The 239,631-nt window shown below is 38.9% G+C and overlaps 3 protein-coding genes across 4 annotated transcripts; all 3 read left to right on the top strand.

Moving 5' to 3' along the window:
• Positions 1 to 34,919: 34,919 nt before the first annotated feature.
• On the top strand, positions 34,920 to 42,535 carry LOC117303864 (sperm-tail PG-rich repeat-containing protein 2-like). The gene is made up of 11 exons (XM_033788257.1): positions 34,920 to 35,087; positions 35,728 to 35,880; positions 36,132 to 36,403; positions 36,996 to 37,160; positions 37,617 to 37,853; positions 38,265 to 38,378; positions 39,351 to 39,510; positions 40,006 to 40,262; positions 40,829 to 41,012; positions 41,633 to 41,748; positions 42,258 to 42,535. Exons 2-11 carry the CDS (start codon positions 35,769 to 35,771, stop codon positions 42,390 to 42,392), a joined length of 1,752 nt encoding a protein of 583 aa, XP_033644148.1. The 5' UTR covers positions 34,920 to 35,087; positions 35,728 to 35,768; the 3' UTR covers positions 42,393 to 42,535.
• Positions 42,536 to 86,022: 43,487 nt separating this feature from the next.
• Positions 86,023 to 226,866, top strand: LOC117303944 (netrin receptor UNC5C-like). Its single transcript, XM_033788412.1, has 15 exons — positions 86,023 to 86,098; positions 202,540 to 202,764; positions 203,101 to 203,217; positions 212,269 to 212,547; positions 214,930 to 215,097; positions 217,921 to 218,094; positions 218,593 to 218,700; positions 219,111 to 219,257; positions 219,775 to 220,422; positions 221,005 to 221,270; positions 222,229 to 222,465; positions 223,744 to 223,890; positions 224,503 to 224,673; positions 225,232 to 225,428; positions 225,642 to 226,866. The coding sequence occupies exons 1-15, from the start codon at positions 86,023 to 86,025 to the stop codon at positions 225,811 to 225,813; spliced, it is 3,132 nt and encodes a 1,043-aa protein (XP_033644303.1). The 3' UTR covers positions 225,814 to 226,866.
• Positions 226,867 to 231,552: 4,686 nt separating this feature from the next.
• On the top strand, positions 231,553 to 239,149 carry LOC117303879. 2 transcript variants are annotated; one of them, XM_033788282.1, is made up of 2 exons: positions 231,553 to 231,738; positions 237,491 to 239,149. In XM_033788282.1, exon 2 carries the CDS (start codon positions 237,628 to 237,630, stop codon positions 239,077 to 239,079), a length of 1,452 nt encoding a protein of 483 aa, XP_033644173.1. In that variant the 5' UTR covers positions 231,553 to 231,738; positions 237,491 to 237,627; the 3' UTR covers positions 239,080 to 239,149. The 2 variants fall into 2 exon arrangements, with proteins under 2 accessions (XP_033644173.1, XP_033644174.1); XM_033788283.1 differs by lacking the exon at positions 231,553 to 231,738 and adding an exon at positions 232,931 to 233,370.
• The last annotated feature ends 482 nt before the right edge of the window (positions 239,150 to 239,631 follow it).

The raw sequence follows: 239,631 nt of genomic DNA, 5'->3' as shown, positions 1-239,631 counted from the left end.
AACATACATGTGATGTGGTTAATCCATTGAAAAACAAAAGACCGTCGGACTTGTAAAGTCATGAGTTTACCGTGAAGTCATGAGTTTTATTGTCTATTGTTTTCAATCAGACATGAATACCAAATTGTCCGCTTGCGGGCTGTATGTTAGGTTTATTGAAAACAAAAGTAGAGGATGATGACAAATTAACACCCCTCCCCCCACTAAAAAAATTACGTAGTTTCCTTTAAAAGCTATCCCCTCGGATGATCACCCTTTCTTCATGAAATAGTATGAAGAAATTCATTCGTCAACTGCCAAGCACCCTGTTTACTCCCAACTCTATAAGTCACAGGAAGAAGACGAAAGAAGAAAGAAGAGGAAAAAACCTACAATGCCCAAAATATGAAACGGGAAAGAAGAAGTGAGTGAATGAGAATGAGGCAAAAAGATTGAAAAGGAAATGAAAACTGACACCTTGGCTTTGTGGTCCTATCCCCTATGGTAAGATGTTATAAATATACACTCCTATGATCCAGATTCTTGGCATGTGGGAACAGATTTCTTAGGAAGCTGTTCCGTATGACGTCATTATATTGTGGCAGCGTCTTAAGACATCACAGACCGTCCTTTGAGTGAGTTGATTGATTGTATTTTAAGGTGTGCAGTATTAACCCTCTTTCGTGTATTGTGGTTTTGATTAATAGATGCGCAATCTGTCTGTTTTACCTGGTCAGCCTGTCCCTTTTACCTGGCCAGCCTGTCCCTTTTACCAGGTCAGCCTTCCCCCTTTTACCAGGTCAGCTTGTCCCTTTTACCAGGTCAGCTTGTCCATTTTACCAGGTCAGCCTGTCCATTTTACCAGGTCAGCCTGTCCATTTTACCAGGTCAGTCCATTTAACCAGGTCAGTCCATTTAACCAAGTCGGCCTGTCCATTTTACCAGGTCAGTCCATAGTACTAGGTCAGCCTTTCCATTTAACCAGGTCAGTCCATTTTACCAGGTTAGCCAGGTCAGCCTGTCCCCAGGTCAGCCTGTTAAATTCTCCAGGTCAGCAAGGCCAGGAATTAATGTCACTCACACATTTGCCACTCAAAAACTGGGTCATTTAAACTAAAGTGAGTGAAATGGAACAGTCCAAATTTTACCGAGCGATAATATTCCTTCCATTCCACGAATTAAAGCCACTCAATATTTGTTTTTTATAACTGACATATAGATCCTTGTCATTTGATGTATTTTAAAAGTATAAAATTATGAAAAATCACACAAATTACTGATTCGGAACAAATCATATAGCGCCGTGTAGCGGCAACAATGCACAAATTAATTTAATGACAATCGGATCACACCCTTTTGCACAGGTGGTCCTTTGTTTTAGCAGCGGCGCGGCGGCGCTGTACTGCTCAAAAACATTGGGAACAAGGATCCTAACTGTTGAATGCTAAATGCTATTCCCCCTGGGCGAATAGGTCTTTTTGATCGCCGGTGCGGATGGGAGTAATAGTGAATGTCATGTGAAGTAAATTCCACCAATCAAATGACAAGGATCTGTATGTCAGTTATATAATTTGTTCTATATACTTCACTATTTACCCACATACTCGTCCATTTTTAAACGTTTATTTATGTACACTTTTCTTTCTCAGCTCATCCTGCTCATCATGTTTCAACACAAAGTGGGTTGACTAAATAATTAATACAATTCCCAATGATGCGTACTGAACTGACTGAATAGAGTAACTGATGCCCAAACCTCTGCCGCCTGACACTTTCCCATCTTCTAACACCTGCTAGAAAGAACAATATCTACTGATTTGATAATGACAGCTTCTCATGGCCAACATTAACAATGAATAAGGCCAAATAAAAAAAATACCGGTTGGTCGTCCCCTTCCTCATCTTTTTTTGAGGCCGCATCCTTTTTTTTCTTCTTTTTTTTTCCAATTTTTTTTTCTTAAAAAGGACAATTTTGCAGTGTTTGTCATTAAACTTACAAATCTTTGAAAAACAGATAATTATATTAGTTGTGACTTTAAACTTAAAGAATTGGTGGCCAGTTTGAGTAAAAATGCTTGTTAGCCACCTTTGAAATAATTTTTTTTTTAAATAATAAAAACCCTTGATCATCCTCTTTTTTGGAAAAACCCGGACAATCAACTGGTATTTTATTTTACTTGGCCTATTAACCGTTACCTTGATTGGTCTGTGCTCATAAATAGATTGTGTATCTTACATGGTATAACACAATCATTATACTGTCGACTCAGAACTATAGGGTCGTTAGTGGCGTCTGAATGGAATTCATAAAATTGCTTTTGCATATTTTTAAGCTCCTGCTTAAGTGGAGGTTTTTTATTGATCAAGAGTGATCGTCAAGGCAAATTGTTTGTTAAAAAGTAGCATACACATTGTTGCAGAAATACACTCATTTGTAGATTTTTATACATATTTTCTTAATTTGAAAGGAAGGTATATATGTTTAGTGGCAATACAAAATTACTTGGCATTTGAAAGAATCATTTTAATTTGAATTAAAGTGGTTATGGAAACATATTTATATAATTTTTTATCCTGCAAAATTTGAATCTGAGAAATGTTTTTCAGTTTCACAGTTATGACTCCCAGATTGTGACTTCCAATCAAAGATTATTCTTCCTCCATTGACATATTCAGCAATATCTAACCCCCCAGTGTCTTTCCCTCCTTGCCATCATATTTATTCGCCATCATGTTTAGTAATGGGTAACGACAGAGAACTCCGTCAGGACAGTAGATGAGTAGATATTACTGGTCCCTCCTCCCTTATGGACGTTGTACATCTTTTAGTATATTCAGCAATCAGGTGACTCATGCAAGGCTGGAAACAGTCGTCGGGCCCGAGTCCAAGTTATATTAATATTGGTCCAATAACCTCAAAACCAAACGAGTCCAAAACCAACAAGCAAGTAGGCCTACATTTCTGTGGAGACAATTTGCATCTTCCAAGTACCATATACCAGGCATGTGTACTAGATTTTTCTACGATCACTTAGAAGATTTTTGTACAAATTTAATGAACATTTCACGCGCAGGTTTAATCCGTGTCAAAATCGTACGCCCAGAATTTCATCTTTGGGAGGGCAAAGTAATTTTTGTTTTTTTCAAAGGGCATTATTGGAATATCATAAAGTCTCAGGGATACTTCTGAAGGGGCACGGAGGCCAAGGCCAGGGGCAACGTGGCTTCTGCATAGCTGTTTAGTTGCGCCGCCATCATTAGCACATGATGCTTGTGATGTGAACAAAATAAATGCAGGGCGCGCATTCTATGGCACTTTGCCCCTAAACCAAATAGAAAAGACACACGATTGTGCCTTTAGATTCATCTGAAAGAAAAAGATTTGTAGGCTATGCATATACAACGACGTTTGAACAATCTGACGGTCGCTTGATCTACATTATGTACATGATGAACAAGAACCCTTCCCTTACATCGCGGACTTCCGATCAACCTCTCCTTAATGTAAAAATAGAGGCCATTTGATCTGCTCAAATGAAATCTAACGTTCATGTATTACGTGTCTCTTCATTTTGTTTGTCCCTATAGAAACCGGGAGTTGAAGAGTCCACAACTCTCTTAGGTTCATCCGCTGAATATGATGAGCTAGATTAAAGGAAATGTCAACCAGATAAACGCCACAACATGCAGTCCTGAGTAAGGGTCATGAATATTCATCGCGGAATCAACATTAAAGAAAGAGTGTCTTCTCCAAATCATATTTCCTTGAACTTGACAAGTTTTGGGGTGAAAATATTTCTCTGGAGGATTTTGGCTTGGCAACAGACAACGCAGGATAGAGTGAAATGGAGAATTGGTGAAGAGGCTTTCATCCTGCAGTGGACAGGCTAGACAGCTCATTTTTTATTTTTTTATTTTTTTGCTCTGTTCGTTGATTCCATCAGCAATAGTTACATTATAATGGTCCGTACAAGAATTATATTGACAAGTTTGATAATCTAATTATAGGTTTTACACACATCTCAACTCTCCTCCCAAACTGCGGTAATAATAAATAATGCATGGCACACGCCATACATCTGCTTCAAATGCAATCTTTTGTCATGCAGAAAGACGATGAAGCCTCACCATTGGCTGACAGAGGGAAAGATCAGAGGATTTGCAGACTTAAAGGGGCACTCTCCCATTGGAAATATGAACACCTTAAAGGTGTCATGTATAGACGATGTGACCTCTGACGTCACACGAAAACCATAACATGATTCGCCCGCATACCGCCGGGCAAAACCTTTGTGTTTTGGCAGCCAGCTAAAAAGTGTACGCAATCTTACTATGACTGCGCAACTCAGTGCCCGGCGAAACATGACGTATATAGTGTTTTGTCAACAGAGGGCGGTTTGAATGTAAACATAGGTCACATCGTCTATACAGGATTGAGCTACATTTGTATTTATGTTCCATTTTTTTTTGTTTTTTTTTTAACTAGTGCTTCACCAAAAGGTAGTCAAACATGATTTGTAGAGCTGACAACGTAGTTGGGGATAGATATTGTTCATGTTGGATGTGGTCAGCTTTACACATGAAATAACAAACCAATGATAATGTGGGCGACATCCGTTGTGCGAAAGGCAAAAGTAATGGAAAACCCTGCACAAGTTTCAGTGTGTAAACACTTTGTCTCTCTTTTTGTTGTAACGAGTAAAATCAGATGCTGCAACTCAAGGTTGTGTTGTTTTTTTGTTTTTGTTTTTTTCCGAACAGTTTCCTTGAGTACGGTTTTATTCCCGAGGGAAATATTCCACAGGAAAACAATGGTTTACTCACTGCGATTCAAGCTTTCGGACTAAAATTGGACAATGGGAGGTGGGGATGTATCTCAAATAAAGGCACTCAACAGAACATCCAAAAATGTAAGTTCCTCAAAAACAAATTTCCACATCCAAATGTAAACAAAAACAAGGGATTCATATAACAGAAACAGATTGGTCTGCCAACAAGTAAACAAAACAAATAGATACAAATAAAACTTCCACAATTACTTTAATATTTGTCGTGAATACAAAACAAGCTTCTTAGAGTCATTTTGTATTCCCACATTGAATCTGCACACAGCAATCTGCTTCGAATACAGCAATCGAATACATGAATCTTAATTTAGTCAAAACTCACATCACCAGAAAGCTTTGTATGCAGATCCTTTTACGTCGGGCCTTTAAGGAGATAAACTTTTGTATCATCGGGGAGAATCGCTTGGAGGATGAGACTTAAGACACGCCAGTGGGTTGACCCCAGTAGAGGGGGAATACGGGCCTGAATGTTTAGGAAAGGGCAAGGGCACCAAAGTTGGGCAACTTTCTCCTTGGTAAAGGGCCGCCCTACAAGGAAATTGTCAATTTCTACTAAGGAAATGACCAATGACCAAGGTAAAGACCAGGGGCATGGAGGCAATTTGTTGCAAGTGTCAGGCACGGGAAAATTGTTATTTCTTCGCCACATTCAATGGAACTGTACAACTCTATAATTTTAGTACAATAATCACAACAAATTACAGGCCTGTATGCTTTGCTTTTGAAAGGGCAAGGGCACCAAGGCATGTTCTCATTGGTAAATGGCACCCTATGAAGAAATTACAAATTTCTACTTAAAAAAATTCAAGGGAACCAATGACCAAGGGTGCATGGAGGCAATTCGTTGCAAGTGTCAGTCCATGGAAAAAAAACATTTCTTCGCTACATTCAATGGAACTGTTCAGCTTTAAATTTGGACTAGAATAGTTACAATAAATCACTCAGTACGTGTACAACTTAATGGGAAACTTTCGACTGAAAACAGTGTCTACTTGTAAAAATCTTTTCCAGTCGTTTTATATCAAGCTACCATTAGACCTAAGGGGTCCTGTGGTTTTACTGAAATTTAATACCTGCTGAGCACGACAATGTATAATGTAGACGTGTATTGTGCCATTTTAACAGCACGCACCTGAGAATCACACCTCGCAATTGAACCCAAATATAAAATCCAAACCGAGCGAACCCCCCAAAAAAAAACATTTGGAGTTTTGTAAGCCCTGAAAACTAGGGCAGCATTTCTTCTCTATAGAAGATGTTGTGAACTCCCTCTTTATACAGCGCTACGCTTTCATTCTCAGTGTGTATGATTTAGTCCGAACAACGCCATTTCAAAAACTGGGTCAAGACTCCTTGGATTTTAAAACAAGGAGGTAAAATGAATCTCACTACTTATTGTAGAAGAGAAACTCATAATGTACGTAACTTGGGGCTGAGATGGTTTTGACTGATTCGATTACACACCTTTATGGAGCATGTTTCAGTCCATGTTTGAAAAAAAAAAAAAAACATGCTTCAGTAATCTTCTAGCACCTGCATGACAAGGTATGGTATGTACGTGCACAAATGTAAAGGTTAAAATTGTATAGTATTTGAGGCATTGCTTGGTGGGGTATCAATATACATGTATTTGGTTTGCAGTAACACCATGTGTATATCTACTTGCCAGGAAGAGAACTATCTTTCATTATTCTACTACCAGAGAGTAGATTTATCCCATGTTCGAGAGACTTCTCAGTTGCTGAGTAGATTTATCGGATGTTCGGGAGACTTCTAAGTTGCCGAGTAGATTTATCGGATGTTCCAGAGACTTCAACTGAGAAGTCTCCCAAACTTTCGCTAATTCTGAGAAGTCTCCCGAACATCCGATAAATCTACTCCACGGTAGTAGAATGAAGAAAGACAGTTCTCTAAGAACCAACTCTACCTGGCAAGTAGATACACACATGGTGTTACCGCAAACCAAATAATTAATGTTGTACTTGAAATCTTAAAAACAAGCCCAGACTTCAGAAAAATAAGTTGTCTTGCATTGTGTCATTTGTTTTGTGTTAACTATATAGAGAAAGGCGTTGTGAAAAAGGTTGACAATGAATCTGATGTCTTTCAGTTGCTTTTGCTGTGCTGTGGTGCCCTTTGCAAAGTTCCTCATAGAACCCCCCCTTACCAGATGAAAACTGCCACGCCCCTCCAAGAGCAAAATTCAACATGTTCAAGGCTTGTGTACTTGTTCAACTCATTTTGAATCTGGTATTGTAAATTAAATTCTGGTCCAGTAAAAATGATGGGCTACAAGGGGAGCCCTAGCGTCTTGTTACCCCATCTTCGGAAATGATTAATTTCTTTAAAACGGTAGCAATAGGATTTCAAAGGAGCTAGATGTGTGCTTACTAGTTTTGAACTGCTACTATTTAGCTACTGATGATATAACTAAGGGAATCAATGTGTGATGAAGAGGTTTTCAACAAGTGGTTTAAACCCAACGAGGCCTGCCGTCGATTTCACAAAGAGTTAGGACTCGTCTTATCTCAAGTTAGGACGAGTAACTCGTCCTAACTTAGGATTAATCTTAAGGTCTGCATGCTACAGTGCAGGGTTGGGACTTAAGTTAGGAAGAGTTTTGTGAAATCGACGGCTGGTCTTATAAACACAGGTGCAAGCTCGCATGTCACGCCCATGTTTCAACACTTTTTACTGGTCATAAACAAAGGTTTTTACACACCCACATGACGCGCTCTCCACCAATAGGAATAGCGAAACTATCTGAGGTATTTATTAATATACTTTAAAGTACACTACAAGGCTAAACCTAATGTACATGTTATGTAGATTGTAGGTTTAGAAAATACATGGTGAAATATTCAAACATGGATTCAGCTGGTAGCGATGTGGAACTTGAGGACGGGTGAGAAGTCACACATTTGCAAGGACCATGGCCAGGACAAAGCCTCAAAAGTTATTCATGAGTTTGAGAGAAGTTTACATTGGGTTGCCTTCTTGGAAGATGCCCAGACTATGTGGATACTGTGAGAGGCAAGACGGAGGCAAAAAAGGGAAAAGAGGCATTTGAAGAGTCAAGAGGTTTGTACATTGTAGGTCTGGTATTTTTTTCCCCGCAAAACACGGCACCTCAACTCAAGGAACATTAAGTCAAGTTTAACAAAATTGGAAATTTTTGTACAATTTTGACTTTATTGACAAAGTATGGTTTTCTGAGGAGAACCATAGCACCTCGTCTCGTCTGTGTTTCTACTTAATTTGACACTTATTTGACGATTGTGTGTTAGTTTTAATACAGTGATTGTTGCATGTTTTAAGATTTCTTTATTTTGGGGTACTTTTCACTACAATTTCAGATTTCTTTTAAAACAGAAAAACATTTCTAAATCTGAGCATGGTATGGAAAGCACATCTTTTTGATAAAAGTTTGTTGACTTCTGCCTTTCCCTGGACGACCTCTGCTTACTATAATTATAGCATTGTCCAAAGAATTAAAATAAAAACAAAAATAAAAACAGAAGCAAGGACAGACTTTATTCGGATGTGACAAGTAAGGCCTGTACCATCACCATCAATAATTGGTTTCCATCACCATCACCCAACAAAGCCATCAAGAAGCAATTTAACATCCTCACTGCATAAATTACCCTCGATTGATCACCAGTTAAGATTCCGGCCAGTATCCTGCAACCTCCTAGTTCCCACCCATAGAGCACAGTAGAGTACCCAATTGCTGTACAAATCAAGTGGAAGGAATAGTGGACAGGATGACCCCTGTACCCATCCACGCATAACTAATGAGAATCCAGGGAATGCATCACAGACCCAGGTCAGTCATAATGACATGCGGTCCGTCCGTTCTCTGATCAGGACTAGACTGTCTTTCGTTACAAAATTTACATTTCTGCCGTAGGCAACAATATTGCTCAAACCTTCAAGAGTCAAAGTACTAGTCTTAAAAAAAAAGTTTTTTTTAAATCAGTTGAAGTCGTTCATTATACTGTCTCTTAAATGCAGTGAACACTATTGGTAATTACTCACAATAATTGTTAGCATGGAAACTGACTTGGTAACGAGCAATGGAGAGCTGTTGATAGTATAAAACATTGTGAGAAACAGCTCCCTCTGAAGTAACACAGTTTTTAAGAAAGAAGTAATTTTCTTTAAATTTGATTTCAAGACCTCAGAATTAGATTTTGAGGTCTTGAAATCAAGCATCTGAAAGCACACAACTTTGTGTGACAAGGGTGTTTTTTCTTCCATTATAATCTCGCAACTTCGACGACCGATTGAGTTCCAATTTCCACAGTTTTTGTGCATATGGTGAGATACACCAACTGAGAAGACTAGTCTTTGACAATTATCAATAACGTCCAGTTTTTTTAAAGCCCAACAAAACCCCAATACTAAGTGAACAATATATTTCTTGTAAACATATAAACATGCTGATTTTTGACATGCCCAATGCCTGGGCTTAGCTACCTACATGCAAGATACTCAATGATGATTTTCACACTATTTTATACTACTGCACTACTGAACTCTTTTATACTAGTGCACTAGTGTTTGTACACCGGGCTAGTGACTAAATCAAGCCTTATTTAAAAAAAAAAACGAAACTAAATTATCATGAGTTCTGAATTGAAGGATTTAAATCTTTGCCAGTTTGCATATGAATCAGGAATAGAGGTTTGAAACAAAGTGTAAGGTTGGAATCATTTTGTTTCTATCTATAGTTCTACCTAAACTGCCCCGATTGCTTGCCCAAACTTGCCCAGCAAATAAAGACAATTGAGGCAATATACATTTTGAAGATGTTGTATCAGCAAATTGAGTTTCAACATTGCCAAATCTCGACTGACGTTTTATTTTTGCTTATTTTTATAGAATAAATAACTATTAGTGTGTCAAGAGTAATTGTCCGATCGGGCAGACCTTAAGATGTCCTGGTTGCCCCCCAAAAAAAATTCACGATGTCCAGGGCAATCAGACAGGCGATTTGCCAAGGCCTCTTATCCACCATTTCTAATCTTGAATTCCCCAGTAGGGAAATAAAAGAACATGTGTCCCAGTCAAAAACAATCAATCTCAACATTTCAATTAACAAAAGCCATGCAAAAAGGTTATGTGGCCTGGACACAGAGCGCACACCAACTAACGACAATCTCTTTAACGACCTCAGAAACTGCATCCATACATTTCGTTCCCCCACGGAGATTAAATTGAAAATGCTGATCAGCCAGAGAGTGGAGTGAAGAGATACCCCACATCACGTCAACAAGATAAATCAAGTCAAGCCCTCCGAAAACAGATTAACACAAATATTATGCGGAATTATTAATAACTTCAGTTCAGTTTTGCATCTATGTGGCTTTCTCCCCGCCGTCGTTGCACATCATCGTGCTGGCGGCAATTTCACCCCGTCATCGCCCCGTTCTCCCTACTGGACGTGTATACCCCTCATCCAGTAAATAAAACATGTCAGTCTGAAATGGGTCACTTTCATACAGTGGAGATCAGCGCTAGCGATGTGCGTAAGTCTCTTGTAGTAGTATCCGCGACTGGTCTGGAAATACGCATAATGTAGTACAGCTAGAGATTTATCCTCATGCATGTGTGACGCTCACATCAAAAGGTTTTTTTCTTTCATTTTTCTTGCACATCTACCAGGATGGAATTGTTTTACTACACAAACTCAGAATCCGAACCGTACGCTTTCATGGATGATGGAATAAACCAGTGATAAAACATTTTGGGGAAATCATTTGGATTGATATTGAAACAACTTTAAAGGGAATGTATAAATTTGGTCATTTGGTGACATCATGCTAATAACATCATGCTTTGCTTAGCAATTTTAACCAATCTTAGAAGATTGATTTGCACTTAAAATCGCTTTAAACTCTTCAGGAAATCGCGGCCCTGACATTTTGATTTTCACTCCCAGCCTCACTATGGAGCTGCTTGGAAAGGTACATTGATACGAACAGAATACAAAATGGCTGCCGAAAACAACCAACACTGTATTATCTCTACCATCTAAACCAGCTACAGTAGTCCTACATGATAACCATTTTTATTCAGGCATGATCTCATTTTTTGCCTCACCTATTGATGGATGCAATTTTGTACCTTGTACTACACACCATAAATAGTTAGGAGGACGGGGTTTATCTTGTGTATCTCCTTATTATACATGAGCGCTTGTCCGACACCACACTATTTAAACAACCTATCCGGGAACCCAGTGGCACGCTCCACATTAATGTTAAACAGTTACCCGATCCCTGTAAACTGTAACACAAAGCTGGCCATAAATACATGTGTGTGCATCCTAATGGTGTCACCAAGTGAACTGTTCCATTCCAACGCCGGATACCATCCCATACTGTACATGAGTTAAGTATGCAAAACATTATTTCTAAATCCATCCGTACTTTATCCGTACTTTATCAGTCTCTGGTTGTAAATTATCACTACCTTTATAAAATAAAATATAAAAAAATATAAAAATGAAACATTGTAAGAAGGCAAAACTCTGGGGTATTGGTTAGTGTTTCTCTTTTATTTCATAAACAAAATATTTGCATCCTGCAATCATGGAAATTTTACAATCAAGGAGATGTTTAGAATGGAATTTAGTATTATAGGAAAAGAGTTTCCATAATCAAGGAGGTTTTCAAATGTGTTCATCACAACATGGTAAGATTGGTTAATTGTCGGAAAACTTTCTGCAGAACCAGGAACAGTTAGCAGCTCTGCACAGTGCTTGTCACTATAGACGAGCCATCAAGGAACCCTTTAAAGACACTGTTGTCGATTTCACAAAGAGTTAGGACTCGTCTTATCTCGAGTTAGGACGAGTAACTCTTCCTCACTTAGGATTAATCTTAAGGTCTACATGCTACAGTGCAGGGATTAGTCTCAAGTTAGGAAGAGTTTTGAGAAAATCGACGGCTGGACACCTTTGGTAATTGTCAAAGACCAGTCTTCTCACTTGGTGTATCCCAACATATATTGCACAAAATAACAAGCCTGTGAAAATTTGGGCTCAATTGGTCACCGAAGTTGCGAGAAAATGATGAAAGAAAAAACACCCTGTTTGGAAGTATTGGTGTGCTTTCAGATAGGAATAAAAGACTTCTGGGTAGTGAGAAATTACCTCTTTCTCAAAATCTGCGCTACTTCAGAGGGAGCCGTTTCTCACAATGTTTTATACTATCAACAGCTCTCCATTACTCGTTACCAGGTCAGTTTTTAAGATAATATTTGTTTTGAATACGAGGCATTGATCACCGAGCAGCCATTATAGTTTTCTTACATTTAAATCAATGCAACCAAACTGAGGTTAGAAGGTTGCTAATAAGTCTGGTCCCCTTGGGGGTCGCAATTTTGTTTCTTCTGCACAACGAAATTGTCAAAGTCGTAGTGCTTTTTCGATGGTGAAATTTGTTTTTCTAATTCGATCAAAAAAATGAATCCTTAAAAAAAAACATCAGTAAAATTTTTAAGGCTGGTAATTCTTAAATGTGCGGAAAAAAATTGCTGGGGGTATGCAGCAAACAAAGTACATCGTTGCTGGCGCACATAGGGAACATGGCATCATAGATCCCTTTAATTCAGCACAGCTCGGTAGCATGCGACGCCTACAGAGACTTATAATAGTGCCATCATTTCAAGAATTTAGTGTAAAGCATATCGTTGGCAATAGAATGTGAAAGGTCAACCTATCTTGGACACTTCTCTAGGAATTCTTCAACTGCTGCTATTATAACAAGTCTCTGCCTAGCGCTGGTTGCAGACTGCAGTCTACAGCTAAATATCATTCAAACGACACCAGGGTGCTCCCCATGTGGGTGTAAAATTTCAGCCAACCCAATATTTATGCAAACTCAATTGATACATTAAATATCTACAAAATGTACCAGAGTGGAAGTGTTTTCCTACACAAACAGACTCCGAATTGAAAACTCTCTGCAGGATGGTAGATAATACATGTACCAGGGATAAAACATTTTGAGGAAACCATTTTGATTGATATTAAAACAACTTTAAAGGGTGTATGTATTTTTTGTAGGACAAAAAACACAATGTCCACAGATTTACACTAAACTTACACAGTTTGAAGATAATGATAGTAGAAAGCTTCCCTGAAAATATTACGTGCTGAGGTGCTGTAGTTTTGGGGAAATGAGTAAAACACAGTGCTCACCATGAACATTTCAGCCAGTAATGCAAGACCTCGATACACTAAAAGATAAATAACTTTGAGCTATAAGGTGAAAATAATTTTCGTCTCATGAGACGAAAATTATTTTAAGCATTTACAAATGTATTTTCATGACATTGTTTTACTCATTTCTCAAAAACTACAGCACCTCAGTAAGTAATATTTGAAGGGAAGCTTTCCACTATCATTATCTTCAAACCCTGTAAGTTTAATGTAAATTTATTGACATTTTGAAAAGGTACCCAAATCCTTTAAGGGAGCATTTAGTGTTCATTGTACCTACATGTATAAATTGCACTGTAGCAACTTTATTACACCAATATTATAATCATTGTGGATTTCAAAAATGTAGCAATTTGGTGAACTACTTTCTTGAGAGAATGTATCCAAAAGCTACTGTCATACACTTTTAGAAAAAGATACCACAGTGCTCACCATGAACATTTCAGTCAGTAATGCAAGACCTCGATACACTAAAAGATAAATAACTTTGAGCTACAGTATAAGGAAAAAAGAAAAAGTTTGGCTGGTAACCGTATTCTGGTAAGCCAAAAATTACAAATCTGCTTACGCATGGTATCACCATGGAGCTAAAAAGATAGCTCCATGGTATCACTGACTCCATGAATTGAAAAACAAAACCATAACTATTAGCAAATGTTGGAGACCCTTAACTAAACTATTTGTTAAGCTTGTGCGATATCGATATATTTTATTCACGATATATCGCCGACAATATATCGCGATATTCGATATAATCGCGATTAATTAAATTTGACATCATCAGTCTTCAAACTCCAAGTGAAAGTTGTAGAAGAGACAGTCATAGCATAAGAGAGGTGTTCTAATGACCTATTCTTCTGGTTTTACTCCAAATGATGTCTCAGCTAGCAAATACATCGCGACATTTAATGGATATCGCGATATATCGCGATTATCGCGATATATCGTGATATATCGATATTTTGATTCAAACCAAATCCATCCGATATCGAAATCGTTTCCAAATTAATATCGCGATATTCGATAATATCGTGATATCGCCCAAGCTTACTACTTGTGTCTGATTACATCTCCTACATTATGGCCCATGGGTTAAATTTATAAGGAAAAAAAACAACGCAACTCCAATGGGTGAAATAAACTCATGGTTCCAAAAAGGGATTCTAAAACAAAACCATTTTGTCAAATGTAATATCATCAGCAGTTTTCCCTATATAACCCACACAGTAGCAAAATATTACCAGCAGTTTTCCCCGATAATGCCCGCACAGTAGCAAATGGAATTAACGTCAAAATATCTCTCCATTATTTACATATAATAATTTGCATAATGATCTCGGACAGTGCACGACGGATCACCAATCAATCAACCCTCACTCAGCCTCATTTGCATTTAATGAAGAGGCATCACTCTATTATTTTGTTTTCCAAGCCATTAGCCGAGGCTAATTGCTGCGAGGCATACAAGTCTGCTTTACGGCATCCGCTCATCGATGCGTCACTATTGCAAATTGTTGTAAATCGTTTTCTTGACAAAATAAAGTGCATGTTCAAACAGAAGTAGAATTTGTGAGTTGAATGGGGGGAATGGTGTACATTGTGACTAATGTACACTGTACATGTTTGCTGATCGAAGTCTTGATCCTTTGGTTTTTATAATGTTCAATTGTTTTATTCCTATTGTAAGGTTACTATACATATTATAAAAAGATAAACAAACACATGCAGCCAGAGCCTGATTGTATTTAAAGACACTGGACATTATTGTCAATTTTTAAAGTCTAGTCTTCACAGAAGTATCTCAAGCTAGCATAAAATTATAAACCTGTGAAAATTTCAGTTCAATCAGTTGTCGAAGTTGCGAGATAATAATGAAAGAAAAAAACACCCTTGTCACACAAAGTAGTGTGCTTCAGATGCTTGATTTTGAGACCTCAAATTCTAAATCTGAGGTCACGAAATCAAATTCGTTGAAAATAACTTCTTTCTCAAAAACTATGTCACTATGTTTCTCACAATGTTTTATACTATCAACCTCTCCCCATTACTCGTTACCAAGTACGGTTTTACGCTAATAATTATTTTGAGTAATTACCAATAGTGTCCACTGCCTTTAAACCAAGCTACATGTACATGTACGTTGTACATTTGCTAACCCGGTACAACAATGGAGGTATAGACATTATTTCCTACACACTGACATTGTACGTTTCCTTCCTGCATGGTCTATTAACCACAAGGCCTGGAGTGACTCTGCAGCATGACAGGGTCAACATAGCATGTATTTCAACAAAATGTTTTATAGTTGCAATTCGGAAATCAAGTAGGAGTAATGGTGGTTTGCACTTCCTTTTCTACCTTAGTGGACACCGATATTCAAAGTCTCTTCTGACTTCTCATTACAGACCCAATTTGGAGAGCTGCCTAAGCAGAAATCATTGCTTATCAGTTTTCTGCTAAGCAGAAACAAGCAAGATACCAGTCAAAAATTGTATCATGTGACATGCCAATTTCTTGGTTGGTTACCCCATTCTGGTAAACATAATCTGTCTGTGCTTAGCTACGTTTGTGCTTCAGCAGCTCTATGAAGTTGGCCCCAGGGCCTGATTTCATAGAGCTAATTTTTTAAGCAGAAAATGTTGCTTAACAAATTTCTGATAAAGCAAGTACCAAGTCACAGATGCTATGTGAAATTGCATATTACATATAGCTGACCAGTATCCTTTTTTTGGTAAGCATATTTGTGTTGTGCTTTTATCAGTAAGTTTTTGTGCTAAGCAGCTCCATGTATTGCCCAGAACCACTGCCTGTGGATTTGATTATCAGTTCCAACCTAAGATTCTGCGAGAACAAATTCTTAAAAAAAAAAAGACAAATCACGACAGCCCATAGATTTTATAGCAAAAACCTACAGAAAAGCAGTGAGATGGCCACAAGAGATGGCAGTGAGATGGAACACTGATGGTATTTTGTCTAGTTAGGTTTTTCTTGTAAGCATTTTGTATTGTGCTTAGCTAACTCTAAGCACCTCATTGAATTAGGATTCACTTCTTCGACCAAAAGAAAAATCTTCAGTTTAAGGGCAACTTTTTAGACTCCTACTACTACGTCATTAGCAACGCTGCTCACAAATTTCACTTTGGAATCACATGAAGTACGTGCATGGTTCAAGCTTTGCGGAGTAATTTTAGCGTCACTGATGAGTGGCTCGGACAGAGTGAACCTGTTTGTCTGAATGATCTGTAATAACATGAAGTAATAAATGTGACAGGCTGATCAGGACATTGGCATTAATCATTAGATATCAGACCGTTATGATAATACGGAGCTTTAAACATTCAAGGGAAATTCACATCGAGTTTAAGGCTATAAAAACAACTTTTGATAGTAGTGTTGTGAAATTAGACAAAGTTCAAACGGAATTAATAATAGTGAATTCTGAAATAGAGTGTAAAATTGTTTGGTGAGGCAGTGGTCTCTCCTTTTCTGCAAAATGTTTAAGTTGCATTTGGCATTTAGCTTGTTAAATTGACGCACTTTGGGCGTCTTTTTTTAAGGAGTATATAGGAGTATAGGCACTATATACAAAATTTTAATTAAACTGCTGTCGAAACAAAAGCAAGGTTTTTCTCAAAAAAATGCTGTAAAAATATGCATCAGAGTGTCCGCAAACTGCCCAATGCTAAAGAGGCTGTCCAAATTACACTCTGTGACTACTAATAGTATGAGCCATTCATTATTCCATTCATAGATCAACGCTAGATCCCCTGCACATTCTATCCTCAAGACCTTAGTCAACACAACAATACTTTCTCAAAGCAAGGTTTTCTAAAAAAAAAAATACTGTGAAAATATGCATCACAGAGTGTCCGCACATGTAATGCTAAACAGGCTGTACCATTAATATGAGCCAATTATTCCATTTGTATCAACTAGACATCCTGGCCAGGCTACCCGTCAAAACCTTGACTCCAGAGTCAAATCAACAATACGTTCTCAAAGCAAGGTTTTCTCCAAAAAAAATACTGTGAAAGTATGCATCACAGAGTGTCCGCACACTGAATGCAAAACAGGCTGTACAAATTACACTCTGCAGCTAATATTAGTATGAGCCATTCATTATATTCCATTTGTATATATCAACTAGACATTCTGGCCAGTCTACCCGTCAAAACCTTGACTCCAGAGTCACAACAACAATACCATCTCATTTCCTTGCCGTCCGTCTTTAACATCCTTGAATCCAGATACATATTGGTTTTCTAATCTTCCACTTCATAAAGCAAAAAGGAAGTGTCACTTTGACTGGAAGGTTCCAGTCAGAAACCTTAATTATTCTTTTACGAGAAATGGGGGGGGGGGGGTTTGTGTATACAGCGCCGGACTGAGGTATGATGTTAGAGCGGACCATCAACCTTTAATTACAAGTGCATCTACGTGTACGTCGTTTCTTAATTATCTTGATAATGCGGCAAGGTTTTATTCAAATAAAAATGACAGCCGTTTATTTCTTGAACAATATCAGAAACTGCTACTTGCAGGGATGTTTTTTATTATTTATTGTCGAATATCCAAGACAACGACACAATTAAATTAAAGGGATGCTGCAGTGAATTAAAATAAAACAGTTAATTTTGCTGTCATTTATTTCTGATATATGTATTGAACATCAATAAAAATGTGTTTTGTTTTTCCCCCGACATATCTCACTAGCGTAATTAGCGAATAAGTCATGCCCCCCCTTTTGTGGATTGTTACCGCCCCCCTACCATCGACGCCACGTCGGGAATTCAAACATTTCGTCGGCAAAAAGAGTCTGGTTCCTAATTACAAGCGCCTAGGTACCAGGCCACACAATGCACACGTCTCTATATGCACAGAGCCAGGGGACCCGACGGCTCGGGTTCCCGACATGACGTCACATGAAGGCTCCCTTTTAGGGGCGGGGTGGGTTCCCCTAATCTCTTGAAAACCACTTTTAAAATACTTGCGCATTAAATACAAAAATATTTCCGGTTTTAAAAGTCATGTCTAATCGTTTAAATTAAAAAAAAAAAACACTGCAGCCACCCTTTAAACAATTTCTTCTAGGGATTAAAGGCCTTAAAAAAAACTCATGAAACCCACAGAAATTGCTGGGGTGTGCCCTGTGATTTTGCTTAGTGCCCCGCGATTTTGCTGCGGTGCCCTTTGCTTTCGCTGTGGTGGCCTTTGCTTTTGCTGTGGTGGCCTGCGCAAGGTTTTTTTTTTTTTTTATTAAAATCTTCGGACATAATTCTTTGTTGGCAGGGGCCGTCCAGAGTAAGGCAAAAGTTTTAAAAACTTTCATCAAAGCGATGTGCCCTGATCCTGTACACATTAGGCCGAGTAAAAAAAAAACATGTTTCACGTCCGGGTTTTTCAAAAAAAGGAGGAAGAGGGGATTGTTATTTTTTTTTTTTCTATTTCAAGATGACCGCCATTCTTTGTTAAAATGTCAAATATCCATTGTTTTTTCTACTGCTGAAATACATGAAACATAAATGAAACAATTTAGTCGAGGCATTCAGACAAGACATTCAGATTGTTTTTGCTGTGATCATTTAAAATAACCCTAATTTAAAAAATAAATAAAAAAATAACGTGCATAAAAAAATTAAATAAAAAAGGAGGTGGCCTGTAAAAAGGAAGCGGGCGGGGACGCGAAACATGTTTTTTTTTTTTACTTGGCCTTACATTTCCTCATGAAGACAAGGTGCCCCTTACCAGAGGAAAAATTGTTGTGCCCCTTCAAGAACAAATTTTAAGGCCTGGGATTGTGAAAGTAGGAAGTTGTGGGAAAGTGGGAATAGGTAAATAAACAAATGTGTATCTGAACTTCACCAGTGAAGCGAATTCATAAATCCATGTACAGCCAAAGGCCTGCTTAGATCCTGACGACAGAACCCCTTTACAATGTAAGTTGTCTGTTGTATTGTTCTTTGTGGCCTTTTACTAGATACACAACCCCTTTAAGTTGTATGTTGTATTGTTCTTTGTGGCCTTTTACTAGATACACAATCCCTTTAAGTTGTCTGTTGTATTGTTCTTTGTGGCCTACTAGATACACAACCCCTTTAAGTTGTCTGTTGTATTGTTCTTTGTGGCCTTTTACTAGATACACAACCCCTTTAAGTTGTCTGTTGTATTGTTCTTTGTGGCCTTTTACTAGATACACAACCCCTTTAAGTTGTCTGTTGTATTGTTCTTTGTGGCCTACTAGATACACAACGCCTTATAGTTGTCTGTTGTATTGTTCTTTGTGGCCTTTTACTAGATACACAACCCCTTTAAGTTGTCTGTTGTATTGTTCTTTGTGGCCTACTAGATACACAACCCCTTATAGTTGTCTGTTGTATTGTTCTTTGTGGCCTTTTACTAGATACACAACCCCTTTAAGTTGTCTGTTGTATTGTTCTTTGTGGCCTCATACTACATGATAGATAATACCAAATCCTTGAACCTTTGAAGCTCATGGTACTGCACTGAAAAGACACATTCTTACAAACAACGTTAAATGTTCGCTAGCTACGGAGGATTTTAGAGTTATGTAGCAGTTATACGTATGGATAGTGTAGGCTTGATACATGCTGTTCATTCTTCACATTGCAATGCACATAAGCCTAGCATATGCCATGCATTATACCTAGTTGAAATTGTCGTGTATATAATACGGACACATTTTTAAAGGGAAGGTACGTGTACACGTTTGGTAATTGTCAAAGACCAGTGTCCTCACTTGGTGTATCCCATCATAAGCATAAAATCATAAGCATAAAATAACAAGCATAAAATAACAAGCCTGTGAACATTTGAGCTCAATTGGTCATCGGAGTTGCGAGAAAATGATTGGGGGAAAAAAACCTTGTTGAACGAATTAGTATGCTTTCAGATAAGAATAAAAGACTTCTAACTAGAAGTCTTTTATTATTTTAGTGAGAAATTACCTCTTTCTCAAAAACTACGTTACTTCAGAGGGAGTCGTTTCCCACAATGTTTTACACTGTCAAAAGCTCTCCAATGCTTGTTACCAAGTCAGTTTTTAAGATAATATTTGTTTTGAATAACTACCAAACGTGTACTTTCCCTTTACGGGAGGAATAAGCGACTAGCGAACACAAGATAGAACAGGATACCAGATAAAATGCTGAATTATACATTCTCCAGTGCAAAAGAAAATATGAATTGCTTTCTGCTTCACGACGGCCGCATAATGTAAGAAATTCTGCACTCATTTTAAAACTGTAGTAGACCTATACATGTAGATTACATACGAACTAGAGCATGCATACAAATTGTACATGTAAGGGTCAAGTGAAATACATTGTATAATGTACGTTGTGCACCAAGTATATCAATTTCACAAAAAATATCAGCACTTTTGTTTGGCAATATGCAATGTTGCTCAATGAAATCATGCACATTCTCTCATATTTTACAGTGAAATATTGTTAACACACACTTTTACTTGACCCCCATGTATATACAAGTTTTTAACATGTAGATTACATGGGTACGAGTGCCTGCAGTGATGTAAATTTAGGGTCAATTGTTTACAATGTATTTCCTGCTGTAGTAAAATTACATACGTACAAATTAATCCGCACATTTCTTTGCAATATGTAATATTACTCAAAGCAATGTTGCACACACTCACATTTATACAGTGAAATATTTTGAACACAAACTATTATTTGACGCCCATGGATGATGATGTGGTTACCGGCATTTAACTAAACATGCTAAGTGTAGATTACATGTAGGTGTCCCAGTGCCTGCATGTACAGGATCAAGTGTATAAAATGTACTTCCTGCTAAAAATTACATCTGTCTTTCCATTTCTTTGCAACTAATGCACTATTACTAAAAAATTCCAATTACCTACATTCTCACACAAATACAGTGGGATTTTTTTTTCAACACAAACTACTATTTGACGCCCATGCGGTATTATAACCAGCATTAAATGCATATCAACCGATTATAAAACTTGCCTGCTTATGTACACACATAAATTGACGGGCGAAGTGTGGAATAATTAATGGGCAGGCATGCTTGTGTGTGACAGGCCAACCGACGGAGGCATGGGTGTGATCATTGTGTCGTAAGTGAGTCACAGACGCTCAACGAGCGACTGCTCACTCGAGTTCCTTCTATATCATGGGAGTTTAATATCATTAATTTTTAACAAAGTCGGCTAGTTGTGTCTCTACACCATTAATAAGATGTCACATGTACATCATTTTAATTTTATATAATAATTAAGACGTATTACATATTTTGTGGACTGTAATACATGCATGAATGTAGTAAACACTGCAGGTAAAATTCTCCACTTCAACTAGCATTAAGGCACCACTTTTTAAGACAATAATATCAAAAAAAGATAATTTAATTCAAACACTCCATCATAAACAATAACATCAAATGAAGTAAGTTTCATAAGTACCCTGTATATTTGTTCTAATTGTTCTATTGTTATTAAGCCTTTACATGTATAACAAACAGGGAAGACAAATTTCATTATTTTTATCATTTAAATTTTTTTTATATTTTGAATCTTTGAATCTGTGAATACTTTGGACCAAAATGTTAGGGAACTGTTTTGCTGGAGGTATCAAGATGGTGATAAACCACAAGGGAAACTGACTGTGTGAATTTTTAAATATATGTGGGTGAACAACTAACTTGTATTTAAAAAATATGAGGATTTTTTGGGCTACAGTAATCAAGTAACAAACCACAAGGGAATATGACTGAGTAAACTTGTAAATAATTTAGGGGTTGAACAAAGACAAATTTACTAGATGATCTCTGTTGATCTCTGTTTTAATCTGCCAGCGCTCTACAAACTGAACTATCTAGTTCCATTGTTGGGGGTCTCCCTAAATTAATAACCAACATAAATTAGATAGTTACTTCCATATATATATCAAACTTTGTCCTCAAATGTGGATACATTATTTTGTATATTTCATTTCATACAAACACAACCCAACTCCAGCTATCACAATTCTCTCTCGCATAGAAAGAAAATGCTTCATATGTGTGATTCCACCGAGGCTAGGAAGACAAAATAGACGGGTTCCCCTACAGAAACAACCCACATCACCTTCTTTGTATACCGGAGACCAGACGACAATAATCAGGGCATGATAAACGAAGAGAACAAAGTCCCCTACTGAAAATGTATTGGATTCCACTCACACGGAGCACTTGATGGATGAATGCTAATACATCTATACACCAATGATAACCCTCAGTAGAATTGAATTACCCCTGTGGGGTGTCCAACCGATGTACCCCCGGCCACTTCATCTCCAGAAAAACCCCTCGATAAAACCAAAAAAAGCAGACACTGCTGCTTTAAAATGAAAGCAACGAAACATGTGGATAGAGGAGAGCCACTCCATACAGTATTCAGTTGCCGTGGCAACAAGAAGCTTCTATCGAGAGCAGGGGGAGGAATAATAGAAAACGTCAGGCTTGCTTTGACGAGCTCTGATCCATCGCATAGAAGGTGATATGAAAGATTGGCCCAATGCAAGCAGCACACAAAGGACACCTTGACATCCAGGGTCCTCCTTGTGTTGCATGGGTTCTAACAAAGGGAGGGGCCCTGTTAAAAAAAATGTCTTAAATTTAACAGAGAATTGGTAAAGTGGGGAGGGGCTTAAAATCCTTCATGGATGGTTCATGGATGAATGTCACTGTGTCTAATTAGGATTGCCATACATGTAAAGGAACAGTTGCTATGGATACTGTTGCTTTTTTTCTGAAAAACAAAGAAAAAATTTCTTCAGAAATCTTGGATTTTATGGAGAATTGATAAAAACGGAGGGGGGGGCTTAAGATCATCGATGGTTGAGCGCCAATGTGCCTAATAAGGATTCCTATAATGTAAATTAGTCGTTGCTATGGATACTGTTCCTTTTTTTTTTTGAAAAAAAAATGAAAAAATTCCCTCAGAAATCTTGGATTTTCTTCAGAATCAATAAAGGAGGAGGGCCTCAAAATCATTGATGGGTGAAAATCAACGTGCCTAATTAGGATTCCTATAATTTAAATGAGCATTGCTATTGATACTGTTCCTTGTTCATGTTCATGCATACCATGCAAAGACATGCCGAGGATTCTATGCGCGTTGACCATCAAGTGTCAATCACATTAAAGCGTTAGGTACGATAACAATCGTTATGTTGTGCCCTTAGGACAAGACGGTTGGAGTGTTCAAAAGACACGTCTTCAATTTAAATGTCTTCAATTTATAACTATTCGCAATGCATTCTAAACAGTTTTTCAAAAGAGAAATTTTGAAAAACTAGCAAAAAAGGTCGTATTTCTGGAATAAAGGGGATGCATTTATGAACATGTAAAGGGGTATAAAAGATTGTACAATTTCTAAAAAGATTCAAAGACAAAATGCTCAGATGACACTACTTCATTCTAAATAGTTTTTTCAAAATCAAGATTTCTAAAACTATTCAGTAAATACATGTATAATTTTCTGAAATAAAGTGCAGAACTGTCTTTAGGCTGTAAAAAGATTGAAAACATCTAAGAAGCTTTCAAAAACAAAAAGTCCAATCACTCAAGCCAATTTGGATTTATGGTGATAATCTGCAGCAATACACACACACACACAATCTCAAATTACATGCACCCGCATCACTAGTACGTGGGCAACAGCATTTTCACTTCGTACTTTTTAAAAAGTCTCTTTTTTATCCGACACAAAAGATAAAATAGTCCAACAATATCTTTTTGATGTTAGGAATACCTCATCTGCCCTCAATCGCCCCCGAAAAAAGAAACAAAAATTTGAATAAAAGAAGAAGAAGCGTTGCCCGAGGCCTCCTATTTTGATCTCTAAGAATAGAACTGATGTTCAACCTCACCTTTCATTATCTCCCTGTCTCAACGTGGAGGTTCAATTTCTATTCATTTTCCTTTTCCACAAGATGCTTTCCTACGACTCTGTGGTATTGGATTATGACGACTGAGATTTGGGGATAAAGTTACCGCTTTTCATAATTTTTCGACAAGAGGAATGTGTAAATAGCGTAGGCTTAGCGAGTGGGCAGAGGATCTGTTCAGATTTGACCAAGTAGGACTTCAGGTCTTGTAGCATGGCTGCTTACGCACACACAGAGAAAGGAGACCCTAGATATTGAAAGGAAAACAAAATCATCCCACTCACTTATTTGGTGTTACTTAGGGGGTGCCATTTTAGCAAGTGTGCTTCAAAGATCAATTTGCCATGACTAAAGACCACTCAAGTTGATGCAGTTTTATAATAACTGCTCACCTTTGTTTCCATCGCACAGTTTGCACCAAACAAAATTATACATCAAAGCAGAGTTTTAACACAATAAATAATTTAAGCATTCTTATGAGTGACTTTGTTTTATTCAAAGAAAAATACAAAATCTAACCGTAATCATTTTTTAGCTAATTTTCAAAATGTTACGGTTGAAAATATTTCTGTAAGTGTAAGCGTGTTTTGTCACTATAGAGCCTAAAAATTGCTAAGTATGTGTAAAGTAATCTCATTGGAATTTCAACATGGGATTAACATGGGTTTTTTCCAAATGCCATAAGGTGCCTGTTATGATAAGAGACACACTCATCTCAATCTTAGTGTTGTGTTACTACAGATGACTGACTCCGCTGCATTTGCCGAGTTTGAACTGTGACATTTTCCTCTCTCAGCCTTCTTAAAGATACTAGACACTATTGGTAACTACTCAAAATAATTGTAAGCATAACAACTTACTTGGTAACGAGCAATGGAGAGCTGTGGAAAGGATTTGAAACTGTGGTGGAAAAACTATATGGAAAGGTTTGCTGTAACACCATGTAATGACTATCTCTAAATGAGTTGGGTGGTTCAATCAGTATGTTTTGATCGTCTTCTAGAGAAAGTTATTTCTAACTAAAGTATTTGAATTGATTTTCGAGACCTAAGCTGAGGTCTCAAATTCAAGGCATCTGAAGGCACACAACTTGTGCGACAAGGGTGTTTTTCTTCATTTATTCTCTTGCAACTCCGACGACCAATGGAGTTCAAATTTTCACAGGTTTGTTATTTTATGCATCACGTTGAGGTACACCAAGTGAGAAGACTGGTCCACAAATACCGAAGGTGTCCAGTGCCTTTAAAAATACATACACCTCAAGAACTATATCAGAGGGCCATCCGTGGGTCGTGATCTGTAAATAGTGAGGAAATTGCATGGCCAGACAAAATAAATAATTGTTTATCACATTAACCCGATTAAATATTGGACAGACGTCATAAAATTGGATAGAAGGTGAGGTGATTTTAATAAAGGTGAGGTGATTTTAATAAAGCTGTGGGTTATTGGCTGTGCATGTCTCCCGTGTTTATGCGAACTTCCAGTACCAACCTACATGTACATATAGGAACCATTGAACTATAATAATTTGTAGCTGTACAAATTATATTAGCCTACAATGTTCGGAGAGTAAAATTTAGCATTAAATAATTTAGTTAATTTATTTATTTCAATTCTTTGGACAATGAGGAGAGACTACAGAATACAGGGAAGAGCAAAGGTTCCATTTTTTTTAATCCACATAGCAACCATCCCTCCCCCCACCAACAAATTTCATTATAAGAAAACCTGGACAGACCCTTGAATTTTTATTGTAACGCGACCTGTGTTTAATTTCACTGAGTGACATGTCCAACCACGTAATTGCAGCTAGGCTCTTTCCCAAAATCAATTTATTGACGACCGACCAAACTCTTCGCTCCTTACTCAAATGGAATTTTGATCTTTTGCCATTCAAGAATAAAATGACAACTTATTAATTGGCTACTGGTTTGTGAAACGATTCAAATTCCAATATCCACAACCTAGGTCTACCTTAAACAAAACAACGACTGAAGAAAGTATTTGCAACGATGAGTACAATGCAGCGTTCTTCCTAAACAGTGGTCCGCTGGCCAAATGCCAGTTAAAACACCCGAGGACCAGGGCCCAATTTCATAGAGCTGCTTAACCAAAATATTTTGCTTTTAAAGCAAAAAATTCCTTGCTTAGTAAAGTCAGACTATCCGCCAAGACCCCACTCAATTGTCATGCTAAGTAAACAACAGCTAAATACCAGTCTCAAGCAATGTACATGGCATGAAATTTTGGCCAGTTACATGTGTAAAATAAGCCAGCTATTTTCGTGCTTAAGCAGATTTTTTGCTTAAGCAGCTCTATGAAACTGGCCCCAGTCAGAATTCACTCCAAGTGGTCTGGCTGGGTAGTTCAGTGCTCAAAAGCATCCATACTTTGAAATAAGGACTACTGAAAAGCTGACAGACTGTATGAAATGACAAGCTAACGGGTCATGCTGGCCAGTCACTAACAACTTTAGGGAAAAACCCTTTATCACTGGAAGACTTTCAAGATTGTGTACAGTAGATTGTATTTGTGGGTTGTTAGTGTTTTTTTAACACTGTACTGGGCCCAATTTCATGGAGTGCTTCAGCAGAAAATTGCTTTAAAAAAAAAAATTTCTGCTGAGCAGAAATGAGCAGGATACCAGTCACAAGTTGAACATGTGACATGGTAGTTTGGCAGGTAGCCTTATTCTGGTAAGCACAATGTTGTTGGGCTACGCTACCCTAGTCTTTATGCAGATATGAAGTGGGTCCTGGTGACTAAACTGGTGGCATCCTATTATAAAGAGTTTTTTATTACCATCTGTCCTACTCATTTTCATATGTCAAGAAACTAAACCACAAACTCAACTAAACCACAAACCACTCCATAAAGTGTGACCACACAAGTTGTAGCATCTGATCTGTGGTTTTGTTTTGAAATGGGTACCCTGGATCTAGGTAGCTTGGGGCAAAAACGGTGTTTTGGGGTGTTGTCAACCATTCCAAAAATCAGATCTCCACTGCAGTCCGAATATACTCCCTGGCCAGTGTCTAAAATAATCTACAGGGGGTTCACACTTTTTACAGCTTATTAAAATGTCAATCTCATACTGTATAATACATCAAACAGCAGCAGGGTCCAAGCACAGTAGCACCGTAGATGCATCTCTGCATGCCCTTCTTATTCCAGTGAGAAAGTAAGAGATGATCAACAATAGATAGCTCAGTTGGTAGAGCGCAAGCATGTTTAACTCTGAAAGGTGCAAGTTGAAATCCCACAATTTTTCTTTGTTTAACCCCATATTTAAATAAAAACCGTCAACTTTTCTCAGTGGGGTCAAAGAGGAAATCAAATCAGGGAGTTAATTTGAAAACTTGACAACCTAAACACAAACATCCTTGTAAGTTGTACAGTACAAATCAGGCCTGGAATTTCGAGGAGGCCACGGAGGTCATGGCCTCCGTTGCCCTGGTCTTTGACTTGGTGCCCCTTCAAAAGTTTTCCCATCGAATGTAAGGTTTTCCAATATGGAAACAGCCTTGCCCTCTCTAAGGTGAGATTCCAGTCCTTACAATTGTTCTCCAGGCCTGATACTTCACGGAGGCAACGAAGGCGATTGCCTCCGTGTCCCCTGGTCATTGCCTTGGTGCCCTTGAATTGCTCCAGTACAAATTTGCAATTTCATTATAGGGTGCTCTTTACCAAGAAGTAAATGCCTTGGTGCCCTTGCCCTTTCAAAAACGAAGCATACAGCCCTAGTACTCTTCACCTTCGCAAAAGACTATTTCTTTTCTAACAAAAACTGACATCATGTCATTTTAATAGAAGACAACGGCTCCATTAAATTGCTGGAAGTCGAGTGAAACAGATATGGGCATGACAGACATCATGGAGTCAATGCTACAGTCTACTATAAACAACCATATGGATGTTTGTTTTGAGTCAACGATCTCTTGGGAAAATATAAAAAATTAAAGGAGTTGCGCGCCAATGGTCCCGTTAAAGGTAGAGTCATCGTTGGGTTATATCGTGCTGATTTACAGGAAAAATTATACAGAAATATACAATAAAATTCACTTGTGCAAGATTAAATTGAATAGAGTGTCTACTCGTTTTAAAGAAAACAGCAAGAAGTTCTTTTCACTAGAATGTTGAAATTCATCATCGTGACAGCGGCTTCGGCGGCCGAGTACCAAATAACTGCATCTCTGGCCACAGCAGATGCATACGGACACCAACCCTCAGAACTCTAAGAATCGATTCATGCATGAATCGTTTCGCAGATTTAAAAACTTTTTGTTTATTTACTATCAACGGGGGGCATTAATTTGAGAAGAAGTAATTTCACAGGATGCTTACTAAATGTACCATTACCATACAAATGAGTTTTCAGATAGAAATTAAAGTTTTGTTTAAATTTATCACCAAAGTATGACCCTTGCTATAAACACAAACCCTGAAAATCATGAACCCTTGACCATTTTATGAATCTATAAACACCTACAATAAATACAGCCTTAATTTGAATTTGATGCTGTGCAGTAACGCATAGCTGAAGAACGGATAAGGTTCAGTGAACCTTAGTCGTTCTTTGCCCGATTTCCTGCAGTGCCGTCTTATTTGAAAGAAAGAACGCACTCATAACTTCCTTTTAGGCAGAGATTGTCAACATGTACAACTATTAACGCATGTACCAACTCTAGTCTCTTTTCGTAGTACTAGCATTGTCTGTGTATTGATCGAATGGCTGATGCGCCGGACACAAAGCACTTGAGTACCACCAGTACAAATTAAGTCCACAAGATACCGATTTGTTCATAAAGGAAGGTTCTTTTAATTAATAAAAAATTGTATAAACCTCAGAAATTAAATCGTTTCTTGGACTTCTGATGGTTGGTGTCCATTTTTGCAAGTGCTGCAGCCATTCAGTTTGTTACTGTACCTCCAACCCACAACTCGCTAAACAGGGATTGATTCGACGATGACAACCACATTAAAATACCATTATTACTTGTTTTTGCGGTTTTCTCAGCGACTAGCAGCTGAATATCTCCTAATTGCCTTTAACTAATCCTTTCTTTATTATAGTTTTGCCAACAATCAGCATTACACTGACGACAACAAAACAAAGACCCCACCTTTAGAGCTAACTTGTGGACATGCAAAGAAACCACTACCTGCATAGATCACTCATGGTTCATAATTAAGGCCACTTTAAATATTACACACAAAAAACACCATTGAAAGATCATCAACTAGTATGACCTACAGTACATGGTCAAACAATATGCTGGCGGACTAGTGTAAACTGCACGCTTACTGCATTGGCTGGCGGGGCCTAATATCATAAAGCTGTCTAGCAGAAAAATACTTTGTTGCAAATTTTGTGCTAAGCCAAAAATGAATGGGGCGCCAGTCACAACAAAGGACAGGTTCTGGCTGGCAACCAGTTTCTGCTGAGCAATATTTCTATGTTCTTAGCAAGTTATTGAGCTTACAGGCTTTATGAAATTGGGTACTGATCTTAGTAAAAAACTTCAAACCCTTCTCAGGAGCACTTTATTTTATAGCCGTTCAAAATGCTGAAATCTCACATGCCTGAATGGTAAAAGAATTTCACAATTGTTCGAACTAAGCCACTCGTAGGGAGCTGTACAAATTCTACATTCCTTCATCAATGTTCATGGGTGTTCACACTGGCAGGTTCATTTCTCTTCACAGGCTGGTGATACTGTTCAATTAAAGTGTGTCAAATCAAGCGTCACAATTCTCAAAAACCACTGCATAATGAGTTTGCATTGAATGCATCATTGCATCATTTGCAAATTCAGGTCACAAATAACTGTCATTACCAATCCGTTTTATAAGGTTTTCTTTATAGTGGCAATATTATTCAAAGGCAGTGGACACTGTTGGTAGTTATTCAAAATAATTACTAGCATTAAACCTTACTTGGTAACGAGTAATGAGGAGAGGTTGATAGTACAAAACATTGTGAGAAACAGCTCCCTCTGAAGTGGAGTACTTTTTGAGAAAGAAATAATTATTTTCCACGAATTTGATTTCGAGACCTCAGATTTAGAACTTGAGGTCTCAAAATCAAGCATCTGAAAGCACACAACTTGTGAGACAAGGGTGTTTTTCTTTCATTATTATCTCACAACTTCGATGACCGATTGAGCTCAAGTTTCCACAGGTTTGTTATTTTATGCATATAGGCCTATGTTGAGGTACAGCAAGTGAGAAGACTGGTCTTTGACAATAACTACCAATAGTGTCGAGTGTCTTTAAATAGTTTTTCAGAAGATCGTCACGAAGAATTATGTATAGTAGGTATACCATGAGGTAGTGACCATACAGAGAAATTGTTCAAAAAGTCATCAACAAATATGGATGGACTCAGGGCTTTGAAATTAACACTGGACCGCAGGCCTGACGCCAGTACATTTAGCGCTGGGCCAGTAAAATCTTGACCGGACAAGCGGGTGGTTGTCTTGTGTTTTTTAGTTGACTAATGACAGTAATGTTATCATGAAAAATAATGAGTTTATCTGATATATCAGATAAATTGTCATGATGTCTTTAAGTTCTATTGAGAAGCAGAGTAGCATGATGACAAAATGAGATTAAAGACACTGGACATTGGTAATTATTGTCAAATTATTTAGAGTAATTACCAATAGTGTCCACTGTCTTTAATCTGACATGTCTTTCAGTACTGTTGAGAATCAGAGTAGCATGATGACAAAATGAGATTAAATGTGTTCTCTAAATGCTTGCTCAATTTGAATCTGGTCTTGTATAGTAAATTCTGGTCCAGGATAAATGTTGATTTAAGAGCCCTGCAGTCTTGCGCGTTTTGCCCCAAAAATCAAGCCCTACAATACAATTGTAATAAGCTTCAATGCATGGTAGAATTTGTGCCTGAGTGTACATGAATGTTTCATAGAGTTTGTCAATTTAATTTCCCCAGGTTGGGAAAGGGCAAATTTCATAACACACAGTCCTTTTTAATGTCACAGAAGGTCTCCATTAACATTGTAAACTTTGACGTCCATGGTTGAGAAAGGGCAGGGCAATACATCTTTCAGTTCACTCAATATTTAATAATACTGGGGGTTTTTTTTATTGAACTTTTTCCTTCACTCATGATTTGCCAAGTTCATCAAGGTTCACATTCAACCTATCTTACAATGCTTTGGGTGGGGGGGGGCCATGCCACTGCCTCTGTTGCCCCCGTGGTCTTGGTCTATCTAGGTGCCCCTTCAAAAGATTCCCAAACACTTTAAAGTTGTTGCTATGGTAGTGCCATTTTCAATTTGCAAAATTAAAATAATCTCAAGATCAAGGCCTCGGGATTTTTACAACTTTTTGAGGGAGGCTGCAGAATAACTGTTCCAAAATTATGTTCACGAAATGAAGCCTATAAATTATAAATCAACCAGCTCACTTAATTTAAAAAAAAATCAAAATTAATTATGCACACAATATGCAATTATGCATAAATATGCGAAGTGAGTTCACATTTCCAATTAAGCTTTCCCGTGCACAGAAACTGTGCACTGAAATTTGCCTAAGTGTTTTTTTTGCATGTCAAGTTATTATAGTGAATTAACAACCACAATTCAAGGTAAACTGTGTTCAGTTAAATGGTTTCACTTCCTGACATGTGCCAAGTTATTTTGCTTTTGTTTTTGCACCATTGTTGATTATCAAATATTTCTATCAACAGTGTAGCCTATATTTTGCCGACACTGAAATGCAGTGACTATTTACTCTAAACAACATTTGGGGAGAACTAGGAATTTACCATGACAAATGTTACTGTGACAACATTGTGACTGAAGTATTCACAAGATGGAAATAAGAAAATTACGAATTTTGTACTTTTGTAAAAAATGTATAACAAAAAAACATTGGAACCACAGTTTAAAGAAATTGTTAAAATTGTTCATAACTAATTTAGTGTCTGCATTTTTATAATAAAAGCAGGATGTTTTGGGGGATTAAAATAATTTTAGCATCAGAAGGAATTCGAACGGAGCTACACTGCAAATTATCTGTAATTTATAATACCCTAGGTTAGGTAGGTCGGCTAGCATCAATCAGCGGATGCCTTTTTGTATTTTCATAAAACATGATATTAATTAAACAAAATGTTTTAATTTAGCATGTTTTCACATGTTCATTAACAAAATAAGGACATTAGTGGTTGTTCAAAACCTAAAGAATACAAATACACAACAAGAACAGTCAATAAACAGACAAAAATCATAAAACTCCTTACCTCTTTGTGATAATTTCTTAGTGTTGATTATTTTTGCGGCAAATTCTTGACTTGTCTTCTTGCGTAGGCACCGTTTAACAACACTGAACGCGCCCCTATTTATAACACAAAATAAAAAATCACCGACAAAAATTTGTGAGCAATATTTTGTACGTTTTACGCCTCAAAATGCAACGAAATTCACCCCATATTAAGTTGAAGTACACAAGATACAATATATTATCTAGAAACGTGGAAAATACTTACTTTCCAAGCTCGTCTTTGAGGTCATATTCATCCGAAAATCGTGTACACACTTCATGCTGATGTGTCGCCATGTTGAAAATGAATGCAGTTAATGTGTGTACGTTCTATGCATGTACAGAGCAAGGCGTACAAAATGTAGTGTGTGTGTGTGTTTTCCGGACCTGAGTGTGATTGACGTTTTGCATATAAATGGGCGTGGTCCGAGCCCAGCATAAGATAAACACGGAAATGGGCAGGAAAACACGATTTCACGATTGCAAAACGGGCAAGCTAAGTTTTTATCATGTCAATAAATACGACTGAATTAATTGTACTCAATCTGTTAGTGTTATTAGTGACTACAACAGACATCCTTTGTCAGTGACCGTAATGGCTATTTATATGCTCCTTTCAATTTCATTTTTTTTGGTGAATGAGAAAAATTATCATAATGAAAAATATAAGGATGTCAGGACCTGTGGTGCGTGAAAGTGATGTACATTGTCACGTATTATGTCTATTTTTCAATAGTTGGGCCGTAACATGTTAAATTCTATTGATTGCATATTAATTGTTAACACCATTGTCTTCTTCTCTTCTTTTATTCGCCGTTTTCCTTCCATAAAATGATTGCTGTTTTTATTATAATAAAATGAAATAACATTTTTGTGGGGGGGGGGGGCCTTCAGACATTCAGTTGCTGTTATTCGACATAATAACCGCGGCGGTACACTAGACAAATATCAAATGAAAGACAAAAAGTTAAATGGGACCCCCCCCCCCCTGGTCCACTCTTTAAAACTGCCCCTCCCATCCATGCCGCAAACATCCATGTTTATGATTCCATTGTCAACCCTCGTGATTATGTGGATTTCTTTTGCACGACCCCACTTTTTCGTCCTCTTCATGTTCCTACCTATGTGACACTGACTTTCAACATAATTAGTTTATAACTGTAATGTTTCACATGTTTACCATTGGATGGAGGAGCAGCTGCCAACAATGGCCTGATCAGAAGAGGGCGCTAGACACATCCATGCCGTAAGCTTGCAGTGACATTGACTGGCAACTAACTACTTTGAAACTTATAAACAAATAAAAATAAAACATAACTATAATATGAACACGAAGAACACCCACGGTGATGGTGATATTGTTGTACGCAGAAAATAATACACGTTTATGTCAAAATTAAAATAAACAATAAGTTCATGTGCCAATCGACAGTAATGGGGGGGTATACATGGATAAAGAAATTTCCTTCCTCCATTTCTACCTCCATGCTCCATGGTCCTAATCTTCATAAGAATCAATTTAAAACGTTGCATTGAGTATACGAGAGGTTTGCGGTGACACATTTTTAGTGTGATCTCTTTTTGAGTAGTTCTGCAAACAATCATAGCAGACTGATCGAAACGTCATTAGTCACTGAGCCGTTTCCACTGGTATGGTGCGGCGGGAGATAATGTCGTGTCCCCCACCCCCGGTGACTCTGTTCCATCCCACATCATGCCAACACTGTTTACGTCTTCTTCTGATATCGCCCTCTTTTGAAACAATTCCATTCAATTCAATTCAATTTAATTCAATTCAATTCAATTATTTTATTTATTTCATCACAGATTACAAGTAAAAAGTAAAACATCCTTCTTCTCTAGCAGCAGCCCATTTCCCCTAAAGGGGGACATAATCTCCGGCCGACAGAATTCCCAGGGTCATGTTCTTTTCAGAGCCAACACATACTCAAAAGAGATAATTCACATGGGGAAGGTTCACATGGGGAGGGGATGGGGTTGGGGGGAGGGGTAAGAATGCGCTTTCCCGCACATACGAAGAGCAGTGTGGGCCCGCCCAAAAAGATAATACAACCAATTTATCACAGAGTTGCATTTGTGGCAGTTGAAAATGTTGAAATAACTAATAATCAATAAATAATAATGTTGTGACATTGGTCTTGAAAGTATCAACAACTAAAGGATTTAAATAGATGTTAAATTTTGCATGTTTTGAATAATCGTTCGCACATGTGGGACATGACATCATCAGTGATAGCGCCACCATACGGCAGCAACATACTTCGAGGTTGGTATAAACAGAAAATAGTCGTCGGTTGAAATTTTAGATATTGTTTTTACCGTACAGTTGGGTACAATTCAGTTGACCATAATATATGATTTATTCTAAATTTAATTTCTGGTTAAACTAAATCATCATACAAACCTGTTCATAAATCATGTTGTTTAGAATTGATTTGTTTCCTTTGATAATAAAAGGGAAACAAATCCAACACTATCTACACGTTGATAAAGTTTCTGTTTACTGCCTTAGCAACAACCGGAACACAGCCCATCAACACGCTGTACATTAACAATGTAACGAGAAACTGTGTACAAAACGTGCATTGTGTATGTGGCCGCCATTGCACACACACAATTTGCACACAACGACGGTCAAAATTCACGAAAGACCCACCGAAACGAACACGTTCTAACGATCTTTAGATAGCAACCACATAATAGCTGCTTGGAGTAACAGGTGTGATATATCACCGAAGTTTTTGCGAAGGAAAGGTGCTTTATTTGTGTTTTTTAAACGTAAGTAAAAACTAAAGTTTACTTTTATTTTTATCATGTTTATCGTGTTATGTTTATGATGGAAGTTCGACGGTCCGTCACTCTTCAGTTCAGCCGCACACAGCAGACTGGCACTGGCAGAAGCAATGGAGCCCCAGCCCCACTTACTACTGTGTCATGTGTGGCCAAGGATGGATATTTATAAATTTGTAGGTCATGCGTGCATTGAATTGAACTTCCTGAAATGTGGATGTTCTATAATAAAAATAAAAATTGACTGCTCATCTTTTTGTCATGATTGTTTGAATTTGATAAACTTTTCAATTTTGTTCTTGACAAAATAAGACTTACAAAATAATTGCTATTATATGTTTAATTACTACTAATTATTATGAATAATTGTGAGTAAACGTCGAGTGACGAGTCATTTGTTAAATGAAGTATAAACTTCGGCAGTGTTTATAAACATGGAGGAAGAAATTCGACAGTGTTTTTTATGTTGAATAGCTGGTATCCCCCTTTTTTTTTTCTTTTTTTAAGTCATGATGATGTTCATGGAGGTGATAAAGTTTTTGGATTTTCATATCCATACTTACATTTAAAAAAAGTAATGGAATTGGAAAATTAACCAAATAGTTTGGCTTGATTTTTTTCCCCACAGACTCCTTTCATTCAACTTTTTGTGGATTGACACAATTCAAGATGTATGATCGAGCTCCAAGAGCCCTGACAAAGGGCCAGGAGTCGACAGCTCCATCAGTGGGTCCAGGAAGCTACGAACCTCCCCCAACATCAATGCTAAAAGCCAAAGCTGGTAAGAAAGATGCTGTGTAAATGAGAAATGTGTGATCACAGTCCCGAATTCTAAGATTTCTTCCAAACTTAATGTCTCTTTATTTTGGTTTTGGATATTATATTCTTAATGATAATGATGTGGGAGGAAAACCCCAGAGAATTATTCCAGGGAAAACCCATGCAGTCAGGTAGGGCTTAAAAACCCAATCCACAAAACCCAATCCTGGTTGGACTCAACCTGACCGACTTTTTCTTTGTTTCTGTCAACAGATGGATATGCACCGTTTTCATCCATGACTTCACGGGAGACGTTCCTGGTTGTCCAGGACAGTGTTATTGCTGCACCAGGACCTGGTCAGTACGACCACATGAGCGACATGCGTATTACGGGTGGTCATTCACTGGCAAATAAATCTCGTCGCTTCGAGCCGCCACAATCCAAGACACCTGGACCGGGAACATATAATTTATCCAAGAGAGGAGACTGGATTAAGAAGACTGGGACGCCTCAGGAAAGAGATTCTTCCCCAAAATCAGGCATGGTAAGAGATTCACGGAGGCAAATGTAGGCGATTGCTTCTGTGCCCCTTGGTCATTGCCTTGGTGCTCTTGAAATGCTCCAGAAGAATTGAACAATTTCCACGAAGGGTGCCCTTTACCAAGGAGAAAATGCCTTGGTGCCCCTGCCCTTTCAAAACAAAGCATTCTGGATTTACCATGAGAAACATCAGCAAAAGTAGGACTCAAATTTGGGGTGAAAATCCACAAGACCACAGGACTTGTTGCTCAAGATGTTTACTGGACCAGTAATGTTTTTTGCAACACCAGAATAAAAATGATACAACTTTTCTGCACACAGTTTGTCACGCAATTCACTGTTTTTATTTGAACCAGCACTTAATATGTAACATTGTGAAAGATTTTTCAATTTTGTTGGAAAAATCAGCACAAACAAGGCTGAAATGTAAAGTTCCTTGAGGATCCAATAATTTGATCAATAATTCAGACTATTGTAATAATTATTTAAAGTTTAGAGAAACAAGAAACAAAATCTAGTAAAGTTCACTTACTTTAACTTAACGCTAAACAGATAGATTTCCTTCCTCACTTATGTTTTTATTTTCAATCCCGCAGTTGATGACTAGTAAGATTCGATATTCACGTAAACCTCAGGCCCCATCGATACCTACGCCAGGCCAAGCTTATGGATACGAAGAACATGAAGATGGAACGTTAAAAAAGCAAGAAGCACCCAACAAAGATGAAACGAGGGGACCTGCATACTATGCACCTGCACATGTAAGAACTTACAATTATTCCTTATTTTTAGGACATAATCAAAGCAATTTATGGCATCAATTTTGTATAAGTTTTTGATCATAAAGCGTACACCTTAAACTGTTTACAATCAATACTACCAATTGATCGAATTTTTCAATTGACTAAATTTGTGTAATAATCAAGAAAATGTTGACGCACCTTTGGCGTCCGCAACTGACTTACATTTAGTGCTATATAAAAAGCCAGATTCTTATTATAAGGCCCTAATGACTTTGAGAAAGACACGAGAAAAGTTTAACTGTGTGCGGCCATTTCTTCTTGCCTTATATTTTATACCACATGTCAGGTTTGGTTGGTAATTTAATTTTTGATAGTTACTTACTTATTGTGTTCTAGAAAATGACTAATAAAAATTAAGAATTTTGTATTGAAGTAGTCGTTCAAAAACTTATTTGACTTTTATTTCCTTAACAGCAAGACACGAAAACCACCACCAAGTACAAAGGAGTTCACTTTGGCTCCCTGTCTTCCAAGAGGATGGACTTTGATGGGAAAGCCGGCCCAGGTCCAGGGGAGTACGACCCTTACAGTCAAACAGATAAGGGTGTGGAGCTCCTCAACATGGCTGGGGCATCCAGAGACACATCCAGGGCCTTTGAGTCCAAGCTGCCGAGGTACCATGAGATTGTCGTCTACCAAGAGGAAAAGAAGGTATGATTAGAAAGTTCCTGAAATCAGCCGCACTGTATCCACCTTATCTTAAAGAACTTCACCGGCTGCCAGGTTGGGAGAGAGTAACCTTTAAGATCTCGATTCATGTGTTTATCAAGGCACTGGACACCATTGGTACTAAGTCAAAGATCAGTATTCTAACTTGGTGTATCCCAACATTTCCAAAACAAAACAAATCTCTGAAAGTTTTTTTCTCAATTGGGCTTGAAAGTTGCAAGAGAATATTGAAAGAGAAAACTTCAGGTCTGAAGTCTTTTAATATTTTAGTGAGAAATTACCTCTTTTTTCAAAAAACTATAATACCTCAGAGGGAGTTCATTCAGCGATCTGAGAATTGTTTATTATTATCACAACAATAACAATGATTTTGTTTTGGAATTTTTTTATCAGGCTGTACCAGGACCAGGCAAATATGAAATCAACAGCCAGTTTGATAAGAGGCCCCAAGCTGTTAACACTGAGGGTATGGAAGTCGACCATCCCCCCTTCATGTCACAATCAAAGGTAAATATGAACAGACATTCAAATTTGTTGTTTTTTTAAAAGTAATCATTGAAATTCTCGTTTTTATACAAAAACTATGAGATGAGGTTGAGAGGACAAGCATTGTCTCTGGTTTAGTTGAATATAATTCCTACTGTACAGTTTTAAGGCAGGTGTACGTACAGTTGTAAGACAGTGCCAAGTTTGAATGTATTGTCAATTAGAATTACACATATCACGTTCATGGAAACATTGTGTTAGAAGTACACACTTTTGGGGATTAGGTTGGTTCAGTGGTCTCTTTCCCTGCCTTTCAACCTCTGTGGACCCCAGTTCGAAACCCACCTCAGACCGACGCCTTACATGTGGATTGGGTGTTCAGTCCCTACCTGATTGCATGGGTTTCCTCCGACGTCTAAAACTGGTTTTCCACCGACATCTAAAACTAAGCATTTCTTCTTGTTTCCTATGCATCCTTGAGGATCTTGCAGAGTACAATGGTATTGCTAGAACGTGTATCCAGTTCTGGTTGAAACAAAATATCTAGTTTGTGTGGACACGATAAGAAGAATTCATCCTGTTAACTTATTGTAATAATAATAATAACCTGTTTTGATATAGCGCTTTTCACACCCGGAGAGCATCCCAAAGCGCTTCACATTATTACCCCTGGTCACTGGGCCTTAAACCACTCCTTAAACCATCTCGCTACTCGGCTAAATCAATCACAAGAACCACCTCTGCCCTCACAGGTACCCATTTACCCCCTGGGTGGAGAGAAGCAAATATAATTAAGTGTCTTGCTCAGAGACACAAGTGTCACGACCGGGATTCGAACCTACACTCTGATGAACAGAAGCATCAGAGCTTGAGTTCGTTGCTCTTATCCGCTCGGCCACGACACCCCACACTGTTTGTACTGTTTGAGGTGTAACACAACCAAAAGTTCTATAAAGATTTTAATGGTTAATTTACAAAACTTTTTTATTGCAGCGATTTGTGGAGGGGAAGAACTGTGCACCAGCACCTGGTACATACAACGACCCAAGACACGCCCTAGAAGCCTTGAAGAAGATCAGAGGGTTGAAGAGGAGTCCATTTGGTCAGACAGCTGTACGGTTCATCCCACAACCTCACATCCAGAAAACACCAGGTATAAACAAAAAAATAGAAATAATAACCTGTCTTTTTGTTATCCTTGCACTGATGTGTTGTATTAGACAGAGCCCCATCGCGGTTTGCCCCTGTGTTCCTGGTTTGATCGTGTAAACCATGACTGATTGCTGCATTACAATAAACAGTTTTTTTTACTGCTTTGAAAAGAAACAATGCCCCCAACACGTTAGAAGGAGTACACAATTTTCCTTCATGTGATATATATCTTGCCGGCTCGTATCGCTAGTATTGATGGTATATAGAAAGACATCAACTTCTTGTTACAAACTTTCCCATTGTTTAGCACTTGTGTGTTTTACCACAAATCTGGTAGTTATAGGTTAATCACTGGTGTAAAGGAACTGCCTATTTCTGTTGCATTAACATTTCCCTAAAAATGTGTGTCTGAAAGTAATTTTGTGTGCCGTCTCTGTGTATTAGTCTGAATGAGAAACATGACTGAAGTAATAAATGTAAATCAATCTTTTTCTAGGACCTGGATCCTACAGTTTTACCGGTCTTGCCAACGACAGTTTGAGGAAAGCCTACATTGAGAGTACAAGGCGTGGCGCTTTCGGTTCAACCTCCGTCCGTATCAAACCCATCACTAAGAAAGAGGAAACAGCCCAGCCCGGCCCCGCCCATTACCAGGTCAAGAGTCGACCAACGTACAGTAGATACTCCCAGAACGTCACCGCCAACTTTGCCTCACAGACTGAGAGACTTCATTCACCACCTCCAATCATTAAGGTAAAATAAGAATTCAGTTACTCACTCAAGATTTACATGTTTATAACAGGTGCACTTTCAGAGTTAAAACTATCACAAATTGCTCAAACAAGTCTAGTATCACATAGAGACCACAGAGGACAATCCCTCTGTTGCCCTGGTCTTGGCCTTGGTGTCCCTCTAAAAGTTTCCCGTACTTGTTTTCAAAAAAAGTTTCCCTTGCAAAGTGAAAATTACTGTGCCCTCTTGATAATTGTCACTTCAAAAGTTTCCCATGTTTCCCATCAACTTTCAGTTTTTCCAATGGAAGTGCACTTTGCAAAATGAAAATGGCCTTACCCTCTTTATACATTGTCCCTTCAAAAGTTTCTTATAAAATGCCAGAAAATGGCCTTGCACTCTCAAAGATTGTCCCTTCAAAAGTTTCCTATAAATTTTGAGACTTTCCAATGGAAGTTCCCAATCCTAAATGATCGTCCTTTCAAAAGTCTTTTCCCATAGACTTTCAGATTTTCCAATTGACACTCCTTTTTAAAATGAAAATGTCCCGCACTCTTGATTTAATAAAGTATTTTTGCGGCCAACAGGAGAATCCACCACCAGGTAGCTATGAGGTGAGCATGTCGCACGATACCAGTCAAGGGAAGAAGCTCCCGGCAGCTCCTAGGACCGAGGTCGGCAAGAGGAAGAAGGGCTCCTTCCTCTCCTCCTCGACACGCTTTGCTCCGCCAAGAGATATTTTCTTGGAGAAACCTGAAATTAACAATCCAGGTAAGGAGAATGCTTGAGTTATTTTATTCAGATAGCTCAATGGGAGACTTGTGAGACGCTGGCGGCAGACGACATAATGGTATTTTTTTGCGGCTTTGAGCGTGCGCGCACATGCTCAAAGGTCTGAGCATGCGCACTTCTGGAGAGAACTGTTAAAATAGACCTTTCAAAAGTCTCCCATTGGAGAAGCGCCGGCACGTTATCTCAGATGTTGCAAGTTCACATCCCGCTTTAGGAAAGATAACCTTGTCCAAGCCCATATTAATTAATTTATATCCAGTCAGTTTCCCTTTTGACACACACTATTGATTTCCACAGCTAACATGGAGTGCGTGCGCAGCATACACAGACGACAACTTGGCACAGGCCAAGTTTGAGCAGCGATCATTCGTCAACCACTGGTCAATGTTTCATGGTTACCTATGCATGCAATACATCCTAGGTTCCAGGAAAAACACCCAGTGGTCGACAATAGTCAACTATTTATATCATAGTCCCACGCTCGACCTTGCTCTCATCATTTACTGTGTTCTATTGTGATCTTGATTCAAATTACCGCCGTAAAACACTATTGTTGGAAGTTAAATCTTAAATGTTATCTCTCTATTTTTGTCCGATAGGTCCAGGTACTTATAACCCAGATGGCAAGGAAGATCCCAAGACTGGATTGATGGTGACAAGAGACAGGCGCTTCAAGGACAAGAAGAATGAAAACCCAGGACCGGGGGCGTATGAGGTACGTGTCACTTCTTGGAATTTTGAATATTCATTCTGGAGGACTCCTTAAACTTCAAGTTATATTTGAAGTTTAGTTGATTTATAAATCTTCTTTGCTGAATAGAATTTTCTGTGGGTCGATGCAAAACAAAAACTAAGAAAAATTTGAACTTGATGCAACTCAAACAGCCAACTTAGAGGCAACCAACTGCGGTGTATGGCTCAATGACCACACGGTAGCACAAGATTATGTGAACATTTGAAATGTGAATGTCTTTTCTTCATGGATTTCCTGGAACAAGCTGTAAAAATTGCCTACCATGACAACCCTACGACATCATTATTGAACCAGTTTTGCCAAGTTCCCTGTGTGCACTCACAATCGTAAATCCCAATTCTCATTGAAGTAAGAGGGGCCAGTCTATGAAACCCTACAACCTCATTCCAGTGCAGTCTAGTCTATTATTTTATTATTTCCCAAAGTTTACTTTTTCTAAACAAGTATTTTATTTTGTCTTTTTTCAATAGTTGAGTCCGTTACTCCAAGACACTGTGTTGAAAGGAACCTTCAATGCTACCCTCAACAATCCAGTCGCACCCCACGCAGAGATCACAAGAACCAACAGCGTCATGCAGAAACAAGCTTTTGTTCTTGGTGTTTAACTCAATGAAGCACCTCCAATCTAAACCTACTTTTATCATGTCCGGTACAATCGTGTTTCAGATTCTTATCCCTTAAAGGCACTGGACACTATTGGTAATTGTCAAAGACCAGTACTCTCACTTGGTGTATCTCAACATATACATAAAGCAACAAGCCTGTGAAATTTTTGACTCAAGTTGCAAGCAAATTATGAAAGAAAAAACACCCTTGTTGTACAAAATAGTGTGCTTTCAGATAGGAATAAAAGGCTTCTGGCAAGAAGTCTATGATTATTTAGTGAGAAATTACCAAAAAATATGTTACTTCAGAGGGAGTCGTTTTTCACAATGTTTTATACTACCAACAGCTCTCAGTTGCTCGTTATCAAGTAAGGTTTTATGCTCATACATTATATATTTCGAGTAATTAAGAAAACGTGTACAGTGCCTTTAAGCAGAGGAATCTAATTATTAATTTATTTTATTTATTTTATTTTTCGGGGGGGGGGTGGTTCAAAGAAATAATTTTGGAAGCTTAATATTTTACTAGGAAAAAGGGTTTACACACTGCTATTCAAGTATGCATAGTTTAATTGTTGGTGATCTCTCTTTTTGTTTTTGGGGGGGGGGAGGGTAGGGGTTTGGCAAAGGAATTCTGACCATGGCCCAATTTCATAGAGCTGCTAAAGCAGAATGTATTGCTTACACACTTTCTGCTAAGCAGAGATGAGCAGGATACCAGGCTGTAATTGGCCTAGGGGGGCTGTTTTTAAGCATCAACAATTATGGCTGCTAGACCCACAACAAAATGTTACTAAATTAATAGTCATGAAGTCCTAAATAATTTTTAGGTTGTAAATAATAAATTGTGTATTATTGATATATTTTATTGCCTTGTTTCTTTAGAAACAATTTTATGCAAAGCTGTACATTGTGTATACATGTAATAGTAAATCCGTCCATTCTGAAGCCGTTTATGCATTATTTGTTATCATTCTTAACTACAATTATGTAAATAGTGGCAGGAAATTAAGTGTAAATAAGGCAAAACAATGTGAAAAAATAAATACCTTTTTGGTATATAAAAGAAAAGACAATTGTTGGTCTGTTTATAATTATGTGTTTCATATTGAGCGAAGTTGCTTAAATTAATTAAAACATTTGTTTACTTTTAAATTTTTTAAGGATTGGATAACATACTCGGGTATAGCAATAAGTTTGAATATTTTGTTTCATTTTGTGTGAAAAAAAACCCCATTAAGATGGGCATATCAAAGGATCGTTGAAAGTGTGGGCGGGGCTCTCCCTTCCATTTTTTGTTTATAAATGTTGTCTTGAAGTTCGCCACCGTAGCTCCAATGCTTCTGTTTTTTAAAAGCGGTGGTGCTGTTTCAAACGCTGACACATCTGAAGCCTGTTGGAGAGTAACTTCTTTTAATAGGTCCCTCCCCCTTTTTCTAACCAACATCTTGCCCACGTAAAAGGGTAGGAGATGATTCACTTGCTCCTTTCTAGTTTAAAACTCCAGCACCTAAACAAATAACCAATTTTAATCCTCTAATTGCATGTATGAACTCGTCAACTAAAAAGTGCTTTATCGATTTTTTTTTTAAATCATAAAAAATGAAAAATAAAAGACGGGTGAATCAAAGACATTTTTAATCTTTAAAGTGCCTGCATGTTTCAATCTAAGGAATAGTTCTCCCGCAATGTGTATTAAATAAGATTTTGTAAGAAAGGAGTCTAACGATTTGGAATGTACTTCAGCGCAGGTGGTGTAGGGTACCGAAATCCCAGAGGACTTTTATTTTCTTCCTCAAAAACATTAGAAGACGAAATCTACAACGCGCGAGTAAAAAAAAGTACAGTGGCCTAACCTTTGTTATCCTTTATTTGTGATTGTATGTACTGTTATTTGGGGATTTTGAGTGGAACCATGCTAGCTGCCAGGCTAGCTCACCGGCAGCTAGCAGACGACACTGTGTAGCATTTTGCACGCGCTTTGTTTGCAATCCATTGCAATTATTGCAGACACGTCCCGCTGTTTAATTTCCAGCTGGTCAAATAACTGCACTCGAGGAATCTTTAAATGATGTTCGATTTTCATATTTACCTGAACTTTGTCCAATAATACAAAGTGATCTCCACACACGGGAGAACACGACCGATGGCTGTTTTATATCAAGTGTACCGCTTGCATAAAATAGCCGTCAACTTCTACGTCAGCGCGAATGACTGACACGGAGAACTTCCCACAATACATAGGTAAAAACAGGTGGGAAATATAAACAGTAACTATTCAATGAACAGAACATTTTCACGGACGACATTTGAAATGTGGACAACTCGTCTTCAATTGTGGTCGAACTTTTACCTCCTCGTTTTACTTTCAAGAATGATGAGTGAAACGGTACAACAGCCTGGCATTGAATGCATTGCTGTGAGTGGACAATAAAGCAGACATTTTGTGGGTCCTTTTGAGCTGTGAAATCGCTGGAATTTTGGTGAAAGGGTAAGCAATGTGTTGTACATTATTTCTGAGTTTCGAAACTTTCATTTACGCTGCATAAACCAATGTATGGGCACACAGCTATACAGTCCAGACACATGCCATTATCACGGACAATGCAAGTTAAATCTTAGAACCTGCCTACGTGTGATTATTACAATAGTTTGGCATCATTGGAAGTTATGGCAATTTTGATATGTTTTAGAATGTAAATGTGTCCTATAATTAAAAAACATGACCACAAAACATTTTGTTCATGCAAACAGACGTTGGCAAAACGCTGGTGCTGTCGGTGTCAATACTTCCCGGCATCCCGTTTAATCAAAATTTTATGTATATAAATCTCGTTCACAGACCCAAAAATAATATCACTGACATTCTGACAGCTATACATTTTTGTTGTAAAGAGGGTAACAATGACATAAATTTCATCAGATGAATATTCTTCGTAGAAGGAATTTGGTACAATACCAAGAATGTTCAGTGAAGTTCATGAGCGAATTGGATGACACTTTATAGTTTACACGAAAACACTGTTGTTATGTTATACTCATGCTGTCTTTTTTGCGAAGACTTCGTGTTTGACCCCTTTATCATCCGAATGAACTGTATGCTTTTATCAATCCATTTAATTAATTAAGTCACCGTATGTCACAACAAAGAGCTTCATTACAGCTGAGACAGTGAGAAAGAAAAGTTTGTTGTAAATCGTATACAATCAGCTGTGCACAAAATTAAAAACCACACCACTAGAAAAACAGTATAGCGCCCTCAGTTGATATTATTTTGAACACACGCTTTATCAATTTAGGCGCATGAGCCAAATTGAGTTTTCGTCAATGATGTAAAACATTATGATGTAAACATTTGGTGAAATCATGAGTATAATTTTGCAATTGGAGTAATGGAGACGAGGGAACCGAAATAGCTTCCAATATAAACGTTGGGGAGTTTCATCCAAATATTAGTCCATTATGATGCCTCCATTTACTAATTGTGATATTAAGATAGATGTTGGAGCCAGTCTGTCCATCTTTAAGGCTATCAAGTTCCCCCAGGGCTTCTTGTAAGGAGCTTATTAGTTCTCCTCGTTGATAAATTCAGATGCAGGAGAGAGAAAAAAGGCACTTGGAATCAGGGCTGGACAAGAGCCGGTTAACGTTTCATATTTCAGTCCATGATTTCCGTTCTGTCGGACCGTTCCGGCAGGTCGACCGCGGTCATAATCATCAAAAGGACGGCCGGAGTAATGGCGTGACCGGGGCGTGGATGAATTTTCGAATACAAAATAAACAACAACAAGCTTAGCCACACATGTACTTTGGCTTGATATCTTTATTTTTAGCTATTTATTCCACCGCAATGGATAGACATACATGATAATAATGACAGCTTAACATGCAAAACATATCCACCCAAATGGGGCCCTAAAAGCACTTACAAGAATAAAGGTAATTTCAAGTTCCGTGTCATAATTGATTTTCAGTTTGGTCTTTAAATTATCAACAACCCGCCAGTCTTCACTGAGTTTTTTTTTTCTTTTTCCACAAGCTCGATCAAATGATCGTCCTTTTGAAGTGAATGATATAAACAAAATTAATATCTGGTGACAAAAACAACACTTCGATCGCTGTTTCTTTGAAATGTTTTCCCTTGCCTCACACCGATCTCCGTTCACAGTCCCTACCACAATTCTCATGCCCTCTCCTCACTCCAGCCGTCGACCCGAATCCCGAGCGATTCGCAGCCCTGACCCGGGACGGGACCCACCTCACCAAGAGACCCGTCACATACACAGTTACTATTAATATCATTGTCCAGTCAAATACTTGTTCCGATCAATCCTTTTTAGAAACAGCTGTCTCTTATGTCCCCTGCTACGAAACATTGTTGAAAAATGTTCTCCCCCGTGTTCCTATTCATTTATTTGTAATGATGGGCTTTAAAGGATTTGTATCGACTCATAGGAAAAATACCATTCTTTAGTTGCATCAATGGAATTCCAGCAGACAAAATACTACAAAAATCCGTTTCTGTAAATCAAAGGTATGTTAGGGATTAGTGACTCTCAATAAATTATCATGCTCTTGTCTGGCTACTGTTTGGTGCTCAACAAATAATGTGTCAAGTGCATACAAGCAAACCTTTGAAAATGTGTGTTCACAGCAGGGAATTTTTGTGTAAATGAGTAAATGAGAAGACCGTCAACGCTCCGCAACAATTATGGGGCGCTTTTCTTCTCCCCCCTTTCTCTCTCTCTTGTTTTTTGGTCTAGATTAATGCAACCAATGCATCGAAAAACGAATGATCTGAAGTTTTCTAGCGAGTCGTACTTTAAAACACTTCTACAATGCAAAATATTAATAAATAATTATTAATAAATAAATTCAACTCGCCGATGTAATCAACAATCGATTGTATCATTACGCATTTTTGTTCTCCCCCCATCTGCACATGGAAAAACAAACTATTAAAAAATTGAAATAATTCAAACAAAAACCAGACAAACCGTCAGTTTTTTTACCACTTGGACAGAGTTCAAATCAAACTAAAAATACTTGGTGATCACACCTTACACCCCAGTGAAATTCCCCACAGACTTGGCTCTGTATGTTCGGTCTTCAATAGTAGAGAAATTTAGGCTAAAATGTCACCCACACGACAGCTAAGCTTTACAAAATATCCCCAACAAGCTTTAACATACTGCTGCGGTTTATAAGAATGACATGCCTGGGATTCAAGTTGCCATTGACATAATTTCTTTCGGAATCCGCCGGCCACGGTGTTGAGTTTCCTGCTTGATCATGGCACTCCTGAGGGGGAATGTGCGTTGTCCTTTAAAGTTATGTTACTATTAAAGGGATTTAAGTTTGTGTAACAGTCGCTTTGAGAAAAGCAGTTGCACTTCAGAAAACAACACTCAAATACTAACTTGATTGCGCTCTTGTTTGGCATGAAGAAAAATATATATATTTTTATGTAAAAAGCTAGTTGTAAACCACAAAGGAAACAACTGCGCAAAGTTTTAAACAATTTGGGTTCAACAAAGAAAAACTGACGGGACTTGATCCTGCGACCACCGGATTAACTAGCCAGCCGTCGATTTCGCCAAACTCTTCCTAACTTATGATTAATCTTAGGACTTGGGACGAGTAAAGTTCCGTATCCAAATACGGAGGACGCATTGAACCCATCCGAAGTTCGGACGGGTTACTCGTCCTTACTCGAGATAGGATTAATCCTAGCGTTTCGTGTAATCGGCTGCAGGGATCACACCCAAAGTTGACGACACAACATCGGGAAGCGACAGCAGAGGATCAGCCTAACCCTCAGGAGGGATCCTCCTATGAGTGTTCCGGGGAAGGAGGGGGGTGAAGGAGGGTTGCGACAGTGAGTCACTGTGTACCCCAGCAGCAGTTATTTTCCAAGTTGAATCTTTGATGTGAAACGCAACGGAATGGGTTTATTTATGGGAGGTCAATTTCTGACAGAGTTTTTCACTAATTATTGGTTTGCTGAGACAACTACAGTCACGTGCTTCCCTTTAGGATCTTTAAGGGGTAGGAACTTTTTATTGCAAATATCAGGTTGTATCGTAAACTTATGTTCCGAACAAAATAAACAATGGACCTGAACCAGGGACCACAGAGGTAGGGAAATATAAGGGCTGGACAGTCAAGTTCATATAGCGTCTGGTTCAAGTCCCGCTCAAGTCAATTTCTTGTGGTTCAACCCTAAATTAAAGGCAGTGAACACTCATGGTAATTGTCAAAGACCAGTCTCCTTACTTGGTGTATATCAACATATGCATCAAATAACAAATCTGTGAAAGTTTGAGCTCGATTGGTCGTCGGAGTTGCGAGATAACTATGAAAGAAAAAACACCCCTGTCACACGAAGTTGTGTGCTTTTAGATGCTTGATTCCGAGACCTCAAATTCTAGACATGAGGTCTCGAAATCAAATTCGTGGAAAATTACTTCTTTCTCGAAAACTACGCCACTTACTAGGGAGCCGTTTCCCACATTGTTTTATACTATCAACCTCTCCCCATTACTCGTTACCAAGCAAGGTTTTATGCTGATAATTATTTTGAGTAATTACCAATAGTGTCCACTGCCTTTAAAAACACAAATCAGTGTAAACCACGTTACCATTTTGGGTCAGTCTCGTCGTTGACTTCACACTTAATCGTCTTCCTTTGAAGCAATTAACATTCACTTCATGTCACTTCATGACGGGACTCTCAATCTTATTTCTGTTTTGTTTAGTAATCACAACATGTGTTTCATTTTGTATACTAAAACCTTTTTTTTTTTATGAAATATGATCTGCACTTATTCAAACGAATCGTACTACTGAAGTAGGTGGCGCCAAGGAACTTGAATTACGAGTTGAACTCAGGGAGTAAATTGGCGCAACGTATGAAGTGACAAACGCTGTTACACTCCAGTCACTATTCCATACACAGAAAACGGCTTTCCGTAATGACAGATTTGTTGTTGGCGTTTCTGTTCTTTAATTAAAAGGAATGATGTGACTATTGTCTCTGTGGGGTGGATCTGAAGCGGGGGGGGGGGGGGGGTGTAGTAGATATTTGGGGTCTGTGTGGGGGAGTGTCTGTGTGGGGGATGGCGGGGAGGGGTAGGGTAGAAAGAATGCACCCATCGCAGTTCGAACATTTTAGTTTCTTTCGTAAATCAATCAAACGAGGCTGGAGAGGGGTTGAGTTCAAAGTCATGTATACACCCCCCCGTTTTGTATATTACAATATTTCGTTTATTTATTGCATGCCATATGGTGCTTACAAGGCTATAAGTACGGACAATGGTAACTTTGTTGGCCAAACAACAAACAAACACACCGACAAATATCCCACAACCTCTCTTAACCTCTGTCCACAAGCACACTTTCTCACCCCCGGACTGTGGGGGTCTCTGCATTATTTTGTATTTATAATAAAACGCTTGCCCAATCAGGTAGACTTGTGGAAGAGAACCTTCTATAACGCAGTTCGGTTTTATCAAGCTATTAATTACTTCTAAAATTGCAATGGTGTGTGCTATTTTTTTTCAGGCCATCTACCCACTCAGTAGACGTGAATTACAAATTATTCAATCAGTGAGTCCTCACGGTGTATCCTCAGTGAATTTAGTTAGTAAAGTGTGAGACGGTAACGTGTTATCAGCATCATGGCAGCGTGAACGTACGGCGGCGCTCTGTGTTGGACAGCACGCAGAGGTTTGCTACAGAGACATTTTCAGCATCTTCAGTGTGGGGTAAGTCCTTCAACTTTTTACATTCAATCATTCTGAAATAATGGGCTGGATTTTCATCTTTTCTATTTTCTCAGTCCTCCATGATTAGGGCAAGCCCATTTTCATTTTGTAACATAGTTCCAGGCCTGCACCAATTTGACTTTATAACAGCGTCTGATGACCATTGTTTTATATGAGTGAAATTTGATCACTTTTGCAAAGCAGAGGCAAGATTAGAGGGGAAGCTCAAACGCTGACTCAGTCTTGTTGTACCTTCGCCCCCGGATAAAATAAAACATGTTTGCTTTTAATCTTTCGTCGCATGATCTGTCTGACGGTGGGATTTCCAATGTTGGACTCCTGTTATATCAACGTTGTCTAAATGTACGCGCACGTTTGACGATTTGTATATGGCGCGCGAGTGAATCACCCATGCAACAGAAGGAGGTCCGCCATGGATCGCCGTCTGCAAACACAACATAGACCAATGTCACTCGCAGATGTACCACCAGCTGCGACAGAAACGTCATCAATATATCCTTATACTACATGGGATTTGCCTATTAAATATTGACTTAACGGGGAAAGAGCTTTTGGCGCTGCTGCGTACGGTAGCCGTGGAGCTTGTGTTCACCTCGGAGTTTGAAGCCTTTGCTTACCTTTAATAAGCAATTTCAAGACGCAAGTGTAAAATTTGCTACTGTTTAAATCGTGCAAACAAAATGAAAAAAATCAAACTAGACTGAAGGGATCTTGTCATCACTGGATAAAATATTGATGTAAATCTGCTCTTAATTACTGGTCAGTGTGGTTCAGGTCTACACGCCGAGTAGACTGTGTGTGGTTAGGCCTATATTGGTTTCGAGCCCCTATGACTCATAATCACATGTAACAAGAAGTACTGGTCCACACCAAGTGAAGTGTACTGAGTTCAAACCTTTGCTGGTGGATTCGAACCCCAAAACCAACGTCACATTTATACCAAAGAGGTATATGTCGTCGGCTAGGTGATCACATTATGGTGGACTCGAACCCATATCGCTCCAATCACCCGTGATGACAAGTTCTAATTCATCCACACAATCACCGAGTGTCCTGGGTTCAAATCCCTCTGATGGTGGTGGTGGAATCACCCCCAACCTTTCCAAACCAAAGTCACATACCAAAGAGATATATGTCGTCGGATTTATGGTGGATTTGAACCCCTGATTGCTTCCAATCACCCGTCATGAGAAGTTCTAGTCTACACTCAGTGGATTGTACCGGGTTAACGCCCATCTGGTGGTGGAGGTGGACCACCCCCCCATTCCTCCAATCCCAACCAACAGTGGTTTCGTAACAAAGAGGATGTCGTCGGAATGCATGTGATCACAATATGTCGGACTGCTCACAATCACCCGTTACGAGAGAGGAGAAGTTCTAGTCCACACTCATTTGAGTGTACTGGGTTCACATCTCTCTGATGGTGGTCTCAAACCTCCAACCCAAGGTCACATACCAAAGAGATATCTCATATCGTAGGTCTAAGCACTTTACGAATTTCCCCAAGGCTAGTTTAAATTCATCGCCATAAAAAGATACTCGTTATCCACCATATAAACTCACCAGCGTAAAAGACGCAATGTTCAGTCGAGCAAGTCAAATCTGGCTTCTTTTCAGTGCAGTACAATGGCACGACCTTGAGTTCAGCTGTAGCACGCATAATAACGCAGTATTTAATGAGTAGAAATAGTAGAAATCAGTAATATCAGCGATACATAGATATATTATATATATATAGAGTCGGTCCGAGACCAAAGCTTGTCAATTAAATGATTCCACATGCAGGTGTAATAACGGCTTTCGTCGGCACACAATCAAACACGAAACAAAATTACCCTCTAATTGATTCTAATAAGTAGAAATTGAAACCGAAAAAGCTCCGCATCGCCAGCGAAGCAGTGAAGATGTTTTGATAATTAAATAATTAGATTGCCTGTGAGTTCATTTGCTTTGTAATTAGCTCTCACCTACGCGTAAGGGTCACACTTGGACGGAGAGGCATTAGCAGGGTCATTAGTGACTGGTGATTCGAAGAAGATGAGAGATTCAACCCTTTATGTTGTCACTGTCCAGTTAGTCTTGTTTCGGGCCGTTACTGTCCGTGATTTGTACTTGTTTAATAATTGTTTGAGTATATGACATCACCCCTAAATTACTATCAGTGTGCGAGGCGAACCACAGAGCAAACCTTTTTGCCGCGTGTAATGTTTTATTCATTTAATTTTGTTGGTTTTCTTTATACTCTCGTTAATACATACAACAACAAAAACACATGACAAATCTGGGAATGACTTCAACTGAATAGGCTGGTCAGCTAGTTGTATAAACCTTATAATTATTGGTGACTGCTTTGGGTCATATGATATTTGAAAGGGAAAGTAACTCCAATGCACCCGAACAACGTTTAATACACCAATACATAATTTTTTATATTTTCTCTAGTAGCCTGAGGTAGGCTGTCTTCCAATTCGAATACGTGCCCACTGACTTGTGAGACATAATAAACGGTTCAATCTCGATACCAAATACGAACAAATAAATCAAATATTTCCCGTATAATATTAAACCAAACCTGGCTACACATCGAATTCCTATTGATAATAGGAGACTATAATGATATGTAAGATTTACATTTTGTTACCAGGTTGCTACTGATTGCATTGTTGGTTAAACAACCAAAGACAATGTCATTATTGCATGTGTTTGCACGCGCTCCAGCATAATGGACTTAAAGGGTTCCAAATAGCGCTCTTACAGCACTCTAAATTGATGATATGACTATTGGGGCAAAATAATGCACACTCGATAATTTGATTTTCGAAAAAACAAAATGCACTCAAACAAGGAGCTGAGTGATTTACAAAGTGATTTGTGCATGCAGGTCAGCTGGAAATGAAAAGGCTTTGTATATTTTACCCGTTTTTTAATACTTGCTATATTTTACTTCTAGAAGCATTCTGTAAAAATTTAATTACACTGAGAATGCACACTCTGCAAGGACAGTTCAAGCTTAAATTTGTCCCTGTTCTTTCACTTTCTGTATAGGCTTAATGTACTTTAAATCTTGCTTTGAGATCTTTTTTCGGCAATAGTCAGACGTGGTTTTGTATTGTGCTTAACATTTGCTTCGGGCATTTTTCGCATTGGAGGAGGAATTATGTTCTTTGGCATCGTCTGATGGTTTTAAAGGAAGAACAAAATTGTAAAGATTATCATTTAATTTTTCCTGGATTCAAACGGAATTCTTGGCACTTCAATTGAATTGAACAAATGCAAACCATTACCCCTTTTCACTTGTGTTTGTAAGTACTTTCAAACGTTATGCGTTCTGTCTTGTATATGTGTTTTACGTTTCTAATTCGTTATTTTGTACTGATGTCGAGGAAGCAAAAGTGCATCACCTACAGGCTACATGGGTTGAAGTTAATCTTTCTCAGACAGGACATACAATTATTGCCCTACGTTCCACTAAACAATTGGTTCTCTCATCCTAATTGTCCATTTCGCATCCATCAATTCTGACATCAATAAACATTTCCCGCCAAATGATGCATCGCGCTGTCCACTTTCCCGCGTGTCCTAGTGGCGAGGCTACACCATTATCGCATAGCTCCACGAGGCTTTAACCTTAGTATTTCACCACGTGATCACGTATTCGCATAAGGTATAGATCATCCAGTCGCTAATTTGACAACTTGTTTAAAGTTTTCTCCTTTAATTTCTCTCATTCCGCATGCATCACCTCATGGACATGTCAGTTAAGTTAACAAGAAGAGACATCACTGTATGAAAAACGTCCACAACAAATTTGTTTTCCTTGAATCCTCGAAGCCTGCCTTCATAATAATTGATCTTCGTGAAGATAGTTTTATTGGATCCATGTTGACTTTCAAGACCATCTATTTCTTGCACCCCATTTACGTCTAAATATGTTAACTAGAACCTGAGAAAAGAGTTAACCAAACTGAACGTGTCTGAAATGCTTACCTATAAGCGATGTGTTAACTAAGAATTATCCAATCCGAAACAGTATGTCTATTATACTCTCTTAACATGAAAGATGGAACAGGGTGACCGAGCTCCACACAATAAATCATAATAGAGACAACAGACACACACATCTTGGACGACCGTTTGTAAAGCTGGTATTTAAGCTTGTGAGAATTATTGTAAGACGGTGTTCCTTTAAATGGTTAACACGAGAGTGAAGTGGTGCTAAGATTTGAACTTTGCATTTTGCATTTTGTTTCGTCAACGTCAATATAGTTCTGTTATTTGTCAGGTTTTGTACCGATTTGAGGATTTTACCATTGACCTACCTTGGCCTTCAGGTTTCGTTGAAAGAGTGGAACTCGCCGTACTACTACTGAAAGAAAGACTTGTCTCTTGTTTTGATCAATTGTATAGATTTGACTGCAGCGTAGTGGTGATGTAAAGCCTTTGAAACCTCTGAATATCCGATAAGCTTCATCTATCTCCTGCGCAATTTCTGTGTAATTTTATGGAACTTGCATTCTCGTCGCAAGTCTGCAATTTCATTTTGGGTTGAGCACAAGCTTTGTTTTGCTTTACGTTAATTGAGCATTTAGCCAGAGTAACCATAACGACGATCGTATAACGTTATTATAACCACACACTGACTAAGTCATAATAATTCCATTTTTGAATGTTTTATTGTGATATACTTCAATAATTTGAAAATATTTTTTGATTCAACTATCCGTGCATAACATTGGAAAGAAGAGTGCACAGACACTGAGATATTACTCTGAGATATAAAAACCTAATCACTCTTTCTGTTTCGACTGAAAAGAAAATGCAGGAGATGAAATGTCTGCAATCTTAGATTTGTTCCTAGTACAGACCCTGTGGATCAGTCTTGAGACCTGCCACTTGCGTCTTGTGGAATTTCTTATGATTGAGCTTTTGGATACCCGACACCCGGCGGTCTTGACTTGCTAGGGTTATTTCTACCGGGTAGTTCATCAGCTGTCTACGTTATAAGAAGAAGAACCCATCTCGTTGTTTCAATATTAATTCGGAAAGCCATTACAGTTGTACCCTTTATAAAGGTTGATTCTTTTTGACTAGTGCACACTGATGTGAAATCCATTAAGTTTAAAAATAAAGACAATAATTCAGTGAAGTCTTTACAAAGATGAGATTAAACTCTAAATGATTTCGGGTCAGAATAGACCTGGAACAGGGTCCCGAGTGGCCTGACTTATTGGCGACCCCTAACTGGGTTAAATTAACAATAATCCGAGCTAAACCTTAACCACTCCCGAGGTCAACCTGACCCGTAAATGGATCAGGTCCAATCGGAACCGAAGAGGCGTCCGTAGTCCGTGTCAAAATGTGACCGTGTGAGCACCTCGTCTGCTATTCTTCAACACTGACAGACGCGCTGATCTAGCCGTAGCTGTAGCCGAAGTCGCCAATTCGGACACGGGCTTAGTTCCTTTTGAGGTTGCTACAAATGCATGGAAATCTTGGAATGTAACGAAACACGAGAGTTAAGATAAACTCGTATAGGATGAGAGCGTCTAATGAAACTGAACTTGAGAACAATTTAAGGTTGTTACCCAACTTGGATAGTATCTGGGGTCGATTTCACAAAGAGTTGGGACTAGTCCTAAGTTGGGACGAGTAACTGGTCCTAACTCGAGATAAGACTAGTCTCAAGTCTTTGTGGAAACCCACCCCAGACCAACTATGTTGAACACCTCGGTAACTCGGTATCTCCATTTATATGAAATGCTATTATTTTGGGCATGGACACAGATCTGACTTGGTATCTGAAAAGAGACACTGCTCTGCAGTGTGCAACTGGAGGATAGCATTAATTTGAGCATCATGGACACAAGAAGAAGAAGAAGATCTGAAAACAAACTATTTCGTTTTGATTGGGGGATTGGTTTATATTTGATCAGCAATTCTGATTGGATGATTGAGACATCAATTACTGGATGAGCCTCTGCTCTCTGGCGTCTGCTCGCTAGCGGGCAAATTGAAGTTCAGCAATCAAATATTGAAATACCATTTTCCATCTGACTTCACAGTATGCTTTTCCTCATACGCCATTACTTTAAAGTTGTTCAATAACAGAAGCTTATGTTTCCCAGAGGCTCTTTAAATGAAAGTATGACAACGGAGTTTTTTTGTTGGTGTGTGCATTACCTGACCTTGAAATTCAGCGTCCCTTTGTCAACCGACGAGCCTTTTGTTATGACACATATAACCAACAATCACCTTCCTACTACTGAAAGTGTCACAGAATCTTAAGCCAACACCGTGAGTACACCGTTACTCAGCGTTGAGCAAATACCTGCTCACTTTCACTTGTTCATTTTCCAGTGGACGATTGTGCGGGGTCCAGACTAACAACGCCAACGTTAGAAGGACTCGGCCGACATTAAACCCCATGAACCAACAAGTTTTTACATGGGACGGGGGTAGGGTTTCAGTCGGATCGTGTCGTCCACGGCGAGTACTGATTGATCGCCGTGTATCACGGGCGAGATGCTTGACAAATTGGAAACGAGATCTCGGTTGTTGTGTAATGAATTCAGTCTGTGTTTTTAATGCGTGTGGAACTCTTTGTCCAGATACCGTGTTTAAAACGGGGGACCTTCCCAACCATTCGGACGCCTGTTCTTTCCCGCTGGACGGGAAACAGAACATGGAGCTAAGATTTGAAAATGGGGTTGAGCAAACATTGGCCCCTTTAAAACACACTCCCCCTTAATGTAGTTTTAACACTTATCGTCAAAAGTCTTGAGATTTAAGATACGACCATCAAAATCGTGTTTACTGTACGGTTAATTTGGTTTATTGCCTGAGAAATCGAGTCTCTATCAAGTTAAAGGGAATGTCTGTAAAAAGATTGATAAGCAAAGTCCATTATTTCATCTCATCGAAGTGTCCTCAAAATAGTTGAAATACTTATAGTAGTTATTTTATCTGGAAGTTTTAACAAGTTAGTGTTTACCTCTATTCGTAAGTTATTGAGTGGATGTGATCTTATAGATCATGTTTATTTTACCGTATAGAGTACAAACAGAGTGGTAAGTTTGTGGCATTAAAGATTGTATGTCAGATTTTTGGCCCCAAACATTAAAAAAATAGATTTTTTTGAGTGAATGGTATTTCAAAGAGTATCACCCGCTCTAACGAAAAAAAAGGTTTAACTTTTACTTTTAATGGTCAGGAACCATGACCAAAATTTAAAACGTCTCTTATAAAACACATCAGAGTTGGTCACGTAATATATTGTCGGGATCCCAACAAAAACTAACTTTGAGCACTTATTTCGCTGCTCTAATAATTGGCGGACTTTGACTTGTAACTAACTTTCTCGACCCCCATCAAAATACCTATTGAATTTAAAATCAAATTTTTGGGGTCAAATCGGCCTAAAATAGCATTTTTTTTTATCTACTGTGCAAGTTTAAATCCAAAAGGTCAATTGATTGACCGATGTCCAGTATGCCCCTTTAAATTTTACTTTATCTGCGTCTGAATAAGGCGAGTTCGGCTACGGCTCATGGCCGTTGGCTTCAACGTTGTCCGGCCGAGCCATCCGTATGCCGTGTCTATAAATACAATGTATTTGCTGGGCTGCAGTTAATAACTATGTGTGGCAGTCAGTCAATTAAATTGGGTAGATATTCCATTCTGATAAAACGTAATTAAGGTTGGAAGTAGCCCAAGGAATGTGGCACACTTCGGGGAAATATTAGGGACCACATTATTTTTTTCCGTCCGCTCACATCTTTTCCAGACAAACAAATTTGAGTTACCAATGCAATTATTGTATGCTAGTTGTGAAGAGCGCCCTCTGCTGTTAATTCCAGTTTTACATTCTGCCATCCAACTTCTTTGTCTGGTGTCGTTGCGACGCTCGTTTGTGTCGGTTAGTCGTTCTTGTGTGGGATTTATTCAATGTCTCTGGTATATACAACTAACAAGTAAAGAATGCTTACAATATTCTATACGGTTGTCCATGTTTATGATGTTATTTATGGCACTGGTGTTTATGGTTGAAAACTATGTTAAAATGCCGCTTCAATTTGTGAATTACTGATTATTCTTTTGTCCAGTGGGACTTACGCCATATGAATTACGCCATATGAATTACGCGAGAAAATGAAGAGGGGGCTTCATCCCATAATACCAGTATATTTTATCTCCTCTGACTCGGTTGATTGCCGGCTACTCTAATAGTTATTGTACTTTTCCACGTATACCAATAAGCCGATTTTCTGAAACAGGCTACTCAAATAGGTCCCCACAATCAGAAAAAGTGACTATTTTTTTATTTCTTCTTGCCTGACGGATTGCAAATGTTCAAGGGGTTGTCGGCAGAGTAGATAATCACATTATTTCGCAGGTCATTTCGGTAATGGACGAACACGTAAAACCTTTGTCTGTAGATAAGATGTGGATGAGTCGAGTTGTTGTAATACCATCAGATGCAATCCACAATGAAGCTCTTACTTTCTACTTCGAAATATTTCACTCTTTGTGATTACAGGTTTTCCCGATTAAAATGGGGTTGAGGTTTTTATTTGGCTTATTTTTGATGCATCTTACATCTTTGCGCATTTTACATAACGTGGATGACTGCACATGCAGCAGTGTTCTAAATTACTTGCAAACCAGGGCATTTTGGGGCAAACGAACTGGCGTGCAGTTCATGTAATAAAGGAGTTTGTTTATACTTTGTAATGTAATGTCAGAATCAACGCAATGTGAATTGCGAAGCAAAAACAAAACCTAAAACCCACTAAGTAGGTTTAAGATGAGCACCCATATACATTGTACAATTAATTTAGATCACAGGCTTTTTGAGCAGATCAGAGTAGTTTTGTTACTTAGTACTCTTAAGCCATTTATACACCATAACAAGCAGGGGTCTCTTTCAATATGTTAGCATTTGCTATTCTTTATGGACAGATTAAAGTCATTATACACTTTCGGAACAGAAAAAAATAAAAGTTCACAGATTTACAAACAATTTACAGGGTTTACAGAAGGTAATGGTGAAAAGACTTCTCTTGAAATATTATTCCATGAAATGCTTTACTTTTTGAGAAAACATTAAAACGATATAAATTCTCGACATCGAGAATTACGGATTTATTTATAACACATGTCATGACACGGCGAAACGTGCGGAAACCAAGGGTGGGTTTTCCCGTTATTTTCTCCCTACTCCGATGAAAATTTGAGTCTAAATTTTCACATGTTTGTTATTTTATATATAAGTTGTGATACACGAAGTGTGGTCCTTGGACAATACTGTTTATTAAACATGGCTGCCCGTTCACACGAGGTGCATTTTTTGTTTAAACTCGCAACCATGCTCAAATTAAGCAATTGACCCTTGCTATTGCTGTCGTGTGAAAGGGTCTTATATTTGTGTTTGCCACCCAGTTTTGCATGACGTCATGACCCCAATGCGTCTTCATGTGAACTGGTTCTAATGCGACGGCTGCGATCACAAAGGACGGGTAGATTGGGAGATTGATTGGTCAATTTGAAGTGAAAACAGACCCTGGTATTTGGAGAGAGAGGCACCAACTTCATACTTCACTTTGGCAACCAAATTAGTCATCTGATGCCCCAGTAAATTATCTCTTTCGAAAATTGGGTTGATTTCTATTTTTCGTGTAATGCGATACGTCTAATGGGAAGGTGAGAGATTCGGGATGGGGTTTTGGGAGCTGCCCTCTAATATCATAAAGGAACCTTTGAATTCCAATGCCAAAATGTCTCTCAGCAATTTAATCAGAAGATGTTGTGTGTCACATTGGGTTGGAGTCTGTCTTCATTGAATGTAGCAACCAGCTCAGGCTAGCCATTCTAATTATCACATTTTCGGGATGAGTTTAATTTGTACTCTTCGCGTAAGCTGATACGTCTACAGTGGTCATAACTGAATCATCTGACCCAATTATGATTTTCCCGCTTTTTATTTTTAATGACTCGTCCGCAGCCGAATTAATTGGGACATACATTATTTTGAATCTCTCTTGGAACGGGAAATCTTCGCCATCGCCAATCTGGATAATGTTCTTTGACGTATTGCATGGTTGCAGCGCGCCTGTATTGGAAGACAAACTCCCCGCTCACCCCCTTCCCAAATTATAGCATTTGCGAAATTAGTTTGGCTTGGTTCTTCGTGTAAGCTGAGACTTGGATGACGGTCACCACTAGCGTGAATAAGACACGTACAACTTCTGTAAGGAAGTACAAACCTTGCATTTTCTCCCCCAAATGTTTCCTTTGGAAGGTTTGGCAACCAATATTGTCAGTTCGTGTCCCAGTGTTTCAATAATCCAATACAAAAGTGCATAATCGATCCGCTGCGATGTCTTGAAGATTTCTATTTACATTATATGTTTAATTTGAAGAACGTCTTGACAATGTTTGAGTGCAAACGGTTTCCAGTTTGACAAAAGTGTAGACTGGTTCTTGAAAGAAGACAAACTCGTCGCCTATGCGTGAGGTGCCCAGAAGGCTTAGATTCTCACAGGATCTCGTTATAAATCGACATTCTGTATACTGGAGAATATTTGAATTTAAGAATGCAAAATCAATCAATTTAGAAATAAGAAGTCTAAGCTTAAGGTGAAGGAAGCAAGATTTGTTTTCCTGGAAGATAAATACCGTTTAGGGGTTTGTCTAAACTGTATTTGTTGACATATTATTTGTATCGTTTTGTTTGTTAGCAAATGAGGATCTGACACTCTGCATCGAACGAAGTTGCCATAGTAATCGATGACTTCTTTGTACAATTGTGTTATATATATATTATGCATTTTCAGTTCAAAATTGTTTCACATAAGGAAACATCAACGAGAATGGGTATTTTGTAATCGTACGAACTGTTCTGAAATTATTTGGGGTCGAAGAAAGAAAAATTTACTAGAGCAGGATTTGAACCGTCTAAATAGCTCAGTTGGCACATCAATCCAAAAGCCATTGGTTGAACTAAGTTGTTCTCTGTTCAGCCACAAATCATTTAAAACTTACCCACAGTCAGTGTCCCTTGCTGTTTAGTATTTCTTTTGAAATTACAATAGGTTTTATATAACCGAATAATAATGCTCAAGTTTGTACATTAATGTGCCATATTTCCATCACAAGCTCTCTGCCATTATAATGCACTTAATACCCGACTTTATGCAACCAATGACCTCGCACGTTATTGTTTAGCCACAATTATATGAAAAAAAGTGCACTCAAACTATCTTAAGTGCGTACATGCACTATGAGCATCCTTATGGAATCCCATAATATAAAGTCTGTGCTGATCGTATGTTTACTCGCGACAACAAATTTTAGTTGCAGCGGTGGGATTTGATACTCTTCTGTCCTTTCTCAAGGCCATCCTTTGTTGTCGGTCATTAGCATTGAAATGTTATTTAATAAATGAACATTGCGTTATTAGTGTGTAGCTTGCCCTTGGCACGGAGATTACACATATTTTATGGATAGAATTTTATGTATTATATTGGGTATACACCACCACACACGCTTGAATGGCTCGTCCATCCGTTGGTTAATTCTAACGGCATGCATCGATTTCATTCTACCGCCGTGAATGGCGTGGAGTTGACGGGAGTACATTGCCCCCATCAGCCCTTTGTCTTCCTCCAGACGTATGGCAACCCTCCCCACCAATACCAAAAAATGGTCCTCAATATGCAAAATGTAATTATTTGCGGGCCATAATGGATGTAGGAATTAGACATTCTGTGAAGTGTACCGCTCGCAGAGCACTCTAAATGTACAGTGTCAAGTGGGTTTACTATTGGGGCGAAAATAGCCGAAATGTTAAGCCGTGGAATTTGGCCCCGGGTTGGGCATTGACCCGCTGGTGGTAGTCGGAAATAATTTGACTGAAGTGGCAAAAAAATAAAAAATTCAATAAATAAATACAGAGGCCTAAGTTGTAAACATGGAGTTTCTAAATGATTTCTTTTTTGCGCAAGCGTTGGAAATTATTTAATAGTGCCAAGTGCTTTTATTGACGCGTAAATAACCGGGAATAATAGGATGTCGTTGACCCAGCGTTTGAATTTTGACGAAGTGTTCAGCTTGACTACCAAGAAACATAGTAATTAATATTTTTTTATATTTTTTTATAATAATGCTTCTTATTTTTTATATAACAGTTATAAACTACTAAAAATCATGATTTACGCAGTACAAAAATAGACAAAGCAATATGAAAACAAACAATGGTGCTGCGTGGGTGCCTCGCTGTAATTCTATAATTTCCATCTGCCGTTTTCCAAATGGCCAGTGCCCCGTGTTTTACCAAACTTCTTTCAGTTAAGTTACAAGTTTCCCCCTTCCATTGAAGATTATAATTAATTGTATTACACAGTCGACAACGGTCATTCAAAATTTCAAAGTTCAAGTTCAAACCGTTGTAAGATGAAAAGCTCATCTGACTTTCTGACTAATACAACGTGTAATTCTGCTTCCAAGCTACCGTCATTGACCGTCAACTGGATATGACAAGTCACTGACCTCCCTGGTTGAACGGTCGTCCCAGCACTTTATCAATAATAATATTACAGTAAAAACGAGGTAAAAATTGACAATGGTGGGTAGATGAAAGGCCTGTATGCAATCACAGAGGCGGGAAGGTTAATTGAAGGGACCTTCAATCCCCGGGGAGTCTTCCTATTGTTTGTCAGATGTCAGTGTCTCTTTAATCTTTGATTACAACAATCGTCTTCCCAGCATCCGTATCCAGATCCTGTCGAGCAAAAGCTCACGTGAAATTACGCGTTCCCTTGAAAGTTCACTCTTTCTAAAACTCCACTTACAACGAGAAACTGTTTTTTGACAAATCTGCCGAAAGTCTTTAATTTTAAATCGCCGCTGATAAATGTAACGTTATCAATCTTGACTGTTCGATTCATCACACTGCAGCGATAACGAAAACGATAACGATCACGACGCAAAGAGAACTCATTCTATTGCTTGATTTGCTCCGCACAGAAAACGCGCACGCTTATTCAACCAATCGAGGGCGTACCTCGTTAACGTGAGCGTTACGGTTTTTCGTTAAAGAGTGCAGTGTGACTGGCCCTTTAATGCCCGCATGCGTATCACTGGAACTCATTTTCATATCGTCGGTTTATGAGTGCGCGTTTTTCTCCTGCAAAATATCTCACCCGTAAAACAGTTATCACACAGTGTATCAATATGGACCATCTGCTGTCAATTTATATAGCACTGCTTGACCAAACAGCTAAGTCAAAATAATGTGATTGTAATGAGTACATGTATATGCAGGCTATATAAGTGGTTTTCCCATAGGTAATGTGAACCACTCACTGGCAAGTGTCATTTGTATTCATGTTGAGGTTCGACAATGTGTACAGAAAATATTTATTTTTCAATGTGTTAGTTTAGTTTACTGTATGGATGCAAAAATATACCACTGCGTCACTTTAAAACACCAGCAATGTGCGTGATCGTGATAATTTTGAAAGTAGTGCATGTCAAATTTAGCAAAATATTCTGTGTATCTTAGTCACTGCTGGTTGTTTAGAATTGGCAGCAATGACCTCCTGTGTTATCCACCTCATCCTCCGTCGGGACTGTTTCAAATCCTAGAGGAGTTGGAGACTGTAAACTTTCCCATCTCGAGACTGTAATTACTTCAGTACCCGATCCAAAGAGAGCAATCTGCCCGCACTCGCAAAAGGTAAATTTACTCAAACTCACCGGGCCGCTCGAAGCTCGACCCAGGCGTCCCGCTGCGGTGATTCAGTGATTTGGACTCTACACACGGGAGTGCGTTTTCCATTTAAACGCCGTTGTTTGCCATAAGACGTTAACTCGTCTCTCTGCTTCTTCAAGACGCAACTTGAGACGGGATTCAAGGTTTACTGGGGTATCGATGCTTCGTGGAGTTTTACCGCGCCGGATTCTTGACGATGAAGGAATTGTTTTCTTAAACACGTCACAAATACTCTAGGCTTCTTTTTTCTAGAGTATGCCAGTGTAAATTATTGACTCTTTCTTTGTGCCCATTATATGCAAACCTTATACTACACTAGGTGTGTGTTGGGCGAGAAATGCAAAGCAAGATACAGTGGTGGTTCTGCCCATTTAGTTTGTTTTATTCGCCTTTTCCTTTGCAAGACGAAAACGGTCATCTACTTTGTTGATGTTCTTTTAATGGTGCGTGCAGGTAACGCCTCACACTTTGGACAATTTTGTCAGAACGTGCGAGCTGTCTTGCAGTGGAACGGTAGATTTCCAACAAACTTTGGAACTGTTTTTATTTTGTTTCCATTTGAGTTATAGTCCTACGACTACGGTCATCATGCTACGCATGAAGAAGGAACTTTTAAGCATTAAAGACAGTGGACACTATTGGTAATTGTCAGACCAGGCTTCTCATTTGGTGTATATCAACATGCATAAAATCACAAACCAGTGAAAATTTGAGCCCGATTGGTTGTCAGAGTTGCGAGATAACTATGAAAGAAAAAACACCCGTCACACGAAGTTGTGTGCTTTTAGATGCTCGATTTCGAGACCTCAAATTCTAAACTTGAGGTCTCAAAATCAAATTCGTGGAAAATTACTTCTTTCTCAAAAAGTACTCCACTTGAGAGGGAGCCGTTTCTCACAACGTTTTATGCTGATAATTATTTTGAGTAATTACCAATAGTGTCCACTGCCTTTAAACCCTCGCTATACTCGTAGAGACACTTTGCTTGAGATAGGGGGGGGGGGGGGGGTCAGAACTACGGGGTCAGAATGAACCCGGATTTCGGGAAGGGCCTGACCCTTTTGGGGTCAGTATAAACTGGAATCTGTGTCAAACTCAACCGAGGAACTGTGTCGAACTGACTGTGTCAACCTAGTCAAAGTCACATTTTGTGTTGCCAGCTCCCGGGTCAGCATGACCCAGTAATGTGTTTGGCTCACTGTGAGACCCGGAAATTCGGGTCACTTCTTACCTAGGAAGAGTTTTGGTAAAGCACCAACCAGTTTTGTCTAAATGTTGTGTTCTTAAAGGTACATTTCTCAACATTTCTCAAAATGTCTTCCACCTTTTGCCTACTCATAAACGATTCGGCTACCCATAGGACTCCAGTGCCATATCAGTCATCAGCTGGTATTGGGGGCCCATATTTCTAGCTTCAACGAATGATGTCTTAATTTGACTTAAAGGCAGTGGACACTATTGGTAATTACTCAAAATAATTATTGGCATAAAACCTTTCTTGGTGACGAGTAATGTGGAGAGGTTGATGGTACAGAACATTGTGAGAAACGGCTCCCTCTGAAGTGCATAGTTTTCGAGAAAGAAGTAATTTTCCACGAATCTGATTTCAAGACCTCAGATTTAGAACTTGAGGTCTCGAAATCAACCATCTAAACGCACACAACTTCGTGTGACAAGGGTTATTTTTCTTTCATTATTATCTCGCAACTCCGACGACCAATCGAGCTTAAATTTTCACAGGTTTGTTATTTTATTTGTATGTTGAGATACACCAACTGTGAAGGCTAGTCTTTGACAATTATCAATAGTGTCCACTGCCTTTAAGTTGTTTTAATAAAAAAGATCGCTGGTGTAGTTTTCCCAAATCAATATCAGTCAGAGTGAGAAAAAGAAGGACGCAGGAAATGTTAAAGTGTTCCTCCTTGGTTTTTATAGAAACAGAACAACATGTCTTTTGTGTTTTCTTGACTGAGTAAACCCATTACTTTTCCCCCAGGTAACCGTTTCAATGGCTGCCAAGAGAAAGTCACGTATTGCGGCGGTATTTGATCTCTTTGTTCATTCCTCCTCAGTATTTGTTCAAATCACACTCAATGTTCGATGTCTCGTGTACTCGTAGCCTTCCACCCAATTAGCTCTAATCTTGAAATCTACGCCCTGTCCGACCTTCACGAGTTCCCACAACACCTCCATAACTCCTCGTACCTCCCCATCGGGGCTCTGTCCCATCAAACTACCCCCTAGTTATCTTCACTCGTGTTCCCTAAGAATCACCCCCTGTTTTCCCTAAGGGTTTACCTCTTAGCCGCATAAGATAAGCCTTATTTACGCCATCTAGCCGATCGATTTTGTTTTGCATTATCCCGCGCACCGAATCTCTCTCATTTACTCCCCGAGTCCCACCCTTATTAATAAGTTTACGGTGTCTCCGTTAACGCCGCATAATACGCTCCCGTGCTTTCTTATCATTTGGAGAATAAATAAAAACTAGAATAATATCTGTGAATTGATGACTCGTGCCTGATGACGCGACCTCATGTCATTCATAAAGACGAGCAGTGAGACAAACATGATTTAATCACAAGCAGATATGGTCGCGAGCTGATGCGGATTTTCCACCCTTTTGCCTTCATGTAAAGAACCTCTTACTTCCCCCGTCTCAGTCCCGTCTCAGTCCCGTCTCACTGCGGTAGATGGACCATAAAAGTGTCATCTCGCGAAACCTAATCAGTTAGATTGTGATGAAAGCGTGTCCGAGAGGCTGCCGTGAAAATATTATGAGATGTTCGCTGCCCCGTGTGATATTTAGGCCCACCCTTTTACGAGCCACGCTCGGACCATTTCCACGACGTTCATCGTAATAAGATTGTTCATTTTCTTCCTCGTAAGAGGTTTAATTTATGGCTGGAAGATTTCATCAAGATCTTGTTATAGTGTCAGTGGAAGATCTTCAATTGTATGCTGTCTTGCTCTCCCATCTGGACAGTTTTTTTTTAAAAAGATCTAAAGCATGGGGGATATATCATTATAAGTCCTTATTTCTTTGAAGAAACACAACACTTAGTCTTGTTTTTGATGTTTCTGCTGGGTCCTTAATCTGCTGCATCAAGCTGAGGATGGAGATACGATGTAATTACTGTGATTTACTGCTGTTTTATTAATACCTGTAATTATAACGGAGCGTTGCGTGTTGATGAAGTTCCTTCTGCATTGTCATACGGAGCTCCTTTGCCCCCATATCACCCAATTGACGGCACTGTGCTTTTCTAAGCACATTCTCCTTTTGAAGATGTCCCCCTGCCGCTTTAACCATTTATAAACAAGTGTTCCCATTTCCCTCCTGTTATCTATTTCCCAACTATTACAAACCTATCTTATCTTGCCTGTGCTAAGTCATCCCTTTCTTAATAACCATGTCTTGAGACGCATAGTGTTGCATAACTCTACATCCGAGATCGACTGATGTCCTTTTTGTCATTGAACTACTAAGTCTGATAACTCTGTACTCGTCTATGGTCAACATAGGCACGCAAACCTAGTTTTCTTGGAAAGCTCACCCCGGCATATCTTTATCCGTTTTGATATTTCAATAATGTTTGAAATACACACCTGTGCTATATTCTGACATGGCTTAATGACATAGTTCAGGAATGCAAGCTTTCCTGTCTGAGGAAACAGTTGACAGGGAAAAAGTTTTTCGCTTAAAGCTGAACCTTCGTAATTGCCCCTTTCTGGCTATCGTTCAGTCGTCTTCTGACCCCGGTCAAAGCCTGCCCCTGTCCAATCAATCCACCACCGCCCGGAGCCCCTTGCCTCTTCGTATCCTACAACTTACTGCTCCTTATCTTTCTATCAGCACCATCCGTTTCTTGAAGATGCCCCAATCACTCCCTATTGATCTATCGGGTCTGTCCGGCGCTTCTAAGATAACCGTGTCTGAGCTAGACATGAGCATCGATTCACAAGAGGACTTAGCTGCTTGACCTGGAGCACGTCGAGTTGTTAAAGGCAGGATTTAGTTTAGGGAAAGATCAGAGTGACTAAAAACACAAGTTTTCTGAAACTTTCAATCTTAAAACGTATGTTGACATGCAAGTCATGGAGTTCCTTTTGCTTTAAAATAATTAAAGTCTTGTCGTGATCTTCAACAAAATGCGAACGCTACTTTGTTTCTGTGTGATGACGTAATAAGTTAGAGGCAGAGTTACGCAACTTACAAACTCACAAGTTTTTAGAAACGTTCAAGTCTAAAAACTATCATGTTGATACTTATTACATATTTTTTTTTTTTTTTTTTTGGGGGGGGGGTTTCAAAACAATTCCAACACCATTTTGTTAGTGTGCGATGACGTAATGGTCTTATCTACAAGATACCTACGTGTCACTATACATACATTATTACCAGTGCCTTTTGCTGATTGGTACTTAGACTAAAGATTTGCATCTTCTGCAATACCTACATTTTTATTAATTGCCACCAATGGTGTCGGGCCTTGTTTCAATTTTTGTATTATTTTTAAAAATTTTGTATGTGAATTTTTGTTTTGTTTATAGCCTAATTATAACACAATTTGAAAATTACTTTTTGTCGTTTAAATATGGAAACAGGTATGCATCCTTTTAAGCGATGAGACGTTTTAATGAAAAATAGTAACCGATTGCTCCAGCCCTTTCGGCTCTCAGCCATAACGTGACAAGAGCACTGCAGCCTTTTAGACTGTCTCGCCAGTCTTGAATCTTTCTCATTTTTAGTTGATAAAGCTGCATGTTTTCTCAAGCCCACGCTGAAAGAACACGCTTGCAAAATTGCTGACAGAGGCCAAGCTGGAGCCAAGATTTGGGAAAAACAACAACTTACTTTAGCATATTCCGGAAGAGTTGACCTATAGCGCCCTCTACTGGTTATTGCTGACATCATCCGAATTTCAATATTTTCCTCACGTTTCCTGTGCCCCAATTTTTCTAAGATTCTCAAAAGCCAATCTTAACTAGCAGAGTCAGTCAGTTACAGTGGTTTCTGCAGAAGTGTGTGTATGTATAAGCGTGTATATGTAAGCATCTCAATCGAGATTGCCTTCTGTAGATATTTAGGTTTGAGCTCCAGGTTTAAAGGCAGTGGACACTATTGGTAATTACTCAAAATAATTATCAGCATAAAACCTTTCTTGATTACGAGTAATGGGGAGAGGTTGATGGTACAAAACGTTGTGAAAAACGGCTCCCTCTGAAGTGCCATAGTTTTCGAGAAAGTTTTCCACAAATTTGATTTCGAGACCTCAGATTTGTGGAAAACTTGAGGTCTCGAAATCAACCATCTAAACGCACACAACTTTGTGTGACAAGGGTGTTTTTTTCTTTCATTATTATCTCGCAACTTCGATGACCGATTGAGCTCAAATTTTCACAGGTTAGTTATGTTATGCATATGTTGAGATACACCAACTGTGAAGACTAGTCTTTGACAATTACCAATAGTGTCCACTGGCTTTAATAGCAGTTGTACAGACCGTATTTTACAACCCGTATTACAACATCATATTAGTCCAGCATTCTTGATTTGCTCCCGTTGAGGCCGCGTCTGATCGTGTGGGTAAGGATGTGGCTTGATCGTCACGTAGCAACAGTCGTAGCCACAGCCGCAGCCCCCAATTCAGACACGGTCTTACCTGGCTGAGAAGGATATTTAGTCTTTACCTTGTTTTGTCTGATAAGAAAACATGTCCATAATTACTGTTGGGGTGGGGGCCCCTGCCAACAACGAGGATAAATAGTACACAGGCCGCATCCGAATTGCCGGCTAGAGCTACGGCCGGCTACGACTGTTGCCAAGTGTGTTTCTAATTACGGAGTATCCGTCAACGTGGGATGACACGGAACCGAAGCCGCATAGTAGCTACGACTGCTACAAAAAGGGGTATACTGTAAGGGATGTCCTATACTTTAACGCTAGAATGACGCAGCGAAGTAGCCGTAGCCGCCGAATCCAGGCATCCGATGTCAATTATATTGTCACATTGCCATGTGTTAACTACTTGAGAATCTTAAAACGTATTAGGCCACACAACATGTTTCATAAAAATCAGGAGGGCAAAGTCATGCGTTAATTGTTAATCTTTTTTTTTTTTTTTTTTTTGACACTCTTGTTTTAGAACAGTCATTCTTTAAGATAGCCTAATTCTTTAAGGTAAGCTACGAGGCAAAAAACTTGCACAGATGACAACGTGAAAGATGACAAAGTATGACGACGAGGTTATATAGGGGATGTGGCTATTATAAATTCATTTTATTCAACTGACCGCCTTAACACTTGAGGTGCTAAAACAATCGAGAATAAAAAATGGAGTTCCAGTGGCGCCGCTGAGGGCTCACTTGACGTATTATGCAGTGGGCTTAAGGGATAGAGCGGCTACCCAGGGACGATGTCAAACTCTCGATTATATATTAATTTCTTCGTAGTTGAATTAATTGTAAATTTACTTCGAAAATACCCTCAAATGAAGTCCAGTGTTAGAAACATGTATACGCAACGCGGAGTGTTATTCCCAAAAAATATCAATCATAGTGGATAAAACTTAAATTTTCAGAGATCGCCACAGCAATTAGCACAAACCGGCTGTGCATTTACTTAACTTGTAGCGATATGTTTTAAATATCAACTATAAATTGATAACGTCGTGACTATTTCACTCAGCTCGTAGTTGACCGTGGCTTGCTCCAACAGCCATAGGTTATATGGAAATAACGCACAACTTATGTACGCAGAGTGCCAGGAGCGAGATTTGTTATTTACTGAAGTTCATTTTATGAATGTTAACCTTAATTAGACATGATTTTAACATTGCTCTTTCTTAGCAATCAATTATGTAAATGCCACAGGGCTCGACAAGAGAAACCTGAGAAATTTTAGGGAAGGGGGAAACAGTGGCACTGCGGTTTTGTAATTTTGGCTACGCGGGGATGATTCGAATAGGAACACCGAGGGGAACGGCACGGGGCGGGGTAATTTAAAAAAGATGAGTAAAGATTTTGGTTCAAGATGATTAGAGCGAGATAAGATTTTGTAAGCTCAGCAGGAAAAACATGTATGAGCTTTTCACTTTTTGAGCTCGTACGTTATACTTTAATGTTTTTTTTTTTTTTTTTTTTTAAATGTTTCAAATTTCAGAGATATTATAAAGTGTGATTTTCAGTGCATATGATTTTATCTTCCCAACCTTATGAGGACTAAACAAGATAGGGAAAATCTTAACATGATTCCGACCTCGGTCGACCAGAGAAAGGGAGAGATGAATGTAATAGGCATAGACCCGGAGTTCGTGAAAAAAATTCCCCGAAATTGGTCAAACTGACGCAGAATCCGGGTTACAATTTTTTAAAACTATTTTTAGAGGTGGCCTGACCCGGAATCCTGGTCAAATCAGCTCCCCTTGTTTTATGTACAATAGCTATTTTTTAATTTACAGTTCGTCTTTGTAAACACAATCAAACTGGCCTCGATTTATTGCCACAACTGATTACTTTAACAAAGCAGTTTGCACATTTTCATATAAGGCCCTTACACGCTTTTAATGTTCAATTTTTCACCGAGGCCTAATTCAGTTAAAGAACCTTTTTTTTTTTTTTTTTTTGCGGAAAAGCGATCGAGACTCCTAACAAAACGTAAGGAAACCATCAAGCCTCCTTCCAAAAGGCGCCGGTGAAGTTATTGTGATTGGTCCCATTGTCAATTGTACAATTAGACCAAACACTTGATTCAAATTAATTAAAAGCTTTATCAAGTGGTATGTAAACCGTCTTTCGGGCATTCTAAGTTGCAATTTCCTGATAGTTTAATAACTTTGTGATTATTGTTCTTAATTGTGACTCATATATACCGCAAGAGAAAAGATTGCTGTAACCTGAAAAAAAAAACTTCTTCTATTTGAATGTTCACTTGGAGCTCGGACCCGATGATATTTCATCCCTGTTCGCTCTATGAATGACAAGATACAATCACTAATGGGGTAGGTAAACATAATTCAATCTTGCTGTACCGATTTGCACTTGTAGGGTTCGATTATGACTCAGTTATGCCGCTCTGCAATCGGATATAACTCGTTACCTCTCCTTTTTGTATGTTTGATAACATTTGATTCAAGTTTCAAGTTGTGTTTGCCGGAGAAAGGGGAGAAAGGACTTTCTCCTCCAATGATCCTTGTGAACAAACAAGTGCAAAATAAACATTAATCACCAATCAATTGTCATCTAATAATTATATTCTTTTAGCCGATCAATGGATGTTCCTAATGAGGGTTTACTTGCTCTGTCTTTTAGTCACTAAATACACCCCTTTGGGTAATGAAATACTGCCTGGCCATTTTTCATACTGTCGTGATGGAGAAACATAATTTACGTCCATGGTTTTTAACTCGTAACCTTTGCTCATGGCTCAGCATCCGTCGGTACTTTTTTGGTTATTAGTCTATGGACAACTAATATCGGCTTTCGCGACCGGCGTGTGATAAGCTTCTATATCTATAGCAATGACCAACTTGGACATCCATTTTGACATACAAACTAATCTTGCGTTGAGACTTCTGCGTCTTATCTTTCATTTGTTAATATGACTTGCAGATACCATCCAATCTGTGATGAATGTCAAATTATTCTCATATACTCAAAGAGTATCTGAACCACAGTAAAGATAGTGAAGCAGATTTTTGAGTAACATTTTCTTCAAAATAAGATATGTGTTAAAGTAAGGTATTCGGTAACGCAATTTAATGATAATCACTAATTGAGCTGGGGTGGTTCTGAAAAGAACAGTATAGGTTTCCACCTCGACGTTTCGATCAGTATGCTCTGGTTGTCTTTTGGAGAAAATATGTGTGTTGTTTGTGTTCAGACTTGTATGAACTAAGCAGTATACAGGCTCCCGTTAGCTAATTATAATAACCAAATTATTCCTCCATTTCAAAGAGTATTGTAAACAAATTTAAGAAACAGTGACGCAGATTTTGAAGAAATATTATTTTTCAAAATGAGATGTGCATTGTTTGTGTTTAGACCTGAATGAACTAAGCAGTAGATACTTCCGTTAGCTAATTATAATAAGTAATTATCAAGATAATTAACAACACACGTCGACATGGTTGATGTTTTAGGACTATGTTTTATAATGTGGTTAATCACAAAGTCTTGGCGCCAGTCATATTGAGCACGATGCTAAGCCCCAAGCAACGTAAGACTTCACGTTCAGGGTCCTTGACATCAATCTTAAACAATTCTTTAACCATCTCAGACGGAGAATGTATTTTGCAAAATTTTCAAAGTCCATTTTGTGTAAAGATTGATTAGAACTTGGAGCAGACAGTGGTTTTAGATTGCAAGGGAGATTACCATTATCTATTAAAAATGATATTAAATGGCACTGCTTATTTTGGTGATAAATCAATCAAATAAATCTTGGAGGACAAAAAGTTTCACTAAAGATCTTCACTAAAGATTAAGAACATTTTGATGTCGGAAAACTCTTTTCAGATTGATATAAGGAAATGCAATAATGTGGATGCTGGGAGGGGACCGATCAGGCAATTTTCTTAGCTCATGGCCCTATTTCACAGCCAAGCACAACAAAATTATGCTTACCAGAATATGGTTACCAGCCAAATTACCGTGTCAACTTGTGACTGGTGTCCTTACTTTTGCTTAGCATACACATTTTAAGCCCATTTCTTTACTTAAGCAGCTCTGAGAAATTGGGCCCAGCAAAATTATTACAATTATTACATGCGGGTGAGAGATATTTATAACTTGAATAATAAGCGTGACAAAGGATAAAATCATGTTAGCACAACAACTTGCTTAGCACAGAGCAGAAAAGTATTGCCTAACATAAAAAGATTACCAGCCAAAATTACTTAAGTTTACATTGCTGTGATTGGTGGCCCACTAAATTTCTGCTTAGCAAAGAAATTGTTGAGCAGTTTTTTGTTTCGCATTTATAACATCTTACCCAGTGCTACTGTTAGGAATTATAAATATTTACCCGAAGTCCCTCTCGGACAAAACGGAATGAGTTTCAATCCATTTAAAGGGAAGGTACACGTTAGGTAATTAATCAAAACAAATATTAACTTAAAAACTGACTTGGTAACGAGCATTGGAGAGCTGTTGATAGTATAACACATTGTAGGAAACGGCTCCCTCTGAAGTAGCATAGATTTTGAGAAAGAGGTAACTTCTCACTAAAATAATAAACACTTCTAGCTAGAAGTCTTTTATTCCTATCTGAAAGCACACAAATTCGTCCAACAAGGGTGTTTTTTCTCTCATCAATTTCTCAACTTCGATGACCAATTTAGCTCAAATTTTCACAGGCATGTTATTTTATGCTCATGTTGGGATAGACAAGTGAGAAGACTGGTCTTTGACAATTACCAAACGTGTACCTTCCCTTTAAAGACAGTGGACACTATTGGTAATTGTCAGAATCCAGTCTGCTCACTTGATGTATCTCAACAAATGCACAAAATAACAAACCTGTGAACATTTGAGCTTGATTGGTCGTCGGAGTTGCGAGATAACTATGAAAGAAAAAAACACACCCTTGTCACACAAAGTTGTGTGCTTTCAGATGCTTGATTTCGAGACCTCAAATTCTAAAGGTCTCAAAATCAAATTCGCGGAACATTACTTCTTTCTCAAAAACTATGTCACTTCAGAGGGAGCTGTTTCTCACAATGTTTTATACTACCAACCTCTCCCCATTACTCGTTACCAAGTGAGGTTTTATGCTGATAATTATTTTGAGTAATTACCAATAGTGTCCACTGCCTTTAATGACACTTCTCACCACACACCTTTTCGCGCATCATCCAGGTATGGGTTCACCAACCTTAAAAACACGCATGTTGGTTTGCACGATAAGAATAATACAAAGCCATGCACACACCGTAATTTAAAAAAATCTGAATTTAATAAACCTATTGAATTAATCAACCCTGTCAACACATTCCTTCAATCCGCCACGGTCATTCCACTGTCCATTCTTTCCCCCGATCCAGAACACCTAATCAGAACCCCACAAACATATCTTACAAAAAAATAAATGAGCGATATCTCAGAGAAAAGTCTGTCATCGTTCGTACCTAATAGCTCGGGCGAATTTCTACATTGCGAACGTCAGGGCCCGTAGACTGATATGTGGATTACTGGTACCTCTTTCGTGGGAGTAGTTTTACGTCCGGATACTGCTTTAGCGTGGCTTCATTCCCCGGGCGATACTTGCTTGTGCACACACTGAACAAAATGAAAAAAGCACGCGTCTCGAGAACCAATTACTTATTATACGCGACATTTCTCGAATCCAGACTATTTGTGGCCTTTGTATACTTGGTGCATGTGGTTCATTCTTTCGCTGTGTTTTCTGAAAGATACAATAGCAAAATAAGGTTTACGTAAACAATATTGCTGATGCAAATTATTCAACTCACGTAAAACGTTACTTTAAGTGAGAACAGGTTTAATAGTCTTAAGAAATTACCCTAAAAAAATCCGATTTCCATCTTATCGATTATGCACGACATTATACCTTGTGAAGAGTAATATAAATTACTATCGATCCGCTAGTTGTGAAGAGTTAACGATCACTCTCGATCCACATGAAACATTGTAAAGAGAAACAGCGATTTATATATATCCGCATGAAACCTCGCGAAGCCATTAATATCGAATCGATTCACAAGAAAAATTGTGAAAAGTGATAGTGATATACTATCGATCCGTATAGATATTCCAATCCACATGAAACCTTGCAATATTATGAAGAGTTATAACAATTACTTTCAATCCATGCATGAAACCTTATAAATAGTATTAGCAATTAAATATCGATTCACATGAAATCTTGTGAAAAGAAATATCGATTGCTATCGATCGATACCTTATAGTTACTTGTGTTACTAAAAAGAATTGTACGCAGTTTTAAGAAATATTTTCTTTAGTCTTGCTTCCCAACCGTGAATGCATGACTCCTAAGACGTTCAAATGGCTTAAATGGCTCGTCTTAAAATAATAATAGTCCACAACGTGCGTTCATCACTAAGATCGAAAGATGTGAGACTCAACTTTCTCCTGCAACTTCAAAACCATTATAGATATAGTGTTAAACGCACTCAGTACCGTGTGTCGCCAACACAGATTGTCATATTTCAACCGGTCTGACTTAAAATGTTTCATTTTAAAGTGTATGAAGTGAGTTGTTGTTGTCTGGGTCTTCAGACATTTCATACTGTCAATACATTTTCCACAATTTAATATCGTTTATAATATTTTATCCATTATCGAATTTTGAATACTTTGGTTTCGGTTTAAAAATAGTTTGCTTAATTGTTTCTACGGCAACCTCTCGCAAGCGATGGTCAGATTATGACGTACTTACTTAATGGGTTAATTTCCAGTCAAAATTTCAGTTCATATTAACTCCTTTAATATCATGCTTGACGTCACTACGTAGATTTAGGAACATTTCTGGGGTTGCAGCCGATCATTAGCCTCGCATTGTTGACTGGTCATTAAAATCTACGCGGGGTATCACATTGCACTGTGGCGCCATTAGTTAAAAAACGAACGGAAGCCGTTAAAGAAAATGCAAATGCGTCTTCGTCTGACTGCATATTATTGACCTGATCTGGTAAAATCCAAAATAATATTCTCAAATTTTTGTGGCATAGTTCATTAAGACATATTAACCTGAAAATTATGCAGGTGAAATATTGTAATTGCATCATATTAAAACTCATCAAACGCTCATTGCACCTGTGGGAGGTTTTGAATTTACATCATTTTTCGTCGTCAGTGCATTCTGACGCGTCTAAATTAAGACAATCCAAAAAGGGGACCTGCCTTATAGTTCTAATCTGTCCTCATGAGAAATCAAAATTATGCTGTTAAAAATTTCATTTTTTTTAGTTTACCAAATTAGCATCCAACCATTATAAATTCAACACATGCCCTTGAAATTTACTTATTGTTTGGCGCATTTAAGATACTAACTTGAATCCCGTCTAATTGGAAGCTTTGTACACTTGAACCTTTTTTCTTCCAATATTCTGTCATTTTTGTGAACAGATATAAGTGCAAGCCCATTTTTGTTCTAAGATTTTTTGTTTAACCTCAAACTTTCAGAGGTGACTTTAGTTTGTACCTTTCAATGGAAAGACAGTAACAGAATAATAAGCTTTATTTGTGTATCTATATCTTGCACAATTCGCCTGAACATCAGGTCGGGGTAGCAGGTTCACTTCCCTAGATTCTGGTTATATCTTTTCCATGAGTGATTCGTGAGTTAAGCTTTTCCCTTGAGGTATATCATTCAAAAAGATGATTGAAAACAAAATAATAAACCTTTTTCAGTAAGAACAAAAACCGACCAAGATTTTGCCAAATGCGTCTGAACATCGGTTCTAGGTCACAGGTTCGCTTACCTAGATTCTGCTTTGAATTCTTTTCCATGAATGATTCGTGATTTAAGCTTTTCCCTTGAGGTATATCATTAAAAAAGATGGTTTGAAAAAATAATAAACCTTTTTCAGTAATCACAAAAACCGACCAAGAGAGAACAGCATTATGATATCCTTCATGTTCTGAATATCAGCTGCATTTAGTCTATTTATATAATTACATTACGTGTACACCCCGATATCTCTATATACCATGCCTTTGGACTTGTGTCGTGTCTTTTATATTAGTGTTATCATAAAAGCTACATTTGTACAGTCACTGGATGAAGTCGAGTCAGTCTGATTCAAGCATCACGTGTTTGACCTTTCACTACGGCCCCTTCAAATTGCAATCGGGATTGATAAAATCGCCTTAATCTCTAGAATTATGTCCTGGAAAGGTTGTTGAGGGAAGGTCAGTGCCCATAGACATGCAGATATTAATTGTTATTTTAGTATGGGTTATCTTCGTGCAGACCTACTCTGCGATATTCAATGTGCTTGCCTCTGCTTCTATGTATTTCCACTTTGTTCCATAGCCTTTCCCATGTCTTCTATAGTCTTTATATGTGTGTCCATACGTACATTTTTGTAAGACGGGCGATCGTGGCAATTTCAAAAGGCCTTTTTAAATTAAAGTAGATATTATGATGTAAGTGTTTTTCTTTATACTTTTCATCTGGGCCCAAAAATGTGCTAAGCATGAAATTTCTTCCTTGATAAAAACAGGATTACCAACCAAATTTCTAATAATGTTGCATATTGCTTGTTACTGGTATTCAGCTGTTGTTTGCTTTTCCTCAAAATCACGTAGACATTTGGTTGGTAATCCTGTTTTTATCAAGGAAGACATTTCATATTTTATGTTAGCAATTTTGTTGTGCCTAGCAGCTCTATGAAATTGGGCTCTGTTGTTTTCTCTGCTCAATTTGTTCTTGATCTGTAGGATGGGCTGGGGATTGGCTTGTGAAATTCCTCTCTGTGTGTGTTCCATTTTATTTTCTTGCAATGTAGTTCCTGAATGTGAAAGCGAAATCGCAATTTCTTGTATCAGCATACTGTAGCATTGCATTTTCTTATGCGGTTATTACGCATCGGAATGCCTCTGTTTTAAAGCCTTTGCATACTTAAGTTTGCATTCAAAAATAATGAATGTCTTTGAGAAGGTTGAACCCAGAAGTGTATTATCTGTTATGAAAATTGTTTACTCAATAATAACTCAATTTCCCAACTATCAACACTCAATTATCAGACTTATGCAAAGAGTCAGGATTAACTCGTTGTAAGTCATAGGCTAGGTCAGAGGTCATGCATTATGAAAACCAATACAACTCAATTATCAATAAGCAATTATCAAGTAACTTGTGCAACGGGTCAGGATCAATACATTGGGAGTCAGTGGTCACATGTCATGCATTTGGGGAAAAAAACATTAAATTGTGGATCGTTGGAACCTTGGAAACTATTCAAACCTATGTCTAAAAATAAACAAGGTAGACACTAACGGTCAAGGTTAGGGATACACTTCAATGTCCGCCCATCAGATTGGCCATTTATAATGAGATTTACTTTATTGGCTTATCCGCCTCAAAATCAGATTTAAAATTTAGTCATGATTTATCTTTTTAGGGTCAATGATCAATGATTGAATCTGTTAATACGGTTCAACATCATTCGCGAGATGTCACTAATTCTCGTGAGACTTGTCTTGAGCGAGATGTTAGTCATTTAAACAGTGTTTCGCACAGAGGAAAATAACAATTAATATCAATGTGCATTTAAAACAAAACTTACTCTGAAGTGACTTGAGAATGTGAAGACTAGCTAAAGGATTGGTGTTTAGTATCTGTGACATCTTAGTGTATTAGGTTTTTGCTGAGCAGCCTTAGCATTGATTAACAAGGAGATTAACGTGGAAACGACTGTATCAATATCTTCGACACCTAAACGCCTGAAAGACGAGTCTAGTGTTTAGTGTTGTTGTTGTTGTTGTTGTTGTTGCTGCATACGTCAAGGCGTGATTGTGAGAATATTAGCAACACTTTCATTAGTATTTTTGAAACAGGGAGAACGGTTAGTACTCAATTAAACTGCAATACAATACGCTTAACCTGACCCCTCGGTGGCCGGTTTGTGGTCTAATTTGTGTCAGAGCTTCTTCCTAACTCATCGGCAAAGGGTTTGAATACCTGGGGACGCATTCCAACCTCCCATTAGAGACAGAGGAAATCACAGTACAAACTATATAAGCTTTTGCGAATCAAGCGACTTGTAAATGTGCCTGGGTACATTAAAGGTACGTTTAGTGTTCACTCTTATGGCAATAACAACTGACTTGTTTAGAAGTAGAGTACTGCAGCTTTCGATTGTATAAAGTATATTGAGAGTTATTTCACTTTCTCAGATTCATATTTTGTGTGAGTTTTATGATTGCCCCTTTCTCTAAAACTACATTACCTCAAGGGGTATTTATATAATGGTTTTTCAACACACTTCGGTGCTTGTTACCAAGTCAGTTCTTTTATTGGCAAAAATGTTTTGAATAGTCATCAAAGGTTTTTATGCCCTCCCTTTAAAGCCATTGGACAATTTCGGTAAACAGTGTTGTCCAAAGGCCCCACTTCGTGTATCACAACTTATATATAAAATACTCATCGGAGTCGGGAGAAAATAACGGGAAAACCCACCCTTGTTTCCGCACGTTTCGCCGTGTAATGACATGTGTTTTAAACACATCCGTTATTCTCGATATCGAGAATTGAAACTTGTTTAATGTTTTCTCAAAAAGTAAAGCATTTCACGGAATAATATATCAAAAGAAGTCTTTCACCATTACCTTCTGTAAACCCTGTAAGTTATTTGTAAATCTGTGAACTTTTTTTTTCTGCTCCGAAAGTGTCCAATGGCTTTAAAGGTGCTTAATGCCTCTTAACGCCTTGGGTGTGAAAGGCACGAAATGCACACAGTTTTAATCAAAAGAAACCATCTCGCGAAAGGTTTATTTCAGAGCACTATTTTTTGCACTCAGGATAAAACAAGTTAATATTTTGGAGCGATTTAATAGTTATCAAATTGAAATAACGTTGTTGTTAATCTTACAACTATTGAACCATATCATAACATTATAGTGCGTGAAGTCTTCATTTTGATTTCTATTTGTTAAATTGGCTTAAATAAATATCAAACATGCATGTTGACCAGGCAAATTAAAAAGTTTCACTTATGGCGGTTAGCTCCAAATTGTACAATTGTAACCGACCCAAAAACAGATCGGTGTAGTATTAATCTTTAACCAAAATAACATATGGCTTCCTGTGATGTCACTTGATCATTAAGAACTCACTTTAATGAGGTTCATTGTTGGTCATTAGGAGATTACTTTCAAGTTTGATAAATGGAACTGAAAATGGGATACTCATTAATGAACCACCATTAATGTAATGAGACATCCTGTTATTGCATTTTAAATTCCAGATGTCTACTCTTGTGTATCTGTGCATTTTTAATCCTACAAACACGATGTATTGGGTGCTACATGCCTCTTGCATAAAGACATACTATTTATGTTTAAATAACTGGACACTAATTGGTAATTGTCAAAGACCAGTCTTCTCACTTAAAGTGTATCTCAACATATTCAAAAAATAACAAACCTGTGATCATTTTAGCTCAATTGGTCGTCGAAGTTGCAAGATAATAATGAACGAAAAAACACCCCTGTCACACAAAGTTGTGTGCTTCCAGATGCTTGATTTTGAAAACTCAAATTCTAAATTTGAGGTCTCGAAATCAAATTCGTGGAAATTACTTTTTTCTCGAAAACTACGTTGTTTCAGAGGGAGCCGTTTATCACAATGCTTTATCGTATCAACAGCTCTCCATTACTCGTACCAAGTAAGGTTTATGGTTGTAATTATTTTGAGTTATTACCAATAGTGTCCAGTGCCTTTAATGGCTGTAATGAGTGAACGAGAACTTGTGACTTCTAATGGCCTTATTCCAAATTCCAAGCCAGTGTTACCCATTAAATCTACCGGGAAGGAGGTAAACAAATTCATTTCACTTGTGCCCAATATTTCGCCCCTGAGCCATAACCCCCCTAAATGCCATTTTGGGAATAATAGTATATCAACCCGATAGAAAGGATTGGGGCGAAGATTGCTTGGAAATACGAAAACTGCCCTGCCTTAAAGTCTCTCGCGATTACCGCGTAACAAGGTTAGGAGAATGTCTGCGACTGGCGAGATTTCAATTAGAGTATAAGGCTGGCCACTTGCTCACTCTGGGCTAGTCTAGGCACCGCCTCCTCCATGGAATACAGGTCAAACACATTGCAATATGCGTCGTGGAACACTAGGCACAGGCTGTGACGTCAGGATGCTGGTAATATTTCCAATGGGAATGGTTCATCTTTACCGTGAATTCTTTACGTACACAGCATTGCAACATTTTGGATGAAGTATATCATAGTGTCACATCCTAGACATTCAGAAATTTTTCAAACTCCTTTTTTTCTCCTCCATCTTTGCACGTTAGGGACATACATTCTATTAAATAATACAACTCCTTATGAATATATGAATCAGACCCGTTAAAGTAATGCAATGTTGCTTTCACTCTTATGAAGAATGATGTGCGGATCGTATGACATCCGCTTTCATGCTGCTACATGCACTTTCATCTTGCAAAACGTCGGTGAAATTATGGCATATTTTATGAATGATGAGATGCAGATGGGATGCACTACATTTTTCATCAAACAACACTAATGAAGGAAACTATTGAATCTTTAAGATGTGCCCCTTTTTCATATTGTGCAATGTCATCTGCACAACATTCAAATTATTATTCTTTCATCAGGTGGAACATTTTACCGGCCGATACAATGTATACGGACTCGGGACTCTTTCGTAGACATAACAATTTCACATCTTCTTATGTGTTGTGCTTTTGCTATGTTGAAAACCGATTTCACAAATAGCCAAGGTTTGTCTAAAAGATGAATAAGGAATGTATCAAAATTAGCAAAATGTGATGTCTATACGCCAAAAAAACATTTTATGTGTGGTGGACGTTTCCCCCATCCTGCAATCTGGACTGTTTTAAGAGGAATATGCATTCTTCTTGTGGCCCCCTTACCTATAGAGTAGCTTTGTTTGGGGCGAACTTACATAAACAAAACCAATTAAAAGTGAAACTGTACTCTTAACGGCAGAAGCAAAAAGCGGTATTTCGTGATATCAGTTATGGGAGATGTATTCTTTCAGTAAAACACAATCTGCAGTCATTTTCTGTAGATTCTGCAAATAGATAATTGCCCTTTAATGTCACTCAAACGAGCATGCGAAGAATCGAAAATGACAGGTATCGGCGCCAAACCATCTTGATTTTCCGTCATTTAATAAGTCACCAGAAATTGGTAACGCAATTAAAAACGGAAAACACACCCTATGCACACGCAGTAGTTTGTGATCTCTGATGAATGCTTTCGTCTGGAGGTATATTTTTTTCTTCTCCTGATCTGGAATTTTTGCTGCTTGACTTCGTGCTATGTATACATTCCCATTTGATTAATGTGGCTGTGAATTGAAGTGGAAACAATGAATCTCTCGGGAGAACCATTAATCCTAAAATATGAATTGAAGACTGTGCCATTGTACTGTCTCATATTCAAATGTTAAATAGTTTCACCTGCTAATTTCCGTAGGCGTCAGTGGGCTTTGGGAATCCTGGGATCAGTTGAAAAGGTTCCCATTAAATTGGAGAAAGACTTGCGAATTAAATGAAACGATAGTTTTATGGTGTGTTTCAGTTTAATGGATTTTAATAATAAAATGTAACATTATTAAACCATATTCAGCTTTGGGAGCTCAGCTTTGGATTATGGACTGTACAAACAAATTTGGCAACGAAACAATTACTTGTGTTTGAGGGCGTACTCAGTTAGGAATTAAGTATACTGTTGAAGTGATTGGTTTAAAATGTTTGGTTTGGTGATTTCAGTGCTGTCCTGATACAAGAAAGCATTGGTTATGCATGGTTCTGGAATATGACCACCGGATGGTTGATGAGCAGAATGTAAGATACATTATTCATGCATGTCATTTCCCTTGCATAACTATACTTCTGAAAGCCACGTCTGCTCGTGTGTCATTTTTTCGGTGCCACGAGGCGTTTACAAGGGTGTATCAGACCACACCCAAACCACACCCAACAATCTCTTTTCACAAAACAATGCATTACTTAGTTGCGGTGCATTGACTTAGCATAGGTCAGTAAACTTTGAATTGTAGATACTCTTTCCACGAATCCAAACAGATTAACTAAATTTCTTTACCTCTGACTGGATCATGTGCGTAAGTTAATTATGTAAAATGCCACTGTACCATAGCCATGTCAAACTTGAAAAGGCACGACTTGCGTGCTAAAAGATAGACCGCCATTTCGTATACACAAAGTCCTGTGTTAAACCCAGCACGATTTTCTCTCCAGTTTGTCTATATCCTGGTGGAGGTGTAGGTCCGTCCAGTTGCTGTCACAATGTATAGTTCCCGCAGTTCCACTCAATGACCTGGTTAGCAAGTGAGGACAAATCGTTGTTCCCTTTTTTTCTAATTAATGACCGACGAGTTTATGTGGGGGCGCTCTAGATAATCATTCACGGATGAAATCGGAGCGGGTTCCTCGGCAGTCATGTCGCACTGTGTATAGCTGGGATCTCACATGGGGTCTAGCGACTGCTGATGAACTACGTGCGCTTTGTCTATGGAGAACTGTAGTAGATGTGAGACGCGTTTAAGCGGGGGTACCCGATAACCACATTGCATGCGTGCATGCCCAATTGGCCACACCGTGGCCGTGACTGCGATGTTAATACTCACGTTTTATTGCTCTTCTACTGAATGTGAAATCTTTGTGGATTGTCAGAACAGAGAAGATATCACGAATATACTCCCAGGCTAAGGTGCTCTTAAAATCATAATAATTTCCTTACATCTACATAACTTTTATGGATTGTGGACTAGCATATGGATTGAAAGGTAAGCAGTTACTTTTTTTGAGTGTATTTTATGTGTCTGCTTATAAAGCAGGGGGAAATGGAAGTCGTTTTGTTGTGGAAGGAATGTTCGTTTCCAGCGAAGCAAAAAGGAACATCAAAGATTACAACTCATGACCTCTGTGTTTATAAAATTGTGAAAGTTGTCTGCTTATGCTGTTTCCCCCTTATAGCCTCTTGTTTTCCATAAATAATCAAAGGTTTGTCAGACCGAACCCATTTCTAACTGATGTATCGTCTGGCCTAAGTAATAATTTTTATTTCTCGTGACGCAACTGACGGGATCTTTAGCCACACTCGCCTCAGAATGTAAAAAAAGTATGGATTATTTTTCTCCTACTTGAATAATCATTTCTAGAAATCACCTGTGTTAAATTGGCAGGTATAACACCAGCTGAGGGTGTGATGTTGAGGAAATGTAAAAGCGGTTCGTTGAATATGACCGAAGTAGATTGAATCCCAATCAAACCTCAACACTTGTAAGGCATTTACGGCGCACTTAAAGGGTATCATATGCCTGGTGATATTGCATCTCAGACGCTCTCTCTAGCTTCTGACACTTAATGCTCGAGATTTATTGGCAATGTTTTCTATCGCGAGGCATGTTTTAGTTACAAGGAGACGAAATCATGTCAATATTTTCTCACCTTTGATGATTAGTACGCTGCTGGACTGACACGGTACCCGTGGATGGTGAGTGTAGGGGTCGCCTCCCTATCCGGTGTCGATTGGTCGTGGGATTGAGAATCTTCGTGATCAAGGAGAGGAATGAGAATCAAATAAGATTTGATGAGGGGAGGCTGGGTGAGAGGTGGAGAGGCAGGGAAGCAGCTTTGCAAACATACGAGCCTTTATCATGATTACCCCCGGCAGCTAAGACATCTTACGTATACTCCGTCTTCAAATCATGATGGGAAATCCATTTACTAGCTAGGCAGTCACACTACCATGTCAAAACGATAATTTAGAATTGAAAAAGTACAATTCTAGGGAAGTTTATGACGTTGTCATGGAAATAAATTTAGATATTTCTCAAGATGTATACTGTGATGAGTAATGTATTCCCGTATCTTTTATTGACACTATAACAAAAAAAATCAGTCTTCCGTTTGTCTCTGAATTCGCATGAGAGAAATGGAGACATTGAAATTATTTCTGCTTGTGTCATTTTGTTAATTCTTTTTATTTGGTGGTGAAGTTCAGGCCATTTCAAACCTCTTCTAAATCAACTGACCGGAAGTCACAATGAGACAGACAGCCGACCCGGTGTATGAGCAATTATGCAGCGCGTTTTTCGTCTTTAGTAATGGCCTAAAAACAGATCAAGTATAAACAAATCAGATCAATTGGATTGAATGTATAATTCAAAGCCGTTTAAGTGGTCTGACACGGAAAGCTTCAGATTTGTCGGAGTAAATGATAGTGTTCAATACACGCAGCCTGACAATATTTGGCACGGTATAGAGCTGAGATTGCCCGACTTATTCCCAGATGACCGCGTCACCTACGGTGTACCCTTGATCGTTATGAAATGATGGCAATTTCTAACAAGAAAGAATCAGACGTCCCAGAGGAGCTTGTGCATTATGCTGTGAAGACCCCGCCCGGGGGTAAAATGAAACATGAGTGAGAAACGACGAGCGGTGGGGATCGGTTGTTTTGGGACGGGAAATAGCCCGGGTGTGGTTTGGGGATGCGGGATAAAGAGGCACCAGCGAGTCTATCTACGGTTCTACTCAACGGAGCTGCAGAGGTAATAATGAGGCAACATTGATAAGAACCTAGGGAGGTATGGTCTCCTACGGCTCTCTAAGCAGCCCAAGGATGATATGAGAAGCCGGGGTTCCATTCTGTTACCTTTTCACCACAAATTGATTGACTCTAGGTATATAGCGACTGTTGAGTAACGCCTCGTGCCGTCACGGCAAATTTTCGGTTATCAAATCAAAGATGATTCGATTGAGTTAGACCGCGGAAGTCGGGACTCATTATCTAGTGTCGATCCGGATTCCCGAGCAAGGGATTAAAAGCATACCTTCGCAGGGAGAAACATGCAAGGAATTAACGGGCCGCTACGGGGGGCTCGGGTTGGACACGCGCGTCTCTGAGTAATTACACTTGTCGTAATGTTGTTCACTCATTTAGAGAATTGTCACTCTGCATCTATTATAAACCCCATGCGTCTGTCTATCAACCGAAGGATGGGAATTAAATACTCATTTGTTTTAATTGTTTTTCTCAAGTGAAACCACGCGATTCCTGGTTGGTGGTTGACAATCTAGTTGCTCTAACGAAGTTAGTATGCTTGTTTAATTGTTGTAATGACGTGTGTGAACACAGCTCTCTTCATCTCATACCTTATGACATGTTCAATTTTAAATCGGTAACCGTTTGCAACATGGCATGCAATTTAAAAGGACAGAGCTCTCCTTGATATGTCAATAAATACCTGTCTGGGTTTCGAGTTTGAATGGCTCTCCCAATGTGCTTCAAAATTGAATTAATAGCTCCATATAAAATAGATTACTGGGAACGTTTATTTGATTTCAACCTTTCCGTGAGTGGTATTCTGAAATACCCTAGATAAATTAAAGCAATACAGAAACATTGATTGCTTAGGCATCATTTGTTTTTTGGTAATATTGTGTGGATAAAACAAAAACAAACAATAGTTGATCATTAATTATTCTACATTGCAACAGTACCATTGTTATGTAAAGTTTCAAAAATATCATTATGTACCGTTTTCAAGATACCATTTTAAAGGTACTAATTTAAAGGTACCTTTTCTCAATGGTACTAATGCACCAGTGCATACGTTGACCCTTCAAATGTGAGATGTAACCTGCATCGAGTTACTGATAACCCTCATAATTAATCCTACATCGCAACAGTGCTCTTGTTATGTACACTTTCAAAGATACCATTTTGGTACCATTTTAAAGGTACCATTTCTCATACACTTCCAATGGTGATTCACTAGTGCATTACTTTGCCGTTACAATGTGAGATGTGACCTGCATAGATCTACTTATAACCCTCTTGGGCCTTTGTTCAGTGCAATTGTTATGTGCAATTTCAAAGATACCATTAGGTATCATGTTTAAAGACAGTGTGACACTATTGGTTATTGTCAAAGACCAGTCTTCTCACTTGGTGTATCTCAACATGTGCATAAAATAACAAACCTGTGCAAATTTTAGCTCAATTGGTCGTCGAAGTTACAAGAAAAAACACTCTTGTCGCTCCATGGTCACACGAAGTTGTGTGCTTCCAGATGCTTGATTTCAAGACCTCAAATACTAAACTTGAGGTTTTCGAAATCAAATTTATGGAAAATTACTTCTTTCTCGAAAACTATGCCACTTCAGAGGGAGCTGTTTCGCACAATGTTTTATACTATCAACCTCTCCCTATTACTCGTAGTCAATAAAGGTTTTATAATAACTATTATTTTGAGTAATTACCAATAGTGTCCACTACCTTTAAGGTACGATTTTAAAGGTACAATTTTATCAAACCATTGCAACTGATAGAGAAAACGTTTACCGTTGAAATGTGAGGTGTGACCTGCATCGATCTACTGATAATCCTTAACAATTCCGGGGTTAGATTGAGTTCGGATAACAGAGGACTCTTGTGAACTAATAATAAATAACCGGAACAGTATAACTATTTCTGGTTAGATTGAGTCCGGATAACATCGGAGTCTTGTGGACTTAATAACAACCGGAACCGTATAACTCACCCGATAAAAATTCTGAATTATACATCGAGCTATAGGTTGAGTGGGTATTGAGTAATAGTGACTCAAAACGATCAGTCATGACCTTGTTCATTCAATTCAATTCAATAAAACATTTTCCCTTCATGGTCATCAATTGCAAACACAACACAAACCCCCTGGGGTCAAAATAATATGAATTGCCTTTTAAGAATTAATTTGGTTAATATTTAATCCACTTTCCAGGTCCTCACTATATTTTATTGTCGAATACCTTCGCTATACACATCGGTCCACATCCCTCATGAATTAAAGACCTTATGAATAACCGTGGGTAAAGTGTTTCAACTTGAAAGGTATCGTGGTTATGTAACAACTCTTGCTGTTGATTATTTACCAATCATTCATACAGAGGAAGCAGTCACTTAAAGGTTTGGTGGGGGTAATTGTCAATAACGTACTCCCGCTAACGTTATCCATTCACGCCTTGTTGTATTAGCAATGTGGAGTCCCAATTCAGCTTGGCAAATGTTGTTGTCATTATTGGAGGAATAATTAAACACTTTAATTGTCTAAAGCTTCCTTGTTGGTTGGAAGCGTTAAATCTGAAGTACTGTCGAGCTCTGTCGAGAAGAATTGAAAGTAAATTAGTGCATATTCAGTTCAATGCCTCGGAACCCATGTATTAAGTGTGAATGACTTCAAACGATAAGATCTTGAGGCAATCGTGCTGCAAGGTCTATGGCTGATAGGTCTTTGAAATCGAGTTTTAACACATTTCTTTGTATGATGTCGACATGTAACAATAACCTTGTACAATATTAACAATAACCTTGTACAATATTTTACATGAGAAATATGAACATAAGAAATAAGAAACATGTCTTAACCGTTGATGTCTTTGAAGAGAGTGTGCTCGTTCATACATACAATCTCAAAATTCCAGAGTAAGAATTTACCTGGATTCCAGATTTCAGGGGCCTGACTCATGTCTGGGTCAGGCTGACCCGATAAGTGGTCAACAATTTGGGCTTAAACTCGGATTAGACGTCAGTTAGAACCATTGTGTGTCCTTTGACACATATTCCAGACCCGAAATAGGTTCAGGCCTAACGGGACTTTGATCCGGGTCATTTTCTGACCCAGAAGGTTTTAGAGTGACTTCTTTAAACGGCGTTCATAGTATTTCTCCTGTGATATTAAGATGGTGAGGCGTGAGCTTCTTGGATCTTGAAGATATTGGCGTACTGTCTGTGTATACTAATTAGTCAAACTAACTCTAAGTACAAAAAAAACCAATACATTGTATCTGAAGTGGCTTCAATTAAGCTAAATTTGTTGTAACGCTTACAATATGTACAACTTTCTTTGCCCCACCCGATAATTTAACATAGTCTTTTGATATGGTAATTATTGTAGGGAAAACAATATCAATTAGCTCTTCATCGGTTAAGCTGTACACAGCTCGGTCTAATTGTTACTTTTCAAATATGCACACTAATCACACTAAGATGTACCTACCGTGTTAAAGGCAGTGGACACTATTGGTAATTACTCAACATAATTTTTAGCATAAAACCTTACTTGGTAAACGAGTTATGGGGAGAGATTGGTGGTATAAAACATTGTAAGAAACGGCACCCTCTGAAGTGCCATAGTTTTTGAGAAAGAAGTAATTTTCCACGAATTTGAATTCGAGACCTCAGATTTAGAACTTGATGTCTCGAAATCAACCATCTAAACGCACACACCTGTGTGACAAGGGTGTTTTTTCTTTCATTATTATCTCGCAACTTCGACGACCAATTGAGCTCAAATTTTCATAGGTTGGTTATTTTGTGCATATGTTGAGATACACAAAGTGAGAAGACTGGCCTTTGACAATTACCAATAAGTGTTCATTGTCTTTAATTAGCTTATCTTGCGATGATTTGTATCAACAGAACCACTTATGTGGAGACACTTTCATACGCTTTCCCCCATCCTATACGCAAACACTACATAATCATAATTAATTATTGTGTCACCTCCACCCTCATAGTTTTAAAGACTCCATCGATTTAAAGGTGATTGTTTACATTGAAGTCAAACCTCGCAGTGTGTGAGAGCGCAAAATGTTAAGAGACGTCTTCATTCACACGACTGTAGCCTTGCCTCGCGTGTATATACCTATCCAAGGCCACCCTTAGTATTTCACACGACCAAAAAAAAAGACTCATGTAATATTGGCAAACGATTTGAGGATCAATTCTGGAACTAGAATCAAGGACTCCACAGACATGTAAAAAAATTACCCCATATCTGTTTCCCGAAAGACTATTTAAAATAACCATCTATTTATAGCAACGTCATACAATAATTATTATGGCCACAGCGTACATTGGACCAGGGCAGAATGCAATCATTTTACTACTTCACTTTTCGAGCGAGAGTTTTTTTCTTTCATCATCATCATCGAGTTTAATAAAGAAGCTTTCTGAAACAGTTGTACGCCCAGAAGGAGGCCCCGGGTGGGGAGTGGCGGGTAATGATACCCACGCACATGGTTTCTATTTTTAGTAATTTATTACTCTGAAAATCCTACTTGCTTTGAGCATAGGAGGGGAGAGGTGTTAATAGTTTTAGCTCATCTCAGTTAACATTGTGAACGAAAAAAGTTTACGGTTGATTCATTTTGGGAAGGGAGTCCTCACTTTGAAAGAGTTGACCCCGGGTTCCATGTGTCCTAATTTTGGGTCATTGTGATCTGGACTCTTTTTCAAAAAAGATTTGTGTGAAAATTACCAGAATTACCAAAGTAACCCACAACTATTTCGGATGATATACCCCCACACACTCAGTAAACATCTCAGTTAACATTCTGACCCGGCGATAAAAGTTATTGGTTCATTCATATTTTTTTTAGGAGGAGTGTCGTTAATCTGAAAACTGCAGGGTCAGGTTGACCCGTATTTTTTTGTCAGAATGATCTGAAACTGTCAACACGACGAAACTTTGTCAAACTGATCCGAATCAGTGTCATAATTAACCGAATCTGTAAATCAAAATGACCCGAATCTGTTAATCAAAATGACCCGAATCTGTGTCAACATACTACACAAATTTAGCACCATCTCTCTATAGACTCACACACTGCCCTAGTTTGAGCCCTGCAAAGTTAAAGAGGCTACACATTCTATTGAACATCGCATAATGATGGATGGTTAACTTTAATTCATTTTAGGCGCATGACTACTTTTCACATTAGGCGGTTTTCTGGTTGGTGGCTTCCCGTGGAAACAGGTGCAGCCTTTGGAGACATGCAATCCATTCGAGACTAACTTGAATGGTCTTTGTAATCTACATAGTTTCTCAGCCAGGAATAATAATATGAGATGTTGAGTGATATCTTATCTTACCTTGTATACATTCAGGAACAATAACATGAAAACAGGAAACATCAATCCATTTATAAAATCTACCATTTCCATCTATCAAAGCACTAACATTATTTTGGGGGATTCGAACTTCATGTAGTTACCGGGCAATCTCGGTGGTCTAGTTGGTAAGACAGTGCTCTAGAACTGCAAAGGTCGTGGGTTCAAATCCCACCCTAGTAATATGCGTGCGAGCTCCAGGAAGTACTGAGTAACAGTACCCGTCCTATATTCTTTATTCCCGATCCAAATGTCAATCTATTAAAGAACTCTGTACTCACCGATTGCGCGGATATCCGTGCATAGCTGGTGAACCTCAGCAATGCTTAATATTATGCGATGTATCATTCATATAAAAAACAACATTATGTGAACAGAAAACATCAAATTCATTAATAAAAAGAACTTTGACTATACATCCTCATAGATCGCGCGAATGTACAGGATAGAGGTTAGGGTGAATGTTAAGGTTAGAATATCAGCAATGCACAATAACTTGCTTTGTTAATTAATGGCTTTTGCATTTAAAAGAACTGAAACAGAAACCAGACAATCCATATGTTAGAACTCAAGCCATCCTCATAGATTGAAATAATTAAATGTAACATTTTAAGTCACATTATTTTCAAAACTGAAGTACATTTATTTTTTAACATCTTTTCTCCAACACCCACATATAGTTCTTGTAATCTCTGATAAACAAGAGAAAGGTCTATAAGTAAGGGGAAGCGGTTGGCACCAGACGAAGGAACGTGTTGGATGCCCAAACTCTCCGGGGCCATACTATAAGTGGGGACGTTTACGCGCACACTAAGAAAAACACAAGGCAATTCGGAGATCCGGGACTATTGCTCTGGAAAATATTACGCCCCACGGCTGTTAACTCTGCACTTGATCTTAGCTGGGGCCTATTTTTTTCATTAATAACCTTCCCTTTCTATATAGTACTAGGTTCAGGAGGCTTTAATGCTCAATTTATTCATCGGAGGGGGTTGGCGTTGTAAACCATGCCAAGCGTTGACTAAGGGTGGGTTGAAAGAGCTTTTAAGCTTGTTGGATATTCCCCGTGCGTTAATCGGTCTTGAATTAGCAATAGAGAAGATCAAAGTATTAACCATTTATATTTAATTGGGATATTAATTCACGCTTCGGAATGGGTTGTGTGTACATTATCTCATATGGCCATTAAAGTAAAGGGGTGTGAAGTTTTGTTCATTACTGACATTAACATTGAGTGCAAATACAGTTCCGTTTGAATTCTATGAATGATTCATTCAATGGTTTATTAAAATTCTATTCAATTCGCTGCCAGCAGCAGAATTACATGAACAGTTACATAGTTAAAAATTTGGAGTAAAACATTACATTACTATTTAAAATTACCTAAATCTTACACAGAAAAACTGAGAGGGAGAAGTACTGTACACTCTTATAGGGAGGAGAACTGGCAAATGGATCCATTTAAGTAGGTAGTTAAAGCAAAACAAAACGAACACACAAAATTACACCAAAGCAGCAAGCGAATAATCTAACAAACGGTATAGCCATCACACCAGCAAGACCACATCAAGCAAATTGTTGAGCTTTAACAAACAAACAAACAAACAAACAAACAAACAAACAAACAAACAAACAAACAAACAAACAAACAAACAAACAAACAAACAAACAAACAAACAAACAAACAAACAAACAAACAAACAAACAAACAAGCAAACCTACAAGTAACACACACCTAGAATATACAAAATATTCCAGTAAACGATTAAGGCGTTCACCATAGTGTTCACCCCAGCGAATCAATTCACAAACAACGCACTAAGATTCATCTAAAGATGAGTGGCAATATCACTACAACGAGAAATTCAGCAAGCAATCAATGGCAAACAAACAAACAAACAAACAAACAAACAAACAAGCAATCAATGGCAAACAATCAAACAAACAGACAGACAGACAGACAGACAGACAGACAGACAGACAGACAGACAGACAGACAGACAGACAACAACGAACAATTCAGCAAGCAAGCAACCAAACAAACAAGCAACAAAACAAACAAACAAACAAACAAACACACCAACACAAACTATCAATTCAACAAGCAACCACGACGGCAAGCAATCAAACAGGCAAGCAACAAACAAACAAACAAACAAACTAACCAAATAACAACCAAACAAACAAACAAGCAACCAAGCAACCAACAACCAAACAAGCAAGCAACCAACAAACAAACAAACGATCAAAGCAAGCAGTACAAGCAAGCAATCAACCAACAAACAAACGAACGAACGAGCAAAGCAAGCAGTACAACAGCAAGCAAGCAAGCAACCCAACAAACACTCGAGTAAATAAGCAAGCAACCACGTCGGCATCCCAGGAAACAAGCAAACAGGCAAGCAAGCAAACACCCACACAGTAATGGTTATCCGTTCCAGGGTATAGTCTGGCTAACACACCCCATCCACAGTTCTTCGAAAATGTTCACCTCGCCAGAATTTCATTAACTTGTAATCCAATGATGCCTAAAAGCACACTTACCTTTAAACATACTCTATTAGTTTTAAAGCGGTTCTGAAGCTAAGTATTTTGAAGTAGTTTTTTCGAACAGCTTAATAATTCGAGTTATGGAAATAGTACAAGAGATCCCTATATGCATGGCATTATGTCGCCATTTCTGTGTGCTATCTGCATTCACAAGCAGTTCTCAACGCTGGTTTTTAATCAGCGTAAAGGGACCAGACTATTTCGTCTTCTGATGTCGGTTACACTGATTTGAATGAGAGGAAAATAAGTTGTTCCCATCAGTTGGTGGATTCCCATTTAGTAACCGGGACTATTCACAGTTGGTCCATTTCCAGTTGCTGTTCCCAGTTGGTTGATTCCAAGTTGGTCAATTCCAAGTTTGTCTTTTCCCGGTTTCCCTTTTTGTACATATTGAGGAGTATTAACGCTTGTTTCCTGCTGACATTTTGTAATGTTGTTTTTAATGCAGTGATTGATTCAAGATAGAACGCATTCCCGAAACATCAATTTGGTAGTATTTGAATGATCGGACTTTTGTAATCAGCCATGTTGGTTTCCCTACAAAATCAACAAAGCAAACCGAGGCTCTAGGGACAATATAGTCTGGTATCTGTTTTGGTATAATGTAATTAGATGGCTGATTTTCTATACAGTGAAAGTAACACAAATGCTGAAAGATGCATACTTTGCTTTATAGATTAACGCAGAAGTCTTCAACTTTGAGGTGCCATACACAGTCATTGATATGTCATTGTTTATGCGTGAGTGTACAGTGACACAGTAATAGAGAACATTCACCGGTGCTCATTTTTGTCCGTCTGGACAACGATTTTTATCTGTAATTACAAAATAAATTTTCACATTTATCTCATTATTTTCTTTTGTATATCTCTAATTTTCCTTGATCGTGTATAATTTTCCATAGATATTTTCGTCGTGGACGGGCCCAAATTCCCGCTCTATTTATACAAAATCAAATCAAACTCTACGCTACTTCCCATCACGCTCCTGCCCTCCCTTGCTGCTAGTGAGTTCTTGCAAGTAATCAATAACTACACCACAGTACACACGGGGAGAGGAGTCTAAAATCAATCGCAAGAACATGCTTCCAACCTAGGTCATATTATTCTTGCAAGGGGGGCTTGTATACAACAAGGACGTGTACTAGACAGTACCATCAAGACCTTGCAAGACGCTGATGCGTTAGCACGGATGAAATCAGTGTCAATGGAGCGGGGGTTTCACCGTAGTTGCAGCTGATAGCACCCTTCAATATCCCAAACCAAGTAATATATTTCTGGGTTAAAATCGGTGAGCATTTTTTTCTATGGCCGGGATGTTTTTTTTGTTATGTCGTGTTTCTTAGCCCCGGTTAGAGCTCCTACAATGAGGACAGGTGTTTAGAAATATGTTTAGCCGTGTATATGTGCAAGGCATCGGTCGTGTAAGCAGACTCTGTCAGGGGGATAGAACGGCTGCAAGCGCTCGATCTGAGTTTTGATGTTTACCAAGCCAATGGCTGTCACTGATGCCTTGCCGCTCCTCAGGGAACCGTGGGGCTAAAAAGAAGGGTAAAAAGGCAAGGCAGAGGCAGCATAAACGGGTATGACGATAGATGCGATACTAGACTTGCTTCATCATATAGGCAGAGAGATGGGTGATTGTTTCTTTGAAGACACTAGATGGAATGTGACAGAAGAACAGTGGGGGTATGTGAGCAAGGACGTGTGTTCAAGAATGCCAAGAACGGAGTAGTTACTTGTGGGCAGATAAGGAAATGTAGAGAAAAAGGATCAGAAAATCAGTCGAGCAAAAGAGGGCTTTGAAGGTGACATATCTTGAAGGAGAAGTCGTGTCTTGATTTCGGGGGAAATAAATCATGATAATGCACTTGCGTCGAAAGTTGTGGTCGAGTGAATCTGAAACTGCAAGCAGCAGAATTAGAGCTTTGAATGTTTATCGATGGTTACTTGATGAAATGTATAAGAGCTTAACTTTGCCGGAGAGTCGGCTAAAATAAACACAATCTCCAAGATTCAGGGGGTGAGAATTACGACATATGATAGAACTTGAGCCCAGGAAGCCGAGGTCCCTGGTACAGTTTAAGAAGAAGAAAGGGGGACCTGAAGGAACGTAATTGACCCAGATGAATCTTAAATTGACCTTTCGACACAAATTTAAGCTTGCTTCACCTACTTTTTAGCGGTTACCAGGGTAACCACATACATCACTGTACTTTTGAAATGTTGACACTTCCCATGCAAGGCGGATTCTCGCCAGTCTTTTATGGGTTGTTTCCTAATGCTATTTCCCCCCGTCATTTTCCTGATGTTTCTGTCTTAAATCGTTTCGATTTCCCTCAACTTTGATTCTAGACTTGTACGCATCATTTATTCCCGCTCCGTTGAGAGCTGTTTGTTTTCATTCATCGTTTGTGTTGCCCTACTTCTCCTATTTTGTACTTTTCTCCGTGCTTATAATAAAGGCACTGGACACTGTTTGGTAATTACTCAAAATAATTGTGAACTTAAAAACGTACTTGGTACCAAGAAATGGGGAGCTGTTGATGGTATAAAACATTGTAAGAAAGAAGTCACGTAATTTTTGAAAAAGAGGTAACTTTTCATTCAAATATTAAAAGACTTTAGTTTGGGGAATCGTTTACAGATCTGTTCACGACAATATCTCGCACTAAAATAAATCACTGCTGCCGAAACTTATGCGTATTTTTGCCTCGTTAGGGAGTTTGTCAGCAAACATTTTGTCCGTCTAGAATTGTTTAACTTTACCTGCGACAACCACATTTATAACAGGTATTAAAACTAATTATAATTAGTGAAGCTGAAACCTAGTTTGCATTTAACACTGCTCATGTTTTGGCTACCCATATGGAATTTGCCGCAAAAAAAACACGCCCTTCAAAATTGTTTCCACAGAAAAATAAATCTGTTTATTCAATAAACATGAGGTTATAGGATTCACTTTATGCTTGCGCTATACCTGGTATCTACAGGGGAAACACTAATTTGATTTTCACCATGTTACAAAAAGACTTTGGTTGTTAAAAGGGTAGTATTAGAAATTGTTTGAATCGCTTGAAGGACGTTGGGTTGGACTCTTAATGACTTCCCGTAGGGCCACCAGCGTCCGGGCACCAGCTACAAAATCAGCATTACATATACACAGGCTATCAAGTCACCAGTACCAGTGAGGAACGGGGCCGCGCCCCGGGTGGAATATTGTCCATATTTTAAGTCTTAATGAAGTGTCGTCAGATATTTACCAGCTTCTTATTTTGACCTCAGGAGTCTTACAATCAAATCTATTCACTACCCTCCCGTGAATGTCAGAAATGAGAAAATATGAACGCCCATGCTTTCTACATCCCCCTAAAGGATCCCATAAGTGCTCAGGACTCAGCCCCCTGTGCTTTCTTTGTATTATAGGAATTATATTATAACCCATCCGCTAGGGGCAGCCACGTCGATACAGCACGCCTGGAGACCTTTTTATCATTAGAAGTCCAATTATCCTAGCGGATAGGAAGGACTCCGAATATTTTCCCGCCAGGATTTTTTTTAACCCGTCCAAAACGCCATGGAGAGAAAAGAGACGAATAAGCACACTCCTGTTTCTAGCCGATGGCAACGCGTAAGGTGCTGCATATCTAAATCCCACGAGAGACCAGATTGCATCCTGGCTGCTGGTTTTTCGCCCGAATAACATCGACTTGGATTAGCCTCTCATATTTCCTTTGAAATCAATCATTATCGATGTTTTTTTCTTTTCAACCCCCCCCCCCTCCCCCACCTTAAAAAAAGACTCATCATTTTTTTTCACTCCTGAACAAAAAATCAGTTCCCCATCGGGATCTGCTCTGGCAGAAAATTAGCCAAATTAACAGATTCTTTGATAATTTGCGGCAGAAATTTGTCACGGCGATTGACAACATTTGCATTGGAAGTGAGTCACAAAGTGTCGTATGCGACAGCCTCCGGTGTGCCGTGTACGGGGCGACCCGTTGCTCGTTGGCGCCAACATGAAAATGGTAATTCACCTTGTATTTTGGTGTTATTTGAGGAGGACGGATGGATGGTGTCATCATTGAATGATAACGTCTCCGGAGACTTGAGGTGATCCATCATATTTTCCTTGTCAAATCCTGGATCATTTACCGGCTGGTAAATCCTGGAATACGAGACGACGTAAGGCCGGGCCTGGGGAGACGCTGCAACCTCAAGCTTATTAATTTGCCCGGGCTATTCCCGTAGAACCCTGGGGTAGATCTAACTCCTAACAGTGGTTTCTCTATATCTGTCGGTATGTCGTCCAATCCAATGCTTTAATGTGTGTAATACAAACTTTATTAACCTTAGGGCCCCGCCTCTAAAGCGGTTGATAAAAGGGAGGGGCGTCTGTACTAATTAACTGGTAGTACAATGATAACGAGGAGCGAGCACGGTCGTCGGGTGCCTACAAGGGGAGGGAACCAGCGATACAGTAGCCATGTTGGTATAGTTACTTGTATGCGTGTTCCGTAATGATATAGCCATGCTGCCTGAAAAAGAAGATACCAGACTAGTGTCTTTGCCATAGCCCCACTGTTGTTAGGCCCTGTGTACGGCCGTGTCCGAATTGGCGACTTTGGTTACAGCTACGGCTAGATCAGCGCGTCTGTCAGTGTTAAAGAATAGCAGACGCGCGCGCCCTAGCCGTAGCTGTAGCCGAAGTCGCCAATTCGGACACGGCCTAAGGCTAAAAAATTAGTCTACTTTGTGTTGGGAGGCCTCGTTTTTTACATTTGGTAACTTTCATTTTACTAGTGCCGCGAAATTTGATCGAATAATCGCACCTAGCTTGAGACTCCCATTAATTCAATCTCTTAATTTCGTACACGCACATTTTATGGTTGTATAGTGCTTAAGTGGTAATATTCCTCCACGAAAATTGTAACCCGATACGTTGTGGTCTACTTTTGACTTCTTTTTACCCCCTAAGATGCAGGAGCGTGAAAGGTTTTTTATCCGTATTTTAATCAACAGCATCTGTAATAGATGATTTAGTTTAACATATAATGCATTAGAAATGTTATGAAGAACTTCTAAGTATATACATAAAGAACCGTAACATACCCAAAAATTAAGATGCGCCTCCTGTTGTCCGCCATTTTGGATTTCAAATATAGTGCACAAAGGTATGTAGTGACCCCAAATTTGATAGCGGTACGCATGAGGTGCGCTCTTCGTTGTGCAAGGTTATGTTCAGCTGCTTCAAAAAAGTTGAATACGTCGGTATGTAATTCTACCAAATATCACTTATTTCTTGAGGCAAACTTGACAATTCTTAAAAGAAACTAGCACAACAGAAAGACAAGTCCCCCAAAAACTGTGTTTCTATTATTTTCGTAAATCCCGAAATTAAAACAGATACATTTTTTTTTTTTTGGGGGGGGCAAGAGGTGGACTGTTATTTATCGTGCAATAAACGTAAGATTATATGCCTTAGGTGTCCTACGCTTTCTTGTACCAAAATCATTGCCAATATTGGCATCTCCAATAATGATCCACCGTTAAGCAACGTGAGATACTAAGACCATCTTAAAGACTACCTGTTACTGCTAATTTGTTTGAGTAAAAAGCCTTGGTGTAAACAATTGGAAAGGATACTTCATCAAATCTTCATTAATGGGATATTGACAGCATTAAGGATATAGGACAACGGAAGTCCCCTTAACATGAACGTGATGTCTGAAAGGCTCCTCCCAAGTCACGTAAAACTCAAATTATTTCCAGTCCTATTCTCGCTCTTCGTGACTAAACCATAAATATCTGTCTTCTTCCTTTTTTTAAATAAAAACGCAATCGTACCAACTGGTTCAAGCCATGCTTTAGACGGACTTCCTTGAAAACATTTCTGACCTAGTTTATAGTTTATTCGTCGCTTTGGAATTCTCTCAAGTTGTTGTGACACAGGCCATGGTCTGGTCCAGTTTTCAAGATCTTGGTGTTTACCAAGCATGCTCGGACAGTTACGGCGTCTTGAAACCCTAGTATCATTTGTATTCATGCATCCACGTAATTCACCCCGACTTTAGATCAACGTATTCAAGTGAACTACCTCCAAGTGGTCAATATAAACTCCTCCTCGACCTCCTAGCCCTTTCATTTTTTTTTGTCGACAACACGGACGAGTATTCAGCTTGATCTTGTTAAACACATCCCTAATAATTCTTTCCTCATCCCCCGGAAGACATTGTTGAAGTCATGGCCTCAAGAGATTGCCCTACCCACCCCTGTGGTAAGTACCTGCTCACGGGGGTCTCTCCTGCCAGCAAGCATCTACCCTCATAACCAGCCGGAGCTGGGTACTTAAGTAGCATCTTCACTTAGCCGTGCAAGAACTCATTCACATCTTGTTGGCTAATTCGAAAGGTTGTAGCGTCAAATGCACAAGGAGCAAGGATCGCTAGTTGGCCCTGGATCGACCATTACTTACAGAAGTTTTGATGCCCATAGCTTGGCTATCATATAGTGCGGGAGTATTATCTAAATGCATTGCCACCAACCAACATGCGCGATGCTTCTTCTGTGGCGTGTAATTCACTTTTTCCGCATAAACGAAGCAGTAGCCTCCATTGCAGTCGTTTTAACCCGTTTACCTGAATAGTCTGGTTTCCGATATGCCTTTCATAATCAATCCGGATCTAGAAACGTATATAATTACGAGCCTGTGAACCATACTTTTCTTTCATTCAATATTGCAGATGACTGTCAGTAAACGCTAACTGAATCGAAAGTGCATGCGGATACTTCACGTCCATATACACAAATGTCAGATAAATGCGTTTATATTGTTTTGAAGAAAGACATTGTTCTCTTTGTTAGGTGTGAAGCCGAATGATATATTCTAAATTTTTATACTCTGAAATCTCAATGAAGGTCAGAATTGATCTGGATCCGAACATGTGTCAAAATAACCCAGAAATGAGTCCAACTTACGCATAATCCAAATTAAAATCCCATTTTAACCACCTTCTGGGTCAGCTTGACCCGGTTCTGTTTCAGCCTCACTGGGATCCGGAATCCTGGTCAAATCTGACCCCAGAGTTACTATTCCGCTGAGTTTTTAAACGGCTTCGTGATCTCTATAAATGTGAACTTATCAACCTATCCAAAGTGTTCCAGACATGAAACAAACTTGCTATACATGGTCAAGTATAGGTCACCCATCATTCCCATTGTATAACACTATTCTGAAAGGGATAGAGTCATCCAATCACGAGACATTTCGATTAACAAGTCAACGAAACGGGAAGCTGACAAACTTGTAAAATCCAGCGGTCGAAGTGCAATTTTAGCTCCGTACACCGCTGAATTGTCGACATCGTTAACCAGTGATTGGTGTCTGAGCGAACTGCGCAGATAGACCTATCATAAAGGGACGTACAGCTCTCAAAAGTCACGAGCGAGAAGCTTAGCCGGTTTTTGAAACAAATTTTTAATCCGAAACGACCACGAGGTTGTACCTGTGGTGTCCGGTGGCGACCGGATTGCCAGGTGAAATGCAACGCCGTGTGAGGAGGTTAACTGTCTTTATCATTTTGTTTACCAAACTCGTTATTTGGGGGCTTTACACGAAGACTTATTAATTTTGTGCGAATGATGATCCAAAGTTCCTTGGGAAACGATCAGTGGGTTGTTTAGTTATTGCAATGTTCACAAAATGTTAAAAAGTACGCCAAACCTTTCACTATGATCGATACTCGTTTTTCATTTAAACGATATCCTTCTTTCATTCGAGTCGGTATCAATACGAAGTCATGGCTAGATTGTGGTGCTTGGCTCTTAATGCAAGGGGTCGATTTTACAAAGAGTTAGGACTAGTCCTAACTCAAGACTAGTCCTAAGAGATATCAAAAACGTACAGCTAGTCATAAGTTAGGACTAGTAACTCGTCCTAACTTGAGATAAGACTAGTCCTAACTCTTTGTGAAATCCACCCCTGGCCCTTTATGCAGGATTAGTTATCCAACAATATTATTAAGTATTCATACCTTTAAATTGTCTATCACGGCAAGCAAACTTGACGATAAAAGGTGCAGCGTTTAATCATTACAAAAAGTACGTATTGAGACCTAAGCAGTACAAAATCAAATCTGCACTTAATATTAAAAATATGTATACTGTTTTAAAAATGTTTTATAGTGATGGAGATTATTTGCACTGTACCGATTGATTATACTGTATTGTTTCGTAGAATGGTTTCTTCAGTCCTCCCGGAAGATCTGAATAAAGATGCTATATCTGCAGGTGGTTTCCTGTCCAACGCAATCGCTTTAAATGTCGGTCACACATTGTGATCGTTGCTCTCTGTCAATAAATAACTCATTTCACATTATAGCTGTAATTACGACACACCTCAGATTGGCCAGTTTTTCATCAACTGTAGGTGGGTTTGGTCAGCGATTATTGCTTTAAACTGGGCCAAGAGGGTGTCGTTCCTATAGGACGGGGAGGGGAAAGCCCGTTGCGACTTCGCCGCGGTAAAACTCGGGTAATTGCCTAATTACAGTCAATTGTAGTGTGGGGTTGCGTCCCCGGTGGTACGGCGGTGGTTTGATCGTGAGTGTTGCGTCGATCCCAAGGGGTGTAAACGTAGATCCCACCATAGGGTTGTAAATGAGTTCAATCATATTATAACGGACGACCTTTCAGGAAAGCACGACGCGTTATTTATCCACAATGCAATGTGTCGGATACCCGTTCAATTAGGTTCCGTTCTGGGAACGAGGTCGATTCGATATCTCCATTTTGGATCTGCAGTGCTTTTAATTTCACTCTTTACACGGTAATCAATACGTCACAGATTCTCTGCAATCTGCATGATGAGTGAAATAAAACATGGCGGCTCTCCATGGTTCCGTCCTGGGAACGAGGTCGGTTTGATATCTCCATTTTGTATCTAGTGCTTTTTAACTTCACTCTTTTCAATTCAATTCAATTCAATAATACGTTTATTCCATACTCTGATAGAACCCCCCAAAAAAGAACAATTGTGAGAATTTTACAGTCCATTAAAATGCAACAAAATCTAAAGTGCATAAAATTATACAGAAACAATTCTAAAGCAAATAATAATAAATAACTAGAAATTAAATATGTACAAGAGACACAGAAACACGTCACAATGTCTCGATCTGTAGCAGTGTCTTTAATTTTCAAGTCGGTCTTTATTACACAGTAACAAAACACGTCACAAATTATTGACAATATGCATATTGAGTGATATAAAACATGGCTGCTCTCCCTGGGGGCTTGTGTTTACTCAGTTTCATAATAGCCATAAAATAAAAATAATGGATGTGATCTTCACCATAAGATTTGACCTAGGTGCATTAGTCAACCGTTTACATTAACTGTGTTTCCTCTCTGTCAGCACGCTATCATGATCGCAACCAGCACCAACTCATACCGAACCTGAAAAAATCACTACCAACTCAAACGTCTAGAATTCTTGAAACATTCTGGCTACATACATAATCATCCTAACGTAGGTGCACTCGGGTCGGAATTGACTTGGCGGTCCCTTGGGGCCGGACCAATTCTGGCTCATTTTTACCCGGAATCTGGTTTAACATGAACCAGAAATTGGTCCAACTGAGGCAGATTCCGAGTTGAAATCTCATGTTTTAACCAGATTCCGGGGTCAGCCTAACCAAAAATGGGTCAGGGGCCCTGTGACCCGGAATCCTGGTCACTGTGACCCGGAATCTTTGCCAATTGTGGGTCAATTTTCAGAGGTGTCAGATGAGGAATCGATCGAACCCATACCGTTTACTTGCGAGTTAATAACCACTTATTGTATTTATCGTATTGACACAAGCTCATTATTGTGTATCGATTATCAAATCCGAAATAGTTAGACAACTTGTTCGCCTCTCATGTGATGTTGTAGCAATTTGCAGATGATGCAAGTTCAGTTCTAAACATTGGATGGGAAGCTGGCCAAAGTCATCTCTGATTTTTACACTCGACTCCACTTCACTCAGCCGGGTCTGAGTCGTGACAAGAATGTCTTTTCACCTGGCTCGCACAGTACGAAAGTCAATTTAGTTCATGTCTAGTGGTGAAGACGTCTCATCTCGATGAAGATGGTCGTAGGTTCGATTTACCCACGAGCTGTCCGTGAATGTTTTTTTGTCTACAGAAATCAGCGTAGACTTAAAACTAGACCTTGACAAATCAATTTCAATGTTTTATGTCACGCACGATTGAGAGTTCAAAAGGGAATTGCTTGACATTATTCAGAAATGGGAATAGCATTATGACAACATTCAGTGATGGTTTTTTGTTTGAGAGTGAGGTTAAAATAGTCTGTGCCCTAATGAGTTCAGAAACGTCAAGTAGGATACACACAACTTGGTTAAATCATTGACAGACATTACTTTGTTTTACCTAATGGCTGAATCGTGAATGAAGTTAATTAACTTTGTGTATTATGCTTTGGGTAATTGATTCGTGCCCTATATAACCTATATATTTTCGAATTCAATGTCTTCGGTGATGAAGGTTGCGTCAATGTTGGTGTTTGATTGATGATGCTTGAGTAAAGTGACCATATTATTAGAACAAAAATTAAATGCCTTATCATAGGATTAGAGTTTTAAGAAATGCTTTTACAATTGGATTTTTTGCAAAAATCCACTCAAAGTTGGACCTGTTGTTCACCTGTTGTTTGTTGGTCGTTAATTGATGCGTGGCGCCATTTGACTCCTAATATTCAGCAGTTCTCAGGGAAGAGTTGCGGACAAGCATTCAACCACAGCAGCCAACTCTCCTTGATTCTGCAGAATGCTTTTGAAAATACACAAATCTTAACATGTTCTTATGAACAATTTGAAAATCTCCCGGGTTATGGCACTTGTGGTTCTAATGACTATAATGTAATTCTAATAGTCACTGTTGGCATGTGTCCAACACGCTGGTTACTACTCCCGTCAAATCCCGTCATTTCCGTCAGTAAGATTTCTTCCTTCAAGAACGCGTCAGAGTTAAAGGCAGTGGACACTATTGGCAGATACTCAAACTAATTATCAGCATAAAACCTCACTTGGTAACGGGTAATGGGGAGAGGTTGATAGTAAAAAACATTGTGAAAAACGGCTCCCTCTGGAGTAACGTAGTTTTCGAGGTAGGAAGAAGTAATTTTCCACGATTTCGATTTCGAGACCCCAAGTTTAGAATTTGAGGTCTCGAAATCAAGCATCTGAAAGCACACAACTTCGTGTGACAAGGGTGTTTTTTCTTTCATAGATATCTCGCAACTCCGACGACCAATCAAGTTCAAATTTTCACAGGTTTGTTATTTTATGCATATGTTGAGATACACCAAGTGAGAAGACTGGTCTTTGACAATTACTAATAGTGTCCACTTGTCTTTAAAATGGTCCTCGTTGGTAGAATTGTTGTCTATGGTAACCATAACTCTCTAGAACAGAAAACAAGCCAGTTGAACTTTTGATGAGGACAATTTAAAAAAAAATATTCTCCTCAACACTGTGGCTCAGATTCAGGCCAAGTGGTTTGGAAACCCGCGGGCTTCTTTGCTCAATAGTGTCACAAAAACATGTTCGATAATCCGGACGAGATAATGGATTTTCGCGCCTCAACTGGCTTTGATGTTGAGGCTAAAACGGCAGGCATCCGAAGCAGTACAAGCATCCGCTCCCACAATGCCGCCCGTCTGAAGAGAGAAAAACGGCACACGTGACCCTGTAGTTGAGAGAATTTGGATGGCGCGGTTTTGTCTCTAGGAGCCTAAGCTAGGCCCGCGGGAGGGCCTGGAAAACACTGGGGTTCGTGTACTGGAACACGCCTGATGGATCTAGCGGATAATATCCAATGTTTAAAGCAGCTTTATTGATCCTAGTGATGATCAGGAACTGTCGAGATTGTTTAACATCAAAATAAAAATACCGCCAGGCAAAATTTTGGGTCAGATAAAAATCTTGGATTTTTTTTATACCCGTCGTCGGAACCGGGCGGATTTGGCACTTGGCTTTTATTACTATTATTTTTAAGGCTGGTTTGGGGGCCTGTAAATAAACGGCAGTAAACTACCAGCAAACACTGTAGGGTTTATCAATAACCATACGTAGATAACCGTTTTCTCTAAATGTTTTGCTTTGGAAAATTTGAGATTTAAAGATTATGTCTGTTTTCACTGGATGAGATCCTGGGCTGCAGTACTGTATTAAAATGCTATAACAAAATGCAACCAACCTTTCTGATTAAAGGCAGTGTACACTATTGGTAATTACTCAAATTTATTATTAGCGTAAAACTTTTCTTGGTGACGAGTAATAGGGAGAGGTTGATGGTATAAAACACTGTGAGAAATGGCTACCTCTGAAGTGCCATAGTTTTCGAGAAACAAGTAATTTTCCACGAATTTGATTTCGAGACATCAAGTTTAGAATTTGAGGTCTCGAAATCAAGCATCTGAAATCACACAACTTGGTGTGACAAGGGTGTTTTTTTCTTTCATAGTTATCTCGCAACTCCGACGACCAATTGAGCTCATTCAAATTTTCACAGGTTTGTTATTTTGAGCGTATGTTGAGATACACCAATTGAGAAGATTGGTCTTTGACATTTACCAATAGTGACCACTGCCTTTAACTATACGTGACTATAAAACAGTGTACTTTTAAAAACAGTGGACACTATTGGTAATTGTCAAAGATAAGTCTTCACAGTTGGTGTATCTCAACATATGCATAAAATAAAAAACCTGTGAAAATTTGAGCTCAATCGGTCGTCAAAGTTGCGAGATAATAATGAAAGAAAAAACACCCTTGTCACACAAAGTTGTGTGCTTTCTGATACTTGATTTCGAGACCTCAAATTCTAAACTTGAGGTCTTGAAATCAAACTCGTGGAAAATTACTTCACTTCAGAGGGAGCTGTTTCTCACAATGTTTTATACTGTCAACCTCTCCCCATTACTTACAATCAAGAAAGGTTTTATGATGATAATCATTTTGAGTAATTACCAATAGTGTCCACTGCCTTAAATTTTCAGTGTTTTATTTTGGAGTATAGACTTGGGAAGCAAACCTACAGTCATCCAATGCAAGACCTAAACAACTACAGCTGAAGCTAACTATTAATTTAAAGTAACAGTTGTTGGGTCCCAGTTTACTCTATTCTAAGAATGACAGTGGAAGTAAGTCGCAGCTTGCGTTTCCGTTCATTTTCTTGTTTTCAATCACATCGTAAAGTCACTACAAGTTACGCAGTCCTATGTAACCCAATCCAGCAAGTCATTTTCAAACTGATTAATGTCGCCCTCCCAAACTAACAGCTGTTTGCATTCGGCACGCCCTCTGTTGACTTTATTCCGGTAATGACGGAACAAAACACGAACGTTTCCGAGTTTATGATCAGTCACGACTGATAGCCTTGCCCTGGATATACTTCTAACCCTGTCAAGGCCGGTGCCGCGAGATATTTGGAGTAAACGCTTCGTGAGAGATTTGTATAGAAACGCTCGCTTTGTATTTTAAAAATTGAAATGAATTATCTGGGCCAAAATTTATAGGGCACAAGAATTGGTTAAGCACTTGGATGTCTCCATTGTATATTTTGCTTGTTGTAAAGTTTTGTGTGCTGTTGTGGTATTTCCGTAGTCTTTATTTAAATTTTGCTGTGTTTCTATTTTTAGTATTAAGAAATGTTTTTATAAATATATGTTTATATTAATACAATTTTAAAATTTTAATGTGTATGTAGTTGCTGCTGGGCACCTCTGAAAAACAGTGTTTTACTGAGAGGTTTCCCAAGGGTAAACAAGAAATAAATAAATAAATAAATAAATAAATAAATAAATAAATAAATAAATAAATAAATAAATAAATAAATAAATAAATAAATAAATTCCCGAGTCACGCTAAATTGTAGATATTTGTATATATAACAGAGGTATTAATTAACTATTTAATTATTTTGTTTATTGTTATTATTATTGTTATTTTCTGAGCTTCTGTTACTTACTGTGCCTGTTATATATTAGAAGTATTTACCGGAGTGTCTTTTGATAGTGTGTTTATTTGATGTATGCCTTTGCTGATGAATGTTGAATAAACGGAGTAATATAACTCCACATCAAGAGAAAAAAAATAAAAAAATAAATAAATAAATAAATAAATAAATAAATAAATAAATAAAAGCACAGTAACAAAATATGCATACCAGAATATACGGCTACCAGCCATCATACCACGTCAAGTGCGCCATTTACGAGGTACCATGCTATTGCTAAGAAGAACGTTTCTAACAATCATTTCTGCTTAAGCAGCTCCGTCATGATATTGGGTCCATGAAAAATACCTGGGGAATTGCCAATGACGTCATAAACTTCAATTCATGATGACGTAGCCGTAGGTAGCTGCCCATTCGCATACAGCATTATAAAACATCTTAATATATTTTGTCCTTCCTACTGTACGAGCTCCTGCCATTCAGTGAAATTAATCTGAAATCTAGGGGGCCCTGGGGAAAGCAGTATTCTCGCAGATGGGTTCCCTGAGTAAATAAAGACCAATAAAATAAATTAAATGTGTGCAGCACTTGTACATTGAGCTATGTTTGTTGGTATTGTTTGTTAACACATGACATTCGGGTGAAACAAGGTTCAAATGTGGACGTCTCCACATATAAATTAAAATATAGCTATACTTTGATTACCGAAATTGTTTCTTATTTCAGAAACGAAGAAATATTGGTGGGTGTATGGTGTTTCCCTTTTCATTGAGATATATTAAGAGCCATATCGTTTCATCCTTACTTTTAATTCTTGTTTTTATTTTAACTCTAAATCTTTACCTCTTTAATATTCTGCCTTCAAACCTAAAACCCGTGTCACTGAATTAAAAATCAATCAGGAAGTTGGTATATTGATCACAGGGAAGAAGGGGAAAAAATGCAATGAATATTCCGCGCATTTCAACTATGAACATGACCAAACAAATTCACACGATCACCGGTGGTCTCGTTTCCTGAATACCCATGGACGCTGCGGGCTAAACTCGCATTCCTTTACTCTCATGCTAGTCTTGCTTCGGGCCGTTCGGAGGGACAAATAAAATGCACGGCGTGTAAATAGAAAACGCGCAGGTGACGTAGAGAGGTGGTTGAGTTGAGATGGTTCAATGTCCCTTAATTAACCTCATGGTAAAACAACTGCTGGTAATTAGTGCGTAAACCCGTCGATCTGTATGACGGTTAAGCCCTTGTAACTCGGTTAACATGTACTGTATGTGGTCAAAACGAGGCTGGGAGGTAAAGTAGACGGGTTCCAAGCATGGTTGAATTTAAGCTCATGGTATAAAACAACTCCTTTTAGTTACCATATAATGCGTCACTCCGTCGATCTGTATTACGGTTCAGCCATTTTAACTCGGTTAACAATTCAATTCAAATCAATTCAATTCAATTTATTTAATTATGAAAGTTAATTTAAATTGACATCCTCAATATCAGTAAATACAACTTGTATGACAAATGTGAACGTTAGTTTGCAACATAAATCAAAATATGACTTGTTTATGGAAGCATATAATAAATTCTACTTATATATGTAACAGTGTACAGATTAGTGCAGATATTGGAAGGGAATATTGAAATATATCTTATAAGAGAAGCTTCATGCCTGCTCTAAAAGGAATGGCAATGTGTTCTAAAGAGACTGCATTAAAGTAATTTCTAAGTAAATCACGAAGTACATCATAATACTGTATTTGCATACATCGACCTCTCTTGTATTTCCACACGAAATACAAAATTGCAAAACGCAATCTTGAATCCACCGCAACAGAAAATACCTGGTCACGAATCTGACTAAATGCTGTTGGCTAGTCTAATAATAGCTAGGCGTGTTCGGGAGCGGTTTTGATGAAGTCCGGACGTGGAATATGCAATAATCGTTGTGTCGCCTTGGAAACGTTTTGCATCGTCCAATGAGATTGAATTATTATCGGTCACGTGGGGAGTCTTGTTCTATCAGTAACGTGTGACATGGTCGTCTCATTTGATATTTTTATTATTAGATTTACCTGCGTGATTTGTGTAGGGTTTATGTGTGGTAGTTCAATTAGCAAATTCTGCTTAGTCTCAACCTTTTGCTTACTACAAATCTGTAGTCAGAAGTCAGGTGGTAGCATCACACGGTACTTTAGCATGTAACCTTCTTGGTTGGCAGTAAGCAATAATGTTTATGTTTTTCAGGCTATTGGTCAGTTATGCAACCAATGTATGGAAACTTATACATGGAAAGCTCTTGGGGACGCCTGCCAAAAATACCCCATCCAATATGTGCCCAATTTATTTTCAGTCAGCGTGGTCATCCTTGTCTGGTTTCCTGCATTGACTTCAGGCTTGAAACGCTTATTTCCGGGCATTATGAGACAACCAGACTAATTTTCGGCCTTTATTGTCACGAACTTGGTTGTAAAGTTTGTAATGTTTGAGGGTTTGTTGAAGATTGCAATGATTTATATATAATAGTTGAGTCACTGATCAGTACATCGTCAGATTATTTGCAAAAATGCATTTAGAATTAAAGCACTTCATTCAAATAGAAAGAACAACGTGATAAAAACATACTTAAGGTAATTACACACGGAAGCTCTTTAAAACAAGAGCGAGAGTGGAGAGAACACTGTTAATGAAATGAGGTTTGACGTCATCAGGCCAACAACCTCGTGCCCAGGAGGCACATCGATATCATCCTATCCTATGTCATGATCCAGGACAGGCCTTGGTGGTCTGTCACTGTGATTAACGTAATTGCAGAAAAACAAAACACCGACTTGGATAAATAGTGGTGTAAGGCTGGTGTCGATACTGGATCGGTTGTGGTATCGATTTAATAACTGTCGCTAGTATCGATATAGATTGATCGAATGTAAGCGTAGTAGTGAGAGCGTTGCGACAACTTGCGATTTTGTGTAAAAAAAAAACGCATGGGCGAACACATGCTGCCGGTGTCAGATGCAATTGTGTCCACCATGCAATACTGTCCGCTCCGGACACTTTTGCATATGCAATCGTGTCCGGGGCTATGCAAAAACCGTCCGGTGGACATGTACATGACTGTACATGTATGTGCGCGCGTAAGCGAGCGTGCATGCACTGAACCTACGTATATGGAGCATGAATATTCACGTATTTTATGATTGCTGCGAATACCCAACAGCCGAACATTTCCAATGTCATTCATGACATGCACTTAGCTTGTAAACAAAAATGGCGAACGTGTTCCGGCCACCAGGGCGTTTAATTTAAGGACGGTATATGCAGTTATGTCCAGGCGAACAAAATTGCATTTTGCAGCAGCTTCCGGGCGGACACGATTGCATATGCAAAACCGTCCGGCGGACATTATTGCATATGCAATAATATGCTCCGGATAGTATTGCATAGAGGACATAGTTGCATGCGACACCGGACTAGTCTGTACTTTGGTCTTGGTCGCATTTTTACCAAAAAGGGCGTCCGGCAACTTACGTGACAAAAGAAAACTGATAAACATTGACCTATGTTTAATATCAATGGTCGCAACTATCTCTCTCAAAAAAAAACTCTGGCTGATTTTTATGAGTCAGTGCGCCCTCTTGCGAAGTGTGCGTGTGTGGAGGGGTGGGCATTTGTTTTGTGCATGACTGAACGATAGCATGCATCATCACAGTTCATTCGGTTTTGCTTATGTGACGTCTGAATCTGGTTTTAGTCCTGGGTTGGTTTTTAAACTCTGCATGGTGGAGATTTAATCATGGAGCCACTTGCGAAGAAGAATCACTTAATAAACAAGCCATTTAATTACATTCAAACAGAAGTTTAATCGTATTTTTATTTCAAACAATATTTGTCATAACGGACGACTTTCGGTCCTCTGCTTCTTTCGAATGCCTTACCCAGGTCACCGGCCATGTAAAACGGGCCCGGATAACAGCGTCGGTATCACGAACGTCACATAGTACTGACGACCATCAAGCGAAATCGTTCGCATCCGTCAATGACTGTGGGTTACCCGTGCACTGCCTCCCAATGAAGCCATTCCCTACAGAGGCTTGGTGGCAATTTGACTATCAGTAGCACTTACATAAATCCGTCAGTCCATTCTGTTAGCGGTATTCGTAGACGCAACGAATATTTATGAATAGAGGTTTAGTGAGATGGTTGAAATGTTTAGGCTGCAACATTTTTCATTCACCCGTGTGTGAAGTGGTTCATTTTTTTATATATATATAGTAAAATAGATAAATAAAACCGTGCTGGTTTCTACAATTTCGTTTGCCTTAAGTTAAATGCTCGTTCACAAAATATATACTCACATCCTTCTGAAAATCCACAAGCGCCTGCATCGGGACTCGAACTCTTAACCTTTTGCTTTCAAAGCAAATACCTGAAGAACCTCCATGCTGAATCAAAGCAAGGCTACCACATCGTTGACAGGGCGTAGATATCAAACAATACAAACGCGCACGCGTGTATGCGCTGTGCACGACTGTCGGCCTCTCTTAATGTATGCATGAGGTACGTCACAATGCTAACTCAAAACGAGGCGATGGGCGCAGCCACTGCAAGGGATGGGGGAAGTGCGCCCATAGCCTCTTTTTTGGTAAGAATTATGACGTCATGCATAAGTATTAAGAGAGGCCTATTGACCCAAGTGAGGGTACTGTTTTGGGGGCTTATGGCGTCACAAGCCCAAAGGAACCCATGCAAAGTGTAAATTAATAACACAATTATTGCAATGAAGATCGACCTCTTAACAAATCTTCTTTTCCTACTGTTACCTTCAATAATTGTTGTAATGATTAAAGGTGACATGAGAGAGAGAAAGTTTCTTATCAATTAGTCTTGTTTTATTAACCATAACCCATTAAAAAAATACACACATAAACACATTTCCCATCAGCATTTTGTTTACCACACGGTGAATCTTGGCCTTTCAGGGGAGATATTTAAGAAGAAATGGAAAAGTTTGACCTATACTGGGCCCCCGTTTCTTCCTCTCCTTTTACCTGAAGACGACGCCATCCCGTCCGTCTTTGCTCCTTGTTTGCTTTCTTGCTCCCCGGTACACACAGCTCGAGTAAACAACCCGCTCCTTTATCGAGCACCCAAGACAAACGAAGAACACTCTAAAAAGCTTTCCATAAAACACAACAATCAAGTTGAGGGGGATTCATCAACTGTTTTGAACCACATCAGATCGAGATGAAGAAGAAAGAAAAAAATCAGACCCTCAACGGGGGAATATTGATTGTTCTACATATCCGGAACGTTCGGATTGTGATCGAACTCTGGTTCCTAGAACAAGTCATCTATGTATTGGTTCCTCGTTGTTCCATGGCTGCTTTTACAAACACATTCCTGAAGACCAGGTTTGAGGTTGTTCTTGTTCTTAATACATGGGAGGGGGGCTGACCAATCACGCATGGGCTCAGTACCTTCAACTGTGCTGGGTTAGAAATACATTTAGGTTAATATCCGACAAATTTACCGTTATGTCCTTAATTGAAAGAAACTTACCGTCTCAATTTCAATGGTCGTTTCGGAACAATCGTATACGAGAATCCAGAACAGATATTTCGGAATAGTACTGTTGTCCCAGGCACTAGCGCCCTCTATTATTATGCCAATATCACAAATGCCACCATCGGGGCATGGTCTCTACACATTTTGAAGTTAACTTTTGTTTGAGGTATTGATTTAAACATTTCAGTTTTAGAGTGAACAAACCCCTTCTTTGTTGAATCTATACAAAATAAGTTCTGAAAGTTACCTAGTATTATTTTTGCTTTACTCCATATAGACAGGTGTAGTTGTCGATCTTTTTCATGAACTTTATGTGCATTTGAAATTGAAATTAAAAAGTTTGTGGTTTTGAAACTTGCTTAGAAGACCGAGATCCTATTCCCCAGTGGAACAGTGACCGTGGTGTCCATGGTGAAACGATGTAGGCCAAGCGATTGGTCAAGTCTATCGTCCATGTTCCTCTGTAGTTTCCCCGCTAACCCCTTGATATTCTTTATACAAAGCGCACTCCAGGATTCTACGGATGTTGACTAAGCACTCGATACATGTCACTCGATCAGTTTGCTATGGGTTTGTCGGTGCGTGAGGAGAGTTTCAAAACAAAGGAATCGATACCAAGTACTAGAAATAATGGCAAGTGATGATCAGTTTCAGCACAATGAAGTCGATACCCAAACTGGTAATGTTTATTCGATTGCTAAGATGACGGGTGAGCCGAAATTTTAAGCCAATGAATCGATACACACGTAAGCAATGGGATGCGATCTGAATTTTGCCATGAAGGAAGATCGAAACCACAATGGGAATAATTATTCAATTTCAGACATCTTGACATTAGTGATAGCAGATTTTAATGAGTGACGACAAGTGATGTGCTTCGAGTTTCCACAAAAAAAACCAAAGAACTAATAGTACACAAACCGAGACCACCTCATACTGATGAGCATCTAGCGAGATACCCCCCCCCCCTTAATGAACTACTGGTAACTTCATACCGTGGGGGTAGAATCCAATATCATGTTCACACATAACTGGGTACATGAGAACCGAAGTTTATCAAATCTGTACACAGATCCATCCAACTGATCGTAACCGCTTCTTACGATGACCTCTCCCCTTTAACATACGACCTTTAATCGGGGTTTTTGTTTCCTGAGGGCGGGCCACCACCTCATCAGTAAAACTGGTTCTAGCCCCGTCTCTAGTGAAGTGCGATTTCACCATGTCAGGTAGTGTTATGTTCACGTCTACCAGATCGTAGCTAGACCGCTATTAAAAACCGCACCAGTTTCACATCTGCTCAGGGGTCAAGTAGAACTTAAGAAAATCAAACCACCTTGAAAGAGAGGAAGTTAAAAGGAAAAACCTGATACAATAGTCACTGCATTGATCTACCACCTGCAGGCGGCGATCGCCACTATTCTTAATGATATTTTATTTCCCCAAAGTCACTTCATTTTGTAGATCACACGCGGAATATAATAGATGCCTCAAGGCCCAAGCACTAGGCCTTGAGGAACCTTTCCAGGTTTTTGGAGCGGCGTCCCGGTGAAACTTAAACCCACTGCGGAGTCAAACCTCGTCAAGAGTGAGAACCACTGGCTTCCAAGAGAAAGGAAAAGCCAGTTTATTTTATGTGGGGGGTTGGGGGATGATACGAACCACACCTGTCGCCATAGGACGGTTTTGTTCGTTGTATCATAGAGAAAGGACCGGGCCTTTCTATGGTTGTATCACTCACCCTGTGGTTGTATCGCGAGCCACCAGTTAAAGGGCCATAGTCTGATAATAAAACCACCTGGTCGTACATTCAGTTTGGTCTGTCTGGTGAAAGCGAGAGGTTAATTCGGTGAAATTTAACATTAACTGGTTGCAAACGTTTCAATAAATGAAAAAGGTTTCGTCAAGTGTTGTCGAATACCAGGATACCGTAGCCTACCGATTTAAAGGCAGTGGACACTATTGGTAATTACTCAAAATAATTATTAGCATAAAACCTAACTCTGTAACGAGTAATGGGGAGAGGTTGGTTGTAAAAAACATTGTACGAAATGGCTTCCTCTGAAGTGCCATAGTTTTCGAGAAAGAAGTGATTTTCCACGAATTTGATTTCGAGACCTCAGATTTAGAATTTGAGGTCTCGAAATCAACCATCTAAACGCACACAACTTCGTGTGACAAGGGTGTTTTTTCTTACATTATTATCTCGCAACTTCGACGACCAAATGAGCTTAAATTCTCACAGGATTGTTATTTTATGCATATGTTGAGATAAACCAAGTGAGAAGACTAGTCTTTGACAATTACCAATAATGTCCAGTGTATTTCATACATTTCCATATTTATACTATTTTGTTAGATGGAGATGTGCGAGATGAATGCTCACGATTGCATGTTGTAGATATCATGCAATTAAAGTCCTAATATAGGTAGGGTCATAAATTGCAGAAACTCGGATGTTGTGGGGTGAACAGAACAAATTATCCAAACCATATTCATTCCCTTCGACGGGGAATCCTTTCTCAAAATATTTCATACTATCAGAAGCTGCAGTGCTTCTCATTATAAAAAGTAAATTTCATTGTCATGTTTGGAGTCTATTCTCTGATCAGTATGAGTAAACTGATGGTACAGGTATCTAATTGTTTATGATTCATAATAAAATTTAATTGTGCCCTACCTGCATGATCATATGATCAGATCAACATTCAAGTTTGAATGCCTCCTCCAAATGTTTCCTTTCAAACACTTCGGGACTTATGCCCCTCCCCTCCCAATAAGCATGCTATAGTCAGTTAACCCCCACCCCCCAAAACATAGAAAACGAATGACCGTTGAACTTGAATGCTCTTCTCCAAACACCGTGTCTCACACCAATCTTCCACGCTGTCCACCCTCTAATAAACACCTTTACAAACCCCGTGTGATAGATCACGACAGCCTACACCCTGGGCTATTTGTCTACCAGTAATTTGCGGTATTCTCACAAAACCATAAAACGATAATTTCAGGTGGTACCTGTCAATTTCAATTTACCGAGGTGATGAAATTGACCATATTTTTGGTGTGTGTTTAGTGTGTGATATGTAAGGCTTGGTTGGTATGTTAGACAAAAAGCAATCATGTTACCAGTGAGACATTACCCCTAAGAGTGTGCCTAAATTAATGATTATCTCGTGACAAAGCGAACTATGTGGGTCTTTTTTCACCCCATCATTGAATCTAAATCTTTATTTGATTACCACTCTTATAATATTAATATGTAGTTGATTTCTAGTTCGTATAACTATTTCTAGTTTATACACCACGTGCGACATGATGGGGTGAATCTGGTCCCTTTTTAGAAGTTTGAAAATTGGCGAGGGGGTCGAGACCACGTTCCGCAGACTGCGAGCATGACATTATGGGGAGAGGGGATGGGGGTAACTGGAAAGGATCTTCGAGGAACGTGAACAAGGTTGTTGGTGGAGGCACACTACTGTGTCGGCATCGTCATTGCCCGTGAGACCGTTGCTCGATGGTAAACAGTGTTCTAAAAGCGCAGCCATGCGTCGGCGTGCGCTCCGCCAGTTATTTTAAAAAGTGCGCCCTCCGTACGGGGCTTCAAACAGTCCGAAGGAGCCTATAAGCCGGAGCCCTCAAGCATAATCCTAACCTTAGCGCACCCAGGCCTAGAACCCGAGCCTTAGCCGGAAACCAAGCCTAAGACGGAATCCAAACCCAAGAGTAAACCTAAATGTTAGCCGGAACTCGGGCCTGAGATTGCAGCCCTAGCGCGGAACCCAAGCCTAAAGCGCGTGGTTCCGAAAATGCCCTAACTCTCTGATGGCTCGACGGGAAAAAGTTTGTTCCAAAGTTATTTAAAGATTTCTCCAATCCCGATGGCGGTGCAATAACATTTTGTACAAACAGTTCAACATGAAGTATAATATAAAACATATACAGAAAAGTGCTATTCACAAAAGCAGACAACTCGTCCGTGACAAATGCCATGAAACTAGATACTGCTATTTATTAACACCCCCGTGTTCACGCTCCAGGCCCACAATAGTTCCCAACCCGCATAATGAAAACCGCATTGTGCTAAAGCGTTATCTATGGCAACATATACTGGGCAAAGGCAACAACAAAATCAAGACATTTTATTCGATACTTCTGCCGGGCCCCACACAATATGAAACTGACACATTTTTCTCCTCGGCCTTCGCATCACCCGAGTTTTGCAAACAAACCAAAGCCTCTTATTTCAAATTTCCATCCTTTCTTATAAAAGATCGTTATTAGATTAAAAACGACCCTTTTGTATATCTTTATACAGTTTTGATTAAAACCAGAAAATGTTTTGTAATTCTAGAGTTTATCAATCGATGCTCATTCATAGCTTTTAACTTGCCCCCATTAACTCCGGAACCCTTTTAGACCCGTGGATAAGTACGTCTTTTCTCCAGTTGTTACAAATAGATACCGCTGCATTCTAAATGTTCTAAGTCTTTCAGATATGGCCCAAGTTTTATTCAAGGATCGTTCGATTCACGTGATTTAATGGTGTCAAGTTTATCTCTGTCAATAGAAGAAAATTATTTCAATTAGAGGCTAAGGTAGCTTCATTCAGAATTAGAAAGAAAACTGTTTTCAGCCGAGTTCAGGTGTTTTCAAAGTAATAGCTACTTTGTAATATAGCTACTTGTAAACTTTCAATAAGTCTTACTATTACTTTGTGTGTCAAGAACTGTTGTTTGTATAGGTTGGTACCCTCTGGTAAGGGATATTTATGTTTATTGTCTTCAGCGGTTCCTTTGTTGGACATGGTTGGACACACTCCAACAGTCTAAAGTTTACACTCTCAGTCTTAATTTCAGTATTAATGTTGATCAGTCCCATCAAGCACCATCTTGACCCCGTGGGTAGTGGCCAAGTGGGCAGGCCAGAGAGCTAAGTGCTTCCCATTAACAATAACAATTCACTGTGTAAAGGTCAACAATCAGATATCCTCTCATTTTGACCTTGAGGTCACAGATCAACTTCTTGCCAAACACACACCAAGGGTTTCTCCAGTTATGAGTACAATTTCGTTCGAGGTGTAGTCATTTTGCGCTATCAAAATGTGTTAACTGCATGCCGCTGGACACCTGTTGTAAAGGCCTCTCCATAATGAACAATTCGTCTGTTTAGACCGTGGTTAAGCTATGGTCTTCTGTACTTTATACCCGCTGTATGATCGCTAATTTGAGAGTCTATTAAAACAAAGAATATTCTGACAATTTCATTAGTCCCATCATATCATAAGTCGTGGTATGACTTGCCAGCGAGTGACGCCATTTTTGAAGTCATCTTGCGATTATGGATTCATCGGGGAACGAGGTTGGCTAATTACCGTCTACTTTTTCCTGTTTGTGTGATTAGAAAATTGAAATGGACACTAGCGTATATACTGATACACCCAACTCGCATTTCTCTAATCGCAGTTTCAACTTTTCACCTGCATCTTTGGCTGATGATTGATTAAGAGAGTGTTTCTGACGACTCTTTCATTTACTCTTTTAAATTTATGATCTTGCAAAAGTCAGTTAATAACAAAAGTGAATGTTGAGCTACAAGCGAAAATGGTAGTTTTTAAAATTATAATGGTCATTCGTAAAAATCTGTCACTGTTTCAGGTTTGACAGAGAATGCTTTTGTTTACAAACTAACCAGAGATTGACATGTTTAACTATATTTGTACAAATCGTTATAGTAAGTTTCTGTAATTTAGCCATTGGCATCGATTGTAAACAGAATAAACTAAACTATCTATCTGACTAAAACCGACTCTAACGGAACTTCAAATGACATGAAACAGTCGTGTGTCTCTCACTCGCTGGCCCTTGTTGTGACAGTTGAAGGCGTCGCAGAACCTTCAATCTGTAACGATCTCAGATCGAAAAAACTGTCCAGAATAAAAAAAATGCTTCCAGTCTACGTCCACCTTTTATTTGTCTATTTTCTCAAACCACATGGGCCCATTTATCTGGTTATTGTGTAAACACATAAATTTGATGCGTTCAATATGGACAATTTACAGATTTATTAGCGGGTAAAGCAGTTCTCAATCAGGGATATTTTAACCGTGTACAATATTCCCCGGTGATGTTTCGCGAACGGTGGTGTACTTTTTTTTTAGGACAGACATCGAAAGTGACACTGTTCCCACATTAGAAAGGATACAGTTGCCTTTCCCTCGTTATTTTCTCAATCAGGTAGCTTTGATTTATGCCATTTGGTTGCGCGCGAGACATCTGATGAAACTAAAAACGTCATTTATTACGTTTGTTTATTGCCAGGTCTAGTTCAAGGCAATATTGCAAAACGTTAAGGGGACCATTAAAGACCTGTTTATTACCCAAATGGCGCCCCATACCTGACATATTTATTAATGTGTTTTCCCGCGCTTTGATTATACACCCACAGTTGTTTATGGCACGACCAGATTCAAGTGATACAATAAACTGAAATGTGTTTTATGTCTCTCTCGAATGTTCATAAAATGAAAGGAACTCTCTGAACTTTGGCTTCCGGAATTGACCGATGAGCTGGGAGGTGATGATAAACGGCTCATTTCTTGAATTGAATCCTTTTAAAGTTTTTTACTGATTGTTGATATTATAAGAATCTTCCTTGACCATTCCATAAATTCTTCTGCTGTTCCTTATGTCAGTAAACACTCCAACAACGAATGTCCATAAAAACAACCTTACTCGCTGAGAAGCAATACAGCTGTGTGGTAATGCATTTTATAACATTTTGAGAAAAGATTCCCTTTAAGAAATGTTGTTGGAGAGAAGGGCTTTGAAAATAAAATTCAATCTACCAAACATTTCATACATGAATCGTTTTTAAGATTGAGAATTCCATTTACAGATTATTCTTCTTGTGCGCGGACATAACCACATCAAGATCATTTTTCGGCGATGTCTCAAAAACGTCACCGCTTTTTGAAATGAATTTCGCATAGCTTATTAGTTGTATACTATGTCTACATTTATTTCAAGGGATAAGACGATGGTTGCACAAACCAAAGGTGTTTTTGCCTTGAAGTCTCATGCGTATTCGTTGGAAACACTTTTGGGTTGCACTTTGCATTGCGTTAACCGTGTAAAGGAAACGAAATCTCGCACTTTAACCTGTCCCGAAGGTTAAACGTCGTGAGATTCACACGCGGGTCAATAGCAACGATTTGTCACCGAAAAATTCAGAACCGTGAACAAAACAAACGGTGTTAAGAAATCGGCCAGGGGAAGCCCAAACCAGATAAGTTTAGTTTCATCATAATCTCAACAGTGTAATTTCGCTTGTTGTGACATCTGGGGTCGACCACTGTCCATTATAGAAACGACGTTGTTAATATTACGCTCCATGGTTAAGTCATAGAGAAAATGAACCGTTGTTTTGTATCAGCCGTTTAGCTCCAGGGTGCAGAAACCAACGCAACGCTACAAAATGATAAAAAGAGACCGACAGAACTTTGTGTCCTTGCATGGTCTGGTCACCGACCCTTCTGGTTCTGATCCATCCGTAGATCTGATCATAAAACGGCTGCCGGTGGAGCGTCGTCTGTTGTTACGGGTACCCACTGGGACTAAAGCTCAGCGCTTCGGGACATTCCATAGCATGCGATTGAACCTTGAAAACCTTGGCATACAAAACCCTGACCACCAACACTGGAGAATTTCAAAAGTTTTGGTTGTATAAAATATTGGGTCATCCAGCTATAAATGAAGTGTGACATGTTTGCATGGGATCCAGGGTCGCCATGGTCCTTATTTTATAGCAAAAATATACACTTTCTAACATGCTAAAATGTATTATCAGAAACGGGCATAGTCACACACACAACTGACATCATGTCATTAGAGCTCTCTAACAAAATTACTGTAATATATAGCCAATAGCCCAATGCAATGGAGAGAAGACAAGGCCGGGCCTCATTAACACTTCATAATTAAAAATGGGCTCTTGGTTTTACAACCACGTTTTGAGGTAACGATGTGCTCAACGTCATGCAATGCACTATTTCCTGTTCTGTTTTCTTCCCCCTTGTAAAAAGTTATGCTATGATGCACCGTGTAGTCTGGTACCGAAGTAGGTCGAACATTGTGCACTTCACTCTCTTCTCCAAAATTGTTCATGGACCCTTCCAACTATCAAGTTATATTCCCAACCTTAAACTTAATTTGAAGGGGAGAAGAATATGAACAAAGTGATATGTGCTCCTTACAGGTTGAAGTTTGCAGGGCAAGCATGTGGGTAAGAAATAAGGTCCCCTGTTCGTTTCCAAGACGTATTGGCCCTCGAGATATCAAAGTAGATAATGGACATTGATTTACCGACCTCTGCATCGAAAATTGCATCTGAGAACGGAAAGGTCATTCTAAAACCCAGAGGGAGGTGGCACGCTGGATCGATTCGCCTATGGTTAGAGCATGGATTTAGCCTAGATTTGCGAGAGCTGCGTGGAAACAGGGTCAGTTTTGTTTTGGTCACTTTTGGTGCCAGCAGATCTTGGCAGTATGGGCCTAACCAGTCACATATTTTACATTTAAAATAGACGTATGGTTGAAAACATGCTTGAAATCTGGGCTAAATAAAACATCTTATGTGTGGAAATGAAAAATAATGCACAATTTGTTGGCCCCGTCGGCTAGACTTTTGAAAAAGTTAAAACGCATGGCCTGTTGTTGCTTGAGATGTGTCCATGCATGGCCACACTACTACCACACTGCGAGCTACCACCGTATCATTCAATCAAGGGTAGCCGGGCTAAAAGCTCGATCCTTCCCACTCGCCCTACCCGTAGAATTGGGGTGTTGGTTCCTCCACGCATGGAGAAAGGAAAAGGTTTTTCTCCACGGAGGAACCTCCTGCTAAACTGTGCAATAATACAGCTGCATGTGGGCCTAACCAGGAGTAAAGATAACCAGGTATTAACAGTAAAAACATACACTTGGTAATGATAGTTTCTCTAAAGAAAATTACTTGAAAACGAGCCTCCTTTGAGTTTCGGACCGTGGAAATTCTGTCGGTTTTTGAGCTTGACCATAAGCCCGTGAATAGCTGGCTCCATCGGGTTGTACGTGTCTAACGGTTTACCTCATTTAGGACGGAAATGGGGGAAGTCGTAAGCGGATGTCCGCCCGCAAACAGTGCCTGATTATCCCCCATTGTTTACGACCAGGTGTCCCTAATGGGGGCCCCTGTCTACGACCTGCTGACAGGACACGACCTGTTGCTTGTCCCACGGAGCTAACCATAGACCTCCAACGCGTTTTACATCTATTTATTATTATATGGTTACATTAAACAGATTGAGGAACGAGTTTTTGTAAACCAGATGTCCTTCAAATCGAAACCAGGTATGGGTGTCGTTTTTTTTGCTCCCACCTACGGACATTACCGGAAGAAAAAGTCACACATTAAACATGATAGATGTTGTTTATTTTGGTAAGAGAATATGTACCAGTGAAGCGCCTCAAGTAGTGATGAAGTACATGTACGTAGACCTACATACATTTTTTTTATCATGAGCCACTAAAAAGTATAAGTAATTACACAACAACAAGCGTACACATCAGTAAGAGTAGACCAAGCTGGAGCAAGTTTTTCTGCAAAGGAGATTGTCCACTCTGGCTCAGATGACGTGTGTGGCACCGTGCGTAAAATTGCTTACCTCTCTCACCAATGTAGTCCACCATTAGAAACCTACCCATAGTTTCACCTTTGCTCTATGGTTTCACTAAGCAATACAAATCATCGCATTCGGAAGACAATTGTCATTATTACCGTAGTGATTTAATTGTATTGTGACATCACACTTTACGTGGCAGCTACAATTGCATCTTTGAAATCGGCCCAGGTTCGATTCCCAGCTATGGCCATACGTGAGTTAAGCTGTGCGCTTCCGGATCCTCCTGTTTTACAAACACTTTTGTAGTATGGGAAGGCATGAGTTATCGGACGTAAAATATTAGTGAAGCAGAAACTGGGGGTAACAACCACGGTGGTATCACACAATGGTGCCGTTTTCACGCAATCTGATTTAAAACCTGAACAGGTGACGAAAACATGAAGCATTGATAAAACAAATGTTTTCATTAGTTTACAAACGTAACAATCACTGCTTTGGGAGCAAGGAATGGTCTGTGGTAGTTCTGGTTCTACCCCATGGTACAACAGGCTCGCATTTGTTTACGTTGCGGTACATTGCCGCCTTCTCCCCCTTTAGTCAGCGGTTAGGAATTCTAGGACAACACCACTTTTTATCGCTCACCATTAAATTTAACGCGGAGGCCGCAGCCAAACGAGGAGGGGAAAGATTTATGCGCAGAGATTGGGGCGTCTGGAATTAAAGGGGCGAGGCCAACAATACGATCGTTTTGTTTGTTGAATATAGTTTGCCCATCTTGGAACGATGCTCGCGACCCCCAGAGTGAGGATATAAAACCGATACGTTACGTTGTGATTCCTAGGGTTTACCATCGGTTGACAACGAGAAAGCCCAACTATAAATAGCGCCCAACTGGGGACAGAGTGGCCGAATAAATTCATTAGGTCAACCAATTTTGAACCTTTTTTCTTCTTTTGGGAACAAATAATGAACAAGCTATGATTTCAATGAAGGTCTCAGCTGTTTAAAAAAAAAAATGGGAGTGACTGTTGTCCCGCCCCTTTAATGCAGGGTTTATTGGATGAAGCTCAGCTTCGCTTCATTTTAATTCTCTGTTTTGTCTTCGTTAATTGATTTCGTTCACTTTTACACAATAAATTGTTGTCATTCTTTAACTTCAAAGGAACTTGTTATCACTTAATTGGTACAGAACGGTCAACCACAAAGATCATTGCTCTTTGATAACTCAAAATGTGTTTGTTTAGTTTGAGTCAGAAAGACACCGACACATAAAATAATTGTAATTTTTCGCAGAAAAAAATCTTTTGAACTCTGGTCTTGTATTGTCTTGTAAAATGTACATTTTGTCTAAGTTGAGTTTGAGTCATGCATTGTTGAAGTAGTTTTATCAATTAAACGGTTAAACTTAGGCTACTTGATAGAAAACACTCGAGAGCTTGTGATAGTTTACAAATACCATTGTTAGAAACGGCTCCTTTGAAGTAGTTTAGTTTCAGCATGGAGGAATAAATTATTCCTCCATGGTTTCAGAGAAATAGGTAATTTTCAGCCCCCAAATTTGGTTCTGAGAAAGTAAACCCTGTTTTCAAAGTTTGACACATTGTTTTATGTGTGATTTAGCCTAAAATCAACATGTATTATGTGTTGTAAGTGAACAATTATTTTGTCCCGAAGTTTTAAAATTTCAAGCAAGTTTTGACAATCCTTTATAGGGCATACCAACTCCTGGCTAGAACCCTCAACTTGAAGCATACAATTATATTTAAAAACAATTATTTTAATGAAAATAGGTGCATTTTGACAACAGTATTCTGTGTAAAACTTCTTAACGAAAACAAAGTATTGCGCCTCGCTTTTAAACATAGAATAATATTGTCACGGGCTTAAATCTGTTTAAAATGTGAGGGCTTTTAATGCCTTTTGTCCCGTTTATTGTTGATTGATAAGAATCACTCTTGCAAACAATTTGTTTACCTTCTTAAATTGTGGCTGAGTGGCGACAAAATATCCACTTGACTTCTCAGTCGCATTAACCTTTTCTGTTACGCTAATTCTGCGTTCCCCTTTCTTTAGAGAGTTAATGATTTATGCAAACTAGTTGATGGAATTGCGTAGATAATCGACGCAAGCCTGGCGCGCCACCTTGTGTCCGTGGCTAGACAATGTTGAAACAATCACAGACTAAACCATTAAAATTCTTAGAGGACACTATTACTCAATTTTTTGTGGCTTTAAGTGGTTAAAACCGCGATATTGTAATACAAAATAATACTTCTACATCTAATTTGTACGAGTACTTTGTTTAAGGTATTTATGAACTAAATCCATTGGTTGGTTTTGTGTTTATTAATTGAAATGTTTACAAATAAATTTCTGGACACCCCTCTTGGGGGAATAGTATAGTCTTAACGCACAGCAGACGTCTGCTGCGGGCGATTCACTGCGATGAGCGTAGTATCATAGATTCATTGGGTGCAATCGTATGGGTATGCACGTGTGCAGGCTTTATGGGACTCTAACATAAATAACGCTATTTTTTGACGGAGTAAGGCCTTCCATTTAAATCATTCTTGTTTTCCCCTGTTATATTATGCAGCGGTTTTCTTGAAGATTCCGCCAGAAGAAGTCTTCAACTAGCTTGTGCCTAAATCTGAACGCTATATTTCGGTGGAATTTGGGTGAAAACAGCTCTGGACTGTGGCAGTATCGTAGGTGAATGTGGAAACGGACTGAATTTACGAGGAATGCTTACGAAGCGGACCGCCTTTGCTAGAATCATGGGACATACGTCGGCAGCGGGCCCCACTACAATGTGGCGAGTGACAACAACCACAGCGTTGTGTCTTCTCAACTGTTTGTTAATACCAGAGGCCTTTTCACAAGGTAAGTTCATCAAATTCATGAAGTGTTTCGTACTGAATATACTCGAATCACTTTTTCCACAATTTAAATGCACTGGACACCTTTGGAAATTGTCAAATGAAGTACCAGTATTCGCACTTGGTGTTTCCCCCTTGCTCTGTGGTGTATCCCAACATATATGCATAAAATAACAAACCTGTGAAAATTAATTGACTCAATCGTCATCGAAGTTGTTAAAGAACAATAAAAGAAAACAGTGCACAACTTTGTGTTTTCAGATAATAAACTGGCTTCAGCTAAAGTCTTTTATTATTCCTTTTTTGAGTGAGAAATACCCTAAAAAAACTACGTACTTCCAAAGGAGCCGCTTCTCAATCTGACCATGCTACCTCAATGGTCTCACAATGTTTTATACAATCAATAGCTCTGCATTGCTAAACATTTTATACCAAGTAGTTTTTGTTGTTGCTTACTATTATTTTGAGTAAATTACCAATAGTGTCCAGCGCCTTTAAATGAAGGAAGTGTAATCATATTTCGCTAGCTTTGGCTTCTTCTCCTGCCTCCAAGTTCGTGCGATCGTTTTTTTGTTACCTGGGGGCAAGTGTTGTTTGACGCAGTTCGAGTTTATTATCGTCAAGGAGAAAGGATTGCTTTGGAATCTCAAGTATTGATGTAGGTTCAACTCTGGACAGAAGAAGAAGAATATTATACTACTGTGAAAGAAATTACTGGTTTTCTTAGAGCCTGAGACTATTTGTATCCCTTAGAAAGGCAGTGGACACTGTTGGTAATTGTCAAAGACTAGCCTTCACAGTTAGTGTATTTCAACATATGCATAAAATAACAAACCTGTGAAAAATTTAGCTCAATCGGTCGTCGAATTTGCGAGATAATAATGAAAGAAAAAATACCCTTGTCACAGGAAGTTGTGTGCTTTCAGATGCTTGATTTCGAGACCTAAAATTCTTAACTTGAGGTCTCGAAATCAAATTCGTGAAAAGTTACTTCTTTCTCCAAAACTACGTCACTTCAGACAGAGCTGTTTCTCACAATGTTTTATACCATCAACCTCTCCCCATTACTCGTAATCAAGAATAACTCATAATTATTTTGAGTAATCACCAATAGTGTCCACTGCCTTTAATTTCAGGGTGTGTAGTTTTTTACTATACAAACTTCGTCGGTCAGTTCTCAATCTCACTGCGTGGGTCAGTTCCTGCACTATATTTTTATATAAATATTAATTTGAAACTACTGATTATGTTAATATTTGTACAAAATATTCAAGAATGCATACAGAGACGTATAGTTGTATTAAACTACTGTAGGCTAACTCAGAACAGAAGGAGTCTTCAAATTGAATAAAATAAAATATTCAAATCCAACCAATGGTTAGAATACCAAGGTATTTGCTCTAATGATAAAGAAGGAAAACGTGGAAAAAAAGAAACATTCAAACAAGGGAAGGAAACCTACATGGATAAACCAAATTGTAATCGTTACAAATTATTATGTGGGTTGTTTTATACACTCTATAGGTTTTGATTTTGAAATGTTTTTTTTTCTTCATAAAAACTGGAAGCAAATACATAATAACGGTTGTTTGTTGAGGCAAGTGACCCAATGCACAAATTGCACGGTCCGATTAGTATTTTCCAGTTCTAATAGTATTTAATTGGCATAACCCCCTTTTTAAATTATTGGTAAAATAATTTGGTCACATCTTGCAACCGTCACTTCAAATGTTTCCCCTTTTTTTGTGGTGTACCGGTAAGCGGTTGTTACGTCCAGACATGTTTGAAGTTGGAACTTGCAGTGCACGGTTGCAAAGAAAATGCTGCTTCTGTTTATTTTTGCAACGTAATAATATTGGCAGGCAAGGTACCTGCGGGGTTTTTCTTGTCAGATTGTTGATTTAGTTTGCTGGATTTTTTTTTCTATATAAAGAAGAACAAATTCAAACGGCTTGAGGGAACACCGGGTTAAGCCTGGACAATCCGCCAAACGCCACAAGCCCCCGGGGCGTTTAGCTGCCCAGAGACGGCAAACTTGGCACCCGAAACTTGCTGCTTTTGCGGTCCCCACTGTTAGAAATAAAAAAACTTTTCATCGCTATTGTCTCCACGCAACGAATCGTGCTAAAATAGCAAAATCTGCCTGCGTTGAATGAGTATTGGCACGTGACCCTTACACCAAGCAAGCACCGGTCCCTTGAAATCGGAACTTTTGACCTTCCATCAACAAAAAAAAGAGGGAAGTTTTTCCCGTGTATGGCTAACAAACAGGGAGGCTTTTCTTCACATCAAACCAACCATGAACCAACTGGGGCTTGTTTTTCGCCAATTAATTCCAGGCATCTGCTCTGCGACCTCACAGTGTGTTCTCAGTCAGGTTTCCCGTCGTATACAAGCCCCTTTTCCCACTGATCAACAATTTTGTGTGTAGCTGTGGTGGAGGAACCAGTAGGTTCTTTTATTTGAGACCCTGCCGAAAGCTAACCACAAGAGAGTTACTTGGACTGTGTGATTGAATAAAGTTGAAGGTCCTTATTGTTTCCTAATTCTATAAAACTTGAATACTAAATCCACAAAAGAGCGGGCATTGTGCTGAACTGCACGTGTGTGGTTTAGGGCTATGAAATGTTATCTCTTTAAGTCCACACTTCGCTGATTTTTTTTTTTACAATTCCTAAGAAAACTCGTGCACTTTTAATGGTGGCGAACTTGTAACATGGACTCAATTAGGGCATGATTTTTAGGTCTAAACGTGGGTCTAATTACGGTGAGAAATGGGGCAGTGTGGTGAGAACTTTTAGACAGTTGTTGTCAACGTCACGACCTGTTTTTGTTGCCAAATCTACAGATGTACTTTTCTTCAAGTGTAAATTTGCGGCGGCAGGTGGTAAGACAAATTCCTTAACTCCCGCCCGTCCTGTAAAGTTGAGTGACAAAACCCCAAAGCCAGGTGGGCCTGTGAAGAAAAGGACATCAATTCATGTCAAGATCGCCCGTAAATCCTAAGGAAATTCGGTAAAGCGGGTAAACTTCAAGGACTTGGAACCTTTTAACTCACCAGTATCAATCTGTCAGCGCCTCAATAAAAAGCCAAGAAAGAGAAAACTTGCTGTGAACTCGAAACCAATTGGTCCCTTAGCAAACCCACATTTATTTTCTCCATCTTCTGTCGTGCAGAACTTTTCCAGTCCAGTGTTGAAACAAAATCCAGGTTTGGATATCCAAATCATGTGTTCCACACACGGATGCCCCAGGTTAAAATAGAGAGAGATAGCCAAGCAGAGATCGGAAATTATTTTTGGAAACCATTTGGTGTTCATGTTCGCAGTACGAGGTCTGTATATACTGTAGGGGGACTTGACCGTTGACAGAGGAGTTCTGTAACACTTTTCTTAGGAAATTATCGGGTAAATATCTGGAGGGACTTAGCGTGTACCAGTGTCAGCGGGCGGTCTATACATTGACCTAAACGTCTGTCTCATGGATGCAATGGTGTGAAGTTATCTATACTTCTCTTTGCGTAGGACGTTACGGTGAAAAATAAATGGAGGGTTGAAAGGGGTAAGGTTAAAGGGGCAGCGCATACATGGAGTTATCCAATTTCAAAAGCCTACTAAATAGTTTGAAGTTGGAAAGAAACAAGCACACTAAATTTTGCGACACCGCCTAAAATGGTGTATAGAAGTTCACGGCTGTTTCATGAAGGTATTTTACAACTTTTATTAAGGGTAGTGGTTTAAGAGTAGGATGTTTATAGCTCCATGGGAACTCTGAAGAACAAGTGTGACAATTTTGTTGGAAATTGTCAATGTTCCTTCTTCATTGATTGATGTGAGTTTAAATTTTACAAAACATTATTTGTATCTCTGATTAGGGAAGCAATCTACATTGGAATTAATTGCAATAATGTAAGCTTCAATCAAAAATGCCTGTGTTGTTTATCAAACTTGTGTCAATATAATGTCTGAACATGAATTCAATGATTAAAACCGAGTCAAATCCACTCCCCAATCCCACAGCGATTGATTGAGCGCTGCTGGACCATAACCCTTTAACGGGTGATGTTGTTAAATCAAAATGGAATCCTGTGAAAAACCCTACCAACAAATCAATGTCAATATTTGACAGAATTTAAGTTGGCGTGGATGTTTGCTGATAAACTCAGAGATGTTGTCAGTGAATTAAGTCATAAACGGACACGGATGCAAATATTGTTGAGGAGGGAAGTGCACTTAAGAGTTTACTGTGAAGTGTGAGAGAGATTGAAGAAAAGCCAGGTGGCTATTGCCTGAAAATAAAAATGCTCCCAATCAAATGACGTAACCATGTAGATAAAAGTTTACACCTGGTTGGGTTTGGGGTCTTGGGTTTTGGTTCTTGGACATGATTATTGGTTCTTGGTTTCTTGGTTCTTTATTTCTTGGTTCGTGGTTCCTTAGTCTTGTTCCTCCTAAATACCCAAATTGGAGTTTGAAACTGTGTTTGTAAGAGAGTGTGCTAGTTTTGAAGGAATAATATTTTGATTTTTCAAGGGACTTCGGACACTACAAAAGTTGTCGCTTCACACAAGGTACATTTTGTACAATATTGTTCAACCTTGCTACAATTTAGCAAGGGACACTTGCTAGATCGCTTTCGTGTGAAAGGGGCTTTTTAACTAATGCTTGAAGGATGTTGTGGCTGGTTAACTCTAGATTTTTCTCCATGGTTGAATTGAAGGATGCGGGAGTTTCTTCCAATGCGTTTAGGTAGAAGATGGAGTTTGAATATGGATGTGTTTTTTTAGTAGTAGAAGGATTTTGATTTTTATCGAAATTCAAACTTTCTTTTAAAGTTATTTTATGATGACATTATGTTATCATTTGGAGAGTTTCAACAGCGCTCAAAGGGCCGGTTGTATGGTTTTCTTCTTCCTAAAAATGTAATTAGAATTTTGTCAGAGCAACTGTAAATTTGTTTATATTGAAAAAGTTTTCCAAACTGATACGCTTGTACTAAAAAATACAAACAGCGTAGAGAGGCAAACTAACACAAGGGTTTGTTTATTCAATTTATCAGAGAGGGTCGGTTGTGAGGTTTTTGACAACACTTTGATTCTGTCAACCCCAAATAAACACAAGATAAATTTGTTGGTTTAAGCTGAAACCTACATGCAACCATCAGGATTTGATTAATTACACTGGTTCTTGGTACTTCAAAAACTGTTATCAGCTACACAAAAGACCTAACCTCAATTCCTGGGTCGTTGACTTGGAAGGTTTTTTTTTATGATTCATTGCTCTATGATTGTATAAATGGAAACATATTCGTCATTTATTTAACTTTTGATTAATTTTGTGTCTAACCTGCAATTGCTGCAATTTTTTTTGGTGGTGGGTTGGTGAACTGTAAAGCTCTTCGCTGGTTGAGGAATCATCCCTAAATATTATGACGACTAAATTTCTTTCTACTACCTAGTAGTAAATTCTACCGCTTTGATTTCAGAGCAAATAATTCAGAGCTGAAATCTATTTGAATATTACACCGACCAATGTTAGAGCTGAAATACAATATCGACCAATCACATGATTTTTCTAAGCAAAAAGGTGCAAGGTGACTTTATCAAAGCTGTCTAACAATGGATTTGATTGGTTAGCTCTGAGAAATGTCAGAGCAGAATTGTCATACGTATTTTCGCCAGTAACCAAATGGACCAATCACAGCAAGTGTAATAGTGACATCACTTAAATCAGTGACTGGCCTGACCATAGGAATTTCTTCATCTGGGCTGTGCTTATGAAGTAATTTCCAGACTTTCACCAAAAAAATGTTTGCAATAAGCTTCACTGAACCATTCACTTAATCGATTCGGTATGCAGACATTTTTCCAATAGGGAAACCCATAGTCTTTTCCTTAGCCATTAGAACCAGCAGACCAAACATGAAGAGTTTTGTTTACTTATGCTGGATAGTGGACATTCTTTCCATGCACTGGTTAGTGTCAAGAAATGGGAGTCAGTGACTCACTTTGCTTGTGATGTGACATTCTTGACTGTGTTCTTGATTGTCTTATATCGCACAGCAGTGCCTGTCTTTTGTTGCTTGTTTCTCAAAGTCTTCTTCGTCTTTCTTTCTTGGTGGAATCAAATCAAGGAGGAAGAAAGTAACCCTCCCTGAGCAAAACCAGGTCTGCTGGTGGAGGGGTTTGTTTATCGGAATTCTGGTCTATAGGCACTGTGTAAGGCACATCCAGATGCTGAAAAGACATCATGTGTTTGCAGGCCTTTATGGTTCATTCTTGAACGGGCAAGGGCACCAAGGCATTTTTGTAAGTTTCTTTTTGAGTGTTTCAAGAGCACTTTGGCAATGACTACGGGGCATGGAGGCAATCGCCTCTGTTGCCTCCGTGAAGTATCAATCAGCGAGGTCAGCTGTAGATTTCACAAAACTCTTCCTAAATTAGGATTAATGTTATGACTTGTTGGCGAGTCCCAGCCCCGCACTGTAGCATGCAGACCTTAAGATGAACCTAAGTTAGGACGAGTTACTCGTCCCAACTCTAGATAAGACGAGTCCTAAAAACTCTTTAGGGACTTTTCGTTTTCGACGACGGATGGTTCTGCGACGGTTGTTCAGCTAAACGTTGTCGTTTTCAGCACAACGAAGATTCATCCCAAGTACTGTCGTAGAAATTGAGGGACGACCGTCCTCAAAGCCGACGTATGCGCAGATGACGCCAAATGTCATCTTTACCGTCACAGAACCATCCGTCGTCGAAAACAAAAAGTCCCTTTTGTGAAATCGACGGCTGCACACACATCCAAAGCTATAGAAATAGTGATATACATGTACCATAAGATAGTTATTGACTTAAAACCGATGCATAAACAGAGGACATTACTAGTTTGAGCCGCTCCCCAGTTGATTGCCTGTAATTAATTTGAGCAAGTCAATCAGACAAGAGACAAGCTAAATGTGTATACTGTACAACAAAAGGTCTGCTATATATCACTGACAATTATTTTTCCTTTTGTTTACAAGCAAATCACCAAAGGCACAATGTAACCATTTAATTGGCTCAAGGATTTATGGCATATTATAGGGCTATGTACATGGTAATAAACATGGGAAAGTTCAATGAATTGAAATCAATTTTAGTAAGGTCTATTGTAAACAAAATAATGTTGGAGATAGAGACGGAGTTCGACATGGCCATTTACCTCCCTGTCTAGGGCTTTTACCTCCCATTAAAATGTTCTCATAAATGTGGGTTTTTTTTTACATGGAAGTGCCCTCTTTCATCTACTGTTTTCCTCGCTGTCTAGGGCTTTTACCTCCCATAAAAATGTTCTCATAAATGTGTTTTTTTTTTTTTTTACATGGAAGTGCCCTCTTTCATCTACCGTTTTGAAAAGTGACTGTTTTTTCTTTCACTTGAGTTTGGTAGGGGAAGGGAGTCCACTAGTGTCTGGGACTGGGTGGAAGCCCAAACCAGACTAAACAAACATTCTCTTATTGAGGAGTAATATTTGTGAATGGATTTTTGGATAAACTGAGTAAACCAATGAGGTATTATAAAAAATATAAAAAAAGGGGCACATGTGGTTTTTGCTTTTCGTTTTGGGCTCTTCTCTTTCATTAGCTGTGATTGTTGCAACCATGGTAAATTTGTTGGTTTTACCATTGAGGTTGAGGTGAGATGTTGGTCCCTTTTCTATGGTTTCTTTCAATTTGTTTTAGCAAAACAGATTGTTCAGTTTAATTGGGTGATGTGTTGAATGATAAAAACCTGGCATGGTGACTTGTGTTGTTTGCTGCCTGGGAATAAAATTCTCTTTAGTGTCTTTGTTGTATGTGGTTGGTGTCCTTCAGTTCTTCACTGGCTGGAAGATCTCAAGACAGTGCTGGTCAGTTCTCATTTTCTAAATGGTCAGTGAGATGTGGAGCAAATCCCTGGTGGTCCTTTTCAGACCAACAGAGTGCTCATAAAACTTGAGTTGTCCCAGATAATGGTCAGCAAATGGTGAGGGAAAAACCCAACCAGACTCGCCCCCACCCACACCACAGGGACCACATGGTCAATTTGAACCATAACCTCCCCACACCCACCCTGATAGATTTATGGCATAGCAGTGTGCCTAAAAGTGTGAAATACCAATTCGGTCTGTAATGGAAGAAGACAATGTAGTTACTATAGCACTGATGGGCCTAAGTTATGAAATTCAAGTAAGTTTACATTAATTTGAAACCAATACCCCTATCTTAAGCCTTTTTCTTTTAAGAAAAGAGATCTGTTTTTCATTTGCAGTGTCTGATTCATAAAGGTGTGACTGGCACCTGATATGGTCACTCTTAAAAGGATACTGATTATTTCTTAACAGTTCTGGCCTTTGTTCCTTAAAGTGAGTTGCATTATCATCACTGGGTGGTTTTGAGTTCTTTGTAAAACGACACTATAAAAGGAAGAAGAGTTCTTCTCTCAATTTATAAATGAATGCCCTTGTTTCGAAGGGAATGCTAAGTTGCATTACTGAGAAAGGATCTTTGGTCCTTTCTCTTTGGTTTCATTGAGTTGAGTGGCTAGTAAGATCATTGTCAACGTTGGACTGTCAAGTTTGTTGCTGAAGTTTATTGGTGAAATGGCCAAGCCTTTCCTGTGATGAACAGGGGGCTCTTTCAACCCATTACAATATTAAAAAGTGGGAAGATTTTGATGGGGAACCAAGGCCGAGACTGAGATCAAAGAGATGTCGCGGTATTAACTCTCAAAGGGAGTGTAAAACTAAAGTAATAAATCAAAAAATTGAAAACTTATTGGGTAAGAAGCACTGTATCTGCTGATGTATAGTATTTTGAGAAACAATTATCTTTAAAGGCAGTGGACAGTATTGGTAATTACTCAAAATAATTATTAGCATAACACCTTACTTGGGAATGAGTAATGGGGAGAGGTTGGTAGTATAAAACATTGTGAGAAACGGCTCCATCTGAAGTGACGTAGTTTTCGAGAAAGGAGTAATTTTTCACGAATTTGATTTCAAGACCTCAGATTTAGAATTTGAGGTCTCGAAACGGCTCCATCTGAAGTGACGTAGTTTTCGAGAAAGGAGTAATTTTTCACGAATTTGATTTCAAGACCTCAGATTTAGAATTTGAGGTCTCGAAATCTACCATCTGAAATTTGTGTGACATTGGTGTGACATTTGTGTTTTTTCTTTCATTAATATCTTGCAAGTTCGATGATCGATTGAGCTGAAATTTTCACAGGTTTGTTATTTTATGCATGTGTTGAGATACACCAACTGTGAAGGCTATTCTTTGACAATTACCAATGTCCACTGCCTTAAAAGGAATGTGGTTTCAGGCTGAGCGATTCAAAAACAGTGAAACCTGAGATTGAGAAACTTTTCTTAATTTTTCTCAGATTATGTATTCCAATGATGGACTATTCTTGTTTTCATTGTGTATTATTTACTCTGTGTTATGAGACTTATTCACAGCTAAATATTCATAACCAGCCACAATATTTAGACAAACAGTATTGGCTAAAACTTTCCGATGTACATTGCGCATTCAGCATGTAGACACACAGCATTCCTGTGGTCATGTAAGTATTAATAGAGAGAAAAAAAACCCTCAATTCAATCAACACTAAACTACAAATAGAAACAAACCAAAGAACATCCATGTTTCGTCTACCGCCTTCAACCCCGAGGGCTTGCAAAACACACTCAGTACATTTGCTTAATGAAGCTTCAGACTCTGCTTGATGAAATGGCCAAAGACAAATGAGCTTAGTTAATTAAATTGTTTCTGTTACCGAACTGCGGCATACGCGATGATGGAATTACGATCTCGTCCTGACTGTAAGAGAACATGTTATGTCTGTGTGAGTTCTTAAATGTCTACTTGGCGGCTCTGATATTAATACAGATGTCGTCGCACAGTTGATGAGGGTTGGAGTAATGTAAGGGGTTCAAAACAGGTTGATGACTGTACTTTACCAGATCCCCCTCTGGGACTTATTTTTGTGAAACCTTGTAAGCAGAAAGTGGTAGCCCAATCTGCTAAGCAAGGATTAGTCAAGTACAAGTTTATAGCTGTACATCAGCCTAACCATAGGAGAGCTTGAGATATCTTTAGCAATCTCTTTGAGGAGGGCAAAGCAAATCAAGTTGCTGAGCCCAACAAATCATGCTTACCAAAATAAGGTCACCATCAAAAGTGCCAATTCACAGGCACAACAATCATTTTCATCAGGCATGATACTTCACAAAGGCAACAAAGAAGATTGCATCCATGCCCCCTGGATATTGCCTTTGTTCCCCCTTCAAACGTTCCATAGGGTGGCCTTTGAAAAGAAGAAAATGCCTTGGTGCCCTTGCCCTTTCAAAAATGAAACATAGGCCTGCAGGTCTGTACCATAATTTAGAACAAGTACAAATTTACTTTACGAACATATTGACTTGGTGATCGCATAGTGATTTGATAGATAAGGTGATCCTACCACATCAAACCTGCCCGATATAATCACCTTATTAGGGCCTCTTGTCCACTAACAGAATCAATCAACATGTCCTAATTCATGAGACAAAACAAAACATGATGAGATCAATTTGCATAAATTGACAGCCAGTGTCAGGAGGGAAATAAGGCCAGAACAAGATGATGCCTGCAGGGTATTTCAGCAAGTGTTACAATTAAGATTGGACATGTAGTAGGTAAAGTGGTGAAATGAATGCATGCTCACGATGACGATATACCCGGCTGGCTAGAAATCCAGAAATAGGGGCAGGGGGGTCGAGGTTGCTGGAGCAGATCATAACTGATAATAAAACTCATCTTCGATGTTTTGACTTTTGTTGTTGGTGTTGCGTCGGAATAATCATTTTGAAGATTTGAGATGAACTAGATGAAATCTGGCAAACTGCTTGCTTTTCCTGGTAATATACTCTTGCTCAAGAAATCACACATTTGCCTCATTTTAAAGAAAGCTCTACAAAATTTCCTGTAAATGCTAACATAAATTAAGTGTCCTCATTTCAGTTCACATCAAATTTGTTCAAAATGTCATGCAGCAAAAGTTAAAAACCAGCATAAATGTGGACAATTAGTTCTTTAGATTAGCCCTTTTTTTAAAAAAGCTGAGAATCTTAAGAAAGTTCTTAATATTAGAATTGATTTGACATTATCTCCAATGTACAGGAATCTGAAATGTACGGGAATATGGTTTTATGCCATTATGGTAGCTGACATTAAAGAACTCCCAAAACAAACGTTCTATAAATAGTGGGCTGATCATCCCAGACCTAAACCTCATCATAAAATATGTTCATAAATGATTTTAGAGGTTTTGAAGTATCTTCTATATTTGTATTTTCCCCCCTCCCCTCATTTTGTCTTACTTCTTGACAAATGAGTGGCCTATGTTTACGTGTGCTCAGACCTTGGCGTCTACGTCTATTGATTCGCCCGTAACGGCGAGGTTGTTTCATGATCTCCTGAGGTCATTTCACTGTCTTTTCTCCAAATGGATTTCGCTGTTTGTTGATGTACCGTATGGATTTGGGAAATGTGAGACCGGCCGTTGCTGGATGGAAACACGGGCAGAATGTATGATGAGTATAGATGGGGAACATCAGTGGGGTCAAAGTGGTGCGGTTCACTACACTATACCAGGCATGTATGCTTCGTTTTTGAAAGGGCAAGGGCACCAAGGCGTTTAAAGGGCACCCTATGAGGAAATTGTTAATTTTTAAAGAGCATTTCAAGGGCACCAAGGTAATGACCAGGGGGAAAGGGCACCAAGGCATTTAAAGGGCACCCAAGGCATTTAAAGGGCACCCTGTTAGGAAATTGTCAATTTCTAATGGAGCATGTCAATTTCTAATGGAGCATTTCAAGGGCACCAAGGCAATGATGAGGGGGCATTGAGGCGGTCGCATTTGATGCCACTGTTCAGGACTGCTACACCCAAAACCTCTTCAGATGTTCTGGCTGTGCAGAATGTCCAAATTATTAACTTGATTTTATTATGGACATGGACCTACATACATGTAGGTTCCAGTGTCATGAAAGGGATCATTCAATCATCAGTCAATGGTCCGATTTGACTAACATGAGCTGTCAACTGCAACATTGGGATTTATGAAACCGCAAAATCACTTTGCAATGGGAACAGATAAAGACAGAAAGTTAATTTCACACCTGCCTGGTAACAGGTCATTAGCGGGGTCGATTTGACCAGCATGAGCAACTTGACAAACAGGCTCGACTGCACCCTGCACATCAGTTTGTGTCCTTAAAATTGATCATCTAGCTCTGATATTTGGAATTCAAATTGAGAAAAAGTCCCATCAGGTTTGGCAATGACAAATGTAAGATTATAGAGTGTGATAAATATTTACTAGACTTTAGAAAGTGTAGTTGATAATCAGTGAAATATTTTGCTGCTATCTTGTCCGCGTTTTTTTTTTTTTAAGTTGCAATTGCAAGGAAAGAATCTTGGGAAGAATTTGTTTTAACAGAAAGTTTAAAACATCGTCGGCAAAGTTATGTCAAGGGCACTAAGGCCAAGATTAATGGCAACAAATAGTTAACCAGTCTTTGTTCATTTCATGGAGAAAACAAATTTGAAACTGCATGTAGAAAATTGATATCGAAGCCTTGCCTTTGGAACAGCTGGAGTGTAAACAAGATATAATTTTGATAAATAATACAAAAAAAAATCATACTTTTATTTGTCTCTTTTTTTTTCTTCATTAAGTTCAACATCTGTACTGTAGGTACAACAATATGCGTTTCGTTTGTTTTTCTTTGCGTTTTCTTGAAACAAGTTGATTGAAAAATCAGAAGGTAGAATTACAAATACCCATTGGCAGAATTTGGCGTTGTTTGAGTGGAATAACTCACCGGGTAGAAGACGGCACCCGGGAAGAAGCAAATAAGTACATACTGTTACTCCTCTCAAATATTATCTGATTAGAATAAAAAAAAGAAAGCATAATTTAATCACTTAGCTAATAAGCTTTCATTCCATGGCAGAGAATGTGATGGAATTTAGTTCCAGTAGCCTGTCGGGAAGTATAGAAAAACTAAAAAGCATTGGCTGGGACCAAAAGCTTGGCCAGAGGGAGGTTTTGGGAATACACAACCTAATCTCTGGTCAGGCCATGCCGACAAAAAATTATGTTTATCCTGGGAGATTTAAGAAAGATTAAATTGATTTTGCGCAGTGCTATGACCATGATGAGAGTATTGGTGACGTAGTGTTGTGGTTTGTGCATCCTTGCGAGAACAAATCATTTGGGGGTTAAAGTCAGAAAGGTTGATTTTGTTTTTTAGGGGATACAAACAATTTTCGTTTTGAAGTAACCCAAACTCTAGATGAACTCTTGACCCTCAGAGATTCAGGGCACCCCCCTTTCTCTCCCCGCCCCCTCCAGTTCCCAATATGAAGACATGATTTAAAACATCAAATTAAATATCTCCATTTATGTAAATTCAGTTATCCTGCTTCAGTTTGTGAATGAGAGATATATTTATTATCTGAAAGGAGTTTGTGGAATTCTCCATTACTCGTAAACGATGTCTTTGATTTCTACCTCCACGGTCTATGCGACAAAAGCCACAGCCAAGACCGTAGCCGTTATGTTAATGGTCCGCGATCGCTCAAATTTTTTATTCATCTTCAAGAAAATAAATTACACAAGAGCGTGACTCAGCTGTAAGCACCGAGCGAGGGATGCACATCACAAAGGGGCATTGTAGTACTATCAAATTAATATCGGATTTCCGTTTGTTCTCGGAAGGGCGCTGTACTTTGATAGAAGGCACAGTTTAGTCATTGTTTGCCAATTACTCTCTCTCTAAAAGACTTCGGTTGGAAGAAGAACATCAGAAGTGCCTTCAATGGGGATCCTCACCGTATGAGAGTGTGTGGTGCAGTTTTTATGTTAATTTTTAGGCACGATTCATCATTGATTTTCAAACGTTTATGTACTAAATCCTCTGGTTTAAGATTTGGATGAAATCTTAATAAAAAGGGGTTTATGTGTTCAATAAATCAGCTGATTGACCATGGAGGTGACATTACTGTTTTTCTAAACAAAGAAAAAAAAATAGCCTGGTACCCATTTTGGGCAATAGAGACTTGGTGCTCATGGATTTTGATATTATTTAGCACATTTGGAGCTTGACAAAGAAGGCAGCACTAGTTCAATGGTTTTATGAGATTATGACTCTGGAATCAAAGCTTGTTAAAGGCACTGGACACCTTTGGTAATTGCCAAAAATCTGTATTCTGTATTCTCTCTTTTTGTATCCCAACATGTGCATAAATAACAAATAAACCAATTTGGACTCAACTGACCATCAAAGTTGCAAGAGAAATGAAAGAAAACACACCCTGTCTGCACAATGTGTATATTTTCGGATGTCTAAAAATGGCTTTTATTTAGGGCTGAAGTCTTTTATCAGATTCAAATTTTGAGTGAGAAATTACCTTTTTTTTTTTAAAACTACTTCTTGTCAGAGAGAGCCGATTCACTCACAATGTTTTATACTACCTACAGCTCACCATTGCTTGTTGTATACCAAGCTAGTTTTTATGCTAACAAAATGTAAGTAATAACCAATAGTGTTCCAGTGCCTTTAAGCCAGTCTCTCTGAGCTTACCATCTTTTCCAAAAAAGATTGGGCCCAAGGAACGAGACGTTCTACATCCAAGTTGTTTTTTCTCAGCTGGTTTGAGCAGCAAGCAAAGCCAAGTGGAGTGGTGGTTTCCTAGCTTGAGGCTTTGACCCTGCTCATTCAAGACAGTACGGTCTATGGACGCACGTACTGGAGTAGACATATCTCAATTCCCATCTCTCCCACTCTATATCTTGTCAGCAGGTTGAAGTTTACGCTCATCAAATCTTTTTCATAGGAAGAAAACTATAAATTTCATAGTAAACTTGCGGGTACAACCATATGTGAAAAATCGCTTTTGTTTCTGAAAAGAGTTGGTGTGGTTTCGACGTTTCAAACAGTATACTCTGCTCGTCTTCTGTAGAATCTTTTTTACTTGAAAACATTGTGGGAGTTTTTAGTGATGATTTAGCATGCTTGGTCTGGTGTGATCTTGGAATGGTACCATTTCTGTAGAATATTTGAATGAGAAATGTGTGTGTGTTTTTAGATGACTCCGTCTGAGACTGTGATTGGGTTGTTTTGAAATTTGGTTTCTCCAGGGCGGGTTATCCTTTGATATAACGATGAAGCTTGGCCTCATTTATCACAAAGGAAAGTGTAGTGAAAATATTCTCATCATAATTTACAGGCATGCACTTTTTTTGCCACTTGCCTTCCCTTTATTCTCAACGTTGCATAATGTCATTGAAAACTGAAAAACGCAAAGGTTGGTTTGTGCACTATAGGCTGTTTCTGTCTAGTCATAAAATTTGCTTTTCTGTATTAATTTAGTCTTGTCATGTTTCTGTTTGCAGGACTCGGGTAATCATACACTCAACCAATGTATAGGGATGTCTTCATGAATCGTTTGAATTGTAATTGAACTTTCTCATTTTGTATAATACATTTCTGATGATGATCAGATAATGTGTTATTTTAAAAGGTAGAAAAGCATTTTTTTTTGCTTAGGAAGCTCTGTGGCTGTCTGCCAGCCAGAGAACCACCCCTTGAGGTTGCTGAGGTAGGCGAGAGGCAGGCTAGAGTCCTGGGGGTGGGGGGGGGGGGGGCATTGCAGCAGTCTGCGGTTATTTTCAACCCCTGATGGCTATTTCAATAACTCCAACTCTAACCAACACAGGTGGATGAACTGATGTCTGAATCGTGATTAGAATAAACCATCAATTGGAAGCGATATGATAACTGCTTGACCCCACAGTCATGGTTCTCTACACAGCAGGGGGTTAAGGGAAGAAATGAAAGTGCATGAAGTGCAGGAGTTGTCACGGATAGGAGGTTGTGTCCTCACCTGAATACTAATAATCCAAAACTTGCATTTCAAGATATGGATGTTAGTCCTGGGATATCTTTTTGGTGTCAACGGGATTTGATAGTTTAAAGAAAAATATCCAAAAAATTGCAAACCTATAATGAGAAGTGTCTGCTGGTTTAGTGCGGTAAAAGAATTTGGTGTTTCATCAATCATATTCTGCAGCCATTTTTAGTTGATCAACTGTTTGGAATCATTCTGCAACTGTGACATTTTGAAATGCCCAACCATTTGGAACCATTCTACTGCAAGAAAGTGCAAGGGTTGTTCATATTTAGGGGCACAGGTGTTCTCAGAATTACTTGTATGTACATTAATATTGTGGGATGTGTAGTATTTCTACCACATTTTGCCATAGTGTGGGTTGGCACAGTTTATCTATCATTCTAAGCCACAGTGGATTGAATGGTCAGACAGTAGGAGGGTTGAGTGTGTACTGTGTAAATTCATTCACCACATGATATAATAGTGCAGGCTGGCATAAGTAGCTATCATTCAAAACCATAGTGGATATATTGAGTGGTCAAACAGTAGAAGGGTTAACTGTGTACTGTATAGATGTGTGATTATCACATTGCAAGCTGGCAGCATTGAAATCGATAATGGGTGATGTTGAATGGTGGTCAGACAAATATAGAGAAGGCTTAAAAACAATTCACAAGTGCTCTGTTTACAGTTCACTGGTAATTTATTGCAGTTATCGAGTCTTTATTATGTTATCCATACATTTGAAAAAATGAATTGATTTACTCTCCCTTTAAGCATCATGGGAGGAAGCGTATGAAAAAAAGTTGGTAAATAAAATCAACAAACTAAGCGCTACAATAAACAATTTGTTTGTTTAATTGCTCCAAATCACATTCATAATTAACCAACCACAAAACTAACAAATCTCTAAAATTGAATAATACACACACATCAGCAAATAAGGAAATTGGGCTAAATTCAACAACAGTTATTATTCGAGAGTGGCCAATGTTAAACTCCTGGGAGTTCATATTTTGTTTCTTGCGGCTGAAGGATTGAACCCAAGGGTTGATACATGTAGTTCGTGACTGTGTTAAGGCCAATGCACACACACACTGCTCCTAGACATTGGCCCTACTGCTGCTGCATTTGGAGTCTGATTGAAAAAGGGAAAATATGACCAGCGTGTGGTATTGCTTGGACCACATATTGATTATATCAATAAATTGTGTGTAAGTGTTGCTCTGCTGTTAAAGACACTGGACACTATTAGTTGCCTTAATTACTCAAATTAGTTGTTAGCATAAAACTTACTTGGTAGAGAGCAATCGAGAGCCGTTGTAGTATAAAACATTGTGAGAAACAGCACCGCCTGAACGTAGTTCCTTGAGAAATGGGTAATTTTTCACTCAATAATAAACGACAGGCCTGAAGCCTTTTATACAAGGAATCTGAAAGCACACACGTTTGTGCAACAAAGGTGATTTTCTTTCATTATTCTCTTGCAACTTTGATTTTTATGTACAAATTTCCAGTTATTTTATGCATATGTTGGCACATACCCAGTGAGAATACTGGTCTTTGACAATTACCAAACGTGTCCAGTACCTTTAAGACCTTGTGATTTACCTCAAATAATATTTTCTAAAAGACCGGGTAACAGGTGTGTTTATAAGGCACTCCAATATCGTGATTTGAGATGAAATTTTGTCTTTGCAAGGTGAAGTTTGTGGGTAATTGTTTTCTAGCGGATGGGGCACAAAAAAAATGATATTCTGCAATATTTCATAGCCGTGTGTTGAACTTCTATATGCAGCATGATTTTGCTTATTAGGTAGTGCATATAACGTTCTATGTGTGTGCGCTTTGGAATTCAATTTACATTTTTTGTGTCTATAATTTTGGAAGTGCACGATTTTGTTTCTTTTACAAGTGTAATTACAAGTGGAAAAAAAAACCCTATTAATACGGTACCAATACCAAGACAATCCTCATGTTTTTTTCCCTGCTAAATGGCAGCTCAGACTTGAGTCTTCCCGCACTAAGAAACGTTCATGTTGGTAGTTTTCATTTAGATCGACAGTTTTATCTTCCATAAAAACACATGAAGAGTTATTCTGTACAATGTTAACTTGATGCAGAAAACCATTTGACTAATTTGAAGGCTTATCAAGCACTTTGATTTTGAAATATTATTGATAATATTATCTTGGATAGTGACTTAATTAAAAAACAAACAGATGAAGACAACTGTAAAGATTTGTCTGTCACTTTAAACATACACAGACTTGCATGTGCAACTGCAAGCATTTCTTTGCACGTACCCATGTTTGTGGAATTAAATATATATATTTTTTCTTTAACTTTTGGTCTTGCTTGTTTATGTAAAAAGTCTTATGTTTTTCTGGGTCAACTCTGGCTTGGAGGTAATCACTGGGGATCGTGGGGCATGTAATCCACCATCGTTGGTTCGTCTTCTGTTTACTTTGATAAGATTTGATCACGGAGAATGCATTTTATATTATTAAATAGAATGGTCATGTTGACCAATGTATAACCTGTGTGTGTAGGAAGATCAGCTGATGGTGTTTATAATGGTGGGTTCTACAGATAGTCAGAGGATGGTCTGAAGACTAAACAAACATAATTTGGTGTGGTTGTTCCTTTTTTTTTTCATTGGGGGGGGGGGGGGGGGGGGGTATTGGTTGACCTGAGGATCCTAGGTCACGGGTACCCATTGGCTGTGCTGTGTTTTGTTCCGGAAATGGCTGCCGGGCGGCTTAAAACCCGTAATCCTGTAACCAATACACCCTCAATTTGGATAATTGGGGGTGAGTACAGTAGGCGGATTGGGCCGGGGGAGAGTAGAGGTATGGTACGAAACGCTGGTGTACCGAGAGGCTTTGCTGTGTGCTGTTTATAGAAAATGGAGTAATGTGTCGGAACGTTTTAATGAAATCAGTTCAAACTTCACTGTGGATTTCCTTTATCAGATCTTTTTCGGAGATTGTGATTGTGCTTAGTTGCTCATGTGTAAGTCGGTTTTGGTTGGTAACTGCCCCAATTCTCAGATGCAAACAACTGGCAGTGTATTTTTGTGTTGATTTTTTTTTTTTTTTTTTAGGAGAACTACAACCAACCTAGAAGCAAGAACAAGAAGTAAGGACTCTTAATGGTCTTACTTCATCGTTGGTTTTTCAGGGTTATTTTTTTTTAAATACATTTTTTATTTATTATTATTATTTTTTGTGTGTGTAATGATTCCAGGGTGGGCCTACGTACTGAAGGGCTTGCATACTGTATGAATCACTTGATTTTTAGTGCTATTTTTATTTGATTTGTAATATAATTTGTTGTATAATATTTAATATTTTATTTTTACAAAAGATGAGAGAGTGTTTCAGGCATGTATGCTTCATTTTTGACGAGGGCATGAGCATCAAGGCATTTTCTCCTTTGTAAAGGGCACCATATGAGGACATTGTTAATTTCTACAGCATTTCAGGGGCACCAAGGCGTCCCAAATGATTCCAGGTTTGGCCTACATACTGGAGGGCTTCATGATCATCTTGTATAGTGGTTTCACTGACAAGACGCCAAATCATATAAAAGGCCTAACATGTATTCTAGACTGTGTGAAATAAAGCAGTCATGTTTGCAAATTGCATATTGAACGATCAATCTTTCAAAATATATCAATCATCGTCGACTGACAGAGACTCTGCTGCTTTACAATTGCGTCAGCCTCCATCTTGAGAAATTAAAAATTAAACCAAACTCAGTCAATGAATTATGAATTGGACTTTTAAAGGAAATGTGCAACACTTGCTATTTACAAGCTATTTATAAGACAGCCCCCTTCTTTGCTCGAATACTGCAATTATTAATCATTCATAGCAACGACTTAGTGTTTTGAGAAAAATATGGGATTTCCTTGGTTAATAATGTAGGACTATTGAGTGTGACTTTTTGGCTACAAAATATGTTTATTTCCAGTAGATACTTCCTTTAAAAAAAAAACATTTTCACAAGAAGTAGCTGAAAATGACTGTAGGGCCTAATTTAGTAACATCATATGTACATGTATGTAGCTGTTTGTACTATTTTAGCTTTTTATTTTCTGCGATTGAGTAGCTGTTTCACCCTGAAATGGACAATGTTATTTTGACATCATAATATGTGTTTAATGATGGTCAGCATATTTAATGTCAAGGTTTTATCTAGGATTTCATGAAAGGGCTGCCAAGTTTGCTTAAAATTTAAAGACTTGGTGTCCAAATTGTTGACTGACTACATTACACATTTAAACATATAAATGACAGATAAAACGGGTGGTCCAAAAGACACTCAGACACTCCCCTGTGTCAACACCATTTCATAACATAACAATAACATAAAATACATGCACAGTGTAAGAGTTAATATTTGTACGGCCTTATTCCATCAAGATCATGGCGCACATAAAAGCAATTAGCATGGAAAGAAAGTGTCTTTGGAATTTAATGACATAATGTAGATAAAGTAACATATTCCCTTATGACAGTAGGAAAAATTTAATGTTCCAAATCATTAGCCTAGCTAATGTCTTTAGTAAACATTAATTTTTGCTACAATGATATGGGTAGAGCCTCATGTTCTAGTTGAAGCAGCTGCCACTTTGTTAACGATTAACCACGTCTTTGATAACGCCAAGCCATGGTCCTGTTTTCAGTTTGTTACGGGGAAAGTCATCCATTGAGTGAAAATTAATGTTTATATTAGGGTTGATCGTAGTAAGCTTCACCCTAGTTTATAAATGGGATATAAATTCTAAACGTTGACTCGAGCATCAAATGGACTTCTTTTTTTGTCTTCATTACTGCATTGTGTATTATATCACCCCAGTTGGAGCAAGTGTTTACTATTTTAATCAAATCTCTAATCAGGTCATGGAGAATTGTTGACGTTTGTGATAGGCAGGAGGTTTATTACATGATGGGAAACCATTCAGCGCTCTCCCTCCATGAAAGGAAATTGTCCTGTAATTTGTACAAGCAACAACAAAATCCCCCCACATGGTACAACCGCGGTATGGCGATAAAACATAATTGGAATTTCCGTAGACAATTTGTCATGGTAATGAGTCCGCAATCCCCTTTGTCACGAGAAACATCATCTTTAATCCAGCAAACAATATTTGAAATGATTGGCAGAGACATATTTTTAAATTGAATATAAGAATCATTTCGCTTTGACTTGATATATAATCCAGATGTCGAATGACACCATATGTCGTTCGGTCACGGTTTAAAGGGCACTGGACACTATTGGTAATTACTTTAAAAAAAATTGTCATCAGACAGAGGCACTTTCTCACTCAAATATTAAAAGACTGCAGGCCTTAAATCCTTTTATTATGCATCTAAAAGCTCACAAATTTGTGAAACAAGGTTTTTTTAAAATAATTTTTCTCTTGCAACTTCGATGACTGATCAAGCCCAAAATTTCACCGGTTCGTTATTGTATGCATATGTTGGGATACAGCAAGCACCTCCATGCACCAAGTGAGAGCACTGGTCTTTGACAATGAATTACCGAACATGTCCAGTGCCTTTAAAATGCAACCTACAGTTGTCTTGAGAGAGAGGAGGGAGATATGATGGGGAGGAGAACAAAGAACAAGGGGGATCAGAACTCCCATTATACTACACTGGTTCTACCAGTGACAACGTGCTGGGCAATATGGTGTTGTTACACCTGGTCATTGGGCCATTACTATTAAAAACTCTCAGATAACCCTGGGGATCATGCTGCAGAGCGTAAAGCTAGCGGTTCAACGCAGTGGCTCATCAAATACAAGTACCATTGCGCGACTCAAGCGCTCACTCATGGGCGGAGCGGTGCAGAATTGGGGTATGCTCAGAGACAGCCGAACTCAGACACGAGAGGTGCATCATTGGAGTTAAGAGGGTGCTTTCCAACCCCTGTGTGTTCTAACGATCAATAGTGGACTCCTATAGTTAAATATGCCCAGTAAGCATCTACCTAATGACCGATGGGCTAGTGATGGGGGATATGTTTATTCAGACTGGACAAGCTTGGAAGAACACGGGCCTTTGCCCTGTGGTTCAAACTTCATAGAGCTTTTTGAGCACAAAAAGTAGCTAAACACAACAAAATAATGCTATACCAGAATAAGGTTACCAGCCAAACTATGTCACATGAAAAATTTTGACTGGCTTTCTACTCACTTCGTTAACCAATAATTTCTGCTTAACCTGGCTCTATGAAAGTGAAAATTAAACCCTGGTCTTGAGCTTTTTGACCCTTAAAGACACTGGACACTATTGGTAATTGTCAAAGACCAGTCTTCTCACTTGGTGTATCTCAACAATATGCATAAAATAACAAACCTGTGAAAATTTGAACTCAATTGGTCGTCAAAGTTGCGAGATAAGGCCCCCTAATGAAACAAAAAAACACCCTTGTCACACCAAGTTTTGTGCTTTCAGATGCTCGAGACCTCAAATTCTAAATCTGAGGCCTCAAAATTTTAGTGGAAAATTACTCCTTTCTCGAAAACTAAGTCACTTCAGAGGGAGCCGTTTCTCAGAATGTTATCAACCTTTCCCCATTACTTGTTACCAAGTAAGGTTTTATGCTAATAACTAGTTTGAGTAATTACCAACAGTGTCCACTGCCTTGAAGTTTATAATTACTTCAACAAAATATGCTTTACTGAAAAGCTGTTGTACTCTCAACCAAGTAAGTTTTTATTGCCATTAATTTCAAGTGTGATTACTAAGCTATTATAGTAACTTCCCTGCTTGAACCAGCAGTTTGTGGTTCCATCACATAGTGTAGTCTCCCTGTCACTGGGTTAAAAGTATAATTTGTATCAGGGCAAACCACCACTGGTCATGCTGGTTTAAATAATCGCCATTTTTATTCATAATTGAGACCACATGTCCTGTGTAAAAGCTCTCAAAAGAAAACTTCCCTGATCAGTAGAAAAAAAAAACGCTTGAGGAATCACGCACCAGGGGTAATTTTCATATCAAAATAAGATACCCCAAAAGATGGAAAATGTTATGCACACACTGCTTGACACGTCTTACAGGTGAGGTTTGAATGCGGTGTTGCTATGCAGAGCGAAGCTTTGGCAGTCATTTAATACCACGTATAGCCACATTGTAGTTCTCCTTTCTCAGACTTGGGTCTGCTAGTTCTAGTTTAATCAAATCATGGAGCAAGCTCTATGGTTTGGTTACAAGGAGGACCAGCCTAATTTTTCACCAAGCCTGCTGGTCAACTTCTATATGATGCACTATATTGAAAACTATTGTGGGTCTAAAAAAAAAAAAATGACACAGAAAGCTGGCCCTGCAGGCTGGTTTCCGAAAAAAAATATAGGGTGAACCCTGAGGTCTGGACATTTTAAACAAAACTAAAGATGTCTGAAATTGAATTTAAAGGAACATCAGAATGAAGACGTTACATTTCTAGTTTCCCTTGCTTTGCATTGGGCTTCATATTTTCCCAATAGGTATCTAAATTTATAAAAACAGAAGTTGGACAACAAAAACATAAGGACTCTCTCTGAAAACGGGGCTAGCTAGGAAAAATTAATAGTGTTGTATAAAATCAGACATGTCACTTTTGGAATCGTATAGTATGAGGTTTAGGGAAAATGGAATTACCCCTCTGGCTAATAGTAATACCATGATCTGATATTAAAAAGCAGAAGTTGAGTAAGCAAACCACAGCACCCTCTTCAAAAATGTGGCAAGGAAAACATGATATTATAGTGTTGTATAAAGTGTCACTTTTGGGAATCATAGATGAGGTTTACAGAATTTGGAATTGGGGGGGGGGGCTGGAAGGGAGGGAGGGAGGCATGTCATAGCTGGTTTCATCAGAGGGGGGTGACTGACAGGCAAGATGCATTACACTAGGTATCCATTGCTAAAACCGAGCTACGACCCAAACGCTGATTGGTCTCCGAGTAGCAACCAATTTGCGGAATCGAAGGGAGGGGAATGCGCTGACAGATTTTTGATTTGCTCCCCAGGATTCGTTTCAATTTCCCTGATGTTTGCTGGGGCTCGGATTTCTCTTCGTCTCTCTCTCTCTCTTTCGCTGTCTCTTACTCCGGGTCACAATTGTGGCCAATTTTCTGTCTCCAAATGATGGAAAACGTAATGAAAATTGCAGTAGATACAATGAACTTGTAGTCTGGGATTAGGTATTGCACCCATCTTTGCTCACGACCCTTTGGAAATAGTATTATATCAGGAATTGCACGAGAAATAATATACAAAATATGGATGTTTTTTTTTAAATTCTTTTTTTTTATAAACTTGTACTTAGATAAACTTACAATCACTTTGAACTTTTTGCTATTATTATGCAGTTCAAATATTTGTAATATCTACTCAGGCTCGGGGCAGTTTTATGCCTCTTTTATCATTGTGGAGAGTGTAATTAAACGTGTGATTTTAATTAAAAGATGTAAATTAATTAGCAACGACATACAATAATGTGACAAAACTCTAGACAGGATTGGCTCCATGATAAGTCAGATGCATTTTTACTTGATTTCCTTCCTTTGACAGATTACTAAACACATAAAGAGCCTCTTAGAATACTTTTATTTAAAGTCAGACTTGGGATTTTAATCTTCAGAAATATGGACTGTTGGGTTCAGTTGCGCTGTTATATCACAAATCACAATTATTAGTCTGGCAATTTGTGTGTGCACGGCACACAGGATTGTCTAATGAACATAACCCCTGTTGGTGGGGGCGCCCTTTTCAAATGACGTCATCGTATTACATAATGTCTATGCTGTAGTACTGGTTCGCAATTGTTTTGTGACAGCGCACTTTGCTTAGCAATTAAGAATGATAATCAGTTCAAATCAATCTCAACTCTGTATGTTCTTGTAAAATCGGTCCCAGACTCCAAAAATGGCGAGCAAGATTGATCATGTGACTGATGACGTCATCAGGCGAGTTGGGTCAGTAGAAACTATTTTAGTACTTCTCATTAAAGAACTAAGAACACTTGATTTAGACTCGTGAGTATCTGTTTGGCGATCTGTTTCTTACGATTACAGGAGGTTTACCCGTGTTTACTGATCAAATAATACCGACCATCGCGATTTATTTGCTCTGTTGACATGCTGTTTGCTTCACCATAAAAAACAAAATCAAACAAAGATAGTTTCTTGCCCCTGTGAAGGAATAACAAAAAGTGTGTAAGAATACTTGTTTCATGTTTTAACTGAATCAAAAGTACAGACTCGATGAGGTTGTTATTCAACTGTGTGGCTACGGTGGCTCCGGGCAGGGCCAGACTTTAGTGTTACTGATATTGAGTAAACAACCTAATTTATAACTATCCCGTTGGCTGCCAGGCTGTTGTGACATCTGGGGAGGACTTTTTCTCCTTCTAAGCCAATCAAGATTTGTAGTTTTCGGTAAAACAGTATACAATACTTCCTCTCTCTCAGAGGTGGTTGGAAATTTGTGTACACTTAATTTTGTTTGAGTTGAGGAGCAGGCCTATGCTGTGAAGTTTTTAGGATTGTTGCCATTTTCTCCTGAATGTTTCTAAACCAATCCGAAAAGGTGTGTAAGTTATCCCAGGTCGAAATTCCAGTTGAACCTAGTTACTGGGTTTAACTGGAAATAGTTGAAACCAGTTGATAAACTAGTTAAACACAGTTAAAACCAGTTGGTTTAATATGGAAAATGGACAGAAACCAACTGGTTTATAATTTCAACCTAGTTGAACACAGTTAAACCTAGTCCAAACCAGTTGGTTAATATGGAAAATGGACGAGTTTGGTCACTTTCCAGTTGAACCAGTTGACCCCAGTTAACTAGGTTCAACTGGAATTTTGACCTGGGACAGTATTCCAAAAATATCCAATGCTTACTCTCTCGGAGGTGGTTGGGAAATCAGGCATGTCATTTCACGCAGGCCACAGAGGCAATGGCCTCCGTTGCCCTTGTCTTGGCCTTGGTGCCCTTTCAAAAATTCCCATAGACTTTAAAATTTTCCAATGGAAGTGCCCTTTTCAAAATGAAAATGGCCTTGCCCTCTCAAAGATGAAATTCCAGGACTGGGAAATGGTGTAACACTTGAGTTTAACCAAATATTGTTAGAGTTAAGGAGATGTGAAGTGAAGTATTTTTTTTTTTTTTTCTTTTTTTTTCTAATAATGTTTATAATTTGCTTGAATTTGATTTGATTTCTGTGTAATTTTTTTCAAGAGACTATAATTTGAACAGGCAAGCAATTTTCTAAAAATTATGCAATTGTTTTTATATAAACTAAAATTGTTGAATTGAAGCATCATTGAACTGGCCTCTTTAATTTAGATTACAGCTATGGTTTCACATCAGGCATCATAATTCGTCTGATTTAAATCGGATATCTGATTACTCTTCTGTCTTGATCTCAGAAAACCTGTAAGATTATTATTAAATAGCTTAGAGTCGGCCAAAGCCTCTACCATCACCAATAAACCCTTGTAAGCTGAATTCCTTAGAATTTGTCCTTATTTTAAAGCATCAAATTTGCCCAGTGGCCCGTTGCACTCCTTAACATTAAAAAGTGTGTATCAAAAGAGTTTTTCGAAAATAGAAGTAGGTGCGCACAGGTTCTAAGATCGTGCACGATTGTGATTTGATGACGACCAACCTAAAGGACCTAAAGTATAATGCAAAACAAAGTTAATGGCCAAATATTTCGACCCTAGCAGAGTCTTCCTCAAAGGTTAAAACATAAACAGATTTTTAGATAACCTAAATTTGTAATTGATTGCTTTTATCAGTTTAGCTCACACTTCAAAGTGTTAACCCACAATTGTCACTGTGTGCTCCTTCTCTAAACAGTTCCCAGCTGTCAGATAACACTTATTTAATCAACAGAATCCCCTTTGTGGTTGAATTCCTTCTTTAATGCCCCCTTTCCTGGCTAAACAGCTAGGTGGTCCCCAGTAACAGTTATGTCTAAGTGTTTATTGAATCCCATTGTAGCTGTGGATTTAGCAATGATAATACACTGTCTGTAAAAAGCAGTAATCCCAAGATTTGAAGATTCATATTAAAAAGTAATTGTGCTGCTTAAAAAAACAATTAACAAGTAAATAAGTTTTACAAGTAACTGTCCTTACTGGGTAGGAACTTTATGTAGAGGATATAAACAGGTATTCTTAATGATTTGAAACTACTTGGCGCTTGGTGTGAACAGAAGTTGTTCGGTAATTTGGAATGTATGACTTTAATTGCTTCAGATGGGCTTTTTATTGTGAGTAAAACGTAGCCAGATGTTGCTGATCACATTGGTTATTGCTCATTTAAAGAGTTAATGATTAAATGGAAGCAGGTTTCTGAGATGTAACAATGAGAGGAATTTAGGTGGGTGAAGATTCTTATCCATCTATCTGTCAGTTCCCTCAGATCCTCTTCTTTTTCTTTAGATAGTAGGGAAGAGAAGTCTTGCAAACTGACAATCTCAAGTCAAGCGGGTAATTTCTACGACTGTGGAATTCCTGTTAGTCTGTTCTAATGATGTCATACATGATTACTTCCACTCGGTCTTGTAGAGGCTCTGTTAATTCAATCGCAGAAGGGAAGGAACTCATGTGTCTGATAGTGATGTGGTGTGATTAATTGAACCATTGTGACCAGTGTAAAGTGTCCAGGCCTTAAAAAGCCCCGACAGGACTTGTAGTTTGTTAAAGGCAGTGGACACTATTGGTAATTACTCAAATTTAATACGTGTTAGCATAAAACCTTACTTGGTAACGAGTAATGGAGAGAGGTTGATAGTACCCTTGAAATGCTCCAGTAGAAATTAACAATTTCTACATCAGAGGGTGCCTATATCAAGAAGAAAATGCCTTGGTGCCCTTGCCCCATACAGGCTTGTTCTGGTTCCTGCCTTGCTGCCCCTAGAAGTAATCCAAGGTGAAAACTGCCTTCAAGAACAAAGAAGCAGGCCTACTGTCATGGTATGAGCCTACCATCATAATAGCTCTCTGTGCTGCTAATTTCTTTCTCTGTGGTACTGCCATTTCCCAGAGCCATATTGTTTTTATAGAGTTGCGACAATTTGCCATTAGAAGCCATTCTGTGTCCCCCAAAAAATGTGTGGGCGAATTCATACTCATAGTGCCAGACTAGACTGCATTTTTGGTAGTGCTGCAATTGAACATCCTCTACTTGGCAGTACAGATGCAGCGAGCGAAATGTAATGAAGTTCCTGTTAGGGTTTTTTAAGTGGAGTGGGTCTGGACACAAACCAAGCCTCTTCTACATAGTTAGTTGTTACCAAGGCCACAGGTACCCTATCATTAACCAATATCACATCCAATGAGCCACCTTACCACCATTTTGTGTAGAGAAATCACATCCAGGTCGTTCACAGTGACAACTGAACAAGGGTTGTGACTGTGAGCTGCATCAGACTATGATCAGACTATGGCCACTTTACCTAAATAACTGCCCACATGCCCACACCAGCAAAGGTGTACGCAATTAATCATGTTCTAGATACCTCAAAAGTATGATGAGTGACAGTTTAGTAGTGCTGTCATTGTGTAGTTTAAACCAATCATACATAAAGAAATTCTAGATATCCAGAGCATGTTTGTTAGAATTCTAATCGCTGATACGTTTGTGTAAATTTCAAAGCTAATAAACTCAACTCAGGGTGGCAGACTCTTCTTAGCTACATAGTCAGCTCACCTGATTAAATGCCTGAGTTCCCTTCCACAGTGTTTCATTTCGCTGTATCCACTCGAGAAGCTAGGTTACCAGGCAGCGGTTATCTGTCCACACTGGCCCCTATCTCTTTAATTGAGAGTTCTGATTGCAGCTAAAACATTCCGCGGTGTCGCAGCAACTGTTAAGAGATAGCGGCAGGTGAAGCTTGGGGACCCCAGCTTGTTTGTTTCTCGGCCTCAGCCTCGTTAAAACTTTATCTAATCTTAGCTTATTGGCTGTGGATAGAAATGATCTAGTGAGCTTAAGTGCGGGATTAAAAGTACAATATTTGTCAGAATGATTGACGGTGAGTGTGTGAGCGCAGTTTCGTGGGATTCGGATTGGCGTTATCGCCCTGATCATTTTAAATGCCTTACTTCCGATCGCGTCATCCACGGCGTTCATCATGGTGCGGCCAACTTGACTTTCCTCTCCTTCAAATCAATGTAACAAAACCGAGCTGGCCGAAAAGGACGTCTGGTTCCTTTTTGTATGATGAACAATAGTATTCATTACTGTTACTGGATACAGGGAACTAGACAAGATGGCAGTTAGATGTTAACACTTTTTAACAGTCTATATGACTGTCATGTACGGTACCTCGTGTTCAATAGTAATAGTAGATGCTGATTTTCAGTACTCTCTCAAGCCAAAGGGGGTAGACTATTTTGTCCACTCTTGTTCTCATTGTGGCCACAGCATGTTCTCTTAATCTTAATGACACTGTACCAACATTCTAAACACTATAGGGGCCCTACTGAACTTGATTATGCTAGGAATTATTGCACTGTGGTGTGTCAAAGAAACAGACCTTCCTCATGGCTGTATCTTTAGGGTATAGCCTTGAGTCACCATTGGGGTTTTCTGACCAAAAGTGAGGCTGGAGGTCAAATATCCATGGCCTCCATTTTAGGTAACATTATGTATAAATGTGCCAAATGTTGGCATGGGCCAACCGGTGCTTACAAACAGTGTTGTAGCCATGGGAGACGGTGCCGGGCGGGCCTGCCCAGAACTAACAAATTTTGCCCAGCACTCTGAGCAACATACACTGTGGTGCCCAGCACAGATTTCCCCCAGTTTGCACTTCAGCAATGATGGCCACATATCTAAACATTAATAATTTTGTAGAATCGGATCGCCCGTTGTGGACAAATTTGGATTATGGAGCCCACTGTGGGCCACAACTAAAATTGGTCGAGCTACCTCAATGCTCACAGGCCTGATAATTCACAGGGTGCAATGAAGGCGATTGTCTCCATGCTCCCTGGTCATTGCCTTGGTGCCTTTGAAATGCTCCAGTAGAAATTTACCTCATAGTTAAGGGTGCCCTTTACTAATTGGGAGAAAAACCTTGGTGCCCTTGCCCTTCCGAAAACAGGCATGTGCTTATGGAAAGAAATTTGTATTAACAATTTTCCTGATTTATAAGCAACATTGAGAAGAAAACCAGTTGCGAACTGTTCATGTGACATGGTATTTTTGCTGTATGGTTTTAGCAATAGCACAGGTCTTTGTTTTGCAGCTGTTTTCAAGCTTAAGCAGTCCTAGGAACAAGGGCCAAGGACTGTGATCAACATAATTTAGCAGCAGCTTAACTTTCCAGATGATTTCCTCACCTTATTGTTTGGTTTTGTTAAGAGTTGTATTATCTTGGAAAAAAAGTGCACAATAAAGATCTGGCTGCTGGTCCATTTCCTCTGTTTGGAAGTACAAGGTTATGTCCCTGGATTATATTAAACCGAAACAATACAATGAGTTACTCCCACGCCCATTTTTCAATCGAATGTCCTTCCATGTTCCTGAACAGACCCAGGAGCCTTGCTTCCTTTAAAGTCACCAGACAAAAAGAAGTTAAGTCCAAGTATTTTAAAAAATAAGTAACTGTGCAGCAGAAGCATGGGAAACACTAAAAGCTTCATAAGGTCCTTAAAGACACTGGACGCAACACAAACTAATGTTCAGCATTTAACAAAATAACTTGGTAACAGCAATGAAACGCTTGATAGGTGAGAGGCAGCTCCCTTTGAAGTAACGTAGTTTTTGAGAATAAGGTACCGTAGTTTCTCACTCAAATAATAAAAAACTTCAGGCTTGGAGCCTTTTATTGTGCATCTGAATGAAAGCACACAAATCTGTGCAACATGGGTGTTTTGTTATTTCATTAACTCTTCCAACTTTGATGACCAGTTGAGTACATTTTCTCACAGATGTGCTATTGTATGCATAATTTGGGATACACCAAGTGAGAAAACTGCTCTGTGACAATTACCAAAGGTGTCCACTGCCTTCAAGTATCGAGTATTGTAAAAATCTGTGCAGTAGCCGGGAACACTATTAGCTTTAATCCCATTGATAAGGTCCTTAAACTGTTTCAAACCAACCTAAACAAGTGCATATAGCTTGAGGGATTCAGTCTTACAAATAAAATTGTTAGTTTGTATATACAAAAAAAGAACCAGTTGGTTTTTCCATTGCTTAGCTCTCGTTTCTTCAAACAACCCACAGGGTTCACTCCTGTGTAAATGATTTAATACTCCATCAATCAAATATGGCACTTACATTAGCCCAGAAATTGCTGTGTGAATCAATGGGAAGATGTGTTATGATGAAGCAAGAAGAGACTGCAAAGTCACTCACTGTGTGGTCTTTTTATGGATGCACTAGTTTTATACACATGACGAGCATTTAGACTGGTGACATGTACACAGGCCTGTATGTTTCATTTTTGAAAGGGCAAGGGCAACAAGGCATTTTCTACTTGGTAAAGGGCACCCTAATGTAAATTTCTACCATAGCACTTCAAGGGCACCAAGGCAATGACCAGGGGGCATGGAGGCGATAGCCTCTGTAGCCTTCGTTGTATCGGGCCTGCAATTAGGCCTATGCTTCAAAAATACTAATTAGCAGGTGAAATTTTTGTATTATACTTTTTCTGAACTTTTATTGATTTTATCACCATTTTAGAAAAGTTATTTGCTGCGGTAGCTAATTGTACTCTCAGTCTGATGTTCAATGGAACAGTATCCAAAAGTTTAACTGGATAATTAAATGTTGGGCCTACATTTTGTTGCATTTATAAAATATATTATGAATGATGCCATTTTTTTTCAAGGTTTTTGGCAGTAGAACTCTGTGACTCACCCCTCCTAAAATCGCCTGGGTGTTGAATTTCATGTTGTTGAGTTCACCTAAAAATTGAGACATCTCTAAAGGTGTTCTTTGTGCGTAAGATGTAAGTGAGATTATAACTCATCTTGTATTCTTTTGTTAAAATACACTAATAACCTAGGTCTGATATATGGTCTGATCTAAGCTTAAAGTCTGATCCAGCGGATGATTGACGGATGACAGTAATTGATTCTTCACTTAATAATCGTCGCTCAACAATCACAATTCCCCGCTCATTATATCACCAATCACCCTCCAACATAATAATACAAAACCCAAGCCCCCCTAAAAAATTACAACCCTTGTGAAATATTACACCCGGGATTCGCGCCCCCCTGCGGGGCAGACGGGGGAATTATTGCTTGGGTTTCCTAAAGGGAGGATTAGCGAACATTTTGGCAGATGTGTTGCGTGACCTCACCGAGGGTAAAGAATCGAAGGATTGTTCAGGCATGGGGTTTCTTTGTCCAGCCGAGTAGCTACAGGGGGGCAATAAATATCATTGTGTATGCCTGGCCTACCATAAAACCGCCAGGTAGATGCACTTGTTCGGCTTGCCCAGTCAAACTTCGGGACGTTTTTTTTTTCCTTTTTCGTTCCCTCGATATTTTACCCGAGGTGATTGCAGAGGTAGCTTGAGTCATTAAAAGGGGGTAGGCAAATTAATTTCTCTGCAAATTGCTCAAAAATATGGCTCGTTAAGTGCCTGAAGGCGCCAGTGGTAACATGTGCACTCCCGACCCGATAGTATATGCGAGCAAGCTTTTTTTCCAGCATCCCTGGTTGTAGATCTGTGTACTTTTATGACCGTACTTGGCTTGAGTGCATGTAATTTGTACAAAGTATTCTTTGTGTGCACAGCTAGTTAATAATTATCAAGAGCTATTTCTGTTGGGACCGTCCTGTTATTGACTGTAGCACTGATGATGTCTCTAGAGCTAACATATAAGTCTTCCCATAGAGAGTCTTAACGGTGTGTGTAAAAATCACATGGCATGAACAGACCCCAGATGCTTTATTAAGATGTGTCGTTAATACTGGTGCAAAAAAAAAGTATTGGAGGGTGCGTTCATAATGACCCTCCTGATCTGATATAGCGTACAGAATAATGAACTCTCAAGCCGGTGTTGATTATAATTACAATTCAGCCATTCATGATAAGGGTTGAAGCTATTTTATTTCATTCCAGGCCTGATACTTCACAGAGGCAACAAAGGCGATTGTCCCCATGTCTCCTGGCCATTGCCTTGGTGCCCTTGAAATACCCCAGTAGAAAGTTACAATTTCCTCCTGGGGACAGGGTGCCCTTTACCAGGGAGAAAATGCCTTGTTGCCCTTGCCACAAAATGTACTATTTTCTTCTTCTATTTCGAGTGGTGTCCTTGGTCAATGATGTTACGGCTGAGGTTTCTCCAGGTCTTCCTGTCCCCCATGCACGTGGACACTCCCCCAACATTTTCTTTTCTGGATTAAAAAGGCTTGCTGAAAACAGCTACAGAAATCAACTCAAAATGTTGCTCACGCAATCACCAAATCACTTCTAAATGAAATGCAAACATGTAAGTAAGGCTTAATTTGTTCGAAGCCATCGACCCTGCCAGAGACCAAACATTTCCTGTCTAATTGAGTGAGCAACATCTCCGCTAAGTAATAATAACTAATGTGACCTCAGCTTGTCTAAATGAAGTAATCGAAATGCATGGGTTTCCTAATCTGCATTAGTGGTGCTACATTAATTGAAAGAAATACAAATGTCTGGTATTAGTACGAACTAACTTGCTATGCCCTCGGAAATAACAGATACTTTAATGTTGAAAATGCCTGTTCTAATGTCGTGGCAAGTGACAGTCAAACCAATATCATGGCAAGTGACAGTCAGACAGGCCTGATACTTCACGGAGGCGATTGCCTCTGTGCCCCTTGTCATTGCCTTGGTGCCCTTGAAATGTTACAGTAGAAATTTACAACTTCCTCATAGGGTGCCCTTTGCCAAAGAGAAAATGCCTTGGTGCCCTTGCCCTTTCAAAAACGAAGCATGGCTCTCTTTGTCCAGAGGATCACAAGCTAGCATTACTTTCACTAATGTTCTCCCTTAACTGTGGTCTGCTGGCCAATGCCAGTTAAAACACAAGAGGACCAGTCAAAATTCTCTCCAAGTTAGGCTGGCTAGTTCAATTTTGAAAAAGCATCCCTTTTTCATTTGAAATATTATATGGACTAGTGAAAGTTCTGGCAGACATGTAGAATGAGAAGGTAAAATGCCTGTGATTTTTTTCACAGGTCTCGGGAAAGTACTGAGTATACAGTGCTACACACATCGGTGTACATGGGTAAAAACCAAAAATTAATATTCTTTATCCCCGATGCAAATTTAACATCTAGTAAACTGATCTTCCTGGCTGTTTCAGTGTTGAAAAGTATTCCTGTATCATTTAAAATTATATGGACTTGTGAAAACTTAACTTGAAAACTAAACTTGTGAAGGACTAAAAAGTAAAATGACACGGTAAACCGGTCTTGCTGGCTATCTAGTCAATACAAAAAAAGTTAAGGGCAAACTCTTTCAAAATGGTTAGCATACAGAACTCTAGCTCGGCTCAATTTCTTGTACAAGAATCTTTGCTTGCTCGGTGTCTATGTGCAAACCTAACGGCGCGCGTGTGGGTGTCTTGCAAACACTGAGTGCCGAGTTTACCGGCAAACATATCACTTCTGCAAGGAACATTAATTGGTATACTCTATAGAATAGTACCTGCAGACCCAATCCTGAACCCATTGTTCATCAGTCAATAAGTCTCACTATTGTTGACGCTTCTAATTGCCGTGTGTCAATAGAGTTAATTACATTATATCCACTATGGACGTAACCTTTACGGTATCGGCAGAAGTGTAAATGTATTGAGAGAGACGGCAGTATTCAAAGCGTTAGATAAGGATGCTATATACATTCTGACCGGCGACATTGCCACAACATTTTCTGCATAAGATCAAATCAATACCTCGTTTGAATTAGTTAGATTGTTATTTTGTTTACTCTGAGCACCAATTATGAGTGTGTGCTATGTAGTTCCGACAGTTTGATATTGCGCGAAACATTTTATGCATAAATTTTAATCAATACTGTAGGCATATTCATACCTAGTTTGAATTATTGTAATTCATATTTTGTTTAAACTGACACCAATGTGATAAGCACTGAGTACAGAGCTCATTATGGTTAAGCCTCGTTTTTAATGAAACCAACTTACAACAGCCCTGGGAAAAAGTCAGAAGCTATTCGATTGTCCCTTTAAAGAATTATCGCTGAAATGTTTTTATATTTATCAGGCTTATAGCTGTGGCGATCAAAATAAAAAAAATGAGTCAATTAATTGTTTATTTAATTCATTGCACATCCAACAGTAAAGCGTCAATAACAGGATAGTGCAGAGAAAAATAGGAGAACTGTTGAGTTTTAGATATGGGATTAAATCACAAATTGGGAAAAATCTTGTAAGGAGGAACTGAAAACCCTATCCACATGGAAGGCTCCAGGTCTATGGTGGGACTCAAACCTGGCAGGGGAACCACTGAGCCAACCTGATGCCCAAACTTTTCAAAAGTGCACCGTAGGGTTTTCTACATTTAGGTTGAAGGTCAGTTTCTTTTCATTACTTTAACATCGTGAAAAGAAATTTAAGAACAAAATCCCTGGTTAAACATCCGACAATGGCATGGTTTGTCTTTGGAGGATTGACGGGGAAAACTTGAATGAAATCTTTTTAGAAAACGCAAGAATGAAAAGGCGGCAACTTTTGAGAACCATTTTTCTAAAACACACCTTAAAAAAACAACAGAAACAGAATACTTAGAAATAAAACTTTTTGTATGAAGGCACATTACAACTCTAGAATCAACAGCAAAACCAAAAACTAAACCCAAACAAAGAAAGCGTTTGTGAATCAAACAGAATAGTGAGAACAAAACTTTTTACGTGACGGCACATTTTACAACTCTAGAATCAAGGGATTCGATGAAAGTGAAAGACAGCAAAACCAAAAACTAAACCCAAACAAAGAAAGCGTTTGCGAATCAAACAGAATAGTGAGGGAAAAAAAAAATATTTATATGAAGGCACATTTTACAACTCTGGAATCAAGGGATTTGGATGAAAGTGAAAGACAGCAAAACCAAAAAACCAAACCTAAACATAGAAATCGTTTGTAAATCCCTTGCGGAGGCCATAGCTTAGCGAGCGCTGACAAAGGAGCTCAGCAGACACCCTGACCAGAACCCCTGGTGAACAAAGACGGGGGACCCGCACTGCGCACCTCTAGGGGCTATCGAGGGGATTAGTATTCATGTAACCTTCACAATAAGATTGCAATGGCTTTGGCATGGTTTGGCTAAGGATTTAAAAGGGGATATCGGAGCCGATGAAAGAGGGGGCAGTTACACACAAATTACGGCATAGAATGGGTTTATTTAAGGGCCACAGGGAAGCAATTTGGGGCAAAGCCTTCCCCCAGATTTTTCCAGGTCGCTCTGTTTGGGTTATTGTCGGGGTTTGTCAGAGTACGTGTGACCTTATGAACGCTGTACCAGATACTAGCCTTTCAGTCTGACCGTATTTTCCTAGTTTCTTGGGTTTGTTTGGGGGGGGGGGGAGGCAGAGGGAAGATGGAGGGTACATTTTGAAAGGCAACACATGAAGGATGTGAAGGTTTTGGAAAGAAACGGTAGTGTAGCAGTATAGTTTCTGTCTTGGAACTTCACTCTTCAAGGGGCACAGCAATTTTGCTCTGGTAAGCGGCACTTCGATAAGGAAAATGTCAATTTGCATTGGATTTTTGCAAAGGGCACGTCAGCAAAAACACCGGGCACCGAGGCAGTTGCTTAAGGTGTCGTGGGTTAATTCGGATGGACTAATTGTTAATATTGGTCTCGAAAGTTGTTTTCATTTCTGTATAATCTTTATGTAACACTGACAACAAAGGCTTGTTAGAAACGAGCGTTCAAGAACTGTCAAACCTAGGACATAATGTAGCTGAACATTTGGGAATGTGTGTAGCAATGTTGAAAGACGTTGTGCAGCAGCAGATTGAGTCAAGGCGCGTTAATATCATCTTGTGTTTATAACCATTTCAATATTTGACAACTCCGAAACAACAAATGAATCATAACTTTCTAACCATCGTAACCATTTTGACAACTCAGAAACAACTAATCAATAAAAATAAAGTGAAAATAATTTACGTTGGGATCTTACCAGTAAGTCCCAACAGTTTTAGGAAAAATATTTGATTCATTAGTTTAAATTGCACAGACCAGAAAGTTGTTATTTTTGCAGGTTTCGCTGATAAATCAAAACAAGTTAAGCCCATCACCGCACGCAGAGCCCCTGCTGTGAAGTCAATAGGGATAGAGCAGATCATTGTATAATGTGGTTAACTGTCTTAAGACCAGCGAACACATGCCTTCACAATAGACCAAGGTTGCTTATACTTTGAGTCAAACAGCAAGCTGCTTGCACGCAGACAAACATTTTTTTCTTCAACTGATTATGTCGTGTGGTTTTTACCTAGGCGTAAAATTATCAAATCATATTGAGTGTGTTTTTTTTGTCCGGAAGAATTCACTGAAAATCTATAATGTAATTCTAGTCTTTTTTTTTTATAAAAGAAATTCAACCACAGGAATCTGTTGTTTGCTTTTCTGTTTACTTTACCGGAGTGTCACGCTATTTCCGATGGATGAGTTGGTTCATTCATTACTAAAATAACAAAACCTCAACGCGATCTGGGCCCAATTTCATAGAGCTACTTCAGCAGAAAATATTGCTTAACACAATTTTTTGCTAAGCAGAAATTAGCAGTCACACTTGGTAGTTACGCTGGTAACTGCGTGCTGTCCTGGATTTGTCCTGAAGATGGACAGAGCATACTGATCGAAACGTTGAGTCGTTAACCACAGGTTCTTTTCAGAACCAACACTATACTCAAAAGAGATATTCACGTGGTGTTACCGCATACCTCTCTTATACTACCACCATGCAAAGTTTCAAATCCAACTGTATCCTGATAGAAAGCATAATTTGTTTATGCTTAGCTACTTTTTGTGCTTAATCAGCTCTATGAAATTGGACCCTGTACCATCTTACCCTCTCGGCCTCACTTTGATGTCGGTGACTTGTGTTGACAGATCGCGGACGAACAAACAAGATGGCCGCCACAATGGTAAAGTAGGTATAGTATCTGATGACTGAGAAGTCTAAAACCTATGAATAACTAATCAGGGCACTGACCAATTGATCAATGTACTAACTAGCCTATCAGGATACACTCAGGTGCTCATTCTTCTTGCCCGGTACCTGTCAGCAATCATATTATCTTGTTTAATGGAGCGAATCTGTACTCTGTTGATGCCCTGACTTGGGCTTTAAAGGGTCTCCACATTACTCTCTAAGCTTTTCTTAGATGAAAAATAAACCAGTCAGTACTGTTGAAAAATGTTGTAATTTGTACATTCCTTCTTGTCTTGAGAATACAGTAAAGATTTTTGAGGTAACAAGTTTTGTAAGACCGAGTTAAATAGATTTGTCACTAAGTTGGTTTTTAGGATTGTTGTTTGTTTAAGCGCTTTTGGTTAAAAGGGTTATGCTCTGTTTTATAAGACTATAGTATAACGATTATGAAGCCTTCGTGGCTATTAATATAAGCTTGTTTCGGAAAATGCAACGTCAAGATTGGAGTGTTTGTTTTCCAACAGACCGCGTCATTTCTCGCATAGCCCCAGTGATTCTGCAATTTCTGGTTTTTTTCACCGCACAAAATTGTACCACGGGTTTGTGCACTGCAGTTCATAGCGGTCACAGTTCTGCTACACTAGGCCTAAGCAAAACAGCCCCTTCATTTTTGTCTTCATGCCAACCTCCGGAAATCGATCAACGCACCAAGAAATCTGGTTAGGCTTCGGCTTGTTAAATTAGCAAAATATTGTATCTGGAGAATATTTGTTCTAGCAGCGTGGACGGCCGATGACTGAGAGTAGGTGTGAGGGATTATTTCAGGTATAAGAGAACGTGAGATATTGACCAGTCAGGTTTGAGTTCGGCCTGATTGGAGTTGTCGTCGCCGTTGTTTCTTATCTTTGCGGCCGAGCTGTGAAAGGGAATTAAAGGACCTGTCTAAGGTGTGACAGCACTCACTCATTGTTTGGATGGTGATGTCTTGTAGAAGATAAACTGATAGAAACAAAATACTGAAACACAACCAGAGGATGAAAGTAGGTTCTTAGGGGAAATAAACTTCCATTTTCTAAATTCAAGCATACACCACTTCGCTGGCCGAATGGCAGTTTAAAGGAACACGTTGCCTTGTTCGGACGAGTTGGTCTATAAAAAACGTTTGTAACTGTTTGTTATAAAATGCATATGGTTGGAAAAATGTTTAAAAAGTAGAATACAATGATCCACACAAATTTGCCTCGAAACTGCGTGGCTTTTCTTTTACTTTGCAAACTACCACGGTCGGCCATTTATGGGAGTCAAAAATTTGACTCCCATAAATGGCCGATTGTGTTAGTCGACGAGGTAGAAGGAAATCTGTGCAATTTCGAGGCATGTTTGTGTGGATCATTGTATTCTACTTTTACAACATCTTTCTACCCATGTGCATTTTATAACAAACGATTACAAACGCTTTTCAAAGACCAACTTGACCGATCCAAGGCAACGTGTTCCTTTAACGCAAGAGTTACATTTGTGTTACTACTGTACAACATACCTTATAAGATCATACCTTTTTAATGAATATTTTCCCAGTGCTTTTTAGACATTGAAGTGAACAGTTTATATTGAAGGTCAAATCCTTATTTTGTTCTTACACAAACTAAACATGATTTAGAAAGAACTGCAGAGTGTGGCAAATGGCTTAACACTGATCTTGCTCGATTTCATTCAATAAATGAAAAGGCTGTAAATGTAATACGAGTCGTAAATCTAATTTCACCGGTATATACACCACGGAGCGTAACCTCTAAATAACCAGATCAAAGGCTTCCTAGCTTTGTATGATGATCTTCATCACTAAATAGTTATGACAATTTGATTTTGTGTGGCTCCGTCGGGATGAGGTTCGGCTTTAAGTTGGCAGAGAAGAGGAATACCTGGCAAATAATTTGATCAAGTTTTGCTCGAATTGTGATGAATGCTTGGATCATCTGATTGGTGTATAGTTCTGGAATAGATAGAGCGCCTGCCAAGTGCAATTGTGATCGGTTAGCCGCCCTCTCTACTATCGGCGGCTTTAACCAACTTTGCTCTTTTTCAAGATGGCGGACTGCTTTCAGATCTGCTGGAGCACTTCACATGCCTGCACGACTGGTCGATCCATCAGACCACAGGCAACCTTTTCGAGATGTTGGACAGGGGCTTGAAATGTGATGGGAACCCCACATGGCTACCATTTTGTGGCTGACTTTTTTTTCTTTTTCTTTGCTGAGATTCGGAAGCAAGTACAGCCCGTAATACCCGTGGATTTTCCCCGGGATATTAACTGGATGAACTTGGAATGATTTTGGAATGTCTAGCAGATGGGAAATGAAACTCAAAGTCTGTGAGAGAACCTTCAATGTCCTGATATTGAAATCCATGTCTGGTGACTGTTGGAGCTACTTTCATGTTCTGGTTTTTTATTTTTAACTGTCACTCGACAAATGTGTGGAGGGAATTGCCATTTCCAGTCTGATAGAACAAGCACCAATTTCATAGAGCTGCTGAAGTAGAAAATATTGCTTAACAATTGTCTGCTAAGCAGAATGATACCAGTTTTCATCAAAACAATTTCACTTGACAAAGTTGTAGATGGAATTGCCACTTCCAGTATGAAAGGACAGAGTCCTATGTAAGCAGAAATAATCTTTTAATTGTCTGCTAAGCAGAATGATACCAGTTTTCATCAAAACAATTTCACTTGACAAATTTGTGGATGGAATTGCCACTTCCAGTCTGAAAGAACAGAGCCCTATGTAAGCAGAAAATATTGCTTAACAATTGGCGGCTACACAGTGCTTAGCAGAATGTTACCAGACACAAACTGACATGTGACATGGTAGTTCAGCTGGTAACTGTATTCTGCTAAGCATGATTTTATTTTGCTTAGCCACTTGTGCTTAAGCAGCTCTATGAGATTGGGCTCTGTTTTGTTGAGGCACCAAATTAATGATTATGATGGGGGCAGGGTGGGATGAGGGAATTAACTTGATGGCCTCTGTGAAAAACACAACTGTCAGAAAGTGCAAGCTGGCATTTCACTAGGCTCATTCAAGCTCATATTTGTTTTTGTGTGATTTTTGTCGTTACAAGTATGGCTGTAATAGAAACGAAAATAGTATCTACAAAGTTGTCTTGTTCTTTCTAAAAAAAAAAAGGACGTGATTCTCACCAAGGGGTAAGAAGAAAAGATGTGGGATGTTTCTTTGAAGGAAAGCAAGATGTGACTGCACACAATGGCGCTTCCTCAAGAATAGTGTAAACCAAACCCTAATAGACAGGAAAAGTACATCATATCTGTAAAGTGAAAAGTCACCACATGTTTTTCCGTGCACAATGAATGCACAACGCGCAGAATTCACACAATTCAAAAGACCCTTAGAATCGCCACAAATTGCACCCTAAGCAATTTTGTCGGTGTACTTTTTTCAAGCAATGAAATCATGTTTTAAAGGGATGTTGTCATTTTGTTGAGTGGGGTGAAAGAAAAACTTGATAGATAAATGATGCTGGCAATGTTAAGTATTATTATCAAGAATTGCCTCCATTTTTGTCGCAATCTGATTGGGATCCTTTAGGGCCAGACTTTTGTTTGTCATAGTACAAGTTTACTCACGGCCAATTCCCATAGAGCTGAATAAGCAGGAAATTTGCTTAGATAAATTCTGCTAAACAGCAAAACATGAGACTGGAGAACCCGTCACTAATTGTGCTCCTTAAAAGCACTATTGGTAATTACTCAAAATAATTATTAACAAAAACCTCTTGGTAACAAGTAATGAAGAGCTGTTGATAGTATAAAAACGTTGTGAGAAACAGCTCCCTCTGAAGTGACATAGTTTTCGTGAAAGAAGTAATTTTCCACGAATTTGATTTCAAGACCTCAGAATTAGATTTTGAGGTCCTGAAACCAAGCATTTGAAAGCACATAACTCTGTGTGACAAGGGTGTTTTTTCTTCCATTATTATCTCGCAACTTTGACAGCTCTCCATTGATCGTTAACCAGTAAGTTTTGATGCTAACAATAATTTTGAGTGATTACCGATAGTGTCCAGTGCCTTTAATAAGTTTGAGCAGCTCATTGAAATTGGGTTCAGTTTACTTTAATTAGAGTAAGTAAAGCATACTGGATGCTCCATGAGGAGAATCTGCAATAGTCTTTTTGAAATTGGAAAGAAACAAATCCTCTCTGCGCTTCCCGAAAGAGATCTACAAAGTGAATTATTTACCAGACACGGGGATCCTAAGTAGTTTTGACCTACTTATTGATTGAGAGGTCCAGGGTTCAAATCCCTTTTTTTCTATACCAAAACTCGGTCACTTGGCTACGGACGATGTTTGCACTGCGATACACAAGTATCATGGCAGCTCGGGTCTGCAGTGTCGTTATTAAAACACTAAACGCTGCGTGTTCCTACTCAGTACTCGATAGTCGAGTGACACATGCCCCAGAAATGCCTGGCCACAAAAAAAAATTGATATTGTATCATGTCTTTTGATATCTTGCCTCGTAGCCTGGAGGCCATTTTGCTTGGTTGAGACTTGAGGAATGGGTTTAAGTTACCAGCGGTGGAGATTTATATACTACCAAGGAGGAGAATATCTGCTCTGTGGAAAAAAATATGTGTTTAGGATTCATGTTTTTAGATAGATTGGCATTCCTATAGGATGTTGGTAAATATCTCTGCAGTTAGTTTAGAGGCATTTTGGGTAAAAGCCAGGGTTTTTTTTCTCTCTGGGAAAAACCTATGTATTTAGGATTCATGTTTTAAGGTAGATTGCCGTTTCTGTAGGATGGTGGTAAATATCTCTGCACTGCAGTGAGTTTATAAAGAAATATCAAGAAGGCAGTGGGCACTATTGGTAATTACTTAAAATAATTATTAGCATAAAACCTCACTTGGTAACGGGTAATGGGGAGAGGTTGATGGTATAAAACATTGGGAGAAATGGCTCCCTCTGAAGTGACGTATTTTTCGAAAAAGAAGTAATTTTCAACAAATTTGATTTCGAGACTTTAAGTTTAGAATTTGAAGGACTCGGGAAAGTACTGAGTATACAGTGCTAACACACATCGGTGTATGGGTAAAAAACAAAATTAATATTCTTTATCCCTGTTGCAAATTTAACATCTCTTATAACATTAAATGACTTGTCTTATTTCCCCCCTTTAATGCAAAGTGACATAGATACTGTCTTTGTCTAGCGATAAAGGTTTGATGCAGTGGTGCATTCAGTCTTTCTATTGTAAGCCATCTATCATTCCTGCATGATTTTATTTTTTGGAATTGGTCGGGCGACCATGGTACCCAGCCCCTTATCGTTTGACACTAAGTAGTGAAATAGATAGTTGTTTTGGCTGGCCATGGTTGAAGTTTCTCCAGCTATGATAAATTGGTTCATTCGTTTTTGCATTGTATGCTATTAGTCATTTATGAATGATTTTTGTGTTATTTTCTGGACGGCCCAGTCTAGTGTACACAATTTGTTTCATTCGCTTATCAATCAAAACACTTTTGGGGGAAGAAATATGAAGTTTTTTTTAAACACCATTATCCATAATGCTCTAGGGGTCTCTCTGTGATGGTTATTCCAGAATGAGAAAAAAGAAATGTGAAAGGGCAAAAAAGTTTCATAGTTACATGTAACATCTGGATTTATATACTCATGATTATTTTATATCCATCATTGGAAACATGATACGATGAATTTCTTTTTGATGTGTTTTAAACATTAAGCAGATGTTTTTTTAAATCGTCAATAATTTGCGAGTTATTTCTTGAGAATTGACAGGAAGAAGTCATCATTATAAGGATAATTTGATAACATTTAGGAATGTTGGACCGGGTGGTTAACAAATAAGAAATTATTCATTTTTTTTTCTGATATGAGACGCTTTTGTCGTGAAACATTCCACAGAAATAATTGCCAGTCTAAATGTGATTCTTTGCAGATTATTTTACCATACTGGATAAATCAATGATGTAAATGCTCTTGCAATAGTTCTTTGTGTTGGAATACATGTTAATCACAGACAATCATTCAGTTTTCCCCCCACTTAGCCAAATCATACTCTTTGTAAGGGACACTCCTACCAGAAAACATTCTGGTAATTTTCTGATAATCGTATCAAACGACTGTATAAAAACAAATCATGCAGTCACGTACATCTAAAACTTGAGCACTTTGTAGTTCTGTAAATTTGTAACATTAATTTCTTGGAAAGTAGAATGTTTGATGTTTGATTTGCGATCACTGTAAGGGACACCCTTAAATTGAAATCTCAGTTAGTTTCTGATAACCGTATCAAAAGACCTTATAAAACAGTGAGTGTTAAACATTTAAAGCCATTATACACTTTCGGAAAAAAGAAAGAAAAAAAAAAGTTCACAGATTTACAAATAACTTACAGGGTTTACAGAAGGTAATGGTAAAAGACTTCTCTTGAAATATTATTCCATGAAATGCTTTACTTTTTGAGAAAACATTAAAACAATCATTTCTCGATATCGAGAATTATGGATTTATAGTAAACACATGTCATGACACGCGAAACGTGCGGAAACAAGGGTGGGTTTTCCCGTTATTTTCTCCCGACTCCGGTGACCGATTGAGCTAAATTTTCACAGGTTTGTTATTTTATATATAAGTTGTGATACACGAAGTGTGGGCCTTTGGACAATACTGTTTACCGAAAGTGTCCAATGGCTTTAAGCTTTAGCCCAGTATAGTTCTTTCAATTATTCATTCATTTATTGGTAAAAGTTATGGTTTGATTGATGGTGACTTGTTCAAAAGGCACATTGTCTTGGAGAAATCTTTGATTGGTTAATGACATGGTTTTGCTGACTTTCATTTGCCACACCACTGACCACACCTGTTCTTGCGCAAATAGACAATAGGTCATTCTATTTATCGAGAATGCATGCATCGTAACGAACCAACCTCTCTCTCTATTGCAGGTGTCCACTTCATGAAAATGAGTCACTCTAAAAATCCAGCACTTAAATGGTTCCAAAATCCAATGCAAGAATTAAATTGGTCGTTCCTGTAAAACGTTGCGGACTTTTAAGAGATAAAAATGCCAAGAAGAAGTTATGCAGTGAGTTAGAAGACCAAGCCAGCATGCTTGGAATGTCATCTTTGAGAGGGCGAGGGCATTGTAGAGGGCACTTCCATTGGGAAAGGGGAACTACATGCAAGGTCAAGATTGGGGCAACAGAGGCAAAGCAAGAATTAAACTGGTAATTCCTGTGAGACGTCGCAGACTTTTATTAAGAGATAAAATGCCAAGTAGAAGTTATTCAGTGAGATAAAGACCAAGTCAGCCCGCTTGGAATGTCATCTTTGAGGCCCTTTTAGAGGGTACTTACATTGGGAAAGAGGGCACCAAGGTCAAGACAGGGCAACATAGGCCATGGCATTTGTGTAATTCCAGCTTCATTAACTGTTTTTTAAATTTTTATAAAGGTCAAAATTGGAATTTGTTTTCACCAAAATTTCACTGAAATTTCCGCCCTTTGATAAAGAAAATTTCTCTGAATTTTAGGGAATGATTTCCTTCAGCATTATTTCCATAGATTAGCAAATTATTTTGACTGGAAAAGTTTTGTGCACTCTGAATGCTTATTCTTGAGTAGCAAATGATCCATATTGCGTAGCGTTTTGCTTAGCTGTACAAGGGAAACCGTTCACTGCGCTTGTCTTTGAGAAGCGTTTAAAGCCTTCAGCTTTCAGACGTAGTCCCAGACCTAAACCTGACATACCTCCACATATCATCACGTCTCTCCTCTCTTAAAATCTCTATAATTTCACGCCATGTTACAATTCCACTACATGTGTATCCACATGGTCATAAAACAAGGTACTATAAAAGTCCCATGGCAATCATTTCTGAAGCCGAGCGGTTTACTCTGAAACACCTGACGTCTTTATGGGCTTCATTCAGGTAGCCAGAGTTTCTGCTCCCAACAGATTTATGGCAAGAAAATTATTATCATTCGGAGGTGAAAACACTTATATTAAAAGAGTTCTTTGACTGCAGTCTATTTAATAAGAAAAATTATCAAGAAATTTGAAAGAGAGTCACCCTAATGTTAAACTATTACATTAGTGAAAAAGCATACAATGTGTTGTGACCTCGTTCTGCATTAAGTGGGAAAATCAAAAGTTCTTTGACCCCCATGATGCACAGTTTATTTCCAAGCTCAGATTCCCAATCAATTATTCTCATGGTTTCTGTCCAGCAAATAATGCGTCGCTGTGCCCTCCTCAACTGTCCTTTCTGTTTTTTGACATAACCACTTCTCAGGTTGTTGCAAATTGAGTTCCCATTGTTACTCAACACCCCATGCTTGGTCTCGAAGACTCAAGAGACTCTCTCGTTGCCATGGCAATGTCCACCTCTAACTGAATTCAGTCAGGGACGAGTCTTACAACCAAATTATTGGCGGTATCACATTGCTGGCGGATGTTTTCTGATGTAATTAAGCCACTGGTAGTTTAGTTGGCAGAGCAGTGTTTTTTCCCCCTCCAAGCTTTCAACCCCGGTTTCATTGTTGCAAGAGACCAGGAAACATGAGAAGAAAGGGGGTCAAATTCTGTGATGAAATTGGCTTGAATCTACTTAGCGAGTTAAGCTGATAGAGTAGACTGCCTAGGGCCATGGCTTAAAAACATATTCACAGTTGATCACCAAGTCACTGATTGTTATGAAGCTTGAATATTATATGACAGTGATGTATGTGTGGCTGGGATGTGTGTCTGGGATGCTGAGGTGGGGTGGGTGGAGCTTGTGTTGTTTTAGGGGGGAGGGCTTGGGGTAAGGATAAGGGTTGTGTCATATCATGGAGGAAGAAAATAGAATTCTTCCTCCATGGTCATTATGTACAGCTGAGGTTGTTTTAGGAAATGAGTGGAAGGGGCTAGCTTGAGGAAATGTGGTTGTGGAGATGAGTTGAAGGGTCTGCATTTAATTGACGATTGGTTGTGTATTGTGAATGCTATAGGAACAAATGGGAGACTTTTAGACGATTATTTTTCACAGTATTGTGCGTGCTCAGAACTACGCGCAGCACCGAGGATGCCTCTGAGCCGTTAAGTCTGCTGGATGCTGCCAGCAGCTGTAAAGTCTCCTATTAGGTTGAATAGAGAGGGGCTTGAAATTAACCAACAGGGAAGTTGTACTCTACTTATAAGTTGTATTGTTCCAGTTGTTGTAGACGAACACGGTTTCAAAGAAACTACTTTAAGGTGCCAGGATACGATTGCTTTTCTCTTGGTTCGAGCTGTTCTACATTAATGCCTTCATGTTTGTATACAGTCTAACGACTTTCTAAGAATTGGCCTCGATTAGATTGATGGAGCTGGGAAGACGAGAAGTCAAGTTTTCTAAAAGGCCATTATTGTCCAGCCTTTCTCCTGAATGGATGAATGTATCGAGAAATGCAACGACAGTATCATTACAGTTAACTTCTTGATAAAAACCTCAGCAACCAACTAATGTTTGTTCAAGACCTACAACATGCTGGGAACACATACCATACCTTTAAAGGCACTCAGGGCACTTTTGGTACACAAATTTGAGCAGCAAGAGTGTTTTTTCTTTTGTTATTCTCTTGCAACTTTGATGACAAATTGAGTAAAAATTTTCACAGATTTGTTATTTTATGCATGTTGGGATGGAATGCACCAAGTGAGAATAGTGGCAAATACCAAATAATGTCCAGTGCCTTTAACTGGCATTTGGCCAGCGGACCACTGTTTAAAAGAACATTGCTGTTTTTCATGATCCGCTGGACAAAGAGAGCCAGGCAGTATCTTAATGTTTGACAGGACGTAATATTAGGAAAGGCATTTTCACAATTACTGAAGGTGTCCAGTGCCTTTAAGCTTCGTGACTGGACGGCTCAATCTGGGTCTGGAAACTGCCATGAATTGTAGCGTAGTACCTCGACTTCACAGCGGGAAGTCGCATTCACCGGATGCTGTTATGAAATTGACTCTCACTAAGCACCTGGTTTTGTTTTGTAGGAACTGTCGAGGGGAAGAGAACCTACACAGAAGCGATTTTTTTCCCCTCGTGTCGTGGGGGGAGTTTTATTGGCTTACAACTGCGAGAGAATAAGTACTCACCAGGAGTAAATGTGTTCGGGTAACCGAGGCATGTGGTTGGTTTCCTGTAAATGTGTGATTCAACAGATGGTTCGCTGATGGGCACCGGTTTGTGGTTGAAATGATCTAATGTATGAATTTCCAAACAGCAGTGAAAACAAGTTTGCAGGTTGTTAGACCATGCAGGTGGTTAGACCGAAGGGTCCGCTGCTGTAACTAGATGAGAGGTAAAGCAGTTTGGATTGCTAATAATTAGGCTAATTAACAAGTTCATTTGGATTGTTGGTAAATCATAGGGTATGAGTTTTTTTTTCTGAATCCCATTGAATGAACATGTAGATGTTTCTTTTGACGTCCTGTAGAGTCTTTGTTCGATGTATTCTCCTTTGCCCCTACTCCTAACATGGTTGCCAGATAGACACTGGCAACGCTGTTGTATGTAACACCTAAGTTTCTTTGGAACTCCACTATCCAAGTTTGGATTTTTGTTGGGAAATGGATTTAACTTTTGACTTCACTTGTCGGTGCACTTGTAAGGATAACACCGGTCCAAGTATGTTGTTATTATTGTTAGAACGGTCACACTTTGAACTAGAGCGTGAACTAACTTCAAAACAATATTCTATTAAGAACTAATCCACTCCAGCCGACTGGACCACTGCAGTAACACAATGAAAAGGCAATGAAAACTTTCTGCTTTAGTTCTTGAAGCAGAAACAAATTACCAATGGAAGGAGAAATAGATTTGGTTTGTTTTTTCTTCTATTGCAGAGTTGATAGAAGGGGCCACTGTTAGGGTTACAGGGAAAGTGCTAAGTATTTTGTCATGTGGAATTTATTGGGCAGTGGCCGAAGAAATGTCGTTAAGCCGACACCTTGTTGGGTGTTAATTGTTGTTTTGTAATGGAGATGTTCACAGTGGTCACTATTGAAGTGAAAGGTGTGATTTGGTCACACGGTGTCAGAAATGGGATTGAGACCTGTTTATAAATCAGACAGCAGATCATTTGAGCAGTGACCAATAAACAAATCAAGGTTTTTGGGAGCTGCTTATTTTGTTGTTTAGGCCTACTGCTTGTGCCTTTTTACGTCCGGGGGTATAACCATGGCTTAACGTCTTATACTGCAATGGATCAGAGTTCTTATAAAACACTAGGAGGCCCCAAGTGGCCTCATTTTCTCAATTTTACTAAACCCCTTATGAAATTTTCATAATTCTATCATGCATTTTACTGCATAATTCATATCAAAAGAAACCCGAGTCTGATGTTGCTGCATGAAATAGTAGCAGTTTGAACTCCTGACCCCATCTATCTACCAAGCCAGGCTTAACCCAAGCTGACACCCACTTAAAACCTACAAAATTTCTAGCACATCTACCCTCACCCATCTTGCCCCTCTGTCAGTCTTTCCTACTCAGTTCTCGCCCCCATCATTCCTAACACCACACTGACCCAATCATTTTCCTCCCAACTGTCTATCACCACACTGTCTCCTATACCCATCACCACATGTAGTCAGAAGACAGTAGTCTCGCGAGACAGCACTAGTCTCGCGAGACCTCAGCAGTATCGTGTGAGAGTTTTGGGAGAACTGTTGCGCTACATCCGCAACAAACATTTAACGACTTCTACTGTCTGCCCTGAAATCTAACCCCACGCTCGTTGTAAGGATAAATCAGTGGGCGCTCTTTCACGCTTTCCAACCATAATTGTCATTTGTTTACACAAAGAAAAAAAACCACCTTAGTTTCAGTCCATCTATATAAAGCATAAATCAGGATACAAAAGTAGCTTCTGTTCCCAGAGGCCCACTTAGAAAATTGATAAATTGGTAGATTGTGATAAACAATTTATTCCTAGCATAAATACAAGCTTCTTACATGTCTTAACCCCGTATGCGAGATTTATTAAACCGATTATTAGTAACAGTCTCCTACTTAACTAGATTGGACACAATTTGTTTATTATTTTGAAGCCAAAAACAGAACTCAAGATGTGACGGTTATCTTTAAATCTTAATTAAAAAAAGAAAAGAAAATTGGGTGCAGGATGACTCATGGTTGAAAACAGTAGTGAATGGGAACAGTTTGTGTTTTTTATTGAGTGATTTATGTATAGTGTACTCATAGATGGTCAATCACCTACTGGTTTTTTAATTTGAGGAACGTCCTTGAGAAGGAAGGAGTTGTATCAGTTACTTCTTCATTTTTTCTTGGCTTGATATGTACTGCGTGTGGTTCCTCATGGCTCTATACTTGTACCACAGAAAAAGAATTTGACCATATTATAGCGCTGTCTCATTAATTTAGTAATCTAAGTAAACTGTGCATCATTGACCTATGAAAGACCATTACGTTCTGCATAAGTTTCATCACAAAATATGCCATAATATCATCATTTTTCACACAAAACCATTTTAACATTGATTAAATTTACCTTGGTCTAAAACACAGAAGCTATTCTCCAATGTATCGACTGAAGTTCAATGACATGACTGTTGGTTATTATTGTGTAAAGGCATTCCCACAAACAAAGGCCCTCTAGTGATGCAAAACTCATTTCACGAGTCACGTTCAGATTGAACCCGTTTGTGAACCCAATCCCTTTAAACCGAATATCACAAAGTGCAGCTGTTCTAAGTGTGCTGTAGCCCCGAACTCAAAATCCATTTGCTATGAATTTTTTAACAACAAAACTTTCCTAATGTTCCATCTTCAATTAGAGTTGCTTCAGTGTTATGATGGATGGCACCCATGGCTTATAGAAAATATATTTTTGACAGCGAGTCTGGCTAATGTATTTGCTTTAATATCGTGAGGAAGCTCAAACAGAGGTTTACTATAGGCTAGCTGTGTACAGAGTGCAGTTCATTCATAAATTTGATAAAATGTGCCTGGCGTGCATAGTGTTGATATTGTTGTGTCGTATAAAGCCCCTTTCACACGAGATCAATTTAGCAAGGGTCCCTTGCTAAATTATAGCATGGTTGTAAGATTTTACAAAATGCACCTCATGTGAAAGGACAATAATTTTTGGAGTGTCCAGCGTCCATGGTGATAACAAATATACAATCCACGCTCATAAGTTTTGTAGCAAGGGACCCTGGCTACATTTTGTCCGTGTGAAAAGGGCTTATGGCTTTTATATCGTCATGCGTTTTTTTGTTGGGGCAGAGTTGCCTTTGATCTGTGTAATCATAATTAGCATCAGTAATCAGGGAGTCTTCGGGAGAGCAAGGATTGCGCTTTATTAAGTCTGGAATGTCATCTCATTTGGGGCAAGGCTATCTATCGGGACTATCTGAAGGGGCACTGAGGCCAAGATCAGGTCATTTGAGGCAATGACTTCAGTGACATTCCTGCCTTTTTATCTTAATCATGCTGCAATTAATCTTGTCCTCCCACATTAACACACGCATCCAAACAGAGGTTTGGATGTAAAACCATGAAGGTAAGGGTAAAACCAAATGATATTCTTTATCCCCGATGCAAATTTGACATCCATTAGGTCAAACCATAATCATCTCTCCCCCCCCCCTATTGTGAAATAATAAGCAGAGTATTATTTGTGTACTTTGAGAACCCATCCATGGTTCTTGCTAAATGTAGTTTTCCAGGCCTGTATTTCTCGTTTTTGAAAGGGCAAGGGCACCAAGGCATTTTCTCCTTGGTAAAGGGCACCATATGAGGACTTTTTAAGTTTCTACTGGGGCACGAAGGCAATGATCAGGGGGCATGGAGGCCTTTGTTGCCTCCGAGGAGTGTCGGGCCTGGTTTTCCGTCAAAATAGAGCGGATAAATGCCGTGTTACATCCATTAGTAGTGAATTCAGAAACTTCATACCTATTACATTATCGGAAATTCTTTCATTACTTGAAAAGACTAAAAGACAGTCGCCCTACTCTCTAAGACTTCCCTCCCTCTCAAATCATCTCGAGATCATCATTCTCATCTTCACCCCCCCCCCCCCCTCAGCCCCCCCTTCCATCTCTCCTCCTCACTGGACCACAGTCCAAGTAAAGATATTCCAGAGGCAAAGATGATGGAGATGTTTCAGCTTATTGGAAAATCCAGTAAGGTGAAGACAGACGGCACTTTCAGGAGAACTAGGTTTAAAGGTGATCTGGAGGTTATAAGATGCAATATTGGGAAAGGAGAGGGTTTTCTCCTCTCGGGGTTTGTGGAGGATGGAAGTTTATGGCTGTCCATACTTTGAGGGGAAGGGGTGAGGTGTAGCCAGTGGGGTCTGAGAGTTATTTGTTGACTCAAATTAGTTTGATCTTCAGGAACCGAAAGTAAATCAAAAATACAAGCCTGTTGTTCATTATCCGACCAATTTTCTAGCTTGTATTAAACATATGTTGGGTCGGTTTGGGGAAGGATATGGGGGGGGGGGGGGGGCACATGCCTTTGAAACAGATGGACTTCAAAGTCATGTGCTGAAGTTGACTGAAATAAAAGTTGCTTTAAACTGTTTAAACTAGATAGATAGGCAGCAACAATTTGTTAATTTTTGTTTTCAGCCAATGTCAATCCACTGGAGAACGTAGGCCTCAGTATATTATTGATGTTTCCAAATTGCTCTTTTTGTGCTTTTTGATACCAATGACTATCCTTCAATATTGGTGCAGCTCATCTGCCCCCCCCCCCCATTTCCTCTTGTATCCCTTTTCAATTGTTCCCACAATGTTCAGTGATTAACGGCTAAGCTCTAACATTACGTGTTAACCAAGAAATTGCCTACACCAAGTATCCAAGGGCAACATTAGACTGGCCCGCTTGTAGTAGAACACAATTGATCATTCATTGCACATAGGGTACCTGTTCCATGTAATGGATGTGGGTATTTTTTGTAACACAAAACACAATGTTCACAGATTTACAATAAACTTACACAGATAATGATAGCAGAAAGCGTACCTTAAATTATTAGTTGATGAGGTGCTGTAGTTTTTGAGAAATTAGTAAAACAATGTCATGAAAATAAGTTTTTACGTGCTGAAATAATTTTCGTCTCATGATTACTGAGACGAAAATTATTTTCATGACATTGTTTACTAATTTCTCAAAAACTACAGCACCTTAGCAAGTAAGATTTTCAGGGAAGCATTCTACTATCATTATCTTCAAACTGTGTAAGTTTAATGTGATCATTGTGGTTTTTTTTGTCCTAACAAAAAGAACTCAAACCCTTTAAAGCAATTTTCTACTCTCGCGCACCCTTTGGCTGAACTGAGCAGCTACTGCGCGTGCTATCTCCCTATAATCTTGAGCAATATTGGAATTTGGGTAAAACATTACAAGGTATATGTCCTTAGCGTGGCTGGAACATTCTTACATCTGATGAAAAGGAAGACAAATCACATGCCACTGTGCTGAATGAAGGAGGGGACTGTGTTTAGTCGAGACTGGCGCCACAGCTGACGAGAGTAAAGCAAAGTTCGGTTTCTTTCTTTAATGTAGGAGATTTATAAATAACTCTGCCAAGTTAACTGCCAAGATCGCTGAGGAGAGTATAAAGCAAAGTTGTTCAGTTTCTTTCTGTTAAGTCTTTTCTTATATGATAGGGGATTTATAAATGAAAAACTGCCAAGCAACCGCTTTATCACTCAGCTATGCGAGAGGTTGAACACAGTCGTGTAAAATTATTTGTTTGAACTTCGGAAATAAAACTGTGATGTTAAGGAACCTTTGTTGATGTTGCAGGGTACACGACAACGTAGGTGTTGATAGGTGTAACAGCCAAAACATGTTTGATTTTTATGTAATGTGTGTATATTAAACAAGTAGGGCCTTCGTTGGTGGCTTGAACATGACAAGCTCAAACAAAAACATACCCATTCATAGCAAAAAAGAACAAAGCACTATAATGAAGGAATTCAGAAAAAAATTAATAATTTACGCATTTTCTAATGGTTTGATTCACGTCAGAATGTTGCTGCCTATTTTTGTGATAATCGACGCTGTAAATCTGCCTCCTTAAGGGTAGTGCCCAGACCTTCCTCATCCCTCATCTGAAACTTATTCTCCTCCATTACTCCCTCATTATCCGCTGGATGAGTTGGAGTGGATTAGGAATTGGATTGGCCCTAATCCCATTGTGCTAATCGGCTCCATAGTCAGGTTAATCCACTTAACCACTCACTGATTCCATCTTAATGGATTTAGCTCCGCTAAGCCTATTGCTATTATGGCATCTTGTATAGGTCGGATGCTGTGGGAGAGCTAATGGACTTTGCTGTGTTGTAGACCCCCAGAAAAGATTGTAGGTAGTAGGATGGGGTTATAGATTGTAACAGTTAGGATTTTGAAATGGGAGTTTCTTACATGTTCCCAATATTCATCGACAGACTGTGAAAGTCAAGTACTTATTCAAACGATGACCTGATATGCATAGAACTTTTTGCAAATACCCATTGCTCAAGCGCTAACTGTTGAATGAGGTGCATGCTGGTCTTTGTTAGCGATTAAACGTGATCGCTAGCTAGACCAGCTTGCACCTCATTCCACGCATAAACCGCACAAACCGAGTCTTTTCTATGGATGTCAAGTTGCGTAATTGAAACCAGCCTTATTAGTCTGCTGCCACCTAGCGTTTTCAGCTTTTGAATTGACGAACTGATAAAACACGCTGCGTTCTAATCAAGCTTCTTGGCTACGGTTTTTGCCACGGTTACAGCCATTGGCTGCAGCTGCAGTGTTTATGACGAAAGATATCCGTTTATAATGGCTTCCCAACGATCAAGTCGTAGCCACAAACGAAGTCAGTAATTCCTGACAAAGGCTTTTGCTCTGATTGTGAAATAGAGCACATCGGATCGAACATAAACATTCAAGAAAAGCACGTCTTGGCCTTCTTCAGTGGAATACTACACAGCAGACTTTGACACAAAATTGCAATATTCCAAGATTACTCTAGTTTATTTGCGAGATTCAGAGGTGTGACCCCCAAAGGAAAGGAAGATAGAGTTGTAGGAAACGGGATCGAGGTTGAAGTAACAATCTGACACAAGGCATGAAACTATCAATAAATGACAACTGATCCAGAGTAAATGGGTTTCTAGGCCAATAAGTGATCTGAAAATAGCCGCAGAAATTATGAAAATATTCAACCAGGGGCTGGGAAATTCATGTGTACATTTTTCGGTGGGCCTGTGTTGGAAAATGTTTATACAGTGGTTAAACAAATGCAACGCACTCCCCCAAATCATCCATTACAATGTCAGATTGCTCTTAGCCCGGTTGGAACCAAATACGTACAGGTCACAAAGTGCAAGAAGATGTTATATTTTGTTTCGCCCAACTTCCTTTTCTAGGTTATTCACTGGATTGACTGTAGAAGTATGTTAAGAATTGTAACAGCGTCTGGGCAAGTCTGGTCATGAAACATCCAGTATAAGTGTGTTTTGTAAAGGGGTGGGATAGGGGCGTAGGAGTAATAAGTAAAATCCCCAATACAGTAACTATAGTGAGTTGTACTTGGAAGATATGAACTGTTATTTGGGCTACATCCCATTCGCAAAAAAATAATTGAGAAGGAGAACTTCCAGTAGGCCTATGGTGGGCAAGGAGTAGTAGGGGGGCTCGGAAATGATGGTTATGCTCTGCAGCTACATACCTATAATGTCTATATCTTCTTGAATAATAAACAGTAGACCTTGTAACCTGTGTACATCACATGTTTGCGAAAGAGCCACATATTCTCCTGCTGGCACGATTTGTACACAGCTCGTTAGAAGAAAACATAAAATCTTGCATTTCATGGAGATTGCAACGTACCATTAATTCTGTGTCAACTTATATTATATGAAGAGATGAGGGTACATCTCAAATCTTGTAGGCCCTACAGCTGTTATTTTTTTGAATTCATTGAATTTATGTGGTATTAATAAAACAAAAAAAGTGTAACTCAATAATGAACTGTGTAGTATTTTGCCTGCCAAGAAATGCCCTGAAATGTACAAGACTAAAAGAAATTGTAAACAAAGGTTATCAGGATCTATTGAATGGTAAACACAATTCTAGCAATCAGAGTTACCTGTTGGGAGATGGGAACCTCAAGTTGACATAAAGAACTCCATCTGTTTAGAAAACTCAAGTATAAGTTGTTGACATGACCTGTCAATGTTCTTGGCTTGACATTTGACCTGGGTGTGACCCCAGCGTCATGCCTGGCTTGTTACTTCAAACTCCAGGAGTGTTGGTTGCTACAAACTTTTGACTGCTACAACGTGTGGTGTTTGTCAAACAACTTAACCTTTTGACAAAGTGGGTATAGATATCTTTCAAATATGTAAAAAGCTTTGACCCACTTTTGTTATCTTTGAACTAATTTTGCTGTGCCTTTTTGTCTGAAAGGTTTCCCTAATTCCTTTTTAAGATAAGAGTTCAACGACAGCAGAAGCTCTTGAGTTGGTGATAATGTGCAGACAATATGCAGGTCAGAGCAAGACTTAGTATGTTTAGATGTTATAACAAAGCAAAATGCTACAGAAAATGCACCAGTTGCTACTCAAAAATCATACTTTGCTGCTAAAGGTTAGCGTTACCAGTGTGCACACAAAATGTCCAGTCCAAATATTAATATGCTAAGCAAAATTGCTTGACAAAAACACAGTGTCCCAATTGGGTAAGTGTTATCCAGTCTTTAGAGGGCCTTTGTAATGATTTTTGATTCAATTTCTTTGGAGATATTTGTAGAAAATGCTCATATGTCTGATTGATACTTCTTCTTTTTCTCCTTCGTCGACTTGTGTCCTAAGCCAATGATGTCACGAGAGAAGTGTCTTCAGATATACCTGTCCCTCTCGTAAATAGTTCATCTGTTGTCACAAAACCAGTCTCCCTGTGTAGTATGTTCCAAATAGGTCAGGTGACCCCAACCTCTCTGATAAAGTAAACATAATCATTGCCACTTGGAAGTCCAGATCCCAGACGCATTGTGTCTAAAATGTAGTCAACTGCTATGCTTCGTAGTCTGTATGATCTTTCTAATTGGAAGACCAGTCTTCTCACTCGGTTTATCTTAACATATGAATAAAATAACAAACCTGTGAAAATTTGAGCCTAATTGGTCGTCGAAGTTGCAAGATAATAATGAAAGAAAAAACACCCTTGTCACACGAAGTTGTCTGCTTTACGATTCTAAATCTGAGGTCTCGAAATCAAATTCGTGGAAAATGACTTCTTCTTGAAAACTATGTTACTCCAGAGGGAGCTGTTTCTCCCACTGTTTTATACTATCAATGCTAATAATTATTTTGAGTAATTACCAATAGTGTCCACTTTTTAAGAGGAAGGGGGGGTATAGGGTTGCTGCTGTCATGGTCTTGTTTAAACAAATGACGAGTACACAGAAAGCTTGACTTCCATGTTAATCATCGAAGATGGAAGGTCGGGTTCAGGAGGTTGCTCCACAATGCATTGAGGTTGAGGGTATTGGCCTCATTTTAAAGGTATATACCTTTTGGTACTTACTCCAAAAAAATTACTGACCATAAAATCTTGATTTTTTTGGTAAGAAGCACTGCAGCTGTTGAGAAACGATTCCCTTCTTATAAGGAATCTATATACGTAATAATAATAATAATAACAATCTATTGAACTTATTATCGCGCTCTCTCCAGGACCAGCCTGTTCGAGAGCGCACAACAATTTAACACAATTCCAGTAAAAAAATAAATTATGAAAGTTAATTAATCCAAACGAAAACAATCAAATAAGTAATTACATAAAAAAAACATTAAAAAGTTACAGCTATCCATTAAAAGGTTACAGCAAATAACAACAAATAATAAGTACCAAAAGGTATACCTTTAAATAAAATAACGTTTTAGGCAGAAATGTTTCTTAGATTGTTTTTTCCATTTGCGGATTATTCTTTTTGCATGATTATCACAAAGAAATATTGCTTATTTTGATTGATGAAATCAAAATAAGCCAACATGAATACATTTGGATACTAGTGATATAATGCAATTGCTGTTTGCTGTTTTCACTCGAACAGGACCACAACATTTGTATCATTTTCACGGATAATTGTTTTGTGTAAAGTGTTGATTTTACAAAGTGCAGATGGGCAATGATTTATTCTTCGAAAAGCAACAGCGTCATTTTCCATTAGGTGACCATTTTCCAATTAACCAATTATCAGCTTTAAAAAAAAACTAGCTTTGAAAGCAATTGTTTCCATGGCAACTGAAATTGCCTTTTGAACACGGGAAAAGATCTGGGTCACCTCTTTTCCCCCTGGTTATTGTTTTATTATTGTAAGGAAAACGTGAGACAGATTTTAACCAAACGTCATTCCAATAACATTATTGTCATTTCAAAGTACACACTGTCTGCAATTACTGGATGATGAAAAGTAGCGAAGCAAAGCACGTCGCTCGACAAAGCTGGCGATAAAACACACAAAGAGCCTGCTATACTTTTTTGTTTTTCTGTAACTTAACCGACAAACTCCCGGGAGATTTTAACACTAGACCTCTGATCGATACAGCCCATCCTACTAGGTCCATCCTTAAACCGTACCCTAAGTTCTGAACAAACAGTAATTCCCCACTCTTCACCAATCCAAAACCCCACCACTTTATGCCTAAACACCCTTTTAGACCGCATTTCTAATCATAAATGCATTGGCCACACACGGTTGGTGCATTTGTTTTTTACCGGACATAATTGGATCATATTTATTCTTCGCTTGGCCGACGCGCCGTAGACACCACTATTGTGCAGATGGATAAATAAAGTTCCCGCTCTTAAAATGTTGGCGCTCGTCTTTCCTGGATCGCAGGAGCAAAATTCCTCTTGTGCAGCAGACGATGGGATGCTCTTATTGACGTGAGTCGAGTTTACCCGGAGTCGGTGACTCTCATTTGATGGAAGCCAGACGCTGGCATCGCGGACAAAATTTCTCTTGAAATTGTTCTTGATGAACCTGGGCCAGCGTTGGAATTATTGTTACAGACACGGACTTCATCAGCTGTATGTTTTTTGTATATGATCAGTGCACGTGGTGAAGACGCATTTGGAGGTTAGCCAGCGTCTCGCATTACGTCTTCGCTTCTACTCTATAAAAAACTGTACTTTAAAAACAGTAAACAAATGTCAAAACCTATGATTCTCGCATTTCGTCTTCGCTTCTACTCTAGAAAGAACTGTAATTTAAAAACAGTAAACAAATGTCTAAACCTATGATTAAAGGCACTGAACACCTTTGGTATTATTGTAAAAGACCAATATTCTCACTTTGGGTTTCCCACAGATGCATAAATAACAAATCTCTGAAAATTTTGGCTCAATTGGTCATCGAAGATGCAAGAGGATACACCCTTGTTACACAAATTGGTGTGCTTTCAGATGCCATATTTAAAAAGGGCTTCGGACCTGATGTCTTTGAATATTTGAGTGAGAAATTACCTCTTTCTCAAAAAGTATGTCACTTAAGAGGGAGCCGTTTCTCACTATGTTTCATGCAAGCACCAGCTCTCAGTTGCTCATTACAAATAGTTTTTATCCTAACATTTTTTTGGAATAATTAATTACCAATAGTGTCCAGTGCCTAAGTCGGAATGAAGGAGTACAGAGCAGTCATGTTGAAACAGGAGCATAAACTGTTTTTTTTAATTTTGCTAGGGCCTTGAAGAGGATATGAAGATGTCCTGCAATGCTTAGACCTTGTGGTTATAGACCATGGTGTTATGCAATAATCGCACCTCAGTCACCAGCCTTGTAATAAGGACACAACTGGTGCTTCTTATTAGCAAGCAATAAATGCAAATACCTTTAAAGGCACTGGACACTATTGGTAATTTCTCAAAAATAATTGTAAGCATAAAAACTGTCTTGGTAACGAGTAATGGAGAGTGGTTGATAGTATAAAACATTGTGAGAAACAGCTCCCTCTGAAGTAATGTAGATTTAGAGAAAGAACTAATTTCTCACAAAAATATTTGAATTGAGTTCGAGATCTCGAATTCAACTTGTGTGACAAGGGTGTTTTTTCTTCTATTATTCTCACGCACATTCGTCAACCAAATTAGCTCAAATTTTCACAGGTGAGGATACTGGTCTTTGACAATTACCGAAGGTGTCCAGTGCCTTTAAACACTTGTGCATCCGCTGCATCCTTTATACTACAATCAAGCCCCCATCACAGTTAACCTTCGTGTAAATCAAACATCTTATTAATAGTCCCAACTGAGTACCAAGACTTGCTCTTGCTTGTATCAGATTTACCTGTAGCTAAGCATTAAAGGCACTGGACACGATGGCACGATAAGAATGGTCAAAGACAATTCTTACTTGGTGTCTCCCACCAGATGCATAAAATAACAAATCTGTGAAAATGTTGTTCATTTGGTCATCAAAGTTGCAATAATGAATGAAAGAAACACTCTTGTTGCACAAATGTGTGCATCACAATGATACTACTAACAGCTCTCCGTTGCTTATTACCAAGTAATTGGTTTTTGGTGAAACATATCATTTGAGTAATTACCAAACAGATGGAGTGCCTTTAACATTCCTTTAACTGGCTGTGCAGAGGTGTTTGACAAAAACCCATAGGCATAGAAGGAGTCGTGAAGAAATCAAGTTCATCTCGCTCGGCAGTTTTCTGGGACCTTCTGGCTCACATAAGAAAAGAATTAACATTTCTTGCGGACAGACGATTAAAGTTAAAAAATATACATCTCGTATGAATATTGTACTGGGAAAGGACTAGAAGGTCAAAATTAGTTAAGGATATTTTGGGACATCTGGGATAAATTATTGCCTAGAATTACTTTGGGCTGGTTCCATTTAAAGATATTTTACTGTAAATTGTTCAGTAATCGCTTCATAGCGCTGGATTTACTGTAATATAGGCCTCTACTTGGCATCAATTGAATTGTTCCCATGTTGTTATTTTTTCTACTGCATAAAGAATACTATGAATTTGTTTTATGTATGCACTGTCCTGGTTAGACACTATTGGTAATTGTCAAAGTCTAGCCTTTACAGTTGCTGTATCTCAACTTATGCATAAAACAACAAACCTGTGAAAATTTGAGCTCGGTTGGTAACTATGAAAAAAAAAAGGAAAACAATTAAAAATAAAAAATTATTTTGAGTGATTACCAATAGTGTCCACTGCCTTTCAGCTAAAACATTTAAAAAAACCAAGTGGATAGATACATAAATTCAAAATGATTTCAGTTATAAAATGTTGTCGATAAGGATGGTATATAAAATACTACATATCATTTTTTTTTTAATATTGGAAATTTATGAAAACTAGAGCAATTCCTGTATGTATCAGTATTTTTCTTTTTTGACTGAAGTATTGTGGTCACGTAATTACATAAAGAACATCACACCTACAAGAATCGCACCCCCAGGCCCACACAACCCAAGACATATAAAGTCACTGCCCTTATTGATTCAATGTTTCGCTTTTTTTATTCTCCCTAGGCTACACCCGTCGTCATATTTCAATCATAACTGTTGATTTTTCTTATAAAAAACTAAGTACATAACCTCTTCACCATTCAATATAGAAACCACCTCCTCGGTGTAGGATTTTATTCTTTCCCAGCAGGGGGCCTCCTCCATTTTCTTGGAGTCTATTCTTGTAGAGCATTGGGTTGTGATTTTGTGGACCACACAGGTTAAAGTGATTTGGTATTGTTGGTACCCTGCAGCAGTCCAAGAGAGCTTGTTCACAACAGTTAACGTGATGGGAACCTGCTGGAATAATGTGGGAGGAATTAAAACTTTCTAAGTGGTAGTTTTGATGACATTTAATTTTCTTTGTCTAACAGTTTGTTGTGGTTTTAGAAAATTTTGTTGTAAAAGTTATCTGGGTCAAGACGACAACCAGATTGTTTTGAGTTGTTTCCAGACCTTTAATTTGATCTTTGAGAGGGCAATGCCATTATTTGCATTTTGCATAATAATAATAATATCGAAGTCATATATAGCGCACGTATCTACCAAACAAGGTACTCAAGGCGCTGAGTATATACAAACTTTCAGAAAGATAGGTTATTGCAGTGATGAATTCTGAGACCCAATTATTTAGCACCTTATAAGGGTTTACAAGGTGCTACGGCGCATTAAGCAGCCACAACCAGGAACACCGGGGCGAACCCCTTCTCTTTTCGATAAGTGCACTGGGTTCTTTTACATGCGTTACACAACACATGGGACCAACGGCTTTACGTCCCATCCGAAGGACGAAGCAATGGTTAAGTGTCTTGCTCAAGGACACAGTGTCACGGCTGGGGATTCGAACCCACACTCTGCTGATCAGAAACATCAGAGTTTGAATTCGGTGCTCTTAACCGCTCGGCCACGACACTTCCATTGGGGACTTCCATTGAGAAATCTGCAAGTCTATTGGAAACTTTTTAATGGGCACTAAGACCAAGCAGGGGCATGGATGGCCATTGCCTCTGTGTAACTCCAATCATGCTGTTACAGTCAGTATCATCAAGTCAGGTGTCCCATCTTCACATTATGCATTATTTGCAATTTTCGTAAAAGGGACCAGACTTCTTTGTCATCCCAGCCCCATTTGGGTTTTGTTGTGGTAGGTCGAAGCCAAAACAAAATGGCCACAATGTGACAATAGAAATCATCATGATGACTGTACTGTCAGTTGACCGTGGTCTAGTCCCCCACACATCACCATCATTACATCCTTAGCACCACCAGCTGAACTATTATTAGTGCCTGCGATTTATTTTTATCTTGTAATAGGGTCAACCCCTCGATCCTTTGGATTTAAAATTATTATCAAAATGAAAATTGAGTGGCACTGAGGAAAGAAACGGAGAGAGCGTGAAGTGTCGGCAGATGGTTACTTCATTTAGAAAGCTTTTTCAATATTAAGGAGTAATCTAAAGCTGTTCACTTTCAGGACTAACGTCTTGAAATTGTGTCTCAATTGAAGCACCTTAGGAGGAGGCAAGACCGGTTAGTGATGAAGATTGTGAGTTTGCCATTATTGAGGGAGCTTTGAAGTTATGTGTTCTGGAATAGATACAGGACAAGAATGAAATACAAGTAATTTGCCAACACGCGCCACTTCATTTCAATGTCAACCGTGGGTCAAGCTACTGTAATATTATTCTCCTGAAATCATTGCATAGTGATGATTTATCTGCTTTGATTAAACTTACTTTTTACAAAATCTTTATTTTGAGCCTGATACATTGGACAATCAGGGATTTGTTAAATCGCCTGGTATATATTAAAGATCTCAAGGCCAGTTTTGTGGAGTGAATGTCTTGGCTGTTTAAATTCTTTGGCCAGACAGCCCACACCCTGTGGTTCCACAATTTGGTCAATGGGATAAGATGTTTCTTAACTCGCAGTAAATTGACACAGATTGAATGTATCCAAATTGCTCACTTGCGTTATTGAGCTGGTATAGCTCCAATTGGAAAGCATGTGAAAAATTGGGCTCAACCGGTCATCAAATTTGCAAGCAAATAACAAAAGAAAACCCCCCTAGTTACATTACTTTGTGTGTTTTCAGAAAAAGGCTTCAGCTGAAGCATTTTATTATTTGAGTGACCTCTTTCTCAAAAACTACAATTCTTCGGAGTGAGCCATTTCCCACAATATTTTATGCTATCAACAGCTCTCCATTGCTCTCTTTCTCAAAAACTACAATTCTTCGGAGGGAGCCATTTCCCACAATATTTTATGCTATCAACAGCTCTCCATTGCTCGTTAACAAAAAAGTTTTTATGCTATACAATTATTTTGAGTAATCACCAATAGTGTCCAGTGCCTTTAAACAGAGTTGACTTTCATCATTTTGTAGGCTGTGCTTCTCTCTACCTTATATTGAGTTATATCTTCCGTAACTAAATTAACCTCATTCATGAACTCAATCCTCTCGTAACTCCATCAGTTTGCTTCACGATTGGCTGGCAGCGAGTCGGGTCTTATTTTTACTGAACGTGTTTCAAATTTACGGCCGAGGTTCGGAGGACCGATCTTTCAACCTTTCTAATTTCACGGGTCTTACCTGAACAGGAGGATCCACTCAAAACGCTGGTGGGATTCAGGCCGGGCCTCATGGATGAAGTAAAACGGCATGGAAGGGTTTTTATTTTATCAGGTAGTGATAATTTGTTAGCCATGTGGGTACGTCTGTCATATGGTAATCACGTTGGGTTGATCAGATTTTGTCTGTGGGAATGGGAAACTAGGGTAACAAAGCTGTGGGAAGGCATTGTTGGCGAGGACGAAGTTGGGCAAGTGAGGAGGCGGTGATTGGTTGTTGTGAATTGGAGGGGAGTGTTGATGGACGGGGTTTGTGGCAAATGAGTTGAAAAGACTTCTGTGCTTCTTCTGTCTTGTGGACAAACTTTTGCTGTGTTTTGCTTGGCCGACTTAAGATGTTTCCTGCTTACCATCTCTTATTGTTTCTTGTTTGCCAACTTATGCTGTTGACAACCTTCTGTATTAATTTCCTGTATAGAAAGAAGTACTTTGTTTCTCTTTCTGCACAAATCATTGGTAAATTAATAGCAATCCTTTGTCAAACATTTTCTGTTATTGCTTTAATTTTCTAATCACCAATGAAAAGAACCACAGTCTTATAGGGGTAAAATAGAGCCAGGGTCAAGCTGTGCTGTGCCAATTCAAAGCGTGAACCACTTGCTACAATTTAATGTTTGTACACGAATCTTCATTTTGAAATGGGAGGTGCTTGGCCCACCCTGGTCAGACCACGATGGGAGAAACAAACGGCAAAACCCCCACCATAGATTTTTTAATCAAGACTTGATAGCAACCCCTCAGCTTATTTTGTTTTTCAATTGCTGTTCATGACGACAACTCAAAATGAAACCCAAAGCCAAGCGATTCCGCAGAAGATGCCTCCTGAACGAGACCTCATCTTGTCATTTCCCCCGCTTCAGAATTCTCGCTAAGCCAAGGTCAAGCCTTCCCGTGTCTCATAAAGTTTCATTCTCATCAAGTAAATGGGGCAAGCTTCTGAAAGAAAATCCTGAGGTCACCAAAGGAGCCAAGTTGTGTCTTTCCCAATCTTGATCAATCTTTTCCTCTTCTACATCCGTGGGAAAGAAAAGTACCAAGTCGCTAAATTTCAAACAGTTGACAAACGGGTACATTTTTGTGGACATTCGATATCAAAAACACAGCGATACCTCGAGACTGTCACATGAAATGTGCTTCACATTGTGTCAGTAACCGACTCGTGTTTCCAAAATGTCTCAAAAGGTTTATTTTAATGTTGGTGTGTATTGCTTGTTATAATCGCTTTTGATTTTTGGGAGCTCTGGTCTAGCTCAAGTTAGATAAGCATCGACTTTTGAAAGCCTGGTGTTGGATTACAAAGCTCATGTTTTTGCCTCAGTCCTCCCCCCCTAAGAAAGTTCTGAAACTCCCATTGTTTCTTGACATTCAGTGTTTGCTATTCTGGGCCACTGTATTTAGAAACAAGTTATTGAGTTACATGTAAACTTTTCAATATTTTGCTGTCAGAGTCAACCTTTTTGCTTCTTCTGCTTCTACATCTTCTTCCTTCATCCTTCAAACCGAAAGTGAAACAATCTTCATCTTGTAGCTACGTCTGTTTATTCTCAGGATGTAGTTTAGTAAATGAAAATGTTTTCATTTGTAAAATATGTTTTTTAATACCAATTGGATGATGATTTGACTTTCAAGACGTGATGGAATGTCCGAGAGAGTTATTGTACAGACTGGGTTACCATGGTGACTGCATGGGCGTGTCTTTGTATACAGACCATGTTACCATGGTAACAAACAGATTGACCTGGCCTAGGCATTTCCTGATGGTCAAGCTACACACTGGTCATTGCGAGAAATCTTTACATTGTGTATCACAACCGTCTCATAAATTTAAGAATTGTATTGATTTGTAGAAACGATAATGTACCTGTATGAGATATGCACTGTCGCAGTGAAATTTCCATCAAATGCAAGTGTTTTGTTAGGCTTTCTTCGCTCGATGAGCTTGTGTTTAAATTCCTTGTGCAAAGTCCCGGTGCTGTTATTAAATGTCAAAACCTGTGATGTTGCAGGTGTGTTGGTTTGGTCTTTTGGTTTGAGCTCTGGTGTTTCTGATCAGCAAAGTGTGGGTTTGAGTCCTCGTCGTGGCACTTCCTTGAGCTAGACACTTAAATTGATGTGTCCTTCGGATGGGACATGCTATATGTCCCTCTACTAGGATTGGCTGTTCACAGAAACAGAAGAAGAATACTTGTCACGGACGAGTAGAGGTTATTACCCAAGTGTCTTGTTCACATAGCAAGCACCACTGTTTACAGGTTTCCTCAGACTTGCTGCTAAAAAAAAAGCATAGTTGGTTTCGTTACAAGAAAATAATAAACGATGATAATAATACGTGCACACTCTGTGTAGAGAAACTACCCCCACGGTAGAAAGTGGCTGTTGTTTGTACGAAAACAATTGTTAAGGAAATCACTGTCTTACTGTGTTACCCAAAGCCTAATGACTAATTTAGGTAGGGCCATGTGGCCTTAAGCTTAGAGTTACACTGTTTACCCGAACAGTCAAGCACAAGGAATATAGGATTACGCAAAGAGCTTCAAGAAAGCCAATACAAATATTTCCATTACATAAACACACAACCTCTTGTTAGTGTAGGTTTTTTTTTCCTCTGATTTCGGTGAAACCAAAAGCTTTCCCGTCCGGAAAGATTAGACTCTGAGCGGTCACTGAAGTAGCAGACAGTTCTGGACACTTTGAAGAGTTCCTATGCGCAGTTGTTTTATGTCAATCTTGTGTGCGCTGAACTGGAACATTTGGCACTTCACGTGGGTGCGTTTGATGCTTTGGAAAATTAAGTACAGGTAATTTTCTTTAATATTTTACCATAATTATAATGAAAAAGGTCATTACGATTTATAAAGTCAAATGAAACTGTAGGCGTTGTGTTACACTTACGTCATATTCACACAAATTCATATGAAATAAAACCGCAGGGAATTCCTTTGGGGATTTTAACCCCACGTTTGGTTCATAATGATGTTTTTTTTTTCCTGGAGGAAATTGAACATGCAGTTTACTATAATTTATTCCTCCATGGGTTATCTGAACAGCAAAGTATTTTTTCTAAAGTTTGTTAAAAACGTTCAATTGCTTTAATCCTACATAAACGTAAATATATATGCCTACAAGAACTTTGTTCTGGTAAGCACATTTGTGTGTTGAGCTTAGCTACCTTTTGTGCTTAGGCACCTCTATGACTTTACCCCCTGGTGGCAGCAGTGCCCCTTTATCATAGTAAGCGGCTGTCTACCATCAAGCATGGAGTGTAGGGTTGTCAACCGTCTTCTTGTAGTTGTACAACTTACTGCATCCACTTACAGGGATCGCTTCTGATGTCTTAAAACCAATATAACCAATTATGCATGCGACTTGACTTTTCTGAACCGTTTAAACATTCCATCCCGTACAATGAACTGCTAAAGACTGTTATTATTCCACAAGCAACGATATTCTTCTCGAAAAAAAGCTTGTCAATGTTCTGAAGTGCCTGGAGGTAATGAGCGAGTCAATACATGACTGGTGGTGCACACTTGTTTGGATCTTGTGTATTGTTTGCTCGTCAGTTGTGTTTGTTGACTTGAAGCTTATCCATGATCAAACATAGCGTGTTTGGGAAAGACTTGACGTCTTGGCTCTTTCCCTTTCGGCCACGTTTTGAGTTCTTGTTCACTTTGGGTTTAATAGAAAAAGAAACAGACAGGAATTAAAGTTCTATATTATGTAGGTTTCACTTTTAGAATCTTAAATTGAGAAAGTTGGCAAGTCCAAAATCAACATATTTATGGGTTTTTTGGGTGTGTTTTTAGTGGGTTTTTTTTTTTTTTTTTTGGGGGGGGGTAGCCTTATGGTAGAGCGACAGCATCCAGTCTAATTATTGAGTGGTTTGACAACATCAACAGAGATTAAAACATTCATATTATTGTTGAGAGAAAAATCAATGCTTAGGACCCTTCCTCTGTGTTTAAACACACAAAGATATTGATTCCCTGATACGTTTGTTTTCACACTGAGCGCGTTAGAGGCTTTACAATCGTATCTCAATTTTAGCATCAGTTTGGTAATGCACAATGAGTGATTTATTCGGATGTGATCACACAATGCTTTTGTTTGTGGAATGTGGTTGTTGAAAATGTTTTTTTTTTTTTTTTTTTTTGGGGGGGGGGGTGCGATATCTCTCTAAAGTTTGGGTACAGACTGTCCAATAATCCTGCCAATTGTGTATATAACAAAGCAACCAGGAGTTATTCAATAGAAAGGTTTATAATTTGTTGATAATTGAAAATGTGGTAACTGAAACATCCCCAGGATAGGCCTATTCACAGCCACTTTTTTTATTTCTACGCGAGAGGGCGCCCTATTCAAATGACGTCATGTGCATAAAGGTCTTTGGTCCTTTTATGACGCCAAGTCAAGCACTGATTGGGACTGTTTAGACTTCATCCAAGCATGATGTCATTCTATCTTCGCTTCAACCGAGAAAGTAAATACCTTTAATTATAATATGGTGTTAGTTGACCATGAAATAGTGTCATGCATTGATCATCAAACATTAATCTGTAACGAGCTAGCGTATCATCGACTGAGTATGGCATCTTAAAGGCACTGGACACTATTGGTAGTTACTCAAAATAATTGTTAGCATAAAAACTTACTATAGATAGATTTTGATAGTAGGCCGTTAAAACATTGTGACATTTGACTCCCTCTGAAGTAATGTAACAGAGTTTTGAGAAAGAAAGAGGTACTTTTCACTCAAATAATAAAATACTTCAGCTGAAGTCCTAACTTAGGACTAGTCCTAGGAGATATACAAAATGTATGGCTAAGTTAGGTTAGGACGAGTAACTCATCCTAACTCAAGATAAGACTAGTCCTAACTCTTTGTGAAATTCATCCCTGTTCTCCAAGGTGGAGGCATTCCAAGTGGATTTTTTTGTTTCTTTAATTCTAGAAAAAAATATTACGTGGAATTCTTTCCCTAAAAATTAAGCAAACCCCCATCCCCACGAGTAAACCTCAATAATTTTCTTCTCCATACTCTGCAAGAACAGGATCTGAAACCTCCACATTGTTATTCAAACTTGTTCAAGTACCAATCGTCCAGAGAAATGTGAAGTAGGGCCTCCTGTCATCCTGAATAATAATTCAGTTGGTCAAAATAACCAAAGCTGACTTTTTATCATGTGTAGGGTAGAGGGGGCTATTGTAGTTTGATACTGCTTCTTTTTAGGTGGATGCAATGCGAAGTAGGTTTATGTTTTTGTTGGTTTTGTTCTCCTTTTTTTGTTGTTGAACAAATCCATTTTTTTTTCTTCCCGGACTGTGATAGTGTTTCTTCTTTTAAACTGATGGTGGATTTGTGTACACAGTTTGTGCTATGATTAATGAGCCATAGGTTGTGATTTTCATTTGTAAGCTTTTCAATGTCAGTCAATGTTGCACCAAGTCTAACAAATCATGGGTCTGTAATTTGTATAAGTCATGATTAAGGTTTCATCAACCTAGGACTTGGCACCAAGTTTAATCCCCTATCCCTAAGGATCTTGCCAACCGGCAGGCAAACCACTCATGATCAACTCCTGTTGTTAAAAACAAACTGCCTGGCGTTTGTTTATGGTAATCTAGTGGTAAATGGTTGTCATTTGTCAGTCCATCTGACAGAAATGTCGCTCCCCAAAAAACACCGAAGCAAGAATTTGACATAAATCGCCCTGAACTGATGCCGCGATGGCTAGCCAAGTCTCAAAATAAAAGATGCTGCAATGTTTTTCGCAATTGTAACATCTCAGAGGGAGGAAGAAGGTCGATGGAGGGTATGTTTGTCTGAGGGAGTTCAAGTTGATTGCTATTCTGTTACATCGTTTGTCAAAAGGGTGTCAGTTTGGTTAGGGCCTGACTGTGCGGAGTAATTGTTCAAAAGAGTTTTAACAGGTCTTGTTTTTAATGGGTCGTTGGGAATATTGCACTCTGCCGGCTTGGTTATTTAGGGAACAAGGGTGACTGGCTGATTGTTGTTACACTTTTTGGGAAGAGGGTTTCGTGTTTTGATTCAATGTGCTGGTTTGTGGGGAAAGAGATGTGGAAAGGCAGTTCCATGTGAGCATCGATTCAGACAAGATTGATCGCTGGAAGGTATTGAATGTTATGTTTGCTGGCAAGTTCAAAACAGTAGTAAAGATATCTGTCCGCTCATAATGTGATTCTGCATTTTACACACAACCATTGCAGTTCTTCAACTGACCATGGTAATAGGGCAGCTGATGCATAAACAAGTTTCAACACTATTTTTTTATCTTCACCACAGTTGTCAGTTAAAAAAAATCTGTGTGTGCCCGAGTATGTAGAATTGACTAAGCTACAACTGCTGGGGGCAATGTGTTTCCTGTATAAAAACATATTGGCCAGGCCATTAGAAAGTACTTAAAGGTAACTCAAGTGCATTAGAGGGTCGGGGAACTTGAGCGTCAAGGGGGTGGAACAAGCGTTTTGAAGAAAATGTGGGACCTAAGTCTAGAGTGTAGTGTGTGGCAGACTAGCAAATGTCAGGGTTGATTAATCTTGAAGAATGAGGATTACGGGGAAAACTGGAGGAGCGCGAGACTGAATTTATTGTCCACATGTTGAAGCTCAGACACAAACTGGGCTGGGTTTGAAATGTTGTGGAATTTTTTTTAGGGATAAGATGTTTTAGAAAATAGGGTCAGGTCTCATGAGGTATGTTTGAACTTTGATTTCCTTGGCATTGAAAAATCTTGCCCACAAAATGGCCTAAAAAGATATTTTTATTTTTTTCCACAAACACATTTCCAAAAATTACAGAACTACATTGTAATGCATAGGCCCTATGTATACAAAGACAGAACACGCATAAACTCGCAGGAAAGCGTTAGAAAAAAGAGAAAAAGAAAACATACTTGACTAAGAAAGTATAAGAAGTGTAAATAAATAAATATGAATATTCACGTAAAGTTCATTTAGGAAAGTTCGAATTTGCTTCTGAATTCAGGGTTTGGACTTTGGAGACAGGAGACTAATGGCCAATTACATATGAAAACAAGAAAACAAAACTAGCATACTCTACAAAGAAAGTTGGTTTAAGAAGTTTAAATAAATATGAATGTTCATGTAAAGTTCATTGAGGAAAGTTAAACAGTTCAGGGTTTTGACTTCGGAAACAGGAGACTCTACTAGTGACTTTTTAGAACAAGCTGAGTTAATTAACATTTTGATCCACCACGACCAAATGAATTAAACAGATGCCGGGAAAAAGAAACATGAAGCATTGCTTTGTTTCTTGAATGGTGTCCGAACATGTCTTCAGGCTTTTAAAGTAGAAAAACAGGAAATAGTTGGTTTATAAAATGTGGTGTCTGAAAACAAGCCCTAAGAGCTAGCGTTCTAGATACATGTCATTATTCTTCACTATTTGGTCTCACTTGAATCAGTTCCCCCTTAAGTCCACAGAATTATCTTCTACAGACAATATTGGGAGAGCTCTTTCGTTTGTGCGCTGTGTGCACTCACCAGATACACAAAACTTGAACTTGTAAAAAAGTACAATCATTTCCCATTCTTTGCCTGCAAATCACTTGATAACATAATCTAATTGTATCTATACACTGTGAAGAAGCATAAACCAATACTCTGAGTTGTGGCTTGATGGAGTCGTCCAGGAAAGGCTTCTTTTGCAGGAGACTTTCAAGCTATTTACTCCCAGGGATCGTGTTATATTTGTTGTATCATTATTGGGTTATATGTCGACTTGAGGTAGGCAATTCTTGTGCAGGTGAGGAATGTTGTTACATTTAAGGGGTAGCTTCAAGGGGGGCAATGTGGAGTGCCAAGAAGGGGGTCGGGATTTTGGGTTTTGGTTAGGTGGGGGTTGGGGCTGAAGGCTCAGTTATTGGGGGTAGATTTTGGGATATGGTTTAGATGGTAAACGCTAGTCATAGTTAATATTAGCGTCTACAGATACAGTTTGGGTTAGGTTTGGTCATAGTCAGAAAAGGGGGGCGGTGGGGTGAGAACATAGAATCTTAATTATATGAATCTATTTTCATGCTACGTATGAAATGTGTTTGTTTTTCACAATTGAAAAAAAAAAAAATTGCCATGCTTGAAAAACCTGGTTCGATATTAGTCTTTACAACAAAATTAAAGGGATGACAGAGGCCTACATTGCTCATACAAAAAAATAAAAGTTAATGCATTTATAGGTCTACTGAAAAACAAGTCTTTGAGTAATTGTCATTGGAAAGCACTAGCCCTTAAACCTAACATGGAGTAATTTATTCTGTGGTCATATCGCCAGCCATATATCTCTGTCCATTTATCATCATCGTGTCCTGAAATCACACACACCAAGCATGTCTTGCATACCGACACGGCAACGAAGAATGCCAACATTTATTTAGAATTTCTCGGACACTACGCACTAGGACATCTATTATCTGTATCGACATGATGTAAGATCTACAGTCTGGTATTTTAAAGAGATGAGACTAATTTTAAGTAATCAGTAGGCCTAATTTAATTAATAAGCTTAGCACAACATGATTTTGCACGACTGATACTTCAGCCTATTACATCCCTGAGTGAAAATCACAATTTGCTTCTCAATAATTAGTATTCTGGTTACGCAAAAAAAAACTCAGTCTCAATATGTTGCTAAGCAAAATTGCTGCAAACAAAACCGTTCCCTGCAGTAAACCAGTTTATGTGTAGCGTGCTGTATTTTATAACAGGACTAATACAAAATTCTCCATGCAGTCACAACTTTGAAAATGTTTTTTTTAAAGATCACTAATTATGACCAAATTGTTTTTTAAAGTGTTAACTATTTGACTTGCTGACAGGGCTAAGAACTCAGGTGTTCATTCGCTCAGCTGTTCAGACATCTCAGAGGCCAAACTCTCTCAACCCAAGCTTTATTGACAAGTTTGATATTTATTAACAGATGGCTGATGATATAAAATGATACTTAGATGGTAACCAGGTGTGGGATGTTTAACATCATGGCATATGACAGGATCGTGGATGGTCACTTAATAAATAATAATAATTATGGCTCCTTAAAGGTAGTGGACACTATCGGTAATTACTCACAATAATTATTAACATAAAACCCTACTTGGTAACGAGTAATGGGGAGACTCTCCCCAAAACCTTATCTTGGTAACGAGTAATGGGGAGACTCTCCCCATTACTCGTTACCAAGTAGGGTTTTATGCTAATAATTATTTTGAGTACTTACCACACCTCTCAGAGGTTGATAGTATAACACATTGTGAGATCCGGCTCCCTCTGAAATGATGAAGTTTTTAAGAAAAAAAGTAATCTTCCATGAATTTGATTTCGAGACCTTAGAATTAGAATTTGAGGTCCCGAAATCAAGCGTCTGAAAGCACACAAGTATTTTCGAGCAAGGTTTTGTGGAGCTACGCCTTTGAAGTATGAGACGTTTGCTTTCCTGTTAGGGTTGTCTGTTTATGCGAGTGGGATAGCTATCGTTTTGTACAATGTCAACGTCAAACTTGCGCTCAAGTATTTTCGAGCAAGGTTTTGTGGAGCTACGCCTTTGAAGTATGAGACTTTTGCTTTGCTGTTAGGGTTGTCTGCTTATGCGAGTGAGATAGAGTTCCTTTTGTACACTGTCAAGCTACATGCCTCTTCTATCACACCAGAGCTCAGGCACCTGTTGTATGCATATACCCTCCAAATCCCCCCTAGTCCAACCACAGAATTTAGATTGTATTACCCAAAGGTGAACTTGTTTTCACGTCTGATAAACAGGCATTAAAAAACCATCAGACTGATAGCTTGATCTCTGGACAGAAAGCGGACTTATTGACACAATTGGTGATGAGTGACAAAGTCTGACAGTTCTTACGTTTCAGTGGCGAGATATATTTATACAAGCACAGTTTCATGACCCAGGCATAGTGCCATGACACTGCTTACTGTGGAATTTGTTCACTTACGAAAGGCGTTCTCTGCTTACATGGTAAGCGCCAACTGTCTACAATAAACAGGCATTACAAAGTGATCTCCGGACGGAAAGCGGATTTATTGACACAATAAATGATGAGTGACAAAGTCTGACAGTTCTTCAGTTTCAGCTGGGAGTATATTTATACAAATTCAGTTTCATGAACCGAGCATAGTGCCATGACACTGATTTACTGTGGAATTTGTTCGCTTATGAAAGCCATTCTCTGCTTACAGGTTAAGCGCCAACTGTCTGCGATATCCAAAACGCAAATCTGTTGTTATGTGAACTTTGCTTCACCTATAGGTAGAAAACATTCCTTGCTAAATGCAAGCATAGATTATTAACTACTGTATGTATGTTTCACTGTGACATTTTGGACCTAATCCCAAACCCTGTGGCTACAGGAGGACTTAATTTTAAAGCTACCTTGAAATTATTTATGACAACCTTGCCAGCTTTCAATCGATAACCCACACTTTGAGAGAGAAGTGTAAAGCTTCGGAAAGTCTCACAGTTTAGTTGCCTATTGTTAAATACTCAATATTTAATTGAGTTAATAGTATTTTTACGACTTTTCCTCTTACTTGTATGGAAGGATGTCACAAAGAAGACAATTTATCTGGAAATTTTATTAAAGAATACCCTAAACAACAAAATTTTAGGTCAAAGGTCATCAAGAATGCTCTATGATTGTCAACAGTTGTCATGACATCATTACCCTGATTTGTAAAGCAGAAATTAAACCCTTTACCACAAAATCTGTAGGTCAATGGTCACCATGAATGCTTACCTATGATTGGTCAATAGTTATCGTGACATCATTGCCCCTATCTGAAAAGCAAAATTAAAATGCTTCAAGTTCCACTCCGAACCTGGATTGAATTGAAAGTAATTTTATACCAGATGGTTTCCCCGTCTTCCCAAGTCTGTGGTAGAGAAATCGCCATCGCCTCTGGAACTAATATGATCGTCAATGCAACCCAGATCCAAGTTGGCCAGATGTGGGTGGGAAGGATGGCAAGAATTCACCCAGTGTGGGTTTGAACTTGGACTCGGGTTCATGTGCACAGGCTGAATGCCTCATTTAGTCCCCCTGTCTGTCAGTGTGTGTAATGTCATTAAATACATTTTAAGAACCTTTGTTGATGGATAAGCTGAGTTTGTGGTCCAGTTCCTACATGTTGCTTAACTTAAATGTTTGTTTTTTACTTAGGGGGGCCTCTTGCAGTTTTTTTTTAAATCGACAATCTGTTGTTGTTTTGACGGAGTGTGGAGGAAGTGGATAAAAAACGAAGCTGTTTAAGTCATCAGTTGCTTTTTCAGTCAACCGTTTTGTTTAATAAACCAGTTCTGTTCCCAAGACATTACTCAGTTATTTTATTTTTTGCTCTCAACTACTGGCCTGGAAAACAAAACTTGATGCCTGATTGTTTCATTGATACAAGGGACATTTAAATATTTCAATGTAATACAAAGGCCTAAATTTAGTCTGCAAAAGGGCACACAATAATTATATTTGCAAAGAGCTCTTGCATTGGACAACCTTAAAATAAAATTTTGGCGGGGAACCAAGGGTAAGGGATGGTCATGACCTTAATGTATTTTCAGACCAAAGTATGATTTTCCTAAGAAAAATCATGCAAAGAGTTCCAAACGAATGTAGTACGTGGAACAAAGCTGTTGTAATTGCTCTTAGTTCAACATCTCTACATATTCATTCTTGACAAAACACCTTTTCTAGCCCAAAGCGCCCAATCCTAAGGCAAGTCCCCCTTTTAGAAGTCAAATAAAAAAAAATCAATTCTTTCTTTGCTCTTTCCAGACACTGTTTAATACCATTTGCTGAATCACCCACCGCCATTCTTGCTTTTTGCAGCCCAAAGGACCCCATTTTAAAGAAGTCATTATAATAATTTCCATTTTCCATTCTTTTGTTTGTTCTTTCCAGACACTTTACCAGTCACTGAATTACCCACCGCCATTCTTCCAACATTTTACACGGAACCTGAAGATGCCTACATCATTAAGAATCGACCGGTAACCCTGTCCTGCAAGGCGCGGCCAGTGGACCAGCTTTACTTCAAATGTAATGGGGTCTGGATGGATACCAGTCGACTGGAACATCACGAGACGTTCGATGATGTGGAAGAACAACTCATGGACATAAGCATTTGTGAGTAGTTTCTCATATTTTTTATTTTTTTTTTAACTCGTAAGTAAACGCTTCTACAATTATTGGCAATAAAAACTGATATAAGTAGAAGTATTGACATATTTTTGCAGTAATCCATCCTTAGTTCCTTATGTCTTTTCAGCTATTTGCTATTATGTTTCAGCTAACAATTAGAAGTCGGTGCAAAAGGTGAATTAGGAACTAGGTAATTTGTTCATATAGAAACAAACATGCCTGAATAAGGAACTAACAATATTGTCTTGCGATTAAGAACATTTAGTGGCTGTTCACTCATTACTTAAGTGCTTAATCCTGGACTTTCCTTTGTTCATTCAGCGATTACGAAGGAAGATGTGGAGCAGTATTTCGGTGGGGATGACTACAACTGCCAGTGTGTTGCTTATGTGAATGAAGTACCACATGAATCCAGACCAGGTTACGTCCGAAATGCATGTAAGTATGAATGGGTTCGCTGTGTCTTGCTTTCATTTATACTGATGTTTGTTTTGATGATCTGATGTACTTGTTTTGTGAAACGTTGTGAATAAACCATTATCCCCCGGGATATATAAAAAAAAATGAATGGGTTGGCCTACTTTAAAGGCACTGGATACTACTGGTAATTACTAAAAATAATTGTCAGATTAAAAACTTACTTGGTAGCGAGCAATGTTGATAAAGTATAAAACATTGGGAGAAGCGGCTCCCTCTAAAGTAACATAGTTTTTAGAAAGAAGTAAATTCTCATTCCAATATTAAAAGACTCCAGGCCTGAAGCCCTTCTTGGGATCTGAAAGTACACACATTTGTATTTTCTTTCATTATTCTCTTGCAACTCTGATCACCAATTGAGCCAACATGTGCACAAATTTGTAGGCATATATATGTTGGGATACACCAAGTTAGAATACCGATCTTTGAAAAATCCATTTGAGGTGTCGAGGGGTAGGTTTCACTTAGGACTATCCAAGACTAGTCCTAAGTTACTATTCCTAAGTTAGGACTAGTCCTAACTCTTTGTGAATGACCCCTGTATGCTTACCTTCGTGGAATAAACAGACTTTGAAAAAACATTGTTGAAATAAAAACTGTTTATTTTACTTGGCACTTCTATAACTGACATAATATGACAGTTGTATCTGACTGTGTGTGTATTATTACCGTCTAATTATAGCACAAATTACTGTTTGAAACACTTTGAAGATATAATAAAACCATTGTGTCATTTAATATTGAGAAGAAAAAAAAAAACGCTCCAGTATTCCCCCATCACAACATTCCATATTTACACTCCTTATAAGAAGAGAATGTGTACCTCCGAACTCGTGTGTTATTACTGTTTACAGACATTTTCATTTGAGTTGATGAAATGGTTGAGGAACATGAAGGTCGTGGCTTAAGAAAGCAACTCTTCACGAGGAGTGTTTTGTAAAGTCCATTGTTGGCTCTGATTTCTCCCTTGCCTATTTACAGCCCTCAGAATATTGATGAATAAGGGGTATAATATGGAAGTCCTTTTCTTTACGATAAGTAAGAGACGCTCTATTTATCTTTTCACTCAGTTTTTTCTCTCTCTCTCTCTCTTCAAAGAAAGAGGAGAAACAGTCACCTCAAAAAAGCGTGCCAGGATTACTGTCACTTGATGTTTAATTGAAAACAGTGTCCATTTCTAGCGGTATTTGTTGGAGCAGATCTGATTACCCATTTTATCCACGTCCGCTTTGACGGGGCGAACAATGGACCCTCCAACGCCGTGGTTCAATTAGCCATTGAGCACGGCGAAAAGTGATACGCGTTTCTAAGTGTTCGCACACAGTGGAACCGTACATGATAGAGTCGAGCTTGCAAAAGCCGTATTACATTTCACGAGCTTCCATAACAATGGAGGTTCCATATGATGGGGGGTAGGCCATCGCTGACTCCCGGGGTAGACTCATCTGGTAATTTGACACTCGTCCCGAGTTTCTTTTTGTTCTGGCTTTTGATGTTCAACAAGGGGGGCGGTGCTTTACTCTAGTTTGAAGTCACTATTAGGTGAAGCTTGTCTTAGGGAGGTGGGCAGGAAGCCGGGCGGGGATAGCTAATCCGCCAATCCTAATGATCGTGGACTACCATTCTCCCAACCCCGAAATTAGTCGTCTGAAAACAGAAAGAAAAAAAGCTTGGGAAAATATTTGAACTGGTGAATTTGATGAGTCACGATATTGTGTGAATGAGGCTTGTGGTAGACACGGATGAGTAAATAAACACAGGGGTGATTAGAGAAGGCGTACAATAAGACCCAAAGTGTGCGCGGGTGTTAATTAAGTTTACCGTCCCGTTGAGACCCGACTGCGTGAAACCATTGTTCGTCTACGCCGGTGAACCATTCTCAAATGTTTGACAGAAAACCCTCGGGATCGTTAGATCCATCATTGGCCTTGAAATTAAGTCCCGGGTCCCACTGACCCTAAGACGGAATTATACCAAAAAAAAACAAAAAAATGGAAACCAAATACTTTAAAATGGTGTTTAAGATTTTCCAAACAAAGGCGACAATGAATGGTTCGGGTTCGTAATAAAAAATTTAAAAAAGTTTGCGATAACAGTTTATTTCCGTCCTTTTATTTAATTAAGTTTTATGTTTTTATATTTATTCATTCCGCAGTGTAGATTTTTTGATTAATGAAAAATTTGAATTGACTGAAAAATCATCTCAGGGGACACTTTGAAACCATGACAACAAGAAGAGTCTTCTTGCTTTCCTTAAACAATTATTCACAACTCACCCCCCCCCCCCATATTGAGGAAAAAATACAACAACTTGAACTTATGATAATGATATTTATAAAATATATAATAATCAAGACTAAATGTAATTCCAAAGATAAAGAAATACATCGTTTTTGTTTTTAAGAGTAAACAATAATAATCATTTTTACAATGAAAAGACAATAAACAGATGGTATTCACTTCATTGTAGATATAGTTAACAATTCTGCACCTCCCATTCCCTTAAAGACACTGCACACCAATGTCTTTTCACGTGGTGTATCTCAACATATGCATAAAATAACAAACCTTTGAAAATTTGAGCTCAATTGGTCTTCCAAACTGCGTGATAATAATGAGGAAAAAAACACTCATGTCATATGAAGTTGTGTGCTTTTAGATGGTTGATTTCGCGACCTCAAATTCTAAATCTGAGGTCTTGAAATCAAAATCGTGGAAAACTACTTCTTTCTCGAAAACTATGTCACTTCAGAGGGAGCCGTTTCTCACAATGTTTTATAATATCAACCTCTCCCCACTACTCGTAATCAATTAGGTTTAAATTATTTTGAGTTATAATTACCAATAGTGTCCACTGCCTTTAAAGAATAGATAAAAAAATGAGAAATGTTAGTAATTACAAAACAAAAGTCAGTAATAGTTACACATTGATTTTAAGAAAGTAATATTGTTTCTATGATTATACAAATTAATCCATTAGTACAAAGAAGAACTAATTAATTAATTAAACAGATATTTATACATAAACATCGTGGTGAAGAAATTTATTTTATAATTTACATTTCTTCTGCACAACAAAAGAAACGTCCTCTCCCTTGTATATGAATCTGAAATCACTACACAATAAGGCAGGTTTCCTTGTACCAAAGTTAACATTTCCAATCAGAAAACAATTAAACAGATTTTCTTACAGACATCATGGTAAAATTTAATTAATAACAATTTCTTCTGCACAACAAAAGACTTCATTGCGAATGAATCTGAAATCACTACACAAGGAAGCATGATTCCTTATACAGTAGTTTAAAGACACTGGACACCTTCGGTCTTCTCACTTGGTGTATTATGCACAAAATAACAAACCTGTGAAAATTAAAACTCAATTAGTTGTCGAAGTTGCCAGATAATAATGGAAGAAAAGCTAACCTTGTCACACTAGGTTGTGTGCTTTCAGTTGCTTGAATTCGAGACCTCAAAAAGCAAAATCTGAGAACTCAAAATCAAATTCAAATATTTTAGGGAGAAATAACTTCTTTCTCAAAAAGGATATTACTTCAGAGGGAGCCGTTGTTCACAATGTTTTATACTATCAACTATCTCTTCATTGATCGCTAACAAGCAAGTTTTTATGCTACCAATTATTTTGAGCAATTACCAATGGTATCCAGTGCCTTTAACACAAACAACAACAAAACAACTAGACTCTCTAGCGTCTTTGCCCCGCATAAATCTCAGGTCCCCAACCTCCTGACTGTGTCTTAACCACCCACGTTGGCCTCACCTCTCTTCCCCTCGTCCCCAATTCTTGAGAATCATCCAAGATGTTTTCCATCTCTCATTTCTCCAGACACTTTGCGGCTCATTACGTCCGTGTAGCAAGAGCCAATTATTACGGTGGTGGCCAAGACAAACCATCTATGCTGATTATTTATTTATTGCTTTGATTTTTTCCCTTTCAAGTGATGCTTTGACATTTAACATTGCACTTTTTGTGGCACTGAGACGAACTTGCCAAAAAACATTGTCTTATAATATTTATGATGATTAGTTGTCTCCCGAATTGTCATGTTATGGAAGCCAATCTGCTGTTTTATTTACAGTTAAAAACTAACCATGGAAATCCACTCGGCACTACCCCCCCCCCCCCCTTCCCCCACCACACCCCAACATTAACTTCTCCTATCAGGGCCCAGTTTCATAGAGCTGCTTTAGCAGGAAATATTGCTTGACAATTTTGGCTAGGTTGTGGAACCCAAAATATTCAACGAAAAAGGGAAATTATATTCAATAAATGAATTTTGTGACCCTCCATTGAAATAAAATTTTCTTTGTTAGGTTGCATGTTTCCATTACAAGGATTCAAATTTCTTTGTTGTTGAAACTTTATTTCCAGACAGTCGAAAAGCCAGTCTTAGCCACAAGTCAAATTGCAAAAGCTCATTTTCAAGTCTGAATGTTTAAAACACCTCTTTGTCTAGGGCTGCCTTTGGATAACCATTTTGTGCCAAAAAAATGAGATCTTTTCCCGTGAACAATCGGAGAGAAATCAAACACGGTATACTTGAACAACTCTTCTTCATTTTTATAGCTTCGGAAGTTCCTTTTAGAGGGGAAATGTTTGGTCTCTCAAAACTTATCTCTCTTATGGATTGCCCCCTCCGACTCTTAAGAATTACCTGGATGGCTTTCATATTTAGTTCAATTCCTCTTTTTAGAAATACTGACAAGGCGCTTGGGTTCCTCTAATCCTGTGTGGGCGTCTTACATTACAACAACTGAATGAGCAGTAGGCTCGACCTGGCCCGGTAGAAACAGGATAGGGACGACTCATACCTGACCAAAATCGCCCCACAAGCTCTTTCACAAAAACAACTCAGGATGCGATTGTAAAGTGCCTGAAAAACCTCCTCTATTTTTAGCCACGTTGCTAAATGTGTTTTTGTTTAACAAGATAATGTGCTGTATTGGTTGTTGTCAGCTCATTTCTTACCGAAAGAAAAGAGACAAATTTTTACTTCGTGGAGGAAGTCTCATCCATACAAAGTCCATCTCTTGTTTGGCTTCTCAAAGACAACTTCATACAGCCATTAATACATCTTTGACGAGGGATGTATTAAACAATGATGTAGGGTTTATTTTTAGATCGAGTGGAGTGTTTACCGCCAATTTATGTTGATGTGTTGGATCCTTCTTTGGTTTGCGAGAGGGGATTGCTTGTTTTTCTGCAATTGGAGAATGCAAGAATATTACAATGAGAAATATGTGTAAGAAATCACTTTGTTGTAAAATCACTGATTGGTTACGTTCGCTGGTCAAGGTCAGGGGAATAGTGTGTCTCCTGTTTCCTAAATCAAAAGAAGTCTATTCCCTTACACAGGGAACTTAGAACAACAAAGCCGGGCATAACATCTCACTAAAAACTGAAAACCAAGAACTGAAAAGAAAAAAAAACATTCAAAAGCAGATATGAGAATCATAATTTTAATTTGTGTTCTTTGCAAGCAGGTCCTCTTTGTAACGTTCCCTAAAGGCACTTTCATGGACACTATTGATAAACTCAAAATAATTATGCTTTATTTATTTAAAAATTGTTTGCAAACAAACCTACTTTGTAATGAGCAATGGAGAGCTGTTGATATTATAAAACATTGTGAGAAATGGCTCCTTCTGAAGTAACGTAGTTTTCGAGAAAGAGGTAATTTCTCACTAAAATATTAAAAGATTTCAGAAGTCTTCTATTAGGCATCTGAAACCACACAAATTTGTTCAAAAAGGGTATTTTTCTGTCACTTCAACTTCGATGACCGATTGATTAAAAACTTTCACAAATTTGTTATTTTATGCATCTGATGGGGAACACCGAGTGAGAGTTCTGGTCTTTGAAAATAACCAAAGGTGTATAGCGCCTTTAATAATGAGTGTTTGATGATCGCTCTTGTCACATACAGTAAACTTTAATACAAGTACGTCCATTTTGTTGATATGCTGTTAAAACTTAAGATCAGAAAAGGTTTTTGATCTGCAATTGCTGGGTTCATTGGTTATGCAATCCATACATCAAGTCTGTTAAGCATGTCCAGAACATGACTGGTCGTAAATCACAAGCTCATTGGGCATGTCCACAATCAGGGCTGCTCGTAAATCATTTCCCAGGACTGCTTGGGAAACTCAGCAGAGATAGCATCCCATGCAGACCTTTTCTTGGCGATGAACTTCACCGAGGGAAGACAGAGTAGTGTTTGTGGAATGTCAAATTGAGTCTGATCGCTCGATTTGGTTTTTGGACGTGAATGTTCATCACAATCAAAAGCTTACGAAGAGGTTTTAAGTGTCTGCAGGCCTGTATGGTTTGTGTTTGAAAGGGTAAGGGCACCACGGCATTTTCTCCTTGGATAAGGGCACCCTCTGAGGAAGTACATGCAGCCCTGATGCTTCATGTTTTAAAGGGCCAAGGCACCAAGGCGTTTTCTCCTTGGTTGGGGCACCTTCAAGGAAATTGCTAATTTCCACTGGAGCATATAAAGGGCACCAAGGCAATGACCTGGGGGCAATCGCCTTTGTTGCCTCCGTGAGACATCAGGCCTGTGTCTGTATACGATTGATAATGACTCTGAAACTTTAATGGCAATACAAACTTGGTAATTTCCACTGGAGCATATAAAGGGCACCAAGGCAATGACCAAGGGGGCACGGAGCGGTCGCCTTTATTGCCTCCGTGAGGCATCAGGCCTGTGTCTGTATACGATTGATAATGACTCTGAAACTTTAATGGCAATACAAACTTGGTAATTTCCACTGGAGCATATAAAGGGCACCAAGGCAATGACCAAGGGGGCACGGAGCGGTCGCCTTTATTGCCTCCGTGAGGCATCAGGCCTGTGTCTGCATACGATTGATAATGACTCTGAAACTTTAATGGCAATACAAACTTGGTAATTTCCACTGGAGCATATAAAGGGCACCAAGGCAATGACCAAGGGGGCACGGAGCGGTCGCCTTTATTGCCTCCGTGAGGCATCAGGCCTGTGTCTGTATACGATTGATAATGACTCTGAAACTTTAATGGCAATACAAACTTGGTAATTTCCACTGGAGCATATAAAGGGCACCAAGGCAATGACCAAGGGGGCACGGAGCGGTCGCCTTTATTGCCTCCGTGAGGCATCAGGCCTGTGTCTGTATACGATTGATAATGACTCTGAAACTTTAATGGCAATACAAACTTGGTAATTTCCACTGGAGCATATAAAGGGCACCAAGGCAATGACCTGGGGGCACGGGGGCAATCGCCCTTGTTGCCTCCGTGAGGCATCAGGCCTGTGTCTGTATACGATTGATAATGACTCTGAAACTTTAATGGCAATACAAACTTGATAAGAAGCACATCAGCTTAGGATAGTGTAATGCATTATGAGAAACTTTTCATTTTGAAGTAACTGTATCAATGTGCTTTACATTAGTCCCCCAGTCATTGGGCCAAAACATCCCTTTAATCTTTCTCAGCTCCCTATATATGGAGTATACAGCCCCGAGCTGCCGTGGCGCTCCGAAGGCTTTTTCATTCACAATATCAACCTCTATCCTCGCAGGTACCCATTTATACCCCTGGGTGAAGAGAAGCAATTATAGTAAAGTATCTTGCGTAAGGACACAAGTGTCACGACTGGGATTCGAACCCACACTCCGGTGACTTAGCATCAGAACTTGAATTCAATGCTCATAAACACTCGGCCATGACACACTATAAGCACTGTAGTTATGGAAAAAGATTTCACTTCTTATACCCGAAAGTTTAATTCTTTGATCTTTGGATGTGAATGGTCGCCCCAATCATAAAGCTGTAACTGCTGATGGAACCTGCTTATGGCTTATTGGATTAACAAAAGAAATATAATATGTAAAGTGAGATGTTCAAGGGTCTGTAAGTTTGGTAAGGATTCTGGAAGTTAATGGCACTAAAAACTACAGAAGAAGCACATGGTTAGATGACCATGGTTAGTAGAAAGATTTCCCCTCTTCCCCCGGGAAGCATCTTGATTTCCTATCCAAGAATTATTCTTCCTGCGTAAGTGTAGAGTGTGCTTCGAGTTGAAGACGCAGTGCAAAAGAATTTGTGTGCCAAATGTTCTTGTATAATTTCTTTTGATACGATGCAGGAGTGATGAACTTGTAACTATTCAGCAAAGCCCCTTTCACACGAGAGCAGTTTAGCAAGGGTCCCTTGCTAAATTGTAGCATGGTTATTATTCAGCAAGACACTCCTCTATTTCTTTCTGAGATTTCCCAGGATGATTGGTACTTCAAAATAACTTGACACAACTCCAGCTTTGGAATGCTAATTTTGTACGTGTGCTGGCTTCAAATGGGGAAAGTTTATAACCAATATTGCTTCCTACTTTTTACTGGCAGTGAAATTGCAATATTTCTTCTGTATCTGCCAAGAGGTTAACGGCACTGTAGAGAAGGGCATGAGCTGGAGAGGATGTTGAACGATTTTTGTTTTAAGAAAAAAAATGAAAATTAAGAAACAACCTAACTTAAAGGAACACGTTGTCTTGGATCGGACGAGTTGGTCTATAAAAAAGCGTTCAAAACCGTTTGTTATGAAATGTATATCGTTGGAAAGATGTTTTAAAAGTAGAATATAATGATCCACACAAGTATCACTCGAATTATCACGGTTGGCCATTTATGGGAGTCAAATTTTTGACTCCCATAAATGGCCGACCGTGTTAGTCGACGAGGTAAAACGAAAACCACGCAATTTCAAGGCATATTTGTGTGGATCATTGTATTCTACTTTTACAACATCTGTCTAACCATATCAATTTTATAACAAACGGTTACAAACGCTTTTCAAAGACCAAATCGACCGCTCCAAGGCAACGTGTTCCTTTAAGATGAATGAATGGTTAAATAACAATAACAATGTTCTTTATTCCCAGTGAAAAAAAAACATCTTTTAAAAAACTTTGATTTTGAAGAAACCATATTTCGACTTTCTCTTCACAGTTCTAAAGAAACTTTTTGAACAAGAGCCTCTCGGAAAACAGGCAGAGCCACAACAGTCGATCGAGCTACTCTGCCGACCTCCGTCAGGGGTACCAGATCCTGAAGTATATTGGGAGAAAGACAGCGTCCGCATCGATAAGTCTGACGGCCACTATCTCCAAACCCAACAGAGCTTGATCTTGAACCAGCTGAGACTCTCCGACACGGGGAACTATACTTGCGTCGCGGAGAACTTGGCGACGAGACGAGTGAGCGAGAAGGCACAGGTTCTGGTCTATGGTAAGAACGCAGGTGGGAAATTCAAACAAGTGTTATGTGGCATGTGGTATGGTGCCCCTACCTCCTTCCTTCCTCTTATCATGTCTTCAATGTGTTCTGGGAATCTTAGAAATTCTTAAAGGAACACGTTATGTGGACTGAAGTCAGGGATGAGATGTTCAGACTTTTGGCTGAATTCAGACTTTTTATGTCGGCCTGGTGAAAAAAATCAGACAAATGAAAAATTCCACAAATCCTGCTCATTGGTCTACTTCTCTAGTACTTTGGATACTGTTTCAAAAAGCTCCTTGGAATCTATAAACCCAGGGGTTACCAAACAGTAGAAATGGCATCATTTCAACATACCTTTGAATGTGTATCCAAGTTTCAAACTTTTTCGTTAGTAATGAACCTCACCCCTGAGAAGTGTAAAAACAAAGATGGTGTTTACAGGTGGGAAATTCAAAAAAGTATCGCGTGGTATGGTGCCCCCGACCTCCCTCTTTTTTCCTGTTATTGTGTCTTCAATTTGCTGTAGGAGTCTCTGGTGTCTTCAGTTCAGTTATGTGGACAGAAGTGTAAAAACTAAGATAAAGTCGAGTTTAAAACCAACGGTTCTTTTTAGAACCACCCCAACTCATTAGAGATAGTCATTACATGGTGTTACCGCAAACCTTTCCATATCGTATTTCCACCATGCAAAGTTTCAAATCCTACTTCAAGATAAAGTTTGCATGCACTTTTTGAAAAGTGTATTGTGCCATAGTACTTTTTTGACCAAAAATGCCATTCTTTAAAGATATTATGTGAAATTGTATAGTGGTCTGTGGTTTTTGGGGGAAATTAAAAAATAATTTCACCACTTGATATTGCTGGCAGATTGCAAATAACAGAATTGTGCAAAGAGTGTATATTTATAATCCGCCCTATATCACTTCAAACCATCTGTTTTATTCTTCATCACTTTCCCAGAAATAAATATGATACATCATTGTGTGTGACATAAAGTACATTCGTTCCAGTCCTCATGTAGCAATAGACACATTATATGACAATTGTTTGGAGATCTCATCAAATTTGATTACATCTGTGAAAAAGCCTCTGAAAACAGTTAGTCATTGGTTTGCTGCACTTTTGTCTGTACCAATTCCAATGAAACTATATTGAAACCAAAACTTTTGTATTGGGCAATTTTTCTTTTGATGAAAATGTTTGATTGGGGTTTTGTTACCAAGTTTGTTTCAAAGATGTTGCACTGATTTAAACGAATTGTTTCTTTGTTGTTTGTTGTTTGTAATATTTTCTTGCATATGGGGTCTTTGAATTGTTGACTATAAGCTCTCTGTGCAGTCATCTTCGCCTATCCCATAGTCTTCTGACCGTGGGCGCACCTCTTGAAGATTTGTCAGTTAGTTTCCTCCATCCTTTTCGATCTTCAGACTTTCTCAGGGAGTCATTCAGCGTCAGACCCGTCCACTCCATAATGTTGCGTACCAACTCGTCAGATCCAAGGCAACGTGTTCCTTTTAAGTCCGTTGCAAAAATAAAAACGCTCAGCCACGCCTTGCCATTCCACTTGCAAGCTTTCCAGTCATGTGTTCACGGCTGAGGAATGTACACGAACACCTCTTAGCTTTGTTTCTATTTTGTCTATCACGAGTTCCTGTTTCGTTTTCTCACATTGGAATGAATTCTTTCAGCATGTCCAGGGCGGAACCATGTTTTTGCTTTTCTTTTCATTTGTTTGATGTTTGTGCAACAGATTTAGTGTTTGCTGCCACATTATTGTTATTCTGTGTATTCATGTTATGGGTTCTAAATCGAAACTGAAAGTACGTATATCATTTAACCCTTCAGAGACCATTCATTTCTGTATAATCATAAACATACGCCCAGACGTTACAAATCTTTTTGATTTTTTAACCATTATTTACAGGTAAAATGTCAGGAAGATGAAAACGAAACAGAAATACACGTTTTGAGTTGTAGATTCTATGTTTACATGGGAAACATTGGAAAATGTCAATTCAGTCTCAAACCTTTTCTTTGACCCTCATTGTTTGAGCAAAAAATTGTCAAATATTGCGGCCATTTGCAGCCCCTCTGTGGATTTTGGTACAATCCGCCTGCAGCCGCTCTGGTTTCTAAAGAGTTGAACATGAGATATCATCTAACTGATTAGCCTCTAGCTACCGGGCAACTTCGGTAGTCTAAGTGGTAAGGCACTGCTCTAGAATTGCAAGGGTCGTGGGTGCGAATCCCACCCGAGTAAAATACCTGTGATATGTTTTCACAGGACTCAAGAAAGTACTGAGTATACAGTGCTAACACACATCTGTGTAAAAAACTAAAATTAATACATCTAACTGATTATTGTGTGTATTTTTGATTTTGTCTTGGCAGTTCATGGCGGTTGGACACCATGGAGCCAATGGACAGAATGTGACGTCACATGTGGTACAGGACTCAAACAGCGTGCCCGTGCTTGCACAAATCCTTCTCCAAAGAATGGAGGCCATTTGTGCACAGGGAAGGTGACACAGGCCGTGCCGTGTACAGAGGACTGTTTAGGTAAAGAGAAGGCTTTAAACCAAAGTATACCTTTTTGTTCTAGTGCTATATAAGAAACAAATTGTTGCATATAATCATTTGGTTCCAGATGCCTGAGAAAGGCGAATGGTTCAAATTTGTTTGTGTAAAATGGTATTTCTCTAAAACTTTATTGCTTCTAAGGGGGTCGTTTTTGACAGTGTTTTGTAATATAAACAGCTCTTTTTGCAGTGCTCTTTAAAGGCAGTGGACACTATTGGTAATTGTCATGGCCTAGCCTTCACAGTTGGTGTATCTCAACATATGCATAAAATAACAAACCTGTGAAAATCTGAGCTCAATTGGTCATCGAACTTGTGAGATAATAATGGAAGAAAAAAACACCCTTGCTACAAGAAGTTATGTGCATTTCAATGGTTGATTTCGAGATCTCAAGTTCTCAATATGAGGTTTCAAAATCAAATTCGTGGAAAATAACTTCTTTCTCGAAAACTATGGCACTTCAGAGGGAGCTGTTTCGCACAATGTTTTATACCATCAACCTCTCCCCATTACTCGTCACCAAGAAAGGTTTTATGCTAATAATCTTTTTGAGTAATTACCGATAGTGTCCACTGCCTTTAACAAGTAGGCCTTTTTTATGGTCATTAACTTGAAGGGAAGTAACTACCACAAGTTCACCCAGATTCCAACTATACTAGCTTTTACTTTCACAACACATTTTGATGAATGTTTTTCTGAGATCAATTGACAGTTGAGAGAAATTTAACATCTTGAAATTTGTGAATTCCTAAATCTCCCGCAAATGCTTGCAATATGTACACCCAAAGTCTAAATAGCATTGGAAAGCACTTTTCCTCTCGTTTTCAAAAGAGAGACAGTGCACTTTTCATTTTCCATAAATGTTTACATAATGGTTCATATATCGGACTAATATGCATCTGGTTTGTTGACTGCAAATCAACAGCATCATGTATTTCAACATTACAATCAACAACTGTGTGACACACAAGTCGCTGCCAGTAATGCGTTTGACAGATGGCCAACTACATTAGTTAAATAACAGAATTTATCAAAACGATGTCCGCTCTACATTTCTCGAGTCCAATTGGAGCGTGTCTATCTTTGTGCGAGACGAGTCACCAGAACATTCTGCTGTCTGCTGTTTACATTAGTGGGAATAATTGCTAATTGACAGGACGATTCGATGGCGATTTTGTAATCAGAAAAAGCTTTGAATGTTTTCTTTTGACTGTGGGTTGCATTAAAAACACCAACAGATGTATAACTGGTTTTTCCAATACCATTGGGGTAGGGGGTGGGCCCGGGGATCCCCTTCAAGAAATTTTGCACAAGGGACTACTTTATGATTTCATAGCTTCAACCCTTTTTTTTTTTACTTTTTTTTTATTGTATATTTTCCTAGTTAAATTGGCAAAACAAGCTAACAACTTTCTCTCAGAAATTAAAGCCTTTGGCTAGGAAATTTTGCATTTGTAGGTTTAAAGGCATAGACACTATTGGTAATTACTCAAAATGATTGTTTATTTAGCATAAAAACTTACTTAACTAGCAATGGAGAGCTATTGATAGTATAGAACATTGTAATAAAAACAGCTCTCTCTGAAGATACGTATTTTGTTTCTTTTTTTAGAAAGAGGCAATTTTGACCTCAAATAATTAAGACTTACACCAAGGGGTACACCAAGTGTGCATACTGGACTTTGACCACTACCAAAGGCGTCCAGTGCCTTTAATTGATGGTTTGCAGAAGAGTTTGACAAAATCTGTTGACACGATTGAATGCTTAGCTAACATTCGTCAGCGCGGTTCCTTTATCAACAATGGAAGTGTCTGTATATTATTTGTACACCATTTCTAAATTGGCTTTTTGCTACCGCTGTTTGACTGCTGTTAACCAAACAGATCACTGACTAAGTGGAATGACGAAGTAGCTACTTAGTCCTGGAGTGATTAGTGACAACTCGTTGCTTAGAACAATAGAGACAGGTAGACTAATTGGGTTGATCACTGAGCCACTAGTGTCCCTGCAAAACACACAGAGAGTAACAACTTGACCTGGCAGAAGCTGACAGTATCTGACCCCTTAATCAGGGTTTCTTAAAGACACTGGACACTATTGGTAATTGTCAAAGACCAGTCTTCTCACCCGGTGTATCTCAACATATGCATAAAATAACAAACCTGTGAAATTTTGAGCTCAATCGGTCGTCAAAGTTGCGAGATAATAATGAAAGAAAAAAACACCCTTGTCACACGAAGTTGTGTATTTTCAGATGCTTGATTCCGAGACCTTAAGTTCTACAACTGAGGTCTCGAAATCAAATTCGTGGAAAATTGCTTCTTTCTCGAAAATGATGTACTTCAGCGGGAGCCGTTTCTCACAATGTTTTATACCATCAACAGCTCCCCAGTAGATCGTTACCAAGTAAGGTTTCATGCTGATAATTATTTTGAGTAACTACCAAAAGTGTCCACTGCCTTTAAAGGGAAGGTATATGTACAGAGATGCCTGAGAAAGGACTCTTGCCTGATGCCTTTTCTCAGATTCAATTTTTAGGTGAAAAATCACCTCTTTCTCTGAAACTGCATTACCTCATAGAGGTTTGTAGAGGTTCGTTTCTAACAATGGTAAACAGCATCAGAATATTAACTCGCTGAATTATGACATTGAATGATGTGAATGTTATAGGATTTGAGGCATTGCATGGTGAGGTATCAATGTATATTTGGTTTGTGGTAACACCATGTGTGTATCTACTCTACTGTCGCGGGAGACTTCTCAGATGTGAATTTTCTTTTAAATTTTACTCATTTTCACAGTGAATGGTGAGTGGGGACGTTGGACGGACTGGTCAACCTGCAGTAACGCTTGCAAACATGTCCGAAGTCGCTACTGCGATGATCCAGCCCCTAATAACGGCGGTCAAGACTGCTTCGGAGAAAACTTTGAAAAGAGAAACTGTACAGGTGGACGATGTCCCAACCCCAATCCAAGTAAGTTTGCTGAAAAATGTTGGGGGTGATACTTCACAGAGGCTATGAAGGTGATTGCCTCCATACTCCTTGGTCATTGCCTTGGTGTCAACTTATCAGAACTGGTTGTTTCTGAAGATTCGAGTCCCCAGCCGTGGCACTTGTGTCCTTAAGCAAGACACTTAACCATTACTTCGTCCTTTGGATGGGACGAAAAGCCGTTGGTCCCACGTATTGTGTAACGCATGTTAAAGAACCCAGTGCGCTTATCGAAAAGAGAAGGTTTTCGCCCCGATGTTCCCGGCTGTGGCTTCAGTATGCGCCGTAGCACCTTGTAAACCCTTATAAGGTGCTACTTAATCGGGTCTCAGAATATTCATCACTTCTATAACATATCTTTCTGAAAGTTTGTATATACTCAGCGCCTTGAATACCTTGTTTAGTAGAATTGCGCTGTATAAGACTTTGATATTATTATATTATTGTTAAGGTTTATATAATGCATTTTTTTATGAACAGATGCTCCTGATGTAACAACAAGTGCTCCACCTCCACCACCAGTTGTAGCAGCTGGAACCAACAATGGCAAAGGTGGAACGGCAGTTACTAATGAAGAAGACCCTAAGGGTAAGATAAAGAGCTGCTGGCAAAAGTCAGACTGTCTGGAACTCAAGTCGGTCGCTAGGACTGAAGTCAGTGAGTTGACCTCAAGTTAGTGACTTAGACTCAAGTCAGTAACTTTTAGACTCAAGTCATTGACTTAGACTCAAGTCAGTGAGTTGTACTCAAGTCAGTGAGTTGCTCTGAGGAATAGAAACAAGTCTACCATTTGAAGACATGTCCTAATTGTACATTCACAGAATCTAGGGATGAGCCACTTGGCCAATAGGCTCATTGTTTCTTCTCAGGCAAAGTGAAAATAAAGAGTGCCCTCTGGCAGATGAATATCCAGGCATGGTGGATGCTCAAAACCATCAACCTTCAGCACCCTGTACTAACCACATTACATCTTGCTCTGTGTCTGTCTCCCTCTATAGTCAAGGATGGGTATGAGGATCAGATCCCTCTGTATATCGGCGTTGCTCTGGCTGCTTTGGTCTTCCTATTAGTCTTTGTCTTCATGATAGTGTGTATAGCAACGCGCAGGAAGAGACAAGGGACCACTTATTCAGCTGGTACTACAGGTAGTGCTTTCATTCAATTCATTGCAACTCGCAATCCCATAAGTACATACAAGTTAAATTATAGAGAAGGTCATTTGAACAGTGATGTGAAGGCAAACTTGGAAGTGATTCAAAAGACAAGGGGTCGATTTCACAAACTATTTCATAGTCGAACTTATGACAAGTCCTATGACTCTTTAAGACTTACTTAAAACTTAAGGCTGATCCGAGACAAGACTAGTCTTAACTCTTTGTGAAATCAACCCCTGTTATTGTTAATGCCATCATAGACCAACAGTCTTTCCCTTTGAAAGTGGCTGTATTTATTTGGTGAGTGTGTAGTTTTTTTGTTAAGCTCTGTGGTACCCAGTTTAAGAGCGCATTGCTTCAAAATCAGCATGTCATGATGGTTGCCGATGATGATTCTTTGCCTGCCAATCATGCACATTGAGACATGCCTAGAGCTATAATGCTTATTCTGATTTATTTATAAGTTTTTGATCCAGTGGTTATTAATGGTTTGTCTGTTACTTTACAGATGAGTGTAACTTGGCTATGTTAGCCGTTCAGCCAGACATCACCCAGTCCTCGGCACCGCTCAACATGTGCACCCACGTAGCCCTCCCGAATCACACCATGGAAAAAATCCAAATGACCACGTCACCGATCCTCCAATCCGAAGCGTACTACGAGGATCCCAAGGACATCAAGCCCAACGGAATGACCGTCACGTTCTCGCCCAAAAACGGCGTCATGACGCACCTGAACGATTACTCGTCGGACTCATCGAACTACGCCGTGCCGAACGGCAACCCCATCATCGACCCGTCCATGCATCAGTACATCCCGCTGGTGCCCCCGACGACGCAAGAGTGCTGCCATCCCATTCTCCATAACCGGCCGCCGATGGACTTACCTTGTCGGAATCTGACTCATAATCCGAACCAGCAGAGGTGCTCGGAGCCGGACGGCGAGGACAACACCACATTTCATGAGCGGAGACTCAGAGACTCAGCAGTCCATTCTTCCGAGGAGGAGAGCCTGTCCCCGAGCTCCCCGTATGGGTCGGACCACGGAAGGGCTCCCTCTATTGTCAGTGCAGGAATCCCGTCGCATATAGACTCGCATTGTATGTCGTGGGGGATGGTGAGCCACCGAGGAGGAAGACTAGTTATACCAGATGCTGGTAAGGAGAGAACTGCTAGCATAACCTCGTTCTACCTTACGCTTTTCTGTATTTTCTCTCTTCTTTTTTTCCCGTTTTTTTTTACATTTTAATTTGGTGTTTCCTTGAACTTTAAAAGCATTTTAGTAAAGCACTTAAGTCTTTTTGGAAATGCGCTTAATGAATCTTTTTACAGTAATGAAATTTGTATTATATCTTTTTTTTTTGAGGGGGGCATTAGATTAATTTTTGCCGCTGTGAATTAGGGCAATGTAATTAGAAGTTATGCTGGCTGTCTTATACAGTGCGTTCAGAGATCTTTATTGCCTCAGTCCGACAGAACCTTGTTTTCCTTAAAAGACACAAGAAAAGTTGCTTTGCTTGGGGCAATATAACTGACAAGGCTGACGTTTCTGAATATGGCCCTCTGTAGAAATTTCTTTTTTCCGGGGCCATTTCAAAAGCATTCCCAATGTGCTTAATCCAGAGTTATCCTACATTGGCTGGTATTTTGTATTAATGCCCTATAGGGCAATAACACAGGGCAATAACACAGGGCAATAACACAGGGCTCATCATTTGTTTCTTTATTGCCTTGAATAGGTATCAGTATGTTTATCCCAGAGGGCGCCCTTCCAAAGGGTCACTCAGAGGACCTGTATATTGCCGTCAGCCGTGATGTGACCGACCGTCCAAGAGTGAGTGGAAAACAGACCATTCTCAGCCCGGTCATTATCTGCGGTCCACCGGGCCTGACCTTTGCCAAGCCGGTCATTATAACGACACCACACTGCGCTAATGGCATGAGGGGAGAGTGGAGGTGTTCTGTATATAGCAATATGTGCCGCTCTGGAGAAAAAGCGTGGGAGGTGAGGAGTGGAAATCAAAGTTGTTTGCTGGATTTGTGAACCATTTGTCATTATATTTTTTATCTTTGGCTGATATTGGCTCAAATAATGGTCTACTCGTGTGTTAATTAGATACAGTTCAGCAGGCACGAGTTAAGATTTTCATCTTAATTCAGACTTTCTTTGTAATTAAGAGGCTGTATTTTCCTCAAAATCTTAAAAAGTTGTGCTCTTTAGTCTACAATCTAGCACTACGGATACTGTTTTCCAAAGCTCATTGGATGCTATAATGCCATAGGTGTTACCAAAAAGTGGAAATGTAATCTTCTAACGTACCTCCTAAGATATGGATCGCAGGTTCAGACTTTATTGTCAGCATTGACTCTTTTCACTGAATTAAGTCCCCCCCAAAAAAATGGAATGTTTTAACCGGTAAGTTGTTAGAATTTCTGCAAATAAGGCCCGTCTACAACTTTTTTAGAAAAGCCCAATACGGTTCTTGTAAAAACATGCATGTTACTCGGTGCGAGTCGAACCATCGACCTTTGCAATTCTTTATAACAGTGTCTTACCTTAAAGGATGGACACTATTGGTAGTTACTCAAAATAATTATTAGCATCAAACTTTTCTTGATAACGAGTGGGGAGAGGTTGATGGTATAAAACATTGTGAGAAACGGCTTCCTTTGAAGTAATGTAGTTTTCGAGAAAGAAGTATCTTTCCACGAATTTGATTTCAAGACCTCAAGTTTAGAATTTGAGGTCTCGAAATCAACCATCTGAAAGCACACAACTTGTGTGACAAGGGTATTTTTTCTGTCATTATTATCTCGCAATTTCGATGACCAATCGAGCTCAAATTTTCACTGGTTTGTTATTTTATGCATATGTTGAGATACACCAAGTAAGAAGATTGGTCTTTGACAATTACCAATAGTGTCCAGTGTCTTTAATGATTGTGTGTCTTTTTTGTACTCAGAAAATTGCCATAGTGGGAGAGGAGACTATAAACACACCAATCTTCTGCCAAGTGGACAAGAGACAGTGTTCCATCGTGACGGACCAGCTCAGCTGGTTTGCCTTCGTGGGTGAATCGCTGCCGAGCCAGGCAGCCAGTAAAGTACTTAAGATCGCTGCCTTTGGGCCCATACTCCGAGCTATGATGGATTACTGCGTGAAGGTGTACGTCATGGAAGATACGCCGGACACATTGGAGGTAGGGATGAGAAAAATATCTGAATTCAGATATTTTCTGGACTTTTCTTGTCATTTTGTAGAGTGTCATGGCCGTGTGGTTAAGAGCATCGAATTCAAGTTCTGGTGCGTTTTCACCGGAGTGTGGGTTCGAATCCCAGTCGTGACACTTGTGTCTTTGAGCAAGATACTTTACTATAATTGCTTCTCTTCACCCAGGGGAATAAATGGGTACCTGCGAGGGTAGAGGTTGATATTGTGAATGAAAAAGCCTTTGGAGCGATATAAACTGTTGCCCAGGTTGTATACTCCCAAGGGAGCTGAGAAACATTAAAAAGGGATGTTATTGGCCCTATGACCAGGGCACTAATGTAAAGCGCTTAGAGAATTAAGTGTTAGTTATTAGGCGCTATATAAATCGAAAATTATTATTATTATTATTATTTTCTTCATACATACAAAAATTCTGCTCTTTGGAAGTTCAGGAGGTGTTATCACAAGCCCAACAAAAGCAACTGCGACACATTTTTCAGAATGGTTGTTTTTTATCAAATGTGTATTAACATCTCTAAAATAAATCTAGAAATATTTGATATTTTTTGTTTGTATGATCTTCCAATCAAGGGAACTCGGCAAACTCCCACAAGGGATATAAACACCAAGCTGGCAACAGCCGATCTCTCTCTCACAAACATTGGTTTAACACCTATGATTATGAATTACACAAATCAAGAAATTGTGATTCATTAACTAGACGACCATATCTATTCTAGTCATTGTGAAATCAGCGGTTAAGCTGGGGGATTCGAACCCACAACCTTGTGATTGCAAGTCCTGCAGTCTAACCACTTGACCACGGTGACGAATGTATGATGACAATGTATTCACTTATGACGATGTATTCACTTATATATAATTGTCAGGGTTCACAACCTATGTATGGTGTTTTTGCTGGTGTACCCCATTCCTTTTTCTGAAAAATTGTTCTCTTGTGCTGATCACATTTTGGTAATAACATTATCTTCACTAAACTCAGATGACAGTTGCCTTTTTCAAATTTAGAGCGTACTGATCGAAACGCTGATTTCATTGTCAACCACCAGTTCTTTTCAGAGCTAACGGTATTCAAAAGAGATTCTCAAATGGCGTTACTGCAAACCTCTCTTCAAATGCTACTTTTGTCATATTGTTGATTACTTAAGTTGAAATCAACTCAACTTAATTAATTTGTGACAAATTTTCAAGAGATATTATCAATTATTATTTATTATTATCATTGGATGATGTTCGTAATCAACAGAATGTGATCCAGATTGAGCAGAGATTAGGTGGCCGACTCCTCCACAGACCCAAGCAGCTTTACTTCACCGACACAGGTCATAATCTCATACTTTCCATCGAAGACGTCATGCCCGGCTGGCAGAGCAAAGTCGCCTCAAACTTCCAGGTAAAATAGTCTTCTGTCAAACCAGTTATCAGTAACAACCACCACCCCTGATACACAATATGTTGTCTGCAAATACTTTACAGACATCTTCCATAGGTTAAAGACACTGGACACTATTGGGAATTGTCAAAGACAAGTCTTCTCACTTGGTGTATCTCAACATATGCATAAAATAACAAACCTGTGAAAGTTGAGCTCAATTGGTCGTCGAAGTTGCGAGATAATAATGAGAAGAAAAAAACACCCTTGTCACACGAAGTTGTGTGCTTTCATATACTTGATTTCGAGACCTCAAATTCTAAACTTGAGGTCTCGAAATCAAATTCGTTGAAAATTACTTCTTTCTCGAAAACTATGTCACTTCAGAGGGAGCCGTTTCTCACAATGTTTTATACTATCAACCTCTCCCCATTACTGTTTACCAGGTAAGGTTTTATGCTAACAATTATTTTGATTAAGGTTGTTTTTTGTTTTGTTTTGGCTTGAAGCCTTCCTCAGATTAATTTTTGGTTAAAAATTAACCTCTTTCTCTAAAACTACATTACTAAAAGGGGTTTTTCTTAGTAATTTTTGATATTTTATCAAAAAATTTTCTTCTTTTTTTCTTTGCAGGAAATCCCCTTTTATCACATTTGGAGTGGTGCCTCCAATACCCTGCACTGTGCCTTCACACTAGCCAGAGTTGACCCCGCCATCAATATAGTCAGATGTCGTATCGAGGTCATGCAGGGGTCATCACCCAACAGCCGGCAGGTCATCGACATATCAAGATGTGTGGATGATGTGAGTATTGGTGACCCCTTGCACGCATGTCACACGCGGCGACTGTGCCGCGCTCACCATTTTGGTGGGCAGTAGGTTTATGTGTTAATGCAGTTCGCCTAAAATGCGCACTTCACTGAATAACGCACAGTGACATTGCCCACCACAATGCGCATCTAAAATTATTCTAAAGATGACGTCAGGTGAAGTGGGTCATAAAGCAAGAATTTGGACAGTTTGGACATTTAAATGCAGTAGAAATTTAACTGAAAATTTTAGAACGACTGGAACAAACATGAGTGAGAAGAACAAAAATCATGTGTGCATGAAAACGAAACTGAATGCAATAGCAGCTGAAAAGAAAAACAATTAACATCATAAGGGTGTTCAAATAACTGCAAATTTCTGCCAACTAAGTTAACTTGGTGTTATTTTTAACACTCTATGATGGATGTTAATATTAATGTTCTCTTGGGTATAATAGATGTGACCCCACCCTAGTTTTTGCAGTGTATAGCCATAACTGACCAAAAAACATGATCACTGACCTGATCCTTTTGACTATCCACCCCTGTTCAGATGTCATGTGATCACGGTCATTCGGAGCCCGACGTAGCCAACTGTAGTTCAGGGTATGGGTCAATGACCTTAGAAGCCCCCAACAAAGCCTTCCGATTGTCTAGGCCGTTCCGAGCCCAGCTTTGCACGTTACTAGACCCACCGAGAAGTAGAGGCAATGATTGGAGGATGCTGGCATCGAAGCTAGGAGTAGATGGGTAAGTCAATGGCTTGTGGCCTTATTCACTCCAGCACTCAAGGCTCCTTGGTTATTATTTAACAAGGATAGCTTCGTTAGGATTAACTTTTTTGTTATATATGATTTCAGTTTTGTACAAAACCACGCAGCAGTATGGAATTGATTTTAGAACTCGCATTGATCCAAGTATTTCCTCCAACTTCAATGTTTTTACCGCCTCTCTTATCCACAGCTACATCAACTACTTTGCAATTAAGCCCAGTCCAACCGACCAGATCTTAGATCTCTGGGAGGCGAGGCATCGAGAAGAAGGAGCCGTCTTAGACCTGGCGAGAGTTCTCCAGGAGATGGGTCGTCAAGACGCTCTAGCTGTTGTGGAGAAACAACTTGGAGCATGGATGTAAAAACATATTCCAAAAGTGTCAGACTAGTGTCGCAAGGATCTGTACAGGGCCCGGTTTCATTAAGCTGTTTAGCAGAATACTTGGCAAATTTATTGGAGTACCAGTCACAGCATTGTCAAACTGTTATACGGGCGTAATTAATTTTGCCCAGATCCTGACGATTATTGAGAGGAAATATGTAATGGTCTAAAAGTTTGATGCTTACATTTTGGGGTGAAATTCGTTGGGTCTAAATCAATCAATCAATCAATTAGTCAATCGATCAATAAGCAATTGTGGATCATTGGCACAATCCACCTGTATACCTTATTGTCTTTTTAGCCTTATTGTCTATTTCAGTTCCTTAATTTACCCTTACCAATATTATTAACAATGCAGTTTTTAAAAAGACATTCATTAATAATGCCTTTACTTCCAATGCAGATAATATTGTCTTTGAAAACTCCCCTTTTTCAGAACTAATTTAAACCCAAGATTTGTTTAGCTCAGATTTTGCCAAGAAATGCAGGATTTACGGACGAATTGCCAAGAGCTTATTTAGACACATAAATGACCTGAAATGCAAAAATTAATAACAACTATTAATGTGCCTACACAATTCAGTAGGATCCCTTCCTATTTTGCATAAAATTGTTCTTTTCCCTCTTGATTTGATAAATCATTTTTAATATAACCTTTCAACTGTTATAAAACATAAGAATAGACATCAATATTGGGAAAGCAACAGTACAAACCAGAAGGGTTTACTTAGTTGGTGGAGTCGAGTGATTGTAGAGTGGCATAAAATTCAAACAAACATCTTGGAAGAAAAACAGACTGATAAAATCAGTTTTAGACCAACAGAAGTGTCATGAGTAAAAGATAAACCCAGGAGAACTTATGTCAAATGTCCATAGCCTATAAATACTTTATGTGTATTGATTTGATATTCCCTGTTTACAGAGTTCCAGTGCCTGTGCGAGCTTAGGTAATGCCAACAAAGTTAAAGGCAGTGGACGCTATTGGTAATTACTCAAAATAACTTTTAGCATAAAAAACTTACTTGGTAACCAGTACTGGGGAGAGGTTGGTAATATAAAACATTGTAAGAAACGTCTCCCTCTGAAGTAACGTAGTTTTCGAGAAAGAAGTAATTTTCCATGAATTTGATTTTGAGACCTCAGATTTAGAACTTGAGGTCTCAAAATCAAGCATCTGAAAGCACACTACTTCTTGTGACAAGGTTGTTTTTTCTTTCATTATTATATCGCAACTTCGATGACCGATTGAGCTGAAATTTTCACAGGTTTGTTATTTTTTGCATTTGTTGAGATACAGCAAGTGAAAAGAGCGGTCGTTGACAATATTACCAATAGTGTCCACTGTCTTTAACTTCAATCTGAAACTTAACAGTTTTCTTACCAAGTTATTACCAAGTAAACTGGTTGGATAAGGTAATAGCAAATAAAACGACCAGTTTAATAGTTATGGTTATTGAAAACCGCTAAAAATAGGAAATGAGTTACTGCTAGTCTAAATTTGACTGATGGAGTGTGTATTATAAACTATTGAGGGGATTTTTATTTTTATTTTTCCTTTTTAGAATTTTGTGACAGAAAGTGATTCTTCTTGGGACAGCATGGCTTATTCCTATGCAAGCTCACTCTGTACTCATTTTGTATATAATGTAAGACGACAAAACGCCCAAGACGAAATTCCTAGACAAACAAAAAGTGACTTAAACTTTCAACAAAAAATACCATTTAATTAAGAATTTCAAAATTCAAGTTGTTAATTTGATAAAAAAAAATAATAAATCAGTCAAATTGTCAGTTGAATTTATGAAGATGATTGAACTTTAGTCAGAATTTTATATCACGTTTTTTTTTAGTTTTTAACTTGTAGGAATGGTCATGGAGAACCCCCATGATGCATTTCACATGGGCTTCCTATGAATTATAAATTGTTAATTGATGTAGAATATTAACATAATTGTCATAACTCTTTGCTTTCCCTTGGCGTAGAATTGTTACCTCTGATCCTCTTCAATTGTGGTCGAAAATATTTCAACATAATGTTCACAATGTTCGATGTGGTCGATCCTTCCCTAAAGATCAATGTTCCCAACCTGTTATTCTAGTTGAAACCAGTTAAAAAGTTAACTGGTTTCATCTGCTTTAAACTGGAATTAACTTGTGTCCAACCGGGACCTTTTGGATTCAACTGGTAGCTCAACTGGTTACCAAAGAAACCAGTTGAAACCAGTTTGAGGGAAGTAGCGTTGCCATTTGGTAACATTGTGGTGTGGCGTCAACATGAACCAGTTCGATCCAGCTACCAATTCCCAGTTCAATGGGGCTGCTTTTAATTAGAGGTCAAAGGTAATAATATTGTTAAGGGGAAATGTAAACCCGAGTGCACCTTTAAGAATATTAATTCTTTCTTCGCGTATTGCCCGAGCCATCCGAACAGCAAGTTTATATTGTACATAATTTGGTTAATATTTTTAATAAGAGTTAGATCTAGATGGAAAATATTAGCTCCTTATACCCAGTGGTAACGATCAAATTTTGTGATTTTTCTGTAAAGTAAAACTTCAATGACTATTTTTATATTTGATATTCGTCATTGTCCAACCATGGAGGATCCAACCCAATGTATATACGGAAAACTAATTATATCCGCTCTGTGCTTGGCCAATAGAGGGAGCCCTAGTGGTAGCGGGGCGGTTTTGGTAGTTAGCATGTTTTGGTTGCATTTAAAAGAAAGTTTACTTCTTAAATCTGCAAGGGGTTATAAACAGCCTTGAAAGCTTTCTTACGTCTATTAGCATATTGCTAATTAGCATATTGTTTGTCTAATGATGCCATTAAATGGCGCGCTGTTTGATACCCTATGCATTATTCATGAGTTATATCCGTTGCTAGATTCAAACCGCTATCACTATAGTCTGGCCCCTCTTGTCCGCCTTGTAAATCGGTATGCTTCAACGCTATCGTCCACAGGAAAACTAACTTGCTGCAACTTGGGATGGTCAATACCGGTTGGGCTAGCACAGAGCGGGTTTCAACAAATGCTGCGTTTAGGAGCATTTGTGTATTGTGTTATAATGCATGAAAGAAAGTGTAATTTTGGTGATGAGATGTTAGTGTGTATAGGGGGAGAATAAAATGTGATTTCTTCCATGACGATTTTTAAAAAATCGAAGCTGGCGTTCGAAATTATTTTTCAATTCTTTTAAGGCAACTTCACGCACGCGTTTCCGTCAATGGGGACTTGTTTTTGTTTATCTCATGTTTCAATGAATGATCTTCCCGCTAAGGGAACTCGGCAAGTTTAAAGCATTTTCATTCGTGAAATAGATTGTATATAATGTAAAATTGTATACAATGTACAAATTAATATCAACAGATTATTTTGGGATTGCAAAACGATCATATACTGATTTGTAAAGTAATTTTAGTAAAGCGCCAACAGTTAAAGTTCTGATTCAAAGTGCGCCCTCTCTGTTTCCTCTCGGGGAAGTTTTGGCCACGCCCGAATGATAAACCCGAACAAAATAAATTAAATTTTGTTAAGAAACCCCCTGTTTTGCCGATTGTATTTATTGATTATTTTATTTATCCATTTGTTTTATTTGTTTACTTTATTCGTACTTTTTGTCGGTAATGTGGAATGGCTATGGGATATTAAAATTGTACTTGAGTGTTATTAAGAGATACTATTTTAAGATCTTGTTTTCTTGTTTAACCTTGACAATTACCGTCTGTAATTTCATTTAATTTGCTTATTTTGTCGGTTTAAATTTAATTTGAAGGGCTTGTACTTTAAGTTTGTTTCATATCACGGCCACATACTGTTTTGCCTCTTAAGATAATCAATTTTGCTTGTTATTCTTGTCAATTGTTCATGGTTTATTGTTTGTATGCAACATGGAGTAACTTTGACTTTTTGAAATAAATTTATTTTGCATACGTTTTAGCTTCAACAAAATCAACATACAGATTGAACTTTGAAACAGATTACGTTGTAACAGGAACTCACTCTGATGCTGTTGGGGCGCTATACCATCACAGCATTCGAATGCATTTAAGGCCCTTTTCGAAACCACGGCTTTGGATTCGGCTTCAGGCCGTCTGAAGCCCCAGAGCACGTATACGCAAAACACGCTCAAAATGTTAAAACAGTCGCAGGGCCAATCTAGCCTGAGCCGAAACCGTGGTTTCGAAAGGGCCCAAGTTTAAACAAAAATTAGCTGTATTCAGTGTAATCCATTCTATTATGTATAAAATAATTATCAAAACGCAGCCGACATGGGTTTTAAAAACCCGTAGGAGCATTCATTTCTTTCCTTACAAGTTTGCTATCCTAAAGCTGCATAGCATATAATTTTCATATTTGAAATTTTATCAAAAGTAGCCTAAACAAATGTACCATATTGAAAGGTTTTGTTTTTTGCATAATTATTATGGGTGTTGGTAATTATTACTCGCAATAATCTTCGATGTACTCGCTTTGTTTGAATATTCATACATCGGTCATAATCATTCATGAATATTCATACCTTGAGCCGAATCATTCATGAATTTTTATACGTTGGTCGTAATCTTTCATGAATATTCATACGTGAATACAATCCGGGAACGACGTTTGTTTTGAATATTCATAGTAATGTATGAATGATACAATTAAGTCGTATAGTAAGCTAAGGATATGTTCTTGTTGGAAATCCACCAATATATGAATATTCATATTATGTATGAATATCCATATTTAATTGTTAATATTCTGTATGAATATTCATATAAACACGAGATCACTTGATGGAGCTGTACATTACGTGAGTGAGAAGTTTGAAGAAATAAAATACCGAATAAAGTTAAATAAAATGGTTAATCATTTGTCTTTTACTTCATCATACTTGTTGTTTGTTGTTGTTGTTTGTTGTTTATTGTTTGTTGTTGATCTTGTTAATATAAACATTGTTTAAAAGGGCGTAGCGATCAGCCTTGATATTTTTTATTCAGTCACAATCAAGTTCAATCAGAACAAACAAACACCCCAACAAACAAACAACAAACTACTTTGCCTGGGTAAAACAAATTCGCCTGCTGGGATATTCACTATTTTTTGTCCCATGTCCAAGATACAAGTATGTAAGCTGGTAAGCTGATAGCGAAGCACATTTCAGCCGTGTTGTAAACCCTTTGTGGGCTGGAAAAATGTGAAAATATTAAAGTGTACGCACAATCCGAACTGACGTCTGCAGCTTCGGCTACGGTTGTTTCTATGGGTGTTGCTATATATAAGGATGTCCTTTACCTCCACACGATGACGCGGTAATCTAGCTAGCCGTAGCTGTAGCCGCCAATTCGTATATGGCCTAAAGTTTGGTGAATTGAAGAGATATTTGGCAACCACCCCCCCCCCCCCCTCATTGTTTACTTGGAATCTCAGGAATTCGTCAGAGGGTTTAAGGCGAGGTAACATACCTCTCAATCAAGAAGAAAAGGGTGTGTGATAGACTGGTACCCTGTCTCTATCTGCAAGGATAAAGACGGGTATACTTGCTTGTCAGAACAAGTGATTACATTGGATACATTGATTTCAATGGAAATGCGTTTTGATTGGTCGGTGGTGACGTTTTGACAACTGCACTTGCGGTCATCTGCATCATGGTATATGTATGTAGGTGAAAGGTGATTATGGACTGGGCATGGGATCGACCTAGGCTCTTTGGCGTAATTCACAAGCCTCGAAGTGTGACGTCGGGTGTTCAGGCTCAAATTGTATGAGGTATTGGAAAATGTTTTAGGGAACCTCTGTTGCCACATTTTGTCATGGAATAATGGACTAGATGTCTGATGGAAGCCTCCTTTTTCAGCCCTTGCATTCTCTCTGTGGATTACATCCCCAACACTAAGCAGTGCCAGAGAACCCTAAAAGGTAAGGCAATAGGCTAGTTTTTCTGTCAACGTAATGCTGAATTGTATAGGCAGCACTGCACTATAGTGGGTGCGTTCGTTTAGCCTTCCTGGGTCGACCCCGGTGTGTGGCGGTGCTGTTTTTTATTTATTTTTTCCAGGACGAACGTGGGTAATTATCTGCACACGTTCGTCCTGGGAAAAAAATGCCACACACCGGGGTCGACCCGGGGAAGCTAAACGAACGAACCCAAAGAAAGATACAGCAAAGACAAGTGAAAGTTCCACTGAATACAGTGTCTACCTTCCTGAAAACACCCAAAGAAACTATGTAGGGCCTACTGTATATATTTAGTTTTCATACAAACCTCGTCACAATTTACGTTTAACAGGTGACATTGGTAGTGTCATAAATTATTTATGTGTCAATCAGAGAAAATTACCGTTTGATGCGTCTAAGGATGATGGCTCAACAGAGGGCGCTATCAGAAGTAGTGAGTTCACAGTCCGCCGTGTTGGTGGTGGGGGGGGGGGGGGGGCAGTTTCTCCGGGGAGCAGAATCTTTTGCCATACCCGGTCACCATAGCTTTATTCTTTGAGATGCTTTGAGATGCTTTGAGACAGACCCAGACACAGAGTGGGAAAAGAATTACGTAAAAGTTGAGGGTGTCACTTCTATTTACTTCTGACGTAAAACATGAGCCCTGTGATGTTTGAAGCTTTGCATGGTGTGAATTATAGTTTCATTCTTATGAGCTCTTAAATTATTCACAGGGCCTCATTGATAAACACAATACCTTACATGCAACTCAACTTCTATAGACAGTTACATGCAAATTGGTTTCCCTTCTAGCAATGGTAATCAATTTATGAATAATTAATGAGCAGATCGGTTGGAATTCACCTTATTCAAGAACGATCCCGATCTCAATACATTGATATTGATTACCTTTATCAAGTCGCCCTCGGCCCTAAGCGATGATGGGCCGAGATGGACAAAAGACACTCATCGCAACATCAATTCCTCATAAACAATTCACAATCGAACGCTCTTTCTGGTACATTCACAGTCACACTGCCTGCCTGCCCCCATGTACGACAGCGCTAACCCTTTAGCCCTTGCACACAGCAGTTCGTCCCTAAGGAGCTAATGTTTTCCCGGAATAAATAAGGAAACGTTAGGTTGTCAGAACGCTCGTGTCTTCTTCAAACGCCTAGGTGACTTGTCTACTTCAGTTTGCCAAGTTCGACCCTCTCTCTCTGCCTGTGTTTGGTTGTTTCAATCATGGAGAAATAAATTAGATTCCTCCATGTTTTAATCAACATCATAACGTGTGCTGTTTGCATGCCGTCGAGTGCGATGTAATAACTGTCGCACTCTCTACTCTACTCTTATTGCCGTTGCTCGGATTCAGGTAAATCGCAGTTGGCAACCCGGAGTTGGGATTTGCTTTATCAATAGCGAGAACAAATCGAACTCAAATCTGATGTGAGTTTGTGATAACGCCACCTGTAACAATAGATTATAACAGCTTTGGTGGATAGAGAAATAATAAGTCGGTTTAACTGGTGATGAGACAACGCAGTTCTGAAGCTACCTTGCACATTCTGAGGATGTAGTTCTACTGCTACTGACACCATCGTCAAAACAAAGGTAAGAAACTATCAACTTGTCCCCAATCGTGAACTTCGAATTGCACTGGGGTAGAATTTGAAGGGTAATTATTAAATGTAGTGGACAATATTAGTAATTACACATTACATATTGTGAGCGAACAATAGAAATATGGTGGTAGTATAAAACAGTGTGAGAAACTGCTCCCTCTGATTAAGTAACGTAGTTTTTTCGAACAGAAGTAATTTTTTACTCAAATATTAAAACACTTCAGGACTGAAGCCTATTTTAGGCATTTGAAAGCGCACACATTAATTTGTGCAAAAAGGGTATTTTTCTGTCATTGTTCTCTTGCATCGATGAATTGAGTCAACATTTTCACAGATTGGTTTGTTTATGCGTATATTAGCCTATACACCACTAGTCTCTAACAGTTACCAATAATGTGTCCAGTGCCTTTAATGGAACACGTTGCCTTGGATCGGTCGAGTTGGTCTTTGAAAAGCGTTTTGTGACCGTTTATTATAAAATGCATTTATTATGGTTAGAAAGATGATGTAAAGGTAGAATACAATGATCTACACAAATATGCCTCGAATATGACTCCCATAAATAGTTCGCGACGTAAAAAGAAAACCGTGCAATTTTGAGAGATAGTTGTGTAGATCATTGTATTCTACTTTTAAAACATCTTTCTAACCATATACATTTCATAACAAACGGTTTCAAACGCTTTTTATAGACCAACTCGTCCGATCCAGGGCAACGTGTTCCTTTAATGACATCGCTTTTAAAGGATTTGGGTACTTTTTGTAACACAAAACACAATGTCCACAGATTTACATTAAACTGACAGCACCGTTTGAAGACAATGATAGTAGAAAGCGTACCTTAAAATATTAGTTGCTGAGGTGCTGTAGTTTAGAAATGAGTAAAATAACCGAGTCATGAAAATACATTTTTACATGCTAAAATAATTTTCGTCTCATGTTCACTGACACGAAAATTATTTTCATGACATTGTTTTACTCATTTCTCAAAAACTACAGCACCTCAGCAACTAATATTTTCAGGGAAGCTTTCTATCATCATTATCTGCATACGATGTAAGTTTAGTGTAAATCTGTAGACATTGTGTTATTTGTCCTACACAAAGCACATAACCCTTTAAGGGAATACCCCATGCAGTCCAAAACTTCGAGGAAGTCAAAAATTCCATTATTTGGGTGTTCTATTACACACCTCGTCTGGCTAATATAAATAGCCATAAGTCATAGTATAGTTATTTCTGTAGTCTTTATTGGTTTGTTCCATTGACCTCTCAAGCATCATAATGTCATATGAAATAATAAATTGGTGTCCTAAATCAATGCTGCTTGTTTTTCTGTCGGTCTTCATCTTCTGAAAAAGTATGAAGTAGGCCCTACACTTTGTGCTGGAAATATGGATTGGACTTTGTTGCATTTCAGTTTGGCCAGATCGTATGTTAAATATTGACAAAACAACAATATGTGACCCCCCCCCCCGAAAAAAAGAAAAAGAAGAAAAAAAATGAAACATTAAATCTGCGTTAAAGATACAGGATAATTGGTAGAGCTGGCAAAATAGTCAATTACTTCACATGTTTTGTGTGATCCACTAAGACAACTACCATTCTATTTAAAGGAACACGTTGCCTTGGATCGGTCGAGTTGATCTTTGAAAACGTGTGTAACCGTTTGTTATGAAATGCACATGGATAAAAAGATGTTGTAAAAGTAGAATACAATGATCCACACAAACATGCCTCGAAATCGCACGGTTTTCCGTTTACCTCGTCGACTAACACGGTCGGCCATTTATGAGTCAAAATTTTGACCCCCATAAATGGCCGACCGTGATGGGTCGCACAAAAAGGGCAAACCTCGCAATTTCGAGGCAAACTTGTGTGGATCAATGTATTCTACTTTTAAAACATCTTTCTAACCATATGCATTTTAAATGGTTACAAACGCTTTGTATAGACCAACTCGTCCGATCTAAGGCAGAGTGTTCCTGTAATACGCTTTTCCATGCTAAACTGAGACGAAAATTATTACTTTTACTCATTTCTCAAAAACTACAGCACCTCAGTAAGTAAAATTTCAAGGGAAGCTTTCTACTATCATAATTTTTAAACTGTGTAAATTTAATGTAAATCTGTGGACATTGTGTTTTTTGTTAGGAAAAAGTACATACACCCTTTAAGGGAATACCCCTTACAGTCCCAAACTTCGAGGAAGTCAAAAATTCCTTTATTTGGGTGTTCTATTACACACCTCGTCTGGCTAACATAAATAGCCATAAGTCATAGTGTAGTTATTTCTGTAGTCTTTATTGGTTTGTTCCATTGACCTCTCAAGCATCATAATGTCATATGAAATGATAAATTTGTGTTCTAAATCAATGCTGCTTGTTTTTCGGTTGGTCTTCATCTTCTGAAAAATAGTGGAAGACCCCCAATGAAGTAGGCCCTACATTTTGTGCTGGAAACATGGATTGCACTTTGTTGCCTTTGAGTTTTGCCAGATCGAATGTTAAATATTGAAATTCATTTTCATCAAATAATAAACCACAAGGGAAATCACACAAAACAACAATATGTTCCCCCCCCCCCAAAAAAAAAAAAAAAAAAAAAAGATCAAATCTGTGAAAATTCAATCGAATTCTGCGTTAAAGGTATATACAGGATAATTGGTAGAGCTGGCAAAATAGTCAATGACTGTGTTCATGTTTTGTGTGATTACTAAGACAACTACTATTCTGCATTCTGTTTAAATGTCCCTCTTTGCTCAAAAGTATAGTGAAGCACAACTGAAGTTCAACAACCAGTTGTTCTATACACATGCCAGTCTGCATATAAATTACTTTATGACAGAAACCACTGAGCAAACGCCTCTGCCAGACTACTCTGTTACATTCTATAAAATATTAGACCATCTTTCGAAATTGTTTTTGGGAGTTTGATACGACTAAAACATGTTTATTTACAGCTGTATGACAAACGAATAATAATGAATGACAAATTGATATTATAAGTAAATAATATCATAATCTAAGCGGATTTGATATTGCGAAATATTCGTTATAATCCTCGTACGGGTTTCCCCTTTATTGCGGTATATGATAGCACTGTTGACCGTATGTATCTGCATGCGGATCTTGATTGCTTTAAATACTTGGAAAATAAATTAAACATTCACATTTTTTTTACAGGAAACTTGTAGGCATGTAGCATAATATTACAAAGAGTGTGGCCCTCTGGTAGAATAATGAAAACTTCAATAACTTTCACACGGGCTGTCATATTTTGATCAAAATACTCTCTTAAAAAAAACTCTTGCAACCTTATCTTGTTATAAAATCATAATGCCACCATTCAAGTTAACGTCTCACTCAATGGTAACAATTTTATATCATTATTTACTCTTTATTATCTTGGTCAACAACCGGTCGTGTGGAAGTCCCATCGCAACAGTAAAATTCTCAGAAAAGGATCAAGTTTTGACAACGTCTTCAATTCAACCCAAGACCGTCTTGACTAATCGAATGCCTCAGTAGTTCCTCACAAACGTATCCATGAACATCGGCCTTGTTCCACATTTCAATCCTTTAATCCTGTTCAGTGATGAAATAGGATTAACTTAACAACCTTGGAGTTTGGCTAGACAACGTCGATCCGTGACTTTTTAACCCACGGTCATTTTGTTACAGAGCCCATCGCACAAACTCGTAAATTAGCACCAATAACACTTAAAAAACCTCCAGATATGTTGTGTACTTAACTGTTAAAGTACACTTCAGAATACATGCACACGTGCTTTCCATGTGAACTAGCTTTGGGATGAGCATCCCCGACCGCCATTGTATTTTTATGACTCAATTAAGTTGTTTGCTGGTGCCGGTTTTCCATTCATTCAAGTCTTTTGTTAAGTGAGTAATGTACCTTTACTTCATTGTATTGTATAGACAACATCAACCCCAGTGATCAAAGGTAAACACTTTGGGTTGAAGCGAAACTCTGGTGTCGGTGTTTCATATTTCAGACGCCATTTTGTTGGGTTATCATGGAAGTGTATTGTAAAGATGTGAAACTGCTAGTATGTGGAGTTACAATGTGTCTACTTTTGTTTGTTTTCAGACTCTTGATGCAACTGTGGAGTGATGCGATACTTCTGAACACAAAAGCAAAGACCTGAAACACAAGCACCACCCATGCACGTATACGTGTGCTAGCGTGTTCTCTTTGTTTCTCACGTGAATATACCACCAGACATAATGACGGACGGCCAGGGCAGCACGGAGCGTCACTACCGACGATTGTTAGATAAACTGAAATCCCGCTCGAGTCGCATCTTCGTGAAGGCACAGATGCAGAACCGAACGCAGGAGACGAAGCTGAAAACAGTCGTCAAGATTCTGGAGAAAGATCGCGATTTGAGGATACGGAAGGCGCACGAGGGAATTTGGAAAGTGACCGATAAGGCTTGCCCGGTGCCCAGGTTGGAGAAGACAGAGGGCTTGCCGTCTTATCTGTCGTCACGGCCCAGAGCAACCACATTACCTACCCCGGGCGAGCTAGCCTCCCTCCTACCCAAAAAGCGGGTCATCCAACGGCAGTGTTCGGCAGAGCCAATCAGAGAAAACCACCAACCGCCTAAAGAGTATAGCAGAATCTCTAAAAGGAAACTGTCTACAATGACCCCTGACCAGGTTCAGATTAGACACTATCGAAAGGTTCTGAACGACTGGGAACAAAGACTAGAAACAACCGGAGAAGAAACGGCTGAGAAACCGGAAGTAGGAGACCATGTCGGAGGACTGGGTGCGTTAGAGGGTTCTCAGAAGGAGGCATCCCAAAAGAAACCCATCGAGACAGACGGGTTCTCTACGGTTGCTGATAGTTCCGCAGCCGAGGAGTCAGTCAGAATGGTGATGAGGAAATTAGGTATGCGCCCTCAATCGAGCCCCTTGTATTATTCCTCTCAGAGAACCAAACCAAGGAAAAAGCGCCCTCAGACGAGCATCGGGACTCAGTGTGACACAATCATCGAACAGAAATACGAATCCAAAAGTAAAGTACTGAAAACCAACTATCTGGATATGTACAAAATGCAGATGAAAAACCACGTGACACGCATGAAAACAAAGGGTGTGATGCCAGCACCTTCAATACGCGTGGATGAAAGTGCACAACAAAAGCCCGCCAAATCCACAGCAGGGATGTCCCGTGCCACGACGCCCTCTAAATCGCCAAGTAAGTTCGCAGCAGCCCCGTTCATCCCCGAAACGCGCGGTATCAAAACGCCCGCCAAAATGGACACGCGCTCCTCCTCAACGTTGATGCAACAGACCGCTTCGTCCTCCTTGCGCAAGACTCCCCGAATGCGCAGGGCCAGCAAGCAGCTCATGAATATGTCTGCCTTCGATCAACTTCACGACGAGGTAAAACAAATACAATCCTACAGGGGTTTTAGGCGAGAATCTCTGCAAGTGGACGACCCAGACGTGGCCAACATGGACGACGTTGAAGATGGAGAATTGTTTGAGGAGATGAAACGATGTCGGTACATTCGATGGACGAAAGATGACGAAGCAATAATTGAAGAAATGAACGAAAATGAACCATTGCAGAGCCAGCTTGCTTTATTGACTCTCAAATATACACCGGAGAAAACTCCATCGAAGAAAAAAACTGCATGGGAAACCATGCAAAGTGATGTGAATTAGATGAAAGTTTATTTTTAAAAAGGAAGGTATAGACCATGTGAACTCTGTTTACAGCAAGTGTGACCTTGTACATTTATGGAGTATTCTGGCAGGCAAGATACTACACTGGTCCTATGGGAAAATTGACATTTTGTGTCATAATTTCCACATTAACCCAAGAGTTGTCCAAGTAAAAGCTGGACAAGTTTTGAGATGCGCCCCCTTTGATCATATCAAAAGTTGATAGGAATTAGACACTGCAATCTCCATAAAATATTTTTTTATATTATTTGTTCCTTTAGGCTGTGTACAAATCATGCCTGCAGGCAGGAAGTCCAGCCTAGGGCTCTTTTGTTAATTATGTGATGTCACAGATCACATCGTCTATACGTTTGGTAAAATAAATGGCAATAAAAAAACTTTTAGAAGTCTACAACAGCTTCCGATAGCGCATGTACATTGTTTAAAGCATTTTGGAACAGTTTTTAGTTCGAAGTAGTGTGGCTATGTAAAAATATGCTAGTTGTTATGGCCACAAATTTGAATCTGAGAAGCGTTACCGTGGTTACTCTT

This window comes from Asterias rubens, chromosome 20, assembly GCF_902459465.1.
Source record: "Asterias rubens chromosome 20, eAstRub1.3, whole genome shotgun sequence".
NCBI lineage: Eukaryota > Metazoa > Echinodermata > Asteroidea > Forcipulatida > Asteriidae > Asterias > Asterias rubens.
The sequence above is the reverse complement of the archived record's forward strand: the minus strand, read 5'-3'. Positions and strand labels throughout refer to the sequence as shown.

What these genes read in the sequence shown, in the direction of transcription:
- LOC117303864 (XM_033788257.1), top strand. Translation starts at nt 35,769, where the DNA reads ATGTATGATCGAGCTCCAAGAGCCCTGACAAAGGGCCAGGAGTCGACA. An exon ending in CCTTCATGTCACAATCAAAG is followed by an intron (nt 38,379 to 39,350) that starts GTAAATATGAAC and finishes TTTTTATTGCAG; the next exon opens with CGATTTGTGGAGGGGAAGAA. An exon ending in CACCACCTCCAATCATTAAG is followed by an intron (nt 40,263 to 40,828) that starts GTAAAATAAGAA and finishes TGCGGCCAACAG; the next exon opens with GAGAATCCACCACCAGGTAG.
- LOC117303944 (XM_033788412.1), top strand. Translation starts at nt 86,023, where the DNA reads ATGGCAATTTCTAACAAGAAAGAATCAGACGTCCCAGAGGAGCTTGTG. An exon ending in ATGTCCCAACCCCAATCCAA is followed by an intron (nt 218,095 to 218,592) that starts GTAAGTTTGCTG and finishes TTTTATGAACAG; the next exon opens with ATGCTCCTGATGTAACAACA. An exon ending in CTGGAGAAAAAGCGTGGGAG is followed by an intron (nt 221,271 to 222,228) that starts GTGAGGAGTGGA and finishes TTTTGTACTCAG; the next exon opens with AAAATTGCCATAGTGGGAGA.
- LOC117303879 (XM_033788282.1), top strand. Translation starts at nt 237,628, where the DNA reads ATGACGGACGGCCAGGGCAGCACGGAGCGTCACTACCGACGATTGTTA.